At 39.8% G+C, this 267,144-nt stretch overlaps 1 long non-coding RNA gene across 1 annotated transcript; it reads left to right on the forward strand.

The window, feature by feature from the left end:
* Positions 1 to 18,728: 18,728 nt before the first annotated feature.
* On the forward strand, positions 18,729 to 174,735 carry LOC123378667. Its single transcript, XR_006582696.1, has 3 exons — positions 18,729 to 18,794; positions 173,081 to 173,176; positions 174,103 to 174,735. It is a non-coding gene; the product is annotated as an uncharacterized LOC123378667 (long non-coding RNA).
* The last annotated feature ends 92,409 nt before the right edge of the window (positions 174,736 to 267,144 follow it).

Below are 267,144 nucleotides of genomic sequence, written 5' to 3' on the forward strand. Positions count from 1 at the left end.
GTCAGTCATTATAACCTTACATACATGCCAGATTTGTCTCTACTATATTATTTAGGGCCAGATCCTGCTCTTTCTCCTACTGATGTAAATCTGCAATGGCTCCTTTGAATGTCAATAGAGTTATTGGAAATGTACATGGTTGTACTTGGGATCAGAATCTGTCCTTTCACATTTTGGGGTTGAAATTTCCTGACTGGGTACATCTACACTGCAATAAAAGATGCACAGCCTGGCTGTGTCTGGCCTGGGTTAGCTGACTTGGGCTTGGGCTAAAAATTGCAGTGTAGACATTCAGGCTCAGGCTGGAGTTCCAGGCTCTGAACCCTCATGAGAGGGGGTGGGTCTCAGACTCTGGATTCCTGCCTGAGCCCAAATGTCTGCACTGCAGTTTTTAGCCCCACAGCCCAAACCCAGTAAGCCTGAGTCAGTTGACCTGGGCTCTGAGACTTGGTGCTGCCATGTAGCAGCGTAGACGTACCTTTTCATTGCAGTGTAATAAAAAGACATACCTTTTTATTGCAGGGCCAGTGTAGACGTACCTGACACCAGTACTCCCCAAGAATTGCCCATTTGATTGTTGCTAGTACAAAATTGCCTTTATGTTTTTGGAAGACTTTGTTCCCCCTCCCCCTCCCCCAGCTGGCAGATCTCTCCATTTTAAAACTGCTTTTGAAGGAAAAAATATGGATTTCCAGAAGTAAAGGACTGTGAAAGAGAGCTCCTCTTCACAGGCTGGATGCACTGGGGTTGGGGTAAGCCTCTTGCTATATTATACAGAATTGTAACATGTAAGCTATTGTTTTGAAGCTTTACTATGTTATTGTCCTTTCTCATCTGAATAGGATGCACATATCTCTGGTGGATGTAGGTTAGCTAAGTAAGTCATGCATAGATGGAATTTATTAAGTTTGCATGGTTGTGACAGCTGTGAGTGGGAACAGTAACTCTGAATGTGCCAAAGGCTGGGAGAGGAGGAATTTTTGTATGTGTCTTAAAGGAAAACTGCAGTGTAATTATGAAAGCTATTCAAATCTCTACATTTAATTATGAAGGGGAGAAAGTCACTAAAAATGATTTTTAAAGAGTAATAATCTGACAGGAAGCTGTCACTCGGACAATCTCCTGAGGCAGATTAGGGCAGAGGAAAGTCAGGTTCCATTAAGAGCCATTGAAAATTGGGCATTTTAAAGGTAAATCCATTTGTATATGTATCGATATAATGTAACAACTGGTTAAATTATCTGTTAAACTGACTAAAATGGTTATTTTTTACATAGAGAATTTACCTCAAAATAACTTTGAAGCAAGTCTGATTTTCAGCAGCTTCTAGTGGAAACATATGTCCCATTCTGCTTCCTGAGATGAAGTTCACCCTCTTTGCTGTATCATTAAAATGGCAACTGTCACTTAGAGAGAGAGACAAATTTCAGTCACTAGGCCAATCCTGCTCTAGCCTTCTGCACATGAGTGACATTCAATTCAGTGGGAATCCTCATGTGAGTAAGTCACTCATGTCTGTAAGGATATGCTGGATCGGGCCCACTGAGGAATGGAGACAGAAACATTGAGAGGCAGCTAATGCTAAATACAAGTTTAAAAAAAATCATTTTTAAATACATAGCCCAAATCCTGTTAGCTCTTTAAAACCATATATGTGTTTCAGCCTTTTTAAGCCCCATAACCCAGATTCACACCACCAAAGGGTCAGGCCTGCTGCAAAAGAGGCTCTGTCTATTCCGTGGTGGGGAAATGTGTACAATAACCACATCCTGTGGGCCCCCTTTAATCTTGTTATGTACACTGCAACACTGAAGTCACAGTAGATTGAGGCCTAAAATAATCCCTCCTGAGCTGCTGCAGAGGGAGACAGAGATATCAGGATATGTCTTAGAAGACCCCTTGTAAGAAGGTGGGTGTATTGCTGCTTTCTGCTACTCCTGTTGGCCAGGGTCTGTTTGTTTATTTGAGCTTTAATGGTCCCCTTACATCCTACTAGGATGGCAAATCCATCCTTGACCTGTCAGCCAGGAGGTTCCTCTCTTGGGCTGTATGGGCCTGTAACAGGCGGGTCCGGGGCTCAACCCTCTGAGGGGAGGAGGGGAGCCACACCGGCCCGCTGGTCTCACAGGGGGTGCTCTGTCCTGTCCCTTTAAGGCGAGGTAAATGAAGACAGAGTCAGTTGGGGCTCAGTCCTTTTGCTGTCAGGCTGAGCTAGTAGCAAACAGTATAGGGGCTCAGGCCTCTTGTAGCAGGCTGAGCTAGTAGCAAACAGTATAAGGGCTCAGGCCTCTTGTAGCAGGCCGAGCCAGTAGCAAACAGTACAGGGGCTCAGGCCTCTTGTAGCAGGCTGAGCTAGTAGCAAACAGTATAAGGGCTCAGGCCTCTTGTAGCAGGCCGAGCCAGTAGCAAACAGTATAAGGGCTCAGGCCTCTTGTAGCAGGCCGAGCCAGTAGCAAACAGTATAAGGGCTCAGGCCTCTTGTGGCAGGCTGAGCCAGTAGCAAACAGTATAAGGGCTCAGGCCTCTTGTAGCAGGCCGAGCCAGTAGCAAACAGTATAAGGGCTCAGGCCTCTTGTGGCAGGCTGAGCCAGTAGCAAACAGTACAGGGGCTCAGGCCTCTTGTAGCAGGCTGAGCCAGTAGCAAACAGTATAGGGGCTCAGGCCTCTTGTGGCAGACTGAGCCAGTAGCAAACAGTACAGGGGCCCAGGCCTCTTGTAGCAGGCTGAGCCAGTAGGTAGACAGTACAGGGGCTCAGGCCTCTTGTGGCAGGCTGAGCCAGTAGCAAGCAGTACAGGGGCTCAGGCCTCTTGTAGCAGGCCGAGCCAGTAGGTAGAGGGGGACGGCTGCCACCCGTGAGTGGGGTGGCAGGGGGGACACAGGCCCACCCACTCCACTGTGTCCCGGCCCGGGGCCCTAGACAGCGGTCGTCACCGCTGACGGTCAGTGGGGATCCTGACCGCAACACACTGACATAGGCTCGGTCTGGTCAGCAGCCTGACTGAGGTCGGCTGCCCCCGGGCCACTTCCACTATCCCCCTCTGGTCTTACCTGACCCACGGCGTCGGGTTCCGGGAAGTCCCACTGCATTGGTTGCTCAACCCCCGGGCTGGGGGGTAGATCGGGTAGGTCCTCGGGGAAAGCTGGCCAACTCGGATCCGGGGGTTCCTCCGGATAGCAGCACGGCGATGGGGAGTTTCCTAGCGGCTCCTCATCATAGGTAGCACGGGGAAGCTCCGGCGGGTCTTCCCAGTAGCGGGTCTGGGGTGTCTCCGGCCAGTCCAGGCAAGGGCCCGAGGCTCCAGCGACTTCCCCGTCAGGAGCTCCCTCAGGCAGGTCTGCTCCCTGGGGTGGTTGGGGCCTGACTGAGCTGGCTGGGCTGGCTTTTATTCTTCCGGGTCGCCGCCTGACCCGCTGAGGGGCGGGCTCACTACTCCGTAGCCCCGCCCCTTCCTGTGTCCGGGGCTCAACCCTCCCCGGGGAGGAGGGGAGCCACACCGGCCCGCTACATTCCCCCCCCCTCAAGCCTGGCTCCCATACCTTGGGGCCAGGTCCTTCCATCTCCTCAAGGCGGGACAGGAAGTCAGCATTCGCGTGGTCCTTGCCCGCCCGATGCCGGATGGTAAAGGCATAGGGCTGTAGGGCTAGGTACCACCGCATGATCCGGGGGTTGTTATCCTTCATCCTCATTAACCATTGGAGGGGTGCATGGTCCGTGACGAGGGTGAAGGGGGCACCTAGGAGGAAGAATCGGAGGGCATCACAGGCCCACTTCACCGCTAGGGCTTCTTTCTCGATCACGGAATAGTTTCGCTCGCGGGGGAATAGTTTCCGGCTGAGGTATATTACTGGATGGTCCCCCCCCTCCGCTTCTTGCGACAGGACCGCCCCTACGCCGGTCTTAGACGCGTCTGTCTGTAGAATAAACGGCTTGTCGAAGTCCGGGCTGTACAGGACTGGTTCCTGGCAAAGGCGGTCCTTCAGGGTCTGGAAGGCCACCTCACACTCGGCCGTCCAGCGCACCTGTCGGGGGCTATTTTTCGTGAGGAGCTCAGTTAGGGGTGCGGCAATTGATGCGAATTGCGGAATAAACCTCCGATAATACCCGGCGAGCCCCAGGAACTGCCGCACTTGGCGTTTCGTCGTGGGTGTGGGACAGTCCGCAAGGGCCTGTACCTTGCCTACCAGGGGTCTGATTCGACCTCCTCCCACCGTGTAGCCAAGATAGGTGGTCTCCTGCCATGCGATCCTACATTTCTTAGGGTTGGCGGTCAACCCTGCCTCTCGCAAGGTCCGTAGGACCGTGGCGACCCGGTTGAGGTGATCTTCCCAGTGGCGGCTGTAGATTACCACGTCATCCAAGTAGGCGGCCGCATACTCCTGGTGGGGCCGCAAGAGGTGGTCCATCAACCGCTGGAAGGTAGCAGGGGCCCCATGGAGGCCGAACGGCATTCGATTAAATTGATAAAGGCCTGAGGGGGTAGCAAAGGCCGTTTTCTCTTTGGACGCTTCGTCGAGTGGGATCTGCCAATATCCTTTGCTCAGGTCCAGGGTGGTAATAAATTGGGCTTCCCCCAGGCGGCCCAGGAGTTCGTCCACCCTGGGCATCGGATAGGCGTCAAACCGCGAGATGGCGTTTACCCGACGGAAGTCTATACAAAATCGGCGCGTACCGTCCGGTTTGGGGACCAGCACCACCGGACTGCGCCATTCACTGCAGGAAGGCTCGATGACCCCCAAGGCCAACATGGTTTGGACCTCTTCTTCTACCTCCTGCCGCATCCGGTATGGCAAAGGCCGGGTGGGTTCCCTGATCGTTTTCCCTGGCTCGGTCAGAATCGTGTGACAGGCCTGGGTTGTATACCCCGGGACTGCCGTGAAGGTTTTTTTGAAAAGCCTGCAGGAGACATGTAGCCTGCTTACGCTGCTCTGCCGTGAGCGAGGGGCCTATCGGGGGTTCCTCCACACCCCTTGTCTCGGCCGTGTCGGGGCCCAGTTCGGGCTCAGGCGGGCAAGGGTCGATCAGTAGGCCCTCTCGGTCACACCATGGCTTCAGCAGGTTGATGTGGTAGACCTGGAGCTTCTTCCGTCGGTCGGGTTGGCGGATTTCGTATGTCACGGGTCCCACTTGCCGCACCACCTCATAGGGCCCCTGCCAGCGGGCCAACAGCTTCGACTCGCTGGAGGGTAGAAGCAGTAGGACCCGGTCCCCAGGAGCGAACCTCCGGGCCCGTGTCTCTTGGTTATAGTTCCTCTCCTGTTTCGCCTGGGCTGCCCGCAAATTCTCCCGTGCTAACGTCCCGGCCTGCGTTAAGTACCCCCGTAACTGGAGGACGTACTGGAGGAGGCCCTGAGTTGGGGAGGCCGACTCCTCCCATGTTTCCCGCATCAAATCCAGCAGTCCGCGGGGCCTCCGCCCGTACAACAATTCAAAAGGGGAGAACTTGGTCGACGCTTGCGGCACCTCCCGGATGGCCAACAGCAGGGGCGGTAGGAACTGGTCCCAGTGTCGCAGTTCCCCGGGGGGGAATTTTTTTAGCATGTCCTTAAGGGTGCGGTTAAACCGCTCGACCAACCCGTCGGTCTGCGGGTGGTATACAGACGTATGCAGCTGTTTCACCCCCAGGAGTTTGCAGACCTGTTGGAGCAGCCGGGACGTGAAGTTAGTGCCCTGATCCGTTAGGATCTCCCTAGGCAACCCTACCCGGGAAAATATCTTCATCAGTTCCCCCGCAATGGTCCGGGCAGTGATGCTCCGCAGGGGAACGGCCTCGGGGAAGCGGGAAGCGTAGTCCACGAGGACGAGGACATACTGGAAGCCGGCCGTGCTTCGGGGAAGCGGACCTATCAGGTCCATGGCGACCCGCTCAAAGGGGGTCTCAACGACTGGCATAGGGACTAAGGGGGCCTTGGGTACCCGAGGCGGTGCGGCCAGCTGACACTCGGGGCAGGAGGTACAATATTGCTTCACCTCTTGATGGATACCGGGCCAAAAAAACCGTGCCAGGATTCGGGCAAGGGTCTTTTCTTGCCCCAGATGCCCGGCAGCGGGCACATCGTGGGCCAACTGCATCACGGCCCTGCGGTGACAACGGGGTACCAGCAATTGCGTCACAGGTTCCCGGGTGCGCGGGTCTCGGTCGATGCGGTAGAGCCGATCCCGTCGCAACTCGAAATGGGGCCACTGCGTGGCCCGACGAGAGTCCACTATGGAGCCGTCGACGGCCGCAAGTTGGTCGTAGGCCCGGCTAAGTGTCGGGTCCGACCGTTGGTCGCGGCAAAAGTCCGTATCGAAGCGAGGTTCTGTGGGAGCTGGCCCCGGCGGCCCCTGACCTTCTTGGTCTTCTCCCTCACTCTCCTCATCAGTCTGCCCCGCCTCAGGCGGAGGTCCCCGGGGTTCAGCAGCCAACCCCGGCGTTGCCCGGAGGACCTCTTCAAATGAGGGCCAATCTCGCCCCAGAATCACCGGATAGGCCAGGCCGGGTGCCAGGCCGACGACTACCCGCCGGGTAATGCCTCCCACCGTTAGCTGGGCCCAGGCACTCGGGTAAGGTCGGACATCCCCATGGATGCACTGCAATTGTATCGGCGTCAGACGGGGGTCGGCCGGTGGTCCCAGAGTTTGGCGGACCAAGGTCTGGCCGCACCCTGAATCGATCAGGGCCTGTGTGGTCTGGTTCTCAACCGTCACCGGGATTATCAGCTTGGGGGCCTCCGCCCGGCGGGCCCGGCCGGCCCCTACGTAAACCTGCCCGAAACTGCAATCCATCTCGGGACAGTCTCGTTGTACGTGGCCTGCTTTCCCACATCTAAAGCATGGACCGAGCTCAGGGCGTCCACTCCGGGGAAGGCTTGTTCTGGTACTTCGGGGGGGGCTCCGCCGGACCTTGGGCACTCCCTGGGTGAAGGCTGGGGTAGTCAGCCGGGGAGCTGCTTCCCAGCGTGGAGTCGGGGTTTCCTGTCGGGGTCCCGGCCCGTGGTCTGGGCCTCGTGGGTGGGGCATGTTCGACGCCCTTTTCTCATCCCGGGGTCGTTCGGGACCCGAGGTAGGTGGCCGGAAGGTGGGCCCTATCGAGGCTTCAGCCGCCAGGAAACCCTCCATGAGCGCGACGGCGTCTGCTAAGGTCGTCGGTCGGTGGCGGAGTACCCAGGCCCGGCCTTTGGCCGGCAGGGTGTGAACAAACTGCTCCAACACCACCTGCTCGGTGACCTCCTCTGCCGTCCTGACGTCTGGCTGCAGCCACCTACGGCAGGCCTCCTTCAGGGTCTGGGCCACCATCCGGGGACGGGCTCCCGCCGGGTAGGTATGTCGCCTGAACCGCTGCCTAAACGTCTCCGGGCTAATGTCCAAAGCGTCGAGGACTGCAGCCTTCACGCGGTCGTAGTCGCGGGCTTCTTCGGTCGCCAGCCCCCGGTAGGCTGCTTGGGCCGTCCCGGTCAAATAGGGGGCCAGCAAGGTGGCCCACTGGTCTCTTGCCCATCCCGCCACGAGGGCCACCCGCTCAAAAGTGACCAAGAAGGCCTCCGGGTCGTCCTCTGGGCCCATCTTGGTCAGACGCAGGGGGGTCGCCAGACGCGGACCCCCCCCCGTGCCCTCCCCCGCGGGCCATTCAGCGGGGCGGGGGGCGGGCCCGAGGAGGTGCTGCAGCTGGGCCCCAAGCTGCTGCACCAGCTGCTGTTGCTGCTCTAGCTGAGCTACCTGTTGCTGTTGCTGCTGCTGCAGCTGGGCCGCGTCTCGCTGCCGCTGCTGTTCCAGCTGGGCGGCATGCTGCTGCTGCTGCTGCAGGAGCTGAGCTGCCTGTTGCCGCTCCTGGCTTTCCACCAGCAGCTGGAACAGCCGGTCAGTCTCCATCTTCCTGGCTAAGAGGGGCGGTCCGCCGTCCTCTCACCGGCCCCTTCTCACAGGGGCAAGGGATCTAAAGGTCCCTGGTCAGGTGCCACTTGTAACAGGCGGGTCCGGGGCTCAACCCTCTGAGGGGAGGAGGGGAGCCACACCGGCCCGCTGGTCTCACAGGGGGTGCTCTGTCCTGTCCCTTTAAGGCGAGGTAAATGAAGACAGAGTCAGTTGGGGCTCAGTCCTTTTGCTGTCAGGCTGAGCTAGTAGCAAACAGTATAGGGGCTCAGGCCTCTTGTAGCAGGCTGAGCTAGTAGCAAACAGTATAAGGGCTCAGGCCTCTTGTAGCAGGCCGAGCCAGTAGCAAACAGTACAGGGGCTCAGGCCTCTTGTAGCAGGCTGAGCTAGTAGCAAACAGTATAAGGGCTCAGGCCTCTTGTAGCAGGCCGAGCCAGTAGCAAACAGTATAAGGGCTCAGGCCTCTTGTAGCAGGCCGAGCCAGTAGCAAACAGTATAAGGGCTCAGGCCTCTTGTGGCAGGCTGAGCCAGTAGCAAACAGTATAAGGGCTCAGGCCTCTTGTAGCAGGCCGAGCCAGTAGCAAACAGTATAAGGGCTCAGGCCTCTTGTGGCAGGCTGAGCCAGTAGCAAACAGTACAGGGGCTCAGGCCTCTTGTAGCAGGCTGAGCCAGTAGCAAACAGTATAGGGGCTCAGGCCTCTTGTGGCAGACTGAGCCAGTAGCAAACAGTACAGGGGCCCAGGCCTCTTGTAGCAGGCTGAGCCAGTAGGTAGACAGTACAGGGGCTCAGGCCTCTTGTGGCAGGCTGAGCCAGTAGCAAGCAGTACAGGGGCTCAGGCCTCTTGTAGCAGGCCGAGCCAGTAGGTAGAGGGGGACGGCTGCCACCCGTGAGTGGGGTGGCAGGGGGGACACAGGCCCACCCACTCCACTGTGTCCCGGCCCGGGGCCCTAGACAGCGGTCGTCACCGCTGACGGTCAGTGGGGATCCTGACCGCAACACACTGACATAGGCTCGGTCTGGTCAGCAGCCTGACTGAGGTCGGCTGCCCCCGGGCCACTTCCACTATCCCCCTCTGGTCTTACCTGACCCACGGCGTCGGGTTCCGGGAAGTCCCACTGCATTGGTTGCTCAACCCCCGGGCTGGGGGGTAGATCGGGTAGGTCCTCGGGGAAAGCTGGCCAACTCGGATCCGGGGGTTCCTCCGGATAGCAGCACGGCGATGGGGAGTTTCCTAGCGGCTCCTCATCATAGGTAGCACGGGGAAGCTCCGGCGGGTCTTCCCAGTAGCGGGTCTGGGGTGTCTCCGGCCAGTCCAGGCAAGGGCCCGAGGCTCCAGCGACTTCCCCGTCAGGAGCTCCCTCAGGCAGGTCTGCTCCCTGGGGTGGTTGGGGCCTGACTGAGCTGGCTGGGCTGGCTTTTATTCTTCCGGGTCGCCGCCTGACCCGCTGAGGGGCGGGCTCACTACTCCGTAGCCCCGCCCCTTCCTGTGTCCGGGGCTCAACCCTCCCCGGGGAGGAGGGGAGCCACACCGGCCCGCTACAGGGCCATTCAAGCTCCCCAGCTGAGTCACACACGGATTCATAGAATCATAGATTCTAGGACTGGAAGGGACCTCAAGAGGTCATCGAGTCCAGTCCCCTGCCCTCATGGCAGGACCATCCCTGATAGATTACCTGTGGATTCAGGGGAAGGAAGCTAGGCGCCACTCTGTGGAGACAAGGGTTGTCTCCAAGCAGAGAAAGCAGGGAAGGGAGAGGGAAGTGAAAGGAATCTTTCTCCCTATGTGATTTGATCTGTGCTTCCCCAGGAAAGTCTCTGGAAGGAGGAGGGGGGGACAGAGGGGTGTCTCGATTCACCGGAATAATCGAGTGGTGGCAGCGAGAAGGAACCCTACCCTAAGGGTTAGGGTGGGGGGAGAATACCTGCGGGTCCCCATCTTTGAACTCACAAGCTCAAAGTGGGGGTGAGATCCTAGGACATGGTGTCACCTCATGCCAAAGTTGCTATTAAACAGGAGATTGACAACATGTTGGAGATGGGTATCATCCGCCCTTCTACCAGTGCATGGGCATCTCCAGTGGTTCTGGTTCCCAAACCAGATGGGGAAATACGCTTTTGTGTGGACTACCGTAAGCTAAATGCTGTAACTCGTCCAGACAACTATCCAATGCCACGCACTGATGAGCTATTGGAAAAGTTGGGATGTGCCCAGTTCATCTCTACCATTGACTTAACCAAGGGGTACTGGCAGGTACCCCTGGATGAACCTGCCAAGGAAAAATCTGCCTTCATCACCCATGCAGGGGTGTATGAGTTTACTGTGCTTCCATTCGGACTGCGGAATGCACCTGCCACCTTCCAAAGGCTGGTGGATGGTCTACTAGCAGGATTGGCAGACTGTGCAGTTGCATACCTCGATGATGTGGCCATTTTTTCTGATTCATGGCCCGAACACCTAGAACATTTGAAAATGGTTTTTGAGCGCATCAGGCAGGCAGGACTAACTGTTAAGGCCAAAAAGTGTCAAATAGGCCAAAACAGAGTGACTTACCTAGGACACCAGGTGGGTCAAGGAATCATCAACCCCCTACAGGCCAAGGTGGAGGCTATCCAACAGTGGCCTGTCCCAAGGTCAAAGAAACAGGTCCAATCCTTCTTAGGTTTGGCCGGATATTACAGGCGATTTGTACCACACTACAGCCAAATCGCTGCTCCACTAACTGATCTGACCAGAAAAACCCAGCCAAATGCAGTTAAGTGGACTGATGAGTGTCAGGAAGCCTTTATCCAGCTTAAGGCGATGCTCATGTCTGACCCTGTATTAAGGGCCCCAGACTTTGACAAACCCTTCCTAGTTACCACCGATGCATCTGAACGTGGGGTAGGAGTGGTACTAATGCAGGAAGGACCGGATCACAACTTCCATCCTGTCATGTTTCTCAGCAAGAAGCTGTCTGAGAGGGAAAGCCACTGGTCCGTCAGTGAAAAAGAGTGTTACGCCATTGTGTATGCCTTGGAAAAGCTACGCCCATACGTTTGGGGACGGCAGTTCCAGCTACAAACCGATCATGCTGCACTAAAGTGGCTTCATACTAACAAGGGAAACAACAAAAAACTTATCAGATGGAGTTTAGCTCTCCAAGACTTTGATTTTGAAATTCAACACATTTCAGGAGCTTCCAACAAAGTTGCTGATGCACTCTCTCGTGACAGTTTCCCAGAATCTAGTGGCTAAAAAGTGTTCTTTACATGTTATATGCTTAGTAATTTATGTAATAGTGCATGTGTTTATTACTCTGTTGGTTTTACAGGATAGGAGGAAATCACCGCCAGTGCTCCCACTGTTGGTGATTTGGGGGGCGTGTCATAAGTAGTTAGTTAAGGGTTAAGTTCTACCTGCAAAGGGTTAACACAGACCTGATGAAACACCTGACCAAAGGACCAATCAGGGAAGAGAATTTGAAAATCCCAGAGAGCGGGAACTTGGGTCTCTGTGTTCTTTGTTCTGTGTTCTTAGCCGTCTGGAATTACACCAGCCCAGACGCTTAATCAAGCCTGCTCATCTTTCTGAACTAATTTCTTCTATTCAAGCTAGTGAGTATTAGAAGTACGGGGTAATTTCATATAAGAATCCTGTGTCTGCAATTCTGTGTGTTTGTTACTGATAATTCGTAATTTTGCCTGTATTGTTTGTACTGAGGAAAAGGGAGAAATTTCTCCAGGGATTAATAAGATTAGACCCTATGAATGTCTATCTTGGATTCATAGAGATTGTGTATTTTTTTTTCCTTTTTTTTAATTCTTTTAATAAACTCTTTTTAAGTTCAGGACTTGGTTAAGTTCCTTACCTGTGGATTCAGGGGAAGGAAGCTAGGCGCCACTCTGTGGAGACAAGGGTTGTCTCCAAGCAGAGAAAGCAGGGAAGGGAGAGGGAAGTGAAAGGAATCTTTCTCCCTATGTGATTTGATCTGTGCTTCCCCAGGAAAGTCTCTGGAAGGAGGAGGGGGGGACAGAGGGGTGTCTCGATTCACCGGAATAATCGAGTGGTGGCAGCGAGAAGGAACCCTACCCTAAGGGTTAGGGTGGGGGGAGAATACCTGCGGGTCCCCATCTTTGAACTCACAAGCTCAAAGTGGGGGTGAGACCCTAGGACAGGCTCATTCACCTGCACATCTACCAATGTGATATATGTCATCATGTGCCAGCAATGCCCCTCTGCCATGTACATTGGCCAAACCGGACAGTCTCTACGCAAAAGAATAAATGGACACAAATCTGACATCAGGAATCATAACATTCAAAAACCAGTAGGAGAACACTTCAACCTCTCTGGTCACTCAGTAACAGACTTAAAGTTGGCAATTTTGCAACAGAAAAGCTTCAAAAACAGACTCCATTGAGAAACTGCTGAGCTTGAATTAATATGCAAACTAGATACCATTAACTTGGGTTTGAATAGAGACTGGGAGTGACTGGGTCATTACACATATTGAATCTATTTCCCCATATTAAGTATCCTCACACCTTCTTGTAAATTGTCTAAAATGGGCCATCTTGATTATCACTACAAAAGTTTTTTTTTCTCCTGTTGATAATACCTCATCTTAATTAATTAGCCTTTTACAGTTGGTCTGGCTACTTCCACCTTTTCTGTTCTCTGTATGTATATATATTTCTTACTATATGTTCCATTCTATGCATCTGATGAAGTGGGCTGTAGCCCACAAAAGCTTATGCTGAAATAAATTTGTTAGTCTCTCAGGTGCCACAAGTACTCCTGTTCTTTTTGCGGATACAGACTAACACGGCTGCTACTCTGACAACTTCAGAAGTGTGTCTCAGGGAAGGAAAGACACAGGTGGTTTTGAACCACCTAGTTTTTTCAGTCCTGAGGTCCCTGAGCACTGACACCATCTCCTATGTAAAACAGAGCATCCTGATGATATGGTGGCTGTCAGTAGCCCACAAAGGCAACCCAGCATCCAGGAATCGGCCTGGGCAGGTATACACCAGCCTGGCACATCGGAACAAGTTGACGAAGGACCTGTGGGATCCTTCCTTTGGCTTGTTAAACTGTGTTCAGGTACTTTGCACTACTGGAATGGTGCAAAGCAACCTAACTGAATGGAGAATCTGGCCCATTGTGTTAGGTAAATATGTATCCACCAATGTAAGGAATTATCTTAATCACTGATTTTTCCTTTGCTGTAGATATAAGGCTGAATGAGGGAATACAGTACAACCATGAATACAGTTTTAATAGGGCTGTTTTTTTCTATTGTATGATAATTTTTGAAAATTTTTATAACTTAGCATTCCATTTTAGACACTTTCTGAAAAAACTAAATTAATTCTAATTTTACAGGGCTCTTTAGGTGGCATCTTTTAATTTTCACCTTTTCTGGGACTTTTGTTGCAACCTAAGATTTTACTTACAGTAGGTTAAATCCACGTTTTTAATGAAGCACTTCTTTCTCTGTTTTTTGTTGTTAGACCACATGGGATATGTTCTATTGATGTGTGGGGAGTTATGATTAGATGAGAATATACCTCTGAGGAAGCTCATATTATCACACATAAAACATCAGAAATTGCAGAAATGATGTTCACAACTGTGAAAAAACAATGGATTTATCTGAGTTTTTCCTAGTCAGACCGCAGCATCAGTACAGTAGTTAAGGCTGTCTGAGAGTTTGCTAGGATTTATAGTTTATTAATAAGGGCAGTTGAAAATAAATTGATAAGGGAAGCTGAAAATAAATGTTCCCAAATCAAAACTGAATTTCAATTCAAACACATTCATGACTCATTTGTGTTTACTTTGTATATTTCATGATAAAATTCACAATTAGCAGCTTGCACTGTATTGGCTATTTTGATAAATTATGTGGCATTTTTGTTCCCTGGTTAGATGACTTTGGAACTAACCAACACAGACTGAACAGCAAATATTATAACTGAATACACAATTTGAAGTCCGTGCTGTGTTGATTTATTAAGTTGGTCACATGAGTTATGTGTTCCAGATAGTAACTGGCACAAGTTTTAGTGCAAATTGTGAATTTTATGTTCACTGTTAATTGTTCAGAACCTGAGGTTCAAATAATCTTGAGGCCACAAAACCTTTGCAGATTAAATTTGTGAATAATGTAGAATAGCAAATAAATCTCTGAATGTTGTGGTCTGTTAAGGTAAAATTATTTATTGTGAATTATTCTCTCACTTCATATTTTGACACAAATCAATTAGGGCTTGATTCTGCACAATTAAAATTAATGGGAGTAGGATCGAGCCCCCCAAAAGAAGCATAGTTATGAGTGGACTATACTTTTCCAGTAATACCCATGTTTCCTTAATGCCACCTAATGGATGACATCTTAATGAATTTTTGAATGCCACTGCATCTAAATAATGGAGGACAAATGATGCAATACATGTCACCTTTGACTCTTGGTTTCTGGTATGTGCTGTTTCAACAAAAGTATTAAAGTAGATTATGGTGGGAAAACATTACCCAAATTCAGTTTTAAAGATCTATCATGTTTTGAAATCCAAGTTCTCTCCTTTTTAGTCATTGTCAGAGCAAAGAAATTCTAACTTTTACAGTGTTTCACAATAGGCACAAAATTAAAACAATCTTAATTCCACACAATTTGTTTTAGTCAGTGTAGACTGAAATCCATTAAAAGCCCCATTATAAAATTAAGGACTATTGTACGCTGTACAAAAAGCAGAGAGTTTTCCTTAATGAATCTATTGTTTTACAGTATCTATTCATTAATGGTGGTATAGAAAATTACTGTACTGCCCATGAAATGCATAGTGAAATAAACTGCACACACATGCTGTAAAAATGGTTCCCTCTGATCCCCTTGTGGTCTCACAAATCATCAGATGTTCCTCTTCTTTGTCTCTCTTCTTTTTTTGCAGACGAGATCGCTGAAACTGCAACTTTTTCTGAGCAGGACCTTGAATCTACACAGAGCGCTCCACTGATTCCAAGGCCAGGGATCTACCCATGCTAAATAATTTGCAGGATTGGGGCCTAAAGTCTGTTTAATAATGAAAGCCTCCAGTGCCTACATAGGAGTCTTTTTCAAGAGCATTTAAAAAGAAATCAAAGTGAAATATGGCATTATCTACTTGGACGTAGAGAAGTGCCCAAAAGACACTGATCATATCTCAGCATATGACTTTAAAAATGCTCACATTCTACCCATGCAGTCAATTGCGAGTAAGATTTTCTTCAAAGTTGGTCAATAGCAGATGCAAATAATTTAAAAATGAGACTGTCCTGTTAATACTATGAGCCAAAGCAGGAAGAAATGGAAAAACCCAGTTTATGCTTTCTAAATCACTTATCCATGTTTTACCAGCCTTTATCAGAGTTTGTACACTTGCTCCAATTAAATTATTTTTCTTCAGGGAAGCTTGCGAGGCACTTACATAAATTCTCTTAATTTCTAAGTAATGCAGTCCTGACAATCACTTAAGACAAGATAGTTGATACTGCTGTCAGGAAAGACTCTTTTTCAAAAGAATGTTTTTATAGAATATCATTGTGACACTTTGCTCAGATGGATGTCTTTAGCAGAATTTGATTAATGTAATGTAATAAAAGAGATGCACACTAAAGTGTCTGTACATGTCTTGTTAAGTATGTTTGATTCATTATATGTAGTTCTCCTCACTTCTTTTCTCTTTCCTCAGTTCATTTTTTATCATTTCAATAATATATCTATAAATATGAAAAAGTTGGCACTTTCAAAGTCTTTGACATATAGGGCTATTAATTCATAACTCTAAAAAATTGTATCTTTCAACTTGTCATTTTAAAACTTGTACAGTTTATTACAGTAAGTAACCTGTGTTGGAAATTAGATTTTGAACTTTAGCAAGGAGATAAATAAGCTTGTGGACACAGAAGTTATGGAGATGATACCTAGATACAGTGATAAAATAAAATCACATGAAAAGATCACTTACATGAAGATGATAATTTCAGAGTTCCCTGAGGATCACATTAAGATCATATATTGGAAATGAGCTGCAAGTTTAATTCCAATAATTTTAATTCCCAAAAGTTTTACAATATTTAATTTCTTTTTTTGTCATTTGTGCTTGTCTCATCCTAGGTACCTTACATATATTAGAAGCACAGTCTTTAATGAATTACATCAAATTACTTTTAGAAAGATTCCAAAAAACCTTCTCATCCCACTTGCCATCTCCACCCTTTCTCAATGCATTTCCTGCAGCACAGGGAAAACCTGGGAAATCATAATATCCTCATGACTCTATTTATGACAACATTTTAGCGTAACTAGGTTACTTACTTCCCTGTTAGCTAACTGAGTCATGAGGATATAATGATAGTCCTCAACATACTTGGTTCCTGATTCAAACTTAATTTTTTATATTAAAATAACCACCGTGATTCTTTCCTGCTGAGGACATCCTGGGGCTTGTGGTAAGGGCTTCAGGAATCCTTTCAGAGCAAGTGTGACAGGTTGTTGGGCACAATGTGATGCCGGCAGACTTAAGGGTGAGGGCTGAAATGGTAGTTGTGACTGGGGTTTCTCTGTATTGTTTTCAGACATCATAAGGCCAATTTGGTTGGTTGTTGTAAATGTTGTGCTCTAAGGCCTTGTCTGGACTAAGAAGACGTTACTGCTTCATTGTGGTTTGACTGGTGGAAACTCTTAATTTAGTCACACTGACCCAGTGCAAAATGGAGCATGCACCCAATGACATAAGTGACATCACACACGTGCAGCACATCTACACTAGGGATTTACACTGGCATAGCTACACTGGCCTACCTATACTGGTGCAAAAATCCCTACTGTAGCCAGGGACTTAGTGAGGAAATAAGAGCCTGGAGGAAGAATATTACTACCCTGTTTTGTTTTGATTGTTACACCCGCTGGATTATGCCATTTGCCCACAGGATATCGAGAGCTGATATCTTGAGAGTCAACATGCCACAATGCAGTGCACTGAGGAGAATGAAAATTTTATACACAACAAACCTAGAGAGGCAACCACATTAAAAGCTGGGTGGTTTGGAGTATTTATGATAAAGCACAATGACAGACGGGAGGTGGGTTTGTTGGCAGAAGAGAAAAAGGAAGTCATGGTTGCCCATCCAGGAGTGATGGAAAACCACACAATGTAACTGCCAAACAGGTTTTCAAACCAGAAAGTGTCTGAGCATAACACAGCAAGTACAGGAGATGTTGTGGGTAAAGAAATGCAAAATCAAAGCACCCAAATGGGGGCAAATAAATTAGCCATAGGAAACGGAAGGTGTGAGTGGTGGGGACTCAGGATGTAGATAGTACAATGTGCAGTCCTGTCTCTGACACACTTATGGTTTGCTGTGCTCTGGGTGACAGGCTATTACATTATCTGTGGATGCGCTTGTGGCAGAAGCTTGGTCTCAAACTAGTATGCTAGTCTGGGCTTGTGTTAGGTGAAACCACATAGCTTATTAACTCATGTCCTTGAAACACTATGGTGGTTATTCATTATACAGTCACAGCATCAGACAGAGATGCTGGGGTTCAATCTCAAGACCCACCATTGTACAGTATTTCCCTATGGGAAACCATAGACGACAGGCATCACTGAAAATCAGAACTCATCCCTGCGAACCCAACGGTATGTGATGGGGGTTGATTGTTCTCAACAAAGCTAAATCCCCAGGATACATGAGAAAGTATACTTCTAAGCTTTCTCTCTGTATAACTAGATGTGTATGCACATGGGCAATTTCAGCAATGTGGGGTCTAGAAAAATATTATGGGGAACTAAAAGGCAAGAGAAAAAACTATCAGAGGGTCAGGCACTAAACCATTGTGGAAATCCCCTCCCACCCCCCAAACACACACACAAACTAGGCATGCTTTAGACACTCCTTATTCCTACACAGGAAAGTATATGGTCCTGCAAAATATGTGAAGGTGATCAATGAACCTGCTGTCTGACCACAATTCCTTTCCTTTTGTCAATTGGTTGTATAAATAAGGCACTGTACTCTTGTAAACATTAATAAAACTATGTCAAAAGACTCAACTGCACTGATTCATGTCAGCATGCACAAATCTTCCTTAGATGTGTTTCTTCACTGGAGGAAACTACAATTATGCCAGGCCTGAATTTCAGAGGTGTTGACAATCTGCCACTCCCAGCACCTTGGAAAAATCACACCTCTACTGTATTTCCATGAAATTTTCTTAAAATTAATTTTAACAGTGTGTATTCATTCAAATATTTGTTAATTAAACTATTTTTGCACAAAACCATTAGTTATTTTCAAATCTCACTTTTCAAAGAATTGCTGTTCCACCCTCACAGTAGAAAGAAAAGAGAACAAAGAGGGGAAGCAAAAGTGAGCCAGCTTGCTAGGAAAAAAGAGCTCTTATTGTCATGATCAATATGTCAGTGGGTGAGTGACTTGGATAAGCTTCCTGAATGATGGCAGAAAGTAAACAGCAATAAAATGAATAAAACAAGCATTTATTAATAAGACCACCACCACCACCCCAGTAAGCAGGGGTAACAGTACGCTATATTGCCAAGCACTTCGGGGCTGACTTCTCAAATCAGGTAAATTAGAATAGCTGCATTGATACCAATAGAACTATGCCTATTTATGCCAGCTGAAAATCAGTTTTGAGAATTCCTCTATGAACTTACTTTCTCCCACCTTACTTCCCTTGACACTGTTATCTAAAATAACTTCTATATGTTTGAGGCAGGGCTTTTATATAGCAGTATTGGCCAGCCTATGACTGATTTTTGTCACACCTGTGACACCTTAAATTAGCTACAAGTAGGCTGATTTGGGCCCAGTCACAATTAGTTGCCAGGAAATCACTCACACAGTCACTCTCTTTCCCTGGTGTTAAACAGGGGAGAGAAGGCTCCTCTTTTGTGAGGTAAGAATTTCTACTTCCTTGAGCTGGAGAAGAAAAGGAGAAATAACCTATGTTTACAATGTTACATAATTAGCTAATTCCTTAAATAAGAAAACAGAAAATTCAAAAAGGAGAAATAAGAAAATGGATTTCCTTTCTACAGTGAGGAAAGCCTGTAGACATTTAGGGGTTGACTCTGTTTTTGCAGCAAAGAATTTAAGCATCTCTTTAAATATGAGCAAGTGAGTAGTCCCATGGAAGTTAATGTGTGTTGGAGGAAATCATTAGGGCTATTCTGTATGCTTGAAGTTAGACATGTATTTAATGGCTTTGCTGATTAGGGCCAGAGATGCTTAGATGTTTGTATGTCTGAGTCCTTTGAGGATAGAAGGCAGTTAAATAGCACTAAGGCCCTGGCCCAGGTGAATAGACTCTTGCACTGATATGGAAACCCATTAGAATCACGGGGGCTTTTAAGCCGGTGCAGGGGTCTGCCCATACGAAACTCATTGTAGGGCCATCATCTTTGAATGTTTTACACACACACACCCCCATGAGAAAGGAATGAAGCTCTGCTCTCAAGGTCCTGGAATAATAGGCAAGGGGGTAGTTAAGAAACTTGTCTCCTGAGAGACTTCTGTTCCCTGATCACAGTAAAACAGGAGGGGAAAAAAATCTTTACCCTCTCCCTGACTCCTCCAGTACCATTATAAAAGCAACAGCTTAGGTATAATCCACTTATTTACAGGAAAAAATGTATTATTGAATAAAAGCTCAAACTGGACAAAACCTATTTGATTGTTGAGTCTCTTCCTCTGCAAAGACAGAGGCTATATCTTATATCAGGCTGAAAATGGATGACCAATAAATGATCATTTACTAGAGAGAGGGAAAGACAGTTTTGTTTGCTCATAGTAAATGTTCATAGTGTTAATATACAAGACCATAAACAATTTGAAAAAATGAGGAAGGGGCATTACAGGGTGTAGAATGGGTTCTGGAGAAAGGGGTGTGTGTTGTGCTGGAAGCATAATAAGGTCAGGGCTGAAAAATGTAACTCTACTGTAAAATCCTCTTTGATAATGGGGTTTCCTTCCCTGTTTCTTTAATGCTGACCTCTGACTTGTCATATAATCTTCCAACAAGAAGAGAAGTGAGAATTAAAAAATGGTAAACTCATAAAGGGTCAAATCCTTCCCCTCCTCCACCTCCCACATTAAACAAAGAGCTAGGCATCATTTAGAACCAGATTGGCATCACTCCATGGGTACTGTTCCTATTGTAGATCCAAGGACCATGTTTCCAGTCCCTCTTTACTGCACCCCAAAGCAGGGCTCTGAAGAGCTGATGTTCAGCTCACCTCCATGGCCTGCCAGAGGTGCAGAGTTCTTCCATGTACCCACCTACTGTGCAGCAGAGCTGCTGCATTTGCAAAGGGTTGGTCCCATTTGCTCCTAAATGAAATTTACAAATATTCAGTTTATCAGGCCTCATTATCTCTTCCTGGAAGGTAAATGTCTTTACTACCTTGATATAGTTCAATCTTCAATTTAAAAACAAAATTGTTATGTAAAAGTATGTTTAGAAAGTAAATTTTGTATTAGATTAAGTAATTAGTTTTGTAATTCAATCTTTGGTGATGTGTTTTATTTAAGAAATCTGCCTGAGTTTATATATGTCAAATGTTTTACATATTAAAAACTACATCAAGTGATTCACATGTAAAAATGACATAATTGCTATTAAATTTAGCAGCCATATGGATGGCGAAGAGAGCTGCTTTATTGGCTTCAGCAACTATTTTTTATTTCTACCTACCTAATGTCAGTATTGCTCTTTGTCAGCAGATAAAACACTTATGTGCAGGAAAATAGTCTCCAAAACCTAACATACAGAGATTTAATGTTAATATAGGAAAGGAAGTGCATAATCCAGAAAAACAAGAAAAACCAAAAAATTGGTGTTATTGTGGAGCTGAGGGAGGGGTTTGTCATTTTTATCAATGAGACTAAACACTAGTTCTTGCAATATGTGCCATGTGAGATTTTATTGCTTTATTTTTAGTACTATAAGAGAGATTAAATGAAATCTGGGATTATTTCAGACAGTGTTAGAAATGTGCAATAAAAGTTCATCATCAGAATCAGGCTGACCCAGTTGGATTTTGCGGCTTTAGGTATTCCTCTATGAATACTCATACAATTAAAGTTCTTCAGCCATAAGTTATCTTGGATGGATGATGAAGTAGGGAGCAGTAAATATCCCTATTAATATGGGGATTTTTCCCTCCCATGGTATTAATGTCTCTAGGATTACACGAGTGGCACCAGATTTTGTGTATGTTTTTGATCATGAAAAGAGCCTGTGCATGTTGACCGTTACACATTTGAGTTGACCCATTGGTGTGTGAAAAGTTCAGCACATGCATAAGTCTTTGAAGGATCATGGACTCAGTTTATGCTATCTTCTTTTCAGCCTATATTTAGCATTGTCTTTTACAAGAACTAAATGAGGTAAATGTAAATTGATTTAGATTCCCTGTTTTGCTTCTTTTTGTCAGAGGAAGAAGATTACATCTTGTATCTGATTAATTAACTGCTTTTATAGCATTTAACTCTTTATTTACATTTTAAAAATTAATGGGCTCAATTCAGCTGATTTGACTCATGTTAACGATTATAAAATGGCACAGATGAGTGCCTTCTACATTGGTCACAAACCCAGACACACGCATGGAGTCAAGAAGGCTTAGAGTTTTGTTAAAAGACAGCTGCTCTACAATCAACCTTCAGTTGTTGGGGAAAGTGAGAGCTCTTCCTTGCTTCTTCAGGTGTCGAAGGCCTCCCTTGCCTTTATTCAAGGTGGATTTTGCTGATTCACAAACCTGACTTTCTGGAACCAGTGGAATTTCAGTTCAGGACATGAGTAGATTGTCTTGGTTAAAAATTACAGAGGTAAGTAGGAAACTTGTCACGATGTACATGCAGTGGTAGGAAAGTGGTTGTAGAAAAGGAAGCTATTAAGATATTTGTAACAAAGATCTCTGGATGTAAACAACAGACAATATGACACCAATTATATAGGCTGAAAAGAAGATAGCATAAACTGAGTCCATGATCCTTCAAAGACTTATGCATGTGCTGAACTTTTCACACACCAATGGGTCAACTCAAATGTGTAACGGTCAACATGCACAGGCTCTTTTCATGGGCTTTTAAACATCACAAGGGAAATGCATCATATATATGTTACGTACTGCATTTGAGCAGGTTTTGGTGGTCACATTTTGCCATATCCCCAGATTGTCTCACATTTACTTCTCCCTGTCAGTGCAGTACTGTCTTCAGCTGGGCCCAGCTCTGCTAGAGGGTTTAATGACTGTACTGTTGCTGTTTGTAGGGCTGGTTGAGTCCAGATGGTGGGTGCTAGTATCTATTGTCTTGCCTTTCTTCTTGCTGCAGTCCTATCTAATCCTGTGTTGAGATTAATGGAGTTACACAAGGGATAAATTTTCCCAGAATGTTCAGTGCAAAAGTTTTCACAACACAATTAAATCAATACATGTGGTTTTGGTTGGGCCTTTATTTGTTTTTTGTTTTTGTTTTGGCACTCTGTCTTGAAATTTTTGCAGACAATTTTGCATGGTTCACTTCAAATTTCTAGTTCCAACAGAGTTTATCTGGTGGGAAACCACATGCTAATTTTTCAGGTTCCCAAACATGGTTAAATCTAATCCATGTTCTCAAGAGGGTTAGTAGATTAGTTGATTAGTTTGATCAGTCCTTTATGGGAAGGAGAAAGGAAACGTGCTCTGGGAAACATGAGTCTGTGGTGGAAAGAGTGGCAATATACCCCTAAAAGGCACCACAAGAGGATTAGGTCTGCTGCCTTCCAAAGACCCTGAACAGAGGTAGAAGGCCCACTCAGAAAAATAATGCTAGGTAGGAGAATACTCTTTGTTGGCATAGGCCTGTCACTGGGTTTGTTTCAGGGTGGTGGGATTATATGAGCCCAAAAGCTTTTCTGTAGATTCAGCTACATTACCTAAGTATCCAGACTAAATAAGAGAAGCTGAATTAGGCCAAAAGCTGAAGCTGAAAGATCCCCAGAGTGGAGGGAGAAGAAAGGACCTAATTCTTCTAGGAATTTTAGAAAATATATGTTAAAGTAATTTAAAAATGAGAGTATTAAAATAGATGAGAAGTTCTGAATCGAGCCCTGATGTAATTGGCCATGACTCCCATTGACTTCAGTGTGAGGTTTGCTACAGGATTGAGCTGTATGAGAATTAATATTGATTCTGTTCCTAACTTTGCCAGAAACTGGAATCTCCGTTTCCCGGCAAATACATGCCTATGGTGTTTCATATTCCCCCAGTGAACAATACCAGAGCAAAAACATGCTGAGCACATTGCAAGCTCTGAAATCCCTGGTTGGTGATAATTGTCTTGGTTCAGGTGTTGTCCTTTGTGTTTCCTGTGTGCTTTGCTGAGATGGGTCCTCTGTCATAACACTAATGGCTTATCCTTTTGGAAAGGTGCTTGAGGTGATGTGTGGGGAAGAGAGAAGAGTGTCACTAAATTCACTAAAACAGCTACATCTGAAGTGCTAGTCATAGTGGTGGCAACAAATTAATATTGAACTTTTCACTCTGGCCCTTATTGTATCAACCTGGTAGGGTGAGTGGAGATTGCAGGAACCAGTGTTAGGAGCTGTTTTTGTCTGCTTCCTATTTTCACCTTGTTCCGTGTTGACGGAGTGGAGAGTAGCTTGTGTGTGAAAGAGCAAAGCGCATTTCTAAAGAGGAAGAGACACCCCCCCCCCCGCCCAATGAAGAGTTCAACTGAAATAAGTGGAGATATTTTTTTCTTGCATGCCAGATTTCTTGCCACTTTCAAGCTAATCCTTTCAGTTCACTTCAAAATAGTCACTGAAGTAGCTTAGAAAAAGAGAGGAAAAAGATCTTTGATATGCTAGATCAACCAAAAGTTTAAAAAAATCTCTCTTTGTATCTGCCATTTATAATGCAAATCTCAAGTTAGCATTTTGGGCTCACTTTGCTGGGTTCACTGAAGTACCTCAGCATACAAAGAGTGAGATACAGAGGGAGATCCCAAATGACAGAGTGTTTTTGATAGTTCAATAATAAATAAAAAAGGAATTTAAATCTTTTCATTTTTAAGTACGTTTCACCTCCTGTGTGTGTGTGTGTGTGAAAGACACTATTACTGTATATTAGTTAAAGACATAGAGCCATATCATTAGCTGATGTAAATCAGCAAAGCTACATTGATGCCAGTTGAGGATCTTGCCCATTGAGTCAGGCATCTCCAGCTACCTTCTATGGATTAGAGAAGAGAATGTGTATTAGCAGTACATGTTTGGACAGAGAACACCTGAATAGGCCCCTGGCTTGCAAAGAAAATACATTTTAAAGGGTCAGGTTCCATAAAGCATACTAGCTTGATTTTTCAAAAGTGCTGAGCATCTGCTCTCCCATTGGCTTTGATGGGATTTTTTGGTGCTCCATCTGTATCTCCTTCCACATTTAAAAAAAAAAAAAAAACCCAAAGCTAACTTTTACTGTGACTCTGGTGACTTCAATAGAGTTGTATCAGGAATGAATTCTGCCTGCTGGGTTTTCACTGGAAGATGCAAACATGTTTATACTTTTATGAACAGGAAAAGGAATTTCATTAGCAGAGATTTAACTTCTATTTGATACTATGCATTGTGTATATTTTAAAAAAAAATTCTCTGGGTAACTTCACAAAACCTGTAGAAATAGAGGGGATAGAATCACTTTTAAATTTCTGTGGTCTCCTTGGTTTTAACCCTATTACATTCCCTAGCTCTGTTCTATGAAGGGTACATATGGTATAAAAACATGTTTTTGAAATGCCAGTTATTTGGTTTTCTATTGAAGCTGCATCGATTTCCAACAAGACCTTGTAGTGAAAGTGACTGAAAGTCATGCTGTACCCTACCCTGCCTTCCTAGTGCACTCCAAGTTCCCATTACTATAATTTTTTTAAACCAAGATTCAAAAGCTGCAATCAGGATGTCACCCAAAACAATGCAAATGCCCAGTTTACCAAACCTCTCTATCTCTTGGTGTGAGGTGCTGTAAAAATGGATTTGAAGACATGGTCCCTTCCAAATGAATCCAGATTGTAAGCTCTCTAGGGAAGTTTCAGTGTGCATGGATAATCAGTCCTTTATTGGTAAACTCTTGTAAGTTCCTTAAATATTTACTGCCTTTGCATGGAAAATGTTGATATTTATATTAAAGCTGTATGGTTTTAACCCTCTTGCTGCTCTCCACTGCACCTGCTGTGTTGTCATTATCTATATCATGCTGAAATTGCTGGTGTCTTTCATTAGATGTGGTGCATATGGTGGCTCAGCAAGTGTGGTTCTACTAGAACATATTTAGTCTATTCTGTAACATGAAGATCTTATCAAATATTCCAAATGATGTTTGTACTCTATTTTTTACTTATGATTGTAATATTCTGCATTGGCTTAAGAAATTAGTAGAATAAAACACTTCTTGAATCATACATTTTTAAATTTTTATTTCAGTCTATAAAACAACTCCCTATCCAGAACTCTGGATACCCTTCACATACATTTTAAATCAGTATGACATAGGAGTTGCACAATAAATAGTCCAAAGGAACCGCATACAAATGTATTCCTTGGCTGCTGAATACCTGAGGCTGAAACCCAGGCATTAAGCTCAAGTACCCCTTTGCTACTATGCTGCTGCTTCTGGAAAACACCCATCTCATCCCAATAAAGTGCATAACAAGCTGTGGTGGAGGAAAGAAAATGAGACCGTAAATCGGATCTTTATGTTCAGAAATTTTGATTATTTTGTTGAATCTGGGAAATGTTTGGATTAATGTTTTATTGTCTATCAAAAGCTAAATTGTCACAGACGGCCTTGGCATAATGTAAAGATAACGGCCTGATCCAAAGCCCATTGATGCCAATTGACTGCACTAGACTATGGATCAAGTTTTATGAGTGTGCAATCTTTAGTGTGGTAGGACATTTAGAGACAAACATAGGATGCATCTTAAATTCAAGGTACAACATTTTCCATTTCTATCAGTCTGAAAAACTCTTAATAAATCTTAAAGCTGAACTTGATTTTAGACGTACATTGAAAATTCCTAAAGTGGTTACCTCTAGATTCTGTTTCATACATAACGTGAAAACCCCGCATTCACAGCTGACGATCCTGACTTGCAGTGAAGTCGCAGGAATGTGCTAAAATTGCATGTACGTTCTGGCTTTTCAGGTGTAGGCGCTGACACTTCAGTCATTGGGCTTCTGACAGAAGGGTATTTTTGAAACACTGTGATTTAAAGTACTGCTAGACTGTGCTGTGGGGAAGCCTGTAATACTTCTACTGCCTGTACCAGGCTATTAGGGGAAAACTCAGGGGAAAAATATAAATAAAATACGCCCAAGCATGCAAACCAATGATCTGTATGTTAAGCCTATTGGCACATACAGGACAATTTTATTGCATGACCTACTGGTTTAAAAACATCAAAAATATAAGTCAAATCACTTGAAGAACTGATGTTTAGTGAGTTAGAATGAATGAAGTCTTTAGTGAGTACAAGCTTTCAGATTCATTACTTGGTTCTGTTCTAGTCGTGCCCTATACCAGTCTTAACTGCCCCAGGCAGTCTTTTTGAGGACATTTGACCTGCCAATCATATTTCAGAAACTACTGATATGGTACTTGCTGATTTAGTTTAGATTCCAAACAGGCTAGCTGCTGGATTACAGACTAATGACCCATCCGATGCTGAAGGCAAAGGCTTGAAGTGCACTAGTGAATTAAGCTTCAACATTGTCTGAAGGGAAGAATTTATTATGCCATTAAATTTGATTCAATAAGTTTCACTTCTTTAGATATATTGCACTAAGTAAAAAGTAAGAAATTAATGTAACTAAGAACGTTGCCATTTTTCATTTTATTCAGGTAATGATATTTAGGTATAGAACCAAGGGACAATATTTTGTTAAATTTTAGAAACATCAATAGGAATGATAGGTTGGGAAAACTGTGCATGGCTGACTAACCAACCATGGACTTCCACAAACTAGGTTCAGTTGAGTGTATGCTTCAGTTGGTAAATACATAGGAAAGTGAGGTTTGCCTGATCTGATGATACCCTAGGTGAGGTTCCAGGGGGCTTTCCATCAAATATCAAAGCCTCAGAGGTGTAAAGATATTACCAGGAAGTTATAAATGGCACTTGAGGTTTAATGTGAAACTTAATATAGACACATAATGAGATGAGTCAAATGAGGATTTCTGCTTGTTGATGTATAGGAATCTGAAGAAAATCCCATAATGTAAAGATCATTCTGAAATAAAACGAAATAAAACATTTGGTGTTTTTCTCTGTCTACATATGTCTCATGGTTGTCTTATAGCAACATATAAAGTATTTATAAATAATAACAAAGATACTTAGGAAAATAGTAGGATGCTTGTTTTTAGCTTTTGTCATCATTCACAATGTTTGATTAAAGCCTTCTGAGGTTTTAAAGGTGATCATGTTATCAGTGGAATAGCCAAAAATTTGATACTTACATTTCACATATTAGAAAGCATCAGTAATGCAGTATTTTCTTCTGCCATTCTCCTATACTAGTGGGAGTAGGAAGATAAAAGGGTTTTAAAAAAAGTGGGGAATGGTGAGTGGGGAAGCCTATGAACCTGTTTTAAATGTGTTGGACCCTAGTATTAATGATGAATAACATTATTACAAGTGTTATATGTTGCAGTGAGACACAAATGACCCACTCCACTAAAGACACTAGGTCTGGGATTAGGATTTTTCATTAGAACATTTTAATCACATTAGTACAATACATAATCAAAAGAAATATTAAATAGTCTAGACTCAAGATTAGAATTAACCTAATGGACTGTATCTCTCTTCTCCCCCGCCCCTTTTATAGTCACTCATTCCCTAAAAGGTGGTAGCTCTTCCTGGTGAGCCAAGGAGTGGTTAAAAATCACTCTGATTTATGTCCATACATAGCTCTAACTTTTTTTTAATCTATGTTCTGAAAAGACAAAAGTTCACTTTGACTTTTGTATTGGACCTATTTTTCTGTTTTGGTCTGGACCACTAAGAGAAACTACAATTATGTCCATTCAGATTTTCCCCTTAGACTAGTAGTAAAATATAAATTTATATAACTTAGCTGACAACCAAAAGCTCTGCTGTTTCTGTCCATTCAATAGACTCTCAAAGAAAGGCAAGGTGGTACCAGCAATCGGCCCACTAGGCTGTCCGGAAATTCCATATTGCTCTAGAAAAACTGTCGGTGCCAATGAAACATCACACACAGACACATGCACCCCCCAAATAACTTAAAACAATGCACTGTATTGATGTTTAATTGATCTGTTAAGCAAAGCTGGTTGTATCCTTGTTTTTGGACACAAGTGTGCGCAATCATTTGCCTCCCAGCGTAGTGAAAACTCTGTAGTCCTTCATTTCCTCACGGCTAGCAGGACGTCTGTGAGAGTATTTTTTATTTAATTGGTGAGTGTTCTCTGCCGGTAGTACAGACTGTAGCAAAGAGCAGGGAGTTGACTGCACAACCTGCTTGTCTGTGTAGGTGGAAGAGGGTGGAGTTTCATGTAGTACATCATCTCTAATTTGCATCTGTGATTCCAACTAGTCAGGTCCTTATTTCATAATCACATTTAACAAATAATTCCAAATCCACCTTTTGTTTTACTGGGAAAGTTATTTCAGAACTAGGATGCAGAAAACAGGTATCTTATGACTAGTGGATTTAATCAAGTGCATGTCATGTTTTCCTACACAGTTCACCCCACCACTACCGAAATTATCCACTCTGTAGCTTGGTGGTTAGGGCACTGGCTTGGCATGTCGGAGACTATGGGTATGTCTACACAGCAGTTAAACACCCATGGCTGACTCAGTCTCATGGGGCTCGTGCTGTGGAGCTGTAAAATTGCTGTGTTAATGTTCAGGCCCAGGCTCTGGGACCCTGCAAGGGGGGACAGTTCCAGAGCTTGGGCTCCAGCCCAAGCCTGAACATCTAAACAGCAATTTTTATCCCTGTGAGCCGGAGTCGGCTGATCCGGGCACAGGTTTTTTTATTCCAGTGTAGCTGTACCCTAAGGTTCAAATTCCGGATCATCTACCTGATTGAATGATGGGGGATGAAAAACTCCATTCTGAATCAGGCAATAGGGGATAGACTTAAGCTGGGTCTCCACATCACAGTCCAGAGCCCTAACAACCAGACGACATGGTTCCTTCCCAATGGAAAAGCAAGTAATAAAGGTAACTGGCATGCAGTGGGCCACAGTAATCCCTGGTGTAGCTGTGCTTTTTGGAATGTGTGACAACTTGGCTAGTGCTGGTTGGGTGGTGGGGGGGAGGAGGAGTCATTAAAAAGTTTAAAAATATTTCTTGCTCTCTTCAGAAAGGAATTTTTTTGGCTGGCCCTATAGTTTGTTGCGGGAAAAGAATCACACACTATTGTCCAAAAATGTTCCCTTTCCCCAATTTTGGACTGCTCTCCCAGTGACACCTTGAAGAATAATATCACTCCTATCCTCCACCATCTCTCAACTGGCTCTTTGCTAATTTCAGCATCCAGTTTTAAATTAATTTCTGAATTTTCAAATTCTCTAGGGACTTGCTCATGGACAGTTAGATACATCTCATCTATTTCTCCTCCTGCCACCCTAACACCCATCTAGTCCTCTCTCCCCTTCCATCTCCTCCCACAGTCTTGCTGCCATGTGTGCCTCTGAAGCTTGCTACTTAGAATAACCTTCCTGTAGCTCTCCACCTCTTTGACTTTTTCCATCATATTGGAAATATTAGTATTAAACCCTCCCCTCTCCACTCAATCTTTTCTCTCCTTAGCTTCGAGTCTGAACATAGAAATGGGAGCCTGAAGCTGCTCAGTTCAAGCACCACCTCTGCCAAGTGACTTGAGGCCCTGAAACAATCATTGTCTGTTTCTCTATCTGTTTAATGGGAATAATACTTAACTAGCTCACGGGGGTGCTGTAAGGAATATTTAACATGTGTTAAGTGATAAATAATTATCCGTGTTATAGCGAAATGTCGTCTTATCAATTCAATTTCTATCCACTGCTGATTTCTGTAATATATACTTGCCTGCTGTCTTGTAGTAGTATTAAGTAAGTGTTGGGAATTGGTTTCCTTCTGGTGTGGGATCCCGCCCCACACTCCCCAAAAAGATATTCCGCAGACTGGTTGATGGGGGTGCATATGTTTATAAGAGCTGAGATAGATAGAGGTTAGTATCTACCAGCTTTTGAAGCCATATATTTTATAAATACAGTCAGAGGCTGTTGGAACTGTGAGAACCAGAAATGCTGAGTGTGTCTATGAGCACACTGTGCTGGCTGCGTGGATAGAATAGTTTGACTAAAGAGAAACTTTTATATAGATTGTGCTCTTTGTTGTTTAATATCCATCTCCATTCAGACCAATATTGCAGCAGCCTTATATACTGTGAATAAAAATTAGGTCCAGGATAACTAATATTTGTGCATTTCTTCTGTCTTCTACTGCTGAACGCATGTTCTGGAAAGGTAATTGAGGCACATGCCTTAAGAAGGAAAGTGATGAAACATCCTCTCAAACTACTTTTTCTGTTGTTTCTATTATTATTTATTATTTGTATTTCTGTAGAGCTAAGAAATCCTAGGCATGGACCAGGACCCCATTTTGCTAGGCACTGTATGAATGCAGAACAAAAAGATGCTTCCTGCCCCTCTCAATGACAAAAATGTAGCTGCTAGCCAATGCAAAATCCATACTCCACATGCTGGTTGTGTTGGGTTTCGTTAAGGTGATATCAGAGGGAGTCTTTAGCGCCATTAAAAATCAGTTCTGTGCACTAATACAGCACTTTCCTGTTGTGCATTCGGAAGCACTTTCCAAACATGAATCCTCCCAACTGCCTGGCGAGTTTAAGTAAGTATTATCCCCATTTTACAGAAGACACAGAGTGTAAAGCTGGTGGGGAATCTTTTTCTGGAAAAGACTTTGTCTCTTGACCGTCTTTAGTTAAACGACTTGCTGAAGGTCACTTGCTCACGGAGTCTACAGAAAAGCCGGGAAAGAATCCAGATTGTGCAATTCATTGTTTTGTGCTTCAGTAGCAAGATCATCCTCCCCTTTGAAGGGACTGATCCTGAGAGATGCTGGGGCCTGATATTTTGCCTTTAGTCACTCTCTTCCTCAGTTCTGTTTGTCAATTTCTTAATTAAAATCACTCAAGATATTAAACTCGCCCTCCTCTTACAATCCTGGGGCTTTTATGAAAACATTGCTCTTGTTTGCCAGCTGGGTTTTCTTTCCCAGTCCTACTGTACTCTGTTTTATTATCTGTCAGAGTGTTGCATTGGGAGGCAAACTAAACACATGGGAACAAGCTAAAACAATAAAAGTGTTTTTCATAGTGGCTGGTTTTAATTTCAAAAGGGGAGTCTCAGTTACCTATTCTATAATGCTTCACTTAATCTCAGGTATTTCAGGTAGATTAATAGCAAGTCCAGTGTGAAATCAGTGATGCGGTATGTTACCTTGGATGCAATAGGTACAAGGTACAAACTCCAGTTAGCAAAAGTTCCTTGTTTATCTCTCCCTTGCATTTTAATTCATACCTTTTGGTAAATTTTAAACACCCGTAGCAATTCTGGCAGGATTTCTACTACAACTGCAAAATTCCTGTAAAATACCTGCTTACATTGAAAATGGGAATCATTTATATTTTGGAATCTTTCAGTGAAGTGCCATGAACATTTATCTAAGCATATACTAAAAAAATTCAGAATGTTTTATTTTTAAAGTAGTATTTCATCAAATACAAATACAAGACAAAGTACTGTGTATATTTCACCTGTCTGTCTAAGGTACTTGTGGCCTCTATTGCCATAATATCTTAGCACCTGCAGTCTTTACAACACCCATGTAAGGCAGGGAAGTTCTATTACCCCCATTTTACAGAGGCTAAGGGACTTGGCCATGGTCACACAGGAAATCTGTAGGCAAAAAAGAAACCCAGTCTTCTGAGTTCCCAGCTAACACCCTAACCACTGAACTATCCTTTTTGTCAGATTTTCCCCTTCCCCCTTTTTCTTTGAACATCAGAGGGAAAACTAGAAACTATTCAAAACAGATATTTTCAGAAGGATAGTGGGTCTGTCAGCTTTAGACCATGTGAGGCCAAGTGCTGTTTTGGTTACACAAGAGTAAACACATTGTCCTCAATAGGGTTGCATTGGTGTAACTCTGAGGAGAATTTGGCCAATCAAATCTGCAACATTCAAAGAACAGAAGAAAATGGTAATAAAAAGATGTGATGTCAGTTTTTCATAATGCGGGCAGATATGAACTTGTATAGACAGTTTGGCCACCATAGCATAGACATGCATATATAATAATAATTGGTCTAATTACATTAGTAGTGTCAGGAAGTAAAGTATTGAAATGTAAGATATGATGGGGATTTATCAGTAAATGAAGCCTCATTTTGTTGTACACTTTGTCTCTCTAAAATGGGTAGAGAATTTATCTGGATTAGATTAATCTGCATTCTCTTTAGAATCAATTTTTCAGAATTGTACTGGTTTGAAGTGTTTGATGTTACTTGTTATCTGCCTAGGACTGGATTGAAACTATCAAATTCTTATTACAACAGCCGGATCATAACAAAGCTATTTGGTGAATTAGTAAATCGTTGCTTTGCAAACCACTGTAATTGCAGCAGTTGCATGGTTTGATCTTAACAGAGTTGAAGTAGCTATTACAAACTTTTGGAGCAATGCTAACCTTATCCCCCCACTCCCCTCCCCACCCCAAAATAATCCACCACCACACCTGACTCTCCACTGGCTTACACAACTTTTACCATGATCTGTATTCATATTGGTGAGAATCATGTCTTTGAAATCAGTGTGTGAGGAGAAGCAGGTCCCCAAAGTGTGGGATTTTTGAAGGTGCTCAACACTGGCCCCACTCTATATGTATTGAAACCAATGGTAAAACTCCCGTTGACTTCAGAGGGAGCTTGAGTTAGGCCAATGCTTAGTACTTTTGAAAATCATACCCAAGGTGTCTAAAATCACTGTATTACCATCACAATAGTGATCTGCTATTCTGGCTTTTTGAGTAGACATCCTGTGTGTAGACATGCAGCCAGCCTGCCTGTGCACCTGTGTCTGAACCATGATGCCAAGCCCTCCATTTTAGGAGGACTATAGTAGTTTTGGTTTCTTGAATACCACTATTCAAAACCACACACACTCAAAATGATATTTTGCACCTGCTCTAATTTATATTTGCTGTGTTGAAATAATTTGATGATTAATAGAACAATTTGTTGTCATACAGATCGTTTTACAACTGGGAAAACTGAGATACTAATAAATTGGAATGGCAAACTCAAGATCACACAGTGAAGTAGCAACACATCAGGTGATACAGTCCTGGAGTTCTGCTTCTCTGTCTTCTGCTCTAATCACTAGAATTTAGAGTTATGGTTTGGGGCCAAAATGCCATTCCTTTTTGTTGTGGGATTTTTATGACACTATGGCATGTGATCTAAATTCTAGGAACCGTAGGATAAATTAAGGACAATTTTGACTTCAAATTTCCTTGATCTCTTGGGGATAAAACTCAATACTTGCCTTCACTCTAAGACACTTTTGTGGTTTAATTTAAATGATGATTTTTATGGTGAAATGTATTTATCTGCCAACCTTTTATTCAGTATGTACAATTTAAAGAAGCATCAAGTCTCTGACTATATCTGTATCTATAGATACAAGGTAGTTTACCTACTTAGGTTGGATACCTAAGAGCTTGTAAACAAATCCATAAATTTGTCATGTTGATTATAGTGTTGGCAAACACAATGGTTGATCATGTTATAAATGTTTATCAACACCCGCACTCACCCACCTGCTAAGAGGTGCTACGCTTTAATGAAATTGTTTGAATATCAAGGCTGGTTGCTAAGATACAATGTTCTTGTTACTAGGGTTGTGATGCTTACAGACTTCTGTTATCAAATAATGATTAGAGATGTGCTAACCTCAAGGTGCTCAGTGCAGTGAAAGGTTTACTGAGCCACAAATTAGTAAACTGTCTGCCTGAGCAGACACTTACAGAAGGAGCACATGTGCATCAAACTTACAGAGCTGACATTTTTAAAGAAGACAAGATCTGGCATTGTAAATGTTCCCATATATGATGAAAGACTGTCACAGGAAATGTTTACATGATCTGTTGCCTAGCACAATGTCTTCGTGCCATTTTTTCCAACTTAGAATAACAGTGAAAACCCAAAGTCAAATAATTGCCTTTTTTCTCCCCTGCTAAAAATGTGTCCCAACATCCATGTCTTGCATTTTGCAAATAGTGAATTCCTGTTTTCTGCAGGCAATAAGATGAAGGAAACAAAGATTTGAAAGAAAATGAGCAGGAAGAGGATTTTGTAGGCAAAAGATCACATTTCTAGATAATGCAATAAATTCAAGGTCAGGAGTTTTATTGATGTATATACACCACTAGATGTTAAAGAAGAGGAACACATCAAATATTGATATAATTTTCTTTTTAATTTAGGTGCTCTAAGCCCTCTGATTTGCTAATGCACTTCATAAGATGGTATAAATGTACTTCATTTTGTTCTTTTTAACAAGCATATTTCAGTGTTATTAATCATCAAAGAAAATAATGAATAGCACAATACAGGTGTGATCAAAAGGATTTTGTTCGCACTGCTGAAATGGTAAGTAATCTTTAAGTGTAATTGTTGATCTCATTATTGAATTAGGGCTCAAGCAGTATTTACAGTACCTGCATTAGCATGAATTTGAGTTTGAAGCCAGTTCAACTGAAATAATCTAAATTGTAAGCAGGGTGCATGTCAGCCTGTGGGACTGGATATATATTTACATCATCAGTAATTGTTTCAGTGCTGGATATGTTCTTCTACTTGTCCTGCAGCATCCAGTCGCTGCCACTTCACAAGATGCTCTTATTAATACAACCGCAAATCTGTTGGCATATCTGTTAGATATGGTAGATAACATTAAAATTGTGTAAATGCAGAAGATATCAGTAGAAGTATACTGCAGTTGTGATCAATAAAATTAAAATATACAGTTCAGATAAATTCATACTTTATCAAATGATACATGTGTGTATACTATACACCCAGTTCTTAACATAACCATGTTCTATCTGCAAGTGAGATGTGGATGTACATACAAATATTCCATCTACAGAAGATGCATTTATGTCATTACAATCATGATAGTTTGGTATGCATCAGTGCTACCAATTTTGAATGCCAGTTGCAATAACTCCAAGAATGATTTACCCAGCTCTAAGAATTCCATATATATATGAAATCTAGCCTGATGCAGAGGGTCTACACAAACACTTCTATACCACTTAAATTATGTAGTAGAATGCATAGGGTTGGGGTTACCAGTGAATTAGCACATAGGGGGACTCCATGTACTCTTGCCCCATATTATGCAGAGAGTGGAAATGAGGGATGGGGAGAGGTTACAGGACCAAAATTGTGTTCTAGCCACTAGAGCCACATCTCATGAGGTGCAGAGTGTCTAGTCATTATTTCCAAGGCTATGCAAGGGCAAAGGGATTGTACTGTAGCCCTGGGTCCTCACTCAAGGACAGTAGATTTCATCTCCTGAACCTTACCACCTGTAAGCTAGAGTATGCCTGGTTTTGTGGCTGAACTTAATCTTACCCTGAGTGAGTACAATGGTCATTTCTGAAGGGTCCACATTTACTGCACCATGGTGTTTATTTACCATGGTATTCAAGAAAAATATAGACAATACTTCTGTAAATGACCCTGTTTCAATAAAAATAACTTTTTCCTCCAGCTGTGCCCACTAAGCTCAGGATATAAATATTTACAGTTGCATCTGCATACAGATGTATCTAACTGACTTGTAATTCAGATACTATCAAGCCATGCATACCTACCTGTCCATATGGGATAGTGTGGACACTTTATCTACAGCAGCTGTTGTCTAAGTTGGGGGGTGTGTGTGAAAGGGAAGCTTTTCTCTAAATTTATGTTGTAGTGAGTGATTTGCTTTGCATTAGATTATGTTGGGATATACTGTGTCATGACCTGGTATAACCCAACTTAATGCAACACACATGTTTGTATTGTATTGCACATTTTTAAAAAAGTCTCTGAGAAGCTTAGGAGTAGGTGATTTCTGTAGATGGAAGATACTTACCCAGTGATATTTCCTACCAGCAAAAATTAAAGAGTATATAAAACTTCCAAAACAGAAAATGATAGATGGGGTAAAATTTTCAAAAGCCCCTAAATTACTTATGAGCTTAAATCCCACTTGGCCTGGAACCCTGGTTCTGTGGCCCAGCAAGAGGGTGGGGAGAGACACCTACTCGGCTATTTTTAGCCCTGCAGTGCAAGTCCAAGTCAGGTGACTGTGTGCTCTGAGACTCACTGCTGTTAGGTGTGGGTTTTTTTGGTCAGTGTAGCCATACCCATAGAGACATTTTAAAATGTCACCTGTGACAAGTTATCTTGCATTCACTAATGTATGGCAGGACCAACTCTGTTCAGCCCAGTGGAAATACTCAGGTATAAAAACAGTGCAAGTGAGATCTGAATAGAGTGACTGGTATCTAGAAATAAGGCATTACACAAGAAACTCACACTGGAAAGCTTTGAATTATTCTTTTCCTTTTTAAATCTCACGAGCGATCAGTTTCCGATTTGGAAACTAACTCCATAGGAACGTAGGCAGAACTACAAGGCCCCAAACTTAGGCATCTGTAACTGAAATGAACTAAATTTGGGAGCTCAGATAGGCACTTAGGCCAATATTTTTTGAAAATAGCAGCCTAAATTTAGGCTGCTAAACTCATAGTTAGTTACCTAAATAAATGGCCCACTTTTGAAAAGTACTGAGCACCCAGCAGCTCCCATGGATTTCAGTGGGCCTCTGCATTGGCACAGAGGTCTGTTTGCACAAATGCAATTACAGGATTGGGGTGTGTGGATGTAAATATTTTTTTCACACACACACACACACACACACACACACACAATGTTAAAAGAACATTATTCAGGTTGCAAAATTACGCTAATTAAATTAAACTTAGGAAATGCCAGCATTAAGGTTGCCTGAAATTTCTTGGAACTGGTTTGGATCAAACTGAATCTTTTTTTCAAATTTTCTGATCTTCTAGAAAATGGAAAAATTAGTTATTCTTACAGCTCTAGCCACCTGTAGCCCAGAGTTGGGATTTGCTGATGTTTTGGATTGGAATAGCAATCCCTAAATACTTCTGCGAGTGTCTGGGAGGAGGCAAATAGCATGGTGACTTGCCAGCCTTTTTAAAAAGTGTGTGTGTGTAAAAACACACCACCTACAGTTTTCCTCACTTGTGGCAATCAACCTTAGCAACCCTTGTCATGCTACAGTATATTATCATCCCCCTTTGGCTGGTTATGAACATATCCCCTGTAAGGGAAAATAAAGCTGCTAGTTTTGCGCACACACTTCTAAAACTATAGGCAAGAAATACCTAAATATAAAACAAGGGCACCTTGGGATGAATGCTTTATGAGCTCAGCCTGTTATCGGCTCCCTTATAATCACACTTGTGCTTCTCCTGCCTTTTTTTATGTACACCTGTAGCTTGTTGACAATACACTTGATCATATGTGTGAGGTGCCCAGATTCGTAGCTAAAGTTATTAAAAATGGTGTGCTCTCATTCTTGGGAATGGGTTTCTTTATCGCTCTCTAGATACAGAAACAAAGCAACACACCTAAACTGGCAAATAGAACCCATGCAGTATGGAAAAAAAACCACCCCACCTTTAAGCAGATCTCACCCAGGCTCTTGTTTTATAGCCCTGTGCTCTAACCTTAGCCCATTACACATGGGGGTGGTGTAAATCTGAGGGTCAGTGAACACTGGATTTTCCCAGTAAATCACATGTACAGAACTACATGTGTTTAAATACCTTTGAGGAGGCCCAATATGATGTAGCTGAGGGGGAGACTTGTATGTCTTTTTAAAAGGGCTGTCTATTTATGTACCTCCTGCATTATACATTACGTATAGCAGAATGTGCCTCACCATCCTTGATGTCACAGCAATTTCAGTAAAATAAAAAATTAACACAAAAAAGTGAAATGTGGTGGTAACAACCTCTAAACTGTGACATGGACAGGGTTCTGCTATGCTCTGACTTCAATATCTATCACAGAGATCTCAACAAAAATATTAAGAGGGAGAGCAAATACTAGTTTAGGGAACTTGTGTGAAAATGAATCAACTCAGCTTTTTTATTATATGAAAAATCTAAGGAAAATGAGACAGATCTGGAAATGGACAGTACTGTAAAATTTTCACAAATTGACATTCCAAAATGGTGATAATTTAAAATCAGGTTCTTTGTTGGTATAAACTATACATTTCAGTTGTTTGCCTGAGAGGGGTAATCTGTTTCATGTTTTTTGGAACTGGTTATTCTTTTATTTTTTTTACTCATTATTCATATGCTTCTGTAGTAATGAGTTAGACCATAGTTGTTTCATTCTGGCTTAAAGAGGTATCAAGTTTCATTTGCCTCCAAATTTAGATTTATACAAAGACTTTAGTGAAACCAGAGTGCTACAGAGACGTGTCCATGATTTTTTTTATTCCAATTAAAATGATCTTTAAAGCAAATAAATATTTTCCTGAGAGAGCCCTGCATATTGGATAATGTTGATGAGGGACAAGAATCTGAAACTGATATTGAGTAGAAAACAATTGTTCACACACAATGAAATTACTGCTTCAGTAGTTGTAGGTTTCCTGTCACCAGCATACATAAGCACCTTCTAAGGTCCCAATCTTTCAGAGTCCCTTTTAAATGGGGCAAGAGCTAGAAAGAGGGAGCACAAGGGAGGTAGTGGCTATATTTCCAAAATTTTAATTGGGGTTGGGAAGCTCATTGATCTACTACATTCGTAAGGGAAGTTTCGGTATAGGGCAGAATGAAGGGGAATTCATCCAGTTATTGTGTGTGTGCGTGTGCATGCCGTGGCTTCCTCTGGACCTTCAGACCTGGATAATGACTTCCCTGCAGTGGAATAGCTGAGCTTTAGCACTCCTTTTCTAACAGCCCATTTCCCCTCTCTATCCAGGCCGTTCTGAATGGGTTGAGTCCCTATTTTGTCCTCAGCAGAGCATATACTCTGAGCTTGAGTTCAAACTCGCCCCCTTCCTGGAGTGTGGTTTCAATGGTGACTTCAAAACAATGACAAAATGCAAACCCCTTTATTGTCTAGACTTCTTATTCCTCTACATGCCTCTCCTTTATCCAGTATTTCCCCTCCCCACCACCTCTTTTCTCAGATCCTTTTCTCCCCTCCCCAAGTTTTGTTGCTACTCTTCTCCCACAGACAGCTTCTGTGCTCCTTTGATGATGTGGTCATGGACATACCACCTTCTTGCAGTTAGTCCAGGGAAGGAGGGCTTGTGACACCTTCAGCTGTTACTGCAGTAGTGAGGAGGTGATCGGTGACGTTAGTGTCTCGTAACAGAATTCTCTCCAAACGTGGGTGCCACTAAGGGCATAAATGTGCCAAGTTTTCAGAACATGAAAATGTTTAAAAAGGTTTACTTCCCTGAATAAATTGGACACTTCTATCCTATCCCCCTGTTATACTGGTGCTTGAAAATGGGTTCTAAATGGAGGTGTAATGCTGCTTATTGATGGAGACGATTTCGCTGCTCTTTATGATACCATAATACCCAAATGTGAAATAATCTTAGCTAACCCTCACCATAACATATATTTTAAGAGTGTGTTTTATAGGAAACTACTGAGTTGGAATGAGCATAGCACAAAGTGTTGCTTTGTATACTAATTATCTACATCAATGGATGTGTGAGTGGGTTCAGAATTCTGTACCTGCTGTGGTGAACAACTTGCTCCTAGTCATAGAATATATGCTTCCTGTGGGCACCTGACTGTTCTGTGCATCACATCACATTGAATTATGTCATATTATGTCACATCACAGATGAGATATGACCCAATGTAACCTGACACAGTGCAATGACAGCATTACACTGGATCAGAGATCCAGAGAACCCAGCAGTTGTATGTTGTCAAGGACAGTAAAATACAGACTGGCTATCCAGGAAGCTCCAGGTATTTCAATTTGCCCATGAGCCTGCATATTTGTAGAGTTTGGCACATCTCTGTGGGATATAAATACAAGACTTTTTGTGTGTGTGTGTGTGTTTATGATACTTGTCTTTTGGGAAATAATAATCTTCCTACTACTTAATCTAAATTGAAGTGCAATGAGTATACCAATAAAACACATTGCAACCAAGTAAATTCTCTTTGAATTAATAATATACTCCTTAAGATTTTCCATTCTCTTTCTTCTCTATGACTGTGTGATGTAATCTAGAGAAAACTGCTACATTTATAAACAACTTGATAATTTTAATTAAAAAAAACCCTTACCTTTGAATTTGGAGTAAGGAAGATATTAACAATACCAGAAATGTTGAGCCTAACTGAAATATTCCTTAAAACTTGTGACCTGAAGGTAACCGGATGTAAACTTCATATTGATTTTAGTTTAAACAGGGTGACAAAAAGTGTGTGTCACAAAATGAGCAGGGTCCAGTTAGGTGTACTTATTATTTTGAAGAGAGATGTCTAAGCAGAGCTGGCCTGAGGCATAGGAGACCTTCAGTGAACAATTCACCAAGTTTTAAGCCTGCTTCCACCAGGGAGTCCTATGTGGTGCTGACAGTAATGTCCACACAAAATTTGGACTCCCGTATGAAGTGGAGTTTATGATTCCATTGGATTCACTTTGAAGCTGTGCCCCAGCAAGAAGTTAGGGGACTATGATGGTGTGAAAGCAGCCTACCCCTAACTGACTCTGGGAAGGAGACCCTGCTACCTCTACCCCTACTACAGAGGTGTATCCAGGATCTGCAGGAGTTAAAACTGCCTTTGTTATCAGGCAAGTCTTGCTAAACTAGAGGTTAGGACCTATGTAATCTGCCTAGTAGAGCTGGTGGGAACATGAAAATCTGTTTTTTGGGGAAAAAGTGGAAATTGTGAAGTTTTCATTTGGAAGTGTTCCAAGTGGGTTCATTTTTGTCTTTAAAAATATGACACTTTTTTTCAGAAAATGAAAAATGATGAAATGTCAATTATTTTTAAGAAGCTTTTTGGGGAAAAAAAACAACAACCCAGCAAACTATTTGTAATGGAAAAATTATGGAAATGTAGGGCTGGAAGGGACCTCGAGTCATCTACAGCCCCCTGCACTGAGACAGAATCAGGTACATCAGCTCTGACAGGTGTTTGTCATGTTCTTAAAAACCTCCAGTGATAGAGATTCTACAGCTTCTCTTGGAAGCCCGTTCTGGGGCATAGCTATCTTTAGAGTTAGAAAGCTTTTTTCCTAATATCTAATCTAAATTTCCCTTGCTGCAGATTAAGCTGATTATGTCTTGCCCTAGCTCAGTGGACACAGAGAAGAATTGATCACAGTCCTTTTTATAGCAGGCTTAACCTATTTGAAGACTGTTCTCAGGGTCCTTCCCCTGTCATCCTTCTCAAGAGTAAACATCACAATTTAAAAAAAATCTTTCCTCATAGGTCAGGTTTTCGGAAACATTCCCTCAGAGTGTTTTTGAATTTTAGCTTACTTTATTTTCTGATGCCCATAAATAATTTCTATGTTCCCTCTGACCAGATGTGCACTGTTGGCCAGTTTACTCTGATGTCATTTAAAAAAAATGACAGACCTTGGTATTTGCTTGACAGGATTGAACGAAGACACGGATGCATCTCTGTGAAGACTGAAAAATAACACAAGCTGTAATTCCAACATGAGGCAGTTTTTAGAACAAAACTGAAGGTGTTTTGGCCTAATACTCTGGTTTGCAATTAAGGTTCAATGCAAACTGAGACAGCAGATTTCTGAAGTATATGATGATCTCTCTTTCTCTGTAATACTTGCTATAGCATATCTGCTTTAAATAATGCACATGCAAAATATAAAATGTTAATACAAGTTATGTAGCTACCTAGCTGTGAGATCCAAAAATCTATTTATTCTGTAATTCTTTTAGCAAAATCTAAAATAGGTCGATTAAGTAGATCCTTTTTTTTCTGTAAGCAGAGCAAACTTCATTTCCACAATTCAGTGTCCAATATGCAATCTGATCACACCTCTCATTTTGTGAGTAGTCATGGCCTTAAATTAAATTACAAATCCTACATTGGACTGACATAAATCTGATTTTGGCCTGAACTTGAAGTGTTTGAAATACCAAATCACGACTCACTGATCCCTAATGAGAAGTAATCAAAGAATTTAACCAGCAGTACAAACTCTTACACATCACTACAGATGTAGCCAAATTGACTCAAAGTACTCTCTTTCTGTATGAAAGATTGTGAGCAAATATACCTTACTGACACTTACTCTATCCTACTCGAAAGATGAAGAAAAGACATGATGTCTTTGTCCTCCAAAATCACCCTTATTCTTTCAAAATATCCTAGCTCTGACCTTCCACAATAGCATGTGTGTCCATGGATTCCTATATGCACAGTGCAGTGGAATACAATTTAGGAATTAACCAAACTACCTGAATATAATTTGGATAGTCACCAGCCTGCTGTGTTTGCCATGTTCCAAATACACACACATTGTTTGAGGTTCCTTTCTCTTGTCTGTTGCCAGAAAGCTGACTTGGCTACTTACTACCCCAAATGATCATGACTGTCTGATCACAAGACTTGTTGTTTTGTTGTCTTTTTAAATTTCCATGGCAGTACAATACTTCAAAACACTGTGAGAAAATATTACGTAGTATGCTGAATGGTACTAACACACACACACACTAGAAAAGATAACTAAAAATCAATGTAGTTTTTCAGGGGGGAAAACAGCAATAAAACCGGGCTTGGCTGGAATGGGAATGTGTACTGAATAGCAGCCTCAAGTAGATCTGAATGGAAGGAAATTCTCTTCTGTAATAGATTTGAGCCTATTGCCCTCCAACTGTACCAACTGGGCTCTATGTGTATTTTGGGACTAGGATGAGGAAATATGGTATTGTTTCCAGGGATTACTGCAAGGACATGGGAATCAGGATGCTTAGGTTCTCCTCCTTCTGGCTCTGACAATGGTTTGTCATGGACCTTAGTAAATCATACAACTTTCCTATTTGATTTAATTGTATTCACCTGTAAAATGTATACCAATTTTGTAGGGGATTAATTAAGGTTAGCAAAATATAACCCTCAAGCTTCAGCCTTTAAGCCAATCTAACTATTAGAGATCAGGATGAGACCCACTGTGTGTGTGTTTGGGAGACACATCTGCTTACATTAGAGCAGAGTAAATAATTAATTCTTTTGGTTTGTGGCAAAACTGAAAAATCAGGGGAAAAATTGTTTTGGGTTGACCCCAAAACAGATTTTTTTTTCATTTAGTTTGTGTCTTACTCTTTTTTTTTAAATTATTTTTATTTTTTAATACATTTGGCTAAATTTTGAAACAAGTTCAAAATGAAAAGCTGGAATGTGTCATGAAAATGTCAAAATGAAATGTCTAGACTTTCATGAGCGTTGCTTTTTTGCTGAATTAGACCTGAAACTATTTGTGAATTTAGGTCAATCTAAAACTGCACGTTTCAGCAAATAAACTTTTTTTGTTTAAAACATTTCACTCCGCTCTAGTTCTTGCTCTTCATCTGAAGCATCTGATACAGGAGACTCGAGTAGATGGGCTTTGGGTCAGGTCCAGTATGGTAATTCCTATGTTCCCAGGCTAGTAAAATGCTTTAAGATTATCAGATGAAAAGTGCTGGGTAAACACAAAGAATTATCCCCGCCCTCCCCCACCCATTTCAGATGTGTGAATATTACACGAGTTAAAAACAACAACTGTGGTGTGTTTCATGAATAACATTACAGGCACAGACTGTGAAGGAGCATCTAAGGCCCTGTCTATACTAGAAACGGTTTGCCAGTATAACTATACCAGTAAGCCTGCCTAGTGTAGACCCAGTTTATACCAGCAAAGAGTGCTTTTGCCAAAATAGCTTATGCTGGTACCTTAGGCGAAATAAGTCACACCAGCAAAAACACATATATGCCTGTTTAATAGCATTTATGCTAGGGTTTATGCCAGCATAGCTATGTTGATTTAAAAAAAAATCACACTCCTAACCAATATAGTTATGCCAGTGTAGGTTTTAAGTATAGACCATGCCTCAGTTGCTGTAATGACATTTACATAAGTACAACTTTTCTAGAAGGTCATAATTCTGGGGCCAAAGCAATTTATTCTTTAGCAGTTTATGTGCCTGTGTACTGATGGGCACATTAATTGAAGAGTCACTTTCCTTCTGTGATTCAGGAGTTGAATACACAGACCACAAGCCAGTGAATCACAGGTTCTCTGCCTGTGCACACAGTCGCACGCATCTTTCCTTCAGCACTTGCAAAATCTAAGGTCATGAGGTTCCAACTGAAAAGTTTAGGGGGGAAAAAGTTTCTGTTCCTTGTTTGTAAATGTACTGAACTTTGCCACCCAACTTCTCTAGAAAACCAGACTTGTACTCTTGCTAGTTCAGTGGGAATGAAGACTTGCTTGTGTGAGGAATGCAACCCATATGACTTGTCGGGTACCCATTGTCTTGAACCTGGGACACACAAGGCTTGTGGGGAGAAAGGGAGTGAGAGGAAGGTCAGTCAAATGGTTAGGGCCCTAGCTTGGGACATGGGAATGGTGGGTTCAGTTCTCTGCCCCAGGTCTCACAGAAAGCCTTTGTCAGGGCAAGTTACATAGGGCTGAATTTGTAAAGATATTTAAGTGCCTAAAGATGCAGATAGGTACCTAGTGGGATTTTCAATAAGTGCCTAATCACCTCTCTCCCATTGTAATCATAGTCTTTCTGAACCTCAGCTCCCCATCTGTAAAATGGGGTTAATAATACTGCCTGAGCTCACAAGAGTGTTGCGAGGATAAAGATGGCAAGGCACTTGGATACTAGGGTAAGGGGATCTTATAAAGTACTTAAGAGGAAAAAAACAGCAGCATCCTATTTACCCTCTTTGCTTTTTTCATAAAAGAATCTACATCACAATAACTCTTCCCCTTGCAAGAAATCGTGGATGTGTCTGTTTAAGCAACCCATTGGTGCCACTCTGTGTGTCACAGTGTAGGGGGAATGTATATGATGAAGGTTGACTGAAAGCATTCATGAGGTACTTCCTCCATTGCTGCCTGTGCAAAGTTAGGGTTTGAGCTCTAGGCATGAGTTTATATCCATCCCTTGGGGCAACACAGAGTTATCCTTACCTTTTGCATAATAAAATGCCTGACATCTGCAAACAGAGCTTACAAAGACATAAGAGTGTTAAGTTTGGGGACAGCTTTCACAATGCTGCTGTTCTTGAAATTCACATCATCTGACCTTCTGAGGACACAGGTTTTTTTTCTACATGCTTCCTGTTTCTTAAAAGTACACTGGATCTTGGGTGGAGGTGAAGAGAAGGGAAAGGAAATAGAAATAAAGGCTAATGACAGAAGGCTATTGAAGAAACTAGCACGTTAATAGATCCATTAAAAACAATTTCATTTTTATGGAGGGGGGAGAAATTGAGAACAATTGAAGGAAACAAAATGGGTAGAATACACAAGATAGCTTGGGACTGTGGGCACAATAGGATAGCACAACTTTCACCTTTAGGTCACTGCCCCGCAGTTCCAGTACATCATACCTACAGTAGGTAGGGAACAGAGGCCAGATGCTGCTGCTGCTGCTATGAAGACAGTGGCAAATCTCTCACTGAAAGTAAGATTCAGCCTATATCTTATCAGATGAGTGTCTGGTGGCCTATATTAAATGAGTTCAGTGGCTATGGGCAAGTGTCCACCTGCAAAGAGCAGTTCTATAACTGCACCAATGAGCTAGTTGCACGAATTGTTGGCAATCTTCAGAGAGGCAAAGGTCTGAATGGACATGGAAAATGGGCTATCGGGAGAGGGTTCCCTTCATGCTGATGCACATGGATGGAGCAATGTGGGGAATTTTTTCCACTGCTGTTGTAGCAGGCTCTGTACCTGGCTCCGTTCCTCTGAGCTGTGAATCCAGCACTTATCAAGGGCATTAAATTCATTTAAGGTGGGTGGGGAGAAGAGTAAGAAATGAAAATGAGGAACCTCTTAGTACAGTATGAGAAAAGAAGCATATTAACGATAATTGAAATTCACCTCCATGAGGGTAATGAATCATCAGAAACAACCAGTGGCAAACAAGGTTGTGAAACCTTGACCAGAATGTGTCACTGGCTGGTGGAATTTTTAGAAAGGCAGCAGTTTGGGCTCATCACTGTGGTTCGTGATTGCACACACCTGTTCAGCTCAGAGGTTTTGCAACAACAACAAAAAAAAAAAGAAAAAAAAAAGGGAAGCTGAACTTGCTTCTTCTCCTGAGCGGTGCAAAAAAGCAGAAAACCACAGCTGTTCTAGCTGTTAACAGATATCAGCAGCATACCCCTTGTTACATAATTGAGGATAACGTTTTTGAAGCATATGGGCTGGAGGTATTATTATCTCATTAAAACTTTAGGTGGGAAACTATCTAGCATTTTCTCACACATTTCTGGGTTTGATATCTATAACAAACGTGTAATTAGGGCATGCTATAAACAGTTTATTAAATAACAAATTAAGAAAAAGCATGATGTATATAAAATTCCTTTGCCTTCCATCGTTCAGTGACAGATCAGCCACAAGATAAGTCGTGAAAGATTGCTTCCCGTTGACTTGATTAACTAAGTTGCTTTGGGTAGCTTAAGTATGATTCAGGCTGAGGTTGTATTAGCTTGTATGTCATCTTAAAAAAAAGAAAGTATCAAAAGTTTTCTTTTCCTGAGTTCCTGTTTCTTAATGAAGGAGCTAACGAGCTGTAGAAGACTAGACTGAAATCAAGAAATTGGCACAGCCTAGAGATCTTCTGTGTATTGAAGTTGGGCAAGCAGATCATTTGGATAGATTCCTTCCAGCTGTAGATCTACTGATCTCAATGGAATTAATCCAGGATGAATTGGGCCCAGTAATGGAAGGGTTTTTTTTGTTTGTTTGTTTTTGCCAAACAAATCTAAAACATAATTTCAAAATTAACAAACAAAAGCTTCAATAAACAAACACTGTTGGTTAAGGACTGCAAAAGTTGGCAATCTCAGAGGGAGGGCTTTGGTCCCTTTTGCTGTAGGTCATTGGTTCAAGTTCAACCTAGATCAAAAGAAACAAAGTCAGAGTAACAGAATAGCCCAGAGAGTAGTTCAGTTTCTAGGCTTATTCAGTGTGTGGTTTTCCTGCTGAGCATTGAAACAAGGGTGCTAATTAATGCTAATTGGGTGGACATTTTGGTGATTTGAATCCTTGGCTGAAAAGAAATGTCCCGAGATCACCATTTCCCCTCTCCTTCTGCCCCCCAGAGGCTATCAAATTTAAGTGGCAACAACTTTTGCCCCCACTTATTTCTAGGGTTGGCTGGAATACAATCTTTTTTAAAACAAAACAAATACCTGCCCCCACCCCCCCTTAAAAATAACAAAACTCGAGGTTTTGAAATTTTTCATTCTGACCTATGATGTGGGACCCCCAGATTGAAGCCTCTGCTCTGCCTGATTTGTAGCATGGACTCATCATTGAGCTATAGAACCCCAGTCTTTCTCTGGTTTCAACATTTTTGGACTAGAGAATTTTTGGTTTTGATTAGTTCCACTTATTACTGACTTGTGTTGATGCTGTACTAGCTGCAGAGTCATTTTAATGAATCACTATCTATGAGGAAATGGATAGGTCAAAAGATGGGGAATGGGTGGTGCACCCTTTTACTCTGTGACCTAGTGATGAAAAGCTTCATCCTAGTTCCCATCCACTTCCTTGCCCAATCCACCACCAGCATCCATTTAAAAAAATATTTAAATTGTAGCTTCTGTTTCTGTGATGTTCCCAACAGAAAGTTGGATTCAGGACAAAACAGGACACAAATTAGACCAATTTGTATCAGAGAAGAAATATGAGGGGAGAAGCACATTCTTAGGCCTCCTATGCTTATAGGACTCACCTCAGAGTGCTAATATAATCCTGAATCCAGACTTCACCCCCTTTCTCAGAAGGCCTTCAGCACACATGGCCCGCTGGTTTTAAGTTTAGTTTAATTGTCTCTTTGCTTTCAATTTTACATGAAGTTTAGTCTGTTTAATCCGCGTGTCATTGCTTGGTGTTAAATGTCAAGAAGGCTATTGGCAGATACATTAGGTGCTACATGAAGTTTAATCCTTGTTTATGAATACAATTTTGCTTAGGATTTTTGGTGAATTTCAGAGCTCATGAATATGAATGACCTAGAGCGAGACATGAGCTTTAGCCAACATCTATAAAAATCAGTGTGAGTCTTGTTGTTGACTTGGACTCTGGATCAGTTCCGTAGTGCAGTCTGTTTCATTTCAAGATTTCACCCTACCCCCATAGCTTTGGCAATGCAAATCGGTCCATTCTGAAGCACCACTGCTGTTCCCGCCTTGGTCCTCTTTTGAGCAATACGTCCGGATATCATAGTGGTTTGGTGATGCAGATAGTTGGAATGAACAAATTCATTTAATTCGCGATGGACCTAAAATAAAATCCAATATCCAAAGCTCCTTGAGGGAAATCCTGGCCCCATTGAAGTACATGTTAATGGGAGTTTTGCCTTAGCTGAGGCCAAGACTTCACCATCTGAACTTGAAGGATATTCAGGTTAGCCCTGATGTTTGAAGCCAGGACCTGTCTAATATAATTGGCCAAACCAAAACTCTGTGTTGTCTAATCAACTTTGTTACAGATTATTTGTTCAGCTATTCTTGCCCACTAGAGTAAGTTAGTGCAGTAACAGATTGGAAATTAATTTCCCCAGATTTTCAGTTTCTTGAATATTGTCAACCCCTTAACATCATTTAAGCACTTCTTTGATTCAATCATATCCTCTTTACAAATATAATTTTGTCTGAAGGCTATCTGCATTAGATGATTTTGCAAAACCAACTTTCTTTTCTGTTTTCACACCGTATTTGTAAATCTTAATTGTGTTTTATATTATTACCATACAAACTATTAAAAAGGTTTTGGTTTCAGAGAGAGAGATGTGGATATTGACTTAGCTATGAACTTATGAATTATTCAGGTTACTCACTTTCAGGAAATACCCACTGTGGTCCAATACAACAAATATTTGAACTGGATTCAATATGCCCAGAAGAGAGGGTCCCTTCCCCAAACCTTGCAATTTTCAGATCTATAACTTTGATGATGCAATTCAATATTACCTAGAAGTAAACCTGATCCTTGTATTTTAATATCAGTGCAAAGTAACATAATATATTTTATATACTATATAAAGCCAGCAGTAAAACAATTCTAGTGATGTGCTGAATACCTTGGCAGACCTCCTGGCATTTAGAACATCTGAGTATTTTAAGTTGTATGTGGCATTCATTACTCTCAAATATTACAGAGCAATGAACAACTGACATGGTGGGTTTTTTGTTGTTTTTTTTAAGGGTGGCAGATACTTTATGAAATATTTGCTAAAGTCCTGATATCATGTGGATATTATGTGACCTTTGAACACTGGTTTGACACTATGCCAGATGCCAGTTACACTAAATAACTAGGAAAAAAAGGATTCTTAGAACTGTCTGTCTAATAGCTTGGGATGTCTTGGGTGCTGATTTTATTTTTTAGACACTGTCCATAGAATCTCCAGAATTTGGCTTTTCCTCCCAGGATGATTCAAGTAATTTACAGGTATATGTGGGTGGTATTATTATTTTATTTTTATTATTGGCTAGCCACAAGTTTTTATGACATATGGTAGCAAGTACTTCATGTATTTTAATCTTGGACTGTGTCTTAAACATTTTTTGGATATGATAGCCATGCACAATGTGGGTAGTGGGTTTTTAAATCTGAATTTATTCTGGTAGATAGCAACAAAAGCTAATGGATGAGTGTCTGCAGCATCTAAGACAATGAATATTGTGGGTCTCTAGCTAACCAGATTATTTCAGGATAGTTAAGAACATCTATGGTTCCAATATTTGTTTACTTTTACTACCTTTCCTTCTAGGCTTTCCATGATTTCTTTTTATAGTATGAGAGTTTTGAAAGGGATGGAGCTTGATTAACTTGTTTTGCAAAGAACAAGTTCTAGCCACAAAATCAAATTAAGAAAAGTTATAGATCAATCAGCTTTTTCTATACTAAGGAAATCCCTCAATATTACACTCCCAACTTGTATTTGTGGCAGTATGGAAATGCTTGAAGCATTAGGGAGAAGTGTACATTGGTGTAAAATGACATATTTTTCCTAGGAAAATATTCCTGTTCTTGTTAAAAGGAATATTATTAATTGTAGAAAAGACGTTACTCACTAACAAGGCTCAGTTAAAAAGAAATAGGTGGTACTCTGGCAAGACTTTTGCTAGTCTTGTCCCATGTTCCCCATGAATTCCCTAATTTATAACCTCCTGTATACGTGTTAGGTGGGTTTGCTTTGTTTTGTTTTTTTAAATCTCAGGAATCTAGAAGATCCTTCCATCCCTCTAGATGCCTGGAAAGTTTCAGAGGGTGGTAAAACTTCTTGGAATGGATACCTGTACCTCTACAGCTTTATTTTTATAAAGCGGCCAGTACTGCATAACAAGATCTGTGTCTTCAACTGAAGTTCTATAACAGAATTAGAGAAGTTTTCAATCATTGTTGAAATAGAAAATCTGGTTCTTCAGCTTTTCTCAGAAGTGAATATCGCTCTTCAGTAGAAGAGAAAGCTAAAGGACTTGCAGTCCATACACATTAATATTAGCAGCCATATATAATGGATATTTCTGTATTATGCATATTTCAATATGGTTTTACCTCAATTTGTTTCCACCCAAGCTCTATGCGCTGGTGAGAAGGTGTTCCAGTGGTTAGAGCAATAGGCAGGGACTCAGAAAACCATAGTTCTCTCCCCAGCTCTTGTCACATACTTGTGTTAAATTTTGGCAAGTTTCTTAAGGCTACATTTTCAAAAATATCAGATATTTTTGAGCACCCAACTTGACATTTACTAATAGCCTGATATTTTGAGATGATGAATGCCTAAATCTCCACTGAAGTCAATGGGAGTGGGAGAAGCTCATAATTTATTAAAATTATCCTATAGGTGTCTAAAGTTAGGTATCCAAAATTGAAAGAAAATTTAGGCCTTGATTTTCTGCCCCTTTCCTAGCCCGTAAAAGGGGAAAGGATAAAACCCACTTTTGCAATTCTCAGTTAAAAGGTACCGTATAACTGCAAAACATTTGCAAACTGGCTTTTCAGATCCTAAAATTTCAGGGCTGAGACCCCTCCAGTGATACCATTATCTGGTTAATCACGATATATCCCCTCAGTATTGTACTGACTGACATATTTGTGCGTAAAACCAAAATATACTTGCACATTTCACTCCAATTGAAAATTGGATACCAATTTTACAGCAATTCATGATACCCATTTATAGAAAAGTCCTTTTAACTCATGAGTTTTTGAGTCAAAATCCGCACAAACCATACTTTTGTTTGACTCCAAAATGTGAGCGCCAAATGACTATTGCACTATGCGGCTGAACACTGCTACAACTGTGTAGCCACTGTTTCTCTACTGGGAGAATTGTTTCAAGAGATAGACCATCTGGCCTGAAACACAGCCCCCTTTGAAAATATATATCCCATTAGGTTAACTTTAAAACAATGTAGGCAACTATGCTGGAGAAGATGGTTAATGGTATTCAGTGGCAGACACTATCTCGTACATATTTCTCCTAAATGGGGTGTGTCTGTCTGCAGGGTGGGGAGACAGTAACTTAGTACAGTTTATTTGTCTGAAGTCTATTTGTTAATGGTTTGTAAGAGAAATAATTGTAAACTAGGGTTACAATTGGGGTCCAATCCTCATACAATGAATTCAAGTGAATTATTCCATTCACTTCAATGGGTGCAGAATTGGGTTTTCAATGAAAATTAAGAGCCAGATTCTCCCCCTATGTTTTGGCCACTTTGTACTGCTTGACTCCAGGTGTTGGAGACAAGTTTGGGGCCAGATGAAGAGTGCCTACATTTTGTCAATTCTCAACTGGCAAATAGGCCTTTGGGGACCATATCGAGCCATTGTAAGTTAGAGCAGCCAATAGGATGCTCTTAATTCTGCTGGGTCCAAGTTGGCCTAAGTATTAGATGGCTATAATTGGCTTCCTGACCAGCCCCTGCACTTTTCTCCTATACTGAATGGATACTGGCACAGTGGAGATTTGGGCTATATTGTTTAGTGAGCAGATTGATTATTAGGATCCTTAACACATATAATTAATCCCTCTTCTTTCTCTTATGAAAAAGGACAAGCAGCTGGATTAGCTACTAATGTTTTAATTGGCTGCGCTAATTTGGCTGCGTTACCATGTCATAAAAAGTTTCTTCATTGTAGGAAAACCTACCACATGAATTGTACATTGTAATTTGCTTTTTTAAAGTATTAACTGGGCTATCACCCTGATCTTGCCTACAGTCAATACTCAAAATTTCTGTTGATTACAAAATCCTGTTGGTTGCATGTGGAGTGATTGAAGGAATGTTCATAGTCCAGATGAAGGAACAGAGGGCCTGATTCTCCTCTTAATGTCAACAGAGTGACTTCTGATTTACAGCAGTGATAGGAGAATCGGGCTCACCTTTGCTCTTGATTGGTACCCATAGAAATAGCTACTTATGCAGTTTAAGAAAAATAAAAGGTTAATAGGCAGTAATTTCTCTCTAAAAAGACAGTGAACCAAATGACTGTGCAAAGGTTGCTAAATGCAAATTTAGTGATATAATTAGTTCTTTGCTATTTTCCATTTTTTAAAAGCACAGGATTTTTTTGTTTTGCTATTTGCCATTTTTGAGTGAAGGATGCAGGTGATCATGATTTAGCATTTAACACGCTGGTAAACACCATGACGATAGTTCAGCTATATCCTGTGAATTAAATGGTAATAAATAAGTCACTATGTTTGGTGTGAAAGTAAAGTTTTTATTCTCAGCTGTGCTTGGTAAGAAGAATATTATTTTGACAAGTTTATTTGGTTATGATGAGCAGCTCAGAAGGAAGAATGAATATTTGTTTTCTCTGAGAATTTTAATTACACCCAGCTAGTAAAATATAGAAGGTAACCGTTTTATTATCAGTAAACCTTCTTGGGAGGTTGTTGCTGCTTAAGAAGTACACCTGATTAATTTAAAAGTAGCACTGTGTATATTATTTACCAAACCAATTCTAAAAAGCAATTGCTAATGCAAAAAATGCAGATAATTCTGTTTAGGTGGGAGATATGCCTGATTTACAGGGCAGGTAAGGTAGATTAATAACAGACCACTCATAAGAAGGTTTCAGATCTTACTGTCAGAGGGTAATAATTAATGATCAAATGTTAATGGAGATGCTGGGCTGTTGATGCCATTAATTCAGCTCAGTGGAGCCAGTCCTGCCCAGGACCTGCCACAGCTGTCACTGCATCCGCTTAATTATTCCAGTGCCTTCAGGCTCTTTTTCCTTTTTTCCTACTAACTGCAGGACAGTATGTTTTCACTGAAGCAGAATTATGAAGAATGCCCTGCTTCCTGGGCATTGCCAGTCCAGCTCCATGTGAAAACCCAAAGGCAACAAAGAAGATGATAAAGTTTAAACATCCCCTCCTCCCTAAATCCAGTTTTTATACAGTGCTGAATAAAAGGGGACATTTAAAAATGTCTCTGTAAAGAATAATTCAGAACACGCCGATTGTACTAATAGAGGAGTGGCTGGATGTTAAGCATTTCTGAAAATGTTTACAACCTATGAAGATATGGTTCTAGATAACTAACACTGGGTTCTCTTAACTATCGCTGAACGTACAGCGCTTTCTCCTCCTCCCCAATTGGAGTGAACTATTAAATAGGAGCAAGGGGACTAGCAGCCAGTAATATACAATACAGTGTAAAGAAAGGAAATTTGCACGTTATCCTCATTGGGCAAACTGAGGCAAAGAACAAAACCATAATCAGTGAAATGCCGCTGCTGTTACAATTCAGCTGTAAGAGAATGAGTTTGCCTGCTGTTTTTTTTTTGTTTTTTTTTCCCTTCAAATCCTTCCCCCTTTTTCCTGCCTCTCTGGGTCCCTTTCATATGGTACATTGCTATACTTTTAAGGAAAACCTTCCCTCTTTCTTTTCAAATAATATTTGAGGATATTCTCCCCCTCCCCTTTTAAGGGAGATGATTACTTTTTCATTCATCCCTCCTTCCTTAAAAAAAAATTAGTCCTTTTTTGTTTAATTTCCAGTTCTGATGAGTGTTACATTTTTAAATCAGTCCAATATGTCTTGAGCTGCTATGCTGGAATGCTGCTTGACTCACTTCCAAACTGAAGTGCTTAAAAAAATGTGAAGCACTACAACAATTTTAAATCACTCTATACACTGCACATGGTGATTTAAAATAATTGAAGCTCTTCAAATTTTTATATGCCCTTGAATTTGGAAGTGATCAAGGTTCTGAGCATGTGCAGTACACAATGATTTAAAATTATTAGAGCTCTTCAAATTTATCCTAAGTGTTTCAGCTTGAAAGTGATAGGGAATCTGGACTTCAGCAGTGCAAAATGATTTAAAATTATCAGAGCACTACAGATGTTTTATAGGTGCTTTAATTTGGAATTGATCTTAGTTCTGGACTATAGCAATGTATAGCATATCACTTTAAAATCATTGAAGCAGTTTCATATTTTCCAAACTGGTTTTCTTGAGAAGTCAAACATATTTAATAATTTTAAAATACATTATGCTGCAAATGGCACTATTTTAATTGAATATTTTGCACTTTGAAGTGATAACTGAAACTATTGCAGTTTGGTTGCAATCTGCTCTGTGATTTTAAGGATCAAACTTTCGTATGTGGATGCTTATGGCTACATCTTTAAAATGTATCACTGTCCATTGTATACGCTGTGCAAATCTTGCATTTGAAGGCCTGATGCTGCCTTCAGTCCTCCTACAAAACTCTTTTTGAATATAACCAATAAGGAGTGCAGTTCAATCCCTTCATGCCCTAATGAGGTAATTACATGCAAATGGGTAGTAGGCATAATTGCCCAGTTTGTGTGTGCATATATCCATTTTCTGGCACTAATTTACAGGGACAACTGGGGTATCTTTCTTTGAGAATTCTCCTTTAAATATTTTAAATCTCTTTAAACAAATAATAAACCCTTAATCTTTTTTTTTTAAAAGAACATACAAACTATAATGCAAATATTACAAATTTACAAATATTAACTTTTTTTTTACTAAGACCTCAGTCCTGCAAACCATATAGTATATGAATAGTCCTACTGAATAGTTTTACTGAGCTCAGTGAGCATTCTTAAGCATTTGCAGGATCAGGGCCAAAGTTGATACTCAGAAATAGTGTAATTTTATTCTTTTAATTTTTTTTTTAAATATCAAGCCATCTTCCTGAATATATCTGAAGCTGGAGGCCTGTGGTTTGGTTAAATTCTCAGAATGAATATTTTTCTACTAATTTGGTTGAGGGATACCTACTTATTTTTTAATAGCTGTCTTGTTGTAGTGTGTGGCAGCCCCAATCAAGGGCCAGGTTTCTGTTGTGGCTACATACCTTTATTTATATATTTTATAAGATTTTTTTTTCATGACTCTCTTCCCTCCCCCCGACCCCATCGCTGTAATATCTGAACACCTTTGTGAAGGGGTGTCTACTCCACACAGGTAAATAGAAGCTTAGCAGGAGTTCAAGAGCTCAATTAATCCATCTGGCTGCACCTGGAGGGTGGGCCAGCCCTAATTAAAGATGTAGCCCAGCTGGGGAGGAGCTGCATTGTGGTTATAAAGAGAGGAAGTTTGGAACAGAAGGGGCTACATGGAAAGATAAGAATTCTTCAGTCGCTCTCTTGATAGGGAACAGGAAGGCTCCTGCAGGTGAGGAGGAAACCTAAGGAGGGAAGACAGTTGGAAGACATAGGATTGGAGGGAATACCTGTGGATGACCTTGACACAAGGGCAGGATCTGGACCTCTGAGGAGAACTCCTGGGAGATGTTGCTTGTTATAAAGGGCCTGAAGAAAGGCTAATAGTAGGAAGGAGTCCAGGGAAGCAGAGAGAAAGTGTCTGAAGGAGCAGACCTAGTTGCTTAGCCCAGAGTCCCTGGGCTTAAACTCAGAGCAGTGGGTGGGCCTGGGTTCCTCTCTATGCACCTTAGGAAGGAGCATAGAATCATTGAACTGGAAGGGACCTTGAGAGGTCATCTAGTCCAGTCCCCATACACATCTGACATAGGGGCTAGTAAGCACAGGGTGGGGCAGAAAACTGAGCCTCAAGGACAGGCAGGGGAAATATCAAGAAGACAGCAGATGTGGGATTCTTACTATGGTGAGCCTGAGACAGGGTTAGATAAAGTACTAACAGATGAGTAGGACTAGAAGTACAGAAGCTGAGATTTCATAGTGTGGTCTGTTTGAAGATCCTGTGAAAGGACCTATGGGTCTTAGTAACCACCATGAAGAGGGGCTTAAGATATTGGAACTTTGGGTACCCTGGAAGGGGTGGAACTAAATTGTGACTTGACTGGAGGGCCAAGTCATGCGAAGAGGTAGATACCACAAGACTGGAGTGACCATAAGAAGGGAGTGCTAGAGAAGACAGAGCTACTATGCCACTCATAAGAACAGCCATACTGGGTCATACCAAAGGTCCATCTAGCCCAGTATCCTGTCTTCTGACAGTGGCCAATGCCAGGTGCCCCAGAGGCAATGAACAGAACAGGTAATCATCAAGTGACCCATCCTGTTGCCCATTCCCAGCTTCTGGCAAACAGAAGCTAAGGACACCATCCCTGTCCAATCTGGCCTCCCACTCCCAGGCACAAGAGGGCACATTCATAATGAATCCACCATTCCACAGCCTCATATACATTGACATTTTATCAGTCCCCTATTAGAGATTTCTGTAGATGGACAATTGAGGAAAAGCCATATATTTAAAAGTGTCCATTACTTTTAAGCGCTACAGGTTTTGGCCACTCATCTTCAGTGATGGAGGGACTTATTTTCATGGGTTCTCAAAGCCTCCATTTTGTAGTGATCTCTCCTGGAGTTGTAGGTGCTCCACACCTTTGAATTTATGGCACTAGGTTACTCTAGCTACAGACAAAACAGTGGACACGTGAAAATGTTGCTCTAAGTGCCTTGCCCAAAGTAGAGGAAAACTATGGCAGAGCTGGGAATAGATTCCAAGTCCTGAGCCTTAGGCCTGGTCTACACTAGGACTTTAAATCGAATTTAGCAGCGTTAATTCGAACTAACCGCTCAACCGTCCACACCAGGAAGCCATTTAATTCGAACTAGAGGGCTCTTTAGTTCGAATTTGGTACTCCACCCCGACAGGTGGAGTAACGCTAAATTCGACATGGCTAGTTCGAATTAGGCTAGGTGTGGATGGAAATCGAACTTAGTAGCTCCGGGAGCTATCCCACAGTGCACCACTCTGTTGACGCTCTGGACAGCAGTCCGAGCTTCGATGCTCTGACCAGCCACACAGGAAACGACCCGGGAAAATTTGAATTCCTTTTCCTTTCTGGACAGTTAGAATCTCATTTTGTGGTTGGACATCGGGGCGAGCTCAGCAGCACCGGCAGCAATGCAGAGCTCTCCAGCAGAGGAGTTCATGTAATCTCTGAATAGAAAGAGGGACCCGGCATAGACTGACCGGGAACTCTTCGATCTGATCGGTGTGGGGGGCGAGTAGTCTGTGCTTTCGGAGCTGCGCTCCAACAAACGGAATGCAAAGACCTACGAGAAGGTCTCCAAAGCCATGATACAGACAGAGGATACAGCCGTCATGCAACGCATCGCCGCGTGAAAACCAAGGACCCCAGACAAGGGTACCAAAAAATCAAAGCGGCAAACGGACGCTACGGAGCCTGCCACCACTGCCCCACCAGTGACCGTGGACTCTGACGATGGGACAGTGTCGACGGCCAGTTCCTCGGTGATGTTCACGGACGGGGAAGATGAGGAAGGGTTTGTGTAGGACGAGGCAGGCGACAGCGCTTACAACGCTGGTGTCCCCGACAGCCAGGATCTCTTCATCACCGTCACGGAGATCCCCTACCAACCCTCCCCGGCCATGAACCCGGATCCTGAATCAGGGGTAGGAGCAGTCGGTAAGTGCTTTAACCAAGTTAACTTTTATTCTTAATATAACAGGAATCTGAAGTGTGTGAAAAGGAGGTCTCTGTATATATGGTGATAGAACAGAAATCCTCCTGGGAGATCTCCACGAAGCTCTCCTGCCATTAATCGATAAGCATCAGCAGGAGGTTCCTGGGGAGAGCTGCCTTATTGGGCGCTCCGTGATAGCACACTTTTCCACGCGAGGCTTTCATGCGGTATTCAGGGAGTACTGCCTCCCAGAGCACGGCTGCATAGGTCCGTGGTTCGTGCTAGATTTCACGCAGCATGCGCTCTCTATCTCCTTCAGTGCCCGTCCTCACGGTTATCTCGCTCGGAGACTCCTGCATCTAAGTAGGGGAATTACTGTAATGTTACGCCTGGTCCAAAGTATTTTTAAAAAATCTCCGGACAGACGGCATAGCACAGACTCAGCACGCAGCTGCGTGACGAGCGTAACGGAAAGCCAAAGAATCAAATGGACGCTCATGGAGGGAGGGGGGAACGAGGACGCAAGGTATCCCACAGTTCCTGCTGTCTCCGAAAAGCATTTGCATTCTTGGCTGATCTCCAAATGCTTCTAGGGTCAAACACAGTGTCCGCGGTGGGTCGGGGCATAGCTCGGCAATTTACGCACCCCCCCCCGACCCCCAGAAGTTAAAAGGAAAACAATCCTCTGTTGACTCTTTTACATGTCACTGTATCTGTACTGAATGCTGCAGATAGACGCGCTGCTGCAGCACTCAACAACAACATCCTTCCTCCCACCCCGCCATGGGTGGCTGATGGTACAATAGGACTGCTACCCGTCCTCATCATCAGCCTATTGGCACATGGGGCAGTGCAAAAGGACTGGTAACCATACCAACTTGCTTGGGACAGGTCGATCAAGGTCGCCTGGTCCTAATTTTTCATGGTAGATGGTGCAGTATGGCTGGTAACCGTCCTCATCATTGCAACAGGGGGCTGAGCTCCATCAGCCCCCACCCTTCATTGTAAAGAAAAGATTCAATTGCCCCTGGACTAGCAGAGGGATGATTGGCTCCCTCCTCCACACCCCTTAATGTCATCTCTGGACTATCATTGCAGCTGGAGGCTTCCTTCCACTCATTTCTCACAAACGACTACCTGTGTCTTATTCATGCATTCTATATTACTTCATCACACAAGTGGGGGGACAATGGTATTGGAACCCAGGAAGGCTGGGGGAAGAACGGAATGAACAGCTGGGGTTGTTTCAGGAGCACACCCTGTGAATAGCATTCAGCTCAAAATTTATGCATGATTGGCCAGAGAGCAGCTGTGCTTTCTGGTTCTATGATACAGTGGTTCTCTAGTACAGTTGCCCATATTCTAGGCAGGACTGATTCTATTTTTAGATACCCAAAAAGGAGGGATTGACTCGGGGAGTCATTCCCAAATTTTGCTTTTGCGCCCCTGGCTGATCGGCCAGGGGCACTTATGACAGCACCAAATGGCGCAGTGCAAAAGGACAGGTAACCATGACCATCTTATTACCGTCTTCTTACCAGTTCATGGTATGGTAGACGGTGCAGTATGCCTGGTAACCATCGCTGCTGTCATGCAAAAGCAAAAGCATGCTGCTGTGTAGCGCTGCTGGTCCGCCTCTGTCAGCGGCATCTAGTACACATACGGTGACATACACAAAAGGCAAAATAGGGTCCATTGTTGCCACGCTATGGCGTGTGCCAGGGCATTTCATGGAAAACGTGCTCGAAATGATTGTCTGCCGTTGCTTTCCCGGAGGAAGGAATGACTGGCGACATTTACCCAGAATCCACCGCGCAAATGATTTGTGCAACAGCAGGCACAGGGGTCTCAACAAAAAATTCACAGAGACAGCCTAGACTCAGTTAATTGTTCGCAAAAAAGTATCTTTGCAAGGAATTCACTAACTGTTTCCCATCTCACAGCTTCCACTGTCTCCAGACCTTCCACAGCATCCCCCTCGCAGAGGCTGGCGAAGATTAGGCAGCGAAAGAAAAAGACAAGGGACACGATTTTCGATGAATGTGTGGGCTGCTACCTAGCCGAGGCGGACCAGCAGAGGCAGTGGAGGGAGAAAGTCTCTCTGTACCAGCGCTCACACAGCAAATGGGAGGAGAGGTGGCGTGAGGAACACAAGCAGGCGACTCAAACAATGCTTGTACTAGTGAGGGAGCAAACGGACACGCTCCGGCGACTTGTGTATGTTCTGCAGGACCGCTGCAGGACAGAGCCCCCGGCAGTATCTCTGCAACCGCCCTCCCCCGCCACAAAGTCACATACCCCCCTCACCCTAAATAACCAGGAGGATGCCTGCCCTGGGCCGTGAATACTGTCACTGCACCCCAGCAGAGTGCTCAAGTAACCAAAAGCTCTCATACCGTACGTTTGCATAAGTCCTTCCCTTCCGGACTCAAACAAGTCCCAATCCCAGTCCCATCCCATAACTGTGTACTTAAGTAATAAAAATACTTTGCTGTTAAGTACTGTTTCCGTCATGTTTTTTCATTGAAGACTGTGTTTCAATGGGGTGCGTGGGGAAGTGCGTTGCTAATTGCATAGGACAGGCACCTTTCCCAGGGTACAGACACGGGGGCCGGATCAGCAGCGGGTCACACACACAGTGCAGTCAGTAGGCACCGTGGTCGGTATGGGAGGTGGTTTCCAGGTTCTGTGTGGGCGGTGGGTATGTGACTTTTTAGCGGGGGAGGGCAGTTACAGATCTTATACAGCGGTCCTTGTCCTGGACTGCTGAGTCACGCAGCAGAGGAATCTGTATCCGTCCTCCTCCGCCACAAGGCCACATAGCCCCCCGCACACAGAATCCCAAAAAGGAGGGATGGCAGGCTCCGTTGAAACAAGCAGTCCGGCAATGCGGACCGCTGTAGGAGCAGGAGCCTGTCATTCCTTGAGTTTAGAGGCGGTCTTTACATCAGCGCACACCCTACCCACCACAGTCTGCGTTCCAGTTTCAACCCTTTAAGGAAAAGTCATGAATAAAGAAACCTCTCCTCAGTAACAGTGTGACATGTATTTTATTTTTACACGTGTCTTGGAAGTGGGGGTAACGGGGTGAACGGGGTATTTAACCGAAGAGGAGAGTCAACAGTAACTGGGTAAAGAAACAGGGGCAGGTTCAGCTTCTCTGTAAAGAAACTGAACAGTCACAGGTCACGCTGCTCGCTGCTCGCTGGTATTTGAAGAGTTCCTTATCGCTGTCCCAGGCGCCTGTATAGGGCTTCATGAGCAAGTGCATTAGCGGGCAGGCTGGGTCACCGAGGATCACTATAGGCAAATGCACATCCACAACAGTTATTTCGTGGTACGGGAAGAAACTACCTTCCAGCAGGCGTCTGAGCAGCCCACAGTTCCGGAGAACACACGCATCAGGAACCTTGCCCGGCCATCCGACGTTCATGTTGGTAAAACGTCCCCTATGGTCCCCCAGTGCTTGCAGAACCATTGAAAAGTAGCCCAATTTCTCAGCAGCTGAATGTGGAAGAGGTGGACGATAAAGTGCGAGGAGGAGAAAACGGCGAGGATCGCAGCGGGCTCCATGCTTGCAGTGCTGTGGCGTCCACGCTGTCACTGACCAGAAAAGTGCACGAACAGATTGCCCGCAGGCGCTTTCAGGGAGGGAGGGAGTGAGGGCGTGATTGACGGTTCAATGACGACAGTTACCCAAAACCACCCTCGACACATTTTTTCCCCCAGCAGGCATTGGGGGCTCTACCCAGCATTCCAATGGGCAGCGGGGACTGCGGGAACTGTGGGATAGCTTCCCACAGTGCACCGCTTCCAAAGTCGACGCTGGCCCCGTGAATGTGGACTCAGAAATTCGAATTAGTGTATTTAGTATGGATACACAAATTCGACTTCATAAGGTCGAATCCACAAATTCGAACTAAGTTGATTCGAAATAGTCTTGTAGTGTAGACAAGGCCTTAGTTAATCTTTCTAATCCTGGAAGGTTCTAGAGCTGGGGCTCCAGTCCAAACCCAGAAGTCTACATAGCAATGAAGCAACCTGAGCTTGCAGTCTGAGCTCTATGTGCCTGAGTCAACTGGCTTGGGCCTGATGCCATTTTTTCTTTGCTGTGTAGACATACCCTGAAAATGCCCAGCATGCAATAAACTGAGCCTGCCCAGGTTTCTGAAAACATCTGAGTTCAGTGCTTGTGCAGTTCATAAAAATGCTGTGACTTTCCTCCAGCTATATGCTTCCTAAGGGCTCACTAAACATTACACATCCCACTTTGTACCTTTGAAACCATCTGAATATCATCTGACTTGATTTAAAACTTTGGTCACTAGGTGAAATTCCAACATTTTCCCCACTCACTTTTCTTTCTCAGCAAATATTTTCATTTGATAAAAATTGGGATAAATTGGCTGAAGATTAGCTTGTTCTTTTCTGTGTGGAGAACAAGTGCTTGAATTGGAAACACACTGGCACGTAGAAACTATCTGACCTGTGCTTTTGTTTCTCTGACTTTCCAAGTCACTGTTTGAGTAGAAATTTAACAGGATTAGGAATAAAAGATTCTAATAATAGCAAGCATTTTACATTTAGGATTATGATGGAGCATACCATCATTAACCCTTAGCCCCAGGACTTGTTTTAACACCATTAACATCATGACCTAGAGCTCAACACCAGCCTATAGTCTATGCTTAGTGTAAAACTTGACTTTTATCTCAATAATAATAAAAAGTTTAACCTTTTTGTTTGTCAACTTTTTCTGAAGGCCCTTTTGTTTTGACATTGCTGTTTCAATACAGGAACCAGGAACAATGGTCATCATTTTCTAATTGGTGGGTGGGGTGAAAGGCACAAATATTAGTGTGGCAGCTTTCTCCCACAGGTATTCAATTCACATTGACTTTCAAAGTGCCCCTTTGTGTTTTGAAAATCTGTCCCTAGATGTCTGAAACCATGGTTTGATGCCTAACTAAATGGTCTGATTTTTAGAGGTGCTGAGCATCTGCAGTTCCCATAGGTTCTCAACAGCTGAGAAAGTCAGGCCAACTAGGCGTAAATATGGCTTTAGGAACTGAATTCTGGGCTCCATTTTGGCCAGTGTGCTTTTCCACCTACATTTTTTTTTTGGTCTTATTAAGAAAGTTTACCAATCTGTTGCTTCTACAGATTTGGGGTAAATCTAGTTTTGTGAAATAAATTCAGTGCTTTTTCATTCTCTTGCACGTGTTTGGGGAGATGTGTAGGGGGAATATCTGACAGTTTTAATAACCAACAAATGCCCTGGTACAGTTCTACAAAATTGAAAACCTCCACTAAAAAGTCACTCAGAGTTGAAACTGTAGAATGGAGCTGTAATGGAAGAGTTTTAGAGGAACAATTATACAGTACTTGATTTAACTGGCTATCATTATTGTAAGCACTTTCATTCCCAAAATTTAAGGGGGGGGGCCTTCATTTTTATCACTTTCTTAGGATTTCTTCATATTGTTGAACATAATAATAGTTTAATGCAAAAGATACTAGAGAAAATACAAGTGTCTTTAAACACTGACCTGGTTGGATTATTAAATTCCTCACTCTTACAAAAAGTGTCATTGTCAGTATCTTGATCTTGCATCTCACCTGAAACATGGCACCTTGGAGCAACACAGAACCCTCTACCACTATATGCTGGGATATAATGGCTCTGAGATAGGAGTGCCACTTACGTGAGTTAGGTATCTATCATCAGATATCTGTCAATTTTATCTCTCAAATTCATTGTGGGCCAGATTCTCAGGTGGTGTAAATGAGTCAATGAAACTATATTGATTTACACTATCAAAGCTCTGTTTAATGACCTTCTGTTGTCCTTAAGGAATTGCTGCCAAGACCATTTATTTGTTAGAATTTGGAAATTACTGACTGATTACATTAATTTTTTTCTGTTATGTGTGAGTGCTGTTATGCTGCTGGGTGGTAACCCTGTTGCACTGTGATTCTGTCAGGGCACCTAAAGCTGTGGATACCTTATACTTTTTAATATATACCTTGCCTATGAATGCTGCATAAAGAATTTTAAGATGCCAGAGAGTTTTGCAAGCATCCCTTTAAAAATAAATAAATAGAAAATCTGTTCCAATTATGTAACACATGTAAAACTATAGATTTTTAGGAGCAAATTCAAAAAGTGATAGATGACCACAGCATAAAGTGATCCAGCATGGGTATGTTAAAACTCTGAATCCTTAATTAAGTTGTTTGTATTAAAAGTTGACAAACCTTATATATTCCAATATATGGTATTTCTGTCAGTACAAAGGTTTCATATGATTTATTTTTCCAAGTGAAAGGATTCATTTCTTGGACATTCCAATTATGTGCTTTGCAAAAATATGAGGTACATTTTTTTTTATATATGAAGCAGTAACAGACTTGCATTTTTAGTTTGACTGTGTTAAATGTTATGAAAGAAGGTGATCACATTAGGGTGAACTGTCTTTATTGTTATCCTAGTACATTTAAAGGGAGACATTCAAGTTATACTAGTTTGTGTGATGATAAAAACACCCTCATCTGGGCGGTCTCAAACCAAGGAAATTGCTTCATATCATTCAGCCTTCTACTGAGTTATATTGCATGTATTACCATGCATTAGTATGCTGTGTAAATTTACCATCCATTGAATGATGCTTTATTATAGTGGTGCTTGGCAGTACCTTATACATAAGGTCATGTAGGTGTTTTAGAATTGTTTTTCATCAAAATATTCATTTTTAAATGTTCTATTTTAAATTTTGCAAAATGGGAAGTAAAGTTTTATATAAAATATCATTTTGTCTCAAGGGAAATATAATTTGTCGTTAAGAGGTTTCTAAAGATTTGTTACAATTTTTTTGGTTGTTTGGTAAATGCAGATGGGATACTGGAAGCCATATTGACTACTTTTTTTTCAGAGGGAATGACTACGCTTTGTGTGATCTCTGAGACAACCAGGAAAAAAGTGCCTGGGGCCGCAGAGCAACTCTGTAATGCTCTTTACTGCAGACTGTGAACGTAGGTATGGAGGAAGGTCATTTTATTGCTTTCCTTCAGGCAGTTCATCAAAGTGGGCCACTGTCTGCTTCAACGTGCCAGAAAGATCTGGCAGCTAGCCTCTTTTGTCAATGCCTTGGGGACTCCATTTGGGCCTCTACCTTGATGGGTATATGAAGTGGGGAATATCTAGGATACAGATAACAGCCACTTCTGGAAGGCTAGCTGCACCATATGCATTTCTGGCCACTGGTCTCATTTGACCTAGTCTCTCTTTGCGTGTTTATGAAATAGTGTGTTTTGCTTTATCATTTCCTGAATTTTTTTCCATATGTAAAAATAGCCAAAGAGGTTTTGGCACTGAACTTCCAGGTAAAATTTCAAATATACAAAACTGGAGAATCAAAAAATGTTGATCCTGGACTGTGCAAGCTGATTATATTTAAAAAAAAATGTGGCTCCTGTAAAATTTCATAAAAAGATATTCTGAAGGCTCATGCCAGATGAATCTGGGGAAAAAATGTGGACCATTTTAGCAAACACGATCACTTTTATTAGTGAATATGTCAGTGAATAATTTTATATTTTGTTATGGTATTTACAATATCATACAATTTCAGATATTTACTTCTGGCTAAAATTTGGCAAACAAAATCCTAGCCTAAGATCATTTTATATACACATCATCAGCAACAACAAAACTAGTAAGTTTTAGGAGAATTAAAATATTTAATACTGGAAAAAATTAAACAGTTTTTAAAACAGCCATTTGCTTATTTTATTTTTAAATATCTATAAAATGATCTAATGATGCGGGGTATTTAGAAATGTAAAAAACTGCTACAAAATTGAACTGCATTTGTACACTAGCAGCTTTGCATAAGTAGTTGAATACACCGTTTAAAAAATGTCTAAAGGCACAATTGTTTGACAGATTACATCTGCTCTTACAGCCCATCAGGTAAATTGTAGTCCTCAAGAAGTCCTAAATATGTGTGTGTCAACTACAAACTCAAGTCAAGTAATACCATCTTCTGGATTTATATTGCGTGTTTAACATTCCATGAGTGTTTTTTGTACAATCCAGATATAAAAACATCTAGTAGAAATATGAAATTATACACTTTTAAGCCCTGATCCTCCAATTTGTCCACAATTGGGTTCTCTGTGCCCATACTTAGCTCCACTGACTATAATGGGATTAGGAGTCCTTCCACATACGCCAGATTGCTGGTCCAAGTTCTTGGACTCCTGTTAATTTTATGCAAGTATAAGGGCAGCTTTTAAAATAAACAATCCCTTTAGAAAAAGCAACAAGTATTAGATACTGAATCTATCACAATCAGTAAATGCAGGGAAACTCATGGATAAAGCCAACAGCTTCTTCAATCATCCCATTATACTTTGTGTGCCGCAGATATTTCTTTAAGCTGTTATGTACTATATGTTCTGGAGTTAAGTGGGTGCTATGGGATGATGTTTCAGCCTTTGATTGTCTGTGCTTAGTTGATTTCCCTCACATAAATGTTATATAAATGCAGCTTTTTGTGTGTGTTAATATTACATAATGTTGGGATGATTGTGGTCACTTTATCACTCAAAAATCCCATTTAAAGATTGCAGAACCTGCTTTTTATTCAATGTTATGGAATTACCTGTTTTAACATGTTCAACTGAATTATTAATTTTCTGTCTTGTGAAGTACTAGACTCATGGCTTTTGCTGTAAGTGAAAATGCATGCAATGTAAAAATATGCTGGCAAACAGTTGTAAGAAAACATCATTAAGTTTGGGCATTGCATGGTTTCCTGTGAGGCAGACTGACAAGTTTCCTAAAACAGGATCTGCTGTCACTTTCACAGGGTTTATCAAAATAGAATTTACAGAAAGTTGCATGTTCTAAAATTTAGTTGACAGATGAGAAATTTATGTTGAATAATTTATATATAAGAAATGCTCTGAAGGTCAAAAAAATTGTGCATAGACCTATCTGTAGAAATTATTTAACATGAGCATGGGCCATTAACACTGGTTAGAATTACCTTTGCTAATAGCTACAGGCCCAGTGATCATCACTTGTTTCTTTTAGGAAGTAATGGGTTCAATTTACTCTACCTCACCTTTATGGCAGCAATGACTAAAAAATGTGTGGTGAATGGTCTCCCTTTTATAGGGGTGGTGAGGAAATCCTATTTGAAAAGGTCTGCAGAAAAATTGGACCAATGTGCTCTGTACTGTAGTTTTATGGCTTTTCAGTTTGAAGTAACAAAACAAAAAAAAACCACCCCAATATACAAAGAACAAATGAACACCCACACTGTAATTAACATCCTTTATGGGCAATCTTGAATTGTAATCTTAAAACAAACAAGCACAATTTGTATGCCCTTCTTAACATGCCTCCTCAAACTAGGGAAATAATCCATTCCTGTGCTGAGTGTGTGATGATACAGTTGATCACTGTTAGCAAACTCTTTGATATCTACAAGGTAGCCAAGGCCTTTTTGTTTTCTCTCTCTACTCCCAATTTGTGTCTGTCTTGTGTCAAGATGCCAAGACATGAATGCTGAATTCCATGTGTGTCTAAGACCAGTAATAGGACCGTAATCTCACTCCAGACGAGTAGTCATTGCTAATGGAAGAAAGACAGAACCCAGCCCTGTTCATAATTTCATTATGGTCCCATTGTGGTTGCAGTAGTGTAGCTTGTACAACAAGGTAAACTGATCCTCTCCAGTAAGGTGCAAATAAGTATCAGCACCAAGACAATGCATAAAAAGCCAAATTACTACCTCAAGTTAGAGCAAAGGCATGGCATCCCAAATATGATGATTCTTGTTTTGAAATTAGTCAGTCTTTGAGCTAACACAACCAAAGTGTGATGTATTTCCAGCTCTTTTAAAAAAATGAGCAATAATGAGCAATAAACAAGAAGCAAGATGCTGATACATTCATTTATGTATGTAATTCAGAACACTAGAGCTGGTAGTGGTACAAACATTTACACATCTTGGTTTGTGTTCATACGAGTTCTTGGTGAAGTGCTGTTCTTCATATGACTAGCAATATTCACATGTGAGCAAGAACACTTTTTTTATTCTTTACAGTTCGCCATCCATTTTTCTTTTTTTTTCTTTTTTCTTTTGCTCTTTTTCTGTCAATGCTGTTGTCTTCGATGAGACCATACTATCACATTCACCAGAAAAGACTGCGTGGTATCTTCCATGCTGTCAAGTTCACGCAGCCAGGAACTGGGAGACAGAATTTCACTGACTTTTTCTGTATGTGGAAAATTGAGATGGATGTGAAGAAAGTTAACTTTTTTTTGTCAAGCTCTCGTCTATCTGACCCCTAATGTCACTCATGGAGGAGGTTCACATTTCCTGGTCACTAATTTGACGTACTTAAACATATTCATAAAGTTATCTCTAAATGCAGAAAATAAAGTGTGTCCTCCTTCTACACATTGCTCCCTGTGCAGTATACAGTAGCATGTATTTATACTTAAATGCGAGAGCTTGTAAGAGATCATCAGCTGCCCCATTCCTGAGTGATAGGTCAGAGACATCATTCCTAATGAGTTGGAACAAACAGGCTCATTCTCTAGCCCTACGTGAAAGGCTGTGCTTTAGAGCACACCACATGAAAAGTATATCTTGATCACATCCTAATTCTGTGCACAACTGCAAACTTCTGTAATAGGATCAAAACATCCCACAAATTGTGACAAAATTCCCCTAATGTCCTGCAAATTGCAAGAAAATTCATGGGAAAAGAAGCAGGAAATGATTTTTTCCTGCCAGGGGAGTGGTGATGTAGAATTTTGATCCACTGTTTTCCACAAATGTGAAGAAAATACATTTTAGTACTTTTTTAAAATATTGCACTTTGGAATATACATTTTTCTGCCTCACGCTTTTGGGAAAATACTAAAAAATTGATATGTGTTTATACATGTTACTTTCCACTGGTGTGACAGACACAGGTATATGTGTTTAGTAAAGTATAATGCATGCATGCTAGGTGATGTGACTGTTTGCTGATGAACAGAAACGCCTGTAGTTTTACCTCAGCTTGTCAATTCCCTAAAGTGGCAGTTCTTAAACCATTGACTTTCTTTAATGCTTCAATTACAAAGGGAGCTTCTTAGATGATTTTAATTGGTGAAAGTATTAGGATAAATTAAAGCATATGCAGCTTTATTGTGTTTACTGAATGTCTCTCCTACCTAACAAGAAACAAATAGTACATTCGTGCAAAGTTCCACTGAAGAAATAGTTACAGATCAGCAAAAATTATTCACAGATGGACAGTGCTTTATTATCCTTCTGTAGAAGGTGGCTGCTGGATTTTCAAAGCGAGGCTCAGCTGCGTACTTACCTCCCCTGGAGCTGGGCCAGCATCAACTTTTCCTCCAACAAGCATGTGGTTACTATAAGTAGTGTATCTATTCCTTGCTTGATGAGCACACAGCAATGAAAATGAGGCCAGACACGTGCATGGAATTAAGCGGCAGGCTGCAACTTTTATTAAACTTTATCACGGGGGGGGATGCTACCTGCCCATCACTCATAGTCTCCTATATCAGGTATTTAATTGGTTCCAGTGCAGGGGTTATAGGCCTCTTACTATATGACCATACCTAGTGCAAGGGTTAAGGGTTCCTTACCATATAACCCATAACTCAAGGTGTACCTTTCCTTAGCTTATTACCTAGACTCAGTTCTCTGGGGAAGAGAGGGTGCTGAAGAATAGGGACTTTGACCCCCTGGGCCTGAGAGAGCCACAAGGTCTTACCCTATCCCATGAGCCCAAGAATATCCCCATATCTCAGGTCTTTTACCTCTGGGAACTGCTCATTTTATTCTTTTTAGTCACACTGGAAATCAGCTGACAGTTGAGACAAATTAATACCACAACCTAAGTACCTCAGGTAACTAAGCACATTCCTGTCTAACCTACTGTGGCTTGGAGGTGCTAGAAGGAAGGTAAAAAACTCCCTGGTCTGCTGCCAGTTTGGCCCATAGGGGAGAGAATTCCTTCCTGACCCTCAAACAGGTGATCGGCTAGATCCGCAGCATCTGTCAGTCTCAGTTCCCATTCCTGGTTTGGGATGGATGGGGAGGGGCCGGGGCTGCTGAATGAAAAGAGGCTCCGCATAGCTTGCATTCCAGTTAATTTGGGGAAGTTGGGAAATGCTAGCCAATCAGCACCCCAACTCATACAGCTGGCCAATGGGTGCCAGAGACTCCTAGTAGGGGAGGAGCTACCTGGTGAACCTCAGCAAGTGTCCTCTCTCTCACTGCTGGATGCATCAAGTTCCTCCACCCATTGTGGCAAGTGGGTGGCATTTCTTCCTTTTTCTTGAGGGGAAACTGCTCTCTGAAGAACACTTTTATCATCCCAAACTGGGTTGGGGATGATTGCTGCAGTGGAGCTGTGATTTTTAATCTGACTGCCAATGTCAACTCAGAAAAGGCATTTTCTTAACAACAAAACTGGCTAAATTATACTGAAGCCTCTGCATCAGTCTATGTCCTGTGTAATTAGTGTGTGCTTATGCGCAGCGTATGTTTCACTTATACATATAGAAATCTTAGATATTTAAAATACAGTTACATTTTTTTTGGAGGGGGGAAGTTACCATTTTAAAATATTTGATTTAGTTAATTGTACATGTATAGGGGGTAAGAGGAAAATTCAAACAATATATTAACTGAGAAGTCCTTGGAAAGGGCTGATTTTGATTTCATTTGTGTAAACCAGGAATAAGTGCAATGAAGACACATTGGCATGAAACTTGCATAACTAGGACCCAAATCATTCATATAACTTTAAGAAAAAAGTTTGTTTTTAGTTCAATAAACTGTGGTATCGGAACTGAACTACATGCTGGCAATCTTTAGACACCTGTTTATTGCACAAAACTCACTCAAGTTATATGAAGACTACATTTAAAATTCTGCCTATCAAGGCACAGTAAAGAAATCTAGTGTGTACTATACACATGCATATCCAAGGTTTGTGTCCAGAATGTGTCCATAATCATGAAAATATACTAGGATACTTGGTATAATCAGTTGCATGTTGATGGCTAAAATGAACTGCTGATTAGAAGAAAATCTCTGCTGCAAATCAAGGCTGGAGTCCTTGAATTTATGGCATATCTAAGATGTGCCTCTACATCCATGATATGTGAATTTCTGCTGCATTGCTGAATTTAGATCCGCGGTAGTACCAGGGTATTTGGGAAAGATTTTCAGTGTAAGCAGTCTCTTCTTTCTGTTATCCCTCCTAGGACCTCTTGCACTTTAACACACTTCCAGTATCTTCCTGTCAATTGATGAGAAGCTTGGTGAATACACAGCAGCAGTTGTAGTGCTAGGGGTCCGCTCCACCTCCTTTTTCTAAATGAGCTCAAAGAACAATAAGTTTACATTTCTTCACATGTTAACACCATGGCATTTTCAATGCCCAGGTGGTAGATCAACCAAGCAGCAGCTCTTCCAGTGCATGCTCCAGGAGGGGATATAAACAGAAGCAGCACTTCAAGAGCCCCCCACTCGTCTGAACAGGCTAGCAGCCATTGGGGAGGGCTGACAGGCACTTGCAAAAGTGCTCTTTAACTAATGCAAGTGTTGGTGTAGCATAGGAGGATTAGAGTTCCACTTACAGGTTTGACATACAGCTGCCTTGCAACTATGATACAATTTACACTAGTGTGTAAAACCTAGTATATAGAAGTTGTATATACACACTGGGGACTTTCCAAGGACTTCTGAGTTAATATATTGTTTGAACTGTCCTCTACTCCCATACATGTACAATTAACTAAATCAAATAATATTTTAAAATGGTAACTTCCCCCCCTCCACGAAAAAAATAATAATCCTGAAATCTGTGGGAGTGTTTCTCTGTAAAATGTGTTCTTTATTTAAAAAAAAGTGTGGGGACAATGCAATATAGTCCTATATGTGAGTGACCCTGTGTCCATCTATTTTTACTAGCAAAAGAAAGCCCTTCAACTCGCTGCTTCCCTTTTTCCTGAAAGGTGTTGGGCCTTTGCCTCAAAGGTGTAATGTCTACGATAACAATGATTTACCTTATTTACTAGAGTCTGACCTACTCTTTTGGTATTGTCTGTATTTACTTAGTCAGCTAAATGGGTGCTAGATAATATTGTTCTGCAGGAAGTTCTTCCTGGAATTCTGAAGTAATCAAAAGAATTAGTCAGTGGGAAAATGAAAACGGTCAATGTTCCCTCAGGAATAGAGAATACAAGAAATATATGAACATCATTCAAGACCTCCTTCCCAGAAACCTAGAAGCCACTAATGCAGCCAGATTACACAACCAGATTTGACTTTGTAACCATTCCCTAACATTCCTATTTCAAGCCAAATTTAATCTAATCTTATGCTAAAACAGAGAAGAAAAAGCCCACTGTTTCTAGAAAGGATTAATTCCAAGATCACTATGGATTGTTTTTTAAATAGGCAGAAGTTTAGAATTATGAGACACCTATCATCTGATATTAACAAGCCATAGCAAAGCCAGAGTCTGAACAGATAACTTATGTGAAGCAGAGTAGCAGTCTTTTTTTGCTAGGAATTGTATTCTTAAGCTAACTGAAATAAGCAAATATTCCTGGCAGGGCCTTAGCTAATGTCATTTTGCTTGGCTGGGAAAATGTGAAATATCTCCGAGAAGAGCTGTTTTAAGAGTAATGCTTAGCGTATATCTCTGACAACACTAAAGCATGCATATTTTTAGGATATTAATAGCCTTTCACCCCATTTGGTCTTAGTTTACAGAAATTATGAATCCTAGTTCTTGATAACGTAAAACAGAAAACACCCTAAGAAGAAAAGAATCCTAACATATTTCCCAGGGATGATTACTGAGTATCAGTTAGTCAAATGTGGTCCTATTCCCTCCTTTTGAGGGAAAGGCTTTCATTTTTTGAAGACCATTTGCTTTTTAAGATCCCACGAACTACTGACAAATTACTGACTTGTGTTAAGACATTATGACGGGAGGAAAAAAATACTGTAGCACAATTTAGGCAGTAAAAAGTGACAGAGCTGAAAAGTTACCAAAGAATGTTTCAGAGAAATAAAGGATGTGATCATAAGGACTCTGGGGGATACAGTTATTTTATTATACTGTATTCCTATTATCGCTTTCATTTGTGTTCCAGGGAGATTTTCAGCAACTTGAGAAATGCATTGCAGGAACTTTAAGAAATACATACTGGGGCCAGCTATTCCTCAGATATGTGCACACAACTCCCATTGATTTTAATTGGAACCCCACGTGTGTATCCAAGGGCAGAAATTAGCTTTTGGTGCATGTCTTTATGTAGTTAGTATGCAGTGTCAATATGTGTATATCTACAAATGCAAGTATCCAAAAGTGACTGCTTTACCCTCTCATTAACTTGAAAGGCTCCTAAGGCAGCAGGGGCACATTAGTTGGAAACTATTGAGAAAAATATATTTTGAGCTTTTTTCCCCCATGCATCATAATCATAACTTATATTTGTTATATTTTCTTCACTGAACCAACAAGCACATATAGTCACTTTCAAACAGCCACTAGATCCCATATGAGAGAGTTTCAATTTTACAGTAAATTTCCTGTTTTATGGATTCCTTTCTGAAAAATTCCTCATGGTATTCTTATAAGAATAAGAACTTTTCTTAAAACATATAAAATCAGTGCCCTTTTATTAGTTATTTTATTGTAATCTTTATTTCTTCCTTTATTCCTGGTTTTGTTGAAGATGGACTGAATATATTTAATTTGTTTTATTATTTCCATTTTGCAAACTTTACATTATAGCTATTTTAGGATTTGTTTTTGTTTAAAAACATATTTTATCACATACAGCCAGTTATGTAGCACATCCTTGGGTGTGAGAATGCATCTTATTTACAAAGACCTCCTCTGATCAGACTGTAGTTAAATACATGTACAGGATGTTACAGTTTGAAGTGTGCAAGACATTTGTGTTTTAATTAAAATTTTAGAGGAAAAACTCATTCACATGAATTACTAGCTGGAGTTTTAGCAGGTTGCATAAATGGTGACAACTTGCCTCTTTGTATTCAGGATGAGTATGGAGTTACTTGGTGAAAATCACTACATATGTTAAATCTTTTCAGTATGTGCTATCAATATTAAAGATATGTGGATATGAATTTACATGAGTGCAAATTAGCAATACTTGATCTGCTTCTATTGTTGTTTTTTAGGTTTTATTTTTAAGACCAAACAATTTTTTAATCATGTGTATTATTGTAATTTTGTTACATTGTCATGGTTTATGATATGGCAAGATGTACTGTACTCTTGTCTAATGCGCTATGACACAAAATGTGAAAAACACCTGAAGGGGAAAAAATGACAAGACAACAATTTTTTTCATGCACAAGTATGATGTACTGAAATACTTGCATTTCCCATAAACCAGTCCTGTTATGAGTTCCTTAGTATAGTTTGGGATTGATCTATATTTGTGCAGACAGAATTCATCTTGCTGATCATATTTCCAACCACCACCTCCCCACACACAATAAAATCAAAGGGGGAAAAAAAACCCTTTCACTCTAAGCAGTTTTCTATAACCAGTGTTGAGCAGAAGATTTCATGGGCATCTCCACCCTCCCTTCAGGAGGTGTGACTGCAGCAAGTGAAGGCAAACCTGAGGTAGCTTTGATCAAGCTAGCTTGCTAAAAGTAGCAATAAAGCATAGCAGCATGGACTAGCTGCCAGAGTACAAGGCTGCCTGGGAGCCTGGGCAAGTATTTGTGTGTGTTTGTGCCACTGATTGTGCTGCTGCGGCTTTACTGCTAATTTTATTGCGCTGGCTTGACCAAAATTAGCTCAGGTATGTCTACATGTGCTGCAATCACACCTTCTGATTGCAGTGTAGATATACCCTATATGTACCTAACCATGCCAATCTTTTTTTAACCAGAACTCTCATTACTATTTATTAGTAAGAGTTCAGTACAGTCACTAGACCCCCAATTGAGATGGGCATCCCATTGTGCTAAGTACTATACAAGCATAGAATAAGAGACAGTGGCAGCTCTGAAGAGTTTATAGTCTAATTAGAAAAATCAGCCTAAGGGCTTGGGGAAGGGGTTATCATATACGCACTGGATGAACAATGTGATGATCTGCAAATAGCATGTTTGTGATAGCCACAATTCTTCTGTTGCTTTGTTTAAAAATATTGGGAAGGGTTTTGCTGGGACGGAATTAGCTAAGCAGAGAGACAAGGAAAGGAGAGGGAATACTGAAGAAGAGAGGGGGTGGAAGAAAGAGAAGGCAAGGAGGGTAGAGGACAGGTGAAGTGAGGCTGAAGTGAACAGACAGGATGGGAGGTGACATTTGGATCAAACAGCAAATCAACAGATAGTAATTGATGACCTCATCTGTGTCTGAAGGTCCCTGCTGCAGCTGCTTGTCTTCTACTCCTGGTGACTGAGTTTCTGGTGGTCTTTTCCAGGGTGTTTTTAATATAAAACCCTTAAATAGTCAATTTAGGGCCTTTTCTACCTCTATGCACAGAGGGGATAAGAACTCAACTTATCTGGAAGAGAAGGGAAGTGCCACCTCCTCTGCCTGGTTTCTCCTTTCCACATACCCAAACAAGTTTCCATTAGGTATGTGTGTGAAGGAGTGGGGCGGGCTGTGGCCAAGGTGGAGTAGGGATGAAGAAGGATGGCTGTTCATCACAGTTTCATATCTTCCCAACTTCATGGTCCACACCCAAATGTGCTGTCCTTGTCAGTATTCGCCTACCTTCTGTTCTCCATCTGTGCTGTAGAATGAATCCCCCCAGGCCATTGGGGATGTTCTGGGCAGCAGGCAGCAGAAAACTCCTTGCAGAGTGACTCCTGAAGGATCAATACTGCAGGGTAGAAACTGGAGCCAATAGACTTTCAGGGATCCACCGAAAATATTATTTCAACCAATAGGTTAGTCTGGATCCCTTGAAATCTATTTGTTATAGAATGTGAAGAGTAAGAGAGCCCTTTACTTTCTCCATGGGAAGGAAATCCTAGCATCCGAGGAGAAGTTGTTTCAGGACACTGCTAGGGGAATCTTGTAGAGACCCCTGTCCCAGATATTGTAGTGTATTGTGCAGGAGATGATCAGTTATTACAGTAGTGTCTAGAGGACCCACCTGAGATTAGGGCCTGTAGATAAGAAATAGGGTAGGTCTACACTTTGAGCTGGGGGCGTGTTTCCCAACTTGAGGCATACTTGCACTGGCTCTGATCAAGCTAGCTTGTTAAAAATAGAGTGTAGCTACAGTGGTGCAAGCAGTGGGAGGGGCTAGCCACCCAGAGTCTGTGCCTATGGTCTTGGATGAGTATGTATGTGGGGAAGCTAACCCTTCCTGCCACTCTCACCACCACAGCTACACTCCATTTTTAGTGTGCTAGCTCAGTCAGAACTAGTGTGGATATATAGCCTCAAACTGGAAATCCCACTCCCAGTTCTGAGTGTAGACCTATCCATAGTCCCTGCCCAGTCTAAAAAGACAAGACCGAGGGTGGGAGAAAGGAAGCATTATTTCCCCCATTTTATAGACCAGGAACTGGTGCACAGTGAGATTAACACTAGTCATGCAGAAAATCTGCGGAAGAGTCTGGTTTACGGTTAGGGCCTAATTGAACCCAAATTTTGTGAGTACCAGTTTTGTGCCAGTTAAATGCCTCAACCATAAGGCCACCTCTTCTCTCTATAAAGTCATAAATGATCATTAATGTGCTGTAGAGGTTACTAAAATACCCATTATTATGGTCAGCGCTTATTAGTATCTAAAAGATGGCCAATGGCAGTTCATGCAAGCAGCTCATACACAGATGCCATAATCCATATTGTCACTGCATACTTTATTATATCTATTTTAACTTTGAAAACTGACAGACATACAGTGAACATTGTAGCTTTAGGGAAAATATTGAACTATTTATAGAGTTAGGCTGAAGAAAATTGTTGATAAATTATCTGCTGAAGTTGATCATTGCTGATGTACCTTGAAATAAAAATCATTGTAACTACACAAAATGGATTTAATGGTTTCTAAATAATTTTGTGTGCGCGCGCACGCATGTCTGCATGTGTGTGCCCTACAAATATGATTTTCAGTGACTGTGCTAACCTAGAAAATTAATAAATTAGACACATTCAGTTAAATTATTACAGCTTCTTGGGTTTTTTGGATGTCCTATGAACTGCAAAAGGAAATTACAGCTGAGGTTTGTGTGAATCACAGCTATTACTAGAAAATCTAAATATGTACCTTTAATCCCACAGAGGAAAGAAGTTGCAATATTTTTATTTGTAATTTGTCTTTGATCAGGGAAGAAGCACTATAGAAACAGGCAAACTGTATTAAATATAAGTTCTGATTTTAAAAAAAGAAATAGGAAAAAAAAGTGTGTACCCTTCTACCTCAAAAGTAGCTACCAACAGGGTTTTCTATATTAGGGCTGGTCTACACTAAGGGGAAAAATCGATATAAGATACGCAACTTCAGCTACGTGAATAACGTAGCTGAAGTCGAAGTATCTTATATCGATAACTTACCCGTCCTCACGGCGCGGGATCGATCTCCGGGGCTCTCCATATCGACGACGCCACCGCCGTTCGCGGTGGTGGAGTTCCGGAATCGATATAAGCGCGTTCGGGGATCGATATATCGCGTCTAGATGAGACGCGATATATCGATCCCTGAAAAATCGATCGCTACCCGCCGATACGGCGGGTAGTGTAGACGTAGCCTTAGTTCAGAAGCATCCGTCAATTAGTTAATTTTGTTTTGTTTGTTCTCTGGTATTTACCATTTGCTACTGCTGTTGAAAGTCCTTGACCACATTGTGAAAGCTGTGTGTGTGTGTGCACGTGCGCGCAAATCTGCATTGATCTTGCCCATAGGTGTTTGATCTAGCCCATCCATTGTGTGCATGGCATTTCACCCATTTACCATGTCACCTGAAAGAAATTACCATTTGGCTAAGCATTGAAGAAAAAGAAATGTTTTCAAGTTCACTGATGTTCTAGCTACTTCAACTAAAGCCTTGTAATTGCAGTATAAGGTATCTCATTGAAAAAGTTCTCACGTGCTCATGTATTTGCCATAACTATCACTGGAATAGTTTCCCACCAAGACTAGTTAATGGTGCCTGAAGAAAACTGTAGGTTTTAAAATTCAATTAAACCTGTACAAGGGGAAGTATTTATTACTCAACCTATTATGTTGAGAAAAGTATCCCAAAATGTCCTGAATACAAATGTTTATTTTTATTAGAATGGCACCTGTGTTAATCCAACCATTTTTACCCATCTCTTGAGTGCTTACTTAAGACAATTTTCACTATCAGAAAATGTCAGTAATGGAGATGACATCAAAACATGCTTTTTTTCTTTTTTTTCTTTTTTATTCCATCTGCAGAAGGATGGATTCTGATCTTGTGATTAGGTTAAGGAAATGTGAGGCAAGCTCTTGAGTTCCCTTCCCAGCTCTGCTACTCCATTCACTTTCAAGTCTCACATATGGCCTAACTTTTCAGAGGTGTAGAACACCTTCAACTCCTACTGACGTGAAATGCAGCTGCAGGTTCCCAGCTTCTCTGAAAACCAGGCAATTAAAAATGTGCATGCCAATTCATCCATCTCTGAAATGGTTATATTGCTTCATAGGTATTCTGGAGGATTAATGTAAAATTTGTAAAATTCTTTGAGATATTAAAAGCATAGCTGCTATATAGGTTCAGAACGTTGGTATTAAAATATGATGGAATCCACTCCCAAAGGGTTTGCTATCTGTGGGGAGATGAGGCATTTGCATGGTGATTATGTCACTCACCTGGGAAAGAGGAGACCAGAGTTCAAGTGCCTGCTCCCTAGCAGAGATTCAAACCTGCATGTCCCATATCCCAGGTTGAGGTTTCCAAAATTATCATACTAAGGAACTCCACAGTTCTGGTACATTTGTAGCTGACAGACGCGTCATTTTTCAATGTATTCTTGAGCTACCTTTGCTTCCTCTTTATTGATTGTGTTATGTGGAAAGTATAGCTGGCTTTGCTGAGAAGGAAATATTTTACTGTTTAACTTTAGTTGTCATCTCCACTACCAGTGGAAACATGGACTCTTCTGTTAACTAGACTAAAATATGATCCATAAAAACCTACACCGTGTCCGGGCCTTACAGAAACTTTTTCCTTTACAGGTGTGTCAGAAATATTTCAATGCCAAATGAAAGGCAGCAGAAACAATATCTGCTGAATAATGGAATGTTATCAGCGTGAGTGGAGTGGAATTTGCCAGAAACTTCTGGCTATATCTAACCACTCCAGTGGCGAAGCTGGAGATTTACAAGACCCAGTTTTCTTGTCTGTCATGCTCCTGATTTATACTGGTAACTCCACTGAACACAATAGTGTTAAAATGGTGCAAAAGGACAGGAGAATTTGGCCCTGTATCTTCCATAGAAAGGAAGAGGTATCTTTCCATTATCAAGGATGGTTTAAACAACACTGTCAAACCTGCAGTTGCAGGGGAATCCTAGCAATGCTATTCTGATACTTAAAGTGCTCCAGTGCCACGTTGTCTGGAGAAAGAACTGCTTTATGAAAACTGAGTTCCAAGATAATAACTGGAGGCCTCAGTGAATCAGTATATCTCTCTCAATAATGGTCCTGTCCAGTTCATATCACAAGTTGCTCCCCTTGTCCTTTTGACAGGAAACCTCCTATTCACTGTTCTAGTTACACTCCCCCCCTCCGACCCCCCGCAACTTCTGGATACATTCCCCATTCCATTCCCTCTCCACAACACTGAGTTTATCCATCTGGTATCTCATGAGTAGCATTGCCAACAGTCCCTTATTACAAGACACATCTCTAATTTTTTCATTTCTGTACAACAAGATCAGGAGTTGCTGAGTGCTGCAAAAAGGTGAATGTAGGTGAGTGCTGCTTATTTATTCTGATTAATATTTGGAGATGATCTGGGGCAGGGGTCCTAAGACAGTCCCTTATTTTTGAAATAAACTATTGGCAACCCTACTCATGGGAGCTCAGGGGAAGTGAAGGGGTATCAGAGAAGTGGGTGCACATTCATGTATTGCAGACTTTTTGGAATGAAAATGCTTATAACTCTTTAAAAATGACCTTATTCATGGTTGTCATTAAAAAGTCAGCATTTGTCAATATTTATTGCACGTTAGCATCTGGGATTAACACAATATTTTCTCTATACTTAAGAAATAACTGATAACTGTGGGGTGTCTGTGACAAATACTGTTTCTTTCATAGTAGCAATGGAAGTAGTTTCTCAGCAAAGACAAATGATGTGTAAATATTTTCACATGTACCTTATTGTTTCCATTATGAGTTTTTGCATCAAAATCTGGCAAGGCACTCCTTTTACTGAGGCTATTATGTGGGCTTCTCAATCTGGCAGTGAAGTGGAGGACTGCACTTTCTTGCTATGTTTTCCTTATTCTGATTATAGAGCTGCATGGACAGTTGACAGCGAAGCCTGACCCTGTTAATACTGAGCACAAATGTGAGATTTGTAACTTTCTGTGAATGGGGCAAAGTTAGATGACACAGCAGTGAAATCCATGAACTTCCTCCCTCCAATGGGTTGGCCTTCTATGTTTCCCATAATTGACCTTTCTCCCAGTGGTCACATTTGAGCTTCTGAGCTCAAAACTTACTGTCTGAAATCCTGGCCTAATTAAAGTCAATGGCAAACATCCCATTGATACAAGGATTTCATCCAATGTGTCTTCAGACAATGTCTTCTGGGGTTGGTCCAATGATTTTTCTAGAGTGGTGCATAAGAAGAGGTCTGATTATCGCACAAAAAGCTGAAGAAAAGTGAAACCCTCCTTCTCTTGCTGCAGCCAGCTCCACACGAAGCCCATAAGCAGGTATCACCTTATTAGTCTTGGCAGAATAGCTAACGAACCCCTCAGGAATTCCCTAGCAAGTGTGTGCTTGGAAATGTGAAAATTCTCCTAGTGTGCAGTTGCTAGGCAATTCCTGAGCATTCTTTCTGTAATGTAGTAATATGTACACAAATTCTTCCCTAGGGGACACGTGTGAGATTCAGTGGTGGTAGTGCAAAAGCATCTGAGGAAAGATTTTGGTCCACAGTCTATTGAATGTCATCTTGGTAGTCCTGGAAAATGGCTGTTGAACAGAACAGAAGTGTTATCCAGAATCCTTAAAAAGAAGAGAGATGTTTGTGAGTATTGAGAGACGTGGAAGCAAAATGTCTCCCAGTAAGAAACCAGTTGTGAGCAGCTCATAATGTGCTTTTTTTTTTTTTTTTTAATAATGGAGACACGGAGAGAACTTTAAATAGAATGGTGTTACTGGAGTGACTAATATATTTATAAATAAAGAGGCTGTTAATTTTAATTATTAGGCAGCCACCCATCCACTGATGTGCTGGGCACCTTATGATTAAAAATAAAAGCATAAAACAAATTAATGTGCGGTGCTGTAGAATTCTGAAACAAAGTTTTCAGACTTGATTTAGAAGTGGCTAGTTCTGTGGTCCCTTCTAACCTCAAATATGACAGAAGTACATTATTGAAAACCACTAAAAAGCAAATACCACACGTGGCTAGTAATAGTTAAAGACTAAATCCTGTGAATTAGGCACCCTGATTTACTGAGCCCTCCTCTGGTCCTTTCCACATTCCTTCTTTCAGGTCCTCTCTCCAAAAACTCCCAGTCGACTTGACCAAGCTAATTCTTTTCCCACAACCATACAACTGAAGCTGGGAAAATGCTGCGTGATATTTTTTGGAAATATTTTGCTTTGTTTGCTTCAGCCCTTTGTGGTTGTTTTCTCTGAATGTCTGAGCAGTAAATTTTTACTGACACACAAATGTTCTCAAATGGAAATAGATGCATATGAAACGTTTGGCATTATTTGATGTCAATTATTTGCTCATCTCTATATTTATCCATCTCAACACTACTCTCCTATGATAGCCATATGAACAGGGTATTTACTAATACCTCTGCACCAGATTCTGTCATCCTGCCTTAAATTATGTAGTGCCTTTCAATGAAAGAATCCCCATTAATTTCAATGGGACTCCACAAAGAGTCGGGGACACAATCCAGCCCTCAATAATCGGCATGCACAGTCAAAAACATACCCCTGTTTGCCCACTGCTTCCTAGATGGATAAGGGACATAGGATTGACTACTTTACCTCATCACTAGCTGGCTTTTGGGGCTACAGAATAAATCCAAAACCAAAATGTTTGGTTTCAATGGGTAAATATTAAAGCTAATGATAAAGTCAGGAGGCAGGTTTGGGGAGAGCTGTTGGAATCCCTCTAAAAGCATTCCCATAAGCCCTTAAACTTGTGCATGAAAGAAATGATTTCATAGATTTAATAAACAGTTCAAAGTATCCTAGAGAACTTCTCATACTGTGCATGTTTCTCATTGTTCTTTAATGAGTAAATGACCCATTAATGTGCATAAGAACATATCAGAAGCACATGGCAGTGAAGAAGCTTGGTGGTGGTAGATTTGATCAAAGATTTTCAAATCTGACCCCAAGTATTTGATGAAGAAGATTAACATGGAGACAATTTACCAAACAAATACAGCATTAAGAGCCAAGAGACAGTCTAAGGGAATTCAAGGCTCCAGCTTGCCCACATAAAGAATATCGCTAAACATAAGGAAAACAAAGCCAGGATAAATGTCTAGGATGTAGAGTCCCATGCAACAGGACTTCTGCTACTGATTGGTTTTTTAAAATTCTATTTATAATGTAAAGTATCAGATATTTTTAAATAAAAAAGTAATGTCTTTGATGTCTATTCTAACAGTTTAACTCTAAGCATTTTAAAAAGATTTCTGGACTAGAATTGGTTAACTAGTGCTTTGTGTTATACTGTGTTACATATGACCCAACCAGAGATAAAAAGGTTTAAAGGTCTCTTGTAACTCTGCAATGCCATTTGTAACACAAAAATAACCTCCTTTCATTACTGGCATGCCACTGTAGCACGCAGGTTATTTTTTCCCTTCACTGCAATGAGGGCAGCTTTCGCATCAGAAGAATTCTTGGCAAATTAATGCGCTACCTCTTGGGCTAATTAAATTAGAAAGGATCAAAAATACAGAGCGGCTTTTGTGGTGGACACAATGTTGTGCTTCATGCATCTTGCTCAGAGAGGAATTTCTGCCATTTAGCCCCTTTTTGCCTCTAGCAGCGTTCTGGACTCTCTAACACAGTCAAGTTCCTAATTTGCCTCAATGAGAGAGAATTATTAACTGATAATAAGAAAAGGAGCATTCACAGCTTGAGGCTGGGCTGTGTGGAAAAGGGTGAGCTACACAGCACCTGAAGCGCATGCAATTTTTATTAATTCCTGCCTAAAACAATGCATTCAGGAGTAAAATTGCTGTGCAAATGACAAAAACAATTATAATTTTGATTCTTCGGTTCTGAAAATGTGAACTATTTTATTTCAAATATGACTAGATTAAACTAATCACAAGTTCACCTCTCCTTAAGTCCTACTCTAAACAGTTTCAGTTGTAGCAAGTGCATTTCATCTTGAAGTTGGTTCCACTTAAATTGATTATTCTTGTCCTTGAAATAATTTTAGAGAGCGCCCGAGAGGTGTAGGTTTCATTTTGGGTAGAGACAGAAATGTTAAAACTGCTTTTAGTCATTTGAAATAGCATTTGCACTGCTTAGTGAGAATGATCTGTAAAATGAAATGGTACTAAATTATCTCTAGGCTAATGTGTTGTAGCAATGCAGGCACAAGTCAGTGTACAGTATAGCTGAAATGAAGTTTCTGCCTTTTTCTAAAAGATTATTTAATATCAGGGATATATATATTTAACAGAAATGTTGTATTTTGAGACAGACTGATCCATACTCCACCTATCCATCTTCAAAATAAAAATAATGAACAGGTGCAAATGAAATAACAGGAATGGTAGGCCAACTCTTACTTAAGAAGGCAAAGTCCCCTTCAAGTAGATGGGAATTAGCCTGCATGTAGAGTGCAGGATGAAGACCCTGATGTGAAAAGAAAGGTTTAGTCAGTCTGCAAGAACCGCTAAACATTTCCCCATTTTCAAGGCATATTTTTCTTACACAGATACTGGCGACAGAGAAACACTATATTTTTGCCCAAACAAAATATGCCTTTGCCATATTTGAGTCTGCTCCACTTTCATGTATCATCTGTGTCTGCTTTATTTTTATTTCAACCATACATGCCTTTATGTGTCTGAAAAAAATAAATTCAAAGCTCCTGAAATAGGAAGGATGGCATGTATGTAAGTTACGGGAGCCCCAGGGTCACAGTAGATCATGCACTAATGATTCACATGGAGTTTGTGTCTAGTTATACTTGTATTTCTTTTGTTTAAAAGGAAAAGGATGCTATGGGAAATACTTCGTATTTCACTGGAATTCTTTGCATCTTCTGAAAGAAACTTTTGCACGTTTGATTTGGAGAGGAAATAATGTGTATAAATATTTTTCTAATATTTTATATAAAAATATATGTATATTACAGCCTCTCACTGTTTCTTTTATTTAAAAAAGGCAATAAAATAAAAAAAAGTTGTTAGGCCTTAGTCTGCATGTCACATCATGGAGCTCTATGTGTATAACATTGGGCCACGTAGAAAATAACGCTGTCATCATCATTATTATTATTTATATTCTAGTAGTGTCTGGAATCCCCATATCGGAGATCATGGCCCCATTGTGCTATGCATGACATAACCACATGACATTTTGATTAAAAAAACTAGAATGATATAAAATTAAGAGCACCCACATCAAATGGATTAAAAGCTGGCTAACTGTCTGGTCTCAAAATGTAATTGTTAACAGAGAATCATCTTTGAGCAGGTGTGTTTCCAGTGGGCTCCCATAGGGCTAGTTTCTTGGCCCTGTCCTATTTAACATTTTTATTAAAAACTTGGGAGTAATTAACCATAGTACCAAGGGTCATGATGAATTCTCCATCATTGGGAATTTTTAAATCAAGATTGGATGATATCTGAAAGACATGCTTTGGGAAAATTCGGTGGCCAATGTTATGGAGGAGGTCAGACTAGATGATCACAATGGTCACTTCTGGCCTTGGAATGTATGAATAACCACTCTGCCCCAAAGAGTTTACAATCTAAATAGATAAGACAGAGAAACGGTGGAAGGGGAAAGAGTGGCCCAAGGAGAGGAAAGACAAGTCACACATCAGGTCAGTGGCACAGCTAGGACTTAGAACCAAGGTCTCTTGGGCACTGGACTACTATGCCTTCCGTATCCTGCTGCCCTTCTCAATCACTAACCTAACACATTTAAGAAATCATGAGTGAGGCCAGAAAAAGAATTTGTGATTGGTTTGGTTTAAAAACAAAATTTGGGTTCTGTTAATTTACCTTCTGGTTTTTGAGCCTTCAGGGTTCACAGTGTTAATATTTTCTCCACAATATCAAGGGTTGGAAATTTATAAAGTTCCCTCCACTCCCATGAAAGTGGATTCTCACATTCACATGATTCCAGCATCTTCAAGAAAACACCTGTGCAAGGATACCAATTCAAACTGTGGACTGACTTGAAAGTCAACCTATGCAACAGATCTTCTGTTCCCAAAGTTTTTAATATGGAAATAATTGTAGACTCTGCTATGTAGAAGCCATAATGCAAATCAGGTGAGATGCATTATAATTGTTCTTAAGTTTCAGCAAATTTCACAAAGGGGATGGAATAAGGCTTGTGTGGTCTTTGTAATGAATTATTGAAGTTTTGGTCATAAAGTGCATGGACTCCTACATATTATTATTTCATAGTGGCAAAAAGTAGGCTAGGTATCTCAAATGGAAACAAGACACAATCCTCATTCCTAAGTAATTCCAAACATAAAAAAAACAGGAGGTGGGGGAGGTAATAAGACCGTATGGTGGGATTGATGGAGCAACATCAATAAAATCAAATAAGTGACTCAGCAAGAATTAATGCACCACATGGTGTGATTAAAAAAAAATTGCTGATACAAATAAACGTAAATTAAAATATTGTTGACTCAGTTCATGTAGGCATCACTGAAGAAGTTATAAGGATAATGGTACTTAAGAATGTTACAAGTTTAATTGAAGTACCTGTCAATTTGGCACCTTTTAAGACTACAAACAGTAAATGTATTTTAAAGCTTATAAGAAAGTTCAGACCTTAACCAACTAAATGTGCTTAAACCTCGGAGACAAATTCTGACTTTTTGGTTTTTTTGGTTTTTTTCTTCCAGTTTTTACTCAGGGAAAAATCACTTTTGAAGTCATAGGAAGTTTTGTCTGATAAGGAATTCGGGATATTGTTAAGAATTTTTAAACATAAAGTAAATGTAAAAAAATTAAATATGGGCTACATTTTTCGTTTATCAGCCATTGTCTTTGATCTCATGGCTCTTTCATTCACTCATATCAGTTGATTTTCAAGACACACATTTTGTCTTGGAATTCCCTTTTATATGTTTTGATTTGGGTTTATGTGTGTAGTGTTCTGTTCGATTTGGGCTTTAGCATATGGTTTGATTTTAAGTTAACTGACACCATTTCTTACATATGCACATTACTCATTCACCATGCAAATTCAATAAAATCACGGCCTCTTTTATATTTTTATTTAAAACTGACAAAGAAGTTATACTTAAAACCAATCTAGGAAATTACTTCATTGTCAAAATTATTTCCTCTGATCATTTCCATGTTTTAATTTTATATTATTCTTTCTGTAGCTGTGGTGAAGGACTTTTACCCCTGGAATGAATGGGAAAATGACCTCATATGGAAATGTCATGTTTTTTCAGTTCTGAAATGGCTGAACTACAATTAATCAAAATTGGTGTGATTTTTATGAAGTGGTATGACCAGTAAATTAGAATTTTAATTAGTACCTGTAGCACTTTTTCTTAAATCATAAACATTTGGAAACAGCAATTTTAAAGAGAAGCATGGAGCCAATATTAACACACAGAACTAACATCAAATGCAGTTTGTATTATGTGTAATAGTAAATATAGCTAAATTAAACAGATGTCTATTTTTCTTTACTGTATTTGAGGGGATTCTTTGCAGAATGTTGAACTCTTGTGAAATATAGTTTATTCTTTTTTAAGTTACATGGAGCAGTTTGTTACGGCAGCTTGCCAATCAGTGATCCATTTCTCAAAAACCTGGTTTGAGGCAATGCCAACTAGGCGCACACAGCTTATCTACAGCATCACAGTGCAGTCCCATAATTTGTGCAAAATTATGTTTGACATTAAATTATAAACCCTTAGTGTAATAATAAAATAAATAAATAACCCTAGAAGCAAATTAAAAAGTATGTTTTCACTGGAGCAGGTTGTAAGCCCACTAGAAACTTGATCCATAATAACCAGGCCATGTGCAAAATTCCATTCCTTGAAGGGTTTGGCATTTTTTATTTATTCAAGGAAAAAGTCTCTAATTCACAAATCAAGTTTAGTTAGTGGAGTGATTTTTCTGAACTGTCTGGTGAGAACTTTCTTTAAAAATGATAAAAGTGAATCTCTCTAAATAAAGTTATTTACTTATTACCATAAACAGGGTGGTAACACCATTAAAGCCCTTTGCCAAATGGGAGGATAACTATCTCAGTTCTGCTTTACTCCAATGCACAATTCCTTGAGTAGTTATGGATCAATTTCTAAATGATTGAAGTCAATGCTGTATAGAGTGAGGACTTGATTGTTAGCTCTGGCTGAGGACCTTATGGTTCAGCTCAAGAGTGAGCATGAAAAACTTACCTTTTGCAGCTTCTATCCTTTCAGTTCTGGTAGGACACCAGTCCAGTCCCCAGTGTAACTTTAGAGTGGCTTGAAGACTGCTCTGAAATGACCCAGCTGCTAATGTCACCAAAACATCCAGCATAGCATCAGAAAGATACTTTACAACTAATTAACTTAACCCCAGGAATTCATCGTGAATGAATGGAACTTTTACAACTGTGATGCAAGAGAGATAGAAAGAGGTGGTGGTGTAAGTGATACCATGGTAGCTTATGTTGGACTGATCATCTGTGACCAATTAAGACCACAGCTTTGCACTACTCCAATGTACCAAAGAATCTTGGCCTTAAGCTTCACCAGGAAGTTAAAGTTGCCACCTATCCTGCAACACACTATGCAATGTCCTATTTCCTGGTGACTGTCAAAAACTTGCAGACAAGAACCAGTTGCAGTGACTGAGATTGCAGCCAGGCTTAATTACAGATAGAGCTAGATAGAGGGGGGGGAAAAAAACTCCATTTTGTGCGCAACTTCTGAGTTTTTGAAAATTTTAATTCCACATTGGAAAGAAAACAAACACTTCAAATCAACTCAATTTCACAAGATGGAATTGTGTTGAAACATCCATTTTCAAATTGCAAAGGTCAGATTGTTGATTTTAGGGGTCTCTCTCTGTCTGGTCAGAAGTCTGTCGAGACCAACCTGGACTTCACAAACCTTCCCGTCAGACTTCACTGAAATCAATATGTATCTGCAAAAGGTTTTGGCCTACTTAGAAGTACATTAGCTGAAAATATTCTCTAGTTATGGCAGCATCAGTACTGTGTTCATTTCATGAGTAATTTGTTTTTACTTAAATAAATAAGTTAGCTTAAAACCTGTCTCAGCCTTCAGTGAATTACTGCAAAGGGCCTGGGAACATCCTTATACAAGAATCAAATTCTTTTTGGGTCGATCTGAAAAGATTTATTCCCTCTAGGATTGTGCAATGGGAGTGTTATTTACTAAATGGAGCAGTTTAAAATCATGAAATTTTTTCCCATTTAACACCCATCCAATATCTGAAGCCCTGAGCCAAATTCCCTGCCTTAAAAATGTGTCAGTTTCATCCATCAGGTTGATCGCAGGCCATTGGCCTAAAATAAATAAATAAAGTGCAGGCACACAATTGTGAAAAGAACAGAAAATATAATCATATGAATGTTGGCCACATTAGTGAAAAGGAAAACCACTAGGGATACTTTTAAACAAGCTACAGTTGTTTGTGTGTAAATCTCTTTACATATTAATTGCAATTTAGGCTTCAGTGAGCATAGTTTTAGAAGGACTGCAATGTCCAAATATGTGAAAATTGTAATTAAAAAATCACTTACAAAACAGAATTCACTTTCATTACAAAACAGACTGGACTTTGATTAGGCTCCCCTTTAAAATACTTCACATTTAATTTTTTTTATTTAGGATGCCAACAATGTATTCACTTTCACATTTGTGCATGTCTGACTGCAGCTTCCTCAAAATAAAGACAGCGTGTTATGAAAACATTTCCAATAGGACACAGAGCAACTTAAATTTTTGCTGTGACACAGTTTCTGAGCCAGTGGCTCTGCCTCTGGGGGACAGCACACAAAGTACAGTATACTGCAGCCAAGATAAGACCTCAAAATGATTGCCAGGTAACTCAGAACATTTCCATATCTTCTACTGCCAAATTAATTTTAGTATTTGAAATTAATTTCCTAGCATGTTTAGGGAAGTAAGAGGTGAATTAATTATTGCTGGTGACATGATACCATCCAAAGTCTAGTTAGTCATTGGTTCAGATTAGCATGAAACCAGTAATAACTGGGTTCAGTTCCTTTATCGCTCAAGATCTTTTACATGACAACACAATATACACATCACCAAGGGTTACCTTTGGCACTTCCAACATTCTAATTTCTTTTCAGGCTCTTGTTCATTGTTGAATCTTGGGACCAAAGTGGGGTGTGGGGAGGTCTGTCTGTCTTCTTTATTTTACCTAAGTAAACTCTAAGCTCCCTTGTTAGTACAGGAAGTATTTACAAAAGTTGTTTAAAGAGCAATTGCTCTTCTTCACTAGGGATGCAAATCTTTGCTTTGAATTTAAATCAGATTCATGACGCAGATGGAAACGTAAGGCTTCTGGGCTATGGTTGTGAGCCAAGCATTATTGATAGGCTTGATCTGTGCACAGTGCCTCAGCAGGGGAATATCTCATCAGGCTGGCTGCACGTTTAGGCAGCTCCATATTACTCTACATCGTTAAAATTGTGTACAGGAGACAGAATTAGGTGGTTTAAAATATACAATGTAAATAAGTCCTGAATGCTGTCAAGTAAATGTAATTTTACCATTGAAATTAGAGATCCTAAAGGCCATATCAGTAAAGAAAATAAGTTCCATGTCTACTGCATAGAATTAAATGAATATAGATTTTAGAACAAATGGTGCCTACACTAGCTGTACTTTTGTTTTTGTTGTTGCTGTACGTTTCTTGGGTATGTTTCTCGCTATAAAGTCTTGTTCTCTTTAACTGTCTTGACTGATGGAATCAGTAAATATTACACTATTAAGTTTTTATCTAAAAATGTCTGCCATTGATCGTTCATTTCATATTTTGTCATAATAGCTCTTTGTACTAAAGCACAGAACTGGGGAAACCCCAGCTAGTGAGTAAGCTCGCATTTTTAATGGAGAAAAAAAGTTCTTTGTTCTCCAGCATCCTATTTTTAGTGTGAACTTAAAATGACTAAAGCATTTTAAAATCCAGGGTGGGAAAAATAGGTCATTATTAATTATTATGTATATAATAAATCCAGGGATCATGGACTCCTTCACTGTAAATATTGTTCTCTTCCTTCCTCACAAGAATTTTCCTTACCAAACACCTCTGCTTTCCCTCTTCCGCCCTGATTCAACAAGTTATTTAAATGTGTCCCTAACTGTTGACACATGAGTATTTCCCCAGAAGATGCTGGGACTATTCAAGTGCTAAAGCTAGGCACAAGATTAAGTACCTGGCCGAATCGGGGCCTTAATGAATCCTGCACCAATAACCTATTGCCAAATTCAATTCTCTCCTCAAGCGTCTTTCCCTGCTCTGCCATCTCTCCATCTGCCCAATTCTCTATCTCAAGTGAAGATCTCAAGTCAAGGCGACTTCTTTAAAAAGGGAGCATGGGATTTTCAAAACTGCCTAGAGGACTTGGATACCCAATTCCCTTTAATTTTAATTGTGTGTGTGAATCCCATAGACAATTTTGAAAATCTTATCCAGAATTCAATTAGTCCAGCATGAGGCTCTCCTCCATTTTGTCATCTTCTTTTCCTTCCTTCTCTAGTCATTACCTCTCTTGCCTCTTGTTTAAATTCATGGGTTTTCCACAGCCTCACTTTTTCCTCTGGCACTTGACCCTCTGCCATCAGACATGCAGTTGCCTCCTCCATCCTTAACCCATCCTCCATTCAGTTACAGAGAAACAAGTTAACTCTTGCTTGATTCCCTGTAACTTGAAGTCTTTAGATCATAATTTGAAGACTTCACTAACTCAGCAGAGATTAGGGGTCCATTACAGGAGTGGATGGGTGAGGTTCTGTGGCCTGCAATGGGCATGAGGTCAGACTAGATGATCATGGTGGTCCCTTCTGACCTTAAAAGTCTATGAATCTATGTCACGAGCACATTCTCTGTGACAGATCTTGCTTCTAATTCTCTGAGTAAAGCAGTGCACAGGTGAGGCATTTTCATTATTGTCTCCAATAGTATACATACAAATAGCTCATCTCTGGCTCTTGGGCTGGACATCACTTGCAAACAGGATTTCTCATGAGTTTACCATAATATCTGCTTCTGGGTATACCTAGAAATGTTTTGAGAAGAGCCTTTCATGAAGCATTCCCAGCTTGAAAATGGAAAGGAAAATAAGATTTCTGGACAGTTTAGAACATTAAAAATACAACTGGAGTTTGTTTCTAGAAATGAGGGTGGGCTGTTCATACTTTTTCCAAACTGGTCTGCGTCCATTCTATTTGTCTGCAAGTGATCATTTCTTAAGGGAACCTCATAGAGTGGATTCCCTGTAAGGGGTTTGCTTGTTTGTTTTGTTTTCTTTTGGACTATTTTATTTAGGTAAGAGATTACTAGTATGGTGAGAGATTCCCTATTCTAATTAGAGGGAATACCTCAGATGCCATCATTTGAATGACACGTAAAAGTAAGTTACTGACTACTGTACTTGTGGTTTCTTTTTTTGGCAAAAGAATATTAATTGTGGTGTGTTGGCTAAATTCTAGTTTGGATCAATACATTCTGCCCACCTAACTTTCCTTTGCACTTCCAAATAGATACAATTGTTTAAGACAGGAAACATTCTATCATTCGGATATGCTCTGTCAAACAGTTGACACATTTTCAACCCAGAGGTGGATGCATCTTAGTGGTGGACTAAATAATGTATACATACACTAAGCAGGTTTGTTTAAATTATTTTTATTGGATTATATTGTACAATAGAAATGGAGAATATAAATAAAATACCCACAGTACATTTATTATGAAATACATTAGTAAGAATGAAAAAGAGAACAAAGAAAATGCAAATAACTCTCAGTGGGGTTTGTATTCTGTCTCTTAAGCTTTAGATTTAATACAAAGTTGTTATCGCTGTATGAGTTATAAACACTGAAAGTAAATTCTGTGGAAACGTAGCATAGTGTTGAAAGAGAAGTAGAAAAAGGAGTATAAAGAGAAAAAAAAGAAAATAGAGTGCTTGTTCCAATATCCCATGATAAGATGGCTTTTCCATTTATGCTCTTATTATTTTTTTCCTGTTGCAACATACTCCACAGCAAAGGAATGAAGAATAAATGCATTATTACAGTCACCATTTTATGATACAAGAGAGAATGGAGTAGCCCAAGACTACTGTCAGTGGAGAATAGCAGTCTTGAAGTTTTGACTCAATAGTCTTCCATTTTGAAATCAATTGCTTTGTAGATAAAAAGGCTTGTAAGCCATTCCCACATTGGGGCAGTAATAATTTATTGCAACCCAAACTTAGTTATGGAAGAAGGCTAACTGTGGAGACCAAATGTATTTACAGAGCAATATTTGAGCTAATGCTTCTTGTTATGTTTTTCCAAAACAAACACAGATATATATTTATAAATACACTGATGACCATATAAATATATACTTGTTTGCAATGTTGCTGTAGCCACATTGGTCTCAGGGTATGAAAGGGACTAGATGACTGAGGTAATATCTTTTATTGGATCAGCTACTGTTGGTGATAGGGACAAGCTTTTGTGTTTCACAGAATTCCCCGTAATATCTGGATAAGGTAACCTGTGTGTAACTTCACCCATCTTGTGTCTCTAAATATATCCGATCCGTTCAATGACAGATGAACTACATATGTTAAAAAATATGAATTCATTGTCCTAAAAACAGTCAGCATTTTATTTACCCTATTTCCCCCTTTTATGATGATTTATTGGAGGCTGCATACCAAACTGAAAACCTAGCTAATATATTTAAGTTTCATTAATGCATCCTTCATCACTGGTATCTGAGTGTCATGGTAGTAATTTTCTCCTGATCGCTTGCTTATTGGTTATGGGTGGAGGGGAAAAAAAAAAGGATAGCAAGAAAAAAGTATTGGAAAAAAACAAGTTTAACATTAAAAAAGCCAAACAACCACATATGAAAGGCATATTTTGGAGATAGTTTGTTTCCTTTTTGAAAGGAAAGTGAAAACTTGTTTGTTTTACAAAACTTTGTCCTTCTCTGCTTTGAACTCCAGTGATGTTTCATTTCTCAATTTACATTCCCATGTTTTCTCTCTGTTTTACTGACACAACATCGCTTTGGACTTAACTAGCAAGACATGTACAGGTGGGACACATGCATAAAGGAAAGAGACAATATAGAGGCTTTGTTTTGAACATTTCCCTAATTTCAGCAGCCCAGTTGGCTTCCATACTTAGCAAAGTTTGTGTTTTCATCCAGCATAGAGTAGAGTGACATGAAGCTTTATTTTTATTACGCTGAATCTTAACTCAGAGTTTGTTGAATATTGAGGGTTTTGAAGAAAAGTGAAGCATCACTTTCAGAGCTGATAAATTTCAAGCTTTCAGGCCTTGATCCTGCAAAATACAATGATTCCTCTCATGAGCAGTCCTGTTGTCTTAATCACAGAGGAAGTACTACAGGCACTTGTGAGTTTGCAGGCTTACGGTCGAAATGTGTAGTTTTATAAACTGCTCAAATCTAGCAACTACTTTTTACTAGAGATGGGGCCACACAGAAAGATTCAGAACCAAAATTCCAATCTTCCACATGCTTTGGGGTATTTGGGTGTCTGGTGTTGGTGATGAGCAAGATATATGGTGCCGGCTGCAGAACTTGGATCCAGTTTCACATTATGGTCAATCCGAGCTTCCAAAGTTTGAGGGAGACCAAATCTGGTGAAGTGATTTGGACCCATCTTTTCTTTTTATGTATTTATACATTCTTATTCATGCAATCTATAGTGTCCTTAGTTTTAGTCATACATTCCTGGTAAATACATAGGCTCGTTCACCTGCGAATGTCTGCAGCTACACAAACATGATGCTCATCTGGTTAAAGTTTCATGTTTAGTACTTAAATATATTTCATTAAAATGATAGGCTGGAGTTGGGCCAAGAGATGTCCTAGTAACATCACAGCATAGGATGAACTGTAGAAAATCTATTAGGAAAATAGTGAGACATTTCTCTGAGAGCACTGCAAGGTAAACAATCTGTATGAGGAGTTTATTGCAGAGGCATCAATGAAAAAATCACACATACTGTACCACTTCTTCTTATCTGCAATGCATTTGTTTAACTCTGTGAGCTAAATGTAATCCTGATGTAGCTATTAATTTCAGAGGAGTTGCACTAGGAGTTAATTTGGCCCAATGACAGCTGACAGTAGCTTACACAAGCGTGTGAAGATGATCCCCTGTAGTTTTTGAACATATAGAGAAAGTAGTACACTACTCCTTCCCCGCAGGCTAAGTGCCTGAGCCATTAGCTTTACTTTTCCCCCAGGACTCTGATTCACAATAACTGGATGTTTCTAGTCCTATTTTTATTCATAGGTGGCTGGGAAATTGTTGTGGCTTGAAATAAATGGGTACAGGTACCATAACGGGTTTTCTCTGTGTTTAGGGCCTGCTGTTAGGGTTCTAGTTTTTCTTTTCTTTGCAACAAGCCTGAAGGTCTCATTAGAAGGAAAGTGAAGGGGGGGGGGAGGTCTTCTGTAGTATTCTGTTGTCACTGTCCTTCTACCTGCACTGACACTATACCATTCCTCCAGGGTATGGTTCTATTTGACAGTAGCCCAGTAAAACTGGATCAGCAGAGGTAGCAGCAGTCACAGCAAAACCTGAAATCAGCATTGGTTTATGTTTCAGAATCTGTAGCATGTGTAACATTCAGCTAATCCCTCTCACAGTATTTATTTATGTTAACTTATTTAAGAAATAGAGCAGAAATGTTGATGTTAACAAAAAACAAACCTCCTCCCATTTCACAGCTGTGATGTCAGTTGGCAAATAAGACATTTTAAAATCACTTGTGTAGTATTTGAACCAATAAAATGGCAATATGCAAATTAATTTAATTGACCGCACGTTCATAGATTTGATCAACTTTGATGGCAAAAACCCCATCAGCCAAAAGTAAGCTGTCCAATAACTATTTTAACATGAAATTCTAAATGTAAATAAATAAATAGATAAATAGAACTATTAGGTAAATTTCCCACTGGATGTTAACAAGAGAAAGTAATGTGGTTTTCACAAAACAAGTTTTTCTTGTAACAATGAAATAAATATATAACAGCAAAAGTACACTGACTAAGGAGATGCAAGTATTAGATTTATACATGCATCCATCTCTTTACTGCCTATGAATATCTCCCAAAATCGATGCAGCCAACTATGTTTCTTACTTTAACTGGATCAAAATAATGGGAAGAAAGCTAAAGTAGTATCAAGTTAACTGTTAACAGCTAAGCAGGAAAGAGAAGATATAGTGATTTTAGGAAAGGAAAAGCACAATATTTAGGAACAACAATGGCTGAGCAAAGTGTGATAAGATTATTAAAAGCTGAAAAAGGAAATTGTCAGGGAATGTTTCAGTTTTAAAAACAATATTGCCTACTTCTTAGTTCCAGGGGATTATCCTTGGACATAAACTTTTACATTTAAAAAAAGAGAAAATACTATATTCACTCATCATCTGTAGTAGCAATGTAGCTCCACTTTGTAACAGTAAGAGCCAAGCATATGGTATTCATCATTAGCAGCAGCAGCAGCAGCAACAGAAGCAGCCTCTGTCAGGCCACTGCTGGAAGATACCACTTCAGCTTCAAATACACACTACTATGCAGGGCTTTCTATGTTCTTGTTGGTATCACAAGTTGTACCATCGCTTCACTGGCTATTTAACATGGATGGTTCCAGTCTTTCACATCCTATCTGAGCGAGATTAACTCTCTCCTCTCAGCCTATTACCATTTATTTCCCTTGATCTTCTTGATGTGGTTTTATTCCAATATTTTTCATGATCTGTTTGCTGAGGATTTATACTAAATGTGTCTAATTAGTCCTTCATTTTGAGCTCTCAACAACCTTCTGGTTATATGTATGAAAATGTATCCATTCTGTCTACATACATTATTAAAATCTTTCACCTTTCCTGTCATGCCTATGTTAGTACTCACATACACCTTTCCAATGCTATCCTCCTTTCCCCCTTTGACAAACAGTAAAAAGAATGGTTTCTTTACTGTTGTCATCAGGATGAAATCCATGCCACTGCTTGCTCAAGTTAATTGATTTTTACCCCTATTTGGCTCTTTCTCACTTTTACTACTTCTGTAATATGAGGATTATAAATCTGTAGGGCTATCAGGTCCATCTGCAATAATATTACAGAATTAATATATAACAACTTTTTTTTCCCCATAGTGATTGGCTAGAGTAGTTGAAGACCTGAATCAAGTTTGAAACTGTCAACTCATTGAGCCAGTAATTAGCTGTCAAAAAAGCCTTCCCTGTTGTCTGTTATTGCTGGCATACATATGATTGCATAGAAGCAAGACATTGGTACAGAGAGAATACATCTCAGTATTTGCACTCTGAGCCAGGTTAAACTCAAGATCCAGTGAGCTTTACAGTCTTCTTTGGCTTGCTGACATTAAATTTTCAGTTACAAATTTGCCTGATGCTGAAGTTGTTGACCCTCCTCCTATTGAACTGTCATGGATTTCAGTGGGAACAGGCTCATGCTCCATGTTAGGAATTTGTTTGCTGTCCAAGCCTATGGATATATATCACTTAGGGAAAAAATTAAAAACAAAACATGAGATATTGGTTTAAAGGACAACACCTCTGAACGTGAGTGTAAAGCTATGAGAATTCACAGCAAACATGGTCTTTGACTGGTCTAATATATCTATAGAATGGAAGAAATGGTCAATCAGCTGTTTAAATTCTTACTTGTAACCTTTAATCCTGCCAGAATTTAGAATTTCCGGCCCTTCTCTTGGTTTAGTTCTCTGTTTGTTTAGATTTTTGAGTGTGATAAACCTAGGCAGTAGACTGGTGTATGGTGAGTAAGAACAGCAAAAAAACCAAACCAAAACAAAAACCCAACACTTGAACACTGCTTATTTTCTCGCTATTCCCTCAATAGATATTGCTGACTGTTATGTTGTTACCAGACTGTTTCAAATCAAGAGACTAATTGGACGTTAAGATTCATCTCAGAACATGTTAATTAGATGATTTCTTTATTTCTAAGTTTCTAATGATTTCCACCTTGAAACTGAAAATATATGTAAGAACTCATTAGCCTACTCCATAAAATTGCATTGTATTGCCTGTAAGGGTGACTTTAGAAAGGTTTGTTCTTTATTGAAATGAGCACATTTCTTTTTCAGTGCTATACATTTAAATACCAAATTTTTTGGGGGAAAAACCTAATAACTTCTTAAATAAGCCTCCTTTAGGTGCCCTTTCTTTTCTGCTTAAATGATACTGTATAACAGTGACAGACCTATGGCAATTCACAAAAGCCATATGAATACTAATATATTCATCCAGAATCATTTTAGCGAAGACCAAATCACTTTGCAATGGGGTGATGACCAGTAACTCTTTATTCTTATGAAATACCTCAAGGGTGAAAAGAAGAATAGTGCCACAATTCTTTAAGTAAAAGAAAGTCAAAATCAAAATAAAGCTTCATTGTATTTAAGTGATTCCATAACAATCCTTTACACTAGGGTTTATGATATGGAAAGAAAGAGTTCCTTTTAGCTGAAATTATGCCATTTGAACAGGTTTTCTGTTTAGAAGAAATTTTCCAAAAAAGATGTGTACATACACACATTACAGCTGATATGTGGCCAGAATGTCTCCAGTGTATGAGCTCTACTCAACTGAGCTCTACTCAGCTCTACTCAACTCAAGACAGAGAGAGGTGGGGGGAGGGGAGCAATGGCTGGATTAAGCCCTAGACTCCCAGCTCCTGGAATCATGTGATTATACCAGAATCTCAGCTTTTATTATTTTAAGAAATTATATTTCTTCCTCATGGTTCTGAAGAAAAACTGGAAAGGTTAGCCAAAGCACTGAAGACAGCCTGGAAGAAAATCTGAGAGGTGTGAACTGCCTCATTCATCTCAAAAGTATATTAACTCCAAGACCCACTAGTCTGCTCCTCCCAACACCCTGCCAGAAAAGGACTCGATGTATTGAAGAAGAAAAAAGCTGCGGTCTTGGCTCACCAATCCATACAGACCCCCCCTGCTGGGGAAAGTAAAGCAGGGCCCCCTGGCTCTGTGGAAGGCAGAGGGGGCCCATGCTGTTACTGAGGAGAAGGGAGCCCCCTGTTATCAATCCTGGGGGAAAAGAGGGCTTCATGCTGCTGCTTCTGCCCTTCTGGGAGTAGAAAGGAAGAAAGTGGGGAGCCTCCAACTGAGAGGGTAAGGGGGGGCCTGAATGGGCAGAGCCATGTATGGGGCCCATCTCACAGTGTGTTAAGTGTCCCAATTTGTCCTAATTTGGCCCTAGGGGCAACTCTGCTGCTTAGAGCTTTTTAAGGCTTGGTCTGAACAAGAAAAATAATTTGGCTTAGTTAAGCTGACCTAACTCCCTGTGTAGACAGTGCCAGTTCGGCCAATGAGTTTTTCCATTGACTTAGCTTGGGGAAGTGGATGACCTACGCTGATGGGAGAACCCCTCCTGTCGGCTTAGATAGTGTCTACACTGAAGTGCTGTGATTCAACTGTGCTGCTGTCACATTTCAAGTGTAGACAAGCCCTAAATTGTGCCAATGACATAGGGCCCTTAATGAACCCTACACCAGGGGAGAATTGGTGTCGTGGAGCAGAGCTCCATCATGCCTCCTCTTCACCCAAAATTTCACCTAAGCTTTGAGAAGTCAGAGGCACAAAGCAAGATCAGTCACAGATTCACCAGCAAGGAGTTCCCCACATGTCAGGGGAATGCTGTGCTGGGTATTTGCAGCCCCATAAGTTCCTTTGTACCACATGACACAGAGAGGCCATAACTTCCTTTGAGTTTTCTTCCAGTTTTCTTGCTTCCAGAACAATTGGATGAATTTTATTATTTTTTAAAAAGTCATATACTTAGTACTGTACTAATAATGATTAAACTGAGGTATCAGAGGGGTAGCCGTGTTAGTCTGGTTCTGTTGAAGCAGCAAAGAATCCTGTGGCACCTTATAGACTAACAGACGTTTTGCAGCATGAGCTTTCATGGGTGAATACCCACTTCTTCGGATGCATCCGAAGAAGTGGGTATTCACCCACGAAAGCTCATGCTGCAAAACGTCTGTTAGTCTATAAGGTGCCACAGGATTCTTTGCTGCTTAAACTGAGGTAGATGTCTAGTATATGTTTGCAAATGTTGACTTTTTAATGGCAACCACTGACTTTGCTTTCATGGGAATTATTGTCCAGTATAGATTCCCGAGGCAGTTCACCCCCCCCTCATTCCAGACTTTAACTCTTTCCAGATCCTTTGAGATGGGGGTTTTCCTTCTGACACAACCAATACCATTTATATATTGAATGGGATCAGTATCAAGCAGTTTTTAATGCATTTTACTTCATTTTTGTACCTGCTTCTGCACATCTCACTCACAAAAAATTGGGCACTCATTCCACTCAAGCTGAATTCTCAGCCCCGCCTGCATGAGGAATGAGGGTTATGTTACTGCAAATTAACATCTGGGAAATGAGTCTGACACTTAGCGGTGGTGACTTATCATATGCTTTTCTCCAGTGGATCCTCTTGTGAACTGAACAGATGTAAATAAATTGTTGTTCATTTTAGTAGTCATGCAGATAATCTTAAATTGATTATTTGATCCAGCATGTGGACCAAGGTTGTAATGTTGTAGATATGGAAGAAGCTTGCTTCTTTAAACAGTTCTGTGTCTGGACCAGTGATTCAGCACCAAGACTGTCACAACTGGAAGTATTTTCCCAAAAAGTGAGAGAGCACGGGCACATGGATCAAGATAGTCAACAGAATCACTGTGCCAGTAGTAGCCAGTATCCATGTGAGTTGGTGGGGAACAGGGAGGGAGGTATGGGAATTGAAAGGAGTAGTTCCCTCACAGTACAAATTTTCACTACTTCTGTGCCTGAGCCAGATGTATTACTTTCTGTTCATGCTCCCTCTGCCTCTGAGACACTGGCAGATAGTCTACCCTTTTTCCCCACCTGGGGAGGAGCTGGTTTAGGCTAGAATTGGGGCAGGAACAGATAGTACCACCTACCACTAATTCTCTTTCTCTCTCATTTCTGCAAGTTTGGGCCCAGTGATATTTTGTTCAGCGAAGGAGATGATAGTACTGATGTTGACCAATGTTACCATTGCTGTTTTTCCTCTGGTTCATAACTGTACAGTGGATGACCTCCTCGCAGATTTGGTAGAAGCAGGCAGATTTGGCCAACTTGTATTACCAAGTTTCATGCCACAAACATGTTTTTAGTGTGGGGAAATAAATATGGCTATATCTATATTAATAACTGACCTGAAAAAAAACAAGAAGACACCAGACAGCCAACCTTTACAGGTTGATTGGGTTATTTATTTATATCATGGACATAATATGAACTCTGGACTGTTGATGAATTTCTAAGACTATTTATTTTTGACTACTAACTACATTTATCTTATGCCTTTTCACTTATTTTCTATCCTTGTTCAAATTTATAGAGCAAGAAAGTTGGGAATATATAATTTGGTGTTTAAAGAGCACAGGAAAGGGACTTTGAACTAATTTAGCGGGTATTATAGCTTTGTATCCAGTCCCACATTTTTCCTGAGGAAAAGGTGTGCTGTCCTCATGCACTGTCCCTGTGCACTAGGGCCTCAGCTTGGATAATGCTGGCTCCAAATAGCTGAAATGGGCTTTTATAGCACATGAGGGAATACAGATTTTTAATTAGGCGTTTAAATTTAAAAATTAATAACAGAGCTGTTGATGTTATAAAATAAACCAAGAAAAAGTCAAATGTATTGTACATGCATTGCTGAAGCTTGCATTCAACTGTAGAATTTGCATGAACTTTTTAAAATAATAGCTCTCCAATGATTATTTAAAGTAACCAATATTTGCCTTTGCTGTTTAAAATGCAGATGTGATTTCTTAGACTTTTTTTTTTTTAAATTCGGTTTTAGGCCTTTATTCGTGTCTAATCCCTTTAAATGAACTGTATATCACATTTATGAAATGTATGGCATTAGAAGGAAGCCGACTACTTTGTTTTTAGACAAAGAACCCAGGGTAAGGGGCAATGTTTTCCCCCTCACAGGTGATGGAGTATGTACAAAGAATGTTGTAGATAATGGCAGCCCTGTCCTCTGAACAGATGGTGATGGTCCTGTTGCTAGGATAAGGCCTGAAGAATTTAGTTTTTAATTCCACATTATTTGCCTCAGTGCCATGAATATCCCTTGGTTTCCTGAGGCAAAAATACAAAAAATACACATAAAGAGAAAGAAAAGTGACATGCAGCTAGAGAGGGAGACAGAGAAAGGGAAAGGACTGGAGCCAGGTCAATAGAAGCTTTGGGGAAAATGTCTGTTCATCTGTCTGCAATCACCTGGGTTTGAAAGGCAGGCAGGAAGGAAGATTGGTTTGGCACAAGAACTAGGCCTTTGATGCTTTAGATACCACAGAGAAAAATACCCATTTCTTCCCATTAGAAGTCTGTTGACTTTCCTAATTAAGATAAACATGTTTCTGAAGAAGTTAGCTCTCACAGTACTAAAAACAACCAAGCTTATAAAATATATACACACACAAGGCCGTGTGCCAAAAACTAGTGCTGGTGGTGGTCTTACAAATCACTTTACAGGAATATTTTTAAATCATTGCCTTATTTAAAAGTGAGTGAATTCTATTCCCTCCAGTCAATTAAATATCTAATTTCAACTCGAGTAGATAATAACCGAAGTATTTTTATATAAATGAATGAACAGTTAGAAAACTGTTAAACCCATAGCCCTTGAGCATGAAAAATATATTCGTGTAACTGTTTTATTCTTTTATCGTTAATTTGCTACAGAGACTTTGCACTTATATCATTTTAGATTGTGGCACAGGGAAAAAGGTTGTCCTATTTTGACAAGAATAATACAGAGTGAAATTCACAAGTCCCTCTGCACTACTTGAAATAGTTAGATAGGACTTGGATGGGCATTTAAGAACAAATGGTCTGATTATGCAGGGAAGTCTCCATGCCAGCTGAACCTTACTGAATAGGCTGGCACATAGGCCTGGGGCCTCTGGGTTCCATTGCTACGCAGCTCCAGTGCCCCAATGTTCCATGTGTAAAATAGCAGCAACTACTCTACAAGCCTATGAGCAGAGTAGTGGCTGCACAAGGATGTGTTGCGGGCAGGTTGGGGGATGAATTCTGTACCCCTCACCACATATTCAGTGCCTGCACAAAGCTTGCATAAGTCAGGCATTGTACAGCAGGGGGCCACATGTCATTTATTCCAGCCTTGAAATGCTGTGTGATCAGTGACTCTCTTGTTGAGAGCACTGATCCCAGACACCACTGCAGGACAATCCCAAAAGCTGAATTAGAATAAGAACAATGCCCGTTATCAATCATTAACATCATTATCGATCCCAGGTAAGATAATGGAGTGGGTGATATAGGAGTTGATTAATAAAGAATTAAAGGACGTAGTGTCATTAATGCAAATCAACATGGGTTTATGGAAAATGCATCTTGTCAAACTCACCTGAACTTTTTAAAAATGAGATTACAAGTTTAGTTGATACAGGTAATTGTGTTGACATAATAGACATCTGTAAGGCATTTGATTGGTACCACACAACATTTTGATTATCTCCCCTCTTCCCCCCCGAAATATGTAAAATTAACATGGCACACATTGAATGGATTAAAAACTGGCTAAATAATAGGTTCTCAAAATGTAATTGTTAACAGGGAATAATCATTGAGTGGGTATTTTTCCAGTTTGGTCCTGCAGGGATCAATACTTGGCTCTAAGCTATTTAACATTTTTATCAATGACCTATAAGAAAATGTAAAATCATCACTGATAAAAGTTTGTGGTGACACAAAACTTGAGGTGTGGTCAATAATGGAGAGGACAGGCCACTAATTCAGCAGGATTTGGATTGCTTGGGGAACTGGGCGTAAGCAAACAATGTGAGTTTTCATATGGTTAACTGTAAATGTACATATCTAGGAATAAAGGATGTAGGCCACTCTTACAGGATGGGGGACTCTGTCCTGGAAGCAGGGACTCTGAAAAAGATTTTTTGCAAATAATCAGCTGAATAGGAATTCTCAATGTGACACTGACCAAAATAGCTAATGTGATCCTGGGAATCTCAAATAGAAGTAAAGGTTATTTTCCCTCTGTAATCGGCTCTGGTGTGACTGTGGGTGAAATATTGTGTCTTGTTCTGGTGCTCACAACTTAAGAAAGGCATTGATACATTGGAGAGGGTTCAGAAAAGAGCCATAAGAATGATTAAAGAATTAGAAAATATGTCTTATAGTAATCGACTCAAATAATTCAATTTATTTAGCTTAACAAAGAGAAGGTTAAGGGGTGACCTTATGATTCTATCAGTATCTATATGGGGAACAAATATTTGATATTAGGTTCTTTAGTCTAGCCGAGAAAACTATAAGACAGTCCTATGGTTGGAAGTTGAAACTAGACAGTCAGACTGGAAACAAGGTGTAAATGTTTTACAGTGGAGGTAATTAACCATTGGAACAATTTACCAAGGGTTGTGATGGATTCTCCATCACTGACCATTTTAAAATCAAGATTAGATGGTTTTTCTACAATATATGTACTAGGAATTATGCACTAGGAATTATTTTGGAGACGTTCTATGGGCAGTGTTATACAGGAGGTCAGACTAGATGATCACAATGGTCCCTTCTGGCCTAGGAATCTATCAATCTATGAATCATGTTCAATATCATGTGATCAACCTTTCTATTATTCATAAAGAACCAGAACTAAAAATACTGCATATTTATTTAAAAAAAAAAAAGGAAAATTGGGATGTTTTGATTCCTTTTTTTGGTGTAGGGGAAGAAGTAAAAAAAAGATAGAGGTAGGGGGCTGTGTGTGTGTGTGTACGCGTAAAATCCTTATACACTTTTTTTGTCCTTTGCTTTGTACTTTCCCCTCCTTATCCCTATCAGCCACTGGACTTTTAAAAAAAAAATATTTCCCAGCCAACCAAAAGAGCTGTGATCAAATCAAATAAGGGAGTATTAAACATGGACTCAGTTGGATGTAGACTTTGCAGGGTCTCCAAACAGCTGGTGTTTTCATTACATGCTCAGCAGGCTATAACAGGGAATACTGATTCCAATGGTGACCAAATTTGGATGACCCATACCATCTGAATTTGATTAGGTCTATCTACCTTTGGGACTCTCGCCCCTTTTCCTTTCCACAGGGCCCAGTGGAAAGAGGGGAGGCACAATCATCCCTTCACCACTTATCTGAATCTATTTTGTGAGGATGAGGATGGTGCAACATCTCCAGTATCTTGGCAAGACCAGCCTTTAGTCCTGTCCTCTCTTCAAAATTTCCATGTGGTGACCAGGTGGTATGCTGTTCCCACTCTTGTTTTTTTGAAAAGGTCCAGCAAAATATACTTGCTCTCTCCACCATCAGCTCAATCAGAACATTATTAGACTTTGACTATCAAAAAACACCTCAGGCTTAGTTCTGTTCTCCATTCTAGGGGCATAAACTCCATTGACTTTGGTGTAATGGAGAGCAGAATTTGGCTGCTGGCCCTTAAAATTAAATAAAAAATAATAATAAAAGAAAGAAAAATAGAAGCTTACCTCTGATCAAATACCAGAGATGAAAGAAACCATTTCCTTTGGAAAGCTAGAGAAGTGGTTTCCCATGTGATGTGTTTTATGGCACACAAATGAGCCTTTGTGGCTCAAGCTGTTTATTCTTCATATTGTATGAAGGAGTCAGACTCACAATTAATACTCAACTAACACATTCTTTCTGACATTTCCTCTATCAACTTCTACTCTTTCTATATTTGGCCTTACTCTTTTTTTTCCACAATAACTTTTTGTATCTGTTCAGAGCAAAAGAACAAAACAAATCTGCACTACACTATTCAGCTTCAAGTTTTTAAAGCAAAGTACTCTACTAAGTGCGTTACTAGCTTATCAAAATAGAAACCAGCTTTATAAAACTTTATTTCTTAATTTCACAAAAACCCTGAATCATTTTCCTTAAATATACATTGATCTTTATTTTTGCACTCTACTAGATCAGGTTCGACCTGTTTTTTTCATATTAACTCAAAAGTTGCCTGTGGCACTCCTATCTTATATGTAAGACACAGATTTGTCTCCTAGTTATTTTATTCTACATACTCATCATTCATATTTAATGTTACATGCACTTGACTTTTTAATTCCTTATATTGGATGACAGACACACTCATTCACAGCACGTCCATGCTTCAGATTCTCTTTCCTGGGGTCCCTTCTGGTTTCTTTTACATTCCTAAAATCTCATGCTTTGAGCCTTTAGCCAGTCACCTGAAGGGGTCAGGAAGGTTCACGCCCTTCCCTTCTGTATATTCTGGATTTTTTGTCTGCTTCCTCTGAAGCAGGACACTGGAAGAACTGGGCTGATGCTCTGAGGTGGCACTAAGCATTCTCTCTCACTTGCTTTGCTGGTGAGTCTTCTTCATGTGTTCAGGATCTAAATGATCACCGTATGTGGGTTGGAGAAGGAATTTTCTCCCAGGTCAGATTGGCAGTGACCTTGGTTTTTTGTTTGTTTGTTTTCACCTTTACCAAGGGTTCTGGTGACTTCTCCATCACAGACCATTTTCAGAGAAACATCCAATTTTGATTTAAAAGATCTTCTCTAGTAACTATTTTGGGGAAGTTCTGTGGCCTCTGTTATACAGGAGGTCAGACTAGATGATCACAGTGGTCCCTTCTGGCCTTGGAATCTCTCACTTAATCATTTCCCTGCCATTGCAGGGTCATGGTGCACCTCGGTCCCTTCTATTCTCCATGAACTATAATACTTTTGTCTAATACTGGTTGCTTGGTTTAGTGAGAGAGTGCTGGGTGATGTTTGTGGCCTAAAATACGGAGGTCAGACTGGATGACCTTAAACTCTGTGATTAATTATTATTTTTTATTAATGGAAACATAGTTGCTGTCTATTTTTGATCACCTGAAAGACTTGGGGTATAAAATTGCACCTCAGATCTGCAACTCAGTCAACATCCAATGTTCAACTATCTCCAAGAAGCTGGTAACAGCTGGAGATCTGGATGTACGGGAAAAGCAGGGAATCAGTCTTGATTTCTAACTTGGATTCTGGAGGAGCATGTTGCCCTGTGTGGTGGTTTATTATAGCTGAACTGCAGTCATCAAGTTCAGGCCCTAGATTATGCCTTTATTCCCTATTCCAGCCATTTTTTAAAATCAAATTTCCATTTAACTTGAAACTCTTCCACCATAAGATTATTAGCATTAATCTCCACAGTAGAATTTGTCAATAGCACATTCTCAACAAAAAGTTTCATTGACTTCAGTAGGACTCACTGCTCACATGATTGATGGATTGCAATATCAGGCTGAGGTATTTCATACTAAACCTAAATGTTGGGGAATAAGTTTGAAACTGGCCCCAAATAGAATTCTTTTTATTTACATATATCTCATAGGGGTGTTGTGATTAGCAAGGGTATGTTAATTGTTTGTAAAGCACTTTGAGATCCTTGAATGAAAGACACCAAAAAACTGTAAAGTATGACTATTGTAATAATGTATCAGGCCTTTAATTCAAAGATTTCAAAGTAGTTTACAAATGGTTACTAAGCCTGAAAACAACTCTGTATAGTTCATAGAAACTGGTGATTGCTGCTGTAGAAATATTTATATAGGCAGATAGGTAAGTATTATTTATACCCATTTCACAGATGGGTAAAACCTTTCTCAGAAAAGTTGTGACTTGCTGAAAGTCACAAACCTAGTCAATGGCAAAGCCTGAAATATAACTAAGGAATTTTGCCTCTGTCTCCTTCTCTAACCACTAGAGCAGGGGTTCATAACCTTTTTCTCTTTGATGCCCCCCAAAACAAGCTATAAAAACCCCATGGCCCACCAGTGCCCCAACAATTGTTTTTCTACACATAAAAGCCCGGGCTAGCATCAGAGCAGTGTTTCTCAACCTATTTACCATTCTGGGATGCATATGTGGTCCACAATGTGTTATGTGGGCCCCAGGTTGAGAACCGCTGTGCCAGACACACATTGGTCCACCCAGCCCTGCACTGCCAGCTTGCCCCTTCCACTCGGGGCACCACACCAACCCCTTGCCCAATGCCCCCTGACTCCCTATACCTAGTGCTCCCCTGCCCAGAGAGCCCCTCCAGAGACCCCTATGCCCAGTGCCCCCCCCCCGTTAAAAACACACACACACCCTTATTCCCAGTGCCCCCAGGCAGCGCAGGGCCAGGAGAGGAGACCCCATGGCTGTGGGGTGGGCAGCTGGGACCCCGGGCACAGGGCCAGGAGCAGAACCCCAAGTAAAACTGCTCTAGTTCCCAAGCTTATGCTGCCCTTCGCCCTCCACCCTCTCGCTACCCAGAGCCGCCACCTCCCCCCCCCCAGAGACCTACTCTCTGACACCCTGCACCCTGCCGCACTCACTGGCTCCACTGCTGGCAGAAGCACTCCAGCAGGGCTGCTGATGCCTCTCCCTCTCAGCTGGCCCCTCCCTCTGCCGGACCGGAGTGGCAAGTTTTGAAATTCGGTCACCTTAAGAAATGCTGTACTAGAGAACACTTTTCCCTCTGACTATTCAGGAAAAGTGGAGGAAATGGGTGTAGAGAATACTCTGTCTGATTTTCAAGGAAAGCATATGTGAAGAAAAATGGAAGAGTGAAGGTGTTTTTCAATAAAATTCTTTCAGCTCAAATCAAAGGGCCAAAATCTCAGCCCACTCAAAGCCTGCAAAAGTAGGGGACTTATGTGGAAATGGGGGAATCCTCCATATAAAAAAGAGCTAGGGAGTGGAGCTTAAACACTTCGGCTTCTAGTGCAGCCTTCAGGCTGTAGTATCAGACAAGGCCTGTTGTGCACCGTTTAGGAGTGAGTTGTGAAGAGTGCATTTGCATAGTGTTTAGATCTATTGGCTGTGATCTCCACCCTCTCCTGGTCTGTCCTCTTAACTCCCATTCATGCCATGGAGTGAGTTGCTGTAAAGCAGTGCACTCTGCAGGTGCAGAGTCTTGCTGCATGGCCTTTCCATGGTTTGCTCTTTCAGTGCAGTGGAACCACAGCAGTTCTTTCACTCCGTGGGCCTTGTGTACAATGGTTGGGGTTGAGGGGCAGGGAAGGAGAGAGAGGATTTACACCTAAGGAAGAGCTATGGATGTGTGTCACTGTAAGTTTAAAATAAGTTTTCCATTAGGTGTTTTATTAGCCAGTTACTGTTTCATGGAGGTGGGGGAAGGTACACTTAAAAGAACACAACAATAATGAGAAAATGGGAATTGTAACTTGATGAATGATGCTCTAAATTTAGTCTTCGTAAAATCATACTTTTTTGTTTCAGAATAGTCTCAAAATTTACAACAACAAAAAACCACTGCAGTATCTGCCCACAAAAGATTTAGAAACTGTTCAACATAATGCACCTCAAGTGACAGGCAAAAGCTATTTTTTTTTCTTGTGAATTTGCTGATATTCTTGCCATGTTCCAACAGATTTTTTTTTCTCTGAAGAAAAGGGCTTAATATATTTAGTTTTCTGATTTCTCTTCAGTAGTTAGAAATGTTGCAGAAAGTAGTTATTAATAAATCATTAAAGGTTTGCATCTCATTTAGCAGTCTTGCTGCTGTGTTATTCTGTATTTTCTGCCATAGCAGAAAGTCTTTTAACAGTCCCCATAAAGAAGGACTTTACAATGGAGCAAAGTTTAAACAAAGAAAAATCAACTGATTTTACCTGTAATACTCTTTATTATGGAAGGTATTTGTTCAAAATAAACATTTTATCTTCCTGACTACCCTAACTGTGCTTCACTTTGAGTCTACGTGAAGGCATAATCATGCATTTATGGCATTATGGGATGTGGCCACTGAAAAGATAATGGAATCACTTCTGCAGTATGGCTTTCCTCTGGGATCAAGTAGGTTGGGGAATGGCAAGGTGAAAATGCCATTTGGTTAATTACATCTATCTTCAGCAACTAGAAAAAGAGGTAAGAGAAATGACGGAAAACATGTGAAAGGTAAACCGAATAAAACACAGTCTAAATATTTCCCCCAGTGCAGAATCTCTTTCTAAATTATTCATAGTAATGAGTTCAGTTATAAAATAGTTTGCACTGTATGAACTTTTATATGGGCACCTGTTATATTTTTTAATACTGAACTTGTATATACGGCTTTAATTCCCTGATGTACTTTTGCACATTTCAGTCTCCCACAAAGCTGCTGTACAGTAGCCATAATAAAAGCATTTATGGTTCAACATAATTCTCCTTCATATCTTTCTTCCTTTCTCTTTTCCTAAAAAAAAAAGGCAGTTTAAAAGTAATAAAGTACTTCCTTCTGTAAATCTTTGATCTTTTTTCCTAAGGGAAGATTAATTTGTAAATATGCTAATGGATTTGTATAATATGAAACCTTCATGAGAAAAATTACATTAGTTCATATGAATGAAGACATCTATCTTATTCAATTACAAACTAATGGCTGAGAGCACCAACACTCTGTGTTCTACCGTCTCATGTCCAAAATCACTGTAGGCGTCTCCAAAGAGAAAACAAAGTTTTACCACAAATGTGTTGGATGAAGACTTTTTTGGGGGTCATCTTTATTGAGTTTCTCTCTTTTGGCTCATTTACTTATATTGAGATTCAGTCTAATTTCAATCAAATAGATTTTATCTGAAGGAATCTTTTCTGAATAAGATTGTTTTCAGCCAGTATAAAACCTAATTCTTTGGCTATCAAACTTTTAAACAAAAGTTGCTTAATGGTAAAGGTTGAACCTGGCAACGCTTATTTGCCAAGTGTAGTGGTCACTGCTATGGAAAATCTCATGGAAGGAAGAGGCCAGATTTTGAGGCGATAGCAAGCTCTGTTAATTCCAGTTTGGTTGGACAATTTTGAGAGCTAACAATAGAGTCATTCACTCATTATGGTATAAATGCTTTTGCTATTAATTGAGCCCACTATACCCAGACAGACCTGTCCTGGGACATTAAGCCCAAAAGCCTCCTCCTTTGCACATGAAAGGAACAGTACCAGGGAGTGTCGTTTAAAGAGATCCTTGGAGGTGCTTCCCTACGTTAGCTAGTGTTATGTATTGTGGACATAGCACAAATCCTTGATTATAAACACAGATACGTGCATACAGTTGGAGCTGTGATGACTGGATGATTCTGTATTGGATCGAGAAATTAGAAAAACTTAGTAACCACAGATTCGACATAAGCAACTGCTTAAGAAACTGTAACTGCAAATTCACGTAAAGAGATTCAACACTCTGCTCAATACATTCACATACATCACATCTGTTCTCTCCCCTCAAATGGGCACAACAATTTCAGAAGTACTTGTGGGGCAACAAGGTCCGGTTATAAGTGAGGCCTTTCAAGCGGCTTGCATTTGCTTTCTGGATAGTGTCTGCCAACATTTTAAACATTCCCCTGAGGAAGTGGTGTGTCCACAGCAATGTCATCCATGGAATCACCCCTGAATCTTGTAATTGGTCAATGTGGTGGCGCCAAGCATGACCTGAGATTTTGGCCTATAAATAGCATTGGAGATGTTTTGTTCATTGTAGCATGTATTATGTGTCGATATTCTAGCAAAAAGTGTGATAGCTTCTGCTGTAATGATTCCTTCTCATCTGCCATGGATCGCAGGGCTTTCTTAAAAGGGCATACAAACCTTTCAACCATTTTTGGCTGGGTGATATGGTGCTGAGGTAATATGTCAAATACCATTTTTCTTCAAGAATCATTGAAAATCCTCTAACTAAACTGAGGATTGTTGTCACTCAGAGCTTGTTCTGGCAGCCCAGTTCTTGCAAACAAACTTCAAAGTTTTTCTACTGTCTGTGCAGCTGTGGTGGTTTTCAAGCAAAATAACTTCTGGCAATTTGGAATGGGCATCCACCATTACTAGATACATCATTCTAAAAATTGCCCTGCAAAATCAATATCCAGAAATTGCCAGGGAGCTGATGGCCATTCTCAGGGGTTTAATGGTGCTGGTTTAGGCATGTGTTGTTCCTGTGGGCATCATGAGCATGGCTTTGCAAGCTGCTGTATCTGTTGGTCATGCCTGACCACTATACAAAACTTCTGGCAAGTTTCTTCATTTTTACTACCCTAGATGACCTATGTGGTGCTCTTCTAATACTCCTATGTACAGTTTAATAGGTATAATCATACTGCTGTTGTCACAAACTCCCTTCCTCTGATGAAGGATTGCTACTAGAGTTGGTCTGTCACAAGGGTGAATTTTCTCTCATATACACACAGGTTGAATTTCTTGACATCCCATACCAGACTTGAAACTAGTTACATTCTGTCCCTCTGAGAGATCTTGAGGCAAATGCTATGGGTCTCTCTCCCTGCCATGTGGAATTGTGTGATATTACTGCCCCAATACCATGTGAAGAAGCATCACATGCTAACTTGATAGTCAAGGTTAAAGAGTGTCTGATGTGACCAATTGTTTTACTTCCAGGAAAGCTTTTTGATATTCATGTGACCAAACCCACTTTTGACCAGTCTGCAGTAAACAGTTTAGCAGATGCAATACAGTTGCTAGGTTTGGTATAACTGGTCTTAGAGTAGTTGGTAAATTCCAGAAATGATATAAATTGTGACATATCCTTTGGTGGTGGAGCTTCCAGGACTCCTTAAGTCTTCTGAGTTTTATGGAGACCTTGTGCATCAATAATGTGCCAACAATAAGCCATTGAGTCCTTGAAAAATTTGTTTAATGTGATTACCTTGTAACCTGTATTCTTCTAGACATTTTAATACCCTTTTTTCAGTGTTTCCAGATGTTCTTCATCAATTCCACTGCTCACAATGTCATCCAAATAACACTGTATTCTTGGGATACGTTGCAAAACTTAGTCCATTGCCCATTGCCATGTAGCAGGAGCTGAAGCAATACCAAATATTAGCCTATTGTAGTGGTACAGATCCTCTTATGTGTTGATTGTGAGGTATCTCAGATTCTTTTTGAACTTTCACCTGTAGGCAGGCCTGTGACAAATCAATTTGGCTGAATTTTTGTCCCCCGGCTACATTAGCAAAAATATCTTCAATTTGCGGTAGGGAGTATTTTTCAACTTCCAGCACAGTGTTTATGGTGACCTTAAAATCTTCACACACTCTTATTGTACCACATTTTTTACAGTTGGAACAATAGGAGTTCCCCATTGACTCCAGGTCACTTTGAAAGTATGCCCTCCTTTCCAGATATTAAAATTCAGCATCTACCCTCTACCCTGGATACTGTAAGGGACAGGTCAAACTTCATAAAACCTGGGCTGAACCTTCTCATCTAGGTTTGTGTGTGAGAGGGTTTGAGTTACACGAGAGTGAGGAGATGTGATGTTATCAATCTTATCTATCTGTGTTATCCCTCTAGATACTATAAGTGGCTGTTGGGAGGGGTTGTGGAGTTGCCTTGTGGTTGAGATTGCAATGGGCTTGCCTTGCGGTTGGGGGGGTCTTTTTTTTTTTTTTGCCTTTCAAAGATGGTAACCCTACCTGCACCTCGCCAAAAAATAAAAGGCCATTTAAAATTAAGTTTATCACACAACTATACCAAAGGAAAAATTATGTTATTCTATTTAGGTTCTTTAGGCTGCCTATGCCCATCCCAATGGCACCTGAGGCCTTTCCTGAAGCATATTAGATGACAAGACTATCATCTGTTTCCTGTGGTTCTTTCCCTCTTCCTCTCCACAGGAGAAAAAGTGTGTAAGAATTTTTTTCTAAATGTTCAGTTATGTTTCTGTTAGCAAGGGGAAAACAGGGCAGCTTGAGTTTGTTCGTAGCTCCTGTTGGAGTTTGTTCTACAGTCTTGTTCCAGCCACTGAGAAAAGCTGTCTCCTGTGTAGCCAAGGTTAAAAGATATCAGATACATTTAGGATATAGAAGTGAAATATAAATATCAAATAATGTAGTAACACAGGGCCTTCAGGCCTGTAACATATATTTAGATTAGCCAAGCAAGACTTCAGACCTAAAGATAGGGTCACTCATCAATTAGCTACCCATGTCAGCCTATGTCACAAGATGAAACAGTTACAGTAATAGATGTGTTAACTGTTGCTGGTTAGGAAATATCTATTACAATGTATCAGTTAAAGCTAGTTTGAATATTTTGGGGATTTTTGCAGACATGAGGTGTCAGTAATGTGCTAAACACGAGTTGTTATGGTGAGTGAGTCACAAAAATGTTAGCGTATAAGGGGAAAACAAAGGGGAAAATGGGGCACCCCAAATTTAGTGAGATGTGGAAGCATAGATGAGGAAAAGGGGTTAAAATATTCATAAACATGGATAAACCCCAGTGGGCATCATCATAACACATTATAAAAGTTGAATCCCAGTTTATGTGCCTGGGGAGATGCCTCACTGGTGGTGAGGATGATGATGATGACAAAGATAATGACTGACACTCTGGGGTTCCCCAGCAGGAGATGGGAGTGAGTGCTGAACAGTTAGAGAGATTGCACCATCACCCTTTGCTCTATCTGCTGTTGTATGTCAGGGTTTGTGGGATTGTTTATCTGCTTAGTGGATTTGTTAATAAAGGGACTTATGATAAATTGCAGTTTTCTCATGTGCTCCTGGAGAGTGTGTGTCTCTCTCATTCTAATAATATCAGTAACAATCTTCCTGATGCTGTAGCCACTCAGGAGACCAAACCCTTATCGACCACCGTGGTCTAAAAGATTAATCAATACTCCAATCCATCCATTAGGCTACACCTGCATGAACAAGCTTTCCCTTTGCAGTAGTCAATTCCATTGTGCCTGAGTTGTAGAGCTGTTGCCTGAGTCCTTACCCCAGAGCATTCGGCAGTCTCTCAGGCCCGGATTAGTAAGGATGCCTATCTTGAAGTTCAAGCCAACATAGTGAAGGACAAATTTGATGTGCTTACAGTAAGTAAAGCTGAGTCAATAATTGGTTTTGGGTTTTTTTTGTTTGGTTTGGTTTGGTGGCCAAAATGAGAAAATCTGAAAAGAAAATCATTTGGGTTAACCAGAAACAGAAACTTGTCAGTTTTTCTCTCGAAAACAATGCCACCATTCCCAAATTTTGTTTCAGGTTGAACAGCACATTTCATTCGATTCAAAGTGAATTTTTTTTCTATTTGGTTTTGGATTTTTTTACCCTTTTTGGTTTTTTAAAATAATCTAGGTAAATTTTCAGAGTGCAATTTGTTGTTTTAAAACAAAAAGTCAAAATGTTTCGTTACAACATTTAAATACATTTTTTTGGGGCAAGCCTATTTGCTGAATTAAACTCGAATTTGTGAATAACTTTGGTCGATCCACCACTGCATTTTTGAAAAAAAATTGCCCAGATATAGCAGAAAGAATTTTTTTCTGAGCAGATGCACTGCTGCATTATTTACTATCTGTATTTTTTTGAAGGTTGATAGTTTCATGCCCAGGTAGATTCATATTGGGAAAATACAAGCTAATACATCTGGGGAAAACTAATCCAAACCACATTCAATGACAAGGGGAAATATGGGAAGCAGTAATGCTGGAGAAGATTTAGGGTAATAATGGTCAGCAATTAAAATGAGTTTGCAATGTAATATGGCAGGTAAAGTTTTATATTCTTTTATTTGGCATGGTTGTCTACCTATCAGCATAGCTGCAACATTGTGGGTGTCACAGTAAAAAAAAAAAAAGAAAAAAGAAAAAAAAGAGAGATGAGACCTGTTAAATGATCTAGTCCATCCCTTGTCCAATGCAGGATTATTCCTTGCAGCATATTTCCTAGTGTTGAGTTCAGATTAGTTTTTAAAACATTCTCAGTTATCTGCTCCCAAGGGAATTGGTGGAAGCCTGATTCCGCAGCCCACAACATCTCATCATCTGTCTGATTTTCAGAGAGGAACTCTTACAATCAGGAAATATTTCCTGATATTAAGCCTAAATTTTTCCTTTTCTTAATCCCATCCCATTACTTCTATTTATACCCTGCTGGTATCACCCTAAATAATTTCCTGCCATGAGTGTGGTGAGCTAATTTATAGCACTGACAGTCTGGATTCTCAGGAAGGGAAAGCTTTGCCTCTTACTAAATACTCCTAGAATCAAACTGAATGCATAATCTTAGCTACTTGATGCATCATTGGGGCATAAATGGTAGTTAAATAACCACCTTAGCTGTAGGTAGACATTTTGAACAGGCTACCCACATTTTTCCAGTGTCTAATTATGAGAAATTCAGCATGAAAAACTTTTGGAAAGGAAGCCAAGAAATGAATAGTGTAAACCTCCAGCATTGTTTTTTTGTAGTCTGGTTCTTATCCTCGTTTCATTCCTTTTCAAAGTGTTCATAAAGGCATGTCTGCAAAGCGGTGTCCTTTCCCTTATTCTCTTTTTCTTTTAAATCTGAGCACTGGATCCTAAATGTGGTCAAGAGCCTATCTTAATAGTTTTCGGGGTTGCCAATGTGTTATGTTCTGTTATTCAGGTCTCCAAATGCATTTTTGAAATTGAAGCGCTCCTGAAAAAACACACATACATACCACTGAAGTTGCATGTTTTTGAGCACTGAGCCAATATTTTCTGAAGGAAAACATGGCAAGCCACCTCTTTCTTCTCCCGGTTAACAGAGAAAATGTCACAGCACAAAATCTTCTTTTTAACTAGGACTCCATGTGGGTACAATTGACAATGGAAATTTAAACTGGGTTATTATTTCACTCAAGGTGAATTACAGCTGAATCTAAAAACTATGCAGAGTAATCTTTGATTTATAATGTACCATTTGCAGTCTGATGTTTTGTATATTTCCAACAATAAAACCTGCAGTGGGAGAAAATAAGTCTGTTATTTTCCTAAATTCCCTCTTCCCCCATCCAAGTCATTATTTTGAGTTTCTCAGTGTTAAATCTTAAGGTTCATCAACTCACATCTTTACAGCTCTGTCTTTCTGTATACAGGACCCTGTCTGCCTGTTTCCTCTATTGCACTATTTTGTTTGTACTACTGTAATCATTTTGCTGGCCCAGATCTGTGTGGGTGTGCTGGCAGCTTTACAACAAAGTTACATGGGAACTGAGTTAAGGTTGAATATTTATTAGAAGAAGCCATCTGGCGTCAGGCTGTCTGTACAGGGGGGCTTATTTCTTTAGTAGTCTCTCCTTTTTCTCTCTAGCTCTTCCTCCTTCTCTCTCCGTTTCTCGTTTACATACTGCATATATGTGAAAAGTGGAACACACATCTTTACATATTAATTTTTATTCTCCACAATTTAAAAAAAAACCTCCTCATATTTTTACTGTTTTTTTTTCTTCTTCTCCACTACTCCTTTTCTATCCCTCCTCCCCACTTTCCTTTCTTAAAGGCTGCTCCGTCCTAGTTCTTGCAGTGGCATTTACTGGTGATGCAGTCAGTAACATACTGCAGGAGTCCCACAGTAGATCCCTACAGCTCTCTCTCTGAGGCAGCAGCTTCAATAGTTTCTAAGCAGCTGTAGCTTGCTTAAATATCCATCTCCTACTACTTCCATGCTTTCCCTCCTTTAGCTGGCAATCTCATAAAAGAACTCCATTCCTGAGTGGAGTGTTCAGGAAACTCACTGCTCACTGTTAAACAAACTGGCTAGTAGAAGGGTGTTCCTGCTATTCCCCTACTTTGTATGATCTAGTCAAGCTTCAATGTGTAGCACTAAATTGCCAAAAGATGTTTACTTTACTTGTGTAAGAGCTCCTCATAATTCCATTGTTCTCTTTCCCTCAACACACACAGATCCCGAGAGCAATACCATGAGACTGGCTATTTAATCTCAGGATATTCTTAGCATTTGTGGACAGAATAGATGAGATTTTATAGTGATTCAGGTTTTTGGGTGCTGTATATTTTTGGGTGCCGAAAACCTTAATGGGGCCTGATTTTCAGAGGCTGGGTGCTCAGCACTTTCTGAAAAAGCAGTTTCCTTGAAAGTAGCTCAAGTTGAGTACCCAAAAATGGAAGCACCCCAAATCATTTTGGAAAATCTTGGCCTATTTTTGTAATATGACAGTGAATGTACAATCTGGAGACAGTAGAGTCTCAAACATACATTTGTAAGTAGATAACTGACTTTAGCAGCATTGGTGTTCTTAAATGCATGGCAAGTTTGGTGTTGATGCCAGGTGCTAGATTGACAGCAGTGGAGAGTGAAGTTTTCTCTTCATACAAAGAACCAGGTACGGCATGGGAAGCAGTCATGCCCCGTCATTGTGCCTGGACCTATTTTCAAAGGAGCACCTCTTGGTGTGGAAGAGTAGTGCTGTTTCCATAGACTGTACAGTCCTTGATGTCTGGGCTATGGCTGTGAATAACAGTGCCAGTTGTTGGGGGTAGGGTGACCAGATTTCCTGATTTTTATAGGGACAGTCCCAATTTTGGGGTCTTTTTCTTATATAGGCTTCTATTACCCCCCAACCCCCATCCTAATTTTTCACATTTGCTGTCTGGTCACCCTAGCTGGGGCGGGGGTGGGGGGGAGGATTGGGTGGGAGAGTTAGATGTACATACCTAACTTGTAGTAAGAAGATTGAGGACATCAAATTATTTCATAGACACCAGCATCACACGGTGATGATTTTTGATCACTAATAAGCTGAATTCAAACGGGGGACCTACACATGAAAGACTCCATAGTCTATTACTAGTCCCCTGAAGCTGGGCAAATGAAGTGATACATTTGAAACTGTTGGTCATATTTTCAACAGCTGTTTGGCATCTCTGGTATTGGCTGGCCGACATTTCTAAGACTGCTACTATCAGTAAGCCTCACAGCAGCTTTCAGAGTTACCAGGCCTAATTAAGACTCTTCTAGATTAGCAGGCCTGAGATCTGCCTGGGCAATGCCCACCCAACCAAACAGGGAGGAAAGAACTCTACTGGTGCTCCCTCTCCTGGCCCATCTGGAAGGGTGAAGATGATGGTCCTGCAGTAGCATCGCAACACGTCCTTTCTGTGGCTTAAATGATGAGGTCAGAGAAGTTGGTCCTTTCCTACACTGGCCCACAGTCCCTTCCCCTGGTCCACATGAGGAGAGGGGAAAGACAAGTTCTCTGGCCAAGTGGAGTGGGGACCAAGGAGGGTCACCTGGATGCATCTCCTTAACTGGACTAAGTGAGGAGAGTGAGACTTTTGCCATACTCATGGTATAGGTTGCCTGCCCTGTTCTTAAAACATAAATAGCTTTGGTGGCAGAGAGTGAGGGAAGAATAATGATCTAGTGTTTAAATTAATGTTTAGGAATCAAAATATCTTGGTTTTATTTGCAGCTCTGCTACTGCATCGTTGCGTGTCCTTGGGCACATCATTTAAGCTCTCCGTGTGTCAGTTTCCTTACCTGTAAAATTGAGGTAATAATTAACTGTCTTTCTGAGGTATTGTGAATCTTAATTAATGTTTGTAAAGTACTTTGAGATCCTTGGAAGGAAAGCTCTTGAAAGAGAGAGCAGCATTGCTTATCCTTTAATATACTATTTTCTATATCTTGGTCATTCCCAGGTATCCACCGTTGTTTGTCTCACCTCTTTCTCTATCCCCATGTCCCATCTCTATTTAATGTAACAAGGAGCAGCTCTGTCTGCATGGGAGCATATCTGATAGTTATATGGTTAGTGTTTTAAATAACTAGTTTTGCTTTTAACTTGCTGCATTTAATGATGCTTCACTCCATATGGATGTGGACAAGCAACGCAAGTAAAACCTGCACTGAAGTATAGCAGTATTAGGCTGTGAAGTGATGGGATGAAGGGCGGAACAGACAACACCAACAGAAGGGTAGCAACGTGGGCAGCAACTTCTGAAGAGAATAGAAAGCCAGCAGAGACAGGATGAGGATTCAGGATGTCGTAGAGCAGGACATGAGAGAGCGTCAGTGCCAGATTGAGGATGTTAAGTAGTGAGTACTGTCACCAATTAAAATAACCATAAAAAGCCAGACATTCCATACTGAAATAACTAATAACAGATTCCAAGAAACTGTGCTATCTTTTAGTGCAATATTGAGAGTGAACCATACACTGCAAGCTGATTGCAATATTCAGAACTGACCTGGAAAGAACAAGCAAAAGTCAGTTTCTATCTCACAGTGATGTGTGTCTTTCAAATCACAACATGTAATCCATATTTTACTTCTGGTGCTGTCACCATTAACCCTTACGGTAGCCATTTTCATTACCTTGCCCTACTTCTTCATCCTTTGGTTTCATACCCTTATAAGAAACTTTTGCCTCCGAATCCACTCCTTGTCCTATCCCCTAAAATAAGTTTGACCCTCCTCCCAACTCTTTAGCAATCCCTACGTCCCACCCTCCCCATCTCAATGAATGCCAGAGCCCTCTCCAGTGCTCCATGAGCCTTAATCTCTCGGGCCACTTTGTGGAGGTCCTGTGCTGCCAGCTATGTGAAGGGTTCTACCTTGCAACTATTCTGACCTACTAACATCCCACATCCCTGCTATCCCTCCCACATCAGGGATAGATTAGGAACTAGCCATGGGGGCAAGGGTGGGTAGGCTGGGAGTGCAGACCCAGGGATAAACTGGCTTCTTACTTAAGAAAAAGTGAAGTCAGTTGTTGTTTGCTCCTCCCCAGAGTTCAGATCCCATTCCATTTCGGGAACTAGCATCTTTGGAAAAGCAGGTTTCAGAGTGGTAGCCGTGTTAGTCTCTATCAGCAAAAAGAACGAGGAGTACTTGTGGCACCTTAGAGACTAACAAATTTATTTGAGCATATTTAGCCCACGAAAGCTTATGCTCAAATAAATTTGTTAGTCTCTAAGGTGCCACAAGTACTCTTTGTTCTTTTTGGAAAAGCACTTTCTCAAGAAATTAGCCAGTCTGCTCCCAGCCCTGGTAAATTGAAAATTAGCTTTGTTAACATATTACTGTAGAATCTGAGCACCTCACAATTGTTTACTGTATGTATTCTCATAGCAGCCCTCCCACCAGGTCCTTTAGTAAGTCTGTGGGAGAGAGGGGACGTGAACAGTCTCCCCTGTCTTTAGGCTAGTTTCCTAACCACGGAACCATTCCTCTTGTCAAGTCACTTCCACTGTATTCATGCCCCTTTTATGTCTGGGAATATTAGGCCTGGTCTACACTACACAGTTAGATTGATATAAGGCAGCTTATGTTAACCTCATTATGCCAGTGTACGTACTACAGCCTCGTACCACTGATGTAAGTACCCTTCTACTCTGATATAATAACTCCGCCTCCACGAGAGGAGTAGGGCTCATGTTGCTGTCGTTAGGGTGAGGCAGTGTCTGTGAAGATACTGCATTACTTACTTTGGCTGTTGGCCAAGAAGTGCAGGTGGCTGAACCCCGCTCCCAGCTGGGGGTGGGGATGCGAGAAGCCAGGGGGCAGCTGAGCTACCAGTGAGTTGTGTGGAGCTGAGACCCCTGACTCTTACTCCCCAACACTGCCCCTCTTCAGCTGGTGGAAGTGCTCCTGGTAAGGATGCACACCACCAACAGAAGGAGGGTAATGTGGATATCAGCCACCACTGTATTTAGAACGTGAATCTCCCACATCTTAGGTGAGTGCCCTAGGCTATTGGCTATTCTGGTGTCTTGCTCATGGTTTTTTTCATTTAAAAAAAATTCAGTAGGTCTCCGTTTTGTTCCATGTTGCAATGAAAAGAAATTCTGGGAAGTCTACATTTTTCACAAATGGAATTCTTGTTTTCTGGCCAGCTCCACTTTTGACCAGCCTACACACCAAGACGTATTAATGGAAATAATTTGCTAAATAATTTTGGATAATACATGTGAGAAAATTGTCATTGGTTTAGTAATCTGCAAAGATAAGAGGACAAGGCGAAATTAACTATTAATGTTGAATTATTCACCCATGCTTAGTGCAGTGAATAGCATCGGATTAAATTTATAGTGTATACTTACACTTTTTTCTATTTCTTTCAGAAATAAAACAGCATCAAATTCCCCATCCAATGCCTGTTGACCTCAACGGGTGTTGTTTTGGTCATTTTAAAATCTGCATTGTTGCCTTCAAATCCAGTCACTATGCATAATGTCCCTGACCCAGTAGGCCTAACCCAGGCAAAGTTGCCAATGACTTCAAAGGTGCTGGGTGGAAACTGGGGTATGGTGCACTGTGCATGTGTTTGTGTGCTTGCACAACATTCACTGCTGAATTACCCCCAGTGCCGGTAAGGACTGAATTTGGCCGTGCATGTACATGTATGCATACCCCCACCCCCAGCCACACACAAACAAAATGTATATCTGTATGTGTTCTTGTCCTTTGTAGTTCTATATAAGTGACGTTCTTATTTCACTGGAGGTTTATTAGACATTCTCCAGTATTGCCAAAACAGGCATGTTAAAGATAAGATGCTTGCATTAGAGGGATTTATGTTGATTCCCTAGCCACTCAAAGAAACCCAGCTGCTTGAATCAGGCTGCATCAGACCTAGATACAGTGTTTATGAAATAGAATATGATTTATACTTAAACTGTTCTCTTTACCTCTCATTTAGTCAAACAAAATATTTTTGTTATATTTTGACTTTTTCTTTTTGGATGCATTTCCTAAAGGCTATTATTTCAACAAGGTGGGGGGGACCCAGCTAGTTAGTGTAGCTTTCTGGTTAAGAATTAAGAAATACTTTAACAGTTTAATAATAATAATCTCCAAATAGTTCATAATAGCATTAAGGATAATTAATGACATTTGAACAGTAAGAGTATTTAATCTCTTGGGAAATGGTACATCTACAATTTTATTTACATTTGAAGTTGTTTGCAAGGAAGAAGTTAGACTAGAATAGACCAGGTTTGGTAGAATAGACCAGGTTTGCATCTATTTGATACTTACACTCTTCCAAATATCAACCTAATTTAAATAATAATTAAAATAATATGGTTTGCATAAATAATAAAAATAGCACATATTCAATTCAGCATTATGTTAAAAATAAATATGAACTGTGTATATTTCCTGTGGGATAAAGATTTTCTGAAAAATATAAATTGCTACTGTGACTGTGGTTTACAAAGAAGAATAACCTCTTCTAAAAGACCTACTTATTTACATTTTAAAAATGTTTTCCCACAAGCCTTTGGAAGCATTAAAGGAACTTAAATAATTTTGATGATAAATGCTATATACTGAAGCTTTCATGTTTGGGTAGCACATTTTTTTTCACATAACTGACCTTGCTAAACCTTTGAAAAATGTTGTTATATCCTTTTATATTTTAACAATTTTACAATGAGAGAAAAATAATGCATGATAATTTTCAAGATAATATTGTTTTTGCCTAACTCAGCTGTCTTGGTTTTTGTAAAGCTACAGAAGGAAAAAGGTTTAGTTGACCTTGGTTTTGAAAATAAATAGGGTAACACCTGATTAAAGACGGAAAGCTTTAGTTGTAGAAAATATACCCAGCAAAGCATAGTGTGTCAGTCTAGTTTAGCATTTGAATATGGTGTGTATTCTTCTGGTTATGCTATTGAGCCTGTTTCTACTTTTGGCTTTTACATTCCACAGAACTTCTATAAAATCAGTAGGGACAGTGCTAATAAATTTATAATGTTGTTTTGTATTTCTGAACAAGGTACCTCAGTAATTAAGTGAAATATTTATGATGAATATAAAACAATGCAAATTCATTTGTTTGCCTGAAAGCTAGGTTGTTATTTATTTAGATTTATTTTTGAATGATTCTTTAAATTGAATTGCAGTATGAACAAGAGTGATATTTAAAGCAGAGAAAATCTGTTCTAGCATATTGATGCATTAGACTTTATTATCTTGTGATGTAAGTTTTATGCAGGGGAGTCATTTAAAAACCAAACCAAACTGAAAAACCTCTCAACTTTGATCAAACTAAAAAAAGAATCTGTTATTTTTTCTTTAGGAAGACCACAAACAGAATCATTTCCCATAGATTGGAAAGGTTTAGTAGACATTATGTTTTAGTTTGCGTATATGCATTTACAATATTATGTCTTGAAATCTGGACATTTAGGACTAGATTCAGAATAAGTCTCTTTTTTTTAAATTTTTTTTAAGTACCAGCTAATGGCTTGTCTGTATTCAAAGTGATAGTTCGTTGTGAAGCTATTACTTGAGTAAATGCCATGTACACACTAGAGTTACAAACTACAATAGTTACATGAACTGTCTTGTGCTACGTTACATAGTTTTATAGGGTTTTTTGAAAGAAGAAGTTTGGCGATGTGGGTTGGGAAAGCACCCCAAAGTGCAGAATCCTTTGTAAAGTTCAGATGAGTTTCCAAAATCTGATGAGTCATTGGAATTGAACTGGCAATCTTGCAAGGTTTGATTTTTCACCTGATGTTTCCTCTGCATCCTGGTTGGACTAGGATCCTGAAAACTTTTGAAACATTAAGTGTATGAAGTTAACCACATCTTTTCTGAAAGGCATAATTCCCATGTGGTGGTAATCCGGCTGGCCAGCCTGCATCCAATTTGCTGAGTTCTGGAAATCTGGCCTTTAGTGGGCCTCTTGATTTAGCATTTTGTATCTCCATTTGATGTTTCTTTCATTTTATGTGTTTGCATAGAAGATTTTAAACTGTTATGGATGAATTTGTCCAAGGACAACGAAGCTATGTAAATACTAAGAGCAAAATTCATGTAATTGACCAAAGGTAGCAGGTTACGTTTGAACCTCATACTATCCTATAATGCTGCCAAGTACACTGTCAGCAAAGTACAGATATTATAATGCATGAGCAGGTGTAAATGCAGCAATGAGCTCTTGATGACAGATTTATATCTAGACTACATGTCTCCCAAGGTGAAGTTAGGCTCCTGCATATATTTATATTCACTAGCTCACAAGAGGAAAGAAGTTAGCAAAGGGTTATGTTAAGGGCAATATATTGTCCTGGCCATGGGTAAGAATGGGGGAACATGGGCCTCCCACTTTTAGATACTGCCTTTTGCATTTGATTGAAGCAATAAAGCAACATGGAATGGGAAAAATGAGGCAAAACCCAAGAGAGAGGCAAAATTGAATGACAAACCCAAATATTGACAAAATTCAATCCTTCAGTGCCTCCTGTTTTTATTTTCACTAGTGTTTTGAGGTACACTAACAATTAAAACTACCAATGTTATGATACCAATGGAGTATCAACAAGATGGAATATACTAGACAACTCAAAGGAAGAGTCAGTATGCTAAAACTTGAATAAATAAGGCATTTCAGCTCTGGGTTCTTATAAAAACAACTTGAGATGCTATAAACTATTTTTTTTTAAATCTCATGATTTTTGAGCTAATGTCATGATAGTTTGGGGCCTGACTCATTATTTTTGAATGCAAGCGGTTGGCAATACTGCAGAGGTAAGCAGTGCATTCTGATGAGCATAAGACTAGGGAAGGCCCAGAGCATCTGACTGCAGCGTCAGGAAAAAGGCCCAATAAAAAGACCTCTTGGGCTTCTCTAGAAGTTTTAAAGGCAGGGGAGCTGGAGAGAGGCAGCAGTGAAAACTCCTCTGAATGGAGTAGGGATGGCTATCCTGTTTGGAATCAGATATTTGCTCCTATAGCTTTGCCCAAAATTCAATTGGTGTCCGCTTTATCGACCTACTTTCAGATATCATCAGTCTCCAATGGGAAGTAGAAAGAGGCAGGCAAAGAGAAGACTTTGGAAGTTTGAAATCTGAGTGGGGATGTCAAAATGGGAACAGGAACCATAGGAAACATCTGAGAGCCACAGGAAAAGTATACATAAGAATGGCCATAATGGGTCAGACCAATGGTCCATCTAGCACAATATTTGTCTCTGATGGAGGACGGTGCCAGATGCTTCAGCGGAATGAACAGAACAGGACAATTATTGAGTGATCCATTACCAGTTGTCCAGTTCCAGTTGGTTTAGCGACACCTGGATCATGGGGTTACACTGATTGACCATCTTGGCTTATTATTCATGAACTTATCTAGAAAGAAGAGAGAAGTTGGTGGGCTTTACTGGGATCAGAGAGGTGGACTACAGGCCTTAACATTTTATTTTATTCATTTTGGGGAAATTTCTGATATTTGATCAATTGTTATATTAATTGAACAAGTTCAGTTATCCTTCCTGGACATCTTGGTTTTAAGTATTGCTGTACAATGCAAAAGCATTGTATATTGAGCCTGAGTAGGAAGTCTATCAAATGTTTATTGATTTATATAAAACTTGTCAATGTAGATTTAGAAAAGTAGTTGGAAAAGCCCTAATATAAAATTAGTTTAAAGTTTATCTCTTAAAAAATCTTTAATAATAATATTGTCTTCACCATTGATCCAAAACACTACGATCGTCTTATAAGAGTGTTTGGGCCATTACTGTAGAACACTGCAGTGCTTTCTAGTAAGGGGTTTACACACTATTTTTAAAGCCACATGAATGTTGTTAGTATAATTGTGTCGGTGCTAAGACATGATTCTGTGCCGTGGCTGATGGTCCTGGGAAAATAGTTGGCTAAGTGATTCTTGTTTTTTAAACCAGAAAAAGCTGATCATGAGTCCCATATTAACTTTTCATTCTTGGGAGGAACGTGATTTTGACCTTAAAAAAAAAAAAGGCACAATGTCTATAGTTAGTAACATTTTCATATAGATTTTTTTTTCTCTTAAGAGAGACTCTCTAGGAATATAATGGTTTGTTTGTAATATTGATCCCCATCACCTCTTCTCTTTTGGCTTTTTAGCAATTATAGGTCACTGATCCAGACTAGTAATCTTCCAGAATAAGCATAGGGTCTGCCTATGATAAACAAAGTACATTGTATGTCAAAAAGCTCAAACTCCTGCTTTATTCCTTTAAATAACATAAAAAATAATTTTGAATAACTTTTTATTTATCTTTTATAAAGATAAGTAATAAAATTTTGCAACATGCAGCGTTCTCATTATCAAAAGTCAGTTTGCAAATGCAGCAGAATTGCAATTTTTGTACTGTTACAAGGCTTTGCTATATGCAGACCATTAGCTGCATGTATTGCAAACCAAAGAGAGGGTGAGTGTGGCCACACTGTTTGCATCTGTCATTAATGCAGAGATCATCCACTAAAGAAGTTGATTTCATAGTGTGTCATCCTGTATGTAAGTTCTAAGAGGGAGTTTAAATCAGACTAGTACTGGAGAATAGATCATGCTGCTGTCTTGAGGAGCCCTCTTTGAGCTAATAAACCTTCTCTTCTTGATGATGATGATGCCTGAGAGTAATTTATTCTGACTTAAGGGACTTTGGTGCTAGATCAGGGAATTGAATACAAGTTTCCCATCTCCTAGGCTAGTGCCCTAACCATTGGACCATATTTTCTCTCATGATAAAATACTTTCCATTCAAACAGTAACTAAGGAGGATGTTAAACAGCAGCTACTAAAGTTAGACATTTTAAAATAAGTAGTTCTGGATAACTTGCATCCAAGAACTTTAAAAGAGCTGACCAAGGAGTTTTATAGACTGTCAAGGTTGATTTTCAGTAAGTCTTGTTACAATGGAGAATATCCAGAGGACTGTAGAAAAGCTAATGTTGTACCAATATTTTAAAAAAGGTAAATGGGATTACTTGGGTAATTCTAGGCCTGTCAGCCTGACATTGATTGATCTATGGCAAAATAATAAAATGACTAGAATAGGATTCGATTAATAAAGAATTGAGGGGCAATATAATTAATTCCAATCAACATGGGTTTATGGAAAATAGATTTTGCCAAAATAACTGGATAGCTTTTTGATGAGATTACCAGTTTGGTTGTTAAAAGTAGTAGTATGATGCAATATATCATAGCTAGGCACCTCCTTCACCTTGTCAGTCTCAGCTTTTCCTCCTCTGGCAGTGGGGGGAGGGGTGCAGTAAATCAGTTCCACTCCAGAGAGTTTTTATTCCTCAGTGGGTTTATTTTCTGATATTCACAAGATGGGACTCAGAGTAGGCCCAAGCAGTACTCTTCATCCAAACCAAAGAAACAAATTCATAACACAAAAAGGGAATACCTGCCCCCAGAATGTAGCCACTTGGGACCCTAGGCAAATACTCAGGGTAACTAGTCTGTCCTGCAGCTTGCACTGCCATGACTGAATTCAGAGCTAGCATGAAATTGTTTTGTCAAGCTGGGAAACACCCAAGCTCGAAGAGATGTCATACCCCTAATTTCACCTATTCTAAAACTTCAGAATCTGATGTAATTACAGTGTTGATTAAGCAGTAATCAAGGGGCAAATTCTACCCTCACTTCCATCTGGGCAATTCCATTGATGAAAATGGCATTGTGTTGGGTTAAGAATATAAACCAAATCAGGGCCTAATTGTTGAGGGGTAAGATTTTAACTATTCTGAATTCTAGATCACATTCTGTAATTGTGGTTTTCTTATGTTATAACAATTTTCCAAGTAGGATTTCTCAAATAAAAATAAATAAAGCTAAGAAGCTGTTATATTGATAGTTTTCTCATCTCCCCTCCCCCACGCAAAGCTTAAAAATCAGAAACCTACAAATAATTATGTATCTGGACTAGGACAGATTCTACTAATCTGACCTAAAATAGTCATCAGATATTTCTCTGCTAACCAAAGTTTTCTGGCAATGAAGAAAAATAGCTTATGTGAAAGATTATTCGTACACAATGGTATTAATCCTCTTGAAGAACTCAGTAAATTTCCTTATTTCCATGATTATAATTATTCCCAATATTTCTCTCGTATTATGAGCTTCCCCAGAAATCAGAAATAAATAGAATGGTTTCTTTCAGAGGAAGGCAAGAGTTATTAGCAAAAATAAAGCTGAGCCAAGTTGGTAAAAACCAGTTAGCTAAGCTGCATTCCTTTAACAACAAAATTACAAGGTATGGTTTTGTGTGAGCTAAAGGAGAGGTAAACATGCCTGTGCTTTTAAAATATGGCACATCCATGCCTGCTTTGATGCAGAGTGAAAGACGAAGAGAACATAATCTGAAGTGAAAAGTCCATGTGGTCTCCACCACCAACTTCCCCTGTAGAATTTTACTATAATTACTAAATACTAATGTCGATTAATTATATTTTAAATACTGATACATTTTGCCTTTTGCTCGCCCCACAGCAGAATTTCATACTAATCCTAGTTTTAGATTTATTTTAAAATACACACTTTAAATGTTAAGATGCATTTTAAAAGGCCCCCGTTGTTGCATTTAAATTGACTTCCTTTTTTAAACCTATTTTCAAAAATATTTCATATGAAAAAGCAAACCTCTCCCAATGATTGTTCTGTGCTGAACTTTGCTCCATTGTGACCATTTCAATGGACTCTTTCAAGGACAGAAACCCCAGACCCAAACCATGGCCTTTCTGCTGGGTTTAATCAAGGAACTTTATGACCATAGATAGTTTTACATGCCAGAAGTTTGGAGGCTGACCCAGAGCTTGCTTGCTGAACTTTCTAAAGATGTTACTGAAAGTCTTCAATGCAAGTTTCAAAATGATGTAATGAAGAATGACACCCAGAGAAGACATGTATCTATGTTTCAGCTAATGTGACAACTAGAATAAGCAGGGTTTTTTTCCTCCTCACATTTTTTGCCAACTTCAGGAGGAACTTCCCTGCAGAAAAGAGGAATTGACAGTCAGCCTCCTTTTTTGAACACAAAATATGAACTGAATGAAAAATAAAACTGGTGAAGAGAATTCAAAATAAGGTAGTAAAAGTTACAAATGTTGACATCAGAGAATATAAGCGGTAATGATGGGTGAACTAATTCATAACAAGATAAAAATTAACTCAGTGTTGGCTCAGACATTTGACTGAATCAAGTCTTGAGCTAACCAGAGAGAATGGTCCAGTGGTGAGGGCGAGTAACACTTTCTATCCTCTGATTGATTAGATGACACCATCTCAATTTGATGGATCACGACCAGGCCTCAGTTATTCATGCCTTCATTGCCTCTCAGCTGGATTTCAAGAATATGATATAGCTGACATGAAGACTTCAGCACTGTGAAGGGAGCTATACAATTATATATTACTCCTGAGGGAATTCTGTGCCAAAAATTAAAAAAATTGTGCACATTTTAAAATTCTGCATATTTTAATTGTCAAAATAACACAATATAATCATGCCATTTTCAATTATTTTGGTCATTTATTTCAAAATACTTGTCAGCAAGTATGTCTGTAACAATACAGACAACAACAAAGATTCAGGAAATATTTTTTGACAAATACATTCCTTAGCACATCTATATGGCTTCATAGAGTAGATGGCAACACTAAAATTTCTGTTGATGTCAAGCACAGAAGGCTTTAAGGGTATGTCTACACAGCAAAGAATAACCCACAGCTGGCCCATGCCAGCCAATTCAGGGCTCAGGCTCTGGGGCTGTTTCATTGCTGTGCAGACTTCTAGGCTCAGAGCTATTGCACCCTCCCTCCCTCCCTCCCTGCAGAGTCCCTAGCCATCCCTGGCTCTGGGCACACCTTGATAGAGAGTGAGGAGGACAGAGTTTGCATGCACGCAGGCCCAGCTCTGCCCACACAGGCGGTGATTTACATCTTCCTGGCTGCTCCTGACATGCCTGCTCAGGACCACTGCTGGGGCAGGGGCATATGACTCAATTATTCTGCAGATAAGAGTAAAATCTGAGGGGGGCATTAGTTCTGTGCTTGCTTAAAGTAATATGTAGCAAATGGAAATATGTGGAAGTTGATAGGAATGAATATAAATCAGAAGTTAGGAATTATAGAAAATTGATAAGAGAAGAAAAAGGACACAAGGAGAAATCAATGGCCAGCAAAGTTAAGGACAATAAGGAACAAAAAGAATGATGGGAACTGGTAGAATAACCAATAATAATGCAGAAAAGGAAGAAGTGTACAATAAATATTTGTGTTCTGGTTTTGGAGAAAAAACAGATGATGTAGTCTCATCATATCATAACACTCTCTCTTTTCCATGCGTGTCTCAAGAGGATGTTAAGCAGCAGCTGCTAAAGTTAGACATTTTAAAATCAGCAGGTCCAGGTAACTTGAATGCAGGAGTTCTTTAAAAAGTGGCCGAGGACCTCGCTGGATCAGTATTGTTGATTTTTCAATAAGTTTTGGAGCACTGGGGAAGGTCCAGAAGTCTGGAAGAAAGCTAATGTGCCAATTTTTAAAAAGGGGGTAAACAGGATGACCAGGATAACTATAGACCTGTCAGCCTGACATCAATCTTGGGCAAGATAATGGAGCAGCTGGTATAGGACTCAATGAATAAAGAATTAAAGGTAGGTAATGTAATGAATGCAAATCAACACGGGTTTACGGAAAATAGATCCTGTCAGAATAACTTGATCTCTCTCTCTCTCTCTCTCTCTCTCTCCCCCCCCCCATGAGCACATCACACCTTTCCTTTACTCACTACTTTGGCTTCCCATAGAAAAACAAATCAAGTTCAAGACCTCATTCCTTATCTTCAAGGCATTCCATGGCCTGAGCCTAAGATGATATAAAGATTGCTTAAAGCTCTGGGACGAAGCTCGGTGGTAGTTGACAGCTTCACTCCTCTGGTACAGTGGAACTCTTTCCCATAATTGTAAAGCTCAGCTGTGTGGGAAACAGATCTCTCTCATGGGCCTGAGACAGTAGAATGAACTCTCCCAGGAAATAAGGACCATCACATACCTTACCACCTTCAAGTGCAATGTACATTTCTTTAGCATTGATTTCACTAACAAATACATATAAATATACACCTCTACCTTGATATAACGCTGTCCTCGGGAGCCAAAAAATCTTACCACGTTATAGGTGAAACCGCGTTATATTGAACTTGCTTTGATCCACCGGAGTGCACAGCCCCGCCACCCCCCCCCCCGGAGAACTGCTTTACCGCATTATATCTGAATTCGTGTTATATCGGGTCATGTTATATTGGGGTAGAGGTGTATATATTTTAAAAGCCCACCACCACTGCAAGATACTCCACTGCAAACACTTCTTCCCCTGAGGAGAGGATGAGAGAACAAAAACCCATGACTTATGTTTGTCACATTGCTTAAAGCACTACTAAAAGGCCTTGTCTACACTACAAGACTATTTCGAATCAACTTAGTTCGAATTTGTGGATTCGACCTTATGAAGTCGAATTTGTGTATCCATACTAAATACACTAATTCGAATTTCTGAGTCCACATTCACGGGGCCAGCGTCGACTTTGGAAGCGGTGCACAGTGGGAAGCTATCCCACAGTTCCCGCAGTCCCCGCTGCCCATTGGAATGCTGGGTAGAGCCCCCAATACCTGCTGGGGGGAGAAATGTGTCGAGGGTGGTTTTGGGTAAGTGTCGTCATTGAACCGTCAATCACAACCTCCCTCCTTGAAAGCGCCTGCGGGCAATCTGTTCGTGCACTTTTCTGGTCAGTGACAGCGCGGACGCCACAGTACTGCAAGCACGGAGCCCGCTGCGATCATCGCCGTTTTCTCCTCCTCGCACTTTATCGTCCACCTCTTCCACAGTCAGCTGATGAGAAATTGGGCTACTTTTCAATGGTGCTGCAAGCACTGGGGGACCATAGGGGACGTTTTACAAACATCAACGTCGGGTGGCCGGGCAAGGTTCATGATGCGTGTGTTTTCAGGAACTGTGGGCTGCTCAGACGCCTGCAGGAAGGTAGTTTCTTCCCGGACCACGAAATAACTGTTGTGGATGTGCAGATGCCTATAGTCATCCTCGGGGACCCAGCCTGCCCGCTAATGCACTTGCTCATGAAGCCCTATACAGGCGCCTGGGACAGCGACAAGGAACTCTTCAAATACCAGCAAGCAGCGAGCAGCGTGACCTGTGACTGTTCAGTTTCGTTACAGAGAAGCTGAACCTGCCCCTGTTTCTTTACCCAGTTACTGTTGACTCTCCTCTTCGGTTACATACCCCGTTTACCCCGTTACCCCCACTTCCAGCACACGTGTAAAAATAAAATACATGTCCCATTATTACTTAACAAAGGTTTCTTTATTCATGACTTTTCGTGAAAGGGTTGAAACTGGGACGCAGGCTGTGCTGGGTAGGGTGTGCGGTGATGTAAAGACCGCCTCTAAACTCAAGGAATGACAGGCTCCTGCTCCTAGAGCGGTCCGCAGTGCCGGAATGCTGCTTTCAACGGAGCCTGCCATCCCTCTTTATGGAATTCTGTGTGCGGGCGGATATGTGACCTTGTGGTGGAGGAGGACGGATACAGATTCCTCAGCTGCGTGACTCAGCGGTCCAGGACAAGGACCGCTGTATAAGATCTGTAACCGCCCTCCCCCGCTGCAAAGTCACATCTCCCCCGCCCACACAGATCCTGGAAACCACCTCCAAAAACCGACCAGGGTGCCTACTGACTGCACCGTGTGTGACCCGCTGCTGATCCTGCCCCCGTGTCTGTACCCTGGGAAAGGTGACTGTCCTATGCAATTAACCACCCCCTTCCCCACGCCCCCCATTCAAACACAGTCTTCTTTGAAAAAACATAACAGAAACAGTAATTAACAGCAAAGCATTTTTATTAATTAAGTAGACAGTTAGGGGATGGGACTGGGATTGGGACTACTGTGAGTCTGGAAGTGAAGGACTTCGGCAAAGGTAGGGTATGAGAGCTTTTGGGTACTTGAGCACTGTGCTGTGGTGCAGTGACAGTATTCACGTCCCCGGCCGCCCCTCCTCCTGATTATTTTCGGTGAGGGGGGTATGGGACTTTGTGGCGGGGGAGTGCGGTTGCAGATACACTGCAGGGTATCTCTGTCCTCCTGCGGTCCTGCAGAACATCCACAAGGCGCCTGAGCGTGTCCGTTTGCTCCCTCACTAGTCCAAGCATTGTTTCAGTCGCCTGCTTGTCTTCCTCACGCCACCTCTCCTCCCGTTCGCTGTGTGAGCGCTGGCACAGAGAGACGGTCTCCCTCCACTGGCTCTGCTGGTCCGCCTCTGCTAGGTAGCAGCCCATACGTTCCTCGAACATCTTGTCCCTTGTCTTTTTCTTTCGCCGCCTAATCTTTGCCAGCCTCTGCGAGGGGGATGCTGTGGCAGGTCTGGAGACAGTGGAAGCTGTGAGATGGGAAACAGGGAGTGAATTCCTTGCAAAGATACATTTTTGCGAACAATTAACTGAGTCTAGGCTGTCTCTGTGAATTCTGGGTTGAGACCCCTGTGCCCTGCTGGGGCAGAAATCATTTTCGCGGTAGATTCTGGGTAAATGTCGCCAGTCATTCCTTCCTCCGGGAAAGCAACGGCAGACAATCATTTCAAGCCCGTTTTCCCAGAATTGCCCTGGCATACGCCATAGCGTGGCAACCATGGACACTGTTTTGCCTTTTGTGTATGTCACCGTATGTGTACTAGATGTCGCTGACAGAGGCGGTCCAGCAGCGCTACACAGCAGCATGCTTTTGCTTTTGCATGACAGCAGAGATGGTTACCAGCCATATTGTACCATCTACCATACAATAAATTGGTAATAAGATGGTAATAAGATGGGCATGGTTACCTGTCCTTTTGCACTGCCCCATTTGGTGCTGTCATAAGTGCCCCTGGCCGAGCAGCCAGGGGCACAAAAGCAAAAATTGGGAATGACTCCCTGAGTCAATCCCTCCTTTTTGGTATCTAAAAATAGAATCAGTCCTGCCTAGATTATGGGCAAGTGTACTAGAGAACCACTGTATCATAGAACCAGAGAGCACAGCTGCTCTGTGTCCGATCCTGCATAAATTATGAGCTGTATGCTATTCACAGGGGGTGCTCCTGCAACAACACCACCTGTTCATTCCGTTCTTACCCCAGCCTTCCTGGGCTACCATACCATTGTCCCCCCACTTGTGTGATGAAGTAATAAAGAATGCAGGAATAAGACACAGTGACTTGTTTGTGAGAAATGAGTGGAAGGAAGCCTCCAGCTGCAATGATACTCCAGGCAGGACATTAAGGAGTGTGGATGAAGGAGCCCATCATCCCTCTGCTAGTCCGGGGGCAATTGAATCTTTTATTTACAATGAAGGGTGGGGGCTGATGGAGCTCAGCCCCCTGTTGCAATGATGAGGACGGTTACCAGCCATATTGCACCATCTGCCATCAAAAATTAGGGACAGGCGCCCTTGATCGACCTTACTGATGCTAGTCGGCATGGTTACCAGCCCTTTTGCACTGCCCCTTGTGCCAATAGGCTGATGATGAGGACGGATTTCCATCGTTTTGTACCATCAGCCATCCATAGCGTGGGGGGAGCAAGGATGTTGGTGTTGAGTGCTGCACCATCGCGTCTATCTGCAGCATTCAGTAAAGATAGGGTGACATGTAAAAGAGTCAACAGAGGATTGTTTTCACTTCTGGTGGTGGGTAGGGTGTGTGCGCAAATTGCCGAACTATGCCCTGACCCACCGCAGACACTGTGTTTGACCCTAGAAGCATTTGGAGCTCATCCAAGAATGCAAATACTTTTCGGAGACAGCAGGAACTGTGGGATACCTTGCGTCCTCATTCCCCCCTCCCTCCATGAGCGTCCATTATATTCTTTGGCTTTCCGTTACGCTCGTCACGCAGCTGCGTGCTGAGTCTGTGCTATGCCGTCTGTCCGTAGATTTTTTAAAAATACTTTGGACCAGGCGTAAAATTACAGTAATTACCCTAATTAGATGCAGGAGTCTCCGAGCGAGATCACCCTGAGGAGGGTCACTGAAGGAGATAGAGAGCGCATGCTGCGTGAAAGCTAGCACGAACCAGGGCCCGATGCAGCCGTGCTCAGGGAGGCAGTGCTCCCTGAGTACCTCATGAAAGCCTTGCACGGAAAAGTGTGCTACCACGGAGCACCCAATAAGGCAGCTCTCCCCAGGAACCTCCTGCTGATGCTTTTTGATTAACGCAAGGAGAGCTTCGTGGAGATCTCCAAGGATGATTTCTGTTCTATCCCCATATCTAGAGAGACCTCCTTTTCACACAGTTAAGATTCCTGTTATATTAAGAATAAAAGTTAACATGGTTAAAGCACTTACCGACTGCTCCTTCCCCTGATTCAGGGGCCGGGTTAATGGCTGGGGAGGGTTGTTGGGGGATCTCCGTGACGGTGATGAATAGATCCTGGCTGTCGGGGAAACCAGCGTTGTAAGCGCTCTCGCCTGCCTCGTCCTCCACAAACCCTTCCTCATCTTCCCCGTCCGCGAACATCACCGAGGAACTGGCCGTCGACACTGTCCCATCGTCAGAGTCCACGGTCACTGGTGGGGCAGTGGTGGCAGGCTCCGTAGTGTCCGTTTGCCGCTTTGATTTTTTGGTAGCCTTGTCTGGGGTCCTTGATTTTCACGCGGCGCTGCGTTGCATCCCGCCTGTATCCTCTGTCTCTCATGGCTTTGGAGACCTTCTCGTAGGTCTTCGCATTCCCTGTTTTGGAGCGCAGCTCGGAAAGCACAGACTCCTCGCCCCACACACTGATCAGATCGAAGAGTTCCCAGTCAGTCTATGCTGGGTCCCTCTTTCTATTCACAGATAACATGAACTCCTCTGCTGGAGAGCTCTGCATCGTTGCAGGTGCTGCGGAGCTCGCCCCGATGTCCAGCCAGGACGTCAGATTCAAAGTGCCCAGACAGGAAAATGAATTCAAATTTTCCCGGGTCATTTCCTGTGTGGCTGGTCAGAGAATCCAAGCTCGGACTGATGTCCAGAGCGTCAACAGAGTGGTGCACTGTGGGATAGCTCCCGGAGCTACTAAGTTCGATTTGCATCCACTCCTAGCCTAATTCGAGCTAGCCATGTCGAATTTAGCGTTACTCCACCTGTCGGGGTGGAGTACCAAATTCGAACTAAAGAGCCCTCTAGTTCGAATTAAATGGCTTCCTGGTGTGGACGGTTGAGCGGTTAGTTCGAATTAACGCTGCTAAATTCGAATTAAAGTCCTAGTGTAGACCAGGCCAAAGATGCTTAGTGATGAGTGAGGTATAAGAATCTATGTTTAATAGTTTAGGTCAGTAGCTGGAACTTGGGGGACTCAGGTTCAATTCAGTTCCCTGCTCTGCCACAGATTTCTGTATGACCTTTGGCAAATAATGGAGTCTTTTAGGCACAGATTTTTAAAGGGATTTTGGTGTTGCTGCACTCAGCATCACGTTGCCTAAATGGTTTAGGAGCCCAAATATCATTTTCAAAAGGGATTTAGGCACTTAGAAATCTAAATCCCACTGAGCTCAGCAATGCCTACATACCTTTAAAACTCCAAGAGACACAAGGTGAGTGAGGCAGTACCTTTTATTGGACTGTCTTCTTTTTGGAAAAGACACACACTTTTGAGTTCCACAGAGCTCTTCTTCAGAGCTTAAATCTGGGCTTTGGGCCTCACGTTCTCAGCTGTAAACTGGGGCTACTAGCACTTCCCTACTCCACAGGGGTATTGTGAGGTTAAATACATTGAAAATTGTCAGGTGCTAAGGTACAATGGTAATGGGGGCCATAGAAGCATCTATAATAGGTAAACATTGTAAAGGGTTCTGTAAGGACCCCCCTGTCTATTCCAGGTTCTGTTCTGTCATAAGATATCCTATCTTTGTTAATAGCCTACAAAATTCTTCAGGTTGTCATGAAGTCTAACTGACTGTTGGGCCAGTTGCTATTTTCCAGTATTGTTTTCTCCAGGTTTACACTGGAGTATGAGAGATTTGGAGACTAACAGCTGGTCTAGCAGAGCCCTGTGATACATCTGGGAGGTTATCAGTGAAGGTAGAAGTGCCTAAGGGCTGAAATGGCAGTGGGCTGATTCAGGGGATAGTTGGGAAAGAGAAGAATAATCACCAGGTCTTGAGAGGAAACTGTCAGAGAATCAGGAGAGGAGAAGGGCTGGAGCAGGATGAACAGGGGAGATTAATACAATTTCCAAAAACAGAGAACCTAAAAAAGTTCAGAGGTTTAATCTCAATCAATTCTGCAAAACCTGATGCTTACACATACATATCCAGGCCCTTTCAGTTCTACTCCATCCTCCCTTCACTTTGCACACCTCTTTTCCCCCTTCTCAACTAGCTTCCCAGTACTCAGCTTGTGTTCCCCATCACTAGACAGGACAGTTCAGCCTAATGCTTTCATCTACCCCACTTTCCATATGACATGAGACCCCTTGGTTTCCATCACTCCACAATACCTAACTTTCCATTGATCTTCCCTCAGCTTTCCTCCCTAGATTCCTGCTACTTTTATTAATCCCATGGTGATAGCTCACACATGTAGTAGGCACTGCTAGGTTAAGGACCAGCTGTTCTGTCTACATTTCATGTTCCAAGCTTCTCTGGGGTTTGTTGGAACGAACTATGAGCCTTTGAATCAGGGGAAGCTACAGCACATGGGACATACAAAGTGATCCAGCAAGCCAGCCCAGCAGAGCCACCAGGAAGCTGGCTGAAAGCCAGAAGGAATTGTCCTAAGAAAGAAAAGTAAAAATATTTTTGGTTTGGTTTATGTCTACAGTTTAGGCTGGTTCTTTTGTACTATTTTATTTATTCTTTCCTAATTTGTAATTTAATATGGAAAGTATCTGTTTCATGGGAGAAGGTTCAGTGGGCAGGTACAAAGGTTGGATTTGGATTTGGATCAGAATTTTAGTAAAGGTGTGTGAGTGTTTACATCTAGGGGTTTTGATTCAAGTCCATCTTTTCTTCCCTGGGAAGCTGGAGATGATCACTGGAAAGCTAGCCTGCAGCTATTTCTAGCTCTAGCATTTAGTGAGAGATTGTACCTCAAAACTACAAAATTTGTTTTTATGGAGATGCTCTAATTGACCATTTTTAGAGGTATTAATGCTCTATTATTTCTCTTCCTCTGCTAATTCATTGGGACTCATGGTGTCACAGTGAAGGGACCCAAAACAGTGTGAATACACTTTTAAAAAATATCCTTAGCATAACTCTGAAATAGCTTTTCTGTAAGCGACATGAGCATGATATATGATAGTGCGTACCAGCACAAAGGTGCTTTTTTGCTTTATTTCTGTATTTTTGTTTTGTGTGAGTTGGGATGGATTCAATGCTCTTGAGTGGCAGCCACACATACAGTCCTAGAGCCCACTCCTGCCACTAGCTCTATATAACCAGGTGCCTGCACTTATGGAGATAGAATTGCTGAATCAGGGTCCCGAAAATACACACAAACACTGATGGGAAACAGATTGAAAAGGTAATCATGGCATTGTTATAGAACTCTGTATGCATTTGGAGATTTCTGGCTGGTTGTCAGTGATGTCATAATCATATTTATTATGGCTCATAAATGGATGTCTGACTGTTTTTCTTATTTTTATGTATAAATCGCAGTTTATAATAGCAATAAAATACTCCAGGTTGTACATTTCAGGGTGATTATTGCATTCCTCCGGTGGTTAAAGTTACTCTAACTGCCTTTCAGCTCAGATTTCAATAATGCTTGCCCAGTGTTGAGGCCATTTTTAACTTGTATTTTTTGTGCACAATAGTTCAAATTAAAGTGTTTTATTGCTTTTTAATTCAAATGTTAAAGTATAAAGTAGGGATGGTCCCAAGTAGATACAAACCTGTGGCACCAGGCATTTTGATTTTACTAGTTGTGTGGAGGAAAAAGGATTATGCACATAGATAGGAAGAGGGATGATTGTGAGAACTTCCCAAATATCCACTACCAATTCTACTAAAGCACAACCTCAGATCAAATTAATTTACAATCCCAGTCCAGCTCCCAGTGGACAGGTATCCACATCTTAAAAGCTATTGGCACTATGTGGGTCCCATCATTACCAGTTGGAACAAAGAGGTCACAGACTGAATAGATAAGGATACTGACCCAATATCTCAGTCCTGGATGACACTTTAGTTTAGGGATGAGTTATTCTGTTGCTCTGAATGTGGAAGTTTATGAAGCTGCTGCTCATGATGTTTCTGGAAGGTCCTTTCATGGATCGAGAACTGGTTAAAGGACAGGGAACAAAGGGTAGGAATTAATGGTAAATTCTCAGAATGGAGAGGGGTAACTAGTGGTGTTCCCCAAGGGTCAGTCCTAGGACCAATCCTATTCAATTTATTCATAAATGATCTGGAGAAAGGGGTAAACAGTGAGGTGGCCAAGTTTGCAGATGATACTAAACTTCTCAAGATAGTTAAGACCAAAGCAGATTGTGAAGAACTTCAAAAAGATCTCACAAAACTAAGTGATTGGGCAACAAAATGGCAAATGAAATTTAATGTGGATAAATGTAAAGTAATGCACATTGGAAAAAATAACCCCAACTATACATACAACATGATGGGGGCTAATTTAGCTACAACGAGTCAGGAAAAAGATCTTGGCGTCATCGTGGATAGTTCTCTGAAGATGTCCACGCAGTGTGCAGAGGCGATCAAAAAAGCAAACAGGATGTTAGGAATCATTAAAAAGGGGATAGAGAATAAGACTGAGAATATATTATTGCCCTTATATAAATCCATGGTACGCCCACATCTCGAATACTGTGTACAGATGTGGTCTCCTCACCTCAAAAAAGATATTCTAGCACTAGAAAAGGTTCAGAAAAGGGCAACTAAAATGATTAGGGGTTTAGAGAGGGTCCCATACGAGGAAAGATTAAAAAGACTACGACTCTTCAGCTTGGAAAAGAGAAGACTAAGGGGGGACATGATAGAGGTATATAAAATCATGAGTGATGTTGAGAAAGTGGATAAGGAAAAGTTATTTACTTATTCCCATAATACAAGAACTAGGGGTCACCAAATGAAATTAATAAGCAGCAGGTTTAAAACAAATAAAAGGAAGTTCTTCTTCACGCAGCGCACAGTCAACTTGTGGAACTCCTTACCTGAGGAGGTTGTGAAGGCTAGGACTATAACAATGTTTAAAAGGGGACTGAATAAATTCATGGTGGCTAAGTCCATAAATGGCTATTAGCCAGAATGGGTAAGAATGGTGTCCCTAGCCTCTGTTCGTCAGAGGATGGAGATAGATGGCAGGAGAGAGATCACTTGATCATTGTCTGTTAGATTCACTCCCTCTGGGGCACCTGGCGTTGGCCACTGTCGGTAGACAGATACTGGGCTAGATGGACCTTTGGTCTGACCCGGTACGGCCTTTCTTATGTTCTTATGTTCTTATGGATTTGGGATAAACAAAGCATTCAGTCTCTTGGGCTCCTTTGGGCACTAAATTTTCTCTCTCTCTCTCTCTCTCACAGCCACATGTGCCCAAAAAACTGTGTTTGTGAAGTGCAGCCATCAAATTCAGTGGCTGAAATAGCCCTTGAAAATATATTCATTTAAATGTTTCAAAGGAATTGTACTGGAAGAAATATTTATGGGTATTCATAATCCATAATAGAATTAAGTCATTTTACCTATATTCTGGATGGAATCCTGGTTGGCTAAAATGCTGTAGGAAGTATTTGGCTGCTAAAAGACAGCATTAAATTCCTTGTGAATTAATTACACCCTACAAATATCCATCCTACCTGTGGCCATGCTGCATGATGTCACTACAGGAAGTGACACATCCAACAGTGGCATGACCATCTGGCAGCACTGGGGCAATCTGTTCAAAGGCATACCTACCCGTTTCTGACCCAGGTAGGTCTGTTATCTAAGAGGAGTTATGAGGATGGCATTGGAGATTTGAACAGAGCAACAGGGTACAAAATCCACAGGGTTCCATCTCTTAAATAAGAACCTGGATTTGACAAAAATTAATTCAGAGTTCCAATAATATCCCAATCTGTTCAAGATTTCTTCTCATCACAACCCCTTGATATATTTCTGGGCTTGTAATTTACAGTAATACACACACATAGTGTGTGTATATATATAGGTGGGATTGTGTATCTTTTTACAGTTAGATGCATAGAGAAATACACCATAAACTCATTGGATCAGGGACTGTCTCTTATTGTGTACTTCTTTACAGGAACCAGTACAATGGGGCCCTGATCCTGACTGGGATCTCTTGGTATCTTTTAAAGAGAGAGAGAAACAAAGCACACACATACACACAGCATGTGAGTATTGTACAAACTATATGAACTGTGCATCTGATTAAGCTAGGCTTTTGCGTCTGTTCAAAGCAACTGATTAATTTTCATGGCTTGTTCTATTTTATGTTTTTAATCATATTTTCTATTGTTTCGCCTTCCATTTGTCTAATCTTTCCTATGCAAAATATACTTCTCACATTTTCCCCCCACCACTTCATCCCCGTACAGGAACAGAGGATATTCTTAATGTGAAGCAAAACATATTAGGAATAATAAAGAAAAATTGGAACATATAGCCTGTGAAATGGAATGTATCTTTTGTGAATAAGTCCCCCCTGAAATCTTATATTTCCAGGCATCTCCTCACATACCTTCTTGTAACAACTTATACATTCTTAAAACATTCATTGAAGGCAGCTCTGCAGTTTTATAGAAGAAAACATGCCAGGGATGCAAGAATCTTGCCAGTTCTGTGAAAAATGACACCAATTAAAGCTTAAATTGCTTGTTTTCTCATAAGGTACATATTTTCATAACTTTGAAATCAAATAATTGCTGCTTTTATATTAAATACAATAAAACAAAAAGGATGCTAGTTTAGAGGAACTGCTACAAGCATTTTAATATAATTTTCCCACCATTTAAAGTCACAAAATATGGAAAACAAGTCAAGTATGCAAAGTTCCAAGGAGATAGAGAAACTCCTTCAGATTATTACATCATTTGTCTTTTGTGTCAGGAAATGTGTATGTGATTTCATTGTTTGATTAAATGCCAGAAAAACAGCATATTGCTCCTATCTAACTGATTACAGATTTTATTCATCTGAAAAAGTATTTGTTCATACTTTGACATTAGAAGGGGATTTTTTTTAATGTTCCAAACAAGCATTGCAAAAAATATAATCCTAACTTCCCAGGCTTGCCTTTTATTTTGTGTTAACAATACACTCTCTACTAAAATTTCCCATACTGGAACACTGTCCCTAGTGGTTTTCAAGCTATAAAGTGAGTAAACAGTCCCTTTCTTATTGAGTGTCGTGTGAATACATGTTGTTTCTGGAATACATCATATTCATTTGCAGAAACCCTGTGTATGGATCTTTAACACTCTTTTAGAGGGGGAAGATACCTAAAAGTAATAGGTTCTTAAGAATGTATTACAGTCACATAACTTGTTGGAAAAAGCTCACCCTAGCTTACTATCTGAATTAAAAATGTGACTTGTAAGTTTAATTTAAAATACTTGTCTCATTCTTATATTTCATGCTGTTATTTAAAATACTAATATTATGCTACTTTGCTATATCTGAATAATTTTATCATGTTTTGGTAATGTAGCACTTAGAGGACTATAGGAAAGCCAACTTGAAATGCTACCATATTTAGTTCCATTTTTGTACACACATATAAAGATGACACAATTTACATTGTTTGGACTATGATGGTACCAGAGGTTAACAAGTTAGCTTTGTGTTTTAAATAATCTTATAAAAATGATATAAAAAATCCATGGACAAATGTAAAGCTTCATCTAGGGGTTTCAAGGTCAGTTACCATTGGCCTCACCTTCATTAACCCCCAAAGGAAATCTTTAAGATTCTTATTTTATCGTGAGTGAGTGTTCCTAATAATAAGTAGAGATATACCAATCTCCTAGAACTGGAAGGGAGCTTGAAAGGTCATTGAGTCCAGCCCTCTGCCTTCACTAGCAGGACCAATTTTTGCCCCAGATCCCTACTAAGTGGCCACCTCAAGGATTGAGCTCACAACTTTGGGTTTAGCAGGCTAATGCTCAAACCACTGAGCTATCCCTCCCCCTGGGCTATCAGTCTTTTACTTTTCCACCAAAATAGTCAGTTTCCTTTAAAAAGACGACTTTTTCATCTGGCACAAGATTTTTTTTTTTATTGAATGTTTACAGGTCATTGAGAAATTGACAAAGAAAGATGGTCATATATTTACTGTTTTAGCAAAACTCTACTCTGCCTAAATTTGGAAAAAGGAAAAAGAAGACACAAAAACTTAGTAAGCATATAGTAGTAATATATTAAAAGACAGCTAAGTGTTCTCATTCACAAGGGAAAATAAAGTAGGATAGTATAATGAGATCCCTTAAGTCTTGTGATCAATCCAGAATAACAAGTATGTAATACCAATGGGTTAACTAATTACATGTGTATACTTAAAAAATCTCTCAGTAGTCTGTATCATGTCCAATATGAATACTGAAGATTACATGGTTTATTAACCCATTTTATTACACTTTTGTTGTACATTTGCAATAATGAATATTAACTGGAATAAACTGTATGAAATGTATTTTTTTTAACAAAGTGGGTTATTTTTTATGTGTGGATGGGAAAGTATATCTTGTCTATGTTGTCATTTAAACTTAAGTTCAAACATCTTCGATTTAAGAGGCAGTCTGCTAATGCAAGCAAGGGTGTCTCCTGCAATGAGACATAGATTAATGCCATGTGTACTTACAATTCTCTGCCACAATTTAGAATTCTGGCGGCGCCATGATGCCCCTGTTTTTTATGGTGGTTTGCCAAGAGAAAGTTGCTTAAACCAATTGTGAATGCATTCCTGTTTTACTTTTTATACGACCACACTGATGTATATAAATAGCATAATGAATATTTTTTAAATGATCTATAATTCTGAATTCACCTAGTCTGTATAAAATGTAATATACAGGATTTTTTAAACAAACAACAACAACAAAGGTTTTGATATGAGAATATACTTTTTTTTCTTCCTGTTTTCCCCTCTTAGATGACCAACCACAACTGAAATAGATTCTTTTTAACATACTGCAATGTGAGAATTTTCTTCAGCTGGAGAGTGTTTTAGTCTTTAAATTGGAAGTTGTTGTTCTTCAAACTAGTATTGCATTATAATGTATGATGTTCTATATGATCTCCATGCACATACAGTTGTGTACTTAAAATACACAATAAAAATATATTTATATATAAAATAGAATTTGAACTTGTACTGATTACAATACTTGCTACCTGTAATCAGGTAAAGGTGGCACAATGAGGGGTGCCTCCCAATATCTTAATAGATACAATACATTGTTCAGTCCTTTGCCTTTATAGATCCTACCTAGACTGTAGACTGAAACTAACTTGTAGTCTTAAGCAGAATGAATTTAGCAAACAATGTTAGTTTTTAGATAACAGGTTACATCATAAAACATTAATGTTCAATTATTGACCAGATGTCTTCAGTAATAATCTAACTCTGGTTGTTAATGTGCAAAATGAATCCCCGCCTAGAGGGAAAAAGTCCCACCAGGGCTGGGAAGAGATCACTGTTAGAATGTTTGTCTAAATTCAGATGGTACCTATGTACTGCAACATGTCTAGTACTTACATGACACCCATCATCACACGGTATATGAGTGCCCCTCAAAATTTTGAGAACATATATCTTCTCTCTCTCCCATCCCTACTCTAAAGAGGGGTGGGTGGAGTGGAGTTTTTTGTTTTCTTTAGCACATAGTAATTGTGGGAATGCTGCTGTAGGTCAAAGAAGGACTTTGTTACTGTCTCTGAAAGCACTGATGTTTATAGTAGTTTTAATATTTTTCAGGGGTGAATCCCAGATTTGTGATCCAGTCACCTCTCTTGGATACATGAGTTTGGTTCTTGAGGATGACCATTGTTCCTAGTTGAATGCAGTGTGAGGTGTTAATACAGGGCAAGTTTGTCTGATAAGCAACCTTAACCAATCTCATTGAGGGCTTTTGAAGATGAAGACTGAAATCTTGAATCTTGCCAGATATTCAACAGGAAGAGAGCAGAGTACTGGAGTGATGGGGTTTTGGTAGCCTGTGTTGCTGGGCAGATGGGCTGTTGTGTTCTGAATGGTTTGTAACTTTTTAAGGTCAGTGGTTTCATACTTAGGTACAGAAAATAACAATAATATAGCCTGGAGGTCAGGCATATGTGCATCACCATGGCTAACTATGAATCTGACAAGAGTGGACAGAGTCCTATCAGCTGTGAATGGAAAAGGATAATATGCGTATGGATGCATGGTTCTTGTCCATGGCCAACAGGAGATCATCCTTAAGTGCCATAAATGCAGACTGTTCCACTCTTGACATGAAATGTGATTGGGAGGGATACAGAATACAAGCAGTTTCTGTATGGAGTTAGAGGTGACACTTGGAAAACTGCTTAATGAGCTAGTTCAGGAATGAGAGTTTAGATACTCTGCTGTAATTAGAGAAATTGGTTTCATTAGACCCTTGTTTCTTATGTAATTTACATGAAATTTTGTGCTAAGTAATTGATGTGTTGATACTGTAGACAATTTACCATATCAATTTTATTTATCATATCCGTGGTAATCAGTTCTTTGATGTTGTTGCAGACAGGTATTGGAAACATCCTTTCAGTTGTACCTCCTCTTTAACAAAGTGTTTTGCTTTGGGAATTATGTAGGTTGAGAGTTAAAGGTTATGCCATAGGTCTTTCAAAAAGTAATCTTCCCTTGATTTGCAAATCAGGCCTTGATTTTAACACATATTTTAATATCACCATAATATACATTTTCTTAATATAGCGGGGTCCTGCAGGTTTCATATATAATTGTCTCAGTGTTGGCTCCTCCACTGGTGCAAATACTTGTGGTGGTCGTCTTGGCAATATACAGTACTTAAATCTCTGGAAGCTGGAGAACTGGTCTGCAACAGCAAAGGAGAAAGTCTAGCAGATTAAATAGTTTGACAGCTGGGATTCAGGAAGAGGACTCTTGGCAACTGAAAGAGAATTATTGGCACTGGAAATGGAGAGGGCCTAGCAATGTGGAAGGAGAGGACAGTGCAAAAAAGATGGAAAGGCCAAGTATACAAGAAGACAGAGAGAGGTCAAGAGGAAGATTGGCAGGAGAGCAAGAAAGTTTGTCTCCAGAGAAACAGAAAGGGATAAGCTCTTAAAATAGAAAGTCCAAAGAGTATCATCAAAGGATTCAGCTGTGGGAAACCTGTCCAGCTAAAGAGGCAGCAAGTCTGAAATGTTTGTTTATTTTTAATTTTTTGAAATGCTGCAAGATGTAAGCCAGACAATTTCATTGGAATAGTATGTTTGGTTGCAGACTGAGAAATTTTCCTTTTAAATTATCTTCATAGAAGTTCTAATATGGTCAGTTAAGCATATACAGCATCCTTCAAAAAGTCCCAAATTAGAACCCCTAAGTATCTTGGGGTTCTTGTAGGCCTAGGTCATTTCTTTTTAATAGTTACTGAAAATAACCACATTTGGCCTGCTTTTACTCCCATTGAAGTTATTGACCTGAATGGGAACAGGTTGGGTCTTATGTTAGGTAAAAATGATACTTCAAATTAAGAAATCATCAATCTACTTTTTTTTTTACCCTAGCGCAGAGTCTCGATAGCTCGTGGGCTAGATTTTCAAGCTCATGGATGTATAGATGCTTGCATAACATCTAATTTGTGCATATAAATCCTTACTGTTTGCGTACGAGTCAGGTATTTATGCACATACATTGCCATTTTAACCTGGAAAAATACAGTGCATTACTTTCTTTGTTCTGAGTGTATGCCATAAGATCTACAATGTGGCCACATCACTGTTGTGGGAGAAACTTCAGCATGTGAAATCTCCTGACTTTTGATAGTTTGATTGCTCAGCCCTAATGTTGCATTAACAATTGCGTTTACATTTCATTTATAAGAATCTTATCTTGCATTCGTTCAGAACCAAAACATGGTGGGCCAGATTTTCAAAGATAAATGTACAGAATTGCTCTCTTTTTAAAAGCACATGCTTAACTGTGGCATGTGTATCCATCATTTATTAGCACAAGCTTCTAGGAAACAAGAGTCAGTTCCCGCAGAGTGAGGGTGTCCTCGTGCTAGAGTCTGGAAGGGCAGTGGGCCCCCACTAGGCATTTCTCTGCCCCCTGCTACTGCCTCTCATTGTTGCTGCTGCATGTCATATTATATTTAGTCTGCTCTTCACTTAAATAGTGCCATTATGTCAATAAAACCTTTAGAAAAGTAGAGCTACACATTTTTTTTGCAGGTTATTGCTCTCTGGAATCTCATACTCAGGGAGAACTTCACTTTATGACGGACAGGAATGTGAGAGAGACCAATGATGTGATAAAACTAAGGCTGGGATTTTCAAAGCCTTCTAGGGGAGTTAGGGCCCATTGAAATCCCAGCCTAAAACAATCCTGAACATTTTTAAACTACCCAACAAAGATAATGTAATAGTTTCTTTCTTTCTTTTTAATCCAACCCACTTCCCTGATATGTAGTTATCCTTGGAACAACACAGAATATTATTACACAGTTTGGATACTGTACTTTATCATTGTTCATGACAGTAGTATAGTACTTCAATCACAAGAGACTCGTGTGCATTAAAAAAGATGGGACATCTTTTGAAACATCAAAGATGCAAATACAAACCCCAGGATATCAAATTCAGTATGAAAATGAAGTGTACATTGCTCTTGTCTCAGTCCTGCTTTATTGTGAGGGGACTTGGATATACTATAGTTATCAACGTATTAAAGTATAATTTTAAACTCAGACACTTGCTATCCATCATGCATAAAGAAATGAGAGGGCTGTATCTCCAACACTGAGGAATATTAGAGGGAAATAAATTCTGTTAGTGAGACATTGAGACACACACATTTGTGCTGCTTAGACAATTGTATATATTGACACTATCTATTTTCCTCAAAGTAAGTTCAGTGTAGTGAATTGATATTTAGGCAAGCAAATCCATGGGGAACAGAGCAAAAATAAACACAATGCTTTAAATACTTAACATGTTAAGAATATTATTTCATTTTTACTGATGGAAGTATTTATACAACACCTCTTTTCTTGTTTTGTTAGAAAACTTGGCTTTCAAGAAAAACTTTGGAAGATAGAGCCAATGCATTTCAAGTAATACTGTTTCCTATTCATTATAGTGTTTCTCTCTTTATCTATGCACTGTAGTTGTCGCCATGTCACTTACAAGATGTTAGAGAGACAAGGTAGGTGAGATAATATATTTTATTGGATCAACTTCTGTTGGTGAGAGCTCTTATGATTTGAAGAAGTTGATCCAATAAAAGATATTACCTCAGCTATTTTGTCTATCTATCTATCAACTAATCAATCATACTTACATGGCTCCCATAGCATCTGAGTGTCTCACCAAATTTATTTGTCCTCATAATACACCTGTGAGGTAGGGAAGTACTATTATCTCCATTTTGCAGATGGACAGCTAAGGCAAAGAGACTAAATGGCTTGGCAAAGTAGGGAATTGGACCTAGATCTCACTGTAATCACTGGACCAAGGTTCCTTCCTGTTCCTTTGCAATGAATCGTGGTTTCTAGAGGAGAGTAGTGGCAAAGTACTGACTTGCTTAATACAAACAACTAATTATTATAATACTGCCATGCCTAAGCAAAACTGCATAAACTAGCCAATAATATTGCTGTCTAATACTGATCTGCCTAACACCAACAGCTCCTTACCTATTCCTTTAACAACAAAAAAGCAAGCAAATATCTTAAAATGTCTAAATAAACTAAAATCTCTTTAAAATGTGTCGGCTGGCACATAACAGAGCTAAGGCATCGAGCCTGGTTATGTCAGGAACATAATTTTAACACAACAAGACAAATGTAACCAGGCATGACACATTGGCATGCTGACATGTGAGCCTGTGAATTTAAAACAAAGGCAATTTGCTGGAAATCATGTTTTTTTTTCCCCCAAACATTTTTTATTTTATGAAGTTTTATGAGTAAAAAGCTTCCTAGACTATCTACAACTTTCCAAAGAGTGTTTTTTAGTTGCATAGAACACACATGCATGTGACATCATATGAAGATCACATTTAGTTTTAAATCATTAAATACCTTGCTTATTGTAAATACAACACAACTCTCAACTGTTAAAAAAAACTAGTAGAGTAATGGCCAATTAACATTGCTAATCTGTAGTATTTTGATCATTAGTGTGGAATATTTTATTTTCATTTTAATAAGGCAGTGATTTATAGAGAAACTTACTAAGAAGCAAGATATGGTCTGCTTGTGATCTCTGACATACTTAAGGGATGTGATGTTGCAGGCTTAGTCCTGTAGGTGGCTGAGCTGACACCAAGAAGTTCTAAGAGGCAAAATGCTCTTGTTTGTCACCAGACTGTAAGCAGGTGTGCAATATGTGATGGGGGGAGGAAGGGGCATAAGGAGCCTATTTGTGGGCAAAGTGGCTGAGTAGATAAAGCACAGGATTGGGACTCCGTGTATCTGGGTTTTATTTCTCTCTCTGTCCCTGGCCTTCTTGGTGACCTTTGGCAAGTCACTTCACCTCTTTGTGCCTCAGTTCTCACATCTGTAAAATGGGGATGATGATACTGGTCTTCGTTGTAAAGTGCTTTGAAATCTACTTTTGAAGAGCACTATACAAGAGCAAAGTCCACATAGCAGCCAGGTAAAATCACAGGGACTATTACAGGGATGGGCAAACTATGGCCTGGGAGCTGCATCCGGCCCTTCAGATGTTTTAATCTGTCCCTCGAACTCCTGCTGGGGAGCAGGGTCCACGACTTGCCCCGCTCCGGTGCTCCAGCCAGGGAGCGGGGTTGGGGGCTTGCCCAGCTCTGCACGTGCTGTGGCTCTGCACTACTCCTGGAAGCAGCAGCATGTCCCCTCTCTGGCTCCTACACATAGGGTCAGACAGGAGGCTCCACATGCTGCCCCCACCCCAAGCACTGCCTCCACAGCTCCCATTGGCCGGGAACTGCAGCCAATGAGAGCTGCCTGGCTGCGCCTCCACGTAGGAGCCAGAGGGGGGATATGCTGCTGCTTCCAGGAGCTTCTTGAGGTAAGCACCAACCATAGCCTGACCCCCTTCCACGCCCCAACCCCCTGCCCCAGCCCTAATCCACCTCCTGGCCTTTAAGCCCCTCGGTCCCAGCCCAGAGCACCTTCCTGCACCCCCCAATCCCTCATCCCCAGCCCCACCCTAGAGCCCTCACCCCCTCCCACACTCTCTAATCCCAAATTTTGTGAGCATTCATGGCCTGCCATACCATTTCCATACCCAGATGTGGCCCTCAGGCCAAAAAGTTTGCCCGCCCCTGGATTATGATGTCCCTATTATTCTCAGTGTCTGGCTCCACATCCTTTCAGTCAGTGAAAAGGAGTACATTTCATGCACAAAAGGGTGCATCTACAGCCAGTATGCAGCCTGTTTGTGGCCAGGAGACATTCTTTCTCCAGGTGATCGCCTTGTGGGGAGGTGGCTTTGTACTGCTTCAATTTAGGGAAGAGATTGAGGGTATGTCTTCACTGCAAGCGGTGGTGTGTTTGTAGCATGTGTAGGTATAACCAAGCTATCTTTAATCTAGCTATCTCTGATACCAATGGCAGTGAAGCCATGGCAGGGCATGCGTCAGTGAAGGCTGGATATTTGTGAGTAGTCTGCGTTAAAGGCCATGCTGCTATTGATACCCCATGGTGTATATTGGACTCCAGCTTCTTAAGATTTGCCAGCCTACAGGTTTCCTCACCTTACTGGATCAGGAGTACCCCACCACCATGTGTAGTAGTAGAACAAGTCCCCCCGCCTCTTTTTGGCCAGCTTTAACCTGTAGCCCTATTTGTAGGTGCCTACTGCTGTCCTACAGCCCTCATCTACACACCACAGAGCCAAGACTAAGATGTAATAGTAACATCCTCTACCATCATTATAACTGTGTTGGTGGTATTTGAAAATAGCTTTTTCATGAACTGCAATATTAAGTTCAAATGCACAAATTTAAATAATGTTAATTGCTGAAACTAGAACCTGTCAGAGAACTAAAATTTTCACCGTGAGAAATTTCAAATTAAATATTTTCCTTCAAAAAATGTTGGTTGAAAATTTTTGATGTTTTGGTGGGAAGTTTTGCACCTATTTGAAACAGCTTTTTGTTTTAAATTGACATTTCACTTAGAATTTCACTATCATTTTGTTCAGCTTGTTTAACTGAAACTAAATGATATTCTAAGTCAAAACTAAAAAAAAATATTTTCAAATTGGAGCTCAACTCACATTGTTCCAACTTTTCCCTTGGAGATATCTAAATTTTAATTGGCATTGACGTTTACCAATGAAACCAGATATGATTAGTGAGAAAAATCTCAGCAGGAAAAGTTTCAATCAACTCCAGTTGTAATGGAAATGAAAAAATCCAGGATATTAAAAAATATAACTGATGCTCTAGCCATAATGACAAAGTTATAACCTTTTGAGCAAACATGGGGACATGAGACTTAAAGATAAGTGCCAAATTCTGAGTTAGACACAGTTGTACAACCCACAGCAAAACTTGAAGTTGCCAAGGATGTAGATTCATGGACGTTAATGGGAAGAATAGTACATTTAAAAAGTGTAATATCTGATTGTACCCTTTGGTTGGTAATGTCCAGCAGTAGTTATGATGTTTGCCATCATCGCTGACACACTGGGTTGGAACTGGGTACTTCCAGAGCTATAAGCTATAATCGTGGGACTGGAAAGGAACCTGAGAGGTCATCTAGCTCAGTCCCCTGCATGCAAGCCAGGACTAAGTGTTATCTAGACCATCCCTGACAGGCGTTTTATCTAATCTGCTCTTAAAAATCTCCAATGATGAAGATTCCACAACCTTCCTGGGCAATTTATTCCAGTGCTTAACCACCCTGACAGTTAGGAAGTTTTTCATAATGTCCACCCTAAACTGCCTTTGTTGCAGTTGAAGCCCATTGCTTCTTGTCCTAGCCTCAGAGGTTAACAAGAAAATGTTTTCTCCCTCCTCCTTGTAACAACCTTTTATGTACTTAAGAACTGTTATCATGTCCCCCTTAGTCTTCTCGTCTCCAGGCTAAACAAACCCAGTTTTTTCAATCTTCCTTCATAGGTGATGTTTTCTAGACCTTAAATCATTTTTATTGCTCTCCTCTGGACTTTCTCCAATTTGTCCACCTTTTCCTGAAATGTTGTGCCCAGAACTGGACACAATACTCCAGTTGAGGCCTAATCAGCATAGAGTAGAATGGAAGAATCACTTCTTGTGTCTTGCTTACAGTACTCTTGCTAATACATGCCAGAATGATGTTTGCTTTTTTGCAACAGTGTTTTGCTGTTGACTCATATTTAGCTTGTGATCCACTATGACCCCCCAAATCCCTTTCTGCAGTACTCCTTCCTAGACAGTCATTTCTCATTTTGCATATGTGCAAATGATTGTTCCTTCCTAAGTGGTGTACTTTGCATTTGTCCTTTATTCATCCTATTTACTTCAGACATTCCTCCAATTTGTCCAGATCATTTTGAATTTTAATTCTATTTTCCAAAGCACTTGCAAAACCTACCAGCTTGATATTGTCTGCAAACTTTATAAGTGTACTCTATACCATTGTCTAAATCATTGATGAATATATTGAACAGAACCAGACCCAAATTGATCCCTGTGGGAACCAACTTGATATGCCCTTCTAGCTGGACTGTGAACCACTGATGACTATTCTCTGGGAATGGTTTTCCAACCTGTTATACACCCACCTTATAGTAGCTCCATCTAGGTTGTATTTCCCTGGTCATATGAAACCGTATCAAAAGCCTTACTAAAGTCAATATATACCATATATACTGCTTCCCTGCTATCCACAAAGATTGTTACTCTGTCAAAGAAAGCTATTAGGTTGGTTTGACATGATTTGTTCTTGACAAATCCATTTTGACTGTTACTTAACACCTTATTATCTTCTAGGTGTTTGCAAATTGATTGCTTAATTATTTGCTGTATTATCTTTTCAGTACTGTAGTTAAGCTGACTGGTCTGTAATTCCCCCTGTTGTCCGTTGTCCTTACTCCACTTTTTATTTTATTTTATTGGCATTATATTTGCCCCTTTCCAGTCCTCTGGAATCTCTCCCGTCTTCCATGACTTTTAGAAGATAATTGCAAATGGCTTAGATATCTCCTCAGCCAGCTCCTTGAGCTTTCTAGGATGTATTTCATCAGGGCCTGGTGACTTGAAGACATCTAACTTGTCTAAGGCCTGGTCTACACTAAAAAGGGGGTTCGAATTAGGGTACGCAAATTCAGCTATGTGAATAGCGTAGCTGAATTCGAAGTACCCTAATTCGAACTACTCACCCGTCCAGACGCGGCGGGGTCGAACTCCGTGGCTCCAAGGTTGACTCCGCCACCGCCGTTTGCAGTGGTGGAGTACCGGAGTCGACCGCGGCGCTTCCGGAGTTTGAACTATCGCGTCTAGATCAGACGCGATAGTTCGAACTCCGAGAAGTCGAACTCACCGCGTCGACCCGGACGGTAAGTGTAGACTAGCCCTAAGACATTTTTAACATGTTCATTCCCTATTTTAGCCTCTCATCCTACCTCCTTTCCACTGGTATTTACTACATTAGATGTCCAATTGGTAGTAAATTTTTTGGGGGAAAAAACAAACAAAATAGTCATTTAGCACTTTTGTTATTTCCATGTTCCGACACCCATCTCCCATTGAGTAATGGGCCTACCTTGTCCTTGGTCTTCCTCTTGCTTCTAATGTATTTGTAGAATGTTTTCTTGTTACCATTTATGTCTCTTGCTAGTTTAATGTTGTTTTGTGACTTGGCCTTTCTAATTTTGTCCCTACGTACTTGTGTTGTTTGTTCATATTCATCCTTTATCTGACCTAGTTTCCACTTTTTGTAGGATTCTCTTTTGCATTTCAGATAATTAAAGATCTCTTGGTTAAGCCAGGGTGGCCTCTTGTCATACTTCCTATCTTTCTTATGCAATGGGATAATTTGCTCTTGTGCCCTTAATAATGTCTCTTTGAAAAACTGCCAACTCTCTTGAACTGTTTTTTTTCCCTTAGACTTGCTTCCCATGGGATCTTACCTACCAACTCCCTGAGTTTTCTAAAGTCTGCCTTCTTGAAATCCTATTATAATTATTGAGCTGTTTTCCCTCCTACCATTCCTTAGAATCATGAATGCTATTATTTCATGATCGCTTTCACCCAAGCTGCCTTCCACTTTCAGATTCTTCACCAGTTCCTCCCTATTTGTAAAAATCAAATAGAGAACAGCCTCTACCCTTCTCCACCTTCCAAAATAAAAAAGTTGTCTCCAGTACATTCCAAGAACTTGTATAATCTGTGCCCTGCTGTGTTATTTTCTCAACCGATGTCTGAGTAGTTGAAGTCACCTATCATCACCAAGTCCAGTGCTTTAGATGGTTTCGTTGGTTGTTTATAAAAAAAAGCCTCATCCAGCTCTTCTTCCTGGTTAGGTGGTCTGTAGTAGACCCCTACTATGACATCGCATTTGTTTTTTATCCCTTTTATACTTACCCAGAAACTTTCAACAAGTCTGTCTCCTATTTCCATCTCAACCTCATTCCAACGCCTCCTCACTTTTTCCCCTGCCTGTCTTTCCTGTGCAAGTACTCTTGTATACCAATATTCAAACCATATGTATTATCCTAAGTCTCTGTGATACCAATTATATCATAGTTGTGTTAATTAACTAGCATTTCTAGGTCTTTCTACTTATTCCTCATACTTCCTGCATTAGTATACAGATATCTAAGATACTGATTTGATTTCCCCCTATTTTGTCTCTTGTCTCTCTCTTATACATGCTATAATGGTCCAGGCTCCCCTCACATTCTGACCCTTCTCTCAGGTTTCTTTTGTTTTTACTTACTTGTGAGCTTTTGTCTCCTGCCCCCATTGAACCTAGTTTAAAGCCTTCCTCACTAGGTTAGCCAATTTGTATCCAAATGTGCTCTTCCCCTTCCTTGATAGGTGGACTCCATCTCTGCTTAGCAGTCCTTCTTCCTGGAATAGTATCCCATGTTCAGGGAAGACAAAGTCCTCCTGGTGACACCATTCTCGCAGCCAGGCACTCACCTCCAGGATGCATCTGTCTTGGTCTGGACCTCTACACTTAACTGGAAGGATCAAAGAGAACACCACCTTCACCCCTGATCCCAGAGCCCTGTAGTCACTTCTGATCTGGTCAGGGTCATCCCTTGCAGTATCATTAGTGAACACATGGATGAGTAATAGTCAGAGGGTCAGATGATCCTCGACACTTCTCAACATGAGTTACTACTGCCTGTGCTAAAGTTCTATAGGTGAGACTGTAACATAATCATATCCTCAGTGGTTTGGGATCACTGGGTTACATTTATAATCTGATGACTATTCAGCAGTTTACGTGAAAGGAATAGGTCATCTTGGTTCAATACCTTGTAAGCCATCTGAATCCTCCTTTTGTGAAGAAACCACTTTTAGAAGTAGAAGTTATACTTTATTTTAACATTTTTAAAAGAAATTATTTATTGAGGCCACACAACCAAAAAGTTACATGCAGACACTGCACTGGAGAAACTACAGGAAATATTGTTCCTTCCCTCAGGAAGGATTTTAGATGGTGCCATGGAAACACTGAGATATCCTTAGCTACAGCTCAGCAAATGTACTTCAGCAGAGCCAGATATTCCTTCTGACATTCTGTGGCCATCAAGCTGGCTGGAGTTCTGGAACCCAGGCCAAACCTACTTTTGCTGAAGAGGAGCCCAATGACTATGTAGCCATGACATGGGCTTTGGAGATGTGGAGTCTGAGACTCAACCACTCAAACATAGCAGGGGAAGAAATGTCATGGAAGGCATTGCCTCTTACAACATCCTAGAATATGTGGGGATGAGATCTTTTGGCTTAATGGTACCAGGGAGACAGTGAAGAGGCCAAGCAGCCAAAGAGAGAAGAACTATATGATATCTCTGAAACAACCTTCACATATCCAGTAACAGCTCCAAACACACCAAGAAATCTATTCTCTACAGCCAGTCACTCAGATACCACAGAATACGCTCCAAGGAGAAAGTCTGTGATACATACATTAACTCTCTTTAAAAACACCTTAACCAAACAAGGACACCCCACCAGAGGAGTAGATCACATCTTGGAATGAGCCACCCAAATACCCTGAGAGAACCTGCTTCAATACACGGGGGGGGGGGGGGAGTGGTAGTTGTCATCTACCACTCTACACTGGAACCTATATGGGGTATCATTAAACTGTTACCACCCATTCTCAGTGGGGGCCACATCCTGAAAGGAATCTTTCATGAACCCCCATTTATGACCTTCAAACAACCCCCCAACCTTGCCAAGCTTATTATCAGAAGCAAGCTCCCAACAGACCAGGACCCACCAACTCAAAGTGTCACCAGACCTTGCCAGGACAACAGATGCAAAACCTGCAGACATACTTCTGCTGCTATGATGATCAGTAGCCCCCACAATGCACCTTTCAACATCCATGGGTCCTACACATGCTCATCACAACACTTGGTGTACTCCACCCAGTGCTCTAAATGACCCAATGACATGGGTAAAACGTGACAATTACTACACTCTCAAAAGAACTTCCACAGAACAATGATAGAAGACAAAAACACCATATCACCCCTGGTCAAATACTTTTCACAAAATGATCACTCCGTATCTGACTTATCAGTCCTTGTTTTCAAGGAAACCTGCACAACACCTGCAACAGACAAGCCTGGGAATTTAAATTCCTAGCTTTGTTAGAGAATAAAAATCATGGACTCAATAAAGTCACTGAATTTATGGCTCACTACAACAATCTATAACCCTCCTTTATCCTATGAGTGCTCTCTACTTCATCTTGAATGGTCTCTTATATCATGTTAACTCCTTATTTAGCTATGACACTCTGAATATCTTTTGCAGACCTGAAGAAGAGCTCTGTGTAAGCTTGAAAGTTTGCCCCTTTCACCCACAGAAGTTGGTCCAATAAAAGATATTGCTTCACCCATGTTGCAACTCTGAAAGAAATATTGGGCCAAAGATCTCCCCTACATGTAAATTCCTTCATGTTTAAATCCCTGGATTGTGTGATGAAAATACCATGTTATGTGCAAATATCTTTATGCCAGAATGCTTAGTAGAAGAAAAGACTTATTTGCTAGAATGATCCTGTCACACATGCAGTACTTATTAATGTGGGTTTTTTAAAGCTAGTGTATAGGGTGACCAGGTGTCTCAATTATATAGGGACAGTCCCAATATTTGGGGCTTTTTCTCATATAGGCTCCTATCACCCCTCACCCCCTGTCCTGATTTTTCATACTTGCTGTCTGGTCACCCTACTAGTGTATGTTTATTACTTTAATCAGACGGTGTCTGATAAAAGCGAATGTACACTTTTTGTCAAAGAACATGGTAAAGCTTTTCAGTTAGTATTTGAAACCTACCTATGTCATCTTATATGATTTTATTTTAAAATCTTATTTGCTGAATTTTTGTGCTTTTGAAAGTAAAAGATAACAACCAGGTATCAACAGGGATAGATGACATTCCCCATACAACTCTGCAAACACACCCAAGTCCTAACTTCCCACATTTCTATTCCAATATTAGGTCACTGCAATTTGTACAAAGTTTTGCAGTGGTTTTATGATACAGATACACCAAATGTCCACTGACAGAAACCATCAGTCTTCATTCTATTTGAAACCTAAGCCATATTTGATTCCAGAAGTGAAAGGCTAATGCAAAGAATGCACGGTCCTCCAGTGCAAATGATTTTCCTTTATATTTTTTCAGTGGTTATAGGAAAATAAACTATTTCATTATTATTACAAGGCTGCACCAAAGTCACCTGTAGGGAGCTCCTGTTTGTCAGTTAAACACTTGGCAGTAAATACATGTATTTATGAGAAGAATGAAAGGCTCAAACTGGGCCCCATTTGATTGCTGTTGATGCCTGGACCTAAATGTGCCTGTGATTGATGTGAGGTGTAATATCCTTTTCTGTGGCTTAACTTCAGCATTAAAATACAATGAATAAAACTAACCTGCATTTCAAAATTAATTATATTATTTCCCCTTAAGCCTTTCATACAGACTCTCCAAGAGTGGGAATAAGGAGGAAAGGTTCTTTAATGGACTGTGGAGTGGGATATTATGAGGGAGCAGGCAAATTAATTTTACAGTTAATCCTAATATTAAGGGTCAAATGTGCAAAGGTATTTAGTCACCTAGTTCCCAGAATGGGAGTTAGAATCCTAAATACCTTTTAAAAATCTGTCCTTAAGTCATTTGTAGTCAGCAACCAGCGCAGTTGCACTTTTGAAAACCATAGCTGTGGAAAAAGAGAGCCTCACTTTGCACAGGCTGATCTTACCTCTGTTGAAACCAAGGTAAATTCAACTGTTTCAAATTGTGGTTTACCTTAGCTACTTTTGATGTTTGAACCACTGCAGTTGCACCAGTCACTGTCCACCAATGGCTGAATCAGGACCAATTTCAAGTACCAACAAGGCCTTGAACTCCTAGTTCTCTAATGTTTTCAATGTGTCAGGTCAGAGCAGTCTTTCCTAGATGATGGAAAGCTCTAGAGATAAGTGTGCTGAAGAATTTTTTTCAAAAAATAATAAATTTTACAAGAGGAACAATAAATAACACAGAGTGAGCTGTGGAAAATTCTGTACTGGTAATTGCAGCTGCTACTTGGTGTTCAACTGGGCCCTAAGGTACAGAAGAACCAAAAGAGGATTTGAAAGTGGAAGGGGAAAAAAATCATTGACTGTTGCAATGAGCTGTCTATATAAACATTTCAAATATCTGTCCACATTTAGAAATATTCTGAGTTGTGCTCTGAAAATATTAAAACTTTTCAAAGGTGGTTTTATTGTCCTCTACTATTACAACAGATTTATTTTGCTCTAGGAGGCAGAGGTTAACATTTTTCTTTGCTTCTAAATATTAACTTGCTTCCCAATTATAGTATCCAGGTCTGTATTTCTCTCTATTTCTCTTTCCTTTCATGTCTCTCTCTCTCTCTCTCTCTCCCCCCCTCATTCTGTAGCTGCTTGTATACATTTGGTGAGGCATTGAATCACAAAAAAATTATATAAGGATGGATGCCTTTTGTGATCTATAGTGAGCTGCACTAAAACTTTCTGTAAAGTTTTACTTTTGTGTAGTGCTATATATTGACTTTTTATGTGTCTAAGAAATGGAAACATTTTGTCTCATATAAAAAAAAGAAATATATTTTTTTACTGTGCTTCATTCACAGACCACATCAGAGGTATTCTAAGAATAGAATAGATCAAATATATTTTATGGAAATATAATGAGAAAAGGATGTGTTCCCAAAACTCACTCTGAACAAAGGAATGCAACATAGTCAGGAATACTTTAATGCGCCTAACAATTTTCTCATGTGAAAGGCTGAAGGAACAGCCTTGGTTTGAAGAAATCTTCCAATTCTCCCCAGGCACCCTGAACTTGAAATCAGAACTAGGAAAGCTATACATTACAAAAAAGAAAATGTATGGAAAAAGTGACTGAGGGCATTAACCAAAAAGAGACATTTTGAAAAGAAAAGAAACATCAATATGAAACATTTTGTCATGTTTCATTTCATTGATCGTATGTTTATTTTATGTGCTCTGGAGTGCTGAAGCTTAGAAGTAACTACATTTCAGGAGCCTCACATTAGACCTGTCAGTCTGTCTGTAGTGAAGACTAAGTAGGGAGAAAATAATCGAAAATAGAATATGTGGCAATTATTTGATTTATGTCTGCTTTTATCAGATTGAACCGCAACTTTAGAAATAGACATAAGATTAGCAGCTATTAAAGACACTGCTTGTGTGACAGATACAGGACTAGAAGGTACACCTACAATGTAAAATAATTCATCCTTTTTCACAGTAATGCAATATTTTCTCCTTAAATAGTACTGTAATTAAAACTGCCAATGTTGATTAGATCAACGGTGTCGGAAAAATGCATTTATATTAGCTCTAATTAAATCTTTTAGCGAAGTCACAGTCAGGGTTGCCAGTTTTGGTTGGATGAATTCCTGGAGTTTTTATCACATGATATAATCTTCCATTAAAGATTAACCTTTAATTCCTGGAGACTCCAGGACAATCCTGGAGGCTTGGCAACTTAAGTTACAGTTTCAAATATGATTTAGTCCCCGATACAATAACACATACTGCGGCTACGATATACAGCTTCCGTATATTCCTAATTAAAGGGCTTAGCTTTATCTGTAGCATTTCTCAGATTTCAAGTTACTTCCATCATTCTACCCAGGTTTCCAGTCCTTTTCTCAAACAAAACTCCCATTGACTTTAATGTGTTTTGCCTGAGTAGGGACTTCTGGATCAGGGTCAGTATTTTTCAGAGAACTAGTTTATTTCTTAGCTAATAAACAGGCACTACAATTTAGTAAAATACTTCATCATTAGTTAGGTCCTTAAAACAACTGGGTTAAATCTGCCCTAGGATAATTTACAAGGCTGCCTTAAACACGGGGGGCAAGCTGACGTGGGACAGAGTATGACAGGAGCATGGTGTGCACTGGCAATCCATGGAGGTGCAGCCTCACAACTGTCTCCTTTTTTGTGGGGTGGGATTTCTCACCCTCAGACCCTTAGAACACCCAGGTAAAGCACAATGAGATACGTGGGTTTTCTGAATCTCACCTTTAGGTTTCGGAGTAGCAGCCATGTTAGTCTGTATCCGCAAAAAGAACAGGAGTACTTGTGGCACCTTAGAGACTAACAAATTTATTTCAGCCTAAGCTTTCGTGGGCTACAGCCCACTTCTTCGGGTGCAAAGAATGGAACACACAGACAGCAGGGGCGGCTCCAGGCCCCAGCACGCCAAGCGCGTGCTTGGGGCGGCATGCCGCAGGGGGCACTCTGCTGGTCTCTGGGAGGGTAGCAGGCAGGCTGCCTTCGGTGGCGTGCCTGTGGAGGGTCCGCTGGTCCCGCGGCTCCGGTGGACCCTCCACAGGCACGTGCTTGGGGCGGCGAAATGTCTAGAGCCGCCCCTGACAGACAGTCAACTTTGGATCCATGGAAGGCAAAAGGAAAACTCCCCTTGAGTTAAGTGAGACCAGGATTTGGCCCTAATGGCTATATTTGTATATAATGGAGCAATGCAAACTGCATATGTTATTACAGCCCCAATGTCACAGTAACAAGCAATGATAATTTATGCAATTTAGGAGTCTGAATGGGATTTCAAAGACCTGCCTCCAGGGAATGATATTATTCCTCCCTCCGCCACCTTACCCCCAGCTCCCAACTTCCCCATCTGTCCTCTCACTTAACAGTAAAACATTCTGTTAGGTGCAAAACAATAACAAAGTGACCTGACTCTTTTTGGACTTTCTATTTAGTCCAACCACTTCATTATACCTTTCTTTTCCCCTAAAATCCTAATGGCTTTGTGTGTGTGTATGCCAAGAACACCCTAACCAAGGTAGGTCATTTCTGGGAAATACAGGAAGAGGCACTTTTCTTTCTCCGATGCCCCCTTTCTTATCAAAATAAGTTCCAGTTGTAATAAACAACTTGCACATACAGCAAAGTATATCTGACCCAAAGCATTTGTTGAGCTTTCAGTTTTTGTCAACTTCCCCTTAGCCTAGGGTTACTGAAGTACAGAAGGAGCCAGTCTGGTGACATTGCTTAGCAGTTACTGATAAGAGATGTTGCTTCAAGTACAGTACTGTGGGTGTTCTGGCATGTCAAACGACAGAAGGAAGGACTGTCAGTCTATAGAATGGTGGAGGATTTAGCTCTCACCTTCCTGAACAATGCTCTGAACAATGTTAATTAAACACCCTTTTTATGATTAGGCTGATGCCTAGAATCTTTAGTTCTAAGGTTGCTTCTCACTATCTTCTGTTTCTTTTTGAAACAGCCTGAATATGTGTAAGACACCACAAAATGAAAAACAAAACAAAATGGAAAAACCTTTTTGTGGTAACTGGTATTGGTACTTTAAAAAATGAAATAATATGTAGCTATTTTAAAGTATCATTGCCCCTATTTATAAGGGAGGAAACTGAGGCACAGAGAGGGAAAGTGACTTACCCAATGTTACACATCAGATCAGAGGCAGGAAGAGAATCCAGGTTTCCTGATTTTTGTGTCCAGTATTATTCAGTTACCGCTGTCGTTTGACCTGATAATTTCATGTCCAGTCCTATCCAAAGATACATTCAGTTTCCACACTGGACCCACTTCGTTATAGAATGGGATAAATACAGAAGCACCCAAATTTAATTAACTGTGTCATATAATACATCCCCCCCGCAATTTTTTTTATAAATCTGTTTTAATTAGCATGTAAGAAAAGCTGTTGATCTGTTATTGTCATAAGAGAAAGAGGGAAATATTTCATGCTATAATTCGGACAATGTTTAGCTTCCATTCCTCTATCTAACCAAGAGAAATAGAATTAGTTTTGTCATATACTGTTACTGCTTTTTATCTTACCAAGGATTCCTTCAAGTACTATCAAACTATGATATAGTCTTTGGAATAGTAGCTATCAGGTAAATGCTGAATATTTAGATTTTGTTTTTGCTCTTGAAAAAAATCTATCACTTTCCAGGACCCTGATATCTTGGACCAAACTCCACTCTGAATAGGTTGTCATGTCTGTCACCAAGTTTAGAACAAGCTTTCAGAAGATGCCCTTCAGCCGAAGTGTTAAGAGGAATTGGTGAGCTTAACATGTTTCACCCGCTTAATTTAATTTGGAAAAATTCAACCAGAAAATGAAGTTATTAACAGGTTGGTACATCCAGAGATAAGATGATGTCACAGGAAAGCAGTCAAGTGGGTTGCTTGTCAAGATATAAAATATGTATCTGTCAGAATCAAATGATAGATAAGCTATGGCTGGGTATAGGAAGTGGTGAAAGTAGTACAGTATACTCAAAATAAAAACTGAATCCTACAGCTCTGGAGCACATACTTCTAGTAACTATTGAAGTGATCATTAGAAATATAGCGATTTGGGGGGACAAAAACTGCAAAAACATAGTGGTGTGTTGGCAGTGGTCAGGAGAAATAATTGCAAATGGTATAGCAGCACTGGACCTCAAACACAGAGGAGAAACCTCCCGCTGGGCTTGAAAGGGGGCTCTGTTGGTTGAATGATCAACAATGGGGATGGATAAATAATTCTTTCCATTGGTAACACAGACACCTTCAGAAAAGTACCTATCTTGTTGGCTTGATGCAACCACGTCAGGGCTACTGTGGTCAATGTGAAAAACTTTTGATCCTTTATTCATTAGGCAGCTTTGGGTCAAATAAAGAATTCACCAACATGTTTAGTAGGGCAATGCCCACATCATGTAAGTCACCATATTTGGCAACAGGGATTTAAAGGTAATACTCAGTTTGGGTCTCCTTGATGCTAATTCAGAATATGGCTTTAGTAATATAAAACAGTCTACTTTAAAAGGAATAATTAATATAGGTTATCATTTTTTTCAGGTAGCTTGATTATGGCACAATAAATAATATTGGTATTGCGTTGTCACAGTGATTAAGACCCCAATCCATGCATACATGCATATGAAGTTCTACTGAATGTAAATTTCAGGATTGAGATTTTAGATTATAAAATTTGGGGGGCTGATGCTGTCTCTAATATATGTTTGTTGAGCATCTGCTCCAAAAGGGGCCTAATTGTGACTGGGAATTTTGAGGGCTACTGGAAAACAAATAATGCTGTTTGTGAATTTTAAGACTAGAAGGGACTCTCTTATGATCATCTAGTCTGACTTCCTGTGTAATTCAGGCCATAGAACTCCATCCAGTCAATCTACATCAGGTCTATAACTTCTGGTTGAACTAGAATGAAAATATATATATATTTAAATCAAGATTGATTAAAAGACTTCAAGTGATGGAGAATCTATGAGATCCCTTGCAAAATTGTTTCTGTGGTTAATTACCTTCACTATCAAAAGTATTTCCAGTTTAAATATGTTTAGCTTCAACTTGTATGCTTTGGAACTTATGCCTTTCTCTGCTTAACTAAAGAGCTCTCTACTACCAGAAATCTTCCCTCCAATTGTAAACTTGGATCACATCGCCACTTAAGCTAAATAGGTTAAATCTCTTTGCAAAGTAGATTTTTTTTTCCAGACATCAAATCATTTTATTGGCTTTTTTTTTTGCCTTTTTTTTTTTTTACCCTTTTCAATTTTCCAACAGCCTTTTTAAACTGTGGACGCTAGCTCTGGACATTATATACCAGTAATGGCCTCTGCAATACCATGTATATAGATAATACTGCTTCCCAATTCCTCCTTGATATTCTCTTTTAATCCACCAAAGGATCTGAGCCACAGCATCACACTGGGAGCTTATGGTCAGTTGACTAGCCACCACAAGATCTTTTCAGAGAAACTGATTTTCATGATACAGTTCCCCATCCTGTAATTGTGTCCATTGTGTGTTCCTAGATATATACTCTTTCATTTGGCTCAGTTATAATGTATGTTGGTTGAATAAGCCCAGCTAACCAAGTGGTCAAGATCTCTTTATGTAACTGATCCTTACCAATTTTTGTTTCTTTGAATTGTATCAGCAGTGATTTCATAGTTAGTTCCAGATCATTAATAGAGACATTGAAGAGCATTCGGAAAGAACAGATCCCTGTGAAACTCCACTAGAAACAGCTTCATCCAATGCTGGTTTCCTATTAGTAATTACATGTTGAGATCTATTAATTAGTTTTTATTCTGTGTAATGTATTGTAACACTTCTGTCAGGTGTTGTAAATGGCAGCAAGGGCTGGGTTCAAATGTGTAGGGGACCCTCTTAACACTAACAAACACTACTGGCTCAAAACCCCACCCAGAATTTCTGGGATCATTAATACCTTCCCTGGTCCCCACTCACAGTCACTAAGTCTGTGTATGAAACAAGGACAACTTTTTTTTAGCAGAAAAGAGAACACAGGCTCAGTGTGGACAAACATAGCAATGATATATCTGATAAATAATGCACTCTTCCATAGTAACTTTTTGGCAGTAGTCTGTTAACTTGGTTCCTAGCCATCTGATGTGAATTCCCAATAGGCAAATGTCCCTTTACTGCATCACTTCCCCCTTCCCCATCCACTAAACACCACCGAGGATTTGGTGTCAGTGAATAGCATAGTCCCAGAGTCCTCAGGTGCATTCAGGCAGGCCTGCTTCCTAATCCTAATCCTTTTGAGGCCTTACCTCCTAACCCAGCCACAGTGATGTCCGCTTTATTCAGAGGCTAAGGAGGAGGGACTTCATTAGAGTTTACTCAACTCTGTTGCTGCTCTCTGCAAAGAGCCCTCTCTGCACTGTACCCTGTTGAGATGTGCAACAGATGGGGGTAAAAAGCTTCTTACCCTCCAGAATGTCAAGCCACAGGGTTTATATGTGCTCCATTGATTTGTATAGTGCTAATTTAATCAGATACAATCTGCTATAGTTAAGGTTGTAATTTAAAACAATCTAGATGTTTTCAGACATCACACTTTTAAAATAAAAATACATAATTCATCCATATTTGATTCAAGAAATAAGAAAACGAAGTGTTAGTTTTCCAGTACTGAACATTTTTTAGATTTGTACACCTTAAATTACAAGGGAATTTTTGTTAAAGAGAGAGAAGAAAAGGAAGAAAAAATGGGAGGTGATCAGTCCACATATGGTCTAATATTTTTCCTACTTTGAAAATTATAAAATAATTCAATGACATATTCAGGATGAATAATTGTTTGCTGCACATGTTTCATATATATGGGTTTATTACACAGATCACATGGCTTAATTAGGTAATCTATATTATGTTCTCCAAAGAAGGTATTTGTTCAATTAGATACATAATAAAGGTTTCAAAATATCTATTTAATCATGGTTTTGGTGGATTGGTGTACTGGGTATATAATTACTGCAACTATATCTACATATATTAGTATAGTCCATGATTTCATGCTAGTCTGTGTTTTGTGTAGTCCAATTCTTATTTACATAAGGTGGGGACAAGATACTTTTACCTTTTTTTTGTTTTCTTTATTCCCTGTCTAAAAATAAACATATTACCCCATAAAATCAAGAAATTCCAACCGCAACGTTGAAATGCGACTGATGAATAAAACTAACCAAAGCCAGGAAATTCAAAGTTTTGTCTGACATTTTGTTATCGTACCATTTAGTCGTCGCCTTTGAGCCGTGAGAGTGGAGGAGAATGGCGTGCCAACCTTAACTTTGAATTTCCTGGACTTTGTTTCTTCTTGTCACACAAACCTTGATATTATTTAAATGTGGTTTTCTTTTTCCTTTTACTAATCTGATATTGTTCACTCAGCAACTGAAGCTAGTATAACTAATGATAACTAATTGAGATTTCTTAGTGTCTCTTCATCTTGTTCATTAAACTAAATTCTGAGCTCTACACAATCTTGCAATTGCTCTGAAATTCTAAGTCTCCTTGCAACTGTTTTGAGAAATTTGAAATCTAAATGATTCTTTAGTTTAAAACACAATGTTTCCTAGTTAAAAGGCAATATTGTTATATTTGTCTTCTTATGAAATTCATTATGTATAGCATAATTTGTCTCTCCATAATACCTACTTTCTTTCAATTAGGACTGAAGCGAGTTACTCAAAAGTCTGGAGGAAATACAATAGCTTCTTTGTTTGTTTGTTTTTGTTTCATTGAGACTACAGAAGGAAACTGAAGTGTGTGTCACTGGCAATATAATGCAAGTTTACAGAATTTTTCTTCTGTTTACCGTAAATCATCTGAAGACCAGCAGCCTATGGCACTGGGCCAGAGAAATGAGATTATCAAGTAAAGAAGCAGAAAGATGAACAGAAAATCATGTTTACAAATCTTGATGAACATCTTCCCTGATGTTCAACAAGGACCTGATTCAGCTCCCTTCGAAGTCAATGGAAAGACACCCACTGACTTTCAGTGGGAGTTGGACTGGACCCTTATTGCTTGTATTTGGTCACTCTTCTGAGCAATACAACCTCACCTAGAATGAGGTGAATTGAAAAACAGTGCAAGTGCGGAGTGTGCATGCGTGTGAGTATACAAGGTACCTGAGGGTATTGTTTTCAGCTTTGATCTAGCTAAAAGAGTTATATTAGCTGCCTTTGCTTGTCTGACTGAGCCCAGTACTGTGATGTGCTAAATTCTCCAGGATCAGGCCCATTTTCTGCAGCTATAGCTGACTAGTGAGAATTTAACAGTGTTTGAAATTGCATAAAATAAATGTATAATTCATGGATACCTAGGAAGCATCAGCCACTGGACACAGCTCTACTCTTCTGAGCGGTGGTGTCTGAAGCATAGCCTGAGATATATATGTAGTCATTTACTGGCCTTCTCCTTGTAGTTGAAAACTTTAACGATTCAAGTTTTTACTATGGGTAGATAAGCAATCTCTAGTCACATATCAAACTGAATTCAAACTGGAACGGGTACAAAGAAGGGCCACTAGAATGATCCGAGGAATGGAAGGCCTGTCGTATGAAAGGAGACTTGAGGAGCTCGGCTTGTTTTCCTTAACCAAAAGAAGGATAAGAGGAGATATGATTGCACTCTTTAAATATATCAGAGGGATAAATACCAGGGAAGGAGAGGAATTATTTCAGCTCAGTGCTAATGTGGACACGAGGACGAACGGATATAAATTGTCAGTCAGGAAATTTAGGCTTGAAATTAGACGACGGTTTCTAACCATCAGAGGAGTGCAATACTGGAACAGCCTACCGAGGGAAACAGTGGGGGCGAAGGACCTCCATGACTTTAAGATTAAGCTAGATAAGTTTATGGAGGAGATGGTATGATAGGATAAGGGGCTTAGTCAATAGGTCAATTAAGTGCCACACTGGTAAATAGTACAATGGGTCAATGATATGATATCCTTAAGCTTTTTCCAGAGGGTATGGCTAGAGAGTCTTGCCCGCATGCTCGGGGTTCAGCTGACCGCCATATTTGGGATCGGGAAGGAATTTTCCTCCAGGGTAGATTGGCAGTGGCCCTGGAGGTTTTTCGCCTTCCTCCGAAGCATGGGGCAGGGGTCGCTTGCTTAAGGAGTGGGTGGATCGGCATATGAGGCCTGCATCTTGCAGGAGGTCAGATTAGATGATCATAATGGTCCCTTCTGATCTTGAATTCTATGATTCTATGATTCTATATCACAGATGATACAAGTACAATCAAATATTATAATTGTGTGTTTATTTTACATAACTAAAGTTCATTATGGCCTCTGAGCAGAGGTGGCCCTTGGTGTTGCAGTTTGGGCATCTCCATTCTTGGAGTGTCTTGTTTTATTTAAATGAAGGCTAGCCCTCAGCAAAGCTAAGTTTCTTTGATATGAAATTATCCCCCCACTCAGAGAGGTTCAATGGGGTGCAATGCTGTTATCTTCTGTGAATGTGAAAGGTTGAAAGGCCACAGAACCACAGTTATGTTGGGCTGCTGTGGAAGGTCACGGAGTGGTTGTACAGAAGGACTCCCTGTTTCACCCTTCGTTGCACTGGAGAAGGTAGTTTTTGAGGTTGGAATGGGGAAGTGACCTGGGGAGCTGCTCTTGTATGAACTACTGTGACATCCAGTGCTTAAAACTCCATGATGGAGGGCCCCAACCACCACTACAGACCCTCTTTATGGAGCAGCTGTGCAGCTAGTCTGCATCCTGCCCTCAGGTTTGGGAGGAAGATCTTTCTCTCCACACATGGATGGCTGCTCCCTAACAGCCTGTTTACTTAGCATTTCCCCTGAGTTTTAACTGACCATCATAAAAAAGAATTAAGTTTTCAAATATAATTGCAACAGGCTTGGATCATTTTTAGGACATTTTTAGTAATTTTCATTGTTCATGTATTGATCTTCACTGTCCTGTGGAAGAAACCTGGTTGCAACAGCTCATCATTCACATTATTAACGGATCTTAGTGACAGTTCTTCGAAGGACTGAACAGAACAGAATGACAAGTTCTGGCATGCTGGGTTCAACTGTGTAAACTAACATTTACAATTTCCTTATCATATAAAATCTTTCTGAATAATCTGGTCCCTACGACTTAAATTGTAGGCTTTACTATATTATCTGCTAGTTCTGGTTCACGATAGCATGGTAATGATTATTATTAAGCCTCACAAAACTCATCAGAAGCATGTACCTTTCATTATACCTAATTTACAGGTACAGGAACTTAGACACATGGTGGTGAAGAAACTTTTTCAAACTTATTCAGTGAGTCATTGGCTGAGCCACGAATACATTCTTTGGAGGAGACAAATAATGTGAGAATTGGATCTAGAAGTCTTGATTCCTAATTCTACCCACTAAACTATGCATCTCCTTATAGGAATTCAGAATCAGGAGTAATTTTTGAAAATTTGTATTTAATGAGGCTGCAAATTACTGTTCTATCAATAGGAGTAATATGCAATAGTAAGCTGTACAAATCTGCATTTCAAAAGTTTTGAGGTACTTTCATTACTAAACGTTTGAGTTGAAGTATGAAATGTGTACGTATTTCAGATATCTACTAAGACTTGCAGCTTCACAGAAAAGCACAAATGTTGTTTGACCAGTGACTCATACATTTTTTGTGATTCATAGGTAGCACCACAGATATGAGGGCTATAACTGATCTGTTTGGTTATTTAGTATATCTTCCTGCTGGTTCGTTCTCTATAATATATTCTCCAGAGCTTTCTCTGGTTTGTTTTAAGTGTATCGAACACTGGTGTGCTAGCCATTTCCTTTGAGAGGCTATTCCACAATTTAGCCAGGATATTCTGCTTACATTTTCCCTTGTACCAACCAGAATTATTGATCTCCCTTTTTAGAGTTTCCCCCTTCTAATATTTTGTCATCATCTAGGAAGGGATTTTCAAAAGTACTCACCATTGGCCAAACTCTGGAAGTTTTACCATTGACTTTGAAGGGAACAGGCTTAAATCAATGCTGATGTTTTGAAGATTCCACCTTTAATATGTTGTTTTGTCATCAATTCCTTTCAAACCACTAATCTTTTTTTGTTGCATTTCTTCAGACTCCCTCCGATGTGTCAATTTTTTTTGACAGTGAAGGGCCCCAAAGCAAATGTATATCTCACATACTGTAGGCATTGACTCCTATTTCTGTTTCCCAGCACTGTGATGTGATGCCTATACATAAAACCCAAAACGGCACTGGTATTTTGTTACCACATCACGTGGCAAACTCAAGGCAGAGTTCATATCCCAGACACTCTGAATTAATTTTGAGAGTAAGATTCTATGACAACCCATGTCAAATGCTTTACTAAAATCTAAACCTACCACTTCTCTACATCCACTGATTTTTATAATTCTATCTAAGAAAACAATCCAGTTTGTCTGGAAGGATTTTTTTACTTTTTAAATTTGAGCGGCTTATTGCTATTCATTTTTTATAATTACAGGTGAAATTTATAGTAATACAATTTTGAATGTAATGTAATGACTTACAACTCTGAAAAGGCATAACTCTCACACTAAGTCTCAATATTGGATTTACACATGTAAGTCTTTTGGATGTACAATGAGCTGCATGCTTGTCTTCCTCCTGGCTCATGTCCTACATCCCAAGGGCAACAGCATATCAATGGTGCTGTGTAGCTGAGAGAGAACTTTTGTGATCCGTTGGAAGATGGTGCTTTATACACGTCAACTATGGGGAAAAGTCTGTGGTCTTTCCTGACATAAAACTGTCCCTTCTGTCATGTGACTTGCTGACCCACTTCAGAGCCCCAAGAAGAATATATAGATCTAAATTTCATAGGAATCTAAAAGGTGTGCTACTTTTTTACTGAGGATTGATATATATAAGCTCCTGGGTAAAATTTTCAAAAATGCCTAAAGGCCAGATTTTTCTAGGTATTTCAGCATCTACAGATGCAGATAGATGTCTAATGTGTGCCTAAATGCCTTTTTAAAATATGTACCTAACTGACTTAGGAGTCTGTCTCATTGACTTTCTGTGAGTCCCAGATTTTTAAAGGTATTGCTTTGCTCGGTGTTGCAAAGCCTAAAAGTGGGATTACATGCAGGTAGAAACTTTTCTCATGAGCAAGTTATTCTGTAAATGTTCAGTACATGGATTTTTGCACCTTCTGTCTAAAATTGGGCAATGTTGGATAGATGACCATAACTGACAGATCGACAACTGATCTGAAGAAGAGTGGAGTTTGATGGTTGTCTCTTTCTCCAACAGAAGTTGGTCCAATAAAATGTGTTACCTCATCCACCTTGTCTTTCTAATATCCTGTGATCAACATGGCTACAATAAAACTGCAAACAACTGATCCAATGTGGCAGTTCCTATGTTTTCCTGTGCTGAAAAGCATTCTGAGAACTGCAGGGTTTTAAAGTTCTGTTCTGTAGGGAGCTGGGATGCTCTGAGCTGGGCTGTGGTCAGAGTTGTGGTTGGATTTCTGCTTAAAATTTGTTTTTATTTTTCTCATATACTTGTAACTAAATATTTAAATTTACAATCAAATGTCTGCTTTTGATCCTTATTTTAATCTCTGATTTAATTTGAGGTAAATGTATGTTAGAATGTAAGATAAATGGTAACATGCTGTATATAGCAAGTTGTTCTGCTTACCATAGAGGATAAACCATTACTCCTTCATCAGCCAAAATCCAGGCTTCCCCAAAGTGATGAATAACTCTGACTTTGTAAAGTGACATTTTTTGTATGACTATTGCAAGGTTTGGGGGTAATTCTGACTGGTAATTGGTTAGTTGGTGTGACTGGTTAATTTTTCCTTGAGTGGAGCCTTCCATTGTAATGTAATTCTCACCATTTAAATAGTTATCTAAACAAAACATTGCAGAAGATAGCAACTATGCAGAGAAAAAAAAGTAGATGTTTTGGAACGACTTAGAATAAATTACATGTTGTTCTGTGGGAAAATCTTACAGTATGACTGCTATGTTGTTCCCAACATCAGTGCCAGATCCACTAAGCTATGCTTTCCATGTCTGTGGCCCTTATCACTTATGAGATGATACTCTTCCACCAGAAGTGCTACCCCGACAATGCGTATTAATGTATAGGTCTTGTATATTTATGCTTAAGTAAAAACCTAAGAAGCAAAGAAGGAATTGACAGTATAGGCAAATACTTTCAGAGAAGGATCCAGGATGCTATAAAAGCTTTAGTGTGGCTATTGTTTTGCAGGGAAATGCATGTACTTGTCATCAAGGTATTCAAGAATATATCAGCATGATTGTACAAGTTGAGTACAAGAACTGTAATCAAGAATTACATCATTTGGTAAGACAAGACCTGGAGGAATACAGCAACAGAAAATGTGCATAATTAGAACAGTGAAGTGAGAGAGGCAATGGAGAGGGACTTTGGTAGTGTTAGAAATCTCACTGAAACATGTAGTCCCCATTGTCCTGTCATCAGGCATCAGACAATAAGTGCTAATGGAATAGGAAGACCTCAAAATACAGGGAAAGAGCATGGGATTTCCCTTTCCCAACCTTGCTAAGTCTCAGATAACCATCTAAGGTAACCATCTGCTGTGTCATAAAAGAGCTTCTGTCCCTTTATGGACAGAGACCAAAACAGAAAAAAAAATGGAAGCAATAAATAGAAGCTTAATTTGAGAATGACAGTTTGTTTTGAAACTGGTCTAAGGGGATTAAGAAATTAGAGAATGGTCAAATCTTTCTGCAGAACTCCCCATAAAGGAAGAACTTCATGCAATGAAGGAGCCATTAATTAAAAGTGTGATGTGAGTGATTCAGAATGATGATGATATGGCTACTTTTAGAGCTTTCCCAGAAGTGTAGTTTAGCCTAATAGTACATAGTGGGATTGAGTCACTGATTGGGATTGGAATTTGCACTCCCTCACATCACCCAAAGGGTATCATCACATACTCCTTCTCCACTAAGAGAGAACCATCTTAATTTTCATCTGGTGCTCTAAACTCCTTCCCAGACAATACTGCCCAACTTTGAGTTTGTACCAACCCAGTCTCTTACATCTATAACAGAAATGTTGTGAAAAATTTAAACATTGCCTATGTTACTATGAGCATATATGTATGTATGTATGTATGTACCTGCTAACTTTCAGGAGGGTTGGGTATGTTGTCACTAGTCTCATTTGGACCTTATCCTACTTAGAATTACTTGTATTTTATAATATTTTGCCACACTACCTTGTGTTTTGATTCTTTTTTATAGTACAAGCTAAACATGGACAAACCTGGTCAGAAGATGAGACAACTTCAAAAAGCACCAACCAAATAGGTGCTGTAGGAAGGGATGAGGATGACTTCTTTAGAGTTGGTGCCCCAACATGGTGTTGATAGTCACTAGCATTGGCAGTACAAATTACAGAATGAGAATACAACTGACGCCCTGTCTGCTATACAAGCCCCCACAAGCAGCTTTCTTTAAGAGTGTGATTCTGAAAGGAATAATTCAAAAATTTTACATGTAAATAAAAGTCCGAGGGTTAACATTCATTTTTTAACCTTAGTATTGAGCTGGCAAACAGAACACTGCAAATAAATGTTAACGGAGTTCTGAAAATCACAGGAATGCTAATATTGGATCTAATGTCCAACCGATGTGAAAGAATGTTATTGCATGCACATAGTTTCTACTGGTATAAATTCCATTTTCAGTGATGGGAGAAAAGTGTGATTCTGAATGGGAATGACTCCAGTCTGCTGAAACAAAGCTGGAAAGGGGTGAAATCATTGTTTCTCCCTCTGTACCTATAAGGTGGCTAAGTGGTTATGTGAGATCGCAGGTGTTCTAATGATTCCAGATGACTGCTGGGGTCCTCATGTGTAGAGTCAGTTGCAAGATTGTGGCCTTAATTCTCTTAGGTAAATTGCTTTAATTCATTTACCCAAATTGCCTCTGGCAATGTTAGAGCATTCAGCATATTACTTAATAAAGTATTAATTGATTTCTGCACATATATTGTAAATGTCAAATCCAACGATGTAGGTCAGAGGCAAAAATAAAAATAAAATTAAATTAAGAGTATATGCATCTGCGCACTTGAATTTTATAGAGCAGATTGTTGGTTATGGCTACTTTATGCTACTTCAGTAGTGCAAAGCTGCCATAAACTTACCTTAAAGGGGCACCCAAGGATTGTCTTCAGGCAACATGGAGCCAAACTGTCTGGCTATATACTACTCGCTCCCTTCCTGCACTTAGTGTACATGTTGGAAGTGGGAGGGCCACAGAATGCACTGCATTCTTCCTGATTCCTGCTAGCAGAATGATCCTTGTGGTATTGTTGCAGTCAGTGTAATTTAGAGCAGCCCTGTGGCTACTCTAAATTACACAGAGGGCCTTTTTGACCCCTCATATGACCCATGTTTGGAGAAACCGAAAGGTAATGTTAGATCCACTTTTCCCTCCTGCTCTACTCAGCTCCAGTGAATGCAGATTTGATGCAACTGAGAATCTGGTCCCTATATTTTAAAACCCCTTACAAATATGGTAATAACTAAACTGACATTTTAGTTTTGCTTCTGTATAGTATGTCTTTAATATGATTACTACTCTTAACATTTAAAGGAACTCTGACAGTTATGTAATCCTTTCAACATTTAAGTACAACAGGATTTTATTATTAAGTACACTGGCTGGAAATAGAGCACTTTTTTCATTCGCACTATAAACAGTTATGTTGGATTAGTAATCCTGCTTGTCAGAGTTGTTCACTGTTTGATATTAATCAGTAGGTTTATAAAAGGTGCAATAGAAGACAGAAATGAACAGCGAAGAAGCGGTAAACTGTGGTTCCATAAAACAGACTGTACCTAATAGGTATGTGCTCAAAATTTCTTGCATGGCAAGTTTCATTGATGATTATCCTAGAGGAGGGGAGATACTGTATTATGACAATGGTACTTCTCCTCTCTTTCAATACACAAATTTAGTGCTTTCCATATATGTGTAATAGCACACACTGTAGCAAATTTGAAAAAAGAGTTTCTGGAATAGTTTTGGATACACAGCACATAATTTTATTGGAATATGTTACTCAGGCTGTTGTCGAGATCTAAAATGATATGCCATGGCATAACATTTATGATTGAATGTTACATGAGAAAATGAGTAATAGCCCTGTGTTGTATGGCTGTCACTAATCCATTGTTAAAACCGTACTCAAATCACTTCACCTGACTATTCCTATGTCACTTGTGGGTTGTTATCTGAGAGCTATCATTAATTTCTGCAACCTATGTGGCTCTGTGGGTTTTTTAATACTTCTAAATCTCTATTACGCATTTATGCAGCACGTACAGAGAAGCTATGCCTTTTAGTTGTAAATGTCATCTCATGAGATCCTTAGATGATCAAAGTGAAACTGACACCATTGTAACATAAGATGTCTTGAAATGGTGCATAGTAAATTACTATGAATGGTTAATGAACATACATGATTAATTAAACAAAATATAGACATATACTAAAAGGTTTTCTAGTAACAGTCAAACATCTTGCCTCGTTGAAGCCCATTACAGATATGTCCTTATATGTACCCAACATAATACCAGGTACATTTAATGCCAATATAACAACATAGTATTGTAAGACCAAATTGTAGTTAATGGACTTTTCCTCATGGCATAGATATACATTAATTGTGTTTAGGCATGTTAGTTTACATAGGCCTCTTTCAACTTAAACCCTGTTTTTCAAATCATGCTTATGATTTTTTTGTTTAAATAATCTGTATTAAGTAACATTAATCCTTGTTATGAATATCTTTTGATGGATACATTTTAAAGTAACAAATCTTTACTTTTTAGTCCTTCTTCCTAAATTTATTGTCATTTATAGTAGGATCAAAGTTTCAAAAGACTGCAATCACAATGCTATTTTTTTTGAGAAATCATAGAAAATTAGGGTTGGAAGGGACCTTAGAAGGCCATCTAGTCCAACCCACTGCTCAAAGCAGGACCAATCCCCAGACAGATTTTTACCCCAGTTCCCTAAGTGACCCCCTCAAGGATTGAACTCACAACACTGGGTTTAGCAGGCCAATGCTCAAACCACTGAGCTATCTCCCCCCTGTGGACATAGAGGATTACAAAAGGCTGTTTATTAATACAATTAATTTTGTCACTCAAACCAAATTGAGTTGAGAGACTCATCCCAGAGCAGTCCACAGTGCTTCATGAAACACTGCTGATCTACGAAGTATTAACAAACCTTGCTTTGGATGGGGGAAGGGAGGGAAGGTGAAGATAGACTTTCAGCTGAGAATAAATCCCCCACACTGGCAACCAGTGACACAAAAAGGCATTGCTCAAATCAGGAGACACAACATGTTTGTAGTGGGCTAGATTTAGCCTTAGCTTCCACCCTCGTGTAAAGGGCAGTTCATAGTTGTGCTGCCCAGGTGGAAACCTAAGGAGTTGTAACTCAGAAAGTCACAGTTCTTCCCCTGGTTTTCTTTTTTTCCTGGTGGGGGCAAAAAGTAAGTTACTGCAGCCCTTTCCAGGCTGTACCTTATGTCCTACTTCTTGTCTGCAGCTTACTGGAGGCTGGAACCAAGGCTCTGTCTATTCCCCAGCCCCTTCACTCAGGAAGTGGAGCTGGAACTCCCCACAGCATCTGGATATATGCTCCATGCAGCAGAGTGGCAGGGTGGGCGCTTATACCTCCTTGTTCCCTTGTGCAGCTACATCCGATCAAGTGACAATCTGCCCTAGTAACAATAGCATGAACATGAGGCGGGCTTGGAGCCATCTTTGCTGCAGAGTAATACATGTCAGAAGGAATAGAGGAGTAGTGGAAGGACCCCAATATAACACCAAGATGCTTCCTGAAAGGTTTGTTTTTAATTTCAATAGGTATGTCCAGAGTCTAAAAGTAGTGTTAGGAATAGAAAAGATTGATGCATAGGATAAAAAATAAACCTTTCTTGCTTGGAAAGTTAACTCTGTAGCTTTTTTACAAAATAAGCAAAGAAGACAATTTCACTGTTTTCATGTAGCACTTACATAGATAGCACTGATTTGGCCTTAGGCAGCATTATTCTTAGTTTTAACCACTGTCAGACTTCCTGCCAATTAATACTCTCCATTACCACATTATTTTCAAATACTCTGATTTTTACCTTATATCTTATTAATTTGAATATTTTAATAGTATTGCGAAGCTAATAATTTACTCAATGAATTTAGCCTCTCTTTCTGCTCCTGCAATGTCTGCGAGTCAATCATGCATAATTACTCAAAACTTTTCTTTGATTAATTGAATTTTATTCTATGGATCTATCCCAAACAGTTCACTGTTGGAAACACAAGCTTTTATGTAGTTGTAATTTGCCTCAAGTCATGTGGTATGTTTTTCTTTTTGCTTATTGGGTGAATGTAACTCTTATAATCAGGGAGAAGAAGTTGAAACCTTTGGGCCTTTTAATCTCTTAAGGAAAAAATAGCAGTTTATGGTGAGGCTGCAGAAAAGCAGGATTAGGGGATTTTAGAAAATGTAAACTTTTTCCTTTTGGGGCTGCACAGGCCTTTTCCAAGGCATCAGTCCTGGAAAAAAAATATAAGCTACTGTAGTATGGACAGGGGCATAGTTAAAATATAATTTTACACAAAGTAATTTCCCATAATCTGTATGGATTCATTTGTGAAGGATATTGTCAAATGTCTATCTCATTTATTTACATGCCTCTAAGTCAGGGCTAAAGCTGTTTCAAAAATTTTGCACTTTGACATTTTTTTGATTTAAAAAATAAACATTTTTTGAAAACATTTTCACCATTTTCACTTTTTTGGGGGTCAGCTTGAGTGAGGGCCCGATAAGGGATTTTGGGAAGCCTATGTCAAACATTGTTTGATCTAATAGAAAATAAAATATGCAAATTTGGTATATCTGGTGACAGTACTAAGCACGAGATCTTACAATTCACTTTCTAGATGCATCTGTGTGACTAAAACATGATTGCACAAGCATTCCTACAAAGCAAGGACATGAATTGAAGTAATTCACTAATGAAATTGAATTTTGAATCTGAGTGAATACTCCTATTATTTTTTGCAGTAGTTGTAATTAACAAAGGCAAGACTGTAATTAACAAAGGCAAGACTGACCAAATGTAAATTCAAATGAAATTATTTAAAGTGGAAAATCAGAGATGGTGTGAGATGTAAAGAATGGATGTTGGCAGTTCTCAGCAGAATACTATCTTGGTACTGGGCTATTTGACTTTTCCTTCAAACCTACAGCTGCCATGTTGTTGTAGATGGTGTAATAAGTCAGTTAGATGAATGTGTATAAGTTGTACTCACCACTGAATCTGGGCAGGAAATGGTTTTCCCATCTTGGGAAAATGTTCAAGATTTCGAAACCCAAAGTTGTGGCTTCTCCATTAGCATGAGGAGTAGCTATCATGTAAGGGAGAAAAGTCCTATTCAAACATGTTATCACATATGATCAAAAACTCAGTAATAGTTAGGACAAATAAAAAATGACCAGCCACCAATGTTTGTGAACTATAGATATTTTCTTCCTTTAAGTTTACTCCTTTGCAACTCTCTCTCTAATACTTCTATTTCTAAATGCAATTGCAGTATCGTCTAGTTTTGATTTCTTCAAGTTCGAGAATATTGATATGCATCAATCCATGGGCGTATTTATTCAAAGGTTAGGAAGTACACCGAAATGTTGTCTAGTGGATATTTTATTTTAGGAGCAAACATAAACACGAAGAAACCATAATCCTAGTGTAATGTAGGAATCTAATTAAGACTAATGAGGCAACATTAAATTTAATGTATGATGCATTTTATATGCCTTACCATTAGAGCAGCAGCAAGCTGTTCATCGGCGCATCGAACTTTGGTGAATAAGCCCCTAAAGGCATTGTTAAACAATCTGGGCTCAGGCCTTTGCCCATTAGATTTGTGTCAGGCTTGCAAAGACCTGGATATAAATGGGGCGGGAAGAAATTGTGCAAAAAGTTGTGATCATCTTTGGTGGTCTCAGCGAGCCAATAAAAAGGATAATAAATCGATGGCTTCATGCAAAGCCCTGAAGGAGTTATGACACAGTGGGACACAGAGAGAGACTAATGGTAATGTGGGAAATACTGTTTAGCTGGTACACAGAACCATGGGAATACATGAAGGGCTGACTTGGGGAGTGGGAGAAAAATGTATTGCCGTTACTATTGCTGAACTGAACAGGGGATTATGTATGAAAATTTCCCTAGTAGAAGAAGCTGTGTATAAGACCTAATAAGATGCAAGCATCAAGAAAGAGAGAGTGCAAAGTAACTGACACTAAAGAGAGAGAATCTAGGCCAAAGAGCATCATCAATGAGCCATGCAGTCATAGCCAACAGAAATCTGAAGAGTTTTAGGCATATTTTAATGCCACTGAATGTTGACTTGGTTAGAAATTGACTATAGTAATCTAGTTATACTAACCCTGGAAATAAAGGGATACAACATGCAAGGAAAGAGATCGTGGTGATCATCGTCTTACATCTTAATAGTGAACGTTTGTTGTTTTTTAAGTTAAACACATTAAGCTCACTAACTTCCCCTCCTCCAATTAACTCCCTTATTTTTCCTCACAGTAATCCCAGCTTCAGGTTCCAATGTCTTATGCCCTCCCTCCCAACAATCAACCCCTTTCCTCCATAAATGGGGAGTTCACTCATAAAATTAATGCATGAAATAAAAGAGATGATTTAGCCAACTAGTTTGTTGTAGGCTTTACAGAAGAAATTACTTTAGGAAGGATTTAAATAATAAAACAGTAATGGCTTTGTGGACTAGTTCTGGAAGAGAATTGTATAAATAAGGGAACAGCATGGTAGGAGGCATGGAGGTAGTTGTGAGAAAGTGGACAAACATGGTGTCAAAGCTTGCGTCACTGGTAGGGAGAAGGGATGGGGCAACTCGATACCATGTAACTAGAGAGGTTTGGATGAGTGGGTGAAGGTTGAGTTATAGTACATTGACGTCAATCACAAAAGGCTTAATCTTGATGTAGTGGAGAAACGGAAGGGCATGGAGGTATTCAAATAAGTGGGTGATGTTGGCAACATAATAGGTGCTAAAATCATCTTCCTTGTCTATCTGTTTTATATGGTTTGGAAGTGGGTGGAGTAAATTTTTGTGGTGGGGGGAAGGCACTGAGTAAGATGTTATGTACAAATGCCATCAAGAGAGGAGACAGTGATTACCTGGGTGTTTGTGACCTGTGGACAAGAGAGAATCAATCAGATACCACAAATGTTTTGAAGGAGGAAGAGGTGAAATTTAGACCTCACCGAAGTGTCAGAATGCAGGGGAAATGGAGGAGCCAAAGATGACCCCCAGATCATAGGTCTGACTCACAGAGAAGATGGCTGTGTGGTGGTGACAGAGAATCAGAAGTAGTATTGAGATATTTGGAGGAAAGATCATTAGTTCTGTTTCAGCCATGCATAGTTTAAATTGATGCCGCAACATTCAGGATATGTCAGAGGGACAGACTCGGATGAATGGTTGGATCTTAATTTCAATTAATTCTTTTGGATCAGACAAGTCAATGATTTCCTGATGATCTAAGACAGAGCCAAGCGTGAAAAGAATATCAAGCAAGAAAGAGTTAGGTATATTTATGGGGGAACAGATTATCAAAGCCAAGATCCACCATGCAGCTCTAAATGGTGAATGCTGTCCTACTGAAAATTCATCCCAGTTGATATTCTTAAATACATTTGTGTTGGTTTTAAGTGGTTGTAATTGTGGATGATTTCATTTACACATAGAGTTGGACTTAGCAAGCATATTTGGATGTTTTTCTAAAAAGATATGCTCTAGGAATTGTTTTGGGGAAGTTCTATTGCCTGTGTTAAATTGAAGGTCAGACTAGATGATCACAATGATCCTTTCTGGCCTTAGAATATATGAATCTATAAGAAGAGAGTTTTTTTTTCCTATGGAATAAAGCCATGAAAACTTGTATTCTGTACTGGAAATAAATGCTTATAAAGTTCCTCAGTGACTGGTTTAACCTAAAATATCATTATAAAAACAAACACAATATAATTGTTTTTTAAAACCAATTGTTTGCCCTGAATCTGAAGTAAAGTCCACTTACTTGCCAGCACAGATCCAAGAATACAGCTGCAGCTCTCTCTAAATGTAAATTAATGTTGAAATATAGTGGTAAAGAGAAGTCCAATGGTTCTCTTGATATTTTGAAAAGATGTTTGGGCTTAGTGCTCAAGGGTGACCATTAGAAGCAAAAAAAAGGTTTTTACAGAGGATATAAGAGTTGGAGAATTCAGTTTTATTTCGAACTCACTGGATCATCGTGGGTTCGAAAGCTTCAGTCACATTGAAAAGTAAGTGCAGAGATAAAAATTTTATGGGGAAAAATAGTACTTTCAGAAGCGTTCAGAGTTGGCCCAACTCAGCTCCCATTGAAGTCCCTGGTTCAACTGCAGTGGGAGGAGAGTTAGGCCAATGCTGAGTACTTTTATAGTCCCTCAGTGTGTGTATACTAATTTCAGACCACCCATCTTTACCTGCCTAGCTGCTATGTGTATGCACATATGTGAAAGGATTTCTCCTATTATTGGATAGTATATGCCTTCCCTTTGTTCTGTGTGTGTTTGTGTGTATGTTCTATTTAAATTGACTCACCCTTTGTGGAGTGTTAAGGTTGGAAGGAAGATAGAGATTTAAATAGTGAGATATAAAAGGCTTATGGAATTGAACAACTTTTGAGACCCCTTCCTCCTCAAATATTCTGCAGTTCTTGCCAGTCCACAGAAGAGAGCAACTTGTTGGAATGGTAGATTGATTGATTCCTAAGTGAGCTCATTGATTTATTGTCATTTTAATTTTTTTTACTCTAACCCTTTCTTTTCCAGGCTTGTTGGATCTACACTTTCCAGTGGCATAGAGTCTAGTTTCGTTACAGCTGAACCCTGCCATTGCTAATCACTGCTCTAAGGCATATGTCAGTTCTGTAGCACTAATTAACTCCTTATATAGTTTCCCTTTCATAGTACCATCTTTCCCTTTAACACCTAAGTAACATTCACTATCCATGTGGTCTACAACAGAGTGCGCATTGTTGACTTTGTCAATGGAGAGCTTTTTTCACTGGGATATGGTACCTGCCCAGAATCTATGTTATCGGACTGATGATTTCTTCACCACAACAAATACTGTTGATTGAGTTTACATGTATGAGGAAGAGAAAGGAATCTGGTGGCTAGTGTGCAAAAGTATTATAGGGCTTTATATGTTTCTCCCTCTAGTACTGGATGTTCAGCATGGTATAGGCACTGGACTGGCATAGCTAAAGGTTAGGCTTAATTTGCTCTCTTTAACCTCCTCCATTTCTAGGGAAACCTCTCTTTTTAAGAGAGAATCATATGCTACAATCTGAGTGAGCCTGATACTCCCCACAGCTTCAATAGGTAAATTGCTCTTTCAAATGTTGACCCATCCTTCCATCTTTGTCCTTCATATCTCACTTAAAAAAATCTTCCAGGGACTTTGACTTCAGCAAAGGCACTTTAGAGTCTTTTTCTAATGTCATTCTGAAGTTAAAAAATAATTTGACTTCAAGGGAGATGCTGCCTTTTTTTTTTTTTTTAAACCTTAATAGGATTAGTCATGGGAACTATTTTTAGCAAAAGTTCAACTTTATCCATGTATTTTAATGTGGGAAAAGTGTGTCCTTTTCCCTCTGCTTATGTTTGATGTATTCCAGCCCTCCTGCAAGTGTGTTTGAGTATCTTAGGGGCTCTGGAGTGGAGGAGAACTTCCTCTCGGATTCTCTCTGTTTTCTTTCGTGAAAATGACATTCCTAAGCTGTTTCACTTTCTGACAGGAAATGGAGCCTTGCCAAAAATGATTAAAGCCCAAGAAAGCATAACAGTTCCAAAGCTGCAGCAGTTCTTTAGGAGTCCTGAGTTTGACATTGTGTCAAACAAATGTGAAATATTGTTTAATAAATTTGAATAATACAGGGAAAGGGGAAAATGGTTCTTGGCTTATAATGCTGGGGCTCTTTATTAAGTCTGTAAAGTACTGCCTAGCTCTAATAAATTGAATTATATACATAAATATACTTGTGCATGGATAACACAGTTTAATATTGCAATATATACAATACACATGTACCCACCACATACAAATATAGGTATGCATACATATGTGTCTATATATATGCAGATGTATACACAAACACATATATATTTATAATATGTAATTACTATTTACAAGGGCCCAATGTTTCTGTTTTATAGAAGAGATGTCCTAAATATTACTTATGAGATACAGCATGAAATGATAACTGTGTAAAACTGTTAATCTGTTTAATAAAATTGGAATTTGTTAATGTTTAAAAATAACTTTTAATAAATGGCTTTTTCAAGGCTGGATTGTGCAATCCATGCTCGCAGAGGTGAACACTTCCTCACCCCTTTGCCCCATTAATTTCACTGGGACCATTTGTGTCAATACTCAGCAGTGAGAGAGAGAGAGTTGCACGCCTTAGCGCTATGGGCCTGATTCTGCCATCCTTGCTTATATTATGAGTAGTGCTTTACTCCTCCAGAAGTCCTAGTGATTTCAGTGTAAGAAAGGATAGGAGAGTTGAGCCATAGGACATTAATACAATATATCATAACAAGCTCCAAATAGTAAAAAATTCCAGTATTGCCAGCTCTAAGTATTCAAACATCATGAGTCAGGCTTCAGAATCATGGGATTTTTTAAAATGTTATATTTTGGTTTCCGTTTACTTACCTTTTGGTTTCTGAGTCTCTAAGATGCATTCAGTTTGGGTTTTCAAGTTTTCCTCTGTAACCATGATGGCTAGAAATGGCCTCTTTTTTTACACAATTTTTTTTTTAAATGAAGGTTGAGATTCTCACATAATCCCACGATTCCAGGAACTGGAATTTTAAGGAAGTATCAAATATCTCAACAGTTGCAATAAAATAATGAGAGTTGGCAACACTGCCTGAGAACTGGGCAAGCTCCTATGTTGATTCCCAGCAAGTTAAACTCTTCCCCCCTTGCATTATTTCTATCATAAAATATATCAAATGTTCAAAAAAACCTGAAGGTAAAAAATGTTCCACTGACACAATTTCCAAGACAAAACATTCTTTAACTGAGAAGTGTTTCAAACAAAGCTACAGGAAATGTTAGTGTTTTTCACTTTTCATGCAGGACTGTAGTGTTGTTTGTTTAAATGGAGTCATTTTTATCAGTTTTTCAATGACATTTGAGGGTTTGTGTTTGTAAAGTTGAATAGGGTCTGTATGTACTATCATTCAACGAGGAAAGCGATTCATGGCTACTTTTCAGACAAGCTAAATTGATCAGACAAGTCAGTCAATGTCATTGAGCACTATTTGTCACTTCATAAGCAGCTACAATCTGCTGTACTATAAATGCAGAAGGACCGTCGAATAAATCACATCAAACAGTGGGAGTAGATAGTATCCCTTCATCCATAATTGGTGTAGTCCTCTCCTGTCACATTTGTTCATTCCCCAAGATTCCAGTGTGGATTGACACTGACAAAGAAAGAGCATCCACTGTCAAAGATGTTAGAGAATATGTGTTACTGTACTGTATGTGTTAATAGATATCTATCATAATATTACATTAACATCAGACACACAAAACTTTACTATCTGAGTGTATTGATGACATGGGTAGCAGTCTCTCCTAGGTTAGAAGAAAACCAGCTAATGCAAAAGGAAAGACTCTGATTTCTTGCAGTATGATACATCAGAAACAGAATAAGTTAATCAGTAGTAGCAGTATTTATTACTTTATGTTCCACTGCTAATTTCCATTTAAAAAAGACTTTCTTGAGTCTTAACAGCATGCATTACAATGACAAGTGAATTTCAAACTTTTCTGCTGACCTCAAAACACTCTATTTTAACCAGAAATGTTCTAGTCCTATCAAAATAATTATATGCCAATATACAATATAAAGCACATTATTTATAGGGAGACAGATTATGATGCTATATATTAACATACATGTATAAGTAAATAGAGTTCCAATAATCTCAAATATTTGTACATGATTAAACTATAAGCAGAGAATGAGGAATGGACAGTGGTCTTTTCTTTTGGATTTTGAATGGCAGTATGGTGGAATGGGTACAATCACAGCTAATGGTTTTTAATGTACAGAAAAGTTTGTTTTTTATTGATTTGATTTTTGATTCTGTATGAAATTTGCATAAACTTTACTATTAAAGTGGGATAGAACAGAAGACTTTACTCTGGAGACGTGATTGGCAGTTCGTAGCTTGAATGTTAGATCATTGGCTCATTGAATTCTGGAGGAAAGCCATTCTGGAATGACCAGCCTGCCCAGCGAGAGAGACACAAGCCTCTTTTTTGATCAGAAAGGATGGATCACCTGTTCAGTACTTGGTTCCAGTAATATGCTTGCGGGGGGAAAACGTATTAAAAAGGCTATAGTTTCATATACGAAGGAAGGGGATGGATATATATGATTAATAAGAGCAAGGGACTAGGAGTCAGGAGTCTTGAGTTCAGTTTTGGGCTATATCTCTGACTTATTGGGGAAGACGAATCATTTAATGTTTCTCTGTGACTGTTTACCCATTTATAAAGTGGCCATTATATTACCTTTCTGGAAGGTGGTTAGTGAGGCTTATTTCGTTTTTGCAGAATTGAAGTCATCAAATGAAAGCTGCGAGGTAAAAGCTGGCTTGAATCAGTACTGAGATCAAAGCACAAAGTATTGAAATCAAATGATTCTTGAAGGCCAAGAGTTTGTTAGTGTAGGATATGGTAATGATGGCATTTAAAAAGAAGCTTGCTGACCCATTATACATAGAGGGAATTAGCTCATCAGAGTTGGGAACTTCTGTCTCCTCCTGATGTAAGGGAAGTTGGCATAAGACTACTCAGAAGCCTAAGTAACAGGTAAGCAAGATAAATTACTTTTCCCTGAACAGATCACAATCAGTTAATACTGTTTTTCACACCTTATTCTTATGAATGTAGCTGATGTTTACAAGAAAATACACAGTAGTAGGTATTAAAAATATCATTAATTAAGTAGACAAGACATTGTTTTTAAATCAAACCAAATAGAAATGATGGGAAAAAAATCAAAATCAAATCAACACAGAACTGAGCAATATCCAAAGCAGGCAGCTTTCATAGGAGCACATGCATTGTCAACATGTGATACTGAAAAGGTCAACAGTTAATTAAATAATCCATCACCTGAGGATAGAGAGCAGTTCTCAAGTCTGACAATCAATGACAGAAATATTAAAAGGTCAAAAAATGAGTTACTATATATTGTGTTTTGTTATTTAATGCATTATAAAGATGTGGCTTGAGTTGAGAAGCCTGGACATGAAGATAGGTAGGAAGAAATGCTAGAGGTAACTGCCCAAATATCCCCAGTTGTATACTGTTTAGAGATGCTACCTCCCAGCGTGTCTGGCTACTTCTGAAAATGATGGGGCTTGTTAGAAGTATGGGTAGGTGAAGAGATTTTATACCACTTTCTACTGGTGAGTTTAGCGATACACTGTGAGGTTTGATTATGGATACAGAAAGCCAGTAGTAAAGGACTGAAGTTCTCTCAGGGACAACTTTTTTTCCTGTGCTTTTAAAGATCATTTTTAAAATAAACTGTGATGACTGTCCTAGAATCATAGACTTTAAGGTCAGAAGGGATCATTATGATCATCTAGTCTGACCTCCTGCACAACACAGGCCACAGAATCTCACCCACCCACTCCTGTATCAAACCCCTAACCTATGTCTGAGCTATTGAAGTCCTCAATGGTGAATCTGTATAGAGATGAGGATAGTGCTATCTCAGGGCCTTATCTGAGCGGGATAAGAGACCTGCCGTGTCTATTTTCAAAACTTGTTGAGATCAAGTCCTACATGATTGGGTTAATTTCAGCATCTCCATTTAACTTCCCCTGTTTCTGTCCCTATGGAAGATTTGGTATTTGGGCAATGCTGCCATAATGTAACGGGATTTTGCTTCCAGTTTATGATGATTAATCATTGTATTCGGTGATGTAGGATGCTTTTTTGGCATTGGGGTGTTTTTTATAAATTGTCTAAGTTAACTAAAGTAACTGTGGTGCCATAAATACTTTCTGCATTTTTCCTCAGCATCTTTGCCACAAAATATTGTAGTACTGTGCTTTAAATGCAGAAGCATTTTCTGTCCCTGCTTTAGAGGAAGCTACCATTTTATATTGCAGTCCAAATACAGAATGTTAGTGAATCTATGAATTTCTCTCTCTCCCTTTCCTAGGGAGACATAATATTTGTTTTGTTTTCTTTCTCAAAAATAAATAATATGAACTGAAAACACATCTTTAGTTCTTTTTCTGTAGGACAAAACACAACTGGGTCACCTTCATTGACTCATACATTTCCACATCCAGATCAATTATAAAACACTACACTGAATTTCACTATTCTGAAAGAATCTTGTGCATCTATCTCCTTATTTTTTTTCTCTCTGTGTAGCCTTCTTTTTATGCTATCACAGTGATTTCTAAATGACTATTTTACTTGCCCTGCATTTTCTCTTTCTGTCCTTAATATATTGCCCGTCATGGTAACCTGAGAGTGAAAGAAGTCCACCATTTGTGTACTTACACTTCTTATCCTCAATGTCAAAATGTGCCACTAAGACCCCAAATGGGGCCAGAATGGTCATATAGAAAGCTGTGTGTAATTTCATTAGGATAAATGACATTTAGAATCTCTGATTTAAATAGTTCAATGTGGGATAGCATCCGGCTTGCTATGAGGGACAATATCTGAAAAATGGATCCCTTCTTGTAATGAGAATATGGAACAATGGTAGCTTCATTTCCATTCTCCCCTTACTATTCAAGATGTAATAAATATGGGCTTTTAATTAATATGCTTGCTGGTTCTAAATTAGCAATGGCCCTTATTTTCCCTGACCCATCACTCTATAGTTTTCCCTTCTTGTCTGGATGAGAGTCACTTTCCTGAATTCTGGAAAGTATTATATGATTATTTTCTCTCTCACTGTAAAGCTTTTTAAGAGACTTTGTATGAGAGGCAATATAAAAATAAATTGAATTGAACTATGGCTTCACCTCCCCACTTTTTAGTGCAGAAACCTTTAGAGCAAAAACTGCAATACTATGACAAAGGATGAGATTAAGACTGTGTCAGGAAAAGAGGTGACACTGGATGACAGGCCCGACCTTGCATGAGTAGTTTGGTTGGTTTGCAATCGGCTGTGTATTAATTAGATTTAAAGCATGCTCCCGACTGGGGAGAAACATTTTTGCATTTTTATTGGGAAGTTTGTTTTAAGCCATGAGAAAGGTATTAGATGTTATCTACCCATAAACATAAGTTTACCTGATGGTTGTAAAAACATCTGTTCTGCTTTTACACAATGTCTCACGGTTCAGTAAAAGTCACCCTGTTGGTTTCTGAAAGGCTGGGGGTTGAAGCACATAATCTTACTTGCAGAATCCACAATTGTAATAATCTGTCTTTTAAAATAAAACAAGCTTAGCTTAGGGTAATGATTTTTTTTCCCCTGTAGAAATATGATTTTATGTTTTACTATGCAGACTCAATAAATTACTTTAACAAATTACTCTTGGTGCATGCGAAGTGCTGTATTTTGACAATATCAGCCAACCTTTCCATTTGTTTAAGCAGGAAAAGTGGGGAGCCAAAATAAAGCTGCTGCAGAAGAACATCTCAAGAATGTTTATGAAACTCTGCTATAGCTACATTTATTAGGAGTTGAAGCACAGTCTTAATTTGTCATGCAGGATTCCAGGGGAGTGAATAATTTCTGAGTGCTTCTCTAAAAGCCAGCACTTAATATTTTGTGGTAACAATTTGTTTGTAAACATGAAGCAAACTGTATAGGTTTCAATGTGACAAAAAGGTATCCAGGATTTGTCATCTCCTGGCAACAGCTGTTAGGTTTATTTTATAGCATCTCATGGGGTTTCTCAGATAAATAAGAAGTTGATGGTAAGAATTAGCACCCTGAGGATCTCTGATAGGGCATACACAATGTTTAACTGCAGCTAACTGTTTATCTGGGATTTGAATTCCAGCGTATAAGCTACTCCTTGTTCTTCCTACTCGCCCCAGTTATATTATTGTGTCAAGTTCATAGAAGCCTAGATTCAAAAGATAAGTTTCTTTCAAGATCATGTCCAACCTCTCTGTGATGGCTCAATAGAAACATGGGAAATTTTTCCTCATGCATACCATCACAAGAGCCACATGTCTGGGGTTACTGGAAAGATGAAGGAAATTGAGGGAAGCTGAACAAGATGTACGAGGGCAAATGGTAGTACCAAGCCCATTGAAATCACAGAAGTTTTAAAATATCTGGTGTTCCTAATACAAGCAAAACTCCCAAACAAGTCAACGGGAATTTTGTTTCTGGAGAGAACGAAGGATCATGAACCAAATGATAACAGACAGCCATGCTATTGTCTAGATATAACAACCCTAACAGCAAGAATCTTTCAAAGTGACAGACATACCAAACCTGCGGGGAAAAAACACAGAAATTGAGCTTGTTTTTGGCTTAATCGGCTTGTAAGTTGCTTGTTGGCTAGTTTTTTGGCTTGTTGCTTGTTTGGCTTGTAGATTGTTGTTGCTGCTTTTTTTTTTTTCTTTTTTCCCCCTGTCGCAATCCATTGCACAGTTATGGCTATGTATGGCCACTTGTCGGTCCATGGCCATCAGTGTTACCCTGGTCCTGCCTGTCTTTTCCTCGCTCAATACCAAGCTTGAACGAACCCCCAGCTAATTCAGACACCCCCCAGCTCCCAGCAAGCAGGGGCAAGGAAGGAGAGAGTCAGGGGTGCACAACAGGCCCACCACAGGCTTGGACAGCACGCCGGGGGATCTAGTCACATAAAGTGTTGGGGTTCTTAGGGATTGCCTTGTTTTGGCCTTGTTTTGAAATGGGATTAGCTTGATTTTTGGCTTATTGTGAAAGTCAAAGTACTTATTTACCGCATGAAAGTTGACAACTGTGCAAAGTGACTGTCCCCTCATATGGGGAAAGAATGAAATTGAAATAAAGAAAGATTTGTACAAAGGACAGAGTTCACCTGCCTTACAAATCTCAAGAAATAGATTTGGGAGAATGAAATTCACTGACTCACTCTCTGATCTACAGGGGGGCTAACAGCTCCACTGCCTCTCTCTGACTGCTATTCTGTCCCTGCGTTTCCCCTGTACAGTCCCTAAGGCCCCAGTTTAGCAAGGTACATGAGCATGTCTTAATTTCAAGCAAATGCGTCAAACAAGTCAATAGTTCCATAGACCAATATAGTATGTGGAGCCTGCAGTCATGGCACATGTTGGTACTAATGACTCAGGGAGGATGTGATGAGGTTTACAAACCCCACACCAAGGCTAATGCAGGGGGGCACTAGTGGGTTGCCTCCATTGTCCTACAACTTTGGGGGTTTGGAGTAAAAGACTATGATCAAACAGCAGCAATGCCCAAAACAGAGACTTTGGGTGGGGTAGGAAGTGGTCTGGGGGGTTGTGAGCAGGAGGTGGGCAAAGCATTCCACGCAGTCACACTTTCAGGACCCTGGGCTGGAAACTGGTGGAGCAGGAGAGCCTAACTCCCCCTACCTACCCCAGTTGCCCCTACACCTATTCTTGCGATGCTCATGACCAGGGGTTTACCAGCAAGGAATCTGTCCCCGTTCAACCTCATTCAGGGGTCCCAGGCACACTGGGCAAAAAGACTGGTGCAGCAGGCCCTGACAACTAGACCTGCTGACTGAACTGGAAATCCTGCTACAGAGGGCATAAGCCAGTTTCCAACAATAGGGGTTAGGAAGAAACTCTGTGGGCTGGCGATTACTTAATTATCCATTATGGGGTTTCTTACACTGTCATCTAAAAACCTGCTACTGGCCATTCTTGGAAGGATACTGAATTAGATGGACCACTGATCTGAAACAGTATGTCCATTACTATGGCCCAGATTCTCAAAGGTATTTGGAAGTTATGCACCTAAATATGTTTGAGGATCTGGGCCAATATTCCTATACTCACCAAATCTGATTATATATACAAGTTAGGAAAAGGCAGGAAAATGATCATGAAACCCAGAATAGAACCCAAACAGAAAACCGAGTCCCCTACCGTTCCACACCCAACTTTTCAGAATCCCAGCTGGCGAATTCTGATCCAGGTAGTGTTCTAAAGTATAATTTTAAAGAAGAGGGGAGTTTGTTTGCTGGGCTACTGCTACTTAAATCCTCACATCTCCCATTGAAACCTAGGATAATTAATATAAGCAGAGATTTTTGTTATAGATGCACAAGTATAATGACTGCTATTATTGCAACTTGCAGGGACAAAGATATATGATATTGAATGATATGGCAAGAAAAATAAACATGTTTCATTTCTTCATTAGATAATGTTTATTTATAGCACAATATATATCTACCTCCACTGTACCATTAAAGTTTTGACTGCTTTTTAACTATAAAATTTGATATTGTTGTGGCAGCTGCACTACTGAAATGATTGCTATAGTACAGCTGTTATCAAAGAGTAAGATTTATAGCTACTCTACATGGTGTAAAGATATGTGCATATTTACTTTGTGTTTTACTACTTGTGTTCTACATTTAATGACACAAGGTGAGATGAAATAGTGAAATAATACATTCCTTTGCTGCTGCAAAAACAAATAGCTCAATTTGTTTAAAAAATTGATATTTAATTTTCTATTCTACTAACAATAAAACAACTTGGTCTGCTCCGTCTCTTCTCTTTTTATTTAAAAATGTCTATCCCAGTAGAGATCTTAATGTAAGGTTTGTTTTGTTTTTATTTTCCAGAGGAATACTCGGGAACTGAAGGAAAAGTCACATGCTTGATTGAAACATGTCAAACTGTGTTATATCGGGGTAAATCAATAGTTTAACTCATAACTGGACTATCAGCCAGCATTGAAGGGTATGTCCCTACTCTTTCACCAGAACAACTGGTACTGTTTCAGAAAGATTATTAAATGTGTGGGTGGGGAGAATACTGGCACTCTAGTTATCCAGGATGAAATCTGCATGCTGCAGAATTCTGTTATGGCTCCCTGTGCTCCCACACAGATGCAGGCATTGGGAGTCTAGGGTGGTCCCAACAGATCCCTAACTATATGGATCTGCTAGCTCATCTCATCCAAGTAGCTGGGCACACTCATTCCTGGGGATCCTGAGGCCTTCCAGCAGTTGCCTCTGAACAGCTATGCTGCCAGACATTCTTACCTCCACCCTGACTTGGCTAATTTCATCAGTGTTCATACCACTTACACAGACTGTATGTTGAGCTCTACACTTGGATCCCATAAGATGTAAACTTTAGGGCAATTGGATAGTGCAAAGGATTTCTAATGAGATATAGAGCTTTCACTTTTGGCCACCATTTCAAATCCAATCTATGTAATTAGCCAATGTGATGTGAATTGAAGATCTGTTCGGTTCTTAACCAATAGGTTTCAATATCACAAAAATCACCCTTGCAGTTGGCACTAATTGAATGGTTCTAGAAGCAGAATTAGTCTCTCATTCCTTGAGGTGGCTCCTCTGGGCCATGGCTGAGGTGCTTTGGTAGAAATATGTGAGGAAGCTTGAATGGCTGCAGCCAGATGTACCTCTCCTGTGGATAGAGAAGTTTAATCTCCAGTGCTGTCCAAATCTCTGCATTGATTTAAAAATAAAATTTTAGACAAGTAATGAATGATGGTAGCTGAAAATCTGAATTCTTCCTTATTGTGTTCAGTGATTTATATGTCTCATCGGTGTTGAGTCCAATGGCATCCACACTGGCTTCAATGAACTGATGTTCGTTGAATTTGGTTCCGAATTTGGACCTTCCTTCATAATGTCAGAATGCTGTCCTCTGAGAGTGGGCAATGTTCAGCTGTAGATTTCTTATTTCTTAATTTGTCTGAGCATTGAGTATATTGTATTTTTCTTTCCTTTGTGTCTGTTATTTTGGTATTGATTAAAATGTTGTGGACGCAAAATTTTACTTATCTTTGTTTTTAATTATTTTTTCTTTCTTTCTTTTGACAAGAATCTTGTCTATGGATTATTTTAATCCATATAAATGCTCATCCTTAGGTACCTTATAAATATTTTAAATAAATAACGAGAAAGATAGGAATAGAAATGTTGTGAAAGCAGGCTTTCCCATGAGGTTTTTTTCTCTTCTTTGTTTTTCTCATGTCATAAATCCAAGAATAGCCTTTTGTCTTGATATTTTGGTATTTCTTTTTCTGGCACAGAAGTAAGAAATTCAAAGGGGTATGACAAATTTAAAAAAAAAGTGAAAAAAACTTTTTCACATCTTATGAAAGATTTGGCTTGAGGTTATGTTTGAGGTTTCAACAGAGCTTTAGGCCTCCTTCTGTTTTACCCAAGATGGACCATCGTCCCTACCATCAACTTTTTCTGCCTTGGCGTGATGACTTGTAAAATTGGTTTAAGTGATTAATTCCTATCAGAACTTTGACCAACAACTTGGTTGATTGCCAGAATCCGTAAGCACACACTGCATACAGAACTTACAGGTTCAGTGAATATGTAAATTTCTGCTAATTAGGCAAACAAGCAACCAATAAAGCAGAGCTTGTAAGCCAGCTAACATCAGGTAGTGTAAATGTAATAATTAATAAACAGTGCAGAACAGATTTGGCTGTGTCTGAGGGAGAGGGACAGGAATACTTAAAAAGACCCTCATATATATTTTAATTATTTGTGAGTGTGGGGGAACAGAGTAGGAGATTAATACAGTATATTAGTGATTCTGTTTGTTCTTCAGGGGTTGGATCCAATTCCCACTGAAGCCTATGAAAGTCTTTCCATTGACTTTGATACTGCAGGGGTGAGCCCCAGAAAATGGGGGTGGAAAAAATTATTTTTATACTGTGCATGATCTATAGTTACTTCCTTTCAACACCCAGTCATAGTTATGTCACTTCAGGAAATCATGGGACACTCGTATCTAAAACTGTGGGCCCTGATCCAGCAAGTTATCTAGAGAGGCTATTTCATGTCATGTTATGTTATGTTACAAGTTGACTTCAGTGGGCCTCTAAATGGATGCAGGCATCTTCCAAAGCAAATTAACTTGTAGGAGAAGGGCAATAATTTTCTGTGTTGTACTCTACTTCCTTCTCTCCCTCCCAGCCCTACTGGAGATTACCATAGATCAGCTTTGCACTTATGGAATAACTGCATTATAAGCATAGGCTTTCCAGCTAGTCAAGAACAATTTTCCTGTTGTCAGCCTATATAACTTTCACTCGTTTAGTCTTTATCCCCAAGAAAACACTCTGATGATAATGTTTGTCTCTCCATTTAACCCAAATAGAACTACATGACTGGAAATGTTCCATTGTTTGGTTCAATGACTAGAAGACAACAGGAATATTAACACTATAAAATCATGGGTATATTCTCCCAATATCTGAAGTCTAGCCTGCTTAAACTTCAGGGGACAGAAATGAGAAGCAGTGCTACTGCTATAAAGACTTTTTACATGGCCTATTGAAACACGACAGAACCAGGAACACCAAAAAAAGATAGTAAATAGGTAGCAGACAACAATACACTAAACTAACATTAGCACTGAAATAATAATGCCACGAAGGCAAGGAAAATTTGAATCAAAGCTACAAAAATATTTTTTTTTCAGTTCCCTTGTGGCTAGTCTTTATAAGACACATGGCCCTTGGCACTTTATGAGAAGAGTCCAAGATACTAGGCTATGTTACAAACTTTGGGAACTTCTTTAAGAAAATATTGCAACACTCTACTAAATGTGATCTAATCCAGAAGCCTGGACTCGGCTGGAGAATTAGACCTTTATATAGCAAACACTTGCACACATGCTTAACTTGAAGCACATGAGTCATCCCAGTGGCATCAGCGCTACTCAAGTGCTATTAATTAATAATGTGCTTTTTGAATTAGGTAATTAATGAGTTAGTAGGAGGTTCTTTGGGACTGGGTCTGTCTTTTTATTCTGTTTGTGCAGCACCTAGCACAGTGAGGTCCTGCTCCATGGCTTGGGCTTTCAGATGCTATGATGAAAACAAATAATAATAATTACTCTGTGACAGGAATGGTGAGTGCTGTTAATCAATGTGACCATTCTTTTAAGGCTGAACAAAGGACCAGATTTTGTAACCCCGATTGATGATGGTTAATACTTCATCAGGCTTTGTGTTGTTGATTAGCATTAGCATTTTCTGAAGATATTTTTATGTTTTTATCTGTTGTTTGCTCTGTCTTTTTCACTCTTTTATTTTTCTAGTGGGGAAAAAAATGGACACATGAGGTGATGTGAAAGTATGTATAGGAGTAGCACTGTTTCCGGTTTCTGTCTGCTTACATTTCAACAATATAGACTTAATTGCTGGAGAAGTATAGCTATGGTTTAATAGTATTAACATTATTGTTGTCTTCTAGTTATTGAAAAAACTTTCCAGCATCAGCAGAAATGAGGATGGCCAGTCATTGAAGTCCCTGGGACTACTTGCGTGAGTTAGTGCTACTGAGTACAATGTACAATTTCGCACTTAGAGCCAGATTTTCAAAAGAGCTTAGCTCCCATTTGGGCACCAAAATAAGGGCCAGACTTTTCAGAGGCACTTAACACCCAGCAGCTCCTATTTGGAAGCTGATGGCCAGATTTCTGAAAGAGCTGAACACCCAATGTGCACCCATGTACTGAGTGCTTCTGGAAATCTAGTGATTTATTTTAGGGCCTAGGTGGGAACTGAGCAGCAGTGTTCAGTGCAGTGATGTTCTTCAGTGCGGCAATGCACTTCAGTACACAGGAGAACAACATTTTTAACTTGCAATGTGCAAAGAACACACGGGGGTGGTGTGAGAGTGGTTTGGGATATATGTTTTTTGTAGTGTGCAGCATTGGACAATAACATGGGAATACCTGATAAAGTAAACATCATCATGCATAATCTGCAAGAGACTGAGATATGAGTGTTGTAGCAGCCTCTTCATAAATACACTATAGCATTACATTATTTTATAGCCAGGGCCCAAATACTATATTTACACTATCGTAATATTCTGGCCCAATGTTTTTGTAAGGGAACTAATTCAAAATTGCTTTCTTTTGTGGGTTTGTAGCAACTTTTTTGAGTTTCCATTTCTTGATGTGTTTAACTTGTCCATTTATTAAGCCAAACAGTAATAGGACATGTGTCAACATTTTGTTTAGTTTGACGTTATAACAAGGGCTGTCGAAATATTCCTTGAAAATATTTTGCCACTCTAATGGCATCATACTGGGAACTTCAGAAACTAAGCTGCACCACCATAGTGGTTCTCTCTCTAGATTGGCATTGAAAATTGTTTTGCTGTTTTAATCGCATCATAATGACAAAGTTGCAGTCTTCACTGAGCTGAATTGAAACTATTTCCCCATAGTAACGATATCCAAATGGGTGCCCACGGGCATACATTGAAAGAGTCTACTTTTGCAATGTGATCATACCATATTAACTATCTTAAATCCATACCCTCCTGAAAGTTATGAAAAAATGCACACTTATTGATAATTTGCCAGTTACTGTATGTGTGTGCATGTACATGAATATATGCAAGTATTATGTGTGTAATAGGATATAGGGCCCACCCGCAAGCCAGTTAAATCCACCAGGGATCCTAGGAGGCCAGGACTATCCATATCTCACTGGGTATCCAGCAGGTCCTCCTCCTCATTAAGGTTTCTGTAGCTAGGGGCTGCCCTTATGACCCCATTCCACCTTAACAAGAGAATCCTGCAGTTACTGAATAGCCTATTAGCCCTGAAGAATTTACCTTGGCAGAAGTATTAATTCACTTCAGGTTTACCATGCACAGTATCTTTTGTGTTTTCATGACATAGTTTGATATAAACCTAGACTAGACACTGTGTGTAATTTAAAAGACCTTGATAAATATAAAGGTATAACCTAATTCTTCAGGTCATATCTTGTCAAAATCTCTCTCACATTTGAGTACCTGCCCTTAAAAACTTTAACTATTACTGAATGCTAATTTTTCAACTATTTTGTCCAAAATTAACATTTCAAGAGGAAAAAAATGACACATACTTTTTCTGAAATCCCCAAGCTTTAAAGATCTTCAGTAAGCACAAAATTGTCACCAATATAAAACTAACTTCTCATACTAGAGTCATATTTATAACCGATTTTAGTACCAAATGATCACAATTGATAGTTTATCAAATTGTTGACATTTTACTTATGATGATATAGTCCAGATAAATGCTGGGGATTGAAAAATTATCACACTTACTACCACACAAGTCACTTAAAATTATTGTCATCAGGATCCTAGCAATGTTTTTGTACAAATATTGAATATCAGTTGATTAAAGATAATGACACCTTAGTATTGTAAATCTGGCTTTGCGAGTTTGTTAAAAATTTTGTTTCATTCTTGTAAGACTTATTTCATGCTCTTCTCTGTTTTAATACCCTCAAGTGGCCTACCAGCTTTCCTTAGGTTCTTCCCACTGTGCAACAGCTGAAGTGAAATGGAGTTAGATAGATATACAGACAAACCCTAGAATCACCGAGGTGGTCGTTAGTAACCCATCAGAAAAACTAAGAGCCAGGTCAACAGTGAAGACAAATGGGACTTAAGCACCTGCTTAAAGTTAAGCAGGAGTTTAAATAGTATCCTGCCCAGGGATGGACTTAATCCTATGGTTAAGTGCTTCAGCCTTCTAAAAGACCTCCTGCATCTCTTCCCTGCTTCCTGGTAGTGCATCTCCATGGGACTTCAATGGTAATAATTCAAAAGTAGGGACTGCAGGATCTGGCACTGAAGGGCAAATACTGTTCTTACTTCCATGCAGTGGCTGGCATTGTAACTGGTGTAGTTTCACTAACTGTGAGGATAGGGGGGTGGTAGCATGACAAAAGAAACAGGAGCTTGGGTGTGAAGATTGTGCTTTGTAAGGGAGGGACAGGCTTTATAGTAGTCTGGGGTATGTATGTATGAGTGAGGCTGAGGTCAGGCCCAGAAGAAGCACCATTATGTGTATGCTCTGGTTTCCTTCCTCCAAGTGGTTGGTCTGTTGGGGATGGTGGGAAATTTGGGAGATCCTGCTGGATTCTCTACAAGGAAATGGATCCAACCGTGCAACCTTTACTCTCACCAAAGAACAGTTATTTACCAGTGTGAGTATGTGGTGTGTTATCAGGCCCAAAATGTTTGGGAACTGGCACTGAAAAAGGCTTAAAAATATTTGATACAATATTTTTTTTTCTAAACTGTGATTGCAATTGAAACCAGCTGCAAACAGATATTACTTTTTGCAGTAATGTAATTATAATAATCTTTCACATTTATCTAGCCCCGTTCATCCCAGAGGAGGCCACTAACAAAGTTTTATATATATGCAGAACCTCTGAAGTGTAGCCATCTCTGAGTTGGAGAGCAGCAGCCAATGGGTGCATAAGATGCTGTGTGACAGTTTGGCTTAGGGTACAAAAATTTCATAGAATCTACCATGTCCTTGCAGAACAGACGGGACTTGGGGCTTTGAGGTGTCACTCAAATGACAGGCTGTACATAATGCATATAGCTTTATACCACAACATAATTTTTATGTGCTTAGACAATGAACAGCAAGTGGGGTCGAGGGCATATGGTATATTAAGAAAGAGTAACCCCCAGATTAAAAAAAAGTATTCATTAATTAAATGATGTAAATTAAAATACTCTGTCAATATGATAACACATTAACGACATCTTTGCAATATCATGTTCTGCACCATAGTTCAATCTCATCACTTTTGTGGAAGAATTACAGATGAGGTTCAAGGAAAAATTGCTGTTGAAATGCTAGTTTTTGTAAGTTAAGAATCATTGTTGCTAGCCAGGATCCCCTACAAACACATAAGCACAAGAATAACCATAATAAATCATGAGAATTTATATTACAATTTATAATTCAGAGGAAGCAGCATCAGGGGTTATACTTCAGATACACTTCATATTACTCAAACTATAATTATTTTCATTAAAATCTAAACCCGCTCACAGCTGATTTAGTCTAAACACACAGCATCATGCAGTTAACAATGTACACAACAGGGCCACAAGTGTTCAAAATAACCAAAGTCAAGTGCAAAATAGCAGCACTTGATTTATACTTTTTAATTATATATCTTTGTAGATACAATCAATGTACTTTTGTGTGCGTTTAATATATTCCTTCTTAGGGAAACATCTGACTGGTTTATTCAATCACCATCCTGTTGATTAAAAGTAAATGTCAAAATAAACTTGTGAAAATGCTGTCAGGTGCTTGTAAACACAGCCTCTCTAATGGTTTGTGCATGTCAAGAGGGCAGACTTTGTTTTAGAAGGAGGAAGAAAGTGCTTCAGTAGTTCACAAGAAGGGGAGTGAGCGGATGATGAAGAGTTTGAATATTCTTGAGAGAGAGTAATGACATATAACACCACTTTACCTTTCTCTAGTGCCTTTCCTCTAATGATCTCAAAGAGTTCTGTACACATTAATTAATGAAACCTCCCAACACCCCTGCAAGCTAAGTAACTGATATAGAAAGTTTACCTTACCCATTACGGTGGGAAAATGTAGCAGCTCTTTAGATGCCTGATCCAAATCTCATTGAAATTAGTAGAATCTTTGCACTGAATTCAGTGGGCTTGGGAACAGACACTGACTGTGCACATCAACAGTGCATAATAGTTTTAGACCATCAGATTGGGTCTGATTACTTCATTCCTCCAGTTTATGGCAGTGAAACACCATTGAAATCACCAAGGTAGTGCACTTGTTAAATTGCTGTAACGCATTAAGTGACAAAAAGTCCAGTGGCACCATATAGCCCTGGTCTACACTACGAGTTTAGGTCGAATTTAGCATCGTTAGATCGATTTAACCATGCACCTGTCCACATGATGAAGCCATTATTTTCGACTTAAAGGGCTGTTAAAATCACTATCCCATCCCTGTGCTTTGACTCCATCAATGGTGTAGCACGCAACAGGGATGTGGGTTTTGGGGACGAGGAAGATGAAGAGGAGGAGGTTGAAGATAGCTCACAGCAAGGAAGTGGAGAAAACGTTTTCCCCAACAGCCAGGAACTGTTTCTCACCCTGGACCTGGAGTCAGTACCCCCCGAACACACCTCTGGTGAGTTTACCTTTGTAAATATTATACATGGTTTAAAGCAAGCGTGTTTAATGATTAATTTGCCCTGGCATTTGCAGCCAGTACAACTACTGGAAAAGTCTGCTAACGTGACTGGGGATGGAGCAGTAATCCTCTAGGGACATCTCCATAAAGCTCTCCTGGATGTACTCCCAAAGCCTTTGCAAAAGGTTTCTGGGGAGGGCAGCCTTATTCCGTCCTCCATGGTAGGACACTTTACCACGCCAGGCCAGTAGTATGTAGTCTGGAATCATTGCCTAATAAAGCCTGGCAGTGTGTGGTCCTGGTGTTTGCTGGCATTCAAACAACATCCGTTCTTTATCTCGCTGTGTTATCCTCAGGAGAGTGATATCATTCCTGGTCACCCAGTTGAAATAGGGTGATTTTTATTAAGGGGACATTCAGAGGTGCCTGTTCCTGCTGGGCTGTTTGCCTGTGGCTGAACAGAAATGTTCCCCGCTGTTAGCCACGTGGTAGGGGGAAGGGTGAAGCGATCATCCCAGAGAATTGTATGTGTGGGGGGGAGGGGGTTAGTTGGGTTTGTGCAGCATGTTAACCCAAAAACTGCAGCTCCTCCTACTTTTAAATGGCCAATCCAACGGCTGCTTGGTATGGGAAATGAGGGCACTGCTGCTGTTTTGAAACCATTCCCACATGTTATGAAGGTTAAAGAAGCCAAAATACTGTGTCTTACCATGGCTGCCTGCAAGTCAAATTCTGTTGCTCGGCCCTGCATGAAAGATCTCTCACACCAAACTGGCATACCCTCAACAGTAGATTTGCCCACTCCAAATTGATGCCTGACTGACCGGTAGCTGTCTGGCGTTGGAAGCTTCCACAGGGCTATCGCCACTTGCTTGTGAACTGTGAGGGCTGCTCTCATCGTGGTATTCTTGCGCTTCAAGGCAGGGGAAAGCAAGTCACACAGTTCCATGAAAGTGCCCTTACGCATGTGAAAGTTTCGCAGCTGCTAGGAATTGTCCCAGACGTGCAACACTATGTGGTCCCACCAGTCTGTGCTTGTTTCCTGGAGTCAGCATTCCGCGGCATGAACCTGCCCCATTACCACAATGATGTCCAAATTGCCAGGGCCCATGCTTTGAGATAAGTCTGTGTCCATGTCCTCATCACTCTCGTCACCACGCAGCCGTCGCCTCCTCGCCTGGTTTTGCTTTTGCAGGTTCTGGTTCTGCATATACTGCAGGATAATGTGCATGGTGTTTACAGTGCTCATAATTGCGGCGGTGATCTGAGCGGGCTCCATGCTTACTGTGCTATGGCATCTGTGCTGAAAAAAGGCACGAAACGATTGTTGTCTGTTGCAGGGAGGGGTGACTGATGACATGGCCCCCTCGAGGATTGAGCTCAAAACCCTGAGTTTAGCAGGCCAATGCTCAAACCACTGAGCTATCTCTCCCCCCACTATTCATGGAGGGAGGGATGGAGGGAAGGGGGAGCAAATGAATACAAAACAAATCTGGTCTCTTTATTGTTTTGATCCTCTCCATCTATCTTATACATCTTAGGCTGGCCATCTTAGTGCAGTTCGACTGCTAGCCACCGTTGTCTCCTGGCTGCTTGCCTGAAAATGATGCAGTACGACTGCTAGCCATCGTCATCTCCCGGCTGGTTGCCAGAAGACGGTGCAGTACGACTGCTGACCATCGTCGTCTTCCATTTATGTCAACGTGCCTCCGACCAATGTCGGCTAAAAGAGCACCCAGGAGACGACGATGACAACAGCTACCAGTCGAAATGCACCATCTGCTGCCAAAAGGCAGTGAGCTGCTGCTGTGTAGCACTGCAGTACCATGTCTGGCAGCACTCAGGAGACGTACAGTGACGGTGAGCTGAGCGGGCTCCATGCTTGCCGTGGTATGTCATCTGCATGGTGCTTTCCCAGGGGCCGGGGGTGGGGACTGACGACATTTACTGAGAACCACCTGCAACAATGTTTTTGCCCCATCAGGCACTGGGAGATCAACCCAGAATTCCAATGGGCGGCGGAGTCTGCGGGAACTGTGGGATAGCTACCCACAGTTCAATGCTCCAAAAGTCAATGCTAGCCTTGGTACTGTGGCTGCACTCCGCCAACTTAATGGTCTTAATGGTCTTAAGTGGGGACACACACAATCGACTGTATAAAATCGATTTCTAAAAAATCGACTTCTATAAATTCGACCTAAATTCGTAGTGTAGACATACCCATAGACTAACAGATGTATTGGAGCATAAGCTTTCATCAGACGCATGTAATGCATTAGTGAATCAGGCCCAGCAAATCCAGCTGATATGCTATCCCTCTAATCTCACTACCTATTTTTTTTAAATAATGGCATCCATCACCATTGTATAGGATGAGGTTGGCAAATCTAATTACCTAAATTAGAATTTTGCCATCCCCTCTCTCTCTTTGGATTTAACACTCCTACTTCTTCAAACACCATGGGGTCTCTTCTGGTCACAAGTAGTTAGGACTTTTGTTTTATATCTCATTCAAATGATGGAACCAACCCATCTACCACAAAATTTCTCCATAAGTGTTCTGTGGCACTGGTTCAGACTCATGACAAGGTGGTTGGGTAAAGAGGAAAAAAATCACAATGAATATGGTGAAAAAATTCATAAAGTGAAGAAAAACAATAATGTTGTTTTTCTCCCCCTTCATGATGAACACATTTTTGTGTATATCCTGCTATTAAAGAAGAGCCAGTTTGTATAAGGCAACTACTACTTCTGGAAGCCTCCCCAGAGCTGCCACGGTGGGGAGAAGCATCTCCCCCCAAGCCCAGCCCAGGTGCTGCTGCAGGGAGAGAGAACTCCTTCATCTTCCCAACTTCCAAGACAGGTACATCACGTGCAATAAACTGTCTTCTGGAAGAATCAGGAAGAGACACATCAACAGCAGTGGTTGCAGAACACTTCAGTTTGGATAGCACGTGGATATATAATAGTGTGTTTTATTTTGCTAGCATCTTAGAGTAGCAGCATACTGTGGCAGTCCCTTTATGCTGGTGGAAGACAAGTCCATTATAAGAGGTCTACCGGTTTCTAGGGATATCCTTTGCTATTACACAAAGGGAGCTGACTAAGAAATTGGCTGCAGCACACATTTTGCTATTTTCTACCTGTGTTACCCAGCATCCAATGTGCATGCCTCTTCTCTACTGCTTGCAGCATTGTTAGAATGATTGGTACAAAATGAATCTGGAAAATTTCCCAGACTATACAGCTGCACCTTTAACTTACACATCACCAACCCACCCTAAGTCAAGTAACTAACATGTGCTGTGCTCTCCTGTGGGATCAGCAGAAACACAAATACAGCTGTGCATATCTGGCACATTGGATTTTGATTTCATATTTGCCTGCTAGACAGATAGCAGTCAGAGTTTGGGGAAGAAACACCACCAGTGGTTCATTCGTGTTTGTTCTCGTTCTCTCTCACACACACACACACACACACACACACACACACACACACACACACACACACACACACACACACACACACACACACACAGAAAAAATCATGCAATATTTTATCATTCCTGCTCCCTTCCTACCCATCCCAGTCATTTTAGGTGTAAACTGAAGGTCTCAGTAATGTAATCAGAGCATTTCCAGGACCATAAGAGCTACATGTGAAGGCTATTTGCTGGTGTCCCTGCTGCTAATCATTGGGCTTGGTAGACTTAAAGTAACAGCCAGTACATTTGGCTATGCTGAATAATTCTCCGATTTGGACTTTGCAATTAGGTATCATTACCATTAATTTTGCAACATTACTTCAACTTCCCTATTCTCAGTTTAGGGAATTCCTAGGCAATCCTATGGTATACTCTTTTTAAAGGCGGCCACTATATTTTGGTGAAATTGGGGTAAGCCACATCGATGCAGAGCACCTGCCCTGGGGTTTATATTAGTTCAGTTACTTCAGTGCAAAAATCCATGATAGATGCAAACCCTAATTAGGTATTTGTACACCAGCACAACTTTAATTTCATTGTGAAAAATACCAAAATCAGTCAGACACTTCATTTTAAAGTGTGTGACCAAAATTTGTAACACTAGCATATGCTTTCCTTTTGAAATGTGCACACAAGCAGTTCCTAGTATTATCTTTGTATTCCTTATTAGAGTTGATAACTTCATGTTGAATGATGCTGGATATTATAGGTCCTACCAATAATAGAACTTCGAAAATAGGCAATCACAGGTACAGAGTTTAACTATGGCAGTTAGCAGAAGTGATGACTGATAGCTAAACTGCTCAAATTCAGCCCTTTTCTACCACTTGCAGAGATGAGAAAGTTGTTGGAGAGATATCACTGGAGGCACTGGGATTTTCTTCTGAAGTCATTCTGAATTAGTTGCTAATGGGGAGCTTTCTTTGATAGCTCTTTTATAATTAAATGCAGCTGGATGAAAATCAACCACAAAGGGAACTCAAGTTTGTTTATCATTACTTCTGACTTTGTTAGCAGATGTTTTCTGAGTACCATAGTAGCCTGCTTAATTTGTCTCTGTGTAATGTGAAGCAGGTAAACGTTGATTAATAAACTGACAAGTACATTCTTTATTTTATTTTCAGAAGTTTTCCTCTGTTTCTTATAGCACATTTACCAAGTCCCAAAAGCAAAAAAATGTTTGGGTTTGATTTCTTTCTTTTTTTTTTTAAATTGGAAGCCAGAAGAAATGGAGGTGTCAGGGTGTGGGCTATATTATTGATAATATATCATGCACCTTGTAATAGAATACAAGCATTTGCAAAGTATTGCTGCATGTAAATAAAACATATATGGTATGTCTGTACCAGGCTGCTCCGTGTCAATTTATGAAGGATGGATATTTTTTTATATTAATTACTCTAAGAAAAGCCCTAAAATTTGTCTGATAATAACAAAGCACTTAAATTGTATAATTTTAAGCATGCAAGTAATCCTATTAGCTTCAATGGAATAACACAAGACTAAAATTAAGCACATGCATAAGTGTTTTGCTGGAATGGGGTCACAGTGCATACCTATTATTAATAATATGTCTTCTTTTTATATTGTGCCTTTATCCCCCAAAATTCCAAAGTACTTTAAAATTCATGGGCCAAAATATGATTTCAGATATACGTGCTATATAAAGACAGACAGACATGTCAGATGAATTCAGAAGTAGGTACACAAATGCTAAGGATACACCTGGGGTGCAAAATTTTGAACATTTATGACAACTTTTTCAAATAATAGAGCCTAAAGCTTGGTACCTAATCCACATTTGAAAATACTTAGCCCTTGTGTTGTGCAGAGACAGTCTAATATGTTAGTTGAATTTTCTGAAAGCCCCACAGCATTCTGAACAATGTTTTAAATTGAATAGAAGACCCACATCCTACAAAATGTTTCTGATTAGCAGCTTTGGGGGTAAATACCAAGTTACATAGGAAACAGGTACTCAGCAGTTGGACCCCATACATCAGATGACCGGCTTCTTTCTTATCTTCCTTCCAGAATTGCATGTTTTCCTTCCTTCCTTCTCTCTTTCTCTGTTCCCTATTCATCTGTTTCTAATTTTCTAGTAAATTGTTTCTGCCTCTGTCTGATATAATCTCTCTTGTATTGCAGAGTTGTCCCTACCTCATTTCATAGCATTTGAATAACTTCTACCTGCCTTTTTTAACTAGAGAAGAGTTGACCACCCACTACATAGTCTGAATATACCACAAAGAAGAATGAACGCTCAGTTATGGATGTAGTAGGTGGCCAATTATACCTCACAGAGAGGTCAATTATTTTGATGATATCTGTAGTTAGAGAGGCCTGCATGACTATTGCAAAACCTGATGGCCTGTGAGCTGCAGGGTCCCTCTGACTTCTTCTACACTGTGTGTGTGTGTGTGTGTGTGTGTGTGTGTGTGTGTGTGTGTGTGTGTAAGAGATAAGAGACTCCTGGCAGTCATGGCCTTTTGGAGGATTGAGGATCCCCTCAGTTGGGAGGGAGAGTGAAAACCATTCAGCTAGCTCTTCATGAAGTCACCTTTAGTATAAGAGGAAGAGTGAAGAGCTGCCCTCCCAACTCAGCTCATTCTCCTAGGTGGAGAAGGGTGATAAATTGGAGATCCCCTAGAAAAGAATTCCCGGCTCTAGGATCCATTTATTGTCAGACTGGATGTGGGGGAGAAGAGGAGTCATCATCTCATGCAGAGGTCTGCGATTCAGAAAAATCCAATTGTGACTTCACAGTAACAGGGTAGGCCCAGGGATGGGAACACCCTGGAGTTCAGGTTGATGCTCATATTCAAGTAAGGAGCCAAATATCAAGCAAATATCACCTCAATCTGATTACCAACCATGCTCCCATCCTTTTATGTGTAGATATATAGTCTTCAGAAGAATAAGAAAAAATGCAGGCTTTTCCGGATACCTGGTATCAGTGATTCTGGCCACTTGTTTATGCCTATTAGCTCTCTCTTTTCATATTTGTTGTAAAATCTCCTTATTTCATAGCTCGTGAAGCTACTTTTCAATAATTCAATAATAAAATCTTGCTTTTTTGTGCAAGCCTATTCAAATTAAAGTTTTACAATTGAAAATTCTTGTTACGTCTGCTACCGAAAATATTTTCATCTATATTAGATTGTTTGTGCTTCACATGAGTTCTGCAGATCTTTCAAATGTGAAATATAAGGTTTTTAGGAATTTTACAAAGGCACAAATCATTTAAAAACATAATTGATCCTAATTTAAAAAGGAATTCAATGGATTATGTTGTGTTAGCACAGTTGTTCAGTAAATTCTATTGTAAATCTGAGATATTGGTTTAACTCCTTGTGAAAGAGGCATCTACTAATTGTAATTAGTGAGATTTCACTGGTCTAGATATTTGAGAGTAGCTGTCCCAAGGGCAGAAGGGGAAAAAATGGGAATTAGAAACAAGATCTGTATGAATAACTGATTTTTAATTTCTCTGATACTACTGAAACATCAAAAAATAGTTATGGTTTTCTCCAAAAAAATTATGATTTTTTTTGGTAATCAAAAAGTTTGATTTGATCGAAAACAAAATGGTTCATTTTGAAGCTTTTTAAGCCTTTTCATTTTTAAAAAAGAAGTGAAATTCTCAAAGAGAAGCCTTTTTCAAAAAATTGAAATGTTTTTGTTTCAAAAATATCAAACTGAAATATCTTGATTTCTTAGAATTTTTTTTTATTTTTTGACCAAAACAGTTCAGCAAATTCAAAAACATTTGGTTGACCCAAATTTCAAGTTTTCAGCAAATAAAAGTTTCAGATGAAAGATTTCATCCAGCTCTATTAGAGCCCTTAACAAAGTGAGGTTAAACTCTATCTGCAGTACTGTGGTAATAGTTTTGCTATAGAGTATTGCAATGTATGCTAGTTAGGAAGTGGAAAATGTAAAGAGAAACCTATTTCTTGAGTCATCCATTTAGGCATCAGCTGTGGCACCATATAAATTATATCTTAGTTTTCATCTTGCCATTGCACTTCCATGAAAAGATAAAACCTGTGTTCCCCCCACCCTTAGAAAAGTGGAAGTTAGATGTTTATCAGAACCATCATATTAAACTAGAGTCATTTTTGTATATTCATAATAAAATGTGCAGATTAAAAAGGGCTATATTAGGCGAACAGCAATTCCTGATTTCTGGAAAATTCATCCCACCTTTCTATTCCATGATATCAAAAGTATATTATTAAGTTTCTGTAAGGAAAATGTGGTTTTGCTACATTTTTTTTAAAAGGACAAAGAACCTTGAAATAAACAATACTGTGATATGACAGGAAGTTAGTCCTGTCCAGTTACCTGCTGAGTTCTGATATGACACTAGAGAGGGTTGCTGAGAGCAAATCAGGTGCTGCCTGTGGAGATGTTTTTGTTTGCAACATTTTCACACATATTTATTCAATAAAGCTTTTGTTTTAGTGACACTGGAAAACACTAGACTGCATTATACTGTGATTTTTGAAGTGACAGTGCCAAGGGGACTATAGTAAAAGATCAGAAGGCAATTGAGGCTGGAAACTAAAGCTTTGTTATTGCTTAGTTAGTTTTGAACTAATGCTTAAGGTTTAGATTATGTAAAAACAAACTTGTGTTGGTATTGCACTTCATTATAAGTGAAGTGGGTCAGTTCAACTCTTTTTCTAAATAACTTGGGAACTAGAGGTCATTTCAGAGTTTTTTCTCTTTAAAAGAAACAAACACCAATCCCACCCACTATATTTGTGTAATATACACTACAAAACTGTGCAGAATTTATTTACTGCTTGTGCTTCCACACAATATCTAAAGCTTTATGTATGACTATACTGTGTTGCCAGCAACAACTAAAAGTGATTGTTGCCAGAGCTTCAGTGACTTATTAGGCAGGTACAAATTGTGACAAGTTTTTCTCTCTAAATTTCTTGAGCCTGATATTACAGCCTCAAAACCTCATCTTAAGAATGTATAATACAGAGACTTTGTTGACTCCTCTGATGACACCACAGTAATAATCAACTTTGTAATAATATGTTGCTGAACAGAGGCTTGCATTGTTCTGAGCACGCATAATGAAAGCGGTTCTGATCTTCAGATTAAAGGATCTGTGTAGATCATCATATGAAAAAAGTTGGGGTCCCTGGTTCAAAACTAGGGCTCAGATGCAGAGCAAGGGTAAGTGGGTACAATTCTACTAAGTAAATGTAATTCTACCACCTTATACCCAGTCTGAATTTTACCATTAGAAGTCTCTTAAAAATGAGTGCATCATGCCTAATGAGGAGCTGTTAGCTGCTTCCAATGTATTTTTTTTAACAAGTGTCATATAAAGGCACAGGGTAGAAAGGAAGAGAAACCTATTGGTACTCCAACACTGTAGGATAAAGAGATTTGCTGCTGGGGAAAGATCAAGAGGAGATAGCTGGGATATTTTGGGCACTTCTGAAGGAGAGATGGAGACCATCTGGTGAAGAGGATGCTGCAAGGAAGAGTGCCAGGACAGAGATAAAAGTGAAGGCAAAGGAAATAGTGACTGAGTAACATCAAAGAGCAGGGTTGACTATACAGAAGAGATGAAGAAAAAAACAACACAGGCAACTTGTGCTACAAATAGTGGCTTGGGGTGATGGATCCATATGATTCTGACAGAGGATCAGGGGAAGACCTCAGTATTTTTGTTTCAGAAAAGGTTCCAGTAAAGTAGTGTTGATGTCTCTGGAATAATCATAATTTAAAACGACTGGTGCAGCAGGCAAGGCTCTGGCTCATTTAGAAATACACCTCTACCCCAATATAACGCAACCCGATATAACACAAATTTGAATATAACGCGGTAAAGCAGTGCTCGAGGTAGGGGGCTGCGCATGCCAGTGGATCAAAGCAAGTTTGATATAACGCGGTTTCACCTATAACGCAGTATGATTTTTTGGCTCCTGAGGACAGCATTATATAGAGGTAGAGGTGTACTGTCCTGGAGTTCTAATCCAGATATTGTCGCTTCAGCTGAATTGAACATGTAGAGGGGCCCAGAAGACTTTCACTCAATCATCATTTTCTCTTAAATAACTTTTAAGTTAGATGTTTCTATTAAACAGGCTCCTAAAGCTCATAATCTGGAGCAATCTGGTGTTTTCCCCCTGTGCTAAGCTGAAACTGAATCCAACTGAAAACAGGGATGTTTGTACTGTTGCATCAATTTCATTGGAAGAAATCATTATGGCTCAATTCCACTCCTCTGTGCAAAGTCTGAGGAATGGGGCTTTTGTCAAAGGAGTTCCAATGAGGTGTTGAGGACTTCTTGGGCCACTGTAGCTACCATTGATGCTACCCACCACTCTATACAGAGGGATTGGCCAGCAAGTCTATGTAGTTGCAAATTGTGCATAATTGTAGACAGTCATCTTCCACCCTGACCCCTCAATATGCTTCAGTATGGTCTGAAGCAAATAGGACGAAATTCAATAAAGATAAATGCAAAGTACTCCATTTAGGAAGGAACAATCAGTTGCACAAATACAAAATGGGAACTGATTGCCCAGGAAGGAGTACTGCGGACAGGGATCTGGGGGTCATAGTGGACCACAAACTAAATATTAGTCAACAGTGTAATGCTGTTGCAAAAAAAGTGAACGTCCTTCTGGGTTGTATTAGCAGGAGTGTTGAAAACAAGACACGAAAAGTAATTCTTCCACTCTGATCTGTGCTGATTAGGCCTCAACTGGAGTTTTGTGTCCAGTTCTGGGCACTACATTTCTCCAATTTGTCCATATCCTTCCTGAGAGTCCAGAGAAGAGAGACAAAAATTATTAAAGGTCTACAAAACATGACCTATGAGGGAAGACTGAAAAAATTGGGTTTGTTCAATCTCGGAAAGAGAAGACTGAGGGTACATCTAGATTACCTGCTGTATCGGCGGGTAGCGATCGATTTCTCGGGGATCGATATATCGCATCTCATCTAGATGGGATATATCGATCCCCGAACGCGCTCCTGTCGACTCCGGCCCACCAGCACGAACGGTGGTAGCAGAGTCGACAGGGGGAGCCACGGACGTCGATCCCGCGCCATGAGTTCGAGTGGTAAATCTATCTAGGATACTTCGACTTCAGCTATGCTATTCACGTAGCTGAAGTTGCGCATCTTAGATCGATCCCCCCCAGTGTAGACCAGCCCTGAGAGGGGACATGATAACAGTTTTTAAGCATGTAAAAGGTTGTTACAAGGAAGAGGAAGAAAAATTGTTTTCTTAACCTCTGAGGATAGGTCAGGAAGCAATGGGCTTAAATAACAGCAAGGGAGGTTTAGGCTGGACATTAGGAAAAACTTCCTAACTGTCAGGGTGGTTAAGTACTGGAATAAATTGCCTAGGGAAGTTGTGGAATCTCCATCATTGGAGATTTTTAAGAGCAGGTTAGACAAACACCTGTCAGGAATGGTAGACAATACTTAGTTCTGCAATGAGTGCAGGGGACTGGACTAGATGACCTTTTGAGGTCCCTTCCAGTCCTATGATTCAGGCTTATTGAGTTCCCTGCAGAACAGTGCTGTATGGTATGCATCCCCTGGGTAAACTTTCTGTATTCTGCAGCAGCTGCATTTCCTTTTGATATGTATGTACCTATGGAGAAGGGTTCAGGATTTTGGCTGATCATTAAAGCAATCTCTTGGGTATATTTTACCATTTTTTTTTAGATGCTAAAAGTCATTTTAAATGGTGTTGACCATTGATTAAAAATAATAGATTGATAGGCTGGTATAGATTGATAGGAGCAAGAGGAAGGGTAGAAACTCTGATATAAAAGTCACATAATAACGAATAGCAGTAATAACAATTGGAGATGGTTGACATTTACATTCCCCATTGTTTTTATTTTATTATTAGATTTTATCAGATTTTAAGTCTTGTTTTATCTGAAGAAGGAAAAAAAATTCCAATGCTCTGATATAAATGAGCTACTGAAATAATTGTAGCATTATAATTGTAGCATTATGTAGGGATATGTGCTGGAAATGGTTATATTTATGTGTAGGGTCATTATTCCATCAAATGAATTTGAAAACCTTTTTGAAGTTATGTTGGTGTTGTGAGTGCTTTACTTGTCAAACCTCTAACTTTTGTCTGCGTGAATTTTCCACCCAAGAAGCTCTTGAAATACATGCTTTGGCAATTTGCAATATTTGGCCTTGGATATATCATGTGGCCAGATGTATATTTTCTAATGTATTGAAATAACCATAACTGATTTCTTAAGAATATTAATCATATTCCAGGTTGTTCCCTGAGAGTTTCAATGTGTATATACTCCCAGTCTGTGATCTGTACTGCAAGGATAAAATAGACAGAATTACTGTTCTGCACAACTCTAGTATTTTTATAATAGGCATTGATGTGGCCTGATTTTCAGAGACACTGAGCAACTACAGTTCTTATTTCTTCTAATAGTGCCTCAAGAAATTAAGCCCCAGGCATATTTCTGTTAACATTTAGGGAAAATCTGTGGACAGGAGAACATTGTAGTAATTTTGATTTTGTAGGATTTGTTTTAGGGTTGTGTTAGAGCAGGGGTAGGCAACCTATGGCATGCGTGTCAAAGGCAGCATGCAAGCTGGTTTTCAGTGGTACTCATGCTGCCCAGGTCCTGGGGGGCTCTGCATTTTAATTTAATTTAAAATTACACTTCTTAAACATTTCGAAACCTTATTTACTTTACACACAACAATAGCCGACCCTTGTGTTAGAGTTTGAGTTCCACAAACCATTTTTCAATGGGAAATGGACATCGAAACATAGAGGTGATCATTGAATTCAAACCATTGTTTTTTCAACTAAAGATGGACCTGAGCTGCAAATTTGGATCCATATTGAGATCTACAGTTGAACTTCCACTTAATTTAGGCATATTTGGATCCAGCATTTCAGGTCAGGTCATTACTGAATTAGTCATCTACTGCAAAGGTTTAGAGCAGTGGTGGGCAACCTGCGTCCCATCAGGGTAATCTGCTGGCAGGCTGCCAGACAGTTTGTTTACATTTGCATGGCCGCCTGCACCTACCAGTGGCCGCAGTTCACTGTTCCCAGCCAATGGGAGCTCCGGGAAGTGGTGCAGGCCACAGGGACGTGTTTCTAACTTCAGATCCAGAAATGATACATGCGTTCAAGTTGGATAATCACATTCACTAAATCATAAGCTTTCCAGTGATATCTTACATGAGCCATCTTGCATAAAGTATATCTTAGCTATGCCATATTCATATCTTAAGCATATTTCTATGAAGAATATGGAGTGTCATGACAGTGACGTTGGAAGGTAGTCACAAAAAAGGGAACACTGGTGAATCAGACACATTGCAGACTGATGAAAAGGTTTCAAGACATTTTTGTGAATTGGTCTACCGGGAAAATCACCTCCCTCCCTTTGTCCATAAACCTCTGAGCTGTGCATGAGAGAGACATTTATTGTGAATATAGGGCTGGTGATAAGATCCTAGTTCTGTGAAAATCCCAGTTGAAAAAGTTACTGAACTATCCATTGCCTAGTAAACAGTATTTTCTGAGCCCATTTAGGTATATTGAATTTAATACAGCAGGTAGAGAGCACTATAAAACAATTTTCATTCGAATTAATTCAATATAAATAATTACATTTCAGGAGAAAAGTAACTTCCTGTCCAAACCACCCTTAGGACAGTCTTTTGTGGGGCAAGGAAAAAAGCGTTAGAGAAGTTTATTGGCTACTTGGGTTATTCTAAAAGAAAAATTTGGAAAAGTGCCTGGCTTGAATTTATATTCCCTTTGTGATCCATCAAAAAGGATTTATCTCCTATTCAAATGTCTAGTCAATATGTTAGTCAGATCAAATACCTCTAATAAGATGCTAAAAATGCTTCTGAGCAACAGGGGGATTTCTTTAACAAGCCATAAAGTGCTTTTTAATCCATTTCTGACTTGTTACAGTCTTTGTGATTCTCATAGATTGTTACATCATGACACAGTTTCAGTCCTTTGTGGGGAGGGAAGCATTTGGGGTGTAAATCAAGGGCAGTGTATAGATAACACTCTCCAATTGCTCCCAAAGTCAACATGCTCCTGTGTGAACCGTCCTACCTTTCAATCCAAATGTTTTAAGAGTCTGGTTCTTGGGGTTATTTTGACCTGGCAAAGTTCCATAGGGCAAATAATGGGAAGCTGTGTAAGAACTGTATGTTCCATTATAAATGTTGTTGTTAGGAAAATAATAGGCCTTCGTTGTTCATCACAGGACACAGGTGAGGCCCGTTGAGGTTAACCAGTGGTACTGGTACCCTCAGGCATGGAGAATTTGGCCTCTGAATCTCTTTCACAATGATGTTAACATTTTAATACATAAAATGTTGAATCAGTACTGTAACATCCTAGACTGGTGCGGCTTTCCATGCTCAGACATAACTTTCATCAACTTCCATAGTTTTGGTCCCAAGGAAATAGTTTTTCATATATATATTTCTGATAATGGAAGGGAAGGTGATTGGGTGAGGATGTTGGGGAGAAGTGGATGGTGAGACTCTGTGGTAGCTGAGAATACATAAATTATTAGTCAATGCTGCAAAGAAAAGTAAGAATAAAATGAAGGAATCTGAAAAATTAATCAGCAGATCCCAAAATAAAAAGAATTAATACCAACAAACTGCTTGACTGAATATCCTAGGTGAAATTCTGGTACCACTGAAATAAATGACAAAATTCCCATTGACTTCAATGGAGTCAGGATTTCAACCCCCAGACTTATGGGTGGTTCTTTGAATTAGACATAGTCCAAAACCATTTATCTGGAGTCCTCCATCCATCCCTTTTGATTTTGAGGTTTAGATAAAATAGGACCCGGATCCTAACCACATCCATTTTTGGGTTTCCAAAATAAATATATAAATAAATAAATCTATCTGATTAGGTTTTGTAAAACCAAAACCTCCCCTGGTTTTAGCTGTCTCTAAACAAATCAAACTTTCTCAGCTTCACACACCACCACCTCATCTTTTGAGATAACTCTCTAAAGGGGATGGTTGTGCTATGTGAACTCTTATGATTTTTTAAAGCACAGTGAATCTAATCACCTGATTTTGTTAAGTGTTTGCTTGACTTTTCAGGCAATACTGCAGTGTGTATAGGAACATGGAGTCCTATCCTATAAGCCTTACTCACCTTAATAATTATATCAAAGTAAATGGGTCCACCTGTGTGAATAAGAGTTGTAGGATTGAGCCCATGAATGGACTGAGAAGAATAATAGAAAAGAGTAATAAATACCCAGTGCTTTGAGACTGCATGGGTTACAGTATTATTATTAGTCTTTTGACATTTTTATTTGGGTCCTATAAAAAGATCTTTGGAGCTGGCACAACAATGGTGCAGGTAAACTTCTTGCATTTTGAAAAGATCTGGTATTTAGTTTATGGGATTCAAGCCTGAGCAGATGTGAAAAGTTCAAAAAAAGGAAGGCCAGATTAAATGTACTTTTGTGGTTCAAAAATCAAAACAGATGTTATTATTCAACCACAAAAACATCTACATGCATTTAAGTAACATTAGGTGTTGGTTTAAAATTTTTTAGTGAATAATGAAACTGTTACAAAATTATGCAGGCCAAAATTGTTTTAAAATGTAACAGATATAATGAATATTTACACTCTTCTAACTAGTGAGTGGAAGCATAAATAGGTCCTAGAAGGCTTATAGTGATGTAAATGAGCTCAGTTTTGTGGGGATATGGTGAAGGGGGAAAGATAGGGTTAGATAGAAGGAAGGTAGAGGGTGAATGTAGTCAGTCTTTCTGTTTAGCAAGATGTATTGATTGAAGGTGGATGCACTTTATAATTGTCTATAAACTTTTATGGGCACCTGCCCATCTGACAGGTTGACCTTGGCAAAGGAAAATAAATTCTGGAAGTGTTTAGAAGCCTTTGGCACAGGAAGGAGAGGGGTCATTAGTATGTGAAGAAACATATTGCAGTCATGCCATAGACAGCTTCTTATGAAAGAGTCTTCTCAGAAATGGATGGCATAGGTAGGATGGCATTGTTCTTATACTCACACATCCTCTTAGTAGATGTTATTAACATTCAGCTGTTATGTTCTAGGTTCCTGTTGATTCGCAGTGTGGCCCAATGGTTAGGGAAGCCAATTGGCCTGGAAGTCTGGAGACCAAGATTCTGTCCCACTCTACCACTGATTAGTGTCATCTTGGGCAAATCACATGAACACTCTGTTGGCCCTCCCACACTTTGTCTGTCTTGTCTATTTAGACTGTAAACATTTTGGGATGGGGACTGTCTCTCAATGTGTATTTGTACAGCATTCAGTACAATCGGGTCCTGATCTCAGCTGGAACCTAGAGGCACTGCTACTAATAAATCAGGATAATGTATGAAAATGATCTGACCGCTGTGGCAGTAGACTGAGCTCAGATGCAGTGAAGATCAGCGAGCACATAATTATCAGCACACAAATTCAATCAACAAAAGTTATTACAAGATAATATTTTGCAAACTCCTTCTTTTATGAAAAGTACCATGAGATCTTGAACATTGATTTTAAGTTCTTATCCAACATATGAGTAAGTATGAAACACAAGAACAAGGGAGGGAAGAGTCTAAACTAAAAGCAGGACTAGGCATTTTGAATAGGCCAGAACTGTATTTTTGTACTAAAGAAATAACCAGTGCCAATCCAGTTTGCAATCAGTGACTTCAGCTATTACTTCATCTAAACCATGGTAACATTTAAATAGGTTTTGCAAGTGACTTTTGCAATTGTATCTTCTTGAGCAGAACATGACATGATACAAGCGGTAATGTACTGATAAATGATTAATACACCTATGGAACCATAGGTCAGTGGTTCTCAACCAAGGATCCCTGGGGGACCGTGAACAGGTTTCAAGGGATCCACCAAAATAAACCAGAGAGCAAGGCTGGCATTAGAGTCACTGGGCCCCAGTGCTGAAGCCTGAACCCAGCTGAATGGGGATGAAGCAAATTTAGTTTTGATGGCAGGGGGCCTTGAACAATTGCCCCACTTGCTATGCCCTAATGCTGGCCATGGCTTTCAATCTAATGGATACACAGAAAAACACTTTTTGTGGCGCAAGTGGGCAATGGAGTTTTTATAACATATAGGGTGTGGGAGGGCTCAGAAAGAAAAAGGTTGAGAACCCCTGCCATAGGTAACTTATTCACTGTAAAAGTGATTCCATTTATTTGCCAATAGCTGTGGCTTCTGGTATTTTTGTGTTTTCAAGTGCTTAAGTGGATGAAGTAAAGTCAGGGAACACATTTCCAAAAGTGCTCAAGTGATTTAGGAGCCTGATTCCCATTTCCAGAAGTGATTTAGGCACTTAGGCACAGACTTTTAAGGGCATTCTGTGTTGCTCTGCTCAGCCTTGCAAGGCTTCAGTGATTTAGATGGCCAAGTCCCATTTTCAAGCATGAGAAGCCTAAATCCAATTGACTTTCAAAGAGATTTTATGCTCCTAAAGCCCAGGTTTTTAAACCTATTTAGGCATTGCTCGAATAATATTGCAAGACTGATAGCCCTGATTTTTAAAGGTATTTATAGATGTAAATCAATAAATCCTAGATATTTTTGAAAATTCCACCAAGTTCCCAGCCATTTCTTTAGGCACATGCCTCAAAAAATCTGGACCCTAGTGTCTACGTTAGTTTTGAAAATTGGATTTAGCCACATAAATCACTTACAGTGGGATTTTTAAAATTACCTAGGCACATAACCACCATGGCCTTGCAATGCTGAGCGAAGCAGTGACTAAATACTTCTACAAATTTGTTCCTTAGGAGTCTACATCCCATTGCAAGTCAATGAGATATAGGATCCTAAGTCACCTAGGGCTAAATTTTTAAAGGTATTTAGGCATGCACTGGGCACTTATCTGTGAAAATTGTACCCATGATCTTATATACATATAAATCATGTATCAGTGAAACAGTAACGTTTCTTTTTAGATCCCTATGCAAAAAACACATATTTTTCCCCCTAGTTTTGAGTTAATATTATTCCATTCTCTCACTTTAAAAGGGTCCACCCTATTTTCAAGGAGTTTCTTGTTTCAATTTCCAGGCTACATGAGAAAATCATGACATGAAAAACACAGACGACACCCTTTCTCTTTGTGTTCTTTTGCTAATGCAGATGCTAAATATCTTACTGATGTGAAGGGGCTGGAGAGAGCAAAGTGTGTAAATAATTTAATAGGGAAAAGGGTTGTAAGATAGCAATTCACCAGAGTAAGGACAATAGAGTACAAAATGCCATAAAAGATAATAGGCTTATATGAATTGGCATGTGTTAGTGATTATGCAATCATTCATTTCCCACAGCTTTCTTTTTATAGGAGACTTTGGAAAATCCCTACAGAACTGGCCAAGTCATTTTTTTTTAACCACAACAGGTTTCTTTACAACATGGCTAAGAGTGGGCAATTAAATATTTTCACATTTTAGGCCTTGGTGGGTCATTTTCATCTGTTAAAATCAGTAGCTTTCCATCTCACAAAAGCCAACAGAAGAAGGCAGAGAACTATACATCTGACTTTTGCTTCAAGCTGAGCAAGTCATCCTCAAATCACGCACGCTGTGGAAGCATGTTGTTTCTGAACTGCATCGGACTGGGTGATGAAGATCCAAATAGGAGCAGACATTTCATGTAACTGAATGTTTCTATCACAGTTTGTTCATGCCTGATGCAACAGGCACCGGGGAGGCTGGAGAGAGGAATTTTTGTTCAAGTGTTCCCAGTTCTGAGATGGACATGGATTTCTTTTGATTAACAGCTGAGTTCTCTTCACTCGCTGGCAGAATTAGCATTTTTCTTTGTTGCTGTCATTTTTTAAAAAAATACTCATATTTTTGGCCACTATTTTCCTTCTCAGCTGGACTTCAGAAAATAAGGCTTTGGTCCACACTTCCGATATTTTTAGATTTTTTTTTTAAAGATTACTATCTTTTCAGACTCCTTTGACTAGCCAACAGTTGGCTCACCACCTCAAAATGTTGTTCTTGCCTCAAGTGAGGCTGTTGATGGACCTAAGCAGCATCAGTGGTGCCTCATCAGAGTGACTCATACAAGAGAATGTGTAAGGAAACTGAGTCCTTGTGTGGGTATTGTGTATTCCAGGCCCACCTTCTCTTGCTGAAGGAACTCTCCTTGCAACTTCTCTCTGATCACATGCAACCTCAGCTGGGATTAGGCTGCTAACCACTCAAGTAGCTCTTTATCTCTATTTCCCAAATTTCCTTTTCTGTGCCTGCATAGCTAACAGCTGGGTTGTTTGCCCGTGTTTTGAACTGCAGTTCGTGTGGCTGTCCAAGTTGTGAACTGACCAATTAAACTAGTTTGCTCTCTTTTTACTGATATCAGTTTCTTTATCTAAGTTTAAGGCTACAGATCTGTGAATTTCAATAGGGACCATTCCTAATGGTTAGAGCAAAGGGCTGGGAGTTGGTACAGTCCCAGCTCTTCTACTGACTCACTTTCTAACCTTAGACAAGTTACTTAACTGCCACGTGTCTTAGTTTGCCCATCTGCGAAATGGATATAAAATACCTACCTGATTGGCACCTGAAGGAAGAGTGGAAGAAAGGCTTGTGACTTCCAATCATTTAGAAATGGATAGAAAGGAAAACTGAATCTTCCCCAGGGATCAGTTTGGAGGCCCACAATTATTGCTCAATTGAGTCTTATATCATGTCATATACCAAACCCATCCACAAGTTTGCAAACATATCTGAATGTGTAATAAATTTACAGAGGGGAAAAAAAAAACATTGCCTGTTAAAATCTGCAAGTGGGTTAGAATGATTAATGCGGTTGTATATATGTTTAGGTGAGGTAGAATTAAAAGGAAACAGCTTAGATTAGGCCCAAATGTAGTGTGGTTTCTTAAAAAAAAAATAAGAAAATGTATTACAAAGCTGAATAGGAATATAAATGTTTTCATAATTAAAACGACATTAATAAAGGAAAACCATCTTCTCACTTTCAGCATTCCTGTTTTGAACTGAAACACAACAGAGACCATGCATGAGAACTAGAAAGGGGAAAGGGGAAAAAAAAAAAGACAGTAATGCAAAGTGAAACTGTGCAGCCTCTTGTCAAGAACAGTGAAATGTGAAACCTATATATGAGCCTAAATGGTGGAAGCTAATTTGTTCTTTAGAATTTCTTGTGTTGTAATTAGGAATGGGCCCAGCAGTAGTGTAGCCAGCAGTCCTTTCTGTGAGTGCTTACTCCAATTCAGGATTTAGAGTGACCTTAGACAGCACAGGCTGCGTTCAATTAGTCTGGGAGTTAGCACATCAGGGATGACTACAGGATCTGAGTATGTTCAGCAGCCTAAATAAAGAATTCCCTTAATACTCTTTCAACTGTCTTCTACTCCCAAACCAAACCACTAACTGTAAAGTCCCCCTGAAGAGGATTGAATATGGATTCAAACTTTGTAGACTGGGTCCATTTCTGGTTTTAATAAGCTACCATACACAGGTAAGGAATATTTTTAAAGAGGCAATTTCCCTTTAACATAACCATGGTTCCTCCTCACACTATAAAATACTTTTCAACAGCTTTGTACACTACCTTACCTATGAGGTTGGTGAATTTAAATATATTTTGAGGTATCATTGGAAATATTTTTGCAGTGAAGAAAATACAAACATCCTGTAAACTCTGTGTTGTCCATTATACGTTTTATTAAAGAGTGCATATATACCAGTCACAGTTACTATTGCAGCTATACATTGAATGAGCCGCTGGGTTTCTGGTATTTTAAAGTACTGTTAATTTAAGGCAATGAGTTGTGCATAATGTTTATTAACTATGTTTTAATGACTTGACAGTTTTCTAAAACACATGCTGAAATATTTTAGAAATCACTTAGTAAATGTAGTTTTAATTCTTTTGCCATATTCATGGGCTGCTACTTACTTTAAAAAAAAGAGATTAGAAGGTTCAGATTTAGAGAAGCAAATTGCTTGTTAATCTGCAGGTATTTCTCTTCTTGATATGGCCACCAGTGTCTAATCTTAACAACACAGGCCCAGTCACTGTGCTTTTTCATTAGAGCTGCAGTGAACTGTTTGCCAGGAACTTGAACTCTGGTGAACAAGCTGCTCCAAGCTTGCAAGCTTTTGTATGAAAATGTACTGTTTGGGCTACTGTATTGAGCTGCTATATAGCATGGTAAAGATAGGTATGAGATCACTTTGTCAAGAACTGTCATTACATTACTCGCTATCCCATCTCAGGTTATCTTGATGTAATTAATACAGATTGGAGGGAAATGGTTTCCATCCAGGAGAATTTTTGATCTTTTAAAAAAATTTCCTAGCCCAGATTGGGACCAAAAATTGAAATCTTGTTTTTTTGCAAACCAAAGATCTTGGGGGGAAAAGAGATGAAGTCAATTGAAACATTTCATTTTGATAATTTTGAAATGTTTCACTTCAATATTGACCTTTAAAAATCATTTATGAACATTTTTTAGTGTGTTAACAAATTTCAAAACAAAAGATGGTTTGAATCGAAAAATTTGTCCCAGACACGGGGGTTGATCTTACAAAATTAAAATCAAGGGGAATTTGGTCACTGATTTCATTGAGAGCTGTAACATTTATTACGTTCATGGTGTCCATAACTGAGAACATGAGAAATCCTGAACCCCTACACCCAAGCCTCATCAGCACATTCCTCCTCCTCCTCCAACAACCACTTATACCTATGGTCCATGGCACAGAACATTATGTCACCAGTTGCTTTACTTAGGGTGGGTTTAGAGGGGAACTATTAACAACAATGTCCACTTCCCATTAAAAGGCATGTTTATCCTCCAATGACTTTTTCTCGCTCTCTTTTTTAGTGTTTATTTTTTCCCTATTATATATTTTTCCTCTCTTACAATTTTTTTCCAATTTTTGCCCACTTTTAATTTCTCTATTAACTTTCATTAAGCTCATGAGCTTCTTTGCCAGGTAAGTTTTCCCCAAGTTTCCATAGCTCTATTTTTCATCAGCCACAGACCTGCAGCAAAATTTTGTCAAGCTGAAGGTGTGACGTAGAAGCATGATGTTTTATAATATGGACTAGTTAGCTATTCTTCATTATGTAGTAATTTACATATTCAAAATCTGTTTTTGCTGCCCACCTTTAAAAATGTCAGTCTAAAGAATACCATAGTTTTCAGTGCATTAAATAAAATTTGCTTTGCAAATTACCTTAATCCTACAGAAAGAACTAACTCTTAGAGCACAAAACCTTCTTCAGGTCCTACAAAGCATTAGAACATCTCAGGTACTGGCTGCTGGTTTAATAAATGGATAGGATTTCCATTTACTTCAGGCAGGCTTAATGTATTGTTCTTGTACTGAGACAGTCAGAATGAGTCAGGAGCCAAAGAATACACTTTATAGACACAAATAATCGTAAATTCAGAATGTCACCTTTAGGCAGAGGCATTTTTATTATTGTTAGTGGAGCTGCTGAGTAGGTTTGATGTTTTATTCTCTTGGGGACTAAATGTTCCAGAGTACCACAGCCCTATCTTTATCAGGCTCACAAGAAGGGAGCACAGCCAAACTTGCTTCCTATACTTCTCTATGATTGATAGCAGATGGCATGCTTTAAAATAAACCTATCCATTAGCAGTCCTCTGTGTTTTTACTCAAGGCACTTACAACTGTCTCAACCAGAAAACACATTCGCTCCACAAGCTAGTTTCAGCCCGCAACAGCTGTACAGGTGCAAATCTTTCATTAACTCTTAAATAGTGGTGAAATAAATGTTACATTTTATTTTATCTTTTGGTGGAGAGATCATACTTCAAAGGAGGTGGTGGTGTGGGGGGAATTCCATAGTTCATTTACATGGGGTAGAGCTTTATTTTATTAAAACAATATTATGCAGCAGTATATTTTCCCTGGTATCTTATAGGTCATGTGGGTATAATACTCTACAAGTTTGTTCCCAGGGATATAGTTTAAATGATAAATTACCAATCTTGGATGAGAATTTACCAAAAAGAGGGAGAGACACAGACGTACATGTACAGGGCCTGAGCCTGCTCTCCATGATATTAGTGGGATTTTCCACAAGTAATTAGTTGCTGAAATCCATCCATAAATGCAATTGGTTTTGCCTACATTTCTGTAGAATAGTCATATATGTTACACTTTTCCAGGCCGTGCTTTGAATACAATGAGCTTCACAATACCTCTCCAAACATTGGTACTCTGGCAGCTAGAGCTTAAAATATTACTACCACATCTTTAATATTAGCATATAACATTAATATTAGACAAGGTCGTAAAATATTAGTGCCAGATAAAAATGTATTAACAGGGGCATAAGAGTCATTAAGCAGAATAACTATCACTGACTAAATGAATGCTGAAACTTTAACAGGCAAACCAATGTAGATGATAAAAACTTCAGAGAGACAAGAGGACCCTTTCGTTTAAAGGGATGTTGGAGAGACTAAGGTTAGGGATTTGAAAGCTAGTAAATAAAACAACACAGCAGGAAAAGTTATATAGAATGTGCCATCTCATTAGTGGCTATCATGCCCTATGTTATTTTTCTTATGTTGAAAAGATAAAACAAGGAGGCAGGCAATATTCTGTAGCAAATAAGTGGAAATTGGGGCATTTCTGTATAAATCTAAAGTAACAGGAGAAAAATACAAATGTGCTCTCAGCACTCTAAATCCATGTAGGATAATGTAGGTGCTAAACAGATTTATCATTATGGAATATATCTGGAGTGCCCTTTTTATGACAGAAACAGCAGAGATAAGTGAATCTGAGTTTGAATCACTATGCACCTTTGGCAAATATTTTATAGTAGAAATGCATTGAAATAGGATAAAAACAACAAATGTCACATGTATGTTCACAATAAAAATGTGAAAACCATAGGTAAGAGGAGCTTGTGGGAGCAGCTGGCTGTGTAGAGGCCAGTGGAAAAGAAAACCAGCATTTAAGAATGGAAGGTCATAAAAATATCACACTATGATGTACCAAAAATGTGTTAAATACAGTGGCTGTGGGCAAAAGTGTCAGCTCTTAGGTGCTCATATGTATCAGAGCCAGATTTACTGAGGGATCAAATGCTGGCCAAGCACTGAACTTATTCCTTACTCTTACAAGTGCCATTAGAATGTTAGGACCAAATTTTGGCACATATTGCATTCCCTATGGGATAGCTTGGCAGTGCGAAGGGGACTAGCTTGTCAATTGAGGATTCTCTCATCTTGTGAAAAATGTATTTTTCCCCCCCATTGGTTTCACCAGAAATTAGAAAATTTCCAGACTCTCGAAACTTTAGGTTCTGTTGCTGTTATCACTTTCTCTAGAGTCAGAGGGGAACTGTTCATCATGTTTAAAAACACATGGATGGTTTTCCCATGAACGTTTGAAAAAAAATCACCCTGTCATGAATCAGAGTGAAAAGATGAAAAAACTCAGATTTTCACAAAAACTGATAATCTGCAAAAATGAAGGTTTAGGTCAATTGAAACATTTTATTTTAATAATTTTGAAATATTTGATTTCAATTTCAACCTTTTTCTCTTTAACTTTTATAGTATACATTCAATTTAATAACAAAAAGTCATTTTGAAAATTGAAAATGAAAAATGAAAAAAAAAAAGACATGGGACATTTCAACACTTTCAAATCTTTTGTCAACATGGGAGTCAGGAAATGCATTGAAAATAACCCTCTCCCACAAATAGTTTTGGTTCGGGGAGAAAATGTTTTGTTGAAAAATTCCCGTGTCTATTTACAACCAAGCTAGGGAATGGGCATACAACTGGATGTCGCAATCCGATACAAAGTTATGGCTTTGGATGGCCAATTGTCGGTCCACGGCCATCTTGTCCTGTTAAAAGGACAGGACTGCCTCCATCTTGGACTAGGTTCTTGTATATAGGAGAGGGCAAAGACTCAATCCTGCCCAGCAACACTGGCTGTGTATGTTCTCCTGTTGTTTTTTCTCTCCTGCTGGGCCATCTAAAGGTCAGGCTAGTTCTGTGTGTGAAGGCCTGATTCTGCCTGGCAACCTGTTTTTTTGGGGCCGGTCGTCTGGAGGTCAGGTTAATCCTGCCCAGCGACTCACTTTCCCGCTCTTTTTGGACCCAGTCATCTAAGGGTCAAGCTTGTTTACTTGTCAACTCCAGTGTGCCGTGTGCAAATCCTGCTAATGTGGGGTGGCAACAGCTCGAAGCCTGGAGGGAGGAGGGACCAGGGAGCCAATCAGATACCGACACGAGTGAGTGAGACCCTTCGAATAAAACTAGGTTTCCCCCCAAAATTTGTGTGGAGCATCCGCGTGTTAGCTGAAGGACCTGATCAACCTTTCGGCCAGGGTCTCCTCCCGGTAAAGCGCGCTCGTGTCGTATCGTTTGGATTCGTTGTCATTTGGACCCGATCCCTGTCAGGTCGTCATGCTTCCGGTGTCTGTTCTGCTGGTCAGCTGCTCCTGGAGTGCGGTATTTGCTTTTTGATATCTGACAGTTAGCTCATCTAGCCTCTTATTTTTCCCCTCCCTAACTCTGTACCAAGTATCTACTCAGGATATCAGGATTGTATTAATGAGCTCAGAATTGCACAATTGCTTAGCTAGCTTGTATAGTTGTTCTAGTTGTTAGTGACTTGTTAATTGCAAACTGTTTCATGTGTGTGAATCACTGCTCTGTCTTTGTCCGGAGTGCATGAATCTGGGAGCTGTCTCCACCTGGAGATTAGCAGACCAAGGGGTTCCCGTCCCTGCGGTCTGAGTGAGTGGAATCTGCCCAGCTGCAGCCGCACCACACTCTGGGTTTACCCTTAGTGTGAAAGCAAGGGTGGCTGAGGCAGTGGCCCGTGGGTCTCTTTTCTGTGTTGCACCGGGCACCGCCCTGACGAACCCGATTCCCATCTTGTGTGATTGGTGTGTCTGCCTATTTGGTGTGGTGTGGTGAGCAGTATAAAGTGTATTGTTACTGTGTTTTGGGGTGTGTTTGTACTTTTGATACCATCCCAGCCAAAGTTGCCTACTCCCCCGGCCCAAGTTGTAATTATCCCCCAAATAAACGCAGCCACTTGGCTTTTCACTGTTATTCTGGTCCTGCCTGTTTTTCCTCACTCAATACCAAGCTTAACGGACCACAATCTATTTCGGACACTGGAGAGGACCTCTTCCTTAGGCCTACCCCACCATATTATGCAGATGCTCTGTGGATGGACTCCTATTAAAATGAACTGGAGTTTTTTCCTTTGGAGCCCCTAGATAATTGGGCCCAAAATGAAATGTAGAGGGAAAAAATCCAGACCAACCGTACAGAGTATAAGAGCATAAGTAGTATAAGTTCCTAGCTCATCTCTCCTGTTGACTCTTGTACCAGGGGAGTCTAGTCATTTGGCACTAATGATGCAAAGCCCCAAAAATAATTTCATAAATGAGCAGTATAAATGGTGTACTGCACTGTAAATTGTCCCAATTCATCATCCTTAAAGAAGAATGGAATGGCAAAGGAAAGATGGCATCCCTTTTTCTTCCTACTCCATCACTAATCTACCTTATCCCCCAGCACAACACTTCTCTTTGAGATCCCTGACTGCAATGTCTAACCTTTTCATTTTGAAAATATGATAAGTCTATGGGGTAATGGGAAGGTTGCAGATTGCTGTTAGCTAGTCCACCACTTATTCGGGTCACTAGCTACCACTGTGTAATGAAACTCTATTTTCCTCTTGCAGTCCCTGATCCAGCATACAGACACACGTGTTTAACTTTAAGGATGTGAATAGATACACTGACTTCAATGGGATTACTCTTGTGCTCAAAATTAGATATGGTCTGAAGTGTTTTGCTGGATCAAGGCCATGTTCCTCTAAAGCAGGTAAACAGCCAAACAAAAAAGATATACAAAAGAAGCACACATGAATCTTTCAGGCACTTCTAAAATAAAGTAATTTAAGATTTCTTTAGCTAGTTTTCCAATGTTTGTTCCACTGCTACTCAGTATTTACTTGCTAGACCCCCCACCACTGTAAGACAGACAGCCCTCAGCTGGTGTAGTCAGCATGGAAGACAATGGCGCTATCACAATCTACAACAGCTGAGAATCTGGTCCTCAGTTTTCTACATAGATTCTTACCACAAGTGTTTCAGCACTGTTAAATATTCTGAGAAGCTGTCTAGTTGAAAACGTACACACAATTCCCACTGTTATGAAGGTAGATGTGTAAGTGTTTACTGTTAAATGGCCAACACTACATATATATTTCCATATTTAACATTGTTAGCAAGATGTAGAACTAAAAAGGATTGCAAAGGAATTAATAGATTCATAGATTCTAGGACTGGAAGGGACCTCGAGAGGTCATCGAGTCCAGTCCCCTGCCCTCATGGCAGGACCAAATACTGTCTAGACCATCCCTGATAGACATCTATCTAACCTACTCTTAAATATCTCCAGAGATTAAGATTCCACAACCTCCCTAGGCAATTTATTCCAGTGTTTAATCACCTTGACAGTTAGGAACTTTTTCCTAATGTCCAACCTAAACCTCCCTTGCTGCAGTTTAAGCCCATTGCTTCTTGTTCTATCCTTAGAGGCTAAGATGAACAAGTTTTCTCCCTCCTCCTTATGACACCCTTTTAGATACCTGAAAACTGCTATCGTGTCCCCTCTCGGTCTTCTCTTTTCCAAACTAAACAGACCCAGTTCTTTCAGTCTTCCATCATAGATCATGTTCTCTAGACCTTTAATCATTCTTGTTGCTCTTCTCTGGACCCTCTCCAATTTTGTCCACATCTTTCTTCAGATGCGGTCCCAGAACTGGATACAATACTCAAGTTGAGGCCTAACCAGCGCAGAGTAGATTCTGTAGGATGTTTAGATCCTGAGATCCTCCTTGTATTGCTGAAGCACCAAATGACCGCACTGCACCTTTAAGCGGGGGGCGGAGCAGAAGAGGAGGGATTTAACTGGCTGGCTGAATAAAGAGAGCAGTACTTTATGGCTGGGGAGTGGTCAAACTGCTGCCTCTCTGGAGTAGGTACCTAGAATGTTCCCAATGAGCTGATCACCTAGATCTGGGCAGGAAACAGCTTTCCTAAGCTAAATTTCAGAATTTTTTTCTCATCCCAAAATTGGGGCAAAAATTTTGAAATTTTTTGCAAACTGAAAATTGGAAAACAATTTAGTTCAAGTCAATCAAAATGCTTCATTTTAATAATTTCAAGACATTTCATTTTAATTTTGACCATTTTAATTGTTAAAACAATTGTACTACTGTTAGGTTACATTTCTAAACAAAATGTCATTTTGAAATGGAAAGATGAAATTTTTCATTTTGAAAATGTTGAAACAAGATGTTTTGACAAGTTGAAACTTCTTTTGTCAAAATGTTTTTGAGTCAAGAAATTTGAAACCGATCCTTTCATGGAAAAGTTTTCTGTTTTGACTAATTGCCCTTTTATTGGTGAAAAAAACGTGAAAAAATTGCTGATCAAGTCTACTTGCTGAGAGTTGCTACTGAAAAAAGTAAATTTGGAACCTCATTCTCCAAGTAATATATGTTCATAACAGCTCCTATGAGTAATCCCATTGACTGTAGTGTGGCTACTCCCAGGAATAAAATTACACATGTGCCTAAATGTCTGCAGGCTTGTGACCCTGGTAGGAACTTGAAGCCTTCCTCTGATAGATATCCTGATCCAGCAAGGCACTTAATCACGTGTTCATCTAAGTAACAGAACAACGTATATGCTTAAAGTTAAGCATATACTTAAACACTTTGCTGAATTAGGGCCACAGGGCATAATTTATTATGGTACCTAATTTTACAGCAAATTACTTAGGGACTTTATATTAATACAGTTACATTTAATCAGAAAAAATGTTATTCCCCTCACCCTGATTAATCCTTTTATTGATTAATGACTTAGAAATGTGATGTTACTAATCACTGAAAAAAATCTCTCTGGCTTAAATCTAGGCCTTCCCAGAGCTAGTAGCTGCCCCTCAGCAATTTCAGCCCCTCTTAACTCAACTAAGGGAGAAATTACAGTATAATCACTGAACTGGTAGAACACCTGGGCAATAGCCAAAGGGGGCGGGGTTTTACTCTTGGTTGATTTGGCATTTCTTTGAATAAGTTGGATTTCTGATAATGGTGTCTATACCTCCCTGGCAATGCTGCCAATATTACATTTTTATTTGCATTTAAAAAGGAGAGGAGGTTAAAAAAACACTCCTGAGTCAAAACATAAAATAAATCACATTTTAGAAAATTAACTTAATTAAACAACCAAGTAAAGGAAAGGTATTGAAACACTATTGTATGCCTAACATTACATGAATTTACACTGGTGGTTAGAAATGTATATACACCATACTCAAAATAGATGCAGTAACATGGCACATGCAGTAAGATGGTAAGCAAATGAGATTTAAACAAAAATGTAATGCAGAACACTGGAAACAGTATTTGAACTGTATACAGGGCTAATTCATTGCACATACACATTTAAATGTGCAGTCTCTGCTTTTTACATTTTAAGTCTGTTCTGAATGAAAACTTCTGTTTTATCTTTTTATCATATTTCTTAGTGGATAGAGATGAGTTGAGGTTGTCATAATATGTATTGATAATAAATAACTTCATCTCAAAGTGTTTGCAAACATTATGTATCCAAAAATCACTTCATCCATCACTGGAGTGGAACATGACACCCGTTTAACCCAGCTACATTCCACAACAGTTTGGAAGAGGAAGTGATGAATAGTGTATCCAGTTGTAACTGCAGGAGGACTTTAGGACTCAATCCAACATGCATTGAAGTCAATTGAAACTCCTGTTGACTTTAATGGAAGCTGGATCAGTCCCTTAGGTAAGTAAAATGCAAATGCATGACCTGGAATTTGGCCAGTACACTAGGATTATGATGTTATTATTGTTCAACAGTTTTTCAGTGACCACCAGGTCAGGATCTCAGTTTTATGTTTTATCTGATGTTACTTCCAGCAGCACAATGACCACTAGCATTATGTTAGGGCATTGATTCAGTACTGACTCAGAGAGAAAACTGCCATTTTCTGAATCACTAACCATTCCTGCAACACCCTGCATTTTCCTTGGAGATCGTCCACACAAGCAATGACCAGGCATGACCCTGGGTAGTTTGAGAGATATGTTAGGATCACAGTCCAAAATTGCATGTTTGTAAGCTGCAGATAAATTCTGTCTTCATAATTCCAGTATCTAGGAACAATACCACAACAAGAATATCTAGTGTTATGTTTTTCAAAGGCAAGTCTGTTTTCATTTTACCTGGAATGCTTGCCATACCCACTAGAGACTGTACCTCTCCCTTTGCTTTTAAGTGATGCAACGGCTTGAGGCAGGGTGGTGATGTCAGTTGGATTGGCAGGTACAACATAAACAGAAGCAATCCATTAAGGGGGGAAAAAAAACTTTTGGAGAAGATTTTAAAAGTTTCCTGATGGATCAACATCCTTGAGATTAAACATTCCCACATGTAAGTTGACATTTTAAAATATAAAACCTATGAAAGATAAGAAGGAAATTATGAGAAATGCAACCTTAAATATTTTGAAGCATGACTTCCTGGATTATGTGGCAGTTGGCAAAACTTTCAGGGAAAAGATGCACAGAGTGTAATATACTTCTTTGCCTAATACTTTTGTTCCTGGACATTAATATTTTCATGTACTAATGCTTCCACACCTACAGAAAATACCTGAAGTATCATTTGAATGATGCTTTTAATCTCAGCTGTTTTAGATCAATCTTTCAAAATGTGTTGGTTTAACAGTCAAGAAAGCACTGTCAAAAAAGATTTATTCTGAAGAGGACAAAACTAAAATAAAATTGAACTTCTATCCCCGTTTAGATGTGGTTCATGCCTTGCTAAGGATCCCCAAGTGTGTGTGTGGGGGGGTGTCTGAATCCAGGGTTCTATCCTGGGTTAAAAAAACAAACAAATGACAGAGTTATACAGTAATCAACCAAACACTGCTTTCAAGATGCAATGTGACAATTACTAGTCAACAGGGAAACACTTTTTAAAAAATAAGGGGTGGCCACTTGATTGAAGCTGGCTGACAGACAGGAAACTCCACTGCCAATAGGTTTGAGTCCTGCTGGAGTCTTAACAGACCACAGTTTCCTATTGTGCTAAAAGTGTGACACACAGGAATCCTGGTCAGGAGGCTGAATTTTAGTTTCTGGCCCCCTACTGACCTGACATTGGTCAGGATTACTACCTCTTTGATTGCAGTGGTCATTATTTCTTGGTTGCAATTGACACTGTTATGGTACATCTTCCTTTTATTTATGAAAATCCAATGAAAATAAAACATAATGCCAGCTAAAAGTAACCACCACAGACTCCCATGGCCAATTAATAAAACACACAAATAAAGAGGTCTAGGATGTCAGTCAGAATAGACAACCAGAGACCCTGGACACAAGAGAGGATTATCCTCCCCCCCCCTTGACATCTGTCAACAATTACATATGATCACACATGTTCAAAAACCAGTTTCTTCTGCAGTGGCCTGTTCAGCTGCTGAAGTGGATCCCCACTTGGCACCATCTTTTTTGTGTAATTGTGCTGTGATGCATCAGCTTCAGCATCTCTTTTTAAATTGCAAATATATTAAGAGTTCCAACAAAGAACTCTATTTCTGCGCCATGGTCAGAGTTTGGTCTCCATCTCTATGCTCATGTAGTTTGCAAATCGCTTCTGCAGAATGGTTGCTGTACTTGTACGCATGCCACCAGACCCCTTGTGCCGGATGAGTTTGCATTGTGTGGTGATTTCCTCTTCTTTTATTGCAAACAAATCTGCTCTCTATTTGTTTACTCTTCTATTCTGTCTTTATGTCTTGGTGTGCATTTTTAATTAGATGCGCTTCAGTTCTTTCATTGCTTGTTGACGCTTTCATGTGGGAAGCACAGTTTTCACTAGCTCTGCAAGTATTTACTGTTTGCAGATTCAGGTTCATTTATCATAGAGATGATTATCAGTTGTACTACTAATAATTTGGTCTCTAATTAATCCATTTGTTAAAAATTCAAATTGCTATGACTTCGCTTTATTACCTAGGTCTATTACAGAATGGTCAATCGTCTCACCTGGCAACTAGTTTCTTGTAAAGAAAATTTGTCTTTCCCTAGTGAAATTCTTCTTCATGAAATATTCCTGAAAGCTTCGTGTGACTTTGTCTGGCAGTTTGTGGCACTGCCACCAGAATTTACTGTAGCGCTTCCGTGCCTCTGGGCTGAGCAGTGTGATGGACTTCACTCTCTCCAGTTCTTTTCAATACCACTGGTTTCCAGGCACTCTGAGCATCTCTTCTAGTTCTCTTCCAATTTTGCTTCCAGGTTGAATCATTCAGGTGGCTTCATTAGCTCCCTCTTTGCCAAAATTGAGTTTACCTCTAACACCATATTAATAAAGGTGTGATATGCAGGATTGCTGGAAAGAGACTGAACTTTATTTCCTGGCTCGTCACATGATATGGGCAGGGTTACAAAATATTCACTGTCTCCTGTGCCTACTGTTATACCCTCTCCCAGCCCAGGGATATATTCCATGCAGACAGGGATCAGAAATTTTCCTGCACTCTGCCTGCAGTGAGATATCTTGTCTCCCTACATATTCCCAATAGGGGGGCATTGTGGTTGGCCTGCTTTCTGGCTTTTATTGCAAAATTGTATAGCAAGATCATAGGACTGCATGATAGTGCTGATATGAGTTATGTGGCATGCCTAGAGAAGGAGCAAGCTTCCATTTGTGGTGCCAGGATGGCATTTTCTTCTATCATCCACTTGGCCGAGGGGTGATGGTAGTTTTTGGCTTCCACTATAGGTATGAATGGGGTAAAAGGGCTTTCCTATAGGTTTTTGTTTAGGGTTATGTTTTGAACATGAAAGGCACTGTTTCCAAGCTAGATCCTTGTGAAAGCTTATGCTGTTGATTGCATGGGGGCAGCCACATATCACATTGTGATTGGCTAAACATTGAGCATTGGACAGGAGATGAACAATATGAACTAATAGATCTTTTCCACTTCTAATTTCTGTTCTCAAATGAATCTTTGTTACTGCTCTTAGACATGGAGCCAACTGTTACTCACAACACACCAGATATTTTCTTTTTTGCTGACCTGTAGCTCAGCAGAGAAGCTTTCAAAGAAAACAAACATAAAACTGTGAGAAACTAAGGGAAGATACGGACTGGCCCACTCATTAATGCTGGAATGTGGAAACTATGAAGACATCATTTTTATTACCAGTACTGGAAAGCAAAGTCACTGAGTGGGCTGGAATACAAGTTATACTACATGCAGTAGTTAAAAAAAAAAAACTGCAAAAAAGGGTGTAACCCTGGGCTTCAGTACAACTGGCCTTTCAGCCCCCACTTGAGATTTGTACATCCCCAGGGGAAACTGTGGTTTGGAATAAGAGTGTGCATTTAATTTCACTTGGAGAACTTATTGGAGTTGGCACGTCAAGAAAGAATCTGAAGTATATTTTTTGTCATGGTTAGTGGCCCCTCACCACTATGTTTGATTATTTTGGAATGGGAAAAGTTAATTCTTATAAAATATCGATTTACAATTCATGATCATGCAGGTAGGGTGCATGGATTCTGCCAACTTGATCATAGAACTTAAATCTTATTCTAGCTCTTTGCTGTGAGAAAATAAAACTAAAATGTAAAAAAGCTGAAAACACAGCCTCTGATTGCTCGGGGAATTTTGTTAGTCATACATTATCTTTCCTTGTAGTATAAGATATTTTGTCTCTGCTGAAACCCATAGCAGAAAACTGGCCTGACACATTCCCCAAGATTTCTAATCCAGAGCAGCCAAATTTATTTTTATCATATGTCTTCTTTTCCTCCCATGGTTATGCAAAACCTAGGAATACAGAGCAAGGGAGAAAGCTAATTTTAAACCAGCAAGTAACTTGCAGTGAAAGATTTCTTCAGTTACGTTCATTAAAATTACTCTGGGTGCTTTTATAAAGATGTAGGTGCCTCCAAATATAACAGGAGTAGATGCCAAGTTGGTAGGTTGAATATTTTCCTAGCAGACACATTACTTTAACCACAGAGCTGGTGGTTTTTGTCTTGACATTCAGTTCAACATTTCTGGAAGTACAAGGCTGTATCTTCAGAAACCATTTGTGAAGAGTTGCTGTTTCAGAATCAATTGCTGCATAAAAGTGTATATGTGTGTGGTGATGGAGTGGTAATGAGAAATATCTTAGGGGAAATAGGGGGCATTGGTACTTTGTTACTCCAGAAGCTTTATCTTATGTTACTTAACTCTCCCTATATTTTAATATACTTTTTTGTCTGTTTCTCTCTCGTTCTAACTCTGGATGAGAATTTAACTCTTAACACAGTAAATTTGTTTTTTTTCCCCAGACCTTTCTTAGTCCACGAGCATCTTTGTATTTGTTTTCAACTCATCTTTGAACCTATTCTGCTTAACTCTGATCTAGTGGAATAGATAGAAATTGAGTTCCCAGGCTGAAACTCAGAATGAAGAATGACTGAATATATGTGCATGTGTGTATGTGTATGTCTACATAATAGCTATAGATGGGTGTAAAATATATTTTACAGAGACCACTGAGTAGACTTTAGATTGTGTAATCTGACAGCTATCTTCAAACAATAGCTAAGTGTGGTGCCTTTATTTATTATGCTATTGGCTTGGTCAATGCTCCACCTGTCTTTATCTTCTTTTGTGGTCTATGTCTAGAACAGCATTCCTGACCCTGTTTGCTATGTCTCCACCCGTCTTCCTTTAAATCCCATCTCAGAACTCATTCCTTCAAGGAGTTTTTCATGGCCAAAAATCTTCGGTGGGCCCCCCATTCATCAAGTTTCTCTATTCAGAAAATCACTTAAGCATGTCCTCACATAATAAAGTCCATGGATGATAAGCACATACTTAAGTGCCATTCTAAATAGGGATGGATTTAAACATAAGGCTAAATGCTTTCCTGAATTGGGGCCTCGGAGCTTTGGATGCTTAATTCTTATGGAAATCAGGCAGCTCATTTAGGTGCCTAACTGTAGGCCTACTTGTCCAAAAGTATTGGCCTATAGTGTGTGTGCGTGTGCGTTTGTGTGTGAGAAATATAAAATGAAACCATGTAATTCACAAGTCTCGTGGATTAATCTCATAAGTGACTTCATGAGCATATTGTCCCCGGGTGGTTGTCTCTACCCGATGGTCTTGTTTGGATTGATGATCCAATCCTGCAGCCTCATCCATCTAGAATGCAGGATTGCAGTCTGAGGCTCTGGGGCAAGAGCTATTTCATTAACCACTTTAGGGAGGCAAAACATAAGTAATACCGAATCATAAGGAAGGAAGGAACAATGTAAGTAATGATGGGGTATTTCTGATTGGGTCTGGGATTTTTCCCCTGCCTCATCCTGCTAAGAAAAATATCAGGTTCTGAAATTAAGTACACAAAGGCCTTTCAGCCTTTCAAAGGAAGATGAATGTTCCACTGCAACCCTAATATTTATTAACAATTAAAGTGCTATATACACCAATACAGGCTATCTTAATAAAATATATTTGGTTCAAATGTACGTTTGAAGTCTATGGCTGTACTGTTAAACTAGATGTTCTATCACTAGAGTTCAGGCCTTCGTGCTTTATATATGTGGAACTAAAGTTTTAGGTTAAACTTTTGGATTCCTTTTGATCTGGCTAAAAAGTAGAATGCATCAACCCTTGTACATAATTAGAAAATGCCCTGAGAAAATGAAGATTGCTAGGAGTAGCATCTTTGTTAAACTCTAGCTAGATCAAACTCGTTCCAGACTGCTCAGATACTGAGCACATTGGTCTTATGACTATATGCAGTCTAAATTGATCTATGAGCCTAGCAAAGGGAAAGAGTTAAGCCTGCTTTGCTCTTCTAGTTGGCAGAAAGTTTGCAGTTTAAAATTACATACTGACTCTGGTGTAGAGACGCAAGAAATTATAGAGCAGACACTGTCCAGGACAACGTATAATTTAAAATGTACTAAAGAATGTATACCACATGGCAAAGTAAGTGAAGTGCTTCTTCAAATATAAGTGTTTTGCATAGAAAGGCTGTAATTATCCACTCCTAGGGAAATGTTTGCATTCATTCTAAATCAATATTTACTATTCATCTCTTGTGTTCAACAAAACAAGGATTTAACATTTTTTTATTTTAATGAGGTACTAAGACTACAATAATTCTACAATGTAATTGTCTTGATACGAAATATTGCTAAATTGTGTTGCTATTTCTGGAAGAAGCAGTTTTTAAAAGGAGGGGGTATCCCTATTTGTGAAATGTTACTACAGTAACATACAAACTCAGCCAAGCAGGGAGACTCACCAGTTTCAAAGAGAAGTTAAGCTGCCTGGCTGTTAAGGCCCTTAACTAGGATCATTCGGGTGAGTCTTTTGTCTCCCCCTTGCCACCACAACCCTTCCTGAAAATATGGAGCTCTTTATAATTATTTCTTTTCAGATTGTGTCAACAGCAACAACAACAACAAAAGGATATAATTATTTTTTTCTGGGTTTAGGATTTTTTTCCAGACCCTTTTTTTTGCTCCCCTGCTGAAAGACTGTGAATGGTGAACAGTAACGGGGCCGGATTCTTCCCTAGGTAACCCATTCCACTGCTTCACCACCCTCCTAGTGAAAATGTTTTTCCTAATATCCAACCTAAACCTCCCCCACTGCAACTTGAGACCATTGCTCCTTGTTCTTGTTCCATCCATTTGTTATTTTGAAGGTGTTGCTCTGAATGAAAAAATGTTTGTTTATATGTTATCTAAGGAAGAAATAGTAAAGTAAATGGCCTTTGTAATACTATATAGGAACTATAGGAATAGCACCTCCATTAAAATCTTGGTGCTGACTATAGGAAATGAGTATATCTCAAAAAGGTTCAAAGTTTAACATGGGGTTGAATAAGCATTACCTGAACCCTTGTGTGATGGGGCGGCCTCGCCCCTCACTAGCCCCAGCAGCGTCAGACCAGTAGCTCTGACGGAGGGAGTCCCGCCCCGGTCATACTGAGCATGCTCCCAGTGCTCTGGGAGTATAAAAAGAGTGAATTCAGCCAGCCATAGGGGAAGGACCTACCCGGGAAGCTCCTGCAGAGGACCAGCCACTGCCCTTGAACTCGCTGGGGCCTGAAGCTTCCCCTGGCCAGCACGAAGCCCTGCTGCGGGAGGAGACCGAAGAGCCCGAGGAGGCGATGGACCTGGAGACCTGTGGGAGACCCCAATGCTCGACTCTGTAGGAAGCAACCCAGGGGGAGTGACGGACTGATACCTGGCACCCGGTAAGCCTCAGCATGTTTCAGTAAGACCCCCCCTCTGAGCCCGTGGCAAGGTCCTACGGCGCTGTTAGGGGCAATCCTATGGACTCCGGCCACTAGGCCATGCTGCCCCATAACCAGGGGCAATCCTATAGACTCTGACCACTAGGCATGAACCCCCACACCTTGACTCTGTAAAACTGAGCTGGAAACTTTGAAATAATAGCCTTTCCTATAGGTATTTCAGTTCATTAGTCCTGACTCAAAAATGGAAATGAAATAAATTTACCTGAACGTTTCACAATCTTTTAAGAAGCCTCACAACTTCCCTTTGTGTGAGTAATTTACAACTCAGATATTTCCTTTCTTTGCAGTGCAGTAATATTCCTCTATAGCATTCCACCTAATCAGTTGCCCTACCATAGTGATATCACAATTAAATAAAGAATATGCACTAGTATTAAAGTACTTTGCTGCTTGAGTGTACCTGACATTCCTTAAGACATATATTTGAGACCACTGCCACTCATGCTGACTAATGTTGTCTCATTGTTTCCTTATATTCTCCTGTCTATGTCCATCTGTTATCTATTATGCTTAGATTGTAAACTCTTTGTGGCCGGGACTCGTTTTCAATGTTCTGCATTTGTACAGGGCCTAGCACAGTGGGGTCTTGGTCCATGACTCGGGCTCCTATGCATTATAGTACAATTAATAAATAATAACATCTAGTCCTTTTTTTAAAAAGTCAGTCATGTATTTGTGGTATTGAAGTGGCTACATCTCAGAATTCTCTGTCTGAAAAACTTATTGCTCATGAGGAATTTCTTTTGCCTGTCCTGCCACAAAACTCTGTCTCCAGGACTTAAAGATGCCAAGGCTATTGACCCCCAGATTGTCCAAGACAAATCTTCAAGTATATGCCTAGGACACAGCGGTAAATTGAGCAGAGGAAAGCAGTGGACCTTAACAAAACACACAGTTGAATCAAATCATATAAACTGGAAAGACTTTATATAGGAATATCCATCTTTGAAATCCTTTTCTTCTCTTTTATGGTTGCTCAATGTTGCCCACCATTTAAACAGTTCAGATCCTTCTGGCCCAATGGGAAATATCCCTTCCTGCTGCTATAATTCAAGACATCAGCACAGACCTTTGAGTGAATACAAACTTGTATCTGTGTATTTTTTTCTACAAAGACATTTTGGAGTCGTTCTTGTCCAAGAAAATCACTCACGTAAATGGGGTGAATAGTCCTGAGAGAAGAGCAATCTCTTTCTTCAGGAAATGATATTGTAACTGGTGTTTTAATTCTCAAGATATTTCACTCTCTCAGCACACAGGGTAACAAAAGGCTATATAGTGTCTAATCATTCAACAGTGATTCTGTGAGAAAGCAGAAGGTTAAGAGCAAGTTCCTAAAGTCTCTAAAATCAATGGGACACTAGAATGGGAACTGAAGTGTACCAGAAGGGACCTCTTGAGGGTCATTAAAAAAAAAAAGCAGAAACTGATTATGAACAGAGCTTTTACCCAAAGAACTGGAGGGGGCCAACAAAACCATTCTACTGCACTCCAGTTAAATGTCTAATAGTGGAGATATTTTCTACACAGCCCATAAAGGATAATGAGGAAGGCTTTGATAGCTTTAGAGAGAGTTGTTCTGTCACTGTTCACAAAAAGATCTAAGCATATATTAGCAGAGAATGCATGTAAACACAGAAAGGGAAGATGTTAGCTGAATACTGTGGATTTCATCTCTGTGATGTGGTTAATCTATTATACATGAGAAAAATAGCATCAACCTAACATTAAGGTGCAACTAGGAACAGAGGGAAGCAATGAAACTCTGTGTTAAGGCAATGATCTCACCTAGAGGTGACTAGGTATTTGTAAAGAGTTGGAAATGGTGGCTGATTTTACATACACTGGACTAGATTCAGATCTTACCTACTCCAGGGCAAATGAGAAATAAGGTTCTGATCTAAAGGCCATTGAAATCAATGGAAGTTTTCTATCAGTTTAAGTGGGGTTCAGATCAGGCCCTAATTGCATTCCAGTCAATTTTTCTGATGAGGAAAAATGTGTGATTTAATGGTTCAATCATGGTCCTGGCAGTCAGGAAGTTTGTTTTGTTCCTTTTTCTGCCACTGACTGTCTATGTGAGTAAGTCACTCCCTTGTTCTTTTCATTTCCCCTATCTGTAAAACTGGGATAATCACACTTTCCTACCTCACTGGGATATTTTGAAAAATATTTGTGAAGAACTTTGAGACCATAAAAGTGAAAAGTATGATAGTTTTCTTATGCCTCATAGTTATTCAGAACAAAGGAGTCAGTTGAAGATGGAGTAGTGGTCTTAACTACTAGTTCTGGTCTTAATGTTGCTTAACACAGAATAGACTATGAAATTATTTAGGGCCAGATTTTTCCTGTTGGGGCAGCCCTTCTTTGCGGGCAGCAGAGTGCTACAGCCACAGCATATCCAGTGAGAGGCACAGTGCAGCAGGGAACCGTAATATCTTCTAGCGCTCCCCAATATGCACATGCACTGCTTCGGTAAGATCAGTATGTTCTGCCATCTGTGGTGGTTACCAAGGCACTCACATGGTATTGTGATGGGTGGGTGGTTAGTTGGTAGACTGTATTTGTACCTTTGGACTAAGTGACACTTCCATTTGGGAAAACAATCAAAAATCTTCCCTGATTAGAATTGTATGACTTCTTCCATTGCTAGTGTAACTAGTTGCGGAACTTTCCAACACTGCTGAACTTGAGTAGAAATGGTCTAGATTTTTTTTTAAGGATGACTCGTATGTGGATAAAGTGAACTTAAGTCAGTCTAATAGTGTTACACCAAAATCATGCAACATTTGTGGCGTTGCTTGTTGTCGATTTTAAACCAGGCTGGAACTTTGCTTTGCACTACTGATTATCCTCAAATACAAAATTTGCAGGGAAAATCAGGTGGTGAGAATGCATACAAATGCATATAAATTAAAACCCCTGAAATGTAAAACATCCAAACAAACAAACTGAAATCCATTTAACATAATGAGAAAACTCCAGGCCTTAAAAATGGGACAGTCACACAGTAAACAGCAGACCAGAGTTTTTCTACATATTTGCCAAATTCTACCCTGACTTTCACCTCATTCAATGGGACTGTAAGGATTGTAAGTCAGATCAGAATTGGTCCCTATTTTGTCCTGATGCTTTAAATACTTAAGCATTGCTTAGTTTTAACTCATAAATTAATTAATATCAATAAATGGCCATCAATAGGACTACTGGTGTGCTTAAGTTAATTACATGGATAAGTGTTTGCAGGATCATGGCCCATGTTTCTAGCTCTAGTAGCATTTGCCTCTTGTGCTGCAAAGGTTCAATCCAAAGCTCCCTGAAGTCAATGGAAAGACTTCCCTTTCAATGGTCTTTGAATCAGGCCTTAGTAACATGTTTTCAGAGTGAAGTAAATTGATCATATGGGATCTGATTGTTATTCCTCAGTGCCTAAACTTAGGTGACTTTATCTGAATTAAGCATCCATTTTGGGCACCTGTTCAGGAGTCTAAATTTATATTTAGGCTCTTGAAATGGTCAGTTAGGTGCAGAACTTTAGGCAAGAGAGTTAGAAAATTGGGCCTTTAATTGTACTTACCTTAAGCTATTTTTAAGGAATCAGCCACACACTGAAGACTAAGTCCATGGAATAGTTCAGTTTTTAAAGTGAAACCATATTTTAGCTTGAGCAAGTGAAAGATGAAAAATCCAAACCCACTGAAAAACGGTTTTTGACTCTTCTGTATCTAAAAATGAGCCTACCTCATTTAGTCTATTTAAAAATGTTGTATCCATGCCACTTGCATGCCAAGGTTGAATGTAATGTAAATGAAAATGGTTGAGTTATAAACCCTTGAAAAACAGGGTTTATAATGGAAACAGTAATTGACCCTTAACTACCGCATCAAAAATACAATGCTATAATACAAAGCCTAGTGCTTGGGATCCCATTGCTGCTTCTAACCTCAGGCTGGCAGACTAACACCTCACCACAAAGCCAACTAATGTTTATACTTTAAAAAATTTTTCTGCAACATGGCAAGTAGGGAAGAGTTATAGGAGTAACATACTGTTGGCCAATAGTTCACAAGCTCTCTGTCTCAAATTTTCAGTATTTCCACAGTTGCCAATCCTCAATGAATTCATTAAAAACATAGTGGTACTTCTCCTCTGGTCTGATGTTGCACACTGGCTAGAAAGGTGATTTTATTTCACCTTAAATGGTAGCATTGCATCATAATTGTACCTCCTCTTCTTCAGCCTCAGGGGTGGTTTCGCTGAACCAGCAGGGAGCAGGACACTCCTTTGAGTCCCATTCAGATTGAAAGGAAAGGCTGATGACTCTCATCCCCTCCCCTTTACATGGCTATTTGCAGCATGAGGGGAAGGGAAGATGGTGGTGCTGGGAATGGAACTGAGTGGTTGTGCTGCACATATTAGCATACAATTGGCTAGTCTAGGGGAGGCAGCTGCCAACTTGTTTGTTGTGCAAGGCTGGGCTAGGGTGTCATCTTTGCCAGCAATTATGTTTGTGACACATGGTGTATGATACTTTAGTATAGGATGAAACCTATAATCCACCTTGAAATGGGTGACCATGATCCTGAGGATGAGAAATATTAGGTGCAGGCAATCCCATGAGTAGAATTCCTATTCAATCCTGTATGTAGGATCAGTTTGACCCAGACACAGAAATGCTAGGAGTCTACACTGATGTTCAGAAGAAGGAAATTTGAAAGTATTAATTCAAGGAAAAAAGGCAACTTATATGAATGGAGAATTTCTACTGATAGTTTGCAAAATTCTCTTGTTCTCTGTGCACAAGTAGTGTATTAAGTTCATGCTTTCAGATGCAATGAGGGAAGCAGAGGACATAGCAAGTATCATTTCTGTTCTGAGATTGTTTTAGTTCAGCTACAGATTAAAAATGTATTTTTTAATTATTTTTAAATATTGTACAAGAAAAACCATATAGCTATAAGCTCAGGACACTACTCTGACACCTATGTGAGGATTTGCATCTACACCTTCATCAATGGCAATGAGAGTTGCCTTTCACCCATTTTAGCAGGAGTTGCAGAAAGCAAAGGGACAGCTGCTACTTAGAGACCTTGCACTCTTGTGTGGGTGAAGATGACATATATGTAGCTCCATGTGGTGTGGGGCAGGAGGTGGTGCCAGTGAATCTGCAATTAGGTCTTTTCTACTGACTTGAGGTGAAGAAACTATAAAAAGGGCAAGGGGGAACATCAACAGTGGATATAAATATATTGACTGATATTGCTACAATTTTAGAGACAGATTTGCTTGCATTTCGAATAATCTTTCACCCATTCTTAGATTAATTTCTCTGTTGGCTCCAATAAATTCAGTTCTTTTCTGAAGGAACACCAACACCGGGCATTAACTTGCATCTTACTATGTAGGGACTGAATCTTTGATGTCTAAATATCCTGCTGACTTCAATGTGAAGAGGATCAGGCTCTTACTATGCTACGTTATTATTAAGATTGTTGGTTATGCAAGTCAGTCCTTGATTTGTGTCAAAGCCTGAAATCTTTATTTAAGGACAACCCCATCTGAAAATGCAATGACTAAGAAAAGGACATCAGGACTTAGACCTTTGTGATTTCTGCTCCGTGTCACTTATAGAAAGAGAGAGAGAATATAATACTATATAATCTGTTCATTAATATTTAGATTAAACAAAAACAACAGAAGAAACCAACAGTCACTTATTCAAATAAATGTATCCGGACATAGGAATGCCAGGTCAGTCTTTGGCCATGGATCAAGTAATGATCAGGATTTGAATCTATAGAAGCATTAACATTTCTAAAACAATCACTCTGAAATAAAGCTCAGAAAGTATATTTAAACTATGGAAAAATACACTATGAATATGCAGTTTGTGGCTAACTGCTCCCTATTGTTTTGGGCACTTGTCCTGCCTTGTAAGATCTTTTTAAGAGGAAAAAACTAGAAAGCAAGATATATTTTGAGGCATGTATTTTAGATGGTTTGTAATAATGTATTTCCCTCTTCTTATCTTTCTTTCTTTGGTTTGCTTTTTTATAAGGGTATTATCCAATTTAGTGTGGCACAGTTCAAGTGCCCAGCTTCAACCTTTTCCATGACCTAAAAAGTGGGGTGGCAGTTTGAAAATAAAAAAATATCCTTAATGAAGTGTGGAAGCTTCTGTCCTTTTCCTTCCTCAGGAGACATGCCTTAATCTCTGGCTCAGAGCCTTGTCAAATGCTGCAGTAAAGAACTGGCAAGCTCAGTGCTACTAATGGAGTGAAATTGCAACCAGGTTGTTCATTTCTTCATATTTTTTCTTCTAAATACTGCAGCAACTGAAACCCCACCCATCTCCAGATTTCTGTAATGATCATTTAGTGACTTTTGTGACTGTCCTACTATACATTTAAGTAGAATTTAAATTATGTCACTAAAACATACTGAGAATTTGGATGCTTATATAGGTCAGTTATTTAGAAAAAAAGATTAAAACAGGAGCTGTTATAGGGATTTTAAGTTCTTCCTGAAGATATAAAATTATGGTATTTATGTTTATAACTTTTGACAGGGTATCTACATTATTGATATTATGTCTCTTGCGTAGTAAAAGCTGAAAGCATTTGATTTTGGTCAGAAGTTTATTTAAAAAAGGTATGAATTGCTCAAAATCTCAATAATATGAAATTGGAAATTTTTACACTCTACAAGTTTTTATTTTTTTCATGATGCCAGCAAACTGATTGACTAATATGGATTGGAATTAGTGTGACTTCTGTGGTTTATGTGAAAAACCAAAATCAGAAATTCCTTCACTCCTACAATGCCTGAGTATCTCTCACTTCTCAAGGGGTTACACCATAGTCACCTTATGAGCTCCCTTTACATTTTCTATCAGCACAGTGTTTTGTGGACTTGAAATAAATCAACATGCAGAATTCACTTATCTGCAAAGCCACTTTGCATAGAGGTCAGGAAGTCAGAAATGGCATCAACCAGGCAGCAACAAACATCTCATTTCCTATGAGCAGCTTGCTATTTAAATATCTGACAACTTTTAGTTTGCAAAAAAGCAAATATCCAATCACTGATGCTAGGAGCAGGAATTAGTGGTGTTCCCTTAATCTCTGTTATCCGGGTTCTGTCAATGTCAATAATTGCATGACAGCTAGGGAGGAGAGCAACAGTGGATGGATGGGTAGGAAAAGTAGTTCATTGCTCACATGTGACCAAATAATGTATGTGTGTTAGCACCGAATAGTCCATCTCGTCGTATGGGAGAATTGCTGACACAGTTATGCTCACTTGAAACATTGAGATTCCTTGAGAAAATATATGATGTATGGGAGTTATCTTGCACTTATCCAAGGCTACTTTAAACTATGCCAGTGGATGGAGAGAAATGAAAAAGAAGAGCATTTCCATACTAAAGCCTTCTGATATGTGTTACACTATGTTACTGCAGGGGTTTCCAGGTGGGATTCTGCTCTGTAGAAGATGAGAAACCACATTCATACTCTGCCTTGGGTTAATTTTTGTCTTCTCAGCTTTTCTTCAGAGTCATGCTCATTAGGTCCTTTCAGCACGGAATTTCTGTATATTCCACATGCACCTGTGAAATATGCTCTCTTTATAGAAATGCATGTTTTCCCCATGCTTGTTAGCGCAGATAGTGTAAATCAGGTTAGCTTCACTGAAGTCAAAGATGATTTAACAGTTTACACCAGCTGAGGATCTGACCCAATGTATTGAAAATATAAATGGAGGCTGTGCTTTTGCCAAATCTAAATACCTCAGTGTCTGCATTTGAACTGATGTTTTTGATGGACCTTTTATGCACATGAAGGAGCTAGTTATGGACAGGGGCGGCTCTTGGTATTTTGCCGCCCCAAGCACGGCAGGCAGGCTGCCTTTGGTGGCTTGCTTGCGGGAGGTCCCCAGTCCCGCAGATTTGGCGGCACGCCTCCGGGAGGTCCACCGAAGCCGCGGGATCAGCGGATCCTCCGCAGGCATGCCGCCAAAGGCAACCTGCCTGCCGCCCTCGCGGCAACCAGCAGAGCACCCTCGTGGCTTGCCGCCTCAGGCACGCGCTTGGTGTGCTGGTGCCTGGAGCCGCCCCTGGTTATGGAGTTGAAAATAAAGAAAGAGCTGGTAATCTTGGAATATTTCCACCATCCAATAACTGAGAAAATGTTTGATGACCAGATCTTGCACTTTTTCAGCCCCATAAATAATTTTGCGAATCATTTTAAAAAAATGTAAATTCAAGCACAAATGCACATACAGAAAACATGGATACAAATTCTAAAACTTGCACACACTCTTAATAGTAACCTATATTCTAGAGTTGCTATACAAAGAGCCCTGAGCTCCCTGCCTTGAACACTTTGCAATCTAACTCAACAACCTATACACATAGGCTTTTGGATGGGAACAATAAAAGCAATTGACTGAGCTTGTGATGAGGATGTGCCTTGTTAGTTTAATGATTTTCTGGGGAGAAATCATTGTCTATTTCATTACCATTTCTTATAATGGGGGACCAGGGTTTATAGATCTCACAGAAGAAGTGTGTTTCGGGAATGACTTGAAGGAGTAGAGGAGGCAAAGGCTAGTCAGGAAGGAAGCTCAAATCATGGAGGCCTGCATAGAAAAGGGTGTGGGGACAAGCATGGGAGGAGCACTTGGCAGAGATGGATAGCAGTATGGATTGGGGGAGTATAAGGAGACATGAGCAGAGAGCGATGAGAACTAATTGGTACAGTATTTGCAAGGACAGAATGAGGAGATTAAATCTGAGGTGAAGGGAAGGGATTTCAGAAGATGCTGGAAGCTGGCTGAACACTGGTCAGCTTAGATGACTTTTGCAGCAGAATTTTGGATAGCATTAATTATTAGAAATGAAACATGTGGCCCATCTACCATTCAGTGGTAGCATTGCATAGTTTTCCACTTACACATGCACAAACCTTGATTAGTGCTAACGGTCCAAAGAGACAGACAAGTATTAATGTAAGGACTCCAGTTGTAAATCAATATTTTAAATAAATTGTTTTAACTGTTCATTATGGAAACTTCATTCTGAGAATAATTATAAGCCTAAAAGTGAAAGTGAGATTTAAGTCCTGTGCTGATGGGCAGAGATTTGGCAGGCAGCATACATACTTAATCAGTCATACTGTAGCTTCTATGCTTAAGTTGGAGCTTGCAATGTCTTTGTAGTAAGAAATACAGTATATTCATCCATCATATTTATTCAGATTAGGTCATTTTAGAAGCAATGGCAATGCTGTTTTTCAAAGTTATCTGTAGTAGGTTTAAAATGTACCTGCTAATATAAAACATACTAAACGTGGCTGATGCACATTCACAAGAATAAGGCAGAACAGTTTTAATATGCTTAAAATACCAAAAGTTAATGGCATATTCTTCCTGGCATCCTAGTTCACAACACAAAAAATATATTTTTTGTTTATTGAACCATATACATTTACTTCTACATTATTAGCCCAATTTTGTGGGCTAGGGGTCAAAACCTTAAAACTCATTGATTGTTGTGGTAATTTTGATAGCATCAGAAATGCAGTAGGAAAACTTTCTATGTTCTATGTTGCTTCTTTTTCTTTTGTTAAGGTCAAGGTTTATTATTTCTTATTTTGACCTATAATGTTTTAACATAGCAAACTGTTTGGCTGTTGAATTGCAGCAACATAAATATGGTGTGTCTATAACTGTACCACTTGATTAGTGTACATCAACTGTGGAAATACGTGTTGTCTCTGTGTTCTTATGTAGGTCCCATCACCATAGTTTCTTAGCACCTCCTAAGTATGAAGAAATGGAAATAACATTAACAGTCTCTCTTTCCCCTTCCGAGTAGGTAGGAGTAAATTGCTTGATTAGATTATAGGGTTTGTGTATGTGTGTGAATAACTTATTGTAGGGAATTTATATTAACGCCAAACCAATTAATAGTAATTAATGTTCCTGCGTTTAATAACAAAAGAATTAATAGAAAGCAGCCACTTACAATAAATTGTTGCCTTGATATCTCTTACTAAAAATAAAAATCCCTAGAATGCCATGTAGATTTTAGGAAAGAACCGAAAGAAAGATTAGATAAAGAAAGCAACTCACTGTAACGATAATAATTGTCTAACGGCTTTTTATCTACTGTCTGGAAGAAATAAATCCATTAATGTATTTGATTTAAAATAGTTGGTGAGAATATTTTTTTAATAATATAATAAAAGCTTTCTTTCAGATATAAACAATGGGCTTTTGTGTGAGAGTAAGACTTTAAGTGATACTTAATCAATGTGTGAGTCTCTTACCTAACAAGTATAATGCTCAGAAACACAGTTTCTCAACACTAAAACAATTTTTTAAATTAATACATAATGCTCTTTTAAATACTATATCATCCAGTAATACTTATCAACAAATTTGCCATCATCTGAGACATTAGCACCCTGCTTACTACTGGATGAAGCAATAAGTACACTGGATCATTTAAAGAATATTTTCCAAAATTTAGGGTTAAATCATACTCTTAGTAAATTTCCCAAATAAATAATGCGGCCTTAAAGCAAGATTATCAGACATATGGGCTGGACACTAGATGTGGCCAGGGAAGGAGTTTAATGTGACCTAGCAAGCTATTGCAAAATCCTCCTTCTGCTATGCCTATCCCCTGTTGTGCTAGATTGGCACTGCTTTAAATATCACCTCCTACCAGTCACCACAGTGAGGGCAGCCTTTCTGGATGAGATGGTAAGAGACCTGTGCTAGGAACTCAGAAGATCAGAAGGGGGATTGCATTCATCTGGGGGAAAGGACTTGGCCAAAGTGGCCAATATTGAGTGAAATTCTATCCTTTTGAAGAAAAAATGTACATAAAAGAAAAATGTTGTCAGATGTCTGTGTATTCGGCAGACAGGATCATTTATACTGTATTCTGCTTTTACTGTTTTGGTGGATCTGTATGTGCTCTGTCTGTGATCTGGATGTGGCTAGAGTTTCCATGTCTGTGCTTCTGGCAAATATGGTCCGTGCTTAACCCAGACTGTATTTTTGGACTTACCATCTGCTTCATTCTCACTGTCAAATTCAGAACTTGTCTGTTAGTCATTTCACTTTCAGGTTTTATGTAGATCAGCACAGTAACTAGGACTGGATGAACTGAATGTGATAAAACAAAAACTGAGCTAAATCTCCTGCCCTAAAAATCTGAACGAATCTTTTAGTGAGGAGTAATAATAATAAAAGGCTGCATGCATGTGCATGTAACTTTCTTGTATTCATTATTGGAATTTATTCTCGGTTACTCTCTATTCCCTTGGTCTGAATGAAATCAGAAATGGAAGTCCCAAAATACTACACAAAAGGCTGATCTTGGGGTAATTCCCAACCTTATTAGAAGCAGGAATTACTGAACATTTCACAAGAGAGCCTGTTCTTGCAAGATTTCCACCCTATTTGATAGTCCCAAGTATGAAAAGTTGAGATAAGTATCTGAACTTTGAAGTATTTATCTGAATATCTTTTTATATTTCCCTCACACAACAAGGCAACAACATTACTCTATATATCTTGTATCTTGTCTGGAAGGACCTATCCAGTATTGGAAATTTGGACTTGGATGAGAGCTAGCTGAAAACACAACGCAGATTGAGGAATGTTGGTAGGATGGGAAAAGCAACAAGGAACAGTTGGTGAAGTTTACACCCACAACAGTGATTGGGAAAGTGTGCCTGCCATTTGTAACTCAATTCATAATTTGTGGGTCAGATTAGCTTTTCACTTCTCGAGCAGCTATGGCCAAAAGCATTTTTTCACTTGTACCTTCTGAGAAGAATGTTACCATTCCTTTCACATGAGGACATTGTTATGAATGTCCATGCCTTTGCGTGCCTCCAGATTAGTGCTCCATATGGGGCTACATCATCATCATCTTTATTGTATTTTTATTTTTTAATTAATTAACATTTTATATTACAGTTGAATCCCACTGTGCTAGGCACTGTACGTACATACATACATATTACAGTGTCTGCCTCCAAAGGTGAATGAGACAAACAAGTGGGTTGGGATGGAAAGCATACTGGGACCATTTACAAACATGCCTTTGAGAGAAATCTTGATCACTTTCCCAGGGGTCTGGGTTTGCCCTGGCAGAGGAGCTGATGCAGTATGAAGAAGAGATTCCAAGGGAGTGCACATCCCTGGAAGCATGGAGTTTAGCTCCGCACTGGCTCTCTACCAGCAAGAAAGAGCAAGTGGAGGCAGTGTGGGGACAAGATCAGATGATCAGCAGCTACATGAATCCCTTCATGGGAGGAGGTGCTCAAAGCTACAGAATTTATTGCAGCACTGCAGCTGCTCCTATGCCTGCGGGGAGAATGGTTCCTTCCCCCTGACCCACAAGAGAGCTACTCAGAGTACATTCCTGGAGGATCAGGGTCTTAGCATAGACTTCTGCTGACTACATATTAAATTGTGCTTTACAGTAAGAGCAGAGTGTAAGTGCACTGGCTTCATATTAGCTTCCAGGTAGAATTTAAGGCAATGGTTTTGTCCTAAACCAATGGTTTTGACATAAATAGTTTGGGAGCTGGTTACAATAGAGATTACTTCTCTTCTCAGCCCTGGAATGGCATGGAAGTAGAATGATCTGAGTGCTGTTGCAAACAGCCTTGGAGCGGGCTTGAAGGGATCATGCTCCAGCCGGAGTCCCTTGGAGAAATTCTGGCTGGGGTGGATGAGAATTTGTCCTGATTGTTCCAGGGGAACACATGCCAGAGTACCAGTTCTGAGATCCTTACAAAGGTTTCAGCATGTGCTGGCCATTGGCCGTGGCCTTCCACCATATTCCTTTTCAGCTAGTTAGCACCCATGTGGGCACTAACAGGGAGCAGTTCCTGTGCTTCCTACTGGGATTTTTCTTCCTCTTCCCTACCAATCCCTTTCTGCTTTTTACACCCTGCCCACCACTGTTGGGCAGCAATACAGTATATCAGAAACTACATGAATCCCGGACTGCTTATTGAGCTAAATTCTGCTCTCAGCTTACACCATTACAACCCAATTAATGTAAAAAGGGTTGGACCAGTGTAACTGGGAGGAGAAAGTGGCTCAATATGTATTCAACTCGTTCAAGAACTGTCCCAGTCTATTTTGTTTTCCTCCATTTAATAGGCCAGCTTGTGTCCATAAACCATGGTCTGCGATGTAGGAGGTTGAGGGAGAGTGAGTGCTTCAGCAGGCTTGGTAGGAATTTTTTATTAGCCTCTTTGGAGTGCATGCTTGACTGATTCCTTTGAAAGGATGCAGCATACATTCCACTTCATGCTAGGCCAGCTCCATTGGCCACTGCAGGGGCAAGGGGTAGGTTGTGTTATTGTCCCAACAGACCACGTCTTTCCCCTCAATCAGAGAGCACAAAGTCCAAGATTGGAGCTGGCCAATCTTCGGGGAGCCTCCTTGAATGCTCTCCCTCTCACGCAATCCAGCCTGCTGCTCTGCAACAGTTAAATAAAATGAAGAACACTTAACATGTATATTAATCAACTTGCATTAAGTTACACTGAGATTGCCTATTAAATAAACAGTTATCTATGTTATATCTACCACCAGTGAAAACCTGGATGTATGGATGAATATAACCCATTTATTGTTTATGAACTGAAAGTCCTCCTGGATGTCCCTGAGGGCTGGATTTTGCTTAGTGATCTCGGAGTTAGATGAAGGAAATGTAAAATCAAATGTAGACAGACAGCTCCCTATTGAATACATATCTACAGAGGCTCAGGAACACTTGTTATTCTAGCATAAATTACACTCAAGAAATTTGCTTGAGATACACCTATTTTGTTTGATAGACTTTGTGCAGAGTTAAACCAAACCCTCCTTAGGGATCTGCCATCATAATAGTAGCAGACAGGTGGATCTGGAGATGCACACACTTTGCAGAATGGCAGAAGACCAGCAGATCAATATTTAATGCAAAGGCTGCTGCAGCCCCTCACATGCATAATTTATTCCTACTTTAGGGTACAGATGGACCTCAAACAAGCCCTGTATCCAAACTACAGGGGTGGTTAGAAGTGGATCCAAACCTCTCAAATGGTCCTTATCTTTAAAATGGTCCAAAACAAATCCCCATATATGCAATGGAACTGAGTATCTCTACTTTTGGCAGACACACTGATTAGATCTCAGGACAGAATTAGGCCTCTAGAATAAATTAAGCACTCGAGTTAATTAACTGCACTAAAAATATATTATATGAACAAGCTGAAGCTTATAAACTTTACAACTTTACTGTACAGGATGACACACAAAAGCCTATTGGGATTAAATAAAATAATCTGAAAATCACATTATATTAAGTAGTCTAACTGCTCTTGTTCCTCTCAATGAGCGAACATCTTTGCCTAAGAAATTTTCTCCTGACATACGATTAAATGCAAGTGATCTGATAGCATGCAATACTAACATCATAAGGTATGAGAAAGAGGGATTTGCTTTTGACTAGTTAAGAAATAAGCTTACCAATTCACAAATTTATTATAAGATTAGCCTGTAATACCTGATAATCACCTTCGTCAAGCAAAATTTCTTCTCTGTTTAAAAAAAAAGAAGAAAAAAAGGGCAAATGAAATTTATAGAAGGGTCTTGAGCTGGACTCAGAAGTGGTAGACAAGGATAGTAAGAGGTCCAGCCTTTTAAAGACAGAAAGAAAAGAAATACCAATTTAGCAAACAGGATGCAGTGTGCAAACAGGATACAGCGTAACGTGGTAGCTCAGAAACAAGACAGTCCAGGAGATCTATCAAATGCCTTAAGATTATTAGTATCATTGCACAAAACAAAATTGGTCTCTGTGTCCATTAATTTTTATCTAGTATATTTTAATCAGTATATATGTGTTTTTGGGTGTATTTACAGGAAAGCACATGAGTAGGTATACATAGAAAATAGACAGGTATTTAGGTTTTAATGGGGGGCTTTGTTATATACAGGTGAGAACATAGATATTTACGGCAGCGTTGTTGTTTGCTTTTCAGTGGGCTCCGAAGGCTTCAACTAACAAGACCTAACACAACAGGGCCAATGTACAAACACATAGTCAGAGACAGCCCCATTCCAGAGTTTATCACCGAAAGTGACAAAACAATAAGAATGTGGGAGGGAAAGAAAGAGCGGTTAAGTGATTTGACCAAGGTGTCACAGCAGAGCTGGAAGTAAAGTCTAGGTCTCCTGACTCCCAGTCCAGTGTTCTATCCACTAGACCTCACAGCTGTATTGTTCAGCGTAAGAATATACCCATGTAATTGGTGCAATATTCTTATACATAAGTATAAGAATAACATAAAGCTCTCAGTCAACAATAAATAATAAATAATAAAGTATATACACAGATATTTGCTGCTGTAAGGCTGTGAACTGGTAGGCTCACAAATAAATTGGTAGATGTAAAGCTTTTGTAGACTGCTATAAATATGTGAGTATCTGGTACAGAATTTTCCTTGGATTTCAGTTCCTTCTTACACTGCTTTCTGGAAATTTGACAATATGAGGGTTTGAGAATCACTGGGGCTTGGAATTGTATCTTGACTAGTCTATGTCTCTGTAGGAGGCAGGAATACAGCAGTATGAAAAATCTCACTCAGCAAAGAGTGGGACTCTTAGAAGCATAAAGGCATATGAGCTCTAAAAAGTTGCTTTGGATATGCATAGAGAATAAATAATGGGATTAAAGAGAGAAGAAAGCAACGACCAGAGGTCTTCTCATATCACCCTGCTCCCCTTATTTGGATGACGTGGAGGAAAATAATAGAATTTTCCATATTTGAGAACATCTTTCTCAAAATGAAATAATGGTACAAAAGTGGAAGCATTAGACAAAAGGCTTGTTTATTTAAAGTATTAAGGGGATCTGAGACTCAAGGTCTCATTCCTTCACTTCTTATATGATTCTACATAGTGGAAAAAGACAAGCAACTTGAGAGAGATACTTTTCTCACGTGAATTTTATTATCAGTATCCAAAATGCATGTTACTCTGTTCACAATAATCTCCTGACATCACTTCCAGGTAAGGGTTCACCTGAAGAAGTCAGGGACTGAGAAGCTCAGAAGAATTTTACATATTTCATTGCTCTGTAGAATACAAAGAGGCAAACAGATTCCATCATCTTTAAAGTAGCAATTACTAAGCTAAATCCAAATGTTGTTACACAAAGACATGGGCAGAAGGCCCTTTGGAAGGGGCTCAGCAAAGTTATAGAGCTGTCTGAACTTGAGCTAGGCGAAACTAGTAGGACCTGAACAAAAAGGAAACATATTAATACACTAGCATGTCTTTTACTAATCAGTTTTTCTCTTTAGAAATACTTTTTTTTTCTTGTAGCTGAGTTGAATGGATTAAAGAGTGACATCATGATAGAGTAGAAGAATCATGTTTGGCCAGGTAACAAAACTTTTTAGGTATTGTCTCAACCTTCTTGATATTGGTTTTAAAGTGTGACTCTGTGCTATTGTTTATATGGGGCCAACACTATGCTAGGTGAAATATAGAGAGATCTCTATCACATTTCATATACATGTATGGAATATTACATTTAAAGACTAATAGTCAAGGTGAAAAATTATTTCTCAGCATGACATATTTTAGGCTCTTTGAATCATGCCACTAGAGGACTCTGTGTTTCGAAAGCTCCTTTTCATAATGGGTACAATTCAATCCTCCACCTTGCACAAAGCCAGATTAATCAGGTTGTGTGTGTGTGGAGGTGAGGGATGGTGCTGCATGGAATAGTTACCCCCAACCCACAGACAGGCTGTGAGGCTGTAATACAGCTTTTCTCCACTTGCTATTCCAGTCCAGAGGCTGTAACCATGGTCACAGACACTCCATACATACTATACTACTTATGTGTGTTGTTTATTACCCAGTAGCCTTCACTCATCTCTTTCTGAACCCAGCTTTATCTGCCTGCCTAGTCGGGATTGGCTCATAGACCACCTCTGTGATTTGGGCCTGAGGTGGGGAGAGTCAGGAAGGCAAAGGCTGTTCCTTCTACAACCCTCTGCACGGGCACCACCAGCTATTATGAAGGGCCTTGAATGGTCCTGCATGAGTTTTACCCATTTGTATGTAAAATTTTAAATATTCCTTGCAGATGCACTTGTAGAATCATGCAGTACATCAACTTAGACTGGCTATACTATACAGAAGGTTATAATCATGCAATATGTAGTTTAAAATCAGAGCATGTCATGTGACGGTATTAATATGTAAAAACAAATAGATGAGGAATAGAGAAGATAAAATTACAAGGCAAGCAAACCACACGTCAATCATGTACATAGGTGATCAGTGGAACAGACTTGGTATTTAATAATAATAATAATGTCAGTTATAAATCCTATCATATGATTAGCTGACCTAATTTAGACTTTCATTCCACATTTTAAAAGTTTTATTTTAAGAAATGGAGGAGGAAAACTAAAATTACTTTTTTTTTTAAAACAGTGATAATACTGACCTGGGCCTGCTGTTAGAGCAAGGATTTTGCCTGAAAAGGTTTCAGGAAGTTGCAAAACTCCTTTACATGGCCTGTTGGATCTGTGTATGATTTCCAACATTACACAAAATAAATACCAGGAGACTGGTGTGGTTTATACAAGAGTTTATAGAGAAAAAATCCACCCACCAGCTCCCTTGCTGAGGATTACAACCAGGTCTCTGTTGCCAAGTTCTCTGTTTAGGTAAAGCATGAGAAAATCTGCCATTTTTAAAGTCACAAAAGGGGTTCTATAGTGGGGGCAGTGAGAATCTGACAGCTCTTTATGCTTAAAAGTCAGCTGTTCCGTCTCAGGTACTATTATTAATAAACCCTAAGGTAATGTTTGCTCTGAAATATGTCTAATTGAAATAATTTACTCTGACCCTTAGAGAATTATGAAACTTTTCATCGTGTTCACACACAGCAAAATAATTATGAGATGCCATATGGAAAAGACATCATGTGGTATATGTGTTTCTGAATGTATACTTTTTGAAATGGTTCCCACAGATAAATCATATAGCTAATTTATAAAGATGAGGTGGATTGTGGTTCTTCATTATGCAGTTTAAATTTAAAATGGTTTCAGGCTGGGTAAATTTACAATGGTGATAACACACACACTAATTGCACTGATCACAAGACATATATCACAAAAATATGTCAATAGTGCCAGTAAGTTCCACTGCGCAAAATGGAGTGGCGAAATTCTTCTAACTCTCTGCTGTTGCTGTGTATTATTGTAAATATATGTGCAAGTACAGCAGAGACTTGAGTTAATTTTTCATTTGTAATGAATCCCTCTTATGAATTTCCACTGAAATGACACAGGGTCCAAATGTGCTCCTAGAACTGCATGCTATGAGTAAATTCCACAGATGGATCTGTTCCTGGTTGTGTGGTGGTAGGAGGCCACTCACGCCCATAGCACCATATACCCTTCCCGGACCTAGGGGTCCTTTTGTGGGGCTTGTGAGGTGGTATTCCTGGGAATATGCAGATTATTCCCCACCCCAACCATATGAAGGAAACCCTGAATAGTTAATACTTCTTAAGGCTATGATTGATTTTTTTTCCCCAGTGGTCTTCATCATTTAAAGGGAGGTCCCGTATTTTTCATCAGTATAGAAACCATTAGCAGTGTGACACTATCAGGATGTCGGGGAGCTACAGTGGGGAATGTCATCTAAAGCTAATGTCAAGGCACAGACCACGGCAATCTACTGTCAGAGATTCTCTGAGAATCTATGTGGTTGTCAGGACATTCAGAATACTTGAGAGTTGACACCCTGCTAACAGAGAGAACCCTCCAAACCCACATGAAATATATGCAGATCAGAGTATCAGGGGAAACTTATGTTCTCCTCCCCTACTGTCAAACACCCCTTGAAGGTTTTCCAGTAGGAGAGCCTGGCTTGCCCCAAGTTGGCAGTATTATCATGAGTATGGTATCAGTAGAATATCTGTGGAAGCCTTTATGGACCTTTTTCAGGAATGTTTGCATTCTGAGTATCAAGAGGAGAACTTCAGAAGACTTGAATGTACTTTCTGGATAAGGAGCTTTTTACTTACCTTGCTACAAATCTGGCTGGAGATCAGGCTTTCTTGTTAGTCCTTTGCTACTTCTTGGTTCCAGCTGGGTAAAAGTTTATATGAGAATAGCTTTCTTGTGGTATTTTGGTATCCATGCTTCAAGTCCCAGTTGAAAACAGGAAGTGGAGAAGACTGTAAAAATGGGAGCAGTGGGAACCCCAACTTTTTTTTAACTTTAAAATATGTTTAGTTCTTATTTTGGGCCAGTTCAGGTCAGTTCTTATTTCAACTGAACCAATTTGCCAATCATTTTTGCATCTATCCCAATGACAATTAGTGAGAGATTTAAGAGTTCCTGGACACACTGACTAATTTCCCCCAAAACCCACTATTGTATTTTTAGTGGTCACAAGAGCACAGAGGTAGATGCTGGAATTGCATTGTTTATCCCCCAATAATAGCATCACTATCCTGTATCACCAATGTCGTAATAGACTCACCAGCAACCTGGTAAATCATGGGTGCAATCAAAATATTTACCCAGCTTTCGTGCTCTGATGTTACCCCAGAAAAGCCACTTCTGGGAGACCACACTGTATGTCTGAGACTAATGTTGCAGAAGTAATAGCAACAACAACAATGAAGCATTTCTGTGTCTGTAACAACAGTTCTCAAATTACCATCTTTCAGAGATGGTAATTGCAGTAATGGCATTTCTCTTAAAAATGTGTTTTCCCCCCTAAGTAGTTAAAGGAGGGATTTTTTAAACACCCACACTGCCTGTGGGTCACTTGAGACATCCATGTTTGATGATTCCCTAATCTTCATAACACTAACCACATATGCTAATATTTACTCACTCTGTCCATACAGATAAAGTATCTCAGTTCTGTAGAAGTATTTGTGTGTGAGTGTTTGAACTGAGCTTTTCTGCAATGTATCACTTCAGTGAACTGATTGTACAGAATGGGTAGCCTTGCTTCTGCCTATTTCCTAGCCCTCTGATTTTGACAGTTATTAAATATTCTACTCAAATGACCAGAAATAGAATGAGAAATTTGATATTCATATTCCTATTTCTAATCTTAGCTCTAATATTGCACTGACCAAAAGCTGTGTTTCCCCTTTTTGCAACTTTTGTTTTTAAGCTCACTGGATTTCTAGCTATTAAAGTGACTGAAAATAAAGGTAAATATTCTGGGAGTTAGCAGTGGATTATTATTGTACTACAGTATCCAAAAGCATGAGATCATGATTTATGATACACTTATGTTTTCCACTTCAGTTAATGTAACATAGGAAAGGTAAAGCATCTTGAATTCCACACTATTCCTTATTTTAAATAGTTGGGTCCTTTGGTGTGCTGTTTGATTAAAGCACAGTGAGAAGGTCACTGACCAAACTTTATCTTCCACACAGTTTCCCACAGCATGTATTCCTCACAGGAAACATTTTCTCAGCTCAGGTTATTTCCAGAAATGTTCTCAAACCAAAAGAACAGTCCTTGCAGTAAAACATTTCATTCCCACTTTTTATCCTTTATCTAACAGTCCAGTGTTGACAGCATTATGTTTCTTCTATTGACTGGGCCAAGAACAACAGGATTAATGAGGTTGTCTCTTCATGAGTGCATTATGTTTTTTCCTCTGACCTTTCAAACATGGGAATCTTCTGTTTGTAATATTTCTTAAGGAAGGGAAAAACCCCCTCCATTTAAACTGTTGTTCATGTTAGGCATTTGGGGCCTAATCCTGAATTTCTTTGCTCACCCAAAACTACCATTAACTTCAATGGTAGTTTTGCCACTGACTTCAGCAGCAGTTTTGGATGCAAAAGGAATGTAGGTTCTGGATGCTTTGTGTGATTCTTTCCTAACTAGTCTGTGTTTGGAGTGGTTGGTAGAAAATTGTAAAAGAGTAGAGTAGAGAGTATCTCCACATCCTTATTTTCTAGGAAACTGGACTGTGGCAGAGCATTTTTAGGGACTTTCTTTCTCGGACTATGAGCTGCTGATTATAAATGAACGAAAACTGCCATGAGACAATGAGCCACTACAGAAAAATGCACCAAAAATAAATTCCCCAAAAAAGCATTTTGTTTTTGAAAATGTTGAAATGTTTCATTTAAATTGAAACTGTTGAAATGAAATGTTCTGATATTTCCAAATCAAAAATTTTCAGAATTTCCGTTCCTCAAAAATATTTGAAAATTTAATCTTTTCATCCCAATTTGAATTTAAAGACTATCAGATGCCTGGAGTTGCACAGAAAATGGAAGATAATTAAAGGGTGCTAACTCTTTTTTTCTCTGAAGGATTACATATATGATTAATTATAAATATGAAATGTTTACAGTGGGTGGCTGGGGGAAAGCTTTAAGGAATATTCTTGCTTGTTATCTTTCATATTCTTGGCTATCTCTGCTATTGGATAACTGGAACTTAATCAAGATAGGATCATTTTTATCTTCAGCAGGACAAGGAACACTAAGAACTTTTCTGAGAGCAGAATCACAAAGTTCCTTGAAAAGAATAAATAATAACAGTTTGCATATATGTCACTTTTTATCCTAATTCTCAAAACACATAAATTAGTTAAGCTTTACATGATTAAGATTCTATATAAGGTAGTTAATACTATTTATTCCCATTTTACATGTGTCAATAACTGAGATTCTGAGAAGTTAAATAACTCATCCAAAGTCACATGCAAGTCTGGACTGATATAATGGAATCAAAGACTTCTGATTCCTGCTTTCACAGCTAGACCATGTATTAACTCTGGAAACAAGGCATGTTGTCTTTTGATTCCTTTAATTTGAAGATGCTTTCATAAGAACCAAAAATACTATGAAGGGTTTTTAAGCCAAGGAATAACATTTCAGATTAATTTCTCTTTGAAAATATTAATAATCCACTTCCCTTGGTAGTTTGGTAACATTTGCACTACCTAGTGGCTATTGCCAGCCCCAGGGGGCAGAGTTAAGGTTGCAATATGAGTGTGGTGTGTACCTAAATTTTGTATGCCTCATTTTCAGATCTTTATCTTTGTGTTACCTTAACTCTTCATTTTCTGGTTTTCAGAGGTTTAAGTGTAGCTGAACTTGATGTTCTAGAAGGGTGTGAGGCAGCACTGAGTAAACTTAATTCTGTATTAATAAAGTTTTTGGGGCAGTTAGCTGTAAATGTGACTTCTCAAGTATTAATATCTTGAAAGAGAAACTCCTGTGTTCAATACTTCCTTTGTAGTCTCACACACAGAGCCCGTATTCTGCTATCAGTTTTACCAGTATATACCTGGAACAACTTCAGTGAAGCTCATGAAATTTATATTTGCCTGGCACTCCTCCTTCAGCTATTGTCTTCCCCACCATACAATGGTAAGAAACACACTGGGAAATCCCCACTATGGAACTCACCATCTTTTTGGGTTGGACCCCTCCAGACTTTAGGATTTTATAAACCTCTCACTTCAAGATTTTCAAAGTGTAGCTATCAGTGAAGAGTGAATACATGTTTATGTAGTTTCCCTTATTTGAATTTGTTGGTAATTAAATAAAATACATGAGTTTAATTAAATTTGGAGTTAGGGGATTCATTAAAATAAAACCAAACCAAACAAACAAAAATTCAGTTAAAAATGTAAAATAACTTGTTCAGTTGAGTTTGCTGGTGCAGCTTAAGAATTTGCAGACAAATACAGACAGTATTAAAACTTCAGGGAATATCACACTGCATACAGTTATAAATCAGTTACTGAACATGAAGTATATTTGTACATCTTTGTCAGCAGAGAAATATTATACTGTAGGTAGTGGAATCACTTAAGATTAACATTTGTTAGCAGTTCCTTTTTATCTATCTTGACTGACTATGGCAGGGACAAGACCAAGCTTGCCTAGATCTGTTAAAGTTCAAACCAAAATGTTACCCCCTAATTGCACTTAGTGCTCTTAAGAACTTAAGATGATAGTTTTAAAGGTGTCTAAGGAAATTAGGCACCCCAAAGCCCATTGATTTGGATGCATAATTCTAGTAGGCTCTCTTCAAAGTCCCAGGCTATATTGTATCCATCTGTTCATTTCCTATACTATAGTAAGCTTGGCAGAATTCAATTTTTATTTTTCTATATTTTCAACTGATAATATTAATGCTTATTTTTAAGCATTTTTTTATTTTATCTGTTTGTGTGTACAGTTGTGCAAAATTATGGGGTTTTAGCATTTTTTCATCTTTTTATTCATTTGCATTTTCACAGTTACGGGAAATTATTTAATGACAGACATCGAGATTCAAAAAATTAAAGCTTTTTATTACAATTAAAACTTAAATTTTCAACATCACATGTCAATGTATGCAAAGTCAATATATGTAAATCAACCTAAGATGTTTTCAAGCAGCATTTTTCTTGCTTTGCCATTACTGTAATCAAAATATTCAGTTTATTGAACTGCATTTTCCTATAATGACACATTGCCTCACGATTATTTCAGTTGATGCCCTGTTTCTTGCCTATGGGCCAGGGTCCCTAACTGGACTACATCTCCCACAAAGTCATATTATTCCCCTGATGCACCACGCAGCATAGACAGACAGAAAGCCACATTGCATTAGGAAAAAAATGTAGCCCTCTACAGAGCGTGGAGCGCCCAAACTTCAACCCCCATAATGCAATTGGACTGATTCAAAACAAAATGTTGCAGGTCAGTTCAAAGAATGAAATTTTGATTTTAGTTGAATTGCCCTGAAGGGAAATATTTTATTTAGATTTTTCTGACAGATAATCAAAACTTTTCAGCATTATCCTGTCTCTGATAGTGGCCAGTGCCAGACGTTTCAGAGTGAAAGAAGAGAACAAGGCAAATTTGAATGATCCATCTCCTGTTGTCCAGTCCCAGCTTATGGCAGTTGGAGGTGTAGGGAGACCCGAAGCATGGAGTTGAATCTCTGACCATCTTGGCTAATATCCAATGATGGACCTATTCTCCATGAACTTATCTAATTATTTTTTTAACCCGGTTATACTTTTGACTTTCACAATATACCACGGCAATGAGTTCCACAGGGTGTGTGAAGAAGTACTTCTTTTTGTTTGTTTTAAATCATTCCAACAGAAAATTTCTGACCAGGCCACTCATTAGGCTCAGTTTAATCTGAAATTAGTATAGTTGATATCTCAATTTAGCCTGTAAAATGTAATCACACTAATTTACCTATAATATCTGACAGCAGTGTTGTAAAATGTAACAAGTTTGCAAAATGCTTTGAGAGCCTCAGAGAAAGATGCTGCATAGCTGTAAAACAAAGCATTTTTATTTTAAAAGCCTATATCATACCTTTTGAGTCCCATTGCTGTGTTTTGTCATTTCTATACAACTGGAAGAACTGGACTCGGAGACCTGAGTATCAACAAAACACCTGCTGTTGACTTAGAACCACAGAAGGAAATGTGATCACAGCATAAAATTAATAAACTTGTAATTGCTGATTTTTTGTTAAAGGAGATACCTATGAAATATCCAAAACCAAGTTCTTATGAAATAACCTATTCACATGTAAATGCTTTTTAAAGGGGTTAATGTCTGCTTTAAAAAAAATCAAAACTATCTTTTAAAACAACTATGGTTAGAAAGAGAGACATAACTTGGGAAGAGCTTTTTTGAGGACCCCACACTCTCAAAATCTTTTAGGTCATGTGTTTGCTTTCTGAAACATTTGGTAAGTAATAAATGTGATGGGAATATATTCACTCCATCTGGAATTCGCAGATTCCTTTTTGTTCAATTATTCCTGAATTTTGAACCAGCTGACTTACTTAAAAGAATTTTATTTTTCCTTTGAAAATAAATATTGTAAAGAAACAAAGCCCAAGAGCTTTGGAGAGGTACGTTCTTATTAGTCTTCTCTTTGACTTCACAAGGAGTGAAGGTCTTAAAGTGGCAGCTGCCAAATTTGATGGTTGTTATTGGTTAATGGGTTGGAGTGACCCATCATTTCTGTTCCCTTTTTTAATAGAATAAAAAAATAGAGATGGAAAAAGAACTATTAAGTCATCTAATCCATCCCCCGCCAATGTAGGATTGTTCCCTACAGTGTATTTTTCCAGTTCTTTGTCCAGGTTAAACTTGGCATTATATTTTAGAATCTGTTGGTCTGATGGGGGGTACAAGAACAAGTAGAGATTTTACTTCTTCTTCTTTCCCCTCATCAGAGGGCTATATCATTCTGTCTCCACCTTTGGCTGCTCTAGTGGCCTCTTGACCTTTGTCTATATAGGGAAATGTATTAAAACATCAGGCAGGTGCTACGTATTTGCAGGTGCTATGGATCACTACCTCATCTCTATAAAAAAAATAATTTTTGCCTGGGGAAGGCAAGACAGAGAAGGGAACGGAAACACGCCTACCTTCCCCCTTCCCTGATGCACCCAGGAGTAAGATATTGTGACCTAGCCACCTGCTCCTCCAGTAGCTTTATGAAAAGAGAGACTGTCCTTGATGACTTTTAAAAGCTTTTTTAAAAAAAATGATTTTACTAGTGTTTGCTCTAAGTACCTTTGTAAAATTATTGTAAAAACAAAGTGGAATTTGCCACATGACACACAATTCATGAAAGTGGACAAAACAGAAGAAACATTTGACATTGAAAATGTCATCAGTGAAAGGTTTGCCAATCAAAGCTCACTGATTTGAGTGGCGCTTTACCTATTTACATTGGTTGAGGATCTGGTCTTGTAATATTTTTTGTAACAAACTCCAGGTATTTGCCTAGTTCGCTATTTGTCAAACCTTTGCTTCATTCACTCAGATATACACAGAGAGAGGTTTTGCTTCTGCTGCTAGCTTTTATGATACTGGATTTCAGCTCAAATGTCAAAGACAATATGGGCCTCCTTCTGCTCCCATGAACACCATTTTTAATCAAGAATATCTCCTGTGAATTGAATGCAGTCACACTGGTAGAAATGGAATCAAGCTGTATAGTTTAAGTCACTGAGCGGATTCAGCTAACTTGAAGAACCAGAAGTATGTGTCTCTTTAGAGTAGCTATACAGTAGTTGTATCTGGTCTTGACGCACATTTGTAACTAATTAACTGAACTCTGTATCCATACATATTGGGCTGACCCTCAGACGCAGCCCAAATGTACAGAGCACAAGTCAAGGGATGGTGTTCAAAAGTAGCGTAATGCTAATTTTTTCACTGTTGTCATCCTGGTCCTATTATTTTACACAATGATTCCCGTGCACTGTGTTTAAGCATGCGAAAGGCTGCTCTAAATTACTCTAATCTCTACCAGTCACACATGGCCAAACTGTAGCCAAGGATTAGTATGATGTAGGAGACACCCTCCTCCCTTGAAATTCCAGAAGGAAGGAATATTTATGGTGTACAAGTTCTACACTACTGCAGCATCAACCTTGCATTTCCCTGGGCTAGTTAAGCAAGGTTTGTAACCATATTATGCCAGGCAGATAAAGTGACTGCCTCACTCCTGAGGATCTGGTATACTTATTTACATGTGGATCAGAAACAGAATATTAAGACATTTGTTTCACCATTTTTATATCTGTGAGAATATTTCAAACTCAATAACTAAAGACCTGCACAGCACTTGGAAAGTTATTTCATTGGAGAATTTCATGCATTTCTCTTTACTGTTGAGAGCTGATTCTCTAAGCCTTGTAGCATGTGGTATTAGAGACTCACTGACCTATATAATAAAACAGTGATAGAAGTGGGAGAGAGACGATTTTGTGCAATATCCTTGAAAAAGTATTGAATTATATTGAATTATTTTTTAATCCATTGTATTAAGTGCAAATATTATGTATTATTGTGGGCCTGGATGATCAAAGGACTGTACTGAATAATACAGTAGACAAGAATGGTCTTTTGGGACAATACATATGAAGAGGATTTACTGAGAATTATATATGGGGAAGTGAATGCAAATTCCTTCCCCCAACAGGTTATCTAAAAACCCAACCTTTTGAAGCTGAGACCTGAGGAAGGGACCATTGGCTACTGATTATGTGTTTCCAGAATCTGAAGCTCAAAATCCCAGGAAAATCTAACCTATGCATCGGGGTTCTTGTTCTGAGATAAAGCTGTTCTGAACTTGTAACCACAGAAAAACCCCTTGGTGAGGTTTGAAGGATTGACTTCTACTAGAGCCCTTGTTGGAAGTGGGGTGATCTCTGATAAGCCTATTAGTATGTGTATAGGTTCTTTTATTGTTTTAAATATGTTTTTCCTGTAATACTTTCACTGCAAGAATCAATGTGCTTGCTTAGAAAGATCTGTATAGTAACTTACAAACAGTGCAATTGCCCACTGTTATAGCCTCTGGAGAGAGAGAGAGAAAGAAAGAGAAAAGCACAGATGCTGGCCTGTTTAGGCACTCTGGCTTGCTGGAAATAACACAATGTAGGCAGGGAACTGTGCAGGCTGGAAAATCCCAGTTAGGAGGGAGAGAGGTGAGGGTCTCTGCCCAAGAGAGGTGACCACTGAGGAGCCAGGAGCATAGAGTGGGTTCCTGGATCATGAGGGGAAATATAGGTGCACTTGCCCTGAACTGTGACATCAAATTGAAAATATTTAGCAGAGTCTTGCAGAATGACTGTAAATTATTATCCCTAGGACCTATAGCTTCAGTAAAGACTTCTGTCAAAAATATATATGGATCTTTTCAAGTCAGAATTGTTCTCTGTAAAAATATCATCTTCCATGATTTTTCTTGAGAGCAACAGATCAAAAAACAGACATAGTTCATCTGAAGGGGACCAAGCTTACAACCAATGAAATCAGCGAAAATGTTGCCATTAATATCAATGGGAGTGGGATAGGACCCAAAATGGCTGTGTCCATGTGAGACTGATGTGCTTACTGCTTCTTATCTTCACTTATGAAGACTGGAAAACTGAGTTTGTTATGAGAATAAACTCATTATTTTCAATTTGTATATCTTTCAGGCAGTGCATATGTTCACATGCATACTTCACATTTTATACTGTCCCTTTTATATGATTTTTCAGTGCTCTTAAATGTCATCTTTTTAATTATAAAAACTACTGCTACATGGAAAGGTTCTTAGCAAAAGCTAATAAAACAAAATGATCATACAGAAATAGAGGAGACTAAAGATAATAATGAAATATGATAAGTATATAATTTAAGGAGAAACTAAGTGTATATTGATGAGAATGAGGCAAATCTAAACTTTAAAGCAGCAGAATTTGTTTGCAAAGTTTGACTTAAAAGATACTGTAACTGGTTTGAAAAGAGGCCATTTCAAGGTTTAGTTTATTGCACTGTTGCACTGTAGTTAGAACTACTGAATGATTTTGTGCTGTTGTTTGCTGAGATGACTAAGTTGTCATTTTTAATTAGCTTTGTGCTCTTCTCAAAGGCTAATTACTTTACTTTTTATCAAGATTACTTGATTGCTAATGACAAGGGTGCCATGGTTACCTATTTTTAGAGAATTCCCCAACCTGCACAATTATATGATTTTCAGTTCCCTCTGGATTCTTTGTGCAGTAAAGCCTGCAGTGAAAATAATGGTTAAGGAAAATACATATTTGCTAATGATATCAGCAAAGGAAAGTGTCTCTTGTTTTTTTGGCAGCAGGGCCGTTGCTAACATATTTAGTCAATGTAAACAAACATTTCATTTGGTCTATCTCTCTCTCACTGATACCAGTGCTCCCCTATTAACTTGAATGGAGTTGTACCAGGAGAATTGAATTTGAGAACAGAGGCTGTATTCTGTCTTCTGTTTTTTTCTACTTGTGCATCTTTCCTTTTCATCATGGCTCGTCTAAGATTCTGGACATGTGAATTGCCTGAACTGCATTCCAAGCCATAC

This window comes from Mauremys mutica, chromosome 10 (genome assembly GCF_020497125.1).
Source record: "Mauremys mutica isolate MM-2020 ecotype Southern chromosome 10, ASM2049712v1, whole genome shotgun sequence".
Taxonomy (NCBI): Eukaryota; Metazoa; Chordata; order Testudines; family Geoemydidae; genus Mauremys; species Mauremys mutica.